This window comes from Hoplias malabaricus, chromosome 4 (genome assembly GCF_029633855.1).
Source record: "Hoplias malabaricus isolate fHopMal1 chromosome 4, fHopMal1.hap1, whole genome shotgun sequence".
NCBI classification, from domain to species: domain Eukaryota; kingdom Metazoa; phylum Chordata; class Actinopteri; order Characiformes; family Erythrinidae; genus Hoplias; species Hoplias malabaricus.
The window spans coordinates 10,178-281,486 of NC_089803.1; the positions used below are offsets into that span (position 1 = coordinate 10,178).

General features: G+C 42.9%; 5 protein-coding genes across 8 annotated transcripts; all 5 read right to left on the reverse strand.

Moving 5' to 3' along the window:
* Positions 1–40,911: 40,911 nt before the first annotated feature.
* LOC136694443 (semaphorin-6C-like) lies at positions 40,912–72,077 on the reverse strand. The gene is made up of 18 exons (XM_066668002.1): positions 72,034–72,077; positions 67,374–67,501; positions 66,177–66,291; positions 65,592–65,649; positions 65,446–65,502; positions 65,194–65,295; positions 61,650–61,740; positions 61,417–61,542; positions 60,701–60,789; positions 60,097–60,314; positions 59,851–59,982; positions 59,559–59,714; positions 51,501–51,674; positions 49,875–50,027; positions 45,920–45,997; positions 45,334–45,392; positions 44,870–44,917; positions 40,912–43,247 (listed from the first exon to the last, which is right to left on the reverse strand). The coding sequence occupies exons 2-18, from the start codon at positions 67,489–67,491 to the stop codon at positions 41,545–41,547; spliced, it is 3,477 nt and encodes a 1,158-aa protein (XP_066524099.1). The 5' UTR covers positions 67,492–67,501; positions 72,034–72,077; the 3' UTR covers positions 40,912–41,544.
* Positions 72,078–88,683: 16,606 nt separating this feature from the next.
* vps72a (vacuolar protein sorting 72 homolog a) lies at positions 88,684–108,810 on the reverse strand. 4 transcript variants are annotated; one of them, XM_066669541.1, is made up of 8 exons: positions 108,583–108,758; positions 97,677–97,754; positions 97,445–97,571; positions 97,028–97,180; positions 96,489–96,603; positions 93,264–93,440; positions 89,582–89,726; positions 88,684–89,413 (listed from the first exon to the last, which is right to left on the reverse strand). In XM_066669541.1, the coding sequence occupies exons 3-8, from the start codon at positions 97,559–97,561 to the stop codon at positions 89,032–89,034; spliced, it is 1,089 nt and encodes a 362-aa protein (XP_066525638.1). In that variant the 5' UTR covers positions 97,562–97,571; positions 97,677–97,754; positions 108,583–108,758; the 3' UTR covers positions 88,684–89,031. The 4 variants fall into 4 exon arrangements, with proteins under 4 accessions (XP_066525638.1, XP_066525639.1, XP_066525636.1 ...); XM_066669542.1 differs by lacking the exon at positions 97,677–97,754 and having other exon boundaries at positions 108,703–108,810; XM_066669539.1 differs by lacking the exon at positions 97,677–97,754 and having other exon boundaries at positions 108,698–108,807.
* Positions 108,811–111,145: 2,335 nt separating this feature from the next.
* LOC136694214 (uncharacterized) lies at positions 111,146–193,563 on the reverse strand. Its single transcript, XM_066667603.1, has 25 exons — positions 193,519–193,563; positions 189,863–190,024; positions 182,166–182,318; positions 181,905–182,042; positions 172,844–172,995; positions 172,279–172,382; positions 171,965–172,151; positions 148,751–148,882; positions 146,488–146,631; positions 145,733–145,871; positions 145,496–145,649; positions 142,979–143,109; positions 135,329–135,440; positions 133,493–133,556; positions 130,101–130,307; positions 129,093–129,238; positions 128,479–128,597; positions 128,257–128,381; positions 128,037–128,134; positions 121,512–121,648; positions 119,473–119,597; positions 119,073–119,218; positions 113,953–114,055; positions 113,721–113,860; positions 111,146–111,757 (listed from the first exon to the last, which is right to left on the reverse strand). The coding sequence occupies exons 2-25, from the start codon at positions 189,996–189,998 to the stop codon at positions 111,652–111,654; spliced, it is 3,198 nt and encodes a 1,065-aa protein (XP_066523700.1). The 5' UTR covers positions 189,999–190,024; positions 193,519–193,563; the 3' UTR covers positions 111,146–111,651.
* A 37,835-nt stretch (positions 193,564–231,398) lies between these two features.
* mcl1a (MCL1 apoptosis regulator, BCL2 family member a) lies at positions 231,399–236,796 on the reverse strand. Its single transcript, XM_066669575.1, has 3 exons — positions 236,406–236,796; positions 233,798–234,042; positions 231,399–232,228 (listed from the first exon to the last, which is right to left on the reverse strand). The coding sequence occupies exons 1-3, from the start codon at positions 236,737–236,739 to the stop codon at positions 232,112–232,114; spliced, it is 696 nt and encodes a 231-aa protein (XP_066525672.1). The 5' UTR covers positions 236,740–236,796; the 3' UTR covers positions 231,399–232,111.
* Positions 236,797–255,284: 18,488 nt separating this feature from the next.
* LOC136694060 (zinc finger protein 436-like) lies at positions 255,285–261,876 on the reverse strand. Its single transcript, XM_066667412.1, has 2 exons — positions 260,098–261,876; positions 255,285–257,068 (listed from the first exon to the last, which is right to left on the reverse strand). Exons 1-2 carry the CDS (start codon positions 260,793–260,795, stop codon positions 256,324–256,326), a joined length of 1,443 nt encoding a protein of 480 aa, XP_066523509.1. The 5' UTR covers positions 260,796–261,876; the 3' UTR covers positions 255,285–256,323.
* Positions 261,877–271,309: the final 9,433 nt, after the last annotated feature.

Here is a 271,309-nt window from a genome sequence, read left to right on the forward strand (position 1 = left end):
GCTAGTGGTTTAGCTGAGGGCGAAGGGCGTAGGCCCAAGGGCTAGTGGTTTAGCTGAGGGCGAAGGGCGTAGGCCCAAGGGCTAGTGGTTTAGCTGAGGGCGAAGGGCGTAGGCCCAAGGGCTAGTGGTTTAGCTGAGGGCGAAGGGCGTAGGCCCAAGGGCTAGTGGTTTAGCTGAGGGCGAAGGGCGTAGGCCCAAGGGCTAGTGGTTTAGCTGAGGGCGAAGGGCGTAGGCCCAAGGGCTAGTGGTTTAGCTGAGGGCGAAGGGCGTAGGCCCAAGGGCTAGTGGTTTAGCTGAGGGCGAAGGGCGTAGGCCCAAGGGCTAGTGGTTTAGCTGAGGGCGAAGGGCGTAGGCCCAAGGGCTAGTGGTTTAGCTGAGGGCGAAGGGCGTAGGCCCAAGGGCTAGTGGTTTAGCTGAGGGCGAAGGGCGTAGGCCCAAGGGCTAGTGGTTTAGCTGAGGGCGAAGGGCGTAGGCCCAAGGGCCAGTGGTTTAGCTGAGGGCGAAGGGCGTAGGCCCAAGGGCCAGTGGTTTAGCTGAGGGCGAAGGGCGTAGGCCCAAGGGCTAGTGGTTTAGCTGAGGGCGAAGGGCGTAGGCCCAAGGGCTAGTGGTTTAGCTGAGGGCGAAGGGCGTAGGCCCAAGGGCTAGTGGTTTAGCTGAGGGCGAAGGGCGTAGGCCCAAGGGCTAGTGGTTTAGCTGAGGGCGAAGGGCGTAGGCCCAAGGGCTAGTGGTTTAGCTGAGGGCGAAGGGCGTAGGCCCAAGGGCTAGTGGTTTAGCTGAGGGCGAAGGGCGTAGGCCCAAGGGCTAGTGGTTTAGCTGAGGGCGAAGGGCGTAGGCCCAAGGGCTAGTGGTTTAGCTGAGGGCAAGGGCGTAGGCCCAAGGGCTAGTGGTTTAGCTGAGGGCAAGGGCGTAGGCCCAAGGGCTAGTGGTTTAGCTGAGGGCAAGGGCGTAGGCCCAAGGGCTAGTGGTTTAGCTGAGGGCAAGGGCGTAGGCCCGAGGGCTAGGGGTTTAGCTGAGGGGAAGGGCGTAGGCCCGAGGGCTAGGGGTTTAGCTGAGGGGAAGGGCGTAGGCCCGAGAGCTAGTGGTTTAGCTGAGGGGAAGGGCGTAGGCACAAGGGAAAGTGGTTTAGCTGAGATGAAAAGCTTAGGCCCAAGGGATAGTGGCTTAGCTGAGGGCAAGGGCGTAGGCCCAAGGGCTATTGGTTTAGCTGAGGGGAAGGGCGTAGGCCCAAGGGCTAGGGGTTTAGCTGAGGGGAAGGGCGTAGGCCCGAGGGAAAGAGGTTTAGCTGAGGGGAAGGGCGTAGGCCCGAGGGAAAGGGGTTTAGCTGAGGGGAAGCATGTAGGCCCAAGGAAGGAACGGCTATTGAGCTGAATGCCTAAGGGCGAAGGGCTAGTAAAGGGAAGGGCATAGTCTCAAGGGAAAGTGTTTTAGCTGAGGGGAAGATGTAGGCCCAAGGACGGGACAGCTATTGAGCTGAATGCCTAAGTGCGAAGAGCTAGTAAGCTAGTAAGTGGAAGGTTATAGGCCCAACGGAAAGTGTTTAGCTGAGAAGAGGTTGTAGACCTAGTGAGCTGAAGGCCTAAAGAGAAGTGTGTAGGGCTAGTGAACCAGTTTCTGTTTTTCTTTCTCCTGTCTCTCTCATGCTTTGTGATGTCCTGCTGCTCTCCAGGTGTTGTGCATCTTGGTGCTATTCACCAGTAGAAGACTGGGCACCCATTTAAGGTCTGTTTGCCCCAGACCACCGTCCCTGCGTGCTGTCCTAGTGGACCCAGGGGGGCTGGATACTTACCCCCTGACCAAATGACTCTTTGTTAACACCGCTAGGTTACCCAAGTCATTCAGACAAGGCCTGAGAAATGGTCTCATCTTGGGGCCTATCCAAGTTCTCTAAGATCTCAGGAGTAATTAAAGCATTACTTCCTAGAGCCCAGAAAGAACTGGAAACCCTGCCCCAGCCACCCGTTGCCAGGTGACTGAACCAAAACCCGGGAAGGTAGGTCCCGTGCAATACGTCACCTCCCAAACAGTTTTGGCTGGAGCTCCAATGCAGCGGATAGCTTCCTTACAGATCCCAGGGCATGCACCTTGAAATACTTTCAGGAAGATACCAAGCTTCTACTACATTGGAACTCCAATGAGTTGTGAACTGATGGCGGACAAGAGTTAAACCTCTGAAACCAGAGCATTCAACAGCCTTGTCAAGCTTCTACCATCAGCCCGCCCCCTCCTGATCCTAGGCACAGCTTGATAGACCTCATCTCTAACTCATAGTAATCACAGTGAGGGTGAATAAAGATGAATATATTAACTTGTGGCCCAATCATATGTGGATATACAAATGACTTCCTAGCATTCCTGCATCTGGGAAATATTTTGCTTAGCCACATCTGGCCCCAAAGACAAAAAAACAACTTTGAGTAGCTGCAAAGTGTCTCTGGTAGTGCAGTGGTAAAGAACTACTCTCTCACACTAAAGGTTGCTGGTTCAAACCCAGCACAATACATCTTGAGCACACTGATATATAGATAGTAGTGAGGACAAAATTTAGATTTTTTTTGTTTATTATCCTTTTCTTCAAAGGAACATCAAAATACTTGTTTGCTAATTTGCAAGCTGTATTGAGGAGAGTTTGGACCAGCAACCTTTGACAGGCCTGATATTTCACTTCATAATAATTACCCTGATGGTGAATACTTTGTTGTGTTGGAGGCCAGATGTGTTTTAATTAATACACGATCCACCAGGTTCCTTGTACTGGTCTGTGGCTTGGGTTGTGGACCCAAGTTGTGTTCAAAAGGAACATCAAAAACACAGTGCACTCATGAGCAAGTTGTACTGAGCTGGGTTTGAACCAGCAACCTTTAGTATGATAGAATAATACCTTATCACTGCACTAGCAGCACCACTCTAAATTTGCCCAAAGTTGTTTTTTGTATGTGCTGTATGTGTGTGTGTGTGTGTGTGTTTCAGATCAGCTGTGGATATGCAAATTATTTCCCAACATCCCTGTGTTTTTGGTAGTACACCATCCACCAGAATCCTTGCACTGGTCTGTGGATAGTCTGAATCTTGTTTTCTGTAGGATTGTATGCTTTGTTCCAAAATGAGCATGTTATTATATGATGGTAAAGTGGTGTTGTGGCTCTGAGTGCAGAGCTCTTGTGTTTTGTTTTTTTTGTTCTTTTTCTCAAAGGAACATCGAAATACTAGTGTGCTAATGTGTAAGTTGTATTAAGCAGAGTTAAGACCCGCAACCTTTGATAGGCCTGATATTTCACTACATAATAATCACCCTGATGGTGAATACTTTGTTGTGTTTGAGACCAGATATGGATATGCTAATTATTTCCCAGCGTCCCTGTGTTTTTGTTAATACACCATCCACCAGATTCCTTGTATTGATCTTTGGCTTGGGTTGTGGACCCAAGTTTAGAGCTGTTGTTATGTTTATTTTGTAATGCTTTAGTTCTTTTTGTTTAATTTGTTTGTTTTATTATTTTTTCAAAAGGAACATCAAAATACCAGTGTACTCATGAGCAAGTTGTACTGAGCTGGGTTTGATCCAACAACTTTTAGTATGATGGAGTAGTTTCTTACCACTGCACTACCAGAACTGCTTTGAAACCCCTCAACGTTGTTGTTGTTGTTGTTTTTGTGTGTGTGTGTGTCGGTGTTTGAGGCCAGAAGTGGATATGAAAATTATTTCCCAGCATCCCTGTGTTTTAGTTCATCCACCATCCACCAGAATCCTTGTACTGGTCTGTGGATGATCTGAGGCTTGTTTTCTGTATGATTGTATGCTCTGTTTTAAATTGAGCAGAGGGGAGCAAACACAGATCCAGTGAATTAGGGACAAGTCAATTGATCAATCAATCATTGTCAGGTTTGAATATAAGAACATAAACTGCACTCATTAAAATGACCTTCATGTATTGTGCTTCTGATCAGACCTGTTAGATGTTTTGAGCTGGAGCTGCAGTGTAACTAGTGAGAACAAATCAGACATGTTGTTACATGACAGGAAGGGGTTGTGGACCTGAGTGCAGACATTTTGTTTTGTTTATTGTGTTGTATCTTTAGTGTTTTTTTATTTAATTAGTTTGTTTTATTATCCTCTTCTTCAAAGGAACATAATAATACTACTGTGCTTATGTGTAAATTGTATTGAGGAGAGTTTGGACCAGCAACCTTTGACAGGCCTCATATTTCACTTCATAATAATTGCACTAAATGTGAATACTTAGTTTTGTTTGAGTCTAGATATGGATATGCTAATTATTTCTCAGCATCCCTGTGTTGTAGTTAATACACCACAAACAAGATTCCTTGTACTGATCTGTGGTTGGGTTGTGGACCCAAGCTCAGAGCTGCTGTTATGTTTATTTTGTAATCTTTTAGTTCATTTTATTTCATTACTTTATTTTATTACCCTTTTTCCAAAGGAAAAACACCACTGTGCTCATGAGCAATTTTTATTGTGCTGGGTTTGAACCAGTAACCTTATATATGATGGAGCAATTCCTTATAACTGCACTACCAAGATATTTTGTCCTTGTACTGATTTGTGCTATTTTACTTTGATTGTGTATGATTGTGGGCTCCATTCAAGAAAAGGAGGAGGTGGGAGCAAACCCCTATCAGTTTGGGGCAAGTGTCTAAATGTCAGGTAAGTACATGAAAACATAAGTTTCACCCAATGAAATGACCCACAGAAATCACATTATTGATCAGCCCTGCCAGGTCATTTAGGCTGGAGCTCCAATCAAGCAGATAGCTTCCTTACCTTACCTATTCCACAGCATCACATTGAAACATTTTTCAGGAATGAACCAGTGGGTTGCAACATTGGAATCCCAAATGGTTGTAAACTGATAGCAGACAAGTGCCATATGTCTAGAATCAGAGAGATCCTGGCTGTTTTGTTTCTGACCTGAACAGAGGACATACAGGCCTGATATCTAACTTCATAATAATCATGTTAATGGTGAATATTCTGTTGTGTTTGAGGCCAGGTGGGGATATGCAAACTATTTCCCAGCATCCCTGTGATTTAGTTCATACTAGAGATTTATTGTACTGACCTGTGGTTTGTTTTCTGTATGATTGTGTGCTCTGTTCAAAACGGAGCAGGTGTGAGCAAAACCAGGCCCTATCAGTCAAGGGAAAGTGGTTCAATGTCAGGTTTTAACTTGAAAATACATTTTGCACTCATTCCAATGACGCTCACACTACATTGGAATCCCAAATGGTTGCAATCAGATAGCACGTTTCTAGAACCAGAGAGCTTAGCAAAGTTAATTAGATGTCTACCTCCAGTCCTCTATGTTCTGTTCTGAACAAGGGCCAAACAGGCCTGATATCTAACTTCCTAATAATCACATGGATGGTGAATGCGCAGTTGTGTTTGAGGCCAGACGTGAATATGCAAATTATTTCCCTGTACATGTTCTAACCATTTCTCACAGACCTAAGGAGTTTGGGACAAGTGGCTCAGTGTCAGGTTTGGATATAAAAACATAAACTACACTCATTAAAATTACCCTCAGGTTCCATAAATTATGTCATCTCCCTGTCTTGAATGGAGCTTTGATGCTGTTGATTGCTCCTTAGTCTACTGTTTGTAGTTTTTGAGGTCTGGTGCACTGAGGGAGATTAGTATATTAATGTTCTAAATCTGTTCTAAATCAAGGGAACAGTGACAGGGTTATGTGTAGTGTATTAGATATGAACATTCACATTGGTTAGTCTGTATTGAATGTATCTTCTGAGCTCAATTCTAGATACACCCCAAAATATTGTCATTTTCAGTTACACATGTGGCTTCAAATTAGAAAGTTTAGAACTTCTTGAGCAGTGGATATTTTTTTCACATAGTTGTCAAATTTACATTTAATTTGTTTAGTCATGTTTTATTTTGGCGGCATGGTGGTGCAGCAGGTAGAGTCACACAGCTCCAGGGACATGGAGGTTGTGGGTTCGATTCCCGCTCTGGGTGACTGTCTGTGAGGAGTTGGCGTGTTCTCTGTGTCCGTATGGGTTTCCTTTGGGTGCTCTGGTTTCCTCCCACAGTCCAAAAACACACATTGGTAGGTGGATTGGCGACTCAAAAGTGTCCATAGGTGTGAATGTGTGTGTGTCTGTGTTGCCCTGTGAAGGACTGGTGCCCCCTCCAGGGTGTATTTGTGCCTTGCGCCCAATGATTCCAGGAAGGCTCTGGACCCACCGTGACCCTGAACTGGATAAGCGGTTACAGATAATGAATGATTGTTTTATTTTTGAACAGTGCTCTATGTTCCAGACCTCCTAGGGACCAGCTCCCTCCTCTCATAATGCCCCAAACAAAGTTCCAGAGCTCCCAGAACCAACTCTCTCCTCTCACTGCCCTATGCATTCTGTTGCATTGTCATAAAATGCCCACCAGGTTTTGGCATAGTTACTGGACATATGAACATTTTCCATGTATAAGCTTCCATTTGCTTTACCATTTTGAACACAAGGATGTTCAAGTTTTCAATTCATGTCCCACTACAGCAAAAAAAAATATATTCTTGAGATATTTAACTAATTTTCTGTTATTTATGTTTGTGTTTAAAAGTTGTAAATTCTACATTCATATTCAATGATGGCCTTTTTTAAAATTTAACATTCAATATTTTTTAACATTATTTTTATGCAAGTAAAAAAAATTATTCTCAGATGAAATGCAAGCGTCAAAGTAAAAGAGACTACCTGGTGCTTTGGTGTCAGTTCAGACAATCTACAGTGAATCAGGAAACTGTAGTGCAGTATTTTTATTGGAACAACAGGTGGCATAGTAAAGGTGTGTTAAAGCATAAAAATATTTTGGCTTCAAATGTGTTGCAGTTTGAAAAGTCTCACTCATCCCATCGCTACTTATAATCATCACAATCCACACAAAGTGCACTACCCTGGGCCTAGAATTTAACTGAAAGTATTTTAAACATTTCGGAAGTATTACATAAAAATTAAACACTGCTGATTGGTCCTCTCTGTTCTGTTCACTGGGTTGTGCAGCGCTGCTGATGTTTTCTCTCTGCCATTACTCATACCAGTAATCACACCAATCAGATTATTAATCATAATAATACATTTTATTTGTAATGCACTTTATGTCAGGAATCACATGGGGTGGACTGATGGAGACGGATGCACACACTAAAACACAGTTCCTTTATTTAAACAAAATATATAACAAACCAAAAACAAGCAACTATGGAAACAACAAGATATAGGAAATGAAACGAGGAAATGACAGAGATAGACAGACTGGACTAAGCAACATGACAGCACGATAAGCTAAACAGACAAACATAGACATGGAGAGTGTAACAATACTAGGACTTAGAATGAGGAGACGACAGAGAAAGACATACCGGACTAAGGAACAAGACATGGAAACACTGGAAGAGAAACAACAAGACTTGGAGGAAAGAAATGAGATGACTTGAAATAGGAAACAAAATGAATGACCAATACAAGGAAATGACACAAGGGAACTTAAATACAGACAAGACACACCTGAAACAGATAACGAGGATTATGGACAAGGAGGCGGAACAAAGGCAGGACAAGGGCGGAGACATGGAGAATAACAGACAGAGCCATGTGCTGAGAGAGCACATGGCATGGAAAACAGACATGACAGGATGAGGGTGTGATACTTTACATTTCAAGGAAATCTCAAAGTGCTAAAATTACAGCTTTCCATTCTTTAGGTGGAGAATGTGAGCAGTGTAGGGGAATGTAAACAACCTGTTAAAGCATTCTTAAAAAGCATTTCATCATTTTAATACAAGACTAATAAAAATCCCTGTGCTGAAAAACAGAGGCCCTCAGGGAAACAGAACAGACAAAACTGCTAGATAGTCCCTGAGGGATATTATAATTCAGATTATAAACCATACTTTGAAGCCAGTTCCCCCAGTATTCCATCAGCCTTTTGTTGATTTAGTGCAGTGTCCGGTATCCTCAAGAGATTGGGTTCAGCGATCTTGCACAGTCTCAAGCTGTTGTAAAGTTTTTTATGACTCACACCCAGAGTCCAGTGTGGTTCCATGTGGAAAGGTATAGCCACATTATCCCATACATAATAATACTCAGACTCAAGTGTTTACACCCACAGTCTGTCCAGCTTCAGCTTATGGTGGTGACAGTCTGAAGGAGCCTGACAGCACCATGACACTTGGCCTTGGGAGTAGCCACACAGAGCATCAAGTCTACGGGGCAGACGTGGGTACTGCCCATAGCCTCTAACGTGCAGTGGATGCACCACCACAGAGTATGAGATTTCTTTTTTGTAGAGTCTGGTGTCCAGGACACGGAACACAGGAGCAAACTTCCTACAGAACTTCCTGGCATACCAAAACAGGAGCTCTCTCAGAAGAATGGTGAAGCAAAAGTTGCTATAGCAAGACTTGTTTTGAAATGCCAGAGAAGTAGTGAATTTCTGCAAGAAATTCATCATCAGCCAAATCAGCCAAATCATCTAAAGAACTGGCCGATAGAAAATTATTTTCAGCATCATCAATTTCAATACCTGTCACTGACAGACTCCACCACAGGTAGGTATCAAATCAAATCTAATTTATTTATATAGCGCTTTTCACAACTGATGTTGTCCCAAAGCGGCTTCACAGAATTCCAGTAAGACAAGATTTGACATGTATGTCAATGTAAAAACAAATTGTAAAACCCTCAAGTGAGCAAGCCAGGGGCGACAGTGGCAAGGAAAAACTCCCCCAGCTGAGGAAGAAACCTTGGGAGGAACCAAGGCTCACAAGGGGTGACCCATCCTCCTCTGGTCAATCTACTGGTGTTGTTTAGTTGTTTAGTGTGGGGTCCTCTCTCATCTCTGATAAATTCACATGCTTCCCTTTACATTGTTTAAAGGGATGACCGCTGGAATTCATTTCCTCTGTCCACTCTCTGTAGATGAAGAAGGCAGGGCTTTAACTTAATCATGCATTAATTACCTTTAATTAACTATTCATATGAATAATGTATGTGAACATTTTATCTTATAAAGGTTTGATAACAATAAGGGGATGATGTAATAAATCATACATTTAGATTTAATCGCTAGAGCGGTACGGTGGCGCAGCTAGCAGTGTCGCAGTCACACAGCTCCAGGGACCTGGAGGTTGTGGGTTCGATTCCCACTCTGGGTGACTGTCTGTGAGGAGTTGGTGTGTTCTCCCTGTGTCTGCATGGGTTTCCTCTCACAGTCCAAAAACACATGTTGATAGGTGGATTGGCGACTCAAAAGTTTCTGTAGGTGTGAGAGAATGTGTGTCTGTGTTGCCCTGTGAAGGACTGATGCCCCCTCCAGGGTGTATTCCTGCCTTGTGCCCAATGATTCAAGGCAGGCTCTGGACCTACTGTGACCCTGAATTGGATAAGCAGTTACAGATAATGAATGAATGCTTTGCTAGAAATTCTGTATTATATTAAGGTATGGGTTTTGTATTTTTTACATAAAAAAATTTATTGGAAAAGATTTAACAAATATATCATTCCAAACTAAATGCAGCTGAGTCATAATTTTAAACCCTGACTTAGTTAAAATCTATATTAAATCATGTTGTTGTTGTTTTTGTTGGTAAAACCAACATTATTTTAATAACGTGATGTTATTTCATTCATTTTATTAAGCCCTACATTTATACTTCTATTTCCTTTATGAAACTTAATGAAAATTAAATACCTAAATAATTATTTATATAAACTGGCAAAAAAATGTAGAGCAGACTGAGACTCTGAAAACACTGTTGATCTAAACTATAAAAGTCTGTTAAAATAAGAAAATTAATCGAGAGATTTGTCCTAAATATGTAGAATGTAGATTTGGCGGGAAAATACTCACAAATTAACTGTGAATGCTAGCTATGAGGCATTAGCCTGTTGGATACATTGGAAGACTGGATGTACTCTGCTTACCCCTCACACATGTTAGTTTCCATTAAAAAAGCTGGCTGTAACAAGTCTGTGAAAGTGCCTCACAAAGACTGAGCTGGACTGTCCCACGGTGCCACTAACTGCACTAAAGGGAGAGTGAGAGGGAGCACTGCCCTAGACTCTATCTTTCTCTGGGTGTGGACTTCACTGTTTTCTTATGAACGACAGTTACGTACATACAGAGTTACACACACACAAATGTGAAACTCACTTAGCCTTACATTATCCATAAGTACAAGCTTAACCCTGACACTGTTCTCAGGAACAGACTTCATCAGGTTATGGGGATTCCTCCTCTTTGTGGGGAACACACATTCGTCTCAAGAGAAAGAGAAATCCTCTTGACCTAATGTATTTCTGTAATACACACACACCCTCTTGCTGTTTTTGAGGGTATTTCCGCTGATGGTGATTTTACTGAAGGGCTACAGCAAGTTCTGAAGTAATAACCTCAAAAGTTTAGTACTTTGTCAAAAAGCCACAAATCTCTGGCCAAACGAAACACAGCCCCGAGAACCATGTTCTCTCTCCTCAAACCTGATTCCTTTCACTAAAACACTACACACATGTGTTATATAAATTCATATGAGGGTGTGGAAAATCAATGTTTTTTTTTCTCATTTTGGTGAAGTGTAAGGTTTCTGTCCCAAAACAGCATTTACAATCCTACATGTAAACTGTATGTAACACACATGACCCATTTTACATAATACGTATCAAACAATGAGAAACACTACAAGAAAAAAAAAAGGGCAGATACAAAAACAGAAATATATTTATTGTAAAAGGCATGAAACAGATTACTCCACACCCTGCCTCTTTTATACCCTTACAAGAGATCAGGTGCAACATGAGTGAGACTTATATGGTATCAGGAAGTAGAATTTTGAAGGACAGTGTTTCCAGGTGACCAAAGTTTCCTAAATGATGCAGTTTTTTTTTGCAGGACAAATTTGCCCGTTCTTTACCATGACCCCACTAACCTCTGTATTTTTATTTGTTCCCTTTGTCTGGTTTTCTTTCTCCTGTCTCTCTCATGCTTTGAGATGTCCTGCTGCTCTCCAGGTGTTGCCCCGATCAAGCCCCTGTGTATCCTGTACAAGATCCTGGCTTTGTCTCATCTACACTATCATGCTTGGCCATGCTGTTTTATCTCAGATTAACTCTGCACCTAATATTAACTCACACAGAATCCCTGATCACCTTCTCCTTCATCAGACTAATACATCACTAATATACTACATTCACATTACTATAACCCCTTCATCTGTCATCATTTCACTTTTACTTCTGTTCTGTTCTCTGTTGTGTCTCCGGTGTCGACCCGAGGAGGATCGGTTCCCCGTATGAGTCTTGGTTCCTTCCAAGGTTTCTTCCTCGTGTGCTGAGGGAGTTTTTCCTTGTCACTGTTGCCCCTGGCTTGCTCATAGGAGGCTTGGACCCGGATCTCTGTAAAGCTGCTTTGTGACGACTTTTTGTTGTGAAAAGCGCTATATAAATAAAATTTGATTGATTGATTGATTGAGTGTGTGTTTAGAGATTTGTAAAACTCTAATTTAGTATGATATTTCAGTGAAAAAAAGCCATTGTTGTTGATACGTGAACTTCAAGTTTTCAGAACTGTGTGCATAGTTCCATTTCCTGTGTATGCAATGGAGAAAAACTTTTTTTTCTATTTTGGAAAAATCAAACAAAGTCATTCAATGGGTTGAGAACACAGTCAGTCTTCTTGTACATCAGTTATAATGAAACCAAATTACTCCCATTATGATATGAAAGAGTAACCTCTGAACTGATCTTCAAGTATTGTAATGAACACTTTAATTTCCGGGACCCCACAGAAAAAAAAGGCCTATTATTAAATGGCTTACTTTTTCATTTTAAATATTTGATGTATTTATTCTTTACATGGTATATAATTTTACCATTAACAGCATTCATATTTAGAAACTCCCAGAAATATAATATGGATTTTGAAGAAAATATCTGTTTGTTATAAATATATACACACTCTTATTTGTGTAGATAGCAATGTGTGAAGTGTTAAAGAGCATTATTCATCTTATAATTTACATTAACTACATTTTTTTCCATCCAAAGGATGGCTCATTTTAATGTGATAACAAAAATCAAAACTGTGAGACATGCCTAAGTTCAACAGAAACATGCCCACAGTAGGTAGAACAGCTGTCTGTTCAAGTATATGCCCTAGGGTGTGGCTGGATGTCTGGGATTTAGCACAAAATCAGTAAAAACAGACAAACCCTTTATAGTTACAAAGCAGTATTATAAATTAAATGCAGACTTATTAGCCTCACGTTGCCTAGAAGTTTTCTTAAAGTGTGCTATAAGTGCAATAGGGTTAGGGTTTGGTTTCTAATGATGTGTTGTAGAGAAACATTTATAAACTTAATAAATGCATAACTAGGTCAATGTTTAACATTTAACCAGTGGCAACATCATTTAAACAACTATCAATATTATTTTCCTTTTCTACCTACACATTTTTACCCCTAGCAGACAAAATAAAAGTGTTTTTTAAGGTAATTAAGAGTCTAACTTTTGGTTTATTGTACATACGGCAAACAGAGGAAACAGAATTTTCTGTTACAGTATCATTTCAAATGGCTGAAGAGATGAGTTCAAATTTAAAAATAAAGGAACAAAAAAGACAGTACAGTGAATTACCACAGAAACATAAAGTGGAATCAGGGGATGTCACAGATTCCGTTGCTAAAATATATGTATTCAAAGAGTATTTTACCTCATCTTGCTGTCCTTCTGTCCAAGTGTTCTATAAATACTGTGGTGACTGACGGATTTTAGATGAATTTTGAACATGGAATTTTCACACAAAATAAGTATAGACAAATTATGCAAAAACAGCAAGCATTTTCCTCTCAATAAAATCAACTTGTAGATAATTAATTGCAATTTCTGAAAAGATACTGTTACATCTGGAATATGGAATTTTCTCTAATGTTATGTATTTAAGTTTATTGAACAAGAGCAAAAGAACAAAGGCGAACACTAGAGGGCAAACGAACAAAGGCGAACATTAGAGGGCAAAAAAATAAAAGTGAACACTAGAGGACAAAGGAACAAGAGCGAAAATACAAAGGCAAACACTAGATGGCAAAAGAACGAGAGCAAAAGAATGAGAGCGGAAGAACAAAGGCGAACACTAGAGGGCAAAAAAATGAGAGCAAAAGAACGAGAGCGGAAGAACAAGAGCGAACACTAGAGGGCAAGAGAACGAGAGCGAAAATACAAAGGCAAACACTAGATGGCGAAAGAACAAGAGCGAACACTAGAGGGCAAACGAACGAGAGCGGAAGAACAAAGGCAAACACTAGAGGGCAAAAGAACGAGAGCGAAAGGACGAGAGCGGAAGAACAAGATCGAACACTAGAGGGCAAAAGAACGAGAGCTAAAAAACAAAGGCGAACACTAGAGGGCGAAAGAACAAGAGTGAACACTAGAGGGCGAAAGAACGAGAGCGAAAAAACAAAGGCGAACACTAGAGGGCAAAAGAACGAGAGCGAACACTAGAGGGCAAAATAACGAGAGCGAAAGAACGAGAGCGGAAGAACAAAGGTAAACACTAGAGGGCAAAAGAACGAGAGCGGAAGAACAAAGGCGAACATTAGAGGGCAAACGAACGAGAGCGAAAAAACGAGAGCGGAAGAACAAAGGCGAACACTAGAGGGCAAACGAACGAGAGTGAAAGAACGAGAGCGGAAGAACAAAGGCGAACACTAGAGGGCAAACGAATGAGAGCGAAAGAACGAGAGCGGAAGAACAAAGGCGAACACTAGAGGGCAAAAAAATGAGCAAAAGAACAAAGGCGAACAAACAAAGGTGAACACTAGAGGGCAAAAGAACGAGAGCAGAAGAACAAAGGTGAACACTAGAGGGCAAAAGAACGAGGGCGAAAAAACAAAGGCGAACACTAGAGGGCAAAAGAACGAGGGCGCAAAAACAAAGGCGAACACTAGAGGGCAAGAAAACAAGAGCAAAAGAACAAAGGCAAACAAACAAAGGTGAACACTAGAGGGCAAAAGAACAAGGGCGAATAAACAAAGGCGAACACTAGAGGGCAAAAGAACAAGGGCAAACACTAGAGGGCGAAAGAACGAGAGCGAAAAAACAAAGGCGAACACTAGAGGGCGAAAGAACGAGAGCGAAACAAGAGCAAACACTAGAGGGTTAAGGGAGCGAAACTCAATACAAAAGGGCTAGGCCCAAAGGGTCAGGTATAGGCCTGTTTTTCTAAGTATCTAAGTACTCTTCTTCATTTTAATGCTACAGACACCAGATTTTGAATGAATACACCTGACTCCATTCTGACCAAATGTAAAATAATGAACCGATCAAAGTTAACGCTTTGTAGTCTAAGGAAATTTTAACAAGTTTGAAATTTGCCTTTAATGTACTTGTATTATATCACCCACATGTTTTATATCAAAACGTTCAGAATGATCTCAGCTGACCTAGAGCATTTTACGAAGAGATAATCTGTCTCTAACCCTGAAAAACTTAGATCCGATTAAAAAAAAATCTTTATTGCTTATGAAAACATTCCTTTACTCATGTCCATTTCTAATAAAACAAGCACTAAGTTAAACTTTTTTTTTATTATTCAACTTCAGAATGCTATATGACAACAACAATAAACCCATTGTATTACCCATCAGTCCTCAGGATCCAATCATATTGCCCCTAACACACTAACCTCTTAAGGTGGAATTGCATAGTTCCACCTTAAACGCCCCATAGAAACCCATTATATTACCAATCCATCCTTGGAAAGCAACACTGCATTCTTTCAAATAATTACAAAAATTTAAACAAACATGACAAGACCTCTAAAACATGTTTAGAGCATGCAGTGACGAGTTCAGGGATACCAAATTGAAGCAGATCGGCCTTTTTGATAAAGAGTTATTCAAGAAAATAGACACCCAATAAGAATCAGCCAATGCAAATAAACAGCCAATAGGGATGCAGCATTTACGCATGCCAATAAGCCTCCAAAAATTAGCATGCCACTAGTCGTTTTAACCGCATACCCTAAGTCCCTTAACCCTAAGTCCTAAGCCCTGGGGTCCATAAAAAAAAAAAAATTAGGCAGGAAAAAGTTGAGAGCAGAAGGGCAAACACTAGAGGGCAACAGAACGAGAGCAAACACTAGAGGGCGACAGAACGAGGGCAAACACTAGAGGGCAACAGAACGAGAGCAAACACTAGAGGGCGACAGAACAAGAGCAAACACTAGAGGGCGACAGAACGAGAGCAAACACTAGAGGGCAAAAGAACGAGAGCAAACACTAGAGGGCAAAAGAACAAGACCGAAAAAAACAAAGGCAAACACTAGAGGGCAAAAGAACGAGAGCGAACACTAGAGGGCAAAAGAACAAGACCGAAAAAACAAAGGCAAACACCAGAGGGCAAAAGAACAAGACTGAAAAAACAAAGGCAAACACTAGAGGGCAAAAGAACGAGACCGAAAAAACAAAGGCAAACACTAGAGGGCAAAAGAACGAGACCGAAAAAACAAAGGCAAACACTAGAGGGCGAAAGAACAAGAGTGAACACTAGAGGGCAAAAGAACAAGAGCAAAAAAACAAAGGCAAACACTAGAGGGTGAAAGAACGAGAGAAGGGAGCAAAGGCAGGAAAAAGTTGAGAGCAAAAGAACAAAGGCAAACACTAGAGGGCAAAAAAACAAGAGCAAACACTAGAAAGCAAAAGAACAAGAGCGAAAAAACAAAGGCGAACACTAGAGGGCAAAAGAACAAAGGAGAACACTAAAGGGCAAAAGAATGAGAGTGAACACTAGAGACCAAAAGAACGAGAGCAAAAAAACAAAGGCGAACACTAGAGGGCAAAAGAACAAGAGCAAAAGAACAAAGGCGTACACTAGAGGGTGAAAAAACAAGAGCAAAAGAACTAAGGTGAACACTGGAGGGCAAAAGAACGAGAGCGAAAAAACAAAGGCAAACACTAGAGGGCGAAAAAACGAGAGCGAAGAACAAAGGCGAACACTAGAGGGCAAAAGAACGAGAGCAAAAAAACAAAGGCGAACACTAGAGGGCAAAAAAACAAAGGCGAACACTAGAGGGCAAAAAATCAAGAGCAAAAAATCAAAGGCGAACACTAGAGGGCAAAAAAAACAAAGGCGAACACTAGAGGGCAAAAAAACAAAGGCGAACACTAGAGGGCAAAAAAACAAGAGCGAACACTAGAGGGCAAAAGAACGAGAGCGAAAAAACAAAGGCGAACACTAGAAAGCGAAAGAACAAGAGCGAACACTCGAGAGCAAAAGAACAAGAGCAAAAGAACAAAGGCGAACACTAGAGGGCGAAAGAACAAAAGCAAAACAAGAACAAACACTAGAGGGTTAAGGGAGCAAAACTCAATACAAAAGGGTTAGGCCCAAAGGGTCAAGGGAGCAAAGCTCAATACAAAAGGGCTAGGGCCAAAGGGTCAAGGGAGCGAAGCTCAATACAAAAGGGTTAGGCCCAAAGGGTCAGGTAAAGGCCTGTTTTTCTAAGTATCTAAGTACTCTTCTTGATTTTAATGCTACAGACACCAGATTTTGAATAAATATACCCGACTCCATTCTGACCACTCGTAAAATAATGAACAGATCAAAGTTAAGTATGCGGTTAAAATGACTAGTGGCATGCTAATTTTCGGAGGCTTATTGGCATGCGTAAATGGTGGATCCCTATTGGCTGTTTATTTGCATTGGCCGATTCTTATTGGGTATCTATTTTCTTGAATAAGTCTTGATCAAAAAGTCCGATCTGCTTCAATTTGGTATCCCTGAACTCGTCACTGCATGCTCTAATCAACAGTAGTATTGTCATGGTCTCGTCATGTTTGTTTAAATTTTTGTAATTTTTTTAAAGTATGCAGTGTTGCTTTCCGAGGATGGATTGGTAATATAATGGGTTTCTATGGGGCGTTTAAGGTGGAACTATGCAATTCCACCTTAAGAGGTTAGTGTGTTAGGGGCAATATCATTGGGTCCCGAAGACTGATAGGTAATACAATGGGTTTGTTGTTGTTGTCAAATAGCATTCTGAAGTTGAATTAATAATAAAAAAAAAAGTTTAACTGAGTGCTTGTTTTATTAGAAATGGTCATGAGTAAAGGGATGTTTTCATAAGCAATAAAGATTTTTTTAAATCGGATCTAAGTTTTTCAGGGTTAGAGACAGATTATCTCTTCATAAAATGCTCTGTCAGCTGAGATCATTCTGAACGTTTTGATATAAAACATGTGGGTGATATAATACAAGTACTTTAAAGGCAAATTTCAGAAAATTGCTAAAATTTCCTTAGACTACAAAGGGTTAAGCCCTAACCCTAAGCCCCTGGGCTTACACTTAAGCCTAACCCCCTGGGCTTACACAGAAGGGGATGGGCTACTGAGCTGAAGGCCTAAGGAGAATGGTTAGCGGCGGGGAGGGTGTGGGCCTAAAAGGATGGGTGAAGTGCTAGTGAAATGAATGCCTAAGTGGAAGGGTGAGCTGAGGGGATAGTGTAGGCCTAATGGGAAGGGTGAAGCACTAGTGACCTAATGGCCTAAGGGGAAGGGTGAAGATCTACTAAGCTGAAGGCCTAAGGGGAAGGGTTAGCTGAGGTGAGGGTGTAGAACTAAGGGGAAGGGTGAAGCGCTAAGCTGAAGGCCTAGGGAGAAGGGGGAAGCCCTAGTGACCTGAATTCCTAAGGGGAAGGGTTAGCTGAGAGGAGAGTGTAGGCCTAAGGGGAAGGGTGAAGGGCTAGTGAGCTGAAGGCCTAAAAAGCAGTGTGTAGGCCTAAGAGGAAAGACTAGTGTGCTGAAGGCCTAATGGGAATGTGTAGGCCCAAAAAGAAGGAAGGGCTATTGAGCTGAATGCCTAAGTGGAAGGGCAAGTAAGCTGAAGGTCTAAGGGGAAGGGGTGTAGGCCCAAGGGAAAGCATTTAGCTGAGGGGAAGGGTGTAGGCCCAAGGGAAAGTATTTAGCTGGAGGGGAAGGGTGTAGGCCTAAGGGGGAGGGGCACAGTGCTAGTGAGCTGAAGATTTGAGGGAAAGTATTTAGCTGGAGGGGAAGGGCGTAGGCCTAAGGGGAGGGGCACAGTGCTAGTGAGCTGAAGATTTGAGGGAAAGTGTTTAGCTGGAGGGGAAGGGTGTAGGCCTGAGGGGAAGGGCACAGTGCTAGTGAGCTGAAGATTTGAGGGAAAGTGTTTATCTGAGAGGAGGGTGTAGGCCCAAAGGGAAGGGCACAGTGCTAGTGAGCTGAAGATTTGAGGGAAAATGTTTAGCTGAGGGGAAGCGTGTAGGCCTGAAGGAAAGTATTTAGCTGGAGGGGAAGGGTGTAGGCCCGAGGGAAAGTGTTTAGCTGAGTGGACGGGTGTAGGCCCAAGGGGAAGGGAACAATGCTAGCGAGCTGAAGATTTGAGGGAAAGTGTTTAGCTGAGGGCAAGGGTGTAGGCCCGAGGGAAAATGTTTAGCTGAGGGGAAGCGTGTAGGCCTGAAGGAAAGTATTTAGCTGGAGCGGAAGGGTGTAGGCCTAAGGGGAGGGGCACAGTGCAAGTGAGCTGAAGGTTTGAGGGAAAGCATTTAGCTGGAGGAGAAGGGTGTAGGCCTGAGTGAAAGTATTTAGCTGTAGGGGAAGGGTGTGGGCCTCAGGGGAGGGGCACAGTGCTAGTGAGCTGAAGATTTGAAGGAAAGTGTTTAGCTGAGGGGAGGGTGTAGGCCCAAGGGGAAGGGCACAATGCTAGTGAGCTGAAGATTTGAGGGAAAGTGTTTAGCTGAGTGGAAGGGTGTAGGCCCAAAGGGAAGGGCACAGTGCTAGTGAGCTGAAGATCTGAGGGAAAGGGGAAGGGTGTAGGCCTAAGGGGAAGGGCAAAGTGCTAGTGAGCTGAAGATTTGAGGGAAAGTGTTTAGCTGGAGGGGAAGGGTGTAGGCCAGAGGGAATGTATTTAGCTGAAGGGAAAGAGCACAGTGCTAGTGAGCTGTAGATTTGAGGGAATGTATTTAGCTGGAGGGGCAGGGTGTAGGCCTGAGGGAATGTATTTAGCTGGAGGGGCCGTGTGTAGGCCTGAGGGAATGTATTTAGCTGGAGGGGAAGGGTGTAGGCCTGAGGGAATGTATTTAGCTGGAGGGGAAGGGCACAGTGCTAGTGAGCTGAAGATTTGAGGGAAAGTGTTTAGCTGAGGGCAAGGGTGTAGGCCCGAGGGAAAATGTTTAGCTGAGGGGAAGCATGTAGGCCTGAAGGAAAGTATTTAGCTGGAGGGGAAAGGTGTAGGCCTAAGGGGAGGGGCACAGTGCTAGTGAGCTGAAGATTTGAGGGAAAGTGTTTAGCTGAGTGGAAGGGTGTAGGCCCGAGGGGAAGGGCTAAGTGATAGTGAGCTGAAGATCTGAGGGAAAGGGGAAGGGTGTAGGCCCGAGGGGAAGGGCTCAGTGATAGTGAGCTGAAGATCTGAGGGAAAGGGGAAGGGTGTAGGCCCGAGGGGAAGGGCTCAGTGATAGTGAGCTGAAGATCTGAGGGAAAGGGGAAGGGTGTAGGCCTAAGGGGAAGGGCACAGTGCTAGTGAGCTGAAGATCTGAGGGAAAGGGGAAGGGTGTAGGCATAAGGGGAAGGGCACAGTGCTAGTGAGCTGAAGATTTGAGGGAAAGTGTTTAGCTGGAGGGGCAGGGTGTAGGCCTGAGGGAATGTATTTAGCTGGAGGGGAAGGGTGTAGGCCTGAGGGAATGTATTTATCTGGAGGGGCAGGGTGTAGGCCTGAGGGAATGTATTTATCTGGAGGGGAAGGCACAGTGCTAGTGAGCTGAAGATTTGAGGAAAAGTGTTTAGCTGAGGGGAGGGTGTAGGCACAAGGGGAAAGGCACAGTGCTAGTGAGCTGAAGATTTGAGGGAATGTATTTAGCTGGAGGGGAAGGGTGTAGGCTTCAGGGGAGGGGCACAGTGAAAGTGAGCTGAGGATTTGAGGGAAAGTGTTTAGCTGAGTGTAAGGGCGTGGGCCCAAGGGAAAGTATTTAGCTGGAGGGGAAGCGTGTAGGCCCGAGGGAAAGTGTTTAGCTGAGGGGAGGGTGTAGGCACAAGGGGAAGGGCACAGTGCTAGTGAGCTGAAGATTTGAGGGAAAGTGTTTAGTTGGAGGAGAATGGTGTAGTCCTAAGGGGAAGAGCACAGTGCTAGTGAGCTGAAGATTTGAGGGAAAGTGTTTAGCTGAGGGGAGGGTGTAGGCACAAGGGGAAGGGCACAGTGCTAGTGAGCTGAAGATTTGAGGGAAAGTGTTTAGCTGGAGGGGAAGGGTATAGGCCCGAGGGAAAGGGTGTAGGCCCGAGGGGAAGTGTTTAGCTGAGTGGAAGGGTGTAGGCCCGAGGGGAAAGGCACAGTGCTAGTGAGCTGAAGATTTGAGGGAAAGTGTTTAGCTGGAGGGGAAGGGAGTAGGCCCGAGGGAAAGTGTTTAGCTGGAGGAGAAGTGTGTAGGCCCAAGGGGAAGGGTACAGTGCTAGTGAGCTGAAGATTTGAGGGAAAGTGTTTAGCTGGAGGGGAAGGGTGTAGGCCCGAGGGAAAGTGCTTAGCTGGAGGGGAAGGGTGTAGGCCAGAGGGAAAGTGATTAGCTGGAGGGGAAAGGTGTAGGCCTGAGGGAAAGTGTGTAGCTGAGGGGAAGGGTGTAGGCCCGAGGAAAAGTGTGTAGCTGAGGGGAAGGGTGTAGGCCCGAGGGAAAGTGTGTAGCTGAGGGGAAGGGTGTAGGCCCGAGGGAAAGTGTGTAGCTGAGGGGAAGGGTGTAGGCCCGAGTGAATGGGCACAGTGCTAGTGAGCTGAAGATTGAGGGAAAGTGTTTAGCTGAGGGGACGGGTGTAATCCTAAGGGGAATGCAAAGGTTTAGTTACCTGAAGGCCTAAGGGGAATGTAGTAGGGATAGTGAGCTGAATGCCTAATGGAAAGTGTGTAGGCCCAAAAGGAAGGAAGGGCTATTGAGCTGAATGCTTAAGGGCAAAGGGCTATTAAGCTGAAGGTCGAAGGGTGTAGGCCCAAGGGAAAGTGTTTAGCTGAGGGGGAGGATGGAGGCCTAGTGAGCTGAAGGCCTAAAGATAAGGGTGTAGGGCTAGTGAACCAGTTCCTGGTTTTCTTTCTCCTGTCTCTCTCATGCTTTTTGATGTCCTGCTGCTCTCCAGGTGTTGTTGTGCATCTTGGTGCTATTCACCAGTAGAAGACTGGGCACCCATTTAAGGTCTGTTTGCCCCAGACCACCGTCCCTGCATGCTGTCCTAGTGGACCCAGGGGGGCTGGATACTTACCCCCTGACCAAATGACTCTTTGTTAACACCGCTAGGTTACCCAAGTCATTCAGACAAGGCCTGAGAAATGGTCTCATCTTGGGGCCTATCCAAGTTCTTTCCTCCCACTGAAAGGAGTAGAACAAGGACTGGTTTGCAGAGCTCCAAAAAACAGGGCCAGCCTCAAATGGATCACTGCCTCCCAGTCTTCTGAAAGACTCCACATATGTCTCTTGTTGAAAATAACTTATCTGTAGGTAATAGATATGGTAAGAGAACTGGGGAGATTGCTCCACAATCCATTTCCATGGACTCAGAATCTATATGTGGAGACCTAAAACAGTAAGGCATTCTTAGGTGCTGCATACCCCCAGTAACAGATGTATACTTTGACACATTTTTATGCACAATATTCTTCAATAGACTCATAAACGGGGTTGGACTCTCAGGAACAGTCCTGAAGTGGTTCATTTCTTACCTGGAAGGCAGGAACTACTTTGTAGAAATAGAAAACAATATTTCAGAGACCACGCCAGTGACCTATCACAGCTATGCAGATGATACTCAGATTTACATGGCCCTGTCCCCAAACAACTCACATCACAAACATCACTAACTGGATGGGACTAAACTTTCTGCAGCTGAATAAAGATAAAACTGAGATTATACTTTTTGGGATCAGCAATGAGAGACAAAGATTGGCTACGTATCTGGACTTGAGAGCCCTCAAATCTAAAGAACTGGCTCACAACCTTGGTGTATTAATGGAGTTAGATCTCAGTTTTAGTCTCATATTACAGCAGTTATAAGACCAGCATTTTACCATCTTAAGAACATCAGTAAGATTAAAGATTTTCTGATTAAACCTGGAGAAACTTATCCATGCCTTTATTTCTAGCAGGATTGATTACTGTAATGATCTCTTAAATGGACTTCCAAAAATGACCATTAAACAGCTTCAGCTGATTCAAAAGGCAGCTGCCAGAGTCTCACTCAGAGCAAAAGAAGAGATCACATCACCCCCCATCCTCAAATACACTGGATGACATTACCCCCCTTACACTGGATACCAGTCTGTTACAGAATAGACTTTAAGGTGTTATTACTGGTCTACAAATTCAAGTTCAAGTTCAAGAAGTTTATTGTCATTTCAACAGTTTACAGTGTTTACAGTACACAGTGAAACAAAATAGCGTTCCTCCAGGACCAAAGTGCTACATAAAACAATACACAACATTAAAGTGCAACTAGTGCAAAGCTAGTGCAAACATAAAACAGTGCACACACATTAAAGTGCAAAAGACATAAATCATAAAACATTCACTTCAGCACACTACACAAATACACACTACATAACCACACAGCAAACAGCACATGAATGCTACAAAAACACTGCACACTACACAAACACACACCACAGACTAAACCAGAATACACCACAACACAAACACCCACCTCACATTACACACACTTTGACAAGCCAAATTCAGAGTCTGTTCACAAAATTTACCACTCGTTACATTTTAAGCTTTATTTACAATTTTATACTAATGAAAACATTTCTAGCACTGATATCCCAAAGAATAATTAACAGTTGGATGGTATTACTTCAAAATTATGTTTAGGGCTAGGGTTACAGTTGCTATTCCTTGGGTAAAAGTGGTAAATTTAGTGCTGTTCTTCACTCAGGGGCTGGAAATCACTTTGGTAAATGTTTTTCTAAAGGTTGATATTTTGATAGCACTATGTATCTCTTCCTCACTCTGGGTGCAGGACAAATCCAGACTCAAGTTTAAATTTTAATTTTTCTTAATTTTCTTTTCTTATAAATTGATTTATGCTTGTTTTATGATGTCTTTGATTCATATTTAGACATGTATTTTTTTATTCTGTACATTGTTACACTATTGACCCTTTCATACAGTCTTGTTGGCACCCCTGCGTAACTGTGGGTGGATGGTATGGAGGTGGACAGAAACGCAAGTAACAGAATTTATTTAAAACCAAAGAAATCCTAACAAGACTGAGAAGAACTAAGAATGACGAAGCAAAGAATGGTTACAAGAGATAAAAGACTAGAAATAGAGAAATAAACACAAAGAAACAAACACAGCTAGAAAAAGGAAACTAGGGTAAGTACATAGAGCGATAACTAGACTGAAAAAACAAGAAACAGCTAAACAACAAGAAAAACTAGAATTAAACAAAGAATGATTGAGACAAACATGGGACTGACCAAAAATTAGGACAGGGCTAAATGCTAACAAACAAATGTCTAACAAGAAAGTTAAACATGGGAACTAAAACAGAGGTACACAGAACTACAAGATTAAACAGTAAACTAAGACTAAACACAGAGCTAGGACTAAGATACACAGCTAGGGCTAAACAAACAAAACATATACTAAGACCTGGGAACTGGGACAGTTGGTAAGTGGATTGAAGACTCAAAGGTGTCCGTAGGTGCAAGTATGTGAGTGAATGTGTGAATGTGTGTCGCCCTGTGAAGGACTGGCATCCCCTCCAGGGTGTGTTCCCACCTTACACCCAGTGTTTCTGGGTAGGCTCCGGACCCACCGCGACCCTGAACTGGATAAGGGTTATAGAAAATTAATGAATGAATGACATTTTTATAATATTAATTTTCTGATAAAAAAAAGCAAAACAAATCACAAAAAGATTATCCTTAATGAGGAACCAAAAGTGATGCCATCAGATTTAAGTGTAAAATGTGCTGACATGGTGGAATGTGATGGCCAGGACACACATTCCAAGAGGTGAAAAACACATTCCATGAGGGAAAAGTTCATAATAGCACTGGTTTATGCTTCATGGAAGATCCCTTCCCTTCAAAGAGTCACATAAAGACCCCTACTCTTCAAAGAGTCAAGGCGGGGGGGACGGGACTGTTTCTACATGCCCCAGAAGTTGCTCGTTTGGAGGTGGGTTCTGTTTCTAGGGTGGGTGGGGGGTTTCTGTCATACTTTGTCATACATATTTTAATCATTCATTTGTTCATTGTCTGAAACCACTTTTCCAGTTCAGGGTTGCAGTGGGTCTGGAGCATACCGAGAATCACTGGGCGCAAGGCAGGATTTGATTAAGCTTAAGAGAGCTAGAAACCAAGACCTAAGGAAGCAGAGACAAAAGCCAAACAAACAGACAAATACATATAAACAGAGTAATAAACAAAACACGCAAGATCAAAGAGACAGAAAAGCTTAGCAAATCAAATGGTAGACAACAAACTAAGACAGAAAAACAAGGCTATAAACTTTATATTAACACAAACTCCTGAGTGTAATTAGGTCACATTACAGGGGAGTGTAAACACATGAGGACAAGGGGACAGCAGAGTATGGTCAGACAGCAGAGAGCCCTATGACACCAATGCTGAAGACAAGACCCAAGGATAACAATACCTGACACAAAGAGGAAGGAGCCAACCCCAAGTTTCATGATTTTAGTTTTTCCATACATTTTCAAATGCAAGGCAAGATGGAAATTGGCCTGTCACTGTTTGGATTAGGTTGGTCTCTATTTAAAAAAATAAAAAATAAATTCCTGTGTTCTGCACCAACCATATAACGGTATTCAGCTTATTAAATTCAATAGAACTATTGCTTAGGCAGTATTCTGGTGTTTTGATGTGAAGGAAATCAAGCCTAACACTTGTTTTAACCAGAAACAACAGGAACCACGAGTGTCAGTGCTGCTTGGTGACATGTGCATGTGACGGGAGTTCGGGAGTTGGATTCTGATGAGTTTTTGTTCTGTGTTTTTAGGAGTGTATCAATTTTCAGGGTCCTCCAGAAAACTTCCGTTATGTTGACTGGATTTGCAGTTGTTTTCTGAACTTGCATCACATTTCTGAGTTAGCAGTTTTCTGAACTTGCATTGTGTTTCTCAGTTTGCAGTTTTTTGAACTTGAATTGCATTTTTGATTTTGCAGTTTTCTGAACTTGCATTGCATTTCTGAACATGCATCGCATTTCTAAGTTTGCAGTTGTTTTCTGAACTTGCATTGGGTTGTTTTAAAATGAAGCCCACGTGTTGTAGTTTTGTTGGATGTGCTTTGTGCTTATGCAGCTTGTTTTAATTTGCAGTCCATTTGGCCACCAAACTTCTGACCTCTACAGTGCCACACTGTGTCCTGCTGATCAGAGGATCCTTTTTTTTTTTTACTGACTGCGTACATTTACTGCATGATTTTGCATCTACCTGCCTTGTCTTGCTCTTGTCAGAAAAACACAAAAAAGAGTGTATAAGTGAAAGATCTCAAAGAGTTGAACACCAAAAATGTTCATAATATCCCTCTCATCAAGAGAAGATGTTTTTTTGTTTGTTTCACTGTCTATCAGCTGATGTTAACTTCACCATTTACAACTAGAGGACAATACAATTTACATTTTCTCTTAAATCTTTTGCATAAACATATTATTTTTAATACATTGATATAGTTGACTCTAGCTTTTAATTTTTTTAGTGCTCATGGAAATAGTCACAGAAAAATCCAAAAGAAAGGACCCAACCAGTCTTCAAAATAACATGCACCTAATCCATGTCATTTAGGGGGAAGTAAAATCAGGTTAGATTACCAATAGAGGATTATTTTAATTCAAATAATTTTTAATACATTTTAGATTGCATGTACATGATACATGATCAAATCCAGTGTGAATTATGTTCAGTCTAGCTAATGAAAGAAAATGTAACATTAGGAATCTTGCCAGAGGACTTATAATAGTTCTTGTGTTGGAAATCACAACACTAATATATAATAAAATAATGATACCACTATATTTGAATGTTGTCTGCATAGCTCATTCATAAAATCTTACATAAAGACTTCATAGCATGTTTATTAAATTAATATTAATAAGCTATACAAAAGCTATACAAAATTGACATTAATATTAATATTGAAAGTCTTCTTTTTCATAATAATCCAGTGATATGTAACACTTTGACTTTCCTCTGCTGATAATTTTGTAGGAAATGTGCTTTATAAACAAATTTGTTTTGGCCTGCCTTTACCTTAAAAATGATTCACGGATGGCAGACTGACGGAGGCGGACACAAACGCTAAAACACAGTGATTTTATTAAAGCGAACTAACAAAACAGAGACAGACTGACTTGAGCAAAAACAAAACTAGTAACAGATGAAACAGACAAGGGAACAAACCAAAATGAGAAATAACTGGAGACAATAACTAGAAACAGCACGTCTAGGAATTATAACAACACGAAACAAAACAAATGACCAATCAAAGGAAGTGACACAAGGAAACTTAAATACATGAACAAATGAGACACACCTGAAACAGATAATGCGGGTTAAGGACAAGGAGGGGGAACAAAGGCGGGACATGGGCGGAGACAAGGACAATAACAGACAGAGCTATGTGCAGAGAAAGCACATGGTGGGGAAAACAGGCATGACAGGATGAGGGCATGACAGATGCCCCCCCCCTGAACGCACAACTCCTGGGGCGCGTAAACCTAAACCCCCCAGGAGCTGGCACAGAAAACAAGACTCATGGCAAGATTGGAACAGACACAGAAGCTGGGGACAAGACAGGGCCAGATATAGGAAACTGGACTTGGGACAGGACAGGAGACTGAAAAAGGGGGGCGACAGGAGACTGAACAAATAGACTGGACAGGTGACTTACAAAATGGAACAGGAGATGGGACTAGGGACTGGAATAGACTAGACAGGACGGGAGTGGAAACACAAGACTTGACAGGAGACTGGGGTTGCACATTGGACAGGAACTGAGACAAGACTGAGGACAGGACAGGATCTGAGACAGAAGACTAGACAGGGGCATGTGACTGGACAGAGGCTGGGTGCTGGGACTGGGCTTGATTAACAGGGGACTGGACTTGAGACAGGACAGAGGGTTGAAATGGGGACTGGACAGGACTAACAGGGGACTGGGCAGGACTTGGCAGGGGAACAGGAACCAGGACGTTCACGGGAACAGACACGAACACAGTGACAGGGACAGGAACAGAGACCAAGGCAGACACAGGTACAGGGACAAGGACAGAGACAGGAACTGGGACAGGAACAGACAGGGGAACCAAAACAACTGGAGGGTGCCCAGGACTGGCAAAAGTCTGTGGGGCTGTCTGAGGTACCAGCCTGGGCACATTTCTGGGGATCAGCCTAGAAGTCTGTGGGGCCGATTTACAGACATGAACTGAAGGGGCCAGGGCTCAGTCACGGTTGCAGAAGCAGCCGGGGCCACAGTCACGGGTGCAGAAGCGGCTGAGGAAGCCGCCCTCACTGGGTTCGCCGCCTTCACAGAGACAGGAGCGGCTGGGTTCGCCGCTTTCACGGGGAGGACAGGTGCGGCTGGGTTCGCCGCCTTCACAGAGACAGGAGCGGCTGGGTTCACCGCCTTCACGGGAACAGAAGCGACTGGAGGCGCTGTGCATACTGGAACAGGATCTCCTCAGAAGCAGGGTGACCTGCGACGATGTCCACGGAGGCAGGGGGACCTGCGATGACAGCCATGGAGGCAGGGGCTTGTGCTGCTCACAGGTCACGTGCTGGAGCCGTTGATGGTTTAGGGAGTCTGATGGGTGCACTCATGAAGGATCTCATCAACCATGGAACCCCCATAGGTGTGCCCCTGTTAGCCTCATCTTCCTTGTCCTGAGGATGGAAGCTAACAGCCCCAACCCTCAACCCAAAAAAAAAAATGTACCCGGACCTGAGGGGGTAATCCTCCAGCGAGGGGGAGACTCCAGCACGCTTCTTTCGCCGACTCTTCTTTCTCCGATTTCTCCCATTGGAGCAGTTAATCGATTCAGGAGTCGACTTGATTAGCGCCTGGATTATAGATGCCTGGACTTCTTTTAGCTTCTCAAAGTAGCTGTCTGTGCTAGCTGCATCCTTAAATGGATCGGTCATTCTGTCACAATTCACGGATGGCGGACTGACGGAGGGGGATGCAAACGCTAAAACACAGTGATTTTATTAAAGCGAACTAACAAAACAGAGACAGACTGACTTGAGCAAAAACAAAACTAGTAACAGGTGAAACAGACAAGGGAACAAACCAAAATTAGAAATAACTGGAGACAATAACTAGAAACAGCACGACTAGGAATTAAAACAATACAGAAACAAAACAAATGACCGATCAAAGGAAGTGACACAAGGGAACTTAAATACATGAACAAACGAGACACACCTGAAACAGATAATGAGGGTTAAGGACAAGGAGGCACAACAAAGGCGGGAAATGGGCGGAGACAAGGACAATAACAGACAGAGCCATGTGCAGAGAGAGTACATGGCGGGGAAAACGGGCATGACAGGACGAGGGCGTGACAGAAGCCACATAAATTAGATTGAAATGTTATTATGTGGCTTTTTAATTGGGACTTGCAAGTGGGATTAACTCATTTTACATATTAATCCACACTATTGATGTGCTTCATAAGTCAGGTACATTTAGGTCCACTAAGGTTAACAGCTCCACAAAGAGAGTGTTTTAAAATCAAATGTACAGGAGACTATCAGTGTTTGGGTTTATCTGAAATATATACAACCCCAATTCCAGTGAAGTTGGGATGATGTGTAAAACATAAATAAAAACACTATACGATGTGTATACGAACACAAATCCTTTACATCCTACACTCAATTGAATACACTACAAAGACAAGATATTTAATGCTAAAATGGATAAACTTTATTGTTTATTTGCAAATATTCACTCATTTTGAATTTGAGGCCTGCAACACGTTCCAAAACGTTGGTACAGGGGCAATGTTTACTACTGTGTTACATTACATAACACTCAATAAGCATTTAGGACATTAATTGTTGAAGCGTTGTAGGTGGAATTCTTTCCCAATTTTGCTTGATGTACAACTTCAGTTGTTCAACAGTCTGGGGTCTCCATTGTCATATTTTGCGCTTCATAATGCACCACACATTTTCAGAGTGAGACAGGTGTGGACTGTATTCAGGCCAGCCTAGTACCCACACTCTTTTACTACGAAGCCATGCTCGTGCAGAATGTTTCTCCAAAACCTGTATATACCTTTCAGCATTAATGATACCTTCACAGATGTGCAATTTACCCATGCCGTGGGCACTAACACACCCATATACCATCAGAGATTCTGGCTTTTGAACTGTACAGTCATTTTCCTCTTTGGCACGGAGGACATGACGTCCATAATTTCCAAAAACAATTTGAAATATGGACTTGTCAGAGCACAGGACACTTTTCCATTTTACATCAGTCCATCTCACATAAGCTCGGGCCCAGAGAAGCCAGCAGCATTTCTGGGTGTTGTTTTCGCTTTTCATGTGTGACAGGTAGGACCTGTCGACCCCTGTTTGGTTTCCCACTGGACCCTTTTTATGGTGGCTCCAGATAGTGAAGTGCTCACCACTGAGACAACATAATTGATTTGGTCTTGTGTAGTATAGCGGTGGTGGTGTAATGCACTGATTGGCTGGGTAATTATATTTAACCTGTCTTGTGCACTGGTGTTTGTTTGGTATTATGGACACCAGTTGCATAAATTGGGCAGCACATTGGGATTTCTGTGGTGTATGTATACGCTTAGTGATTTGGTAGCATTAATGAAGATATTTTTTCAGTTTCAGGATGCTCCCGTGTCTGTGTGTCCTTCTGGTTCTCTCCTTTTAGTTAATGCTGTCATAGTCAGATCTGCCGGAGTCATTAGCCACACTCTGGAAATTTTCATATTTTCTACTTTACAAACACAAAACAGTTCAAAACTAATTCCATCCCTTTACATCTTTCCGAGTAAACGACTGCCCACCTGTCTGTCTGGACACTGATGGATGACTGTCGAGATCCTCCTCCACGCTTCAGACCAGCTGCCCACGCTCCAGCAACCACCAAGTGCCTTGAAGCTGTCCCTACACTGAAGTTCTCATGGACTACTAACTATCATCACCAGTAGATTGACCAGAGGAGGATGGGTCACCCCTTGTGAGCCTTGGTTCCTCCCAAGGTTTCTTCCTCAGCTGGGGGAGTTTTTCCTTGCCACTGTCGCCCCTGGCTTGCTCACTTGAGGGTTTTACATTTGTCTTTACATTTCATGTCAAATCTTGTCTTACTGGAATTCTGTGAAGCTGCTTTGTGACAACATCAGTTGTGAAAAGCGCTATATAAATAAATTTGATTTGATTTGATTTGAAGATATGAACAGGTATCTGACCCACAGGTTTAACACCTAATAGACTCAAGGCAGTGCCCGAGAGGTACGGTGTGTGTTTGGTGTGGTGTGGCAGCAAGAAGTATTGTGTGCTGAGGAGCCAAAATAGTGACGTTGGAATTTCAAGACAGAGTCAGTATTGTAGAATTTGATTCACTTTAGGCCATCACATGAATATTGTGCCAGTTATATAGGAGGGAAAATGGTGTCAGACATATTGTGTTGTGGACAAATCTGTCCTGCGCATTCGTTGATGCAAATAATTGGAACAGAAGAGGTTAACACAGAGTTTGAGTGAACAATCAAAACAGTTTTTATTATACGGAATTCCGGGGAGAACAGTACATTCAATACATTTAGCCTTTTACCTCCTGTTCTCCGAAGACCTTGCTTTCTGACTCCTCTTCTTATACTATGTTCTGTCTGACACTTAAGCAAGGTGTCTGTTTGTGATTGGACCTCAGTTTGTGTGCATCAGCATTGCTAGGCGGTTGCTATGTGTGTATAACTGTTTTTCTGTCTGGATATGTAAGTGTTATTGAACATTCTGTTCTGCCTCAGCTGATTAGCAGTGGGTACCCGCCAGTCTCTACTTTCTGTGTCACTGCTTCTTTACACTTCGTCAGCCTAAGCTTTGCAAGATTGTTCAAAATTAACTGTCTGCATATTGCTTGCTGTGAACCCCTGACTTTCCTGTTTTGACTACTGTCCTGCATGTACTTATGTTGCCTAAACCTTGCAGGGTTACTTTTTCGGCTATGCCGCCGGCGGGATAAAATTGAAAACCTTGAAGGGTCTACTTTCCAACTATATATAGGATGAAACGATATATATATTTATAATCTTGTGAGAGAAGCGTAAACAACAACCGGGACATTTTTGAGGCACAAGCTTTTTTGTTCCGCCCATAGACGCGTTCTGCCATTCATATGTTGACACTATGGTAATTCGGCAGCTGCTAGTGGAGGATCATTGGCTGATAATTTGCATGAAAACGCCCATTCGCTTGTTAGAAACACAGAGCACATGTCGCGGAATTGTTTACGTGGAGCTTCGTCATGTCGCACTCACGGAAGCTGCGGAGGAGAGCTTTGTTCTGGAAAATGAAGAGGATTTCAGCTAATCTGACGAAAGCGGGGAGGACAGTGACGAAGAAAGATTTATTTTTTAGATGCATTTGATCCGAAGGAGGATTTTTGTGATAGGTAAGTGAAATATTTCCTTTCAAATGAAACAAACCCACGCTTCGCGCTTACTGTGTACACTCCGTGAATTCCGGATAAATTAAAATAAAGAATAAATTAAATAAGTATTAATTTGTATATGAAAGCATAAATTAATGTAAAAAAACCTGCTGTTGTGTAAACGGGACATTCAAGTGTAGCCTGTTGCTAATCTGAGTGTGCATGCTGAGAGTACTAACATTACCATGCGAGGCTCCAGTACCATAAGTGTGGCTTATGGCTGTATATGTTTAGCCTAGTGTGGTAATGTCATGTGTAAATGGCCTGTGTGAATGTAATAGTGTCATCCTATGTAGCTTGTTATGCTATGTACTGCTATACATAGGTCATATGTAAGTACTGTATTTGAAATACAAGTAATTATTAGTTGTAGTGACTGTTGGCATGTATAGCTAATCTTTGTAACTGCTCAGAAGCTCACATTTCTTATTATTTTTCTTTCAGAAATGTGGAAAATACTCCACCTCCAAGCAAAGACCACGGCGTCAACCAAGTCTGCAACCACCAACGTGTAAACACATGGTCCTTCCACATCTGCTCTGTAAGTTTAGCATTTTGCAGTACACAACTCAGCACAAAACTTTGAAGTGGTACAGAAAACTGTTTCTTCACTTCTTGGACATTGCTGCTACCAATGCCTACATTCTCCACAACAACTTATGCAACAGGGCAGCCTGACCCACAAGGCATTCATGGAAGAGCTTGTTGAACAGCTGTGTGGTATGCAAAAACCCCATGGAAATGTGAACAGTGTGATGTCTACCTTTGCATGCAGCCAGACAGAAACTGTTTTAGAGACTGGCATCTTTTGTTGAACTGACTAATACATATATACACAAACAAGGATATACAGTATGACTATCTTTAGTATATTATCACTATGTTTACATGTGAACACATTTTCCATTTATTTTAATTCATGCCAGTTATTTATTTTTTTGTTTTTATTGCTTGTTTAGTTCTCTTTTTTTTAAATAAACTGTGATAAACTCTGCCTCTGGTCTCTTCTCTTTTGACAGCTGTGGCGGTGACAGCTAATAGGCCATTCATTAGGCAGTGGGGTGGGGACCTCGCACCTCGGTTTTCGCACCTATCTTCATACATATGCAACGTAGGAGCCAGTGACTGAGAAAAACAGAGTGTCACCTCACATTTGTTATGTCCTAAGTATAAAATTACATACAATTTATGAAAAGTAGAATCAGCAGTGTGTTGCCAAGACCCGTGTTCACAAAGTTTTGACCTCAAAGGTCCCGGCAAGAAATGTTTAGAATGTGTTTTTTCACAGTATATCAGCACTTCTGAAAATAGGTTTTTGGAAAGTCTAAGTTTAGAGTAAATTTAATCAAAATATAGATGTATGACACTCTTACTGATCAACATTGTTGTTGCAGAGATAGTTCTGAAAAATGCACGTGTAACACTTTGAGAAAAAATCATTTCAGATGCGTACAATTTGTAAAACAATCAAGGCATGTCAGACTACACCAGGGTGTCTGAAAACCCCTCAGACTCCAGGGGGTTAATGTCAACTAAAACCAAACCATACAATTACTTTTATTAATAATATTTTCCACAGTGTACATTTGTATTCACAGTTATGTTTTAATGGATGTTTAGCTTTATTATTATTATAAAATAAAGTCCTCCTCCTTGGATCACCACCTTAACGTGGTGGAGGGGTTTGTTTGCCTGCGTGAGCCTAGGAGCTATGTTTTCGGGGGCAATAGCCCCTGGTAGGGTCTCCCAAGGCAAATTGGTCCTAGGTGATGGGCCAGACAAAGAGTGATCCATAAAGACACGAATGAAAAAGATAACAACGAGGACACAGCCTCCCTTGCCCGGAGCAGGGTTACCGGGGCCTCACCCTGGAGCCAGGCCTGGGGGAGGGGCTCCTTGGCGAGCGCCTGGTGGCCGGACTTTCACCTATGGAGTCCGGCCAGGCTTAGCCCGAAGGGGATACATGGGTCCACTCTCCCATGGGCCCACCACCTGTGGGAGAGGTAGTAATCCGGGTCTGGTGCATTGTGGATCGAGTGGTGGTCGGGGTCGGGGGCCCTGGCGTTCCGATCCTCGGTTACTGAAACTGGCTTTTGAAACATGGAACGTAACCTCTCTGGTGGGAAAAGAGCCTGAGCTGGTGCGTGAGGTTGAGAGGTACCGACTAGATATAGTTGGGCTCACCTCGACACACAGTATGGGCTCTGGAACCAATCTCCTCGAGAGGGGCTGGATGCTCTTTCACTCTGGAGTTGCCCAGGGTGAGAGGCGTAAGGCAGGTGTGGGCTTACTCATAGCCCCCCGGCTTGGCACCTGTACGTTGGGGTTTACCCCAGTGGATGAGAGGGTAATTTCCCTGCGCCTTCGGGTTGGGGAAAGGGCTCTGACTGTTGTTTGTGCTTATGCACCGAACAGCAGTTCAGAGTACCATGCCTTCTTGGGGACCCTAGAGGGAGTGCTGGAGAACACTCATTCTGGGGACTCCATTGTTCTGCTGGAGGACTTCAACGCTCACGTGGGTAATGACAGTGAGACCTGGAGGGGCGTGATTGGGAGGAACGGCCCCGCTGATCTGAACCCGAGTGGTGTTCAGTTATTGGATTTCTGTGCTCGTCACAGTTTGTCCATTACGAACACCATGTTCGAACATAAGGGTGTCCACAAGTACACCTGGCATCAGGACACCCTAGGCCGCATTTCGATGATCAATTTTATAGTCGTATCATCTGACCTGCGGCCATATGTTCTGGACACTCGGGTGAAGAGAGGCGCTGAGCTGTCAACTGATCACCACCTTGTGGTGTGTTGGATCAGATGGCGGGGGAGGATGCCGGACAGACCTGGCAGGCCCAAATATGTGCTGAGGGTTTGCTGGGAACGTTTGGCAGAGGAACCTGTCAGAAAGATCTTCAACTCCCACATCTGGCAGAGCTTCGACTGCATCCCGGGGGAGGCCGGTGACATTGAGTCCGAGTGGGCCATGTTCCGGACCTCCATTGTTGAGGCGGCTGAACAGAGCTGTGGCTGCAAGGTTGTCGGTGCCTGTCGGGGTGGCAATCCCCGCACTCGGTGGTGGACACCCCGGGTGAGGGGGGTTGTCAAGCTGAAGAAAGAGTCCTATCGAGCCTGGTTGGCTCAGGGGACTCCGGAGGCAGCCGACAGGTACCGAGGAGCCAAGCGGCTCGCGGCCTCGGCAGTCGCTGAGGCAAAAACTCGGGTGTGGGAGGAGTTCGGTGAGAACATGGAAAACGACTTTCGGTCGGCTCTGAGAAGTTTCTGGCAAACCGTCAGGCGACTCAGGAGGGGAAAGCAGTTTTCCACCAACACTGTATATGGTGGGGGTGGGGAACTGTTGACCTCGACTGGGGACGTCACCAGACGGTGGAAGGAATACTTCGAGGATCTTCTCAATCCCACCAGCACGTCTTCCGCAGAGGAAGCAGAGCTTGGGGACCCCGGGGGGGGCTCGTCTATCACTGGGGCTGAAGTGGCCAAGGTGGTAGTGAAACTCCTTGGCGGTAGGGCCCCGGGGGTGGATGAGGTTCACCCCGGGTTCCTCAAGGCTCTGGATGTTGTGGGGCTGTCCTGGTTGACACGTCTTTGCAACATCGCGTGGACATCGGGGGCAGTGCCTCTGGACTGGCAGACTGGGGTGGTGGTTCCCCTTTTTAAAAAGGGGGATCGGAGGGTGTGTTCCAACTATAGGGGGACCACACTCCTCAGCCTCCCCGGTAAGGTCTATGCGGGGGTACTGGAGAAGAGAGTCCGACCGATAGTTGAACCTTGGATCCAGGAGGAACAATGCGGATTCCGCCCCGGTCGTGGAACACAGGACCAGCTCTTTACCCTCGCTAGGATCCTGGAGGGTGCATGGGAGTTTGCTCAACCAGTCTACATGTGTTTTGTGGATCTGGAGAAGGCATTCGACCGTGTCCCTCGGGGTATTCTGTGGGGGGTGCTCAGGGAGTATGGGGTACTGGGCTCTTTGTTACGAGCTATCCAGTCCCTGTACAAACAGAGCAGGAGTCTGGTTCGTATGGCTGGCAGTAAGTCCGATTGGTTTCCAGTCGGAGTTGGACTCCGTCAGGGCTGCCCGTTGTCACCGGTTCTGTTCACAATTTTTATGGACAGAATTTCTCGGCGTAGCCAAGTGGGGGAGGGTGTCCGGTTTGGTGGTCTCAGGATCCCATGTCTGCTTTTTGCAGATGATGTGGTCTTGTTGGCTTCATCGAGCCGGGACCTCCAGCTCTTGCTGGACCAGTTTGCAGCCAAGTGTGAAGCAGTAGGGATGAGGATCAGTACCTCCAAGTCCGAGTCCATGGTACTCAGTCGGAAAAGGGTGGAATGCTCTCTCCAGGTTGGAAGTGAGATCCTGCCTCAAGTGGAGGAGTTTAAATACCTCGGGGTCTTGTTCACGAGTGAGGGAAAGATGGAGCGTGAGATTGACAGGCGGATCGGTGCAGCGTCAGCAGTAATGCGGGCTCTGTACCGGTCCGTTGTGGTGAAGAAAGAGCTGAGCAGAAAAGCAAAGCTCTCGATTTACCGTTCAATCTACGTCCCAACCCTCACCTATGGTCACGAGCTTTGGGTAGTGACCGAAAGAACGAGATCGCGGGTACAAGCGGCTGAAATGAGTTTTCTCCGCAGGATGTCTGGACTCTCCCTTAGAGACAGGGTTAGGAGCTCGGACATCCGGGAGAGACTCGGAGTGGAGCCGCTGCTCCTCCACGTCGAGAGGAGCCAGTTGAGGTGGTTCGGGCATCTGGTTCGGATGCCTCCTGGACGCCTTCCTGGAGAGGTGTTCCGGGGATGTCCAACGGGGAGGAGGCCCCGGGGCAGACCAAGAACACGCTGGAGAGACTATATGTCTCGACTGGCCTGGGAACGCCTCGGTATACCCCCGGAGGAGCTGGCGTCGGTGGCTGGGGAGAGGGAGGTCTGGGTTTCTTTGCTCCGACTGCTTCCCCCGCGACCCGGACCCGGATAAGCGGTGGATAATGGATGGATGGATAAAATAAAGTCTTAGGTGGAAGTTATTTTAATTAGTAAGCTGGGAATTTTAGGGGCATAGCTGTAGAATAGTGTAGGGTTATTTATGTCAGTATGATTTGTGTTTTTGTTATTAGATTCAGGGATTTTGCAGAAGGAGGCATATAGCATGTGCGGAAGCAGACCAGCCCCAGTGAAAACTTTGTAGGCTCACCCTTGAGTGGTTGAAGGTAATGGAGGGGTGTGTGAGCATGTGTGAGAGCCTAACTCTGCAAGGGAGAATCAATGGGATTGATATAGGCTAACCTTGTCTTTTTCATTCCATTGCTATAGGTTACCTTGCCTACAGTCGCTGTTTTGATTTGCTTTTTGCCCCTGTCAGTGAGGAAGGGTACCCAATAAAGTACTCAAGGTGTAAAGGGTGGGGGTGATTTGTCTGTATTACTTAGTGTTTGGGGTAATAGTTTCAGGACAAATTAACCCACTCTTATGCTTTGCATTGCACTTGTAGATGGAGCAATGAAATGTGTTCATTGACAATGGTTTTCTGAAGTGTTCCTGAGCCAGAACACTTGATGTCAATTTTTAATGCAGTGCCGCCTGAGGGATCGAAGGTCATAGGCATTCAATGTTGGTTTTCGGCCTTGCCACTTATTGCAGAGATATCTCCAGATTCTCTGAAACTTTTGATGATGTTATAGACTTTAGATAATGACATCCTTAAATTCTATGCAATTGTATATTGAGATTCACACAGGGACACAACTCACACAGTCATTCACAAAGTGGTGAACCTCGCCCCATCCCTTTGGGGATACTCCCTTTATCCCCAATCATGACACTTACCTGTTTCAAATTTACCTGTTCACCTGTGGACTGTTCCAAACAGGTGTTCCTCAAATTCCCAGTCTTTTGTTGTCCCTGTCCCATCTCCTTTGGAACATGTTGCCGGCCTCAAATTCAAAATGAGTGAATATTTGCAAAACAACAAGCTTTATCCATTTGAACATTAAATATCTTGTCTTTGTCATGTGTTCGATTGAATATAGTTTGAAAAGGTTGTGACTGGTTGACAAAGGTTGTTTTCTGTGTACTTAGCAATATTTATTAGTTATTTACAATGTCCATGTCACTATATGATGACTTATGATCATTTTAAACACAGCTGATTTTATTGGAGCATCAAAACCAGAAATATACCAAGTTAAAACTGCTCTCCTAACACCCTCACTCTAAAATATCAAGACGATGGGAGCGCAATGCAACAGCAATATTTACATGATTTTACTCAGACATTGGAAAATTTCAAGAGATTTCACTGTCACAGTCGGTCATTTGGTATAAGGGTGGCATAAGCAGAAAGAACAATAGCTAAACACATATAATAAAAAATGTCTAGTGTATGATTATCATTAGTTACTTTTGTGTTAATTACTTACGGGTGTGCCTTTTTTTGTGTGTCTTTTTCTTTTTGTCTTTGTTATGAATCTTGTTACATTTTGATTAAAATTATCCTACAATTACTTCCACTTTTTCATACTCAGCGTGAAAACCCTCCCCAGATGTTTTTGTAATGTTATCTATATACAGATCAAGTGAAGAACATGGAAATCAGCTAAATTTAGTAGTCACTAAGTCGAATGCCTTATTTATAGCAGGTTTTGGACCTAGAAGAAGAACCTCTGTTTTGACTCTGTTTAGTAGAAGAAGGTTGTGCAACATCCAGTGCTTCTCATATTTTACAGACCTCCATTTTGTGTAGTGTTAGTTTGTATATCTGTGTATTATCACCACAAATGTGGAAGGTAATGTCATGCCAGCTAATAACTATGACCATAGTGCCAGCATGTTTAATATAAATAAAATAGGTTCTAAAATTGAGGTTTGGGGGATTCCAAATCTTATTTTTTATGGTTGAAGGAGACATTATTTATTTGAATAAACTGATAGTGATCTGTAAGGTAAGACTTAAACCAGGATAGGGCCAGTCCTGTGATTTCAACCATATACTTTAGTCTTTCTAGCAGGATAATATGGTCAATTGTATTAAAAGCTGCATTAAGGTCAAGTAGCACCAGCATGGATATGCAGCCTTGATCAGAGGCGAGAAGAAGGTAATTTGTTATCTTAACTAGAGCCACCTCAGTGCTATGGTGTGGCCTAAAAGCAGATTGTAAATTTTCATAAATATTATTCTTACACAGGATTGATTAAAACTGCTTAAAATGTCTTTAAATCATTTAGTTGGCCCACACCAGACCAGCTGTTCACCTCCATCTACTGCTGCCAGTCCCTTACCACTCACCATGATCAACTACACTGAACTAGAAATGGACTCAGATTAGCAACACTCTGACTGATGCTTCCAATCTGGTGCACTATTATTATGCCCCCAGATTGATGTCACTTTTATTATTATTATTATTATTATTGTTGTTGTTGTTGTTGTTGTACTGTAGCATAATGATACTTAGCTGATGATCATTAGTTTGATCAGAGGAGGATGGATCCCCTGTGAGTCTTGGTTCCTCCTGAAGTGTCTTTTTCAAGGGAGTTTTTCCTTGCCACTGTCACCTTTGACTGCGCACACTGGGCTTTGATTTAAATTTTCTGCTCAGATACTAATTACGTGAAGATGCTTTGTGACAGTGTCAGTTGAAAAAGGCACTATATAAATAAATTTGATTTGATATTGCATCAAGTGTACAGGTTGAACTAACGCAGCTATGTTTTTTTTCCATATCAGCCACACCAGCTTACTTACAATTTGGATTTATTAAAATGGAATGAATTGTCTAATATTTCAATTTTATCATTTAAAAAGTCCATAAAAGCAGTCAGTAGTTTTTTTTTTGTTTTTTTTTGTAAGTTTAGAGATCACGCTAAACAGTACTCTATGATTGTCTTTATTATTTTCAATCAGGGAGGACGGGTATGCTAAAAGAGCTTCAATGAGTGTCCTTCTATATTCTAAGGCTCTCTTTTCAGGCACAGTGAAATGCTTCCAGTTTAGTTGACCACTATTTCCACTCTAATTTCTTTAGAGTTTATTTTAAGGTGAGTGGGTTTTTTTTTTCATTATCCCATGGAGCGAGATTTTTTTTCTGTCATAATGTTACATTATCAAAAGTTGATTGAATGTATTACATAAATATTTGGTTAGTCTGTCTAGCTCCAATGTGTCCAATGGACCAATGACTGAGGACAGTAAATTTAGTGGCTGTTGATGGGATTAATTAGTGCTAAATTGCCAAAAGTATTTCCTCGTGTATCCATTTCATTGAATCCAAGGGTTCCAATTACTTCCATGGCCACAGGTGTATGAATCCAAGCACCTAGGTCTGCAGACTGCTTTTACAAATATTTGTGAAAGAATGGGTCTCACTCGAGCTCAGTGAATTCCAGCATGGTACCGTGATAGAATGCCACCTGTGCAACAAGTCGAGATGACATTTCATTGTTAGTAATTACTCCAGAGTGGTCAACTGACAGTGCTATTATAACAAAGTGGAAGCAATTGGAAATGACAGCAACTCAACCATTAAGCGGTAGGCCACGTAAAATATGTGGTCAGTGGTCCTGAGCAAACCACAGTGTGTGCAGAGGTCACCAACTTTCTGCAGTATCAGTTGCTACTGACCTCCAAACTTCTCATGGCCTTCAGATTAACTCATTATCAGTGTGTGGAATGGGTTTCCATTGCTGAGCAGCTGCATCCAAGCCTTATGTCACCAAGCGCAATGCAAAGTGCCAGATGCAGTGGTGTAAAACATGCTGCCACTGGACTCTAAAGCAGTGAAGAAAAATCACACTTCTCTGTCTGATGATCTGATGGACAAGACTGGTTTTGGTTGTTGCCAGGAGAAAGATACTTGTCTGACTGCATTGTGCCAAGACTTAAGTTTGGAGTAGGAGGAATTATGGTGTGAGGTTGATTTCTGGATTTGGGCTCAGTGCCTTATTTCCAATGAATGGAAAAAACTTGCCCAGAATCCTGACCTCAACCAGAACATTCTTAAACCTTGTGGAAAGCCTTTCTAGAAGAGATGAAGCTGTTAAAGCTGCAACATGTGGATCAACATCATATAAAACCATATGGATTAAGAATGGGATGTCACTCATTTTTATAAGTACAAGCAGATACGGTTGGCAAAATAGTGTATGTTTATTTAGTTTTACCACCAGCTTTTTGCTGTTGGATTCTGGCAAACTGTCATTTCTGCTCTCTGTCATAAATAATCCTGTGGAAATAATCTGTAGGAGCAAATACAGAAACAAGCAAAAACAGCTTCTTTCAAACAAACAGGGCACTTCTCCTGTCTGGAGTACAATACTGAAGTGAAATCAAAGACCACCAATGTACAGGACATACACTACCCCAGTTCATTAAGACATGGGTAAGGTTCAGTTCAGACAGTGATGTGGTCTCAAATGGGCTGTACATTAACGAGTGTTAATTATTGAGTATGAGTAGTAATATTATGAAAATTACACATTATACATACAGCATTCACACGGAGGACTCAAAATAACAGCATTAAACGCTAACAAAGAAATAACTGAGAAAATGAACATATTCTTTAGAAATAATTCCTGCCTTTAGGGTTTATAAGACCTCGTTTCAGTTTTTTAAATCTGTTTTTATCCTAAATTACAAAGGTAATTTTTTTTTTTTATAATGTATCATAGAGTAAAAGCAATGTGATCCACATTGTCCACACTGCTTTTCTTATTATGTAAAATGTTAATTAAGGTATTTTAAATAAGCTGGATAATATTCTTTTATTGTTCACAGGCTTCAATCCACAGTCAGTTTATAGCAAGCTCTCAGATAGAGAGTCAGTCACAGGAGGTGTGTGGTTTGAATGAAGCTGTACGGCGGATAATTGCAGCGCTGTGATGGTATGATGTGTGTGGCTGCTCACTGTAACTATGTTGACGAGTGAGGCATGAACCCCCAGGAAGCAGAGGCCTATAGTCACAAACATCAGATCTGTTAGTGTCATTGAATCTGGCTGAGTCGTAACAGACAAACTCATCAGCTCCTTTACTGCTGTGGTCAGTCCTGTCAGCTCTGTCTCTGTGGTCAAACCTGTCAGCACTGAAACTGTGGTCACTCCTGTCAACTCTGTCCCTGTGGTCAGTCCTGTCAGCACTGAAACTGTGGTCACTCCTGTCAGCTCTGTCCCTGTGGTCAGTCCTGTCAGCTCTGTCACTGTGGTCAGTCCTGTCAGCTCTGTCACTGTGGTCAAGCCTGTCAGCTCTGTCCCTGTGGTCAGTCCTGTTAGCTCTGTCCCTGTGGTCAAACCTGTAAGCTCTATAACTGCGGTCAGTCCTCTCAGATCTGTCACTGTGGTCAAACTTGTCAGATCTGTCACTGTGGTTAATCCTGTCAGATCTGTCACTGTGGTCAAACCTGTCAGATCCGTCACTGTGGTCAGTCCTGTCAGATCCGTCACTGTGGTCAGTCCTGTCAGATCCGTCACTGTGGTCAATCCTGTCAGATCTGTCATTGTGTTCAAATCTGTCAGATCTATAACTGCGTTCAATCTCAAAGCAATGTTGTCTGTGAATTGTGGCGCTGACATCGCTGCTGGGGCTCATATTGTCAAGCCTGTGCTGCAGTGCCCCCTGCTGGTTAAAGCTGTGCTGACGGGACACTGCAGCTGCACTACGCAATTTAATTAGGGAAATACATTGAAGTGGATGCAGCACTGGGCCCTCCAATTTCTTTTTCATTGCTTCATCTCTCTCTCCTCTGGTTGGTCGATCACTTTCTCTCTTTGTCTCTAACTCAGGGTGGAGGAGTAATTCTCCCTGATCTGCTGGAAGCTCGTGGTCCTGTGGGAGGGTGGAGGAACTATAGTATGAAGTGCCAACCAAGACCACACAGTGGGCACGACCTGAAGCTCCTGACAAGAGTTCTGGTGTCACTGCAGCAATTCTGTCCCCTTCAGAAGCCACACCTACCTCTTGATCCACATGATTAAGAAACTCATGCAGAGCCAAGACTGGACCAGAGCCATGCCCGTCAGCTGGAGACTGAGTAATGGACACAGAACCTGTTAGTTTGTGGGACAGGGACAAGGAAGTTTTGTAGTCACTGAGACCTTGAATGGAAGCAGAGACCTGGTGAGTTGATTCCTTCCCCTCCAGGTCTTTGCTGGTGGGGTTCTGTTCCAACCTGCTATTAAGGGTGTTTGTATATTTGCTAGTCAGTTCAGCAATGTCCTCAGGATTGGGCAGGTAAGACTGCTGCTGGAAAGGTCCTGTGTGGTGATTGTACTTGGACAGGACTGAACAATAGATTTGTTCAGAGGCTCTGAGTGCTTGAGGCTCCAGGAAGTTGCTGAGATTGGTAAGGCCAAGTTTGGGCTGTGGTTCTGAAGTTACAACATGCTGACCATACTGACCACAGTAACAGGAAAACATCAGCATTGATAGAAACACTCCACACACAAACGCCATCAAAACAAATGCAATCAGCAGCATGTATTTGGAGGTTCCACCTGACTCCTCATCCACAGAGACAACCGGCACACCTGCAAAGGAGAGAAGGGGTAGATAGTGAAATGGAGGAGAAAGAGGAAGGGAAAAGACAGAGGAGAGATGAGGGGAAAGTAGGAGAGTTGAGAGAGATAGAGAGATAGATTTATTGGATAAATGAGAGGAAAATAAGAATGGTAGAGAGAATAGAAAATGAGATTGGAAGTTGAATGTTAGAGAGTTAGAGAGAAAAATACAAACTAACCAATTCAATGTCTGTACCCATGTACACCATTCAGGGTGGCATTGGGTGCGGAATTGACCCAGAATCATTAGGCACAAGGCAGGACCAAACCCTGAATGGGGCACCAATCCATCACAGGATGACATATACACACAGACCCCTTTGGAAACTTTAGGTTATCCAGTCAACCCTCCAACTACAGAGGGGCTCAAACCCACAACCCCAGGAGACACTTTCTGCAGCAACACAGAGTTCAACCTTTGGAAGCTTTTTCTTTGAGGGCAAATGTGAGTGAAACTGAGACTCCCTAAGAAATTGTAATAAAATGAAATAAGCTTTTAATGATAAATAAATCTTGCTATTCCGCGACCCTGAACTGGATAAGCGGTTACAGATAATGAATGAATGAAATCTTGGTATTTTTTCTTGTCTGTGTATTTTCTCAATATTTAAAAAAACTTTTCTAATGCAAGTTACCTGTAAAGACTGGTTCTGCAAAGAGTTACAGAGAATAGAACCTTAGATTAAGTAAAATATTTATTTTTAGTAGTATTTGCTAAAGTTAAAATTACATCAGAAATGTTATTACTGATACATGTACCTGCTTTTTGAATTACTCCTCAACATCTAATCATGTAGCAAATATTTGATGTTTCATATCATATATTTATATTTAACATTGTGTACATTTTATTTTTATTAGTAATGCTTTGTGTTGTTGAAGTTAACTAATGTTAACTAGCAACACTAACAGCTATAAGGCACCAAAGGAATCAGATCAGTTCCTTACAACATTTGGACCCCACAGTACAAGGTGCTAAATCAGAGAACCACAATACTGAGTTTAATCAGTGGGAAGGCTTCAAATTGCTATGTGTATTATCTTCTTTGGCCTTGACTAATATTCCACACTGTTACAATAACTGTTACCCAGTAGTGCAGCAACAACTCAGTGAATGCTGCTGGAATTACAATGATACTTTTTTCATTTGTCTGGGGGCTCAGTGCACAGGACGCATATAAAATGAAACATGAGGACAGAAAAATTGCATTGAGAGGGTATTTTTTGGGAAAATTCATCAATGAGGATCAGCATTGTGCAGCTCATGAAACGGATTCATATAACAGTGTGTGAAACTGCCCATAGCTATTTATCAATTAATAGTTAAAGATGCTGAAACGACATAAAATAGAGCCTACCTCAATCCATTTTAGGATTTAAAAAATTCACATTGAACATGTATTTACTGAAATATTATTACACTAATATTAAAATGAACGAGAACAGAACTAATACATTCATCAAATAAATATTTCCATTCCAGAAATCACATTAAATAACCACTGACCAGTTATTTTACTTTGACACAGGTCTATTTTTTTTTTTACATTTGCATTAAAGGGAACTGAAGGAACTGAAGGAATGTTACTAACCAAACAATGAATCTGTTTCGAAGGTATGATTTCCTCTTGAAATGTTTACTGAAACAAATAAACAAAGACCAAAAGTAATATGTTTTAATGAGTGAATGACCACACAGATGTCATCATATAAAACATTTATTTTTATTCATGGATGTAAAGGTCAGTGATCATTTTCACACTAGTTTTATTTCCACCATTATCTCTGGGTCTGACCCTGACAAAGTGCAAATTACTATCTGCTTCAATATTCACATCTGCACAGAAAACACACTCCAAAACAAAGTACAATGAAGATACGTAAGTAGCTACAGTACCTCATTGCTGTGGTTTATTTGTGCACAGTTCTACACAGTTATTTATATTCAGAAAGTTTTTAAAATGTGTAATAGCTGCAAAGTGTAAAAATAAAATATTAACTCTATTTTAGTTTGTTTTTGTAAAGGAATGTCTTCAAAGTTTAAATAGAAACTTACTATTACATGTGTCAGGAATCTGTACTTCATCTCCATTAACATCCTGTTCAAAACCTGGCCTAAGCACACACACACACGCAAACAAACACACACACACAGGTGTCTTGGTGAATACTGATAATATGAATGAGTCTGGAATGACAGCTGTTAGAGTCAGTAGCTTTCCTGAACAAAGTAGAGCATCAGCAGGTCAGTGTGTGTGTGTGTGTGTCTGTTCCTCTCTTTGTCTGACTGTCTCTTTCAAATTCAAATTTGCTTTATTGACATGACAAATGTACAAGTGTTTTGTCAAAGCATAACAAGAGTATAATATAAGCAATGATAAGAAATAAATATTATACGTGTAATAAAAGCATTACTTATTCATTTTATCGAAAAGAATTCAGAATGTATTCATTATATACACATGTTCATGTTTTAGGGCCAGATAACAGTTCAGTCTGTTCTGAGTATGGATTTGTTTTCACCAGTGTTCCAGATAAGCAGTTTTCCTTTGATTACTCTTACTCTCTGTGTCTCTCACTCTGTCTCTGTGTGCACCCCTTCGGGTTACTGCTTGTGCCGAAAGGATGTGATGTATACTTACTGAAGCCCTGGTGACACGTCAACACAATGTCCTGTCTGCAGCCAGACGCAGTAGGGGTCACGTGAGGAGAGACAGCGGCTGGATGTGAGACAGACAGCAGGAGTGTCAACACTGACCTGAGACTAGCGCTCTCATTGTGTGTGTGTGTGTGTGTGTGTGTGTCACATGGTAAATACACAAAGACACAATATCAGAGTTATTAAACATTTGGGATGCAATGAATTTCACTGCTCACTCGAAGGGACTGGTAGATCATGTTTTAACAGGCTTTTATTTTGACATTCATTGTGTAGAGGAACACAGGAAGTGATCTATATTTTCAGAGAGACATTTTCCTATTGGTCAGAACCCAATTAGTGAATTCAGCTGTAACTACCAGATTTGCAATGCTGCCCAATTTAGACTGCGTATGCATCAGCTTGTGTACACTTTACTGATAGACATGGCCCTCTTTGGTTGAACAGTGTGTGACCTACATTGTTATTTAAACAGAACACTACCTCATTACATCTACACAGATATACAAACACACTCTGCCGGTGCTCCAGTTTAAAACTGTAAAGGGGTGAGGAAATATTAACTTGTGGCTCAGTGTGTATTTAAAGTTACTCACACACTGCTGCTCTGATTTGGAAAGCATTTTCTCTGTTGCTATAAAATACAGTCACGAGGGTCTGTGCATGTGCAGGCCAAACCGGGCAGGTAACAAAACACAGGTGGCCACATCAGCTACAACAATGGCTTCAACTGCGAGACAAGGGTAAGGACTCGTCACTCTCCTGTATTTCCACAGGGTCTCCCACTGTCCATCATTGTCTCTCACTGTCCCATGCTGTCTCTCACTATCCCTCACTGTCTCCCACTGTCCCACGCTGTCTCCCACTACCCCTCACTGTATCCGACTGTTCCTCATGTTACGTTGCGCTGTGTATGTGTGTGTTTTCTCTCTCTCTCTCTCACTATCTCTGTAAATGTATAGGTTCTGCAATCTGTTCCAGTCCATGTTTGTTCACCCGTCTAGAGTTCATTCCAGTTTCCAGTTCGTGTATTTGTTCATCGTCCTGAGTCCGGTCCGCCATCCAGTCCATGTGTTGTGTCTGTCAACGTTTCGTCTACGTCATCCCGGTGGGAATCATAAATACGTCTCTGTGTACACTGCTGGAGAGCTTTGCTTTGTGCTCTGTGATTTGTGTTGTGTATATTGAATTCTGTTTACCTGGTTTTGACTTTGATCCATTCCTACTTAGACTACGAGTTTGTTTTTGCCCTTTTGAATACTGACGCTAGATCTATCTTTTGTAAATTATTGTAAACACTGTATATATATATATATATATATATATATATATATATATTTCACCAGAGTAGGGTTGGCTGCCGTTTGTTTTGGGAGTGGGTTTTGTGTGTGTTTTTGTGAATAGACAGGGAGTAAGGTAAGGTGTTGTCTTTTGTTTACACTTCGGTAAGTTAGAGTTGTTTGTGGGTCAGTTAGGAGGGGTGTTTGTTTGTTGTTTTTGTCGGCTTAAGGCCATCCTGAAGTTCACTGGTGTTTGGTTTCATTGTCCATATCACATTTACAATATATATTCTATTCATTATCCTTTCTGTGTTTCCGTTTGTGTCCTTTTGTTTAACCATTTACTTCTCTGTTACAGTTATTCCCTTAACATATATTAATACAAACACATACATCATTCTGTTACAGCTCAACCCTAGACTGGGTCATAACACTCACTCTCCGACTGTCCATCACTCTCCCTCATTATCTCCCAAACTCCCTCACTGTCTCCCACTGCCTCTCACTGTCTCCCACTGCCCCTCACTCTCCCTCACTGTCTCCCACTGCCCCTCACTCTCCCTCACTGTCTCCCACTGCCCCTCACTCTCCCTCACTGTCTCCCACTGCCCATCACTGTCTCCCACTGCCCCTCACTGCCTCTCACTGTCTCCCACTGTCCCTCACTGTCTTCTACTGCCCCTCACTGCCCCTCACTGTCTCCCACTGTCCCTCACTGTCCCTCACTGTCTCTCACTGCCTCTCACTGTCTCCCACTGCCTCTCACTGTCTCCCACTGTCCCTCATTGTCTCCCACTGTCACTCACTGTCCCTCACTGTCTCCCACTGTCCCTCACTGTCTCCCACTGTCCCTCACTGTCTCCCACTGCCCCTCACTCACCCTCATTATCTCCCACTGTCCCTCACTGTCTCCCACTGTCCCTCACTGTCTCCCACTGTCTCTCACTGCCTCTCAGTCTCCCACTGTCCCTCACTGTCTCTCACTGCCTCTCACTGTCTCCCACTGTCCCTCATTGTCTCCCACTGTCCCTCATTGTCTCCCACTGTCCCTCACTCTCCCTCAATATCTCCCACTGCCCCTCACTGACACCCACTGCCTCTCACTGTCTCCCACTGTCCCTCACTCTTTCCCACTGCCTCTCACTGTCTCCCACTGTCCCTCACTTTCCCTCATTATCTCCCACTGCCTCTCACTGTCTCCCACTGTCCCTCACTGTCTCCCACTGCCTCATAATGTCTCCCAATGTCCCTCACTCTTCCTCATTATCTCCCACTCTCCCTCAATGTCTCTCACTGCCCCTCCCTGTTTCACACTGTCCCTCTATCTCCCTCATTATCTCCCACTGTCTCAGACTGTCTCCCACTGCCTCTCACTGTCTCAGACTGTCTCCAACTGCCTCTCACTGTCTCCCACTGTCCCTCACTCTCCCTCAATATCTCCCACTGCCTCTCACTGTCTTCCACTGTCCATCACTGTCTCTCACTGCCCCTCACTGTCTCTCACTGCCCCTCACTGTTTCCCACTGTCCCTCTCTCTTCCTCATTATCTCCCACTGCCCTTCCCTGTCTCCCACTGCCTCTCACTGTCTCCCACTGTCCCTCTCTGTCTGTGACTGTCCCTCTCTCTCCCTCATTATGTCCCACTGTCTCTCACTGCCCCTCTCTCTCTCTCATTATCTCCCACTCACCCTCACTGTCTCCCACTGCCTCTCATTGTTTCCCACTGTCCCTCACTGTCTCCCACTGCCCCTCTCTCTCTCATTATCTCCCTCACTGTCCCTCACTGTCTCCCACTGCCTCTTACTGTCTCCCACTGTCCCTCACTCTTCCTCATTATCTCCCACTCTCCCTCACTGTCTCCCACTGCCCCTCACTCTCCCTCGTTATCTCCCACTGCCCCTCACTGTCTCTCACTGTCTTCCACTGTCCCTCACTCTCCCTCATTATCTCCCACTCTCCCTCACTGTCTCCCACTGCCCCTCACTCTCCCTCGTTATCTCCCACTGCCCCTCACTGTCTCTCACTGTCTTCCACTGTCCCTCACTCTCCCTCGTTATCTCCCACTGCCCCTCACTGTCTCTCACTGTCTTCCACTGTCCCTCACTCTCCCTCATTATCTCCCACTGTCCCTCACTTTCTCCCACTGCCTCTCACTGTCTCCCATTATCTCTCACTCTCTCCCACTGCCCCTCTTTATGTCCACTCTTCACAAATGACCTCACTGTCCCATACCATCTCCTATTATTCCATCAGCAGAATTCCTTACTCTGTCCCACTGACCCTCACTGTCTACCACTGCCTCTCATTGTCTCCCACTGTCCCATACCATCCACTATTGTTCAATCAGCTGAGTCCCTTACTGTCTCCTGCTGTCCCTCATTGTCCCTCTCTATCGCTCATTGTCTCCCACTGCCCCTCACTGTCTCCCAATGCCTCTCACTGTCTCCCACTCTCCCATACATCCACTATTGTTCAATCAGCTGAGTCCCTCACTGTCTCCTGCTGTCCCTCATTGTCCCCCTCTATCGCTCATTGTCTCCCACTGCCCCTCACTGTCCACAACTGAACACACTCTCCCTCTAAGTGACACCTGATCTGTTTATCTTCATTGAAACCAGTTCATTAATGCACAGTGCATCACATGTCTCTGTGTGTTACCTCCTACAGTTCCTGTTCTTCTTAGTACAGTGGCTGAGTGGAACTCTGATAATGCAGCTGGAGAAAGCCACAAACAGAGCATGGTTCTCCTTATCCAGTTCCAAACCCAACACTCTTCTCTCCAGACCCAACAGCTTGCGAGTTCCTTCACACCTATCACACACACACACCAGTAAACTCATATCTTAGACTGACACTGCTGGTTCAAATTTGGAGACAAGGAGGTGGCTTTGTTCTGAGGGAGGTTTGGGTTTAGGGTACAGGGAGTAAAGGTAAAGTGCAGGGATTAGAGTAAATCATTTAAGAAATTTAATTGGAAAAAAAGTTTAACTGGAATTCTGTGAAGCTGCTTTGTGACCACATCAGTTGTGAAAAGCGCTATATAAATAAATTTGATTTGATTTAAGAAGTAGGGTACAGAGGAATTAGGGATAGGGTGTAGAGTGTAGGGTAAGGGGTGTTAAGTGTGGGACATATTACTGATTTTGAGGGGTTGTAAACATGTATATCCTCCAGCATGGTGGGACTGTAGGAGGTGTTAGGGGTTGTAAATGTGTATATCCTCCAGCAGGGTGGCACTGTAGGAGGTGTTAGGGGTAAGGTGTATGGTGTAGGGTAGGGGGTGTAAAGTGTGGGAGGTATCACAGGCTTTGAGGGGTTGTAAACGTGTATATCCTCCAGCAGGGTGGCACTGTAGGAGGTCTTATGGGTAAGGTGTAGGTTGTAGGGTACAGGTGAAAAGTGTGGGAGGTATCAGTGACTTTGAGGGATTGTAAATGTGTATATCTTCCAGAGGTGTGGCACTGTAGGAGTAGTTAGAGGTGGGGTAGGGGTGTAAAGTGTGGGACATATCACTGACTTTGAGGGATTGTAAATGTGTATATCCTCCAGCAGGGTGAGACTGTAGGAGGTGTTAGGGGTTGTAAACCTGTATATCCTCCAGCAGGGTGGCACTGTAGGAGGTGTTAGGGATAGGGTGTAAGGTACAGGTGTAAAGTGTTGGAGGTATCACAGACTTTGAGGGATTGTAAACATGTATATCATCTAGTAGGGTGGCACTGTAGGAGGTGTTAAGGATAGGGTGTACAGTACAGGTGTAAAGTGTGGGACATATCACTGACTTTGAGGGATTATAAACATGTATATCCTCCAGCAGGGTGGCACTGTAGGAGGTGTTAGAGGTAGGGTGTAGGGTACAGGTGTAAAGTGTGAAAGGTATCACTGACTTTGAGGGGTTGTAAACATGTATATCCTTCAGCAGGGTGGGACTGTAGGAGGTGTTAGAGGTAGGGTGTAGGGTACAGGTGTAAAGTGTGGGAGCTATCACTGACTTTGAGGGGTTGTAAATGTGTATATCCTCTAGCAAGGTGGCACTGTAGGAGGTGTTAGAGGTAGGGTGTAGGGTACAGGTGTAAAGTGTGGGAGCTATCACTGACTTTGTCTTACTGGAATTCTGTGAAGCTGCTTTGTGACAACATCAGTTGTAAAAAGCGCTATACAAATAAATTTGATTTGATTTGATTTGAGGGGTTGTAAACATGTATATCCTCCAGCAGGGTGGCACTGTAGGAGGTGTTAGAGGTAGGGTGTAGAGTACAGGTGTAAAGTGTGGGAGCTATCACTGACTTTGAGGGGTTGTAAACATGTATATCCTCCAGCAGGGTGGCACTGTAGGAGGAGTTAGGGTTCAAATTCATCAGGACTTTCAGAACATGTCCATCGTCTGAGCCCAGGAAGACCACGGTGTGGTTCCGATATGGTCCAGCGACAGTGTCCACAGCAATATGACTGAGTTTGTACCTGCAACACACACACCACAGCAATATGAGTGAGTTTATACACGATTTGTCACACCAACTTCCTTAATAGGCTATCCTCCATTGGTGTTATTCAGACTTCTGTAAACTGGTTCATTTATGAAGAGTAAAATAAAGTCTTCTGTCTGTCTCTCTGGGTGAGAGCACGCTGGAGGTGATTTGTTGACTGCCCCTTCTCCCTGTGTGTTTTGTTTTGTATGATTCCCATTTGACTTTTTACTGCCCTGATTATTTGGCTCCTATCCTCACAGATCACTGGTTGTAATCTTCACGGTTATCACGGTTGAGGTAGTTATCAGTCCTACCTCAACACTGCGGAACCAGATCGGTTAGAATCACAGCTGTCCTGCCCAACTCTGTGGCTCCCACCTGCTGTGCTGATTAGCTTCGCTGCTGTCCTGCTTCAACTCCGGCTACAGTGCCTGCTAGCACCGTGGCTATGCATCTACTTTGTTCCAACTCACTCACTAACCCTAACCTGCTGTCTACTATGACTGGCTATTCCACTTTTGCCCCTCCCTGATTGCCCCCACATGAATTTTGACCCCCTGTTCAACTCAATGTTTGTGAGTTATATGGCTGCTGAACTACGCAAACATAGATATTTTCACTGTCTCTCCAAACATTTTGTTGTTGCTGCCTGCAGAGCTGGTGATGTTCACCATGGCTTAATTCCAAATCGCAACAAATCTGTACCCTATTACAATTTGCTCTTTCTGGTCTTGCTCTCTTACCCTTGTCCCTGCTAGTTCCTCATTTGCCCTCCTTAATGTTCTCTCACTCACAAACAAATCTTATCTGTTGCAAGAACTAATATTGGACAATGCATTTGATCTCCATTTCCTAACAGAAACATAGAAACAACCAGGTGATTACTATTTCAGTACACATGTTAACACTCAGGCGACACGGTGGCGCAGCAGGTAGTGTTGCAGTCACACAGCTCCAGGGGCCTGGAGGTTGTGGGTTCGATTCCCACTCCGGTGTTCTCCCCGTGTCCGCGTGGGTTTCCTCCCACAGTCCAAAAGCACATGGTAAATTGGCGACTCAAAAGTGTCTGTGTGTGTGTGTGTTGCCCTGTGAAGGACTGGCGCCCCCTCCAGGGTGTATTCCCGCCTTGCGCCCAATGATTCCAGGTAGGCTCTGGACCCACTGCGACCCTGAACTGAATAAGCGGTTACAGATAATGAATGAATGTTAACACCAAGTATGTGACTGATTTTTTAGCTCTCCTTGACTGCTATTCCTTCACTCAACATGTAGATTTTCTTACTCACGACACAGGTCACACACTTGACCTAGTCTGTTCTTCTTCTGTCCTGGTTCACAACCTTCATCCTCTCCTGTTTCCACTCTCTGACCATAAGCTCCTTCTGTACTCTGTCCCTATGAATGTAGCTTACCAATCTGTTAAAAGACTTATCTCTTTTCATAATATTAAATCTGTTGATCCCTGTTCCTTCGCTCAGTCAATCAATATGAGCTTTTCTGTTCTCACTGCTCCATCCTCTCCTGAGGTACACGCCACAATGCTGAACTCTGCTCTTTCCACATCCCTCAATGCATCTGCTCCTGTGAAAACCAAATTGGTCTCTTTCACCACTTCTGCTCCCTGGTTCACCACTTAGCTGTGCACTATGAAACAAACCAGATGTCGGCTTGAAAGGCTGTACAAAAAAAATAAAAAATGAACGGTGCATGCTGATGCTTATATGCAACACATGCACAAATACAGAGATTCCTTACACACTGCCAAGTCTAGGCATCTCTCAGGTCTAATTACCCCTGTAATCTCTTCTCAACAATCCCTAAACCTTTTAAAGCCCCTGGCAGCAATATGGCACCCTCCTCTGAACTCTGGAACTCCTTCTTACACTTCTTTTCTAGATGGATGGATGGATATTAATAACTCTCTTATGATCATCTCATCTAAATCCACCTTTCCTTCCTTACTGTCTCCACAGCCCTCAGTTTGTTCTATATCCATGCCCTTGTTTTCTGATTTCAATCCTGTTACTCCTTCTCTCATCAGTTGCTCTCTTGATCCCCTCCCTACTTCACTAACAAAAGATTGCATGTCTGGTTTGGTCCCTCATCTGACCTCTATTATTAACCAGTCACTTTTTTCTGGCCATGTCCCCTCAGTTTACAAATTAGCTGCAGTTACACCTATCCTTTAAAACCTGCTCTAGCAAACCTAAATAATTACAGTCCAATTTCAAATCTTCCATTCTTTTCTAAAATCCTCAAGCGTGTTGTAGCCACCCAGCTGACCACAAACCTAGGATCCAATATCCTACTCGACTCTTTTCAGTCTGGTTTTTGCCCTCACCATAGTACCAAAACAGCCTTGGTTAACTTTGGTGTCTAAGGACATTTTCTCAATTTTCTGAAAAATTCCCTTTAAAGTACTTGTATTAAAATTATATTGCCCACATGTTTTATATCAAAATGTTCAGAACAAACAGTAAGAGATGCACATGTGACCTAGAGCATTTTATGAAGAGGTAATCTGTCTCTAACTCTGAAAAACTTAAATCTGAATTTAGAAAATCTTTATATTTCTTATGAAAACATCCCTTTACTCATGTGGATGAATTGTTTTGATGATTGAAATAGTTTTATCAGAGTCTTAAAAACAAGTGAATCCACCAGTTAGACGCAGCGAGAGGCAGAGGAGGCATGTCTCAAGCTTATTCATAGGCTTGTAACTCAGGATGTACAGTATCACGTACAGTCTCGCGATAACATGCGATCGAAAGAGCAGTTTCTGCACATTCACAGAGTGTTTGAACTGTATTTCTGCGCTGTGCTATCGCTAAGATATTAATAGAAACATTGCGAATGGTCATTGACACGCTGGCGCATTCTTTGACCCCAGAGGGCTACAGTAATCAATGACCTGCTTGTGGCTGCAGACACGGGAGCAGTATTCTGGTCCTCCTTGAGTTAAGTTTGGCCTTCTGTAACACTGTAAATCATGCCATCCTCCTTTCAAGACTGCGTGAGCTGGGTGTCACTGGTTCCGCCCTTGACTGGGCGAAAACCTAACGGATCGAAAACAATTTGTCACACTTTCTGGACATAGTTCAAACATTTCATCCATTTCACAAGGGGTCCCACAAGCTCTTTCCTTGGCCCACTAGAATTTATTGTCTATATACTTCCCCATATTATCAATTTCAATCTTGATTTTCACTGTTATGCTGATGACACACAGATTTACCTCTAACCTAAAACTGACCTAATCCTCATTGGCTCCAAATCTACCCGGACGTTCAGGACTTCCAGTCTGAGTGAATGCTTCCGTGTCTGTGTGCTGCTGCTCTCCGGTGTTTCGTTTGTCTCTTTGTTTGTTCCTGAAATTTGGTGGCTTGACCTTATTTTTCCACAACTGAGTCGACTACAGTCTGGACAGTCTTTCTGTATCAGACTATCACTTGGAATTTCCCTGGACATTTTTGACTCACCTGCATGGGTTTTTATCTACCAGCCTAACATGAGCCCTCACTGCCCTGCTCCAATCTACACCTGCGTGATACTTCGGGTGTTTGCAAATTAGCGTTCACCTTAAGTTGCTTCATGCTGTCAGGAATGTAGTTCTAACTACATTTCCTGGATATAGGTTTTGAGATGGTTTAGTGGTTTGCTGGCTAATGTGGTTTGGTTGATTTGGCTGAGCCTACTCACGGGGAATCCATGATGTGTTTGTGGATATGCATCTGGTGATCGGTGTCCTGCTTGGTTTGTTTTACAGCTTATTTAAACCTGCTATCCTGCACTGTGAAATGCTGCATTATACGACATCTGAGCTTTTGCGTCTGAGGACCAAGGCTCCCCTGCCCCCTCAGACCTATGCGCATTGTATTGCTATGGGAATAGCCCGACGCCCTCGTTACGTTCACCGGGGATCTTGCCGCGCTCTCTGTATCTCTGAATGCACTACCAATGAAGAGCTTATTCCATCTATATATTCAGCGTCTCACCGCCATCAAATGAGACCATGGTGTCAAAGGAATAGTGTCAATTTTGGTAACCACTGTCATCTGGTGTATTCACACTCAACCCTGAACAATGTTACACAATCAGTTTCAGAACCGGCACTACTTAAAATAGCATTGATTAACGCTAGATCGCTGGTTAACAAGACTTTTCTACTAAATGACTTCTTCGTCTCCCACTGCCTGGATTTTCTATTTGTGGTGGAAACTTGGCTAACTATAGATGATTCAAGCCCCCTTGTTGAGCTTTCTCCTAGTGCCTGTACCTTTTTTAATACCCCCAGATCTACCGGTCAGGCAGGGGGGCTTGCAACAATTTTCAGAAACCATTTTAAATGCCGCTTTCTGACTGCAGGAGAGTATTCAAGTTTTGAAATGCAGCCGTGTAAAGTGAAATTGTCGTGTCCTATACTCTGTGTTCTAGTGTACAGACATCCTAAACCTAACAAGAACTTCATTCAAGAATTTTCACAACTTATCGATTCTTTTAACCTGACTCAGTCCATTATTGGTCCTACACATGTGCAAGGCCATACTCTGGATCTTGTTTTGTCCTTTGGTTTTTCAGTAAGCAATTTAGAAATTATAGATATATGTTGGTCTGATCATAGATCTGTCCTGTTTGATCTTCTAATTCCATGCTCTTCTCCTACAAGTACTCTACCTGTATATCATTGTACACGCTCCATCACACCCCATACAGCCAGTCAGTTTTCTGCTGCCTATGTAACCTCTCCTTCAGCTTGTATTATGGAAAATCCCCATTTGGCACTAATACTGATGAGCTGACTGATCTGTTTAATTCTACTTGCATTGGTATTATCGATCAAATTGCTCCAATTAAAAATAGAAAATTTAAAGTAAAGTCTCAGCCATGGTTCAACAGTGTTACTCGTGCACTCAGACAGCAATGTAGGAAAGCAGAATGGAAATGAAAGAAAGATAGACTCCAAATCTTCTATCAACTTCTTAATGAATGTCTGAATACTTATCAGCATGCGGTAAAAGCAGCCAGAGCTAAATACTTTGCCGATATCATTGTCAAGCATTTACACCATCCTGAAGTTCTCTTTAATACAATTAAAACAATACTGCACCTTCCGGCTTCACCCATTCTTGATGCAAACTCTGATCTATGATAAATGTATGAGGTTTATCATTTCCAAAACCAACAGTTTACGGACACTTAACTTTTCTCCGGCACCTGGCTCCTCTGTTCTACCTATATGTTCTGCATTCCTAAGTCAGTTTGAGCCCATGTCATTGCTGGATCTCACTGATATAATTCTGCATATGAGACCAACCACTTGCTCCCTGGATGCCTTCCCCACACCACTTCTTAGGGATGTGCTGTCTTCAGTTGGTCCAAGTATATTGTCCATAATAAACAGCAGTCTCGTTAATGTTGTTGTGCCTCCTTATTTTAAACATGCAGTTGTTCAGCCTCTTTTAAAAAAAAGTCTGGCCTAGATCCATCAGTCCTCAATAACTTTAGACCAATCTCTAAGCTACCTTTCTTGTCAATGTCTTGGAGAAGGTTGTCTTTCATCAACTTTCTTCTTTTTTAGACAAACATAATATCTTAGACACATTTCAGTCAGGTTTTTAGAGCACACCACAGTACCAAGTCTGCTCTTCTTAAAGTATTAAATGACATACTCTTAGCTGTTGATTCAGGAAAGTGTGTTGTTTTAATTCTCCTGGACCTAAGTGCAGCCTTTGACACAGTTGACCACACCATCCTGTTAGATCGCTTGTTGTGTGATGTTGGCATCCAGGATCTTGCTTTGAAGTGGTTTGCCTCCTACTTAGAAAATCAAACTTTTTCTGTTAATATAGGACAGTCTTCCTCTTCCTCTCCTGCATCTCTTACTTGTGGTGTACCTCAGGGCTCTATCTTGGGACCCACCCTCTTTTCCCTGTACATGCTCCCTCTGGGGTCAATCTTTCAAAAATATAATGTTTCATATCTTTGTTGTGCAGATGACACACAGTTTTATCTTCTGCTGAAATCAGGAGAGAATTGTTCACTAAAACTCATGTTTGATTGTTTGAGGGATGTGGAGTGCTGGATGTCTAAGAACTTTCTCAAACTGAACCAAGACAAGACAGATGTGATAATTTTCGGAAATTCGAACTTGAGTCCAACCTAATCTAATCTAATGTACACAGCCAAGTAAAAAAACTTGGTTTCATCTTTGACACTGATCTTACATTTGAAAAGCAAATAAGCACTGTTGTGAGGGGTAGTTTCTTTCAACTCTGTCATATAGCAAAACTTAAGAGAATACTGGAGAATAACTGGAAACAGTTATTCATGCTTTTATCTCTTCCCGTATCGATTATTGTAATTCTCTGTACCTGGGTTCGAGCCTTTCACGATTGCAACTGGTCCAAAATGCAGCTGCAAGGCTTTTGAACAGTTCTAAGACAAGGGAGAGAATTACCCCTGTGTTGGCATCATTGCACTGGCTACCAGTGAAATACAGAGTTGAATTTAAAATCTTACTGTTTGTCTTTAAAGCTCTCCATGGCCTGGCTCCGAAATATATTTCAGATCTTCTTTGCTTTGGATCTACCCCAGGTGCCCTACGTTCCTCTGACAAATTGTTTTTAGACACCCCTCGCTCTCGGTTGAAGTTCAAAGGAGATCTGGTATTTGCTGTAGCCAATCCAAGACTTTGGAACAGTCTCCCACTCTTTATAAAGCAATCCCGTACAATAGTAACTTTTACGTCCAATTTGAAAACCTATTCATTTTCTCTGGCCTTTGGGTCCTTTTAAATTATTTTAGCCATTTGTTTCTGCCTTGATTTATGTTGTCTTGCCATCAGGATTTTCTCCACAATGTTTTATTGTTAGATTCTTTTACTTGTTTTATTTCTTTTATATGTATCTTTTATAATTTTATCTGGTTTGTTTGTTAGTTGATTTTTATTGTGCAGCACTTTGGCTGACATTCACTGTCTTTTAAATGTGCTATATAAATAAACTTGACTTGACTACCCTCAATAAAACTGGCTTCCTCACACTCTCAATGGATGATGTCACCCTGTCCCCCTCCCCTGTGGTCCAAAATCTTGGTGTCACCCTTGACTCTGCACTCTCATTTCATTCCCATGTTAGTTCCATCATAAAAACCTCATTCTTCCACCTTTGCAACATTGCTAAAATCCGTCCTTCTCGTTCCCAGTCTGCTGCTGAACGCCTCATTCATGCATTCATCTCCAGCCTTCTTGACTATTGTAACTCTCCTCTGCTTGGCATTAGCTCCTCACTGCTCCAAAAACTCCAGATGGTCCAGAAATCTGCTGATTGTCTCCCCACCCACACCCACACACAGTTGTGTTCATCTAATTGTAAATTTTTTTGTTACTGAAAAGTGCTTTAAAAATGCCATTTTGCTAGTACGGACCACACCCGTAGAGGCTGAAACGGGGAGGCGAACTCAGAAGTCTTTTGGGGAAGAGTTCAGGGCGGCTTATGAATGTGTATGAAGCCGGACCCCCCCACTGTTGGATAAATGAATATGAGAAAAGGGTGGAGATGGGGTGGAGGCAGGAGCTAGTTTAAAACAGGAGGCTCAGTGGGCTTGATAAAGGCCAAACACGGCTCCGAATATGGAGACCAACAGAAATTACCCAGTGCGGAGGTGCGAGCTGACGTCGTGAAGCAGTCGAGTCGAGATCCGTCTCCTGAACTAAATTAGGCAAGTTTGTCTGACGCGGAATTTGCAGGGTATATATAGGGCTGAGAGGAGGAGTTCGGGCATGGTCCTACTCCCAAAATTATGTTATTAGCATAACTTCACATTATTATTATTAATATTATTATTATTATTGTTGTTGTGTGAATTTGTGTGTTACCTGCCAGTGGTAAGTGTGAGTAATGGCTGGTTGTTGATGGAGGACACACACTCATCCATAAGTGGATGAGCTTTGATGAAAGACAGCATGGAATCAGGAAAGAGGACAGAGGACAGGAACCCGGACGCAGAACTGTCTCCAGAACACGAGCCTGGGCTAAGGATCAAACACACACACACACATCAGAGACACTCCTCAGTCACCAGTACACCAGTATATTTACTATTGTTTAGACATGTTCCTGAATGGCAGATTCTGTGTGTGTGTATGTGTGTGTGTGTGTAGGTGATACCGTGGGGTTGGGACCTGGTCCTTAGGAACGGCACTCCAGGCAGAATCTGTCCCTTTCTGTTCTTTAAATCTGCCCAAAAAAGCCTGCTCAATTTCATCCATGTAGAACCCACACACTGCTGAGCCCGGGATACTAAACACACACACACACACACACACACACACACACAGGAGTTAAACAGGAGTGTGTGTGTGTGTGTGAGAGAGAGAGAGAGAGAGAGAGAGAGAGAGAGAGAGAAATTCCTACCTGTTGGTCTGTGTAGTAAACACTCCCACCACTGCAGGGCGCTGATGAATCTGGATGATGCTGCTGACCGACTGTAACACATCAAAGTAGAAAAAAGAATCTCCCGGAACTGAGCAGTTCAGCCGAGCTTTTAGAAACGATGTCCAGTGACGTTCCAACACTCGCGCAGAACCACCATTGTCGTTCTTACACACGCGAGCAACACGTGAGTACAAGACCTAAACACACACACACACACACATGCAGATTTATTTGCACAGTTCTCAGTTTCAGAAAGACTATCATATCCCACTGGAACAGGGGGAATACCTCTGAGTCTACCGTTATCTTCAAAGCGTGAGTCTTGCACACTTCAGGTCTGTGAAGGTTTGCTTCAGTTTTAAGACTTCCCACTCTTTCCTCACAGCAAGGAAACAAACCCATCTTCTACCTCTACTTTCCAAGCTCTGGAGGTTCCAGTGTTTGCAGCTATCTGTGTTTTTTTACAAGTGCTTTTCAAGGCTGACATTTACATCTAACAGTCTCTAGAACTGAAATTTACACACATACACTCTCACACTCTCTCTCTCTGTCACACACACAAAAATACATCAACAAGTTTTACCTTTCCAGCTACAGTGTACTCCACAGCAATCTCACTGAAGAAGAAGTAAACATGGCTGCCGTATTCCATGGCATGAATAAAGCGAGGCTCTAAAGAACAGAGAGAAGAAGTGAAGGTTTAACTAGGATTCAGAAAATGTCCTAAAGACCTGATGAGAGGAAGACCACCACGGCTGCTTTCACTACTAACTAATCCTCCATTACTGTCCACTGTAACACTCCCAGTCTGTCCACTGTAACACTCCCGGTCTGTCCACGGTAACACTCCCGGTCTGTCCACGGTAACACTCCCTGTCTGTCCACTGTAACACTCCCGGTCTGTCCTATGTAACACTCCTGTCTGTCCGCTGTAACTCTCCTGATCTGTCCACTGTAACTTTCCTGTCTGTCCACTGTACCACTCCAATTCTGGTGTCCAACACAGACAGAATCAAAATAAACATGGGTAGTAAAGACAAAGCTAACTAAACAGAGCTTAACAAGGACAGCCAGGGAAGAGCCATGAACCGGGGTAGACACGTGTGAACAGAGAGACTGTGAAACACATATCTACACAGACACAACACCAGACATAGGAGCACACAAACTACAAGGGCGGAGACAGGGACAACAACAAACAGGGCCTAACCCTAAGTAGGTTGTGGGGAAAACAGACAGGACTGGGCCAGGATGTGACAGTGTATTTATGTCTGTATGAACGTAAGTGTGTGTTTATACCTCTAAGCCATTTGGAGTCATATTTAATGGAGCGCAACACCAGACTGCCCTCTCCTCCTAGACTCCTGTATATCACTGCATCACTGGCCTGAAAGTCTGACACTGTAGCAGAGTAGAAGTGACCACCTATATGCACACACACACACACACACATTTATATATGTACACTGACCTGATATTAATATAACAGTGCTAATGTATTACAATAAGTTAATAAGAACTCTGAGTCCTACCTGCAAATATTCCCACATTTGTCTGATGAGACTCAAATGGACACCTAGCCTGTCCAACAAGCTCCGCCCCCACCTGCTTCAGAGATGACAGCTAAAACAGAGGGGCAAAATGATAGTCAGATAAAAACAAGCAAACTCAGAGAGCCAGACAGGAAAAAGAGAGAACAGTGAAGATAGAAGGAAGAGACAGAAAGGAAAAACAATTACAAAGCATAAAAGGAGAGAATGTAATTTCATAATCTCTGAATAATGTTGGGAGCTGAGAGTAATTTTTGTGTTTCCAATAAAAAGGCGTGGTATAAGAACTTTGTGTTTGTCTCTAGTAATGGCTCATTACTTTTCACAAATTGGTGACTGTAAAGTTTCAGCCCTTCTACATTCCACTGGAATTAACAACAGTGCTAATTTTCAAAGTATGTGTTCCACCTGAAGCCAAAAAGGTGTACTGTAAGTAGCAATTAATAAACTGCAGAACACACACACTGACAGACTGTTTACCATCTCTTCAGATTTCAGTGATACAAATCTGAAGTCAGTACATTTCACCAACATGTGTACTATTCAATGAGAAACAAACACACTGGACCGTGTTTAGACAAACTGTCACGCCCTCGTCTCGTCATTTCTGTTTTCCCCGGCCATGTGCTCTTTTAGCACATGGCTATGTTTGTTTATGTTCTAGTCCTGCATTTGTTCCGCCTCCTTGTCTGTGTCATTTGTTACCCTGCCCCCTTGTTATCTGTCTCAGGTGTGTCTCGTCTGTGTTTTGTATTTAAGTCCCCTTCCTGCACTTCCTGTTTGTTAGCCTCCAACTTCAGGACATGGGAAGTGAGGCTAACAGGGGCGCACCTCTGGGGGATCCATGGATAAAGATATCCCTCAAGAGTGCGCCCATCAGACCCCCTAAACCCTTAGCAGCTCCAGCACGTGCCCGGCAAGCGGCACGGGCCCCTGCCTCCGTGGACGTCGTCGCAGGGCCCCCTGCCTCCGTGGACGTCGTCGCAGGGCCCCCTGCCTCCGTGGACGTCGTCGCAGGGCCCCCTGCCTCCGTGGACGTCGTCGCAGGGCCCCCTGCCTCCGTGGACGTCGTCGCAGGGCCCCCTGCCTCCGTGGATGTCGTCGCAGGGCCCCCTGCCTCCGTGGATGTCGTCGCAGGGCCCCCTGCCTCCGTGGACGTCGCTGCAGGGCCTCCTGTCTCCGTGAGCGCAGCGCCCGCCGCTTCTGTCCCCGTGAAGGCGGCTCCCTCAGCCGCTCCTGTCCCCGTGAAGGCGGCTCCCTCAGGCGGCTCCCTCAGCCGCACCTGTCCCAGTGAAGGCGGCTCCCTCAGCCGCACCTGTCCCAGTGACGGCGGCTCCCTCAGCCGCTCCTGTCCCAGTGACTGTGGCCCCGGCCGCCTCTGCTCCCGTGTCTATGGCTTCGGCCGTTTCGGCACCCGTGACTGTGGCCCCAGCCGCTCCTGGTTGTGTCTGAGGGATGGCCCCGAAGTCCTTCCCAAACCAGGCTGGTTCCTCAGACTGCCCCACAGACATTTGCCAGTCCTGGGCACCCCCCAGTTATTTTGGTTCCCTTGTCTGTCCCTGTCTTGGTCCCTGTCTCTGTCCTCGTCCCAGTATCTGTGTCTGCCTTTGTGTCTGTCCCAGTCCCTGTCACTGTGTTTGTGTCTGTTCCTGTAAACATCTTGGTCCCTGCTCCCCTGCCAAGCCCTGTCCAGTCCCCTGTTAGTCCTGTCCAGGCCCCATTTCAACCCTCTGTCCTGTCTCATGTCCAGTCCCCTGTTAGTCCAGTCCAATCCCTGTTTCAATCCTCTGTCTTGTCTCAAGTCCCATCTCCAGTCCAGCCCCCTTTTCAATCCTCTGTCCTGTCTCAAGACCAGTCTCCTGTCCATTCCCAGCACCCAGTCCTGTCACCTGTCCTGCCTCATGTCCAGTCCCCATATCCGTCCAGTGTTCAGTCACCTGTCTTGTCTCCATTCCAGTCCCCTGTCCTGTCACCTGCTCATGTCCAGTCTTCTGTCCCCAAACCTGTTCAGTCTCCTTTCTTGTCACAGTTTCTGTCTAATATACACCCCCAGTCTCCAGTTAAGTTCCATGTGTCCACTCCCATCCTGTCCAGTCCGTTCCAGTCTCTTGTTCAGTCTCTTGTTGCCCCCCTTTGTCAGTCTCCTGTCATGTCCCATGTCCTGTCTCATTTATCCGGTCCTGTCGTGTCCCCAGTTCCTGTGTCTTTTCCTGTCCTGTCCTGAGTCCTATCTCCCATGGTTCCTTGTCTTGTCTTAGTCTGTCTTGTTTTCCGTGCCCTCTCCTGTGCCAGCTCCTGGGGGTTTTAGGTGTACGCGCCCCGGGAGTTGCGCGTTTGGGGGGGGGGGGGGTGCATCTGTCACGTCCTCATCATGTCTGTTTTCCCCGGCCATGTGCTCTTTTAGCACATGGCTATGTTTGTTTATGTTCTAGTCCCACCTTTGTTCCGCCTCCTCGTCTGTGTCATTTGTTACCCTGCCCCCTTGTTATCTGTCTCAGGTGCGTCTCGTTAGTGTCTTGTATTTAAGTCCCCTTCCTGCACTTCCTGTTTGTTGGTCATTTGTTCTTTGTACTATGTCAAGTCAGTCGTGTTATCAGTCTGTCTGTCTGTGTGTCTGTCTCTGCAAGTTTCTACGTTATTGTCTTCCACGTTGTCGTTGTATTTCTTCTGTCGTTTTGTTCTTTAGTCTGTCTGTCCCGTTTGCCCTGTTTAGCTCCCCATGTCCCGTTTAGCCTGCTTGGATCCCTGTTTCTTGTCCTTCTGTTAAAGTATCTTTGCCTTGTTATTTTTCATTATTAAAGTTTATCTGTGCTTTAGCGTGTGCGTCCACTCCAGTCCGCCCCTCGCTCCTGACACAAACATCCTTGGTAAGTACAAGCCAAAGCCCTGTCCCACCTCGTATACAGGCATCTCATGCAAAAAAAATGTCTCAGTGTTTGAAGGAAAAAACTATTATCTGTCTACTATTTGTGTGACAGGTTTTTAATCCCACCCACCATGACTGTCTATAGTGATTAATAGAGGAGATTACTGCACACGGTGTGGTGCCTCACACATCACATTTACAGAATCTGGTGGAAATGAAAAGAAAGTGGTAGTTGCCTTTCCTGTGCCTCAGACTTGTCTCAGAATTTGACTTGCAGAACTGTGGAATAATCATGGAAAGTGTGTCTTTGCACATGACTTAGCACAAGGGGGCCTTGGACCAGTTTGGGATACACCACTGTGAGTGGACGTTAATTTTTTTGTTAAATGTCCTTTTTATTTTTAATAAACACCAAGCAAGAATAAAAATATAATATATTTTCAGTAGATAGGACAGTAAAAATAAACAGCTTTTAATTACAAAGATAATTAACAGCAGAAAATTAAAAATAAATATGCAACCTATAGGCTTAGTCCATTTAATACTATAATAATAATAATAAATAAATAATAATTATTATTATTACAGTTTGCACAATGTTTCTCTTTTCTATAAATGGGAGTTTAAAGGAGTGAATAATGATATTTAACAGATCCTTACCCTGTAATTGCGGCAGGTTGGGTTAAAGGCATTGGTTCCACAGGCAAAGAGAGTTTCATCATTTCGAAGAACTAGCACTTTAATATAATTATAACATTCATCCTTTAAAAAACAGAGTGAGGAAGTCATTTATATTCATGAGATTTCACTGATGCTTTTAACCAGAGAGAAAACATCTTCATGATCACAGGGTAGAGTTACAGTCCAAAGAGAGAGGGAGGAGGTAGAAAAAGAGAGAGTTGTTGTACTCACTGTGTTTTTTCCTTTAACTATGCACTTCAGCAAATCTTCAGATTTCCACATCAATTTCTGAACACAGCAAACACATGTCTGTGGTAGGAAGACATGTAATGTGTGTGTGTGTGTGTGTGTGTGTGTGTGTGTATTGTGAGTTTTACCTGGTGAGGGATGATTTGATTAAATGAAGCTGACAGATTCACAGCAAACACATAATCCCTATTCTCACACACACACATACACACACACACACACACACACACACACACACACAGAGAGAGAGATCCTTAAAATCATTATCTGTATGTACATTCCTTTGTTCTACATTAACACTGTGCTCTCTGCTAACGTTAAGATTAGGTCCAAACAACACTTATCTATCATTAACTCATTAACATATTTTGATGATTAGTATAATACAGAGTTCATGCACGGAATGCAGTGATAATTAGCATTAAGTAATAATAGTCTGCCTGTCATTATTGGCATATTATGGTATAATAAAGTGATTATGAATAATGTTTGTGATGATTAACATGAGATAATTAGCCTAATATGGTGAGTGGTTCTTTGTGTGATGACTATGATATTAATGTTGTTATTTATATACTCTGGGCATATCCGTGATGTGTGACAATAACCATTTATTCTGCATTTAAAATAATCAATGTTTTTATAGAAATAACAGTAAAACTACACTGGTGAGTTTGAGGAATGACTCGGGGGTGACTGGTGTGTTGTCTGACCTGGCGGCGATGTACAGCATGTGGTTGATTGTAATCATGCGTTGGAAATCCAGGCCCAAACGCTGTGTATCATTGTCCCACACTGCTCCCTGGAAACTGGGAAACAACCAGGAATCTGCCAGAGATTGTAAATATTTTTTTTCAATGGAAAGATCACAGTTCCAGGTTTCATATGACACCTCAATCATGCAAATATCTTAAGAAATAAAAATGTTATGAAGCAAAGAATGTGAAAATTACTAGTCTGAATCGACTGGTGGTTTCATGGAGTTAAATGGTGCCACATTTGTGGAACATACATTTGTGGGATGGGCAGTAGAGCTGAATGTGTGTGTTGTGCCCATGAACAATTTGCCAAATCTTCCCTGCCAATGACAAACAGTTTATTCTGCCATTGATTCATTTGGTGTGTGGTCAACTGGATGATCGAAGTTTGAAGAAATGACATATTGGCAATTTAACAATTTATTCATTTAACAAACAGGAGCCTCAGTAGCATGTGGAAGAACCATACACAGCCACAACAGCCTCCACTTCAATCATAGCATCCCTTTCTTTAACCAGCATTTTTTGCCAGTCAGCCACCATGGTTGTGTTGGTCACTCTGGCACTAACAGCACGCCCAAGCTGATCCCACAAGTGTTTAATGGGTTTGAGGTCAGGAGCTGGAGCCGTTCCCTCCTCTCCACTCCCACAGAAAGCGTTGTCATCTGGAGGATAGTGCAGAATTTAATCTCTATCTCTCTGCATTGAGAAGCCTCCAATGATGACAAGCCTCGTTGTTCCAGTGAGGGAGATGCCGCCCCACACCCTCACACAGAATAAGCTGTTTGTCTTTGGCAGAGAGGATTTGGTTAATTTTTTACGGGCACAACCCACACACTCAGCTCTACTGCTCCTCCCACAAATGCATGTTCCTTACAAATGTGGCACCATTTAAGAGGGAAATTAACAGGCTCTAACAGGTGTCAGACTTATTCCATGAAGCATTGTTACAATAAAGAAATAATCTGCCAAACATAAATTTCCATATTTTTGTGCTATGCTTATTAATATAACACTTATTTACATGTTACTTCACCTCATCATTCACTAATACGTCTGAATGAATATAATTCACAGTTACATTTTGCTACACGTTCTTCACTAACTCTACACTTATCTAACACTACAGAGAAATAACCAAGCTCTACAGACCTTTAGGCCCAACTGTGTGGATAGGCTGCAGATCTTTTGGGAAGGATGAGGCTATAGCACTGAGCGACAGCAGGCTGACTGTAAACAGCTGGTCCATTACAGCGCCCCTAGAGTTCATGCCTGTATCGCTATATGAAAAACAAAGGACAAGTTGGGATTGGATCATCAAGGACACTGAGAAACAACATGCTGCCAACTGGACTTTAAAACCACTGTAGCTCATTTAAAAGGTAATTTACAATGTTTGTAACAGTAATTGTTGTGACAATAAGGCACCTCTACAGTTCCTTTTTTCTAACAAGTGTTTGATCTAACCCCTTCACCCACTACTCCACTACAACATATAATTAGTGACCGCCACTTCCACATTCTCACAACCACACTGTCATACTGCCCTACGCTCAGTACCTTCAAACTGTCCTACGCTCAGCCCTGTCACACTGTCCTACGCTCAGCACCATCACACTGTCCTACAGTCAGCACAGTCACACTGCCCTACACTCAGCACCATCACACTGTACTACACTCAGCACGGTCACACTCTCCTACAGTCAGCACCGTCACACTTTCCTACACTCAGAACACTCACACTGGCCTACACTCAGCACCATCACACTGTACTACACTCGGCTCCGTCACACTGTCTTAAGCTCAGCACCGTCACACTGCCCTACACTCAGCACCGTCACACTGCCCTACACTCAGCACTGTCACACTGCCCTACGCTCAGCACTGTCACACTGTCCTACACTCAGCACAGTCACACTCTCCGACACTCAGCACAGTCAAGCTGTCCTACGCTCAGCACCATCACACTGCCCTACACTCAGCACCGTCACACTGCCCTACACTCAGCACCGTCACACTGCCCTACACTCAGCACTGTCACACTGCCCTACGCTCAGCACTGTCACACTCTCCTACACTCAGCACAGTCACGCTGTCCTACGCTCAGCACCATCACACTGCCCTACACTCAGCACAGTCACGCTGCCCTACGCTCAGCACCGTCACACTGCCCTACACTCAGCACCGTCACACTGTCCTACGCTCAGCACCGTCACACTGCCCTACGCTCAGCACCGTCACACTGCCCTACACTCAGCACCGTCACACTCTCCGACACTCAGCACAGTCAAGCTGTCCTACGCTCAGCACCATCACACTGCCCTACACTCAGCACCGTCACACTGTCCTACAGTTAGCACCATCACACTGCCCTACACTCAGCACAGTCACTCTGTCCTATGCTCAGCACAGTCACACTGTCCTATGCTCAGCACTGTCACACTGTCCTACAATCAGCAACGTCACACTGCCCTACACTCAGCACCGTCACACTGCCCTACGCTCAGCACCGTCACACTGCCCTACGCTCAGCACTGTCACACTGTCCTACACTCAGAACACTCACACTGCCCTGCACTCAGCACCATCACACTGTACTACACTCAGCACCGTCACACTGCCCTACGCTCAGCACCGTCACACTGCCCTACACTCAGCACCGTCACACTGTCCTACAATCAGCAACGTCACACTGCCCTACGCTCAGCACTGTCACACTCTCCGACGCTCAGCACAGTCACGCTGTCCTACGCTCAGCACCATCACACTGCCCTACACTCAGCACCATCACATTGTCCTACAGTTAGCACCATCAAACTGCCCTACACTCAGCACAGTCACGCTGTCCTACGCTCAGCACCATCACACTGCCCTACACTCAGCACCATCACACTGCCCTACACTCAGCACAGTCACTCTGTCCAACACTCAGCACCGTCACACTGTCCTATGCTCAGCACCATCACACTGTCCTATGCTCAGCACCATCACACTGTCCTATGCTCAGCACAGTCACACTGTCCTATGCTCAGCACAGTCACACTGTCCTATGCTCAGCACCGTCACACTGTCCAACAGTCAGCACCATCACACTGCCCTGCACTCAGCACAGTCACACTGTCCTATGCTCAGCACAGTCACACTGTCTTATGCTCAGCACCGTCACACTGCCCTACGCTCAGCACCGTCACACTGCCCTACACTCAGCACACTCACACTGTCCTAGGCTCAGCACCGTCAAACTGCCCTACAGTCTGCACTGTCACACTGTCCTACACTCAGCACCATCACAGTGCCCTACGCTCAGCACTCTCACACTGTCTTACACTCAGCACTGTCACACTGCCCTGCACTCAGCACCATCACACTGTACTACGCTCAGCACCGTCACACTGCCCTACGCTCAGCACCGTCACACTGCCCTACGCTCAGCACCGTCACACTGCCCTACGCTCAGCACCGTCACACTGCCCTACGCTCAGCACCGTCACACTGCCCTACGCTCAGCACCGTCACACTGCCCTACGCTCAGCACCGTCACACTGCCCTACGCTCAGCACCGTCACACTGCCCTACGCTCAGCACCGTCACACTGCCCTACGCTCAGCACCGTCACACTGCCCTACGCTCAGCACCGTCACACTGTCCTACGCTCAGCACCGTCACACTGTCCTACGCTCAGCACACTCACACTGCCCTACGCTCAGCACCATCACACTGCCCTACGCTCAGCACCATCACACTGCCCTGCACTCAACACAGTCACACTGTCCTACACTCAGCCCCATCACACTGTCCTATGCTCAGCACCATCACACTGTCCTATGCTCAGCACCATCACACTGTCCTATGCTCAGCACCATCACACTGCCCTACGCTCAGCACAGTCACACTGTCCTATGCTCAGCACAGTCACACTGCCCTACGCTCATCACAGTCACACTCTCCTACACTCAGCACAGTCGCACCGTCACACTGTCCTACGCTCAGCACCGTCACAATCTCCTATGTTCAGCACTGTCACACTGTCCTATGCTCAGCACTATCAAACTCTCCTATGCTCAGCCCAGTCACACTGTCCTATGCTCAGCACCGTCACACTGTCCTACAGTCAGCACATCACACTGCCCTACACTCAGCACCATCACACTGCCCTGCACTCAACACAGTCACACTGCCCTGCACTCAACACAGTCACACTGTCCTATGCTCAGCACCATCACACTGTCCTACACTCAGCCCCATCACACTGTCCTATGCTCAGCACCATCACACTGTCCTATGCTCAGCACCATCACACTGCCCTACGCTCAGCACAGTCACACTGTCCTATGCTCAGCACAGTCACACTGCCCTACGCTCATCACAGTCACACTCTCCTACACTCAGCACAGTCGCACCGTCACACTGTCCTACGCTCAGCACCGTCACAATCTCCTATGTTCAGCACTGTCACACTGTCCTATGCTCAGCACTATCAAACTCTCCTATGCTCAGCCCAGTCACACTGTCCTATGCTCAGCACCGTCACACTGTCCTACAGTCAGCACATCACACTGCCCTACACTCAGCACAGTCACACTGTCCTACGCTCAGCACAGTCACACTGCCCTACGCTCAGCATCTTCACACTGTCCTATGCTCAGCACCGTCACACTGTCCTACAGTCAGCACAGTCACACTGTCCTAAGCTCAGCACCGGCACACTGTCCTACGCTCAACATCATCACACTGTCCTACAGTCAGCATTGTCACAGCACCGTCAGAATGCCCTACACTCAGCACCATCACACTGTACTATACTCATGATGGTCACACTGTCTTAAGCTCAGCACGGTCACACTGCCCTACACTCAGCACGGTCACACTGTCCTACAATCAGCACCGTCACACTTCCCTACGCTCAGCACCGTCACACTGCCCTACACTCAGCACTGTCACACTCCCCTACGCTCAGCACCGCCACTGGAGTTATTAGCATCTGAATCATGTTACATTCTGTAAGATCTGTGGTGCTACATGCTTCAGCCTAATGTTCCAGACTTCTGAGGTCCACTTTCTAATGTTCTCTTTAGAACATAGAACATTGTTCCACTGATCCGGCATTCCATGGAGGGAGAGAGGAAGACAGCTGAGACTCTGAGAACATGAGGAAGATGGAGCAGAAGGTGGAGTTCTGGACATGGATCAGAGACGGAGCTCACACTGAGAAATAATCCTCAGGTCATCTCCCATATAGATACCTAGCTTAAACAAATACACACATGCACACACACACACACACACACACAAACACCCCCCCTCCCCCCATGCACACACACACACTAACATTGGATACCACCAACCCCCACACTTAAGTCCTCAGTGTGGTCATTAGATTAGAGTTTGTTCCGCCTCAATGGTCAGAGGCGTCTGGACATAAAGAGGAGCCTCAACCATTAAAACTAATATTCATTCTTACACATGGACCACCAGACCACACAGGAACCACAAGAAGACATACAGACCACCAAAAAACACACTGACCACCAAAACACACACAGACCCCCAGAACACACATGAATCACCACAAAACACACATTTTACTCTAGAACACACACACACTGACTAGCTTCCACCACCATCCCAAATCAGAACTAACTAAAATAACTAGAACTAACAGAAATAACTAAAAAAATAAAAATAAACTTATTCTGAAATTACTGACATGTCTCAGCTCTGAAATCTAACAGTTATCAGCTTTACAGCTTTAATAACACACACACACACTGACCAGCACATACCACTGTCCAAAACCTAATCATGAACTTACTGTAACACGCCGGACTCATCTTAGCTCTGAACTCTTACTCTGTTCCTCTGTGACTGACTAAACTCTACAGAGTTACTCAAGTCTCCGCCTCCTGCAGCTTCTCTCTCTCTCTCTCTCTCTCTCTCTCCTCTTTTTATTCTTTCTCTTTTATTCCCTTCTCTGTCTATTTGTTTCTCTCCTTCTCTTCCAACTCCAGATTTCCATACTCCTACTTCTTCTCTCTCCCTCTTCTATATCTTTCTCCTCCACTTCTCACTCCATCTCTTCTTTCTCCCTCTTCTCATTCTCTATCTTCTGTCTCTCTGCCACATTTGTACTTCCACCTTCAGTAATGTTCACCTTTAACCCGCTAGCATCTGTTCTGTTTGTACAGCCTGTCACCCTCTGCTCCCTTTTACTCAGCTGAGGACTGAAGAAATGAAGATCAGTTGAACATTAGGGAGGAGAATGAGGTAAAGGTTAAAATAAGCAGAAGATGAAGAGGAACTGTTATGGTCACTGTAGTGGTCAGGGTAGTGTTAGTGTAGTAGTCAGGGTAGTGGTCAGAGTTGTGCTCTGTGTCAGTGTAGTGGTCAGCATAGTGATCAGTGTTGTGTTCAGGGTAGTGTCAGTGTTGTGGTCAGTGTAGTGCCAGTGTTGTGGTCAGTGTAGTGCCAGGATTGTGGTCTATGTAGTGCCAGTGCAGTGTCAGTGTTGTGGTCACAGCAGTGTCAGTGTAGTGTCAGTGTTGTGGTTTATGTAGTGTCAGTGTTGTGGTCACTGCAGTGTCAGTGTTGTAGTCAGTGTTTCAGTGTTGTGGTCACTGCAGTGTCAGTGTTTTGGTCAGTGTTTCAGTGTTGTGGCCATTGCAGTGTCAGTGTTGAGGTCACCACAGTTTCAATGTTGTGGTCAGTGTTTCAGTGTTGTGGTCACTGCAGTGTCAGTGTTGTAGTCAGTGTTTCAGTGCTGTGGTCACTGCAGTGTCAGTTTTGTCAAGTCAAGTCAAGTTTATTTATATAGCACGTTTAAAAAGACAGTGAATGTCAGCCAAATTGCTGCACAATAAAAATCAACTAACAAAACAAACCAGATAAAATTCTAAAACATACATGTAAAAGAAATAAAACAAAATAAAAGACTCCAACAATAAAACGTTGTGGAGAAAAATACTGATGGCAAGACAACATAAACCAAGGCAAAGACAAATGGCTAAAGTAATTTAAAAGGACTCAAAGGCCAGAGAAAATAAATAGGTTTTTAAATTGGACTTAAAAGTTACTACTGTAGGGGATTGCTTTATAAAGAGTGGGAGACTGTTCCAAAGTCTTGGAGTGGCTGCAGCAAAAGCCCGATCTCCTTTGAACTTCAACCGAGAGCGAGGGGTGTCTAAAAGCAATTTGTTAGAGGAACGTAGGGCACGTGAGGTAGATCGAAGGCAAACAAGATCCGAAATATATTTCGGAGCCAGGCCATGGAGAGCTTTGTGGTCAGTGTAGTGGTCAGTGTAGTGGTCAGTGTAATGTCAGTGTTGTGGTCAGTGTAGTGGTCAGGGTAGTGTCAGGGTAGTGGTCAGTGTTGTGGTCAGTGAAGTGGTAAATGTTGTGGTAAGTGTATTGTCAGTGTAGTGGTCAGTGTAGTACCAGGGTTGTGGTCTATGTAGTGCCAGTGCAGTGTCAGTATTGTGGTCACTGCAGTGTCAGTGTTGGGGTCAGTGTAGTGTCAGTGTTGTGGTCACAGCAGTGTCAGTGTTGTGGTCTATGTAGTGCCAGTGTAGTGTCGGTGTTGTGGCCACTTCAGTGTCAGTGTTGTAGTCAGTAATTCAGTGTTGTGGTCACTGCAGTGTTAGTGTTGTGGTCAGTGCTGTGGTCAGTGCTGTGGTCAGTGTAGTGTCATTGTAGTTTCAGTGTCGTGGTCAGAGTAGTGTCAGTGTAGTGGTCAATGTAGTGGTCAGTGTAATGTCAGTGTCGTGGTCAATGTAGTGGTCAGTGTCCTGGTCAGTGTAGTGTCAATGTTGTGGTCAGGGTAGTGTCAGTGTAGCGGTCAGTGTAGTGGTCAGGGTAGTGTTATTGTTGTGGTCACTGCAGTGTCAGTGTTGTGGTCAGTGTTTCAGTGTTGTGGTCACTGCAGTGTCAGTGTTGTGGTCACTGCAGTGTCAGTATTGTAGTTAGTGTTTTAGTGTTGTGGTCACTGCAGTGTCAGTGTTGTGGTCACTGCAGTGTCAGTATTGTAGTTAGTGTTTTAGTGTTGTGGTCATTGCAGTGTCAGTGTTGTGGTCAATGTAATGGTCAGTGTAGTGTCAATGTTGTGGTCAGGGTAGTGTCAGTGTAGTGGTCAGGGTAGTGTTATTGTTGTGGTCACTGCAGTGTCAGTGTTGTGGTCAGTGTTTCAGTGTTGTGGTCACTGCAGTGTCAGTGTTGTGGTCACTGCAGTGTCAGTATTGTAGTTAGTGTTTTAGTGTTGTGGTCACTGCAGTGTCAGTGTTGTGGTCACTGCAGTGTCAGTGTTGTGGTCACTGCAGTGTCAGTATTGTAGTTAGTGTTTTAGTGTTGTGGTCATTGCAGTGTCAGTGTTGTGGTCAATGTAATGGTCAGTGTAGTGTCAATGTTGTGGTCAGGGTAGTGTCAGTGTAGTGGTCAGGGTAGTGTTATTGTTGTGGTCACTGCAGTGTCAGTGTTGTGGTCAGTGTTTCAGTGTTGTGGTCACTGCAGTGTCAGTGTTGTGGTCAGTGTATTGAGGATGATAATTGTGGTGGTGTGGCACTGTTGTGTTCAGTGAATTACTGAACAGTGTTTCAGTGCTGTGGTCAGTGCAGTGTCAGTGTTGTGGTCAGTGTTTCAGTGTTGTGATCAGTGTACTGTCAGTGTTGTGGTCACTGCAGTGTCAGTGTTGTGGTCAGTGTATTGAGGATGATAATTGTGGTGTTGTGGCACTGTTGTGTTCAGTGAATTCCTGAACAGATGGCCAGACGTTAAAATTCCCTAAATCTGCCCATGGTCAAGAAATGGATTAAAGCAAAAAAGACAAGACATGCTGGGAATTTCCTCAGATAAAGTCTCATGGACACACACACACACACACACACACACACACACACACACACACCTCTTACTGTCCAGTCGTGTACTCTGAGCTAAGTCTCCAGCGTTTCTCTCTTTAAAATCCACCTCGTCTTTTAGTGCAGTTCCATTTCCCCCCCTCTGCCCCAAACACTTACTCCTCCCCCTCAGTGCTGCCTAGGGCTGGTGGTCTCAGTTCTTGTTGGGACAGAGGGGGGTGTAGGGTACATGGCCACAAGGCCACATGGCCCGTCAGACTGATCTTTCAGAGTCACACTCCAAACGGAGGGCTATGGTGTCTTGTGAATCACTGGCGAGATGCTGAGAAACCCACAAGCGACAGGATTTTCTCCTTTAAACTCTAGAAAACTTGGTTTTAGGAATAAAATACATCCTTTCTGTTTGTCTTAGATATGTGCCTCTGCTGTGTGCCAGAAAATTCTTCTTCTGTTCTGTCATACACAATGTGACACCTTCATTTCTTTTGAGTTCTTTCCGTCATTATGACAAATCCGGTCACAAAAAAGAACACATTTTTATTATGTAACGTTTACAGACCTCTAGGGCTCTACTCAGAATTTCTAAAAGAATTCAGTGATTTTGCTACAAACCTAGCTGCAATCATAAAGTTATAATTGTAGGAGATTTCAATATCTATTTTGAGAAGGCAGATGAAAAAAGGCCTTTACTTCAATCCTAGACTCTATTGGTATTACTCAAAAAGTAACAGTGCCTACACACTACTGCAGTCACACTTTACACTTAGTTTTGACACTAGATCTTAACATAGACTAACTTAATATTGTACACAAACCTCAGCAATCTGACTATTACCTAATTTCCTAGAGTACTGTTTAGTGTGTTTTCCAGAACTACAAAAAATCAGGGAGGTTTTGAACAACTAATTCCAGCAACTCTCACCAGTAAAATTTTTATGAATTTTTTTTAATAATAAAATTGAGAATATTAGACAACAAACTCAAGCCATAGTATTAAATCCGACCTGGCTGCCACCCGATGTAAATTATATAAAATATAATGTAACTGTAAAAGAAAGACTTGAAACCTTTTACCCACTCCCATAGTTGGAACTAGAGAAGATTACCACCTCTGCAAACTGTACAACTTGCACACTTGATGCAGCTCTCACAAAATTACACAAAGAAGTACTAATAGCTATTATCAGTCCTCTTTTAACTATAGTAAACTCATCCCTTAGTCTGGGCCATGTACCCAAAGCTTTTAAACTAGCAGTTATTAAACCTATGATCAAGAAACCAAATCTTGATGCTAGTGCACTGTCTAATTACAGGCCTATTTCTAATCTGCCATTTCTATCCTAGATCTTAGAAACAGCCATTGCCCAACAACTTAGTTCATATCTACATAAGAATTGTATATATAAAAAATTCCAATCTGGATTCAGGCCACATCATAGCACTGAGACAGCTCTAGTCAAGATAAGAAATGATCTTCTTCTTGCCTCTGATCAAGGCCACGTATCCCTGTTGGTGCTTCTTAACCTCAGCGCAGCCTTCAATACAATAGACCACAATATTCTCCTAGAAAGGATAGAAAACATGGTTGGAATCACAGTGGCAGCCCTATTATGGTTCAATTCTTACTTAACAGGTCAATACATAAAAGTAAACAATTTATCTTCAAATTATTCTAAAGTAAGATTTGGAATTCCACAAGGCTCTATTTTAGGAGCATTATTATTTACATTACACATTTTACTGCTAAGCACAGTTATAAGAAACCATGACATTAACTTTCACTGTTATGTAGACGACATGCAATTGTATATTTCAGCCAAGCCCAATGACAAACACAAATAGAGAACTGTGTAAAAGATGTGAAAGGCTAGATGTTGCGTAACTTCTTGATCAACAAATAGGCAGTAACACTAGGACAGCTTTTTCACATCTTCACTACATCGCCAAGATTAGAAATGCCTTACCCCTGCAGTACGCAGAAACATTAGTACATGCCTTTATTATTTCAAGGCTTGACTACTGTAACTGACTACTGTCAGGATGCACCAGTAGAATGCTGTTTTATCTCAAATTAACCTACTTTTAACTCGCACAGAATCACTGATCACCTTCTCATACATCACTAATATATTACATTCACATTACTATAACCCATTCATCTGTCATCAGTTCATTTTTACTTCTGTTCTGTTCTCTGTTGTGTCTCCGGTGTGGACCCGAGGAGGATGGGTTCCCCGTATGAGCTTGGTTCCTTCCAAGGTTTCTTCCTCGTGTGCTGAGGGAGTTTTTTCTGCCACTGTTGCCCCTGGCTCGCTCATAGGAGGCTTGGACCCGGATCTCTGTAAAGCTGCTTTGTGACGACTTTTTGTTGTGAAAAGCGCTATATAAACAACGTGTAATTGATTGATTGAAATTTAAGTAAACTCCAACTAGTTCAACAGAGTCTAAATGTCCTGTAATTTTTTTTTACATTTCATGTCAAATCTTTGTCTTACTGGAATTCTGTGAAGCTGCTTTGTGACAACATCAGTTGTGAAAAGCGCTTTACAAATAAATTTGATTTGATTTGATCTGTAATGATTACACGTGTCCTCACATGAGGAGAGACACAACCCTGTGTCAGGAGATGATGAAGGTGAGTGTCCAAATGCACAGTGATCCTCCCATGTCATGTCCCCAATACATTTACCACCACAAAAACAAGCTGGTATTTCTAGTGTTATCTATCTGTCACAGGGCAGTAGTATACCTTGTGTCTTCAGTTAAAATGATGTAATTCTGTGTATAAATGACATTTTACCTATTTTAGCTGTCCAAAAAAATTGTATCTTCCTGTTTGTAGATGTTTAGTTTTTATCACTCATGTTTCTTGTGCAATGCCTACTAAGGCTTCTCCACTATGTTTCCTGTGTACATATCTGTGTGTATATAGACCCTCCTCAGTTTGATTCTATTACGCACTGCTATCATAGCACTGCTGTAGCACACATATAGTTTATTTCTGTATCCCACTTCTATGGCCCTGCTCTGTGTCTTCTCTTGTGCACTATGTACAGTACTGTGACACTTCAATTTCCTTTAGGATCAGTACAGTCTCATCTTACCTCTCTATATGATTTGAACACAGCAGCTGTCCTTCACACTGTGTGAAAATTACAGAATGAATGGACCAATAGAAATGCTCCAAAATTACTTGGAATACAAGGTTTTTACCCTGCCTTCCACCTAAAACATAATTTTATTTTAATGTGTAGAATCATTTTGTAAGTTAGTAAGCATATAAAAAGATTCATAACTGTGTTTTAAACTGTGTGTTCATGTAAAACTTTTATTTTTATTATAGAAACATAGCTGTTCCTCCCAGGACCACCAGGGGGAGGCAACGCAGCACTAGAGCCAATCAATGCAAACACCGTCACCTGGAGCTGGGGTTATATAACCCTGCAGGACCGGCCTCTCCCTGTTGGGTCTTTAGTCTCCTGTGGGCTACAGACAGAGCCAGGAAAAGGTAGAGGGCTGAAAGATTTCTCACTCCCCCTCATTCAGTCTCTTCTTGAGGTTTCTCAAGTCCTGTCACTGTCCTCTGTTCCCTGAATCACCCAGGACTATGTTTCTTCTGTTTGGGTGTTCCAGTGTTGGATCTCCAGAGAAAGCTGTCTGTGATCTCTCATAACTACTAGTCTTTTTTGCTCTCTATCATTAAGGAGACAGCTCTTCCCCAGTGTCCTTTGTTCTTTTCTTATTTTTCTGGCCAGAACTACTGCTGAACTGCTTGAGTTGTCCAGCAGATAGAAGCAAGTGCCCACAAGTTTTAGTATAAGTTTTAGAACTTTGATGTTCTTTTATACGTACACACAGTGTCATGTCTTATGGACTAAAGGTACAGAATCACTGGCCCCTTCTTTCCAGCAGTTTATTTAAAGACTGTCATTGTCACTGGATCCTGGGCTTTATTTCAGTGTTGCTTATGGCTTCAGAGCTGAGTGTCACAAAGTTACTTGTGTCCTTGTCTGAGTTTGAGTCCTGTGTCCTTCAGCATACGCATATGTAGATGGATATCCATCAATCCACAGCTGAGCACCGAACCCACAACTGCTCCCTGTATGTGTGTGTGTTTTAAATGATAAGCTTTCTGTTTTATATTTCAGATATGCAGTCAGTTCAAGAGTCTCTGGTGACATGCTCAGTCCCCAAGTGACATTTTATTAAACATGGTGGCTGCAGTCACATGACAGTTGATATTGGTGATAAATGCATTCAATATTTCCTGATCAACTCATTAAAAAAGTCTAATAAAAATGAATAATGCTATGAAACTGTTTGATTATCAGCCTTTAGTGCACATTAGTTGTTGCCCAGCTGCATTAAGTGGTAAATGTTATTATCCTATGTTGGTCATATTTGAATAAGTTTATTAAAATCAAATCAAAGGCTGATACAACTTCAGTGGGAATTCCTCAAGACAAGTTCAAATGAGGCTCATTAATGTGTGTGTGTGTGGCCTCCAGATGCCATATGACCTTCCTACAGCACCTGGACATGCTCCTGAAGAGGCAGCAGATGTTCTCCTGAGGGATCTCCTCCCAGACCTGGATTAAAACATAAGTCAACTGTTGTAATGTTATGTAATGATTACACGGGTCCTCACATGAGGAGAGACACAACCCTGTGTCAGGAGATGATGAAGGTGAGTGTCCAAATGCACAGTGATCCTCCCATGTCATGTCCCCAATACATTTACCACCACAAAAACAAGCTGGTATTTCTAGTGTTATCTATCTGTCACAGGGCAGTAGTATACCTTGTGTCTTCAGTTAAAATGATGTAATTCTGTGTATAAATGACATTTTAGCTGTCCGAAAAAATTGTATCTTCCTGTTTGTAGATGTTTAATTTTTATCACTCATGTTTCTTGTGCAATGCCTACTAAGGCTTCTCCACTATGTTTCCTGTGTACATATCTGTGTGTATATAGACCCTCCTCAGTTTGATTCTATTACGCACTGCTATCATAGCACTGCTGTAGCACACATATAGTTTGTTTCTGTATCCCACTTCTATGGCCCTGCTCTGTGTCTTCTCTTGTGCACTATGTACAGTACTGTGACACTTCAATTTCCTTTAGGATCAGTACAGTCTCATCTTTCCTCTCTACATCATTTGAACACAGCAGCTGTCCTTCACACTGTGTGAAAATTACAGAATGAATGGACCAATAGAAATGCTCCAGAATTACTTGGAATACAAGGTTTTTACCCTGCCTTCCACCTAAAACATAATTTTATTGTAATGTATAGAATAATTTTGTAAGTTAGTAAACATATAAACATATATCTCCTCCCAGACCTGGATAAACAAGTCAACTCCTGGACAGTTTGTGGTGCAACCTTACATTGGTGAATGATATCCCAGATGTGCTTGATTGGACTCAGCTCTGGGGAAGAGGGCCAGTCCGGAGATCATTTTGCAGGGCTCTGGCACTTCTCCTCCTGTTTCTCCTTACACAAAGGAGGAGGTAGCGGTCCTGCTGCTGGGTTGTTGCTCTCCTACTGCCCCCTCCACGTCTCCTGGTACAAACCGGATTCCAAAAAATTTGGGACACTAAGCAAATTGTGAATAAAAACTTGAATGCAATGATATGGAGATGGCAAATATTAATATTTTATTTGTAATAGAACATAGATGACAGATCAAAAGTTTAATCTGAGTAAATGTAACATTGTAAAGGAAAACTATGTTGATTCAAAATTTCAGTGTCCACAAATCCCCAAAAAGTCGGGACAAGTAGCAATAAGTTTCTGGAAAATGAAAATTGAGAATATAACGAATAGCTGAAAGACCAATTAACACTAATTAGGTCAATTGACAACATGATTGGGTATAAACAGAGATTCTAAGAGTGTCAGTGTCTCTCTGAAGCCAAGATGGTAAGAGGATCACCAATTCCACCATTGTTGCACAGAAACAATGTAGCAATACCAAAATGGTTTTACCCAGTGTAAAATAGCAAAGACTTTTAAGTTATCATCATCAACCGTGCATAACATCATCAAAAGATACAGAGAATCTGGAACAATTGCTGTGCGTAAGGGTCAAGGCTGTAAAACTCTACTGGATGCTTGTGATCTCCGGGCCCTTAAATGTCACTGCACCACAAACAGGAATGCCACTGTTAAAGAAATAACAGAATGGGCTCAGGAATACTTCAAGGAAGCATTGTCAGTGAACACAATCCACCGTGCCATCTGCCGTTGCCAGCTGAAATTCTACAGTGCAAAGAGGACGCCAATTCTAAGCAAGCTCCACAAGCTCAGACATTTGCACTGGGCCAGGGGTCTTTTAAAATGGAGTGGGGCAAAATGAAAGACTGTTCTGTGGTGAGATGAGTCACGATTTGAAGATCTTTAAGGAACACTGGGACGCCATGTCATCCGGACCAGAGAGGACAAGGATAACCCAAGTTGTTATCAACGCTCCGTTCAGAAGCCTGCATCACTGATGGTATGGGGTTGCATGAGTGCATGTGGCATGGGCAGCTTGCATGTCTGAAAAGGCACCATTAATGCAGAGAACTATGCTCAGGTTCTAGAACAACATATGCTCGCATCTAGACGTCATCTCTTTAAGGGAAGACTCTGCATGTTTCAACAAGATGATGCCAGACCACATTCTGAAGCAATCACAACATCATGGCTACGTAGGAGAAGGATCCGGGTACTGAAATGGCAGCCTGCAGTCCAGACCTTTCACCTATAGAGAACATTTGGTGCATCATAAAGAGGAAGGTGCGACAAAGAAGGCCCAAGACGATTGAACAGTTAGAGGCCTGTATTAGACATGAATGGGAGAGCATTCCTGTTTTTAAACTTGAGAAACTGGTCTCCTCTGTCCCCAGATGTCTGTTGAGTGTTGTAAGAAGAAGGAGGGATGCCACACAGTGGTAAAAAAATGGCCTTGTCCCAACTTTTTTGGGATTTGTTTACACCATGAAATTTTGAAACAACACATTTTTTCAGTTTAAACTTTTGATCTGTGATTTGTGTTCTATTCTGAATAAAATATTAGATGTTGGCACCTCCACATCATTGCATTCAGTTTTTATTCACAAATTGTTTAGTGTCCCAACTTTTTTGGAACCAGGTTTGTATACTGGCCCACCTCCTGGTGTACTGGCCTGTCTCCTGGTATCTCCTCCATGCTCTGGACACTGTGCTGACAGACATAGCAAACCTTCTTGCCACAGCTTGCGTTAATGTGCCATCCTGGATGAGCTGCACTACCTGAGCAACTTCTGTGGGTTGTAGACACCGTCTCATGCCACCGCCTGCAGAATCACTCCTTTATGGGGGTTGTCTTGCTAAGTGCCTCTCATTTATATCTGTTGTCTCTTCCATTTACACAACAGCAGGTGAAATTGATTCACAATCAGTGTTGCTTCTAACTGGACCAGGTGATTTCACAGAAGTGTTATTGACCTGGAGTTACATTGTGCTGTTTAAGTGATCCCTTTATTTATTTTGAGAAGTGTATACACACACACACACACACACACACACACACACATGCACAATGGCTTGCAAAAGTATTCATACACCTTGAACAGTCCTTCTTACACCATTTCTTCACTGTGCGGGAGACAGCTGATTCCCTATGTAATAAAAGGGTTTGTCCACAGGCAGGAGATGAACCAGGCTGTGATCAGATCTTCCTAGGGGAGGGAGGGGTAGTGAGGAATATGCATCCATTGTGTTGGCATAAAACAAACCAGTATTTTATTGTCTCTGGTGTGGCAGGTTACATACTGGGTGAAGTTGGACAGATTGGAGGATGGAGAGGCTTGGTTGAAGTCCCCAAAGATAACTGCTCACAGCAAGTAGGGCATCACAGGCAGTGTCAGCGTTAGCAGAGGGGGACACATATGACGCTAGAGAAAATCCCTCTGTAAATAGAAAGGTTTCATGCTAACAGCTAACAGTTCAATGTCCTATCAGCAGATTTGTTCTTAGTGATGTGATTTAATAAGACCAGAAAAGACAAGAACAGATGCTAAGACCACACTCTAAACAAATGATCTGAGTCTTTATTTCACATGTTTAATGCTGTAGTGTAATAAAGGGCTTATTTAAAAAAAAAAAAAAAACAATATGTAATAATTTTATCTTGTAAAAAGACATCACCATGACTTAGCTTCAAAATGACTGTGATGCTCCACTGAGCTGTAACATGGAGAACAGAGCATCTGTCACTGCTACTCCAGATTCAGCACTGGAGAAACTGCACTGTGGAACTTATAGAGGAGGGCAGGTAACAACCCCTCCATGATGTCAGGACATAGGTTTCCTCTGAATGTTATTGTCACATAGATTAATAATAATTAAAACATTGCTTGAAATGTAAAGTGTTTCAATATGTATCTCCCATCTCAGTAATATTTCTTTCTGAAATATTTCAGTATTTATGTGGTCCCCAGGTTCCTCCTGTGGATATTTTATTGTTTCTCTGACAAACATAATCCCTGATGCAAAACATCTAATCAAGCCTGAGTTAAAATTAAAAATTAAAAAACTGAAAAATGCAGGACTAAGACTGAAAACCTGTGGTGTCTAATCAGTAATGTCTTCAGTAATGAGACTAATCTGATCTTAATCTGACCGGGCTCTGATCTTAATCTGATCTGGATCTGACTGGGCTCTGATCTTAATATGATCTGGATCTGACCAGGCTCAGAATTTAATCTTATCTGGATCTGATCAGGCTCTGATTTTAATCTGATCTTAATCTGATCTGGATCTGACCGGGCTCTGATTTGGAGCCGACAGTGGTTCAGATGGAAGAGGCTGAAGAGCAGAAAATGTCTGTAATTGATAAACAATGTAAAACTGCTCAAGCTGAAACTACTTATTCTGCCTATGGAGCTCACGGGAACGGGTCATTCCCACATCCTCATTCAGACACAAGGAACAGGACACTACAAACACACCACACTGCTTTTTTTCTTTTTTCTTTTTCAACGTGTGTCCAATAAAGCCAAAATTAAAGTAAATAATTTCAAATTTCAGTGGACAGTTCAAAGAACTGTATAATAGGATTATTATTATCATCCTTATTTACTTTATTGTTGTTGTTATCAGATAAAAGCTCATAGTCTTGAATGAAACCATTAAATGCTTTTATGTTTAGTTTTTCATTTAGTGATTCACATAAAACCATATTCCACCATTTCTTATATTTGGCTCTGAAACTGTTACAGATGTTTTTAGATATATTTATTTGTAATTGTCCCAGAAAGCTCAAATTTCTTTTCTTCAGCTTCATATTTATCCATCCATTCGTTCACACTGGTGTCTGTGTCAGGGATTTCTGGCTTATATTCAATACTTTTTACATTCATATATTTTATGTCCAGTGGTGATGATGCTTTGATTTTAAATTTCAACAGACTGTCTTTATCCTTTAGGATTTCATTGTAAGAATTTTCAGAAATATTTTTATTATTTAATATCTTTCCTCCAAAAGAAAAGGAGAAAAGCTGTGGAGAAAAAAAACATATGTTTTAGTTTTGTATTTTCTGTGCAATTCAAGTGATAACGAATGATCATGATAAGCGAATGATGCAGGGGTCATTATCTCCCTCTTTACCCAAACAGGGACTCTTTAAACTATATATATATAGTTCTTTATATTCTATATACTCTTTATAATGTCTTTGTTTTTATCAGCAATTATTCTATAAGTTTCTTCAGTGAGCTTGTCCTCACTGTGTCTTTGTTCTTGTTCATTATCGTTTTGCTTATTGTCTGGGTAGAACGCCTCTGTCTGTAATACCTGCTCATTTGACTTTATTAAAAATGCACAAGCATATTGTCTGTTCAGATTTCCTACTTTCACTGTCTTTAATAAATCCTTACAGCGTTTTTCCTTATTAATATCACAATTTGAACTCAAGCTGTAAGTGACATTTTTATTTAAAATTAACTTAACAGATTTGTATGATTTAGAGAGTGTTAAATATCTTATATTTTTTGTTTCATAATCATAAAAAATCAACACGTTTATGTTAATTGGATTGAGTTCCACTTTCTGGAATCTGTACGCTTCTTCTGTAACAGTGCTGATGCCCTCTTCATTTGGATGTTCTGGGCCAAGTACATTTCTGTAAAAAATGAACAGACTTTAATAACAGATGTGTTTGATCAAAACAGCACAATTAAAGGGGGAGGCATGTTTGCCCAAACTCTGAGAAGATAGCGAGGTGATCAATAGCATTCTCCACAATGCGGGTAGGTCTGTGGGTGTGGGGCGGGGCATGCAGTTTGTTCATAGCAGTTAAAAGAATAAACTTCAAGTTAAAATAAAGCGTTTCTGAAAGCCCCAAAAACCAGTGTTAATGACAGAACTTCAGTTCATGTTCAGGGTGAGAAATGACTTAATTATGAATGTTATTATTATTATTATTATTATATACAATTTTACAGATATACTAGCTTTAGTAGGGTTTAACTTCACTGAGACTACACTAAAATAAAGTGTTGCTGTTAAATAGACTGTTACTGTTGTAACATTACTGAACATTTACTAAAATGTCTTTCATCAAAAAATGTTTGATTCCAATTATGTTTAGGGTTAGGACATTGTTATGGCAAATTTAAAATTAATCTATTTTTCTAGGCATATCACCAGGAAGGAAAATCAAAAGATCAATGCTCAAAGAATTCTTTGGGGAGAAGAGAGGAATAAGACACGCAGTCAAAGATTCTGTCTTATCTCTCGAGTTTATTGAACAAATCCAAGCCATGTATAGCACCCCAGTCACGTACACCATCAACATGTCTCGTTCCATCAACCCAAACATTCCCTTATTGGTGCCTCATTATCTCCAACTTTATAGTTGCCAGGAAAAAATGGTGTCCTTCAGTTGTTGACTGCCTTCCTTCTAATATGCTCAGCGCCTTCCTCCCACAGGTCATCGTAACCACACAATGCAATAAGTCCCTTCACCTTCAAGCACTAAGGCCTACATAATGTAGTAAGAATTAACCAAGATTAATCAAAACCATTACTCCCTGAATATATTATGACATTAGTTATTATTAACCATTACTCATCAGTGTTAATCTGCATTTTTCCATCACAAAGACACCTAAAGCAGGTCAGTGCTGAGGACAGCTGATCTACACGTGGACGTGTCAGAGAGGACAGATGTAGACAGTGGGTGGAGCTTAATGAGGTCCAGGGGCTTGAGAGAGTCTTAATGAAAGATACGTACTCTTATTGTTGTTTAGCCTGCTGCCATCAGGGCAGAGACTGCGTAGTCTCAGGGCAAGGACCAGCAGAATGAGGGATAGCTCCATCCATCAGGCTGTGAGAATGCTGAACTCTCTCCCTGGTCTGCCCCCCACACACACTACTCAGCAACCTCATCAATTACCATCAATACCCAACTTTGACTTTGAAAATCAGGCAGGCACTCAACCACTTTAACCAGCCTCCAGGCTTCATATCCCTGTATTTGCACTACTGTTGACACCGGTTCTGTTTATATTGGTATTGTCACTTAAGCTCCTCATCACACCTAACTGTGACTTTTTCAATAGAACCGGTATGCACTTGTTCACTTTATTTAGTTGTTATACGATTATCTTGCACAACTGTTTACTCTGCCCTGTATATCCTGCATCCTACCTGCTTGTAATACAATTATCTTGCACTATAGTTTACACTGCCTTGCACATCCAGCATCCTACCTCCTCCTATTACAATTATCTTGCACTACTGTTTACTCTGCCCTGTACATTCAGTATCCTACGTCCTTCTATTACAATTATCTTGCACTATTGTTTACTCTGCCCTGTACATCCAGTATCCTAACTCCTTCTATTACAATTTTTTTGCACTATTGTTTACTCTACCTTGTACATCCAGTATCCTACCTCCAAATCAGGTTAATGTCTTCAGTCAGTGTCCCATTGACTCATGTATGTCTATTAATGAGCTGCTTGTATCGTATGTCCTGCACTTGTCTTTTTTTGGTTCACTTTCATATATTTATATACTTAGCTTAGTTGAATTCAGTCTATTTTTTTTTTTGTTAAAAGTTACTGCATCTTGGAGAGGAGAGTAACATAATTTCAATCCTTTGTATGTCCTGTACATAGGCAGAACTGACAATAAAACTCTCTTGACTTGATTTTACATTCAAGTTTTTTTCTCTCACTTTATCCCGACTCCTCCTTTCCTTTCTCTCTCTCTCTCTATCAGGTTTATTTACAGAGCAACGTTTACAGCTGGAGTCACAATGCAGCTTTACAATATTCCTAAGCACATCCAACAGCCAATCATAATGCTCGCTATCGGTACATCCAACACTCCCGAGCCAATCACAGCGCTCGCTCAGTACAGCCCCGACACTCCCGAGCCAATCACAGCGTTCACTCTCAGTACAGCCCCGACACTCCTGAGCCAATCACACCGCTCCCTCTCAGTACAGCCCCGACACTCCCCAGCCAATCACAGGGGGTCATGGGTTCAAGTCCCAGGATGAGTAAGAAAAGAATTCATCCACAGCTAAAATGCCCCCTTGAGGAAGGCACCTAAACCCTAACTTCCCCTGCTCCCGCAGCACTGCTGTGTCTGATCCACTCGCACCAGCACAACACACCACCACCACATCAGTGTCACTGCAGCGCTGAGAATGATCCACCACCACATTACACCTGCTCTCTGGGGGCCCTGAGACACAGATGGACTACAGAGGGACTGGAGTGGTCAGTGAGAGATAGGACAGTGTGTGTGTGTGTGTGAGCAGTGGCAGAACAAAGGTGGGAATTACCAAAGGCACATCTCTGTGGAGGCTTCTGTTTCTCAGAGGGTTTTTTCAGAAGATGAATTATATTTCTGATCTGAACATTAAAGCTTGATCCAGAGTGTTTAGTCTTTAATATTGACTGCTTCTCTGAGCTCCACTGTAAAGAACAGACCTCAGGGCCTCCGTCGCTGCACCTCCCCCTGGTGGTCAGTGAGAGTAGCTGGTTTCAGTTGGGAGCAGACGGAAGAAAAGAGCCACCTGCAGCCCACGTGGGATCTGGCAGATCTCACAGCATTTCACACATGAAGTACAACATGATTAAAAGAGAGACCGACCTCATTACGGCATACACCTTCTTTAAAAGAGACCCTGGACATTTCAGAACTAAAAGAACAAACATAAAAGCGATCGGAGATTTTAGCCAATGAGGATTGAGCTCCGTCATCATCAGGGTGTCTCTGGTCTCTCACACAGCTCCCGGGGAGAAACTGCAGCAGCCGGCCTCCTCTCACTCATGTGATCACAATGCTGTGTGTCCTCGTGACGTTTCACAGGCGCAGACACGTGTGACCGGCGTCACACCAAAACAGACAGGCGCTCAGTCTGCACTGCACCGGGTGAAGTCCAACAAGCCCAGTGTTCACACCAGAGGGAAACAGGTGGCGCCTCCCGCTGGTTCCTCGTGGAGGTGCACAGGGCCTTGTAAAATAACATTCCATTAGACACTCAATGTTCCACAGCTAAATTATTATATTAATCTATTAATAAAACATTAAACACAGACAGTTCACTCACTGCAGTTATTTACAAAGTCTTTATTATTAACCAAAAACAAGCAGAAAATAAACAATTATCACCTTTCACCTTTAAAACCACATTTCAATACAATTCTCAGCACAGGCTCCGTCAGCTCACACACATCTTGGGTGGGGTGTGTGTGTGAGACCGTGAGAGTGTGAGAGAGTGTGAGTATGTTTGAGAGAGTGTGTTTGTGTGTGAGAGAGACAGTATGAGAGAGTGTGTGTGTGTGTGTGTGTGAGAGAGCCAGAGTGTGAGTGTTAGAGACAGTGTTTGTATGTGAGAGTCTGTGTGTGTGTGTGTGTGTGCATTAGCTGTGAGGTGTTGTTTACACTGCTAAGCAGTAGCTAAGTGGTGTTGTTTACACTGTGATTAGCCCCGGTTTGGGCGGGGCTTTAGCTCTGAGGTTCCTGGCCGCTGCAGTGCTGCCCACTGCTGGCTCAGAGCCCTCGTTCTTGGGGAAGCCGTGGGCTGCGATGTATTTCCGATAGGCTTCACGGATGATTCTGAAAGCACGAGAGTCTGAGTATGGGATGTCCGTCACAGGGTCGCGGTACAGCGCGGCATTGTGGGTAACAGGACACACCTCCTGGGCCGGGAGGATGGGGCTAATCCGGGAGGAACGGGGGAACGCCCTCTCGAATGCCTCGTCATCGCTGAAGGTGATGAAGGTACGGGAACACAGAGACCCTGCCCCCAGGGCCCCGGGTGTGGGAGTGCCTTGGGACATCTCCTGATCCAGCCTATAGGAGACGAGCATTGACAGCACTGCGTTAATATTCATGAGCTCACTTTAATCCACTGTGTGTGTGTTTGTGTACCCCTCTATGTCCACATTCTCCTCCTTCAGTAACGGGTCTGTGCTTATAGGGGTCAGTACTGAGTGTGTGTGTGTGTGTGTGTGTGTGTACCCCTCTATGTCCACATTCTCCTCCTTCAGTAGCGGGTCTGTGCTGATAGGTGTCAGTACAGAGTGAAAGCGTATCATTGGTCCCTCTATCCTCCTCCTCTTCTGCACCTGCTTCTTCTTATCGGCCTCCAGACGCTCATAGTTCTCTAGAACACACACACACACTAGTCTGTTGTGATGGTGGAAAATCTGCTGGTGTCCAGTTTTAAAGTAACTGTGTGTGTCTCTGTGGTGTCATTTTAAAGTAACTGTGTCTCTCTCTGTGGTGCCCAGTTTAAAGTAACTGTCTCTCTCTGTGGTGTCCAGTTTTAAAGTAACCGTGTGTGTCTCTGTGGTGCCGTTCTAAAGTAACTGTGTCTCTCTCTGTTGTGTCCAGTTTTAAAGTAATTGTAAGTTTCTCTGTGTTGTCATTTCAAAGTAACTGTGTCTCTGTGGGGCCCAGTTTTAAAGTCATTGTGTGTCTGTTGTTTGTCCTGTGTCTTCATGTGGAACTGATTTTCCCACTTCTAGCAGCAGGGAGTGCTCCAGGTTTTAATCCGAGAGTGAAGCTCTTGAGGGATGTTTAAAGCAGCGGCGAGTCGTTTATTCCACTGAGTCCCTTTCACATTCTGAAAGTGGTTTTACACTGACCCCTAGTGGACAGCAGGTGTCAGGTTTTGCAGTGGAGCTGTTGTAAAGGTGGTCACTGCCGTGTGGGGGGACCCTCTCTGTGGAGTATAAACGGGTTTATTCAGGACAGCAGAGCGTCTGATCTTCAACCCTCTGTAGATCTACATCCATCTACCTAACACCAACGCTCCCTTTCTAACACCAACGATCCCTTTCTAACACCAACGCTCCCTATCTAACACCAACGATCCCTATCTAACCCTAAGCCTCAGTGCTGCTGGTTTGGGGGAAATGACTGACTGCACTTTTAAGCCACAGAATAAAATTAACTGTTTTATTCATTAAACAGTCACACAGTTAACTGTTTAACGCTGTCTCCCACTGCTCTGAGCTGAGGGGGTGGGATTCATCACACAATGATGGAAAGGAGTATCACCACGGCAATGTAAATAGTTCAGCGCTAGCAGAGCACTAGCGCTGGAGAGAACCTCAGTGAAAACACCTTGAGGACAGTCTGGGTTTGGACACCCCTGCAGCGGAGGAGAGTTCAGAGTTGGCAGGACACACCGTCCCCCGAGAGACTCCTCCACCAGAAGAGGGAGAACGACGGGACAGTACCTTTAAACACATCTTAACTAAGAGAAATGACACAGGTGTGAAACTCAGAGCCGTGTGAAAGAGACAGAACCTTAGAGAAGGAACCGTGTGGTGAAAAGAGACCCGGCTGGTGAGTAAATGTGAATTACCCTAAAGCATTAGGACACGATGTTAAACACAGAAAGGAGTTTAATTATTCTAAAAATAATGCCTTTATTCCACACATGAAGAGGCCAACTCTGACAACACTGTCTTCGCAACTGCAACATTGCAATAATCACAGAAACCTGGCTGCAGCCAACCATACCAGACACGTCTATCGAGTTAGTATACTACATGGCTCATCGCTATGACCAGAATAGCGACTCTGGTAAGAGCAGAGGGGGGGCCTAGGGTTAGGGTTAGGGTAACCACGCACGTATACTAGACAGTCACTGCTCCCCAGACCAGGAATATGTGACTGTTAAAGCCAGATCTGTGTATTTGGCACGCGAATTCGGGGTTGTCTCTGTAACGGCAGTACATACCTCCCAACGCTAATGCTAACCGAGCCCTGAGCAAGCTACACAAAGCCATTAGCCACAAACAGAACTCCTACCCTGACGCAGTGCACATTGTAGCGGGGGACTTCAACCACACAGATTTAAAAGAGTGTTCCTCAAGTTTGAGCAGCATATTCAGTGTGCAACTAGGGGTAATAGCACTCTGAATAAAGTCTATAGCAACATCAGAAAAGGCTATAGGACAACCCCCTTACCACACTTAGGCTTCTCTGACCACATGTCCATGCTGCCGATTCCTGCATATACAGCCTGCAGGAGGAGAATCCCATCAGTCACAAGGACTATTAAAACATGGCCTGAGGGAGCACTATTTCAGTTACAAGTTGGTCTTGAGAGCACAGACTGGACTGTATTTGAGAGTGAGGATCTAGAGGTGTACACCAATTCTGTGCTTTCCTATATCAACTTCTGTGTGGAAAATGTCACTGGACAAACGTTGCCGGGTGTATTGCAACCAGAAACCCTGGATGAATAAAGAAGTCCAGGCCATTCTGAGGCAACGCGACACAGCCTTTGGGTCTGGTAATGAGATGCAGTACAGTGCCGCCAGAGCTGACCTGAAGAAGGGAATTAGGAAAGCAAAATTGTAATACAAATGAATGATAGAGAATCGTTTCAGCACCAACAACACAAGGCAAGTGTGGCAGGGGGTCCAGCATCTCATTCACTACAAGCCCAGCAACATCACAAAGGCAGATGATGATGATCCAATTCTGGCAGAGATGCAGAACCACTTCTTTGCACGTTTTGAAGGGGATAGATCAGGAACAGCAGCAGTTCCACCATCCAACTGCAATGGCTACAGCTTCACGGTGAAAGAACTCGAGGTGAGGAGCACACGGAAGCGGGTAAATCCCAGGAAGGCTGCTGGACCAGATGGAGTTACTGGGTGGGTCATCAGAGAATGTGTAGGCCAGCTGGCTGGAGTCTTCACCAAGATCTTCAATGCTTGATGGTTAAGCTAATGGGCATTGGTCTTCCATACACTATATGCAGTTGGCTAAGGAACTTCCTCACAGACCGTCACTCCCGGGGTATTTAACCCACTCAGTCCATCCAGTCGCTGAGAGACTGGGCTGGTGCAGCTGGAGTCGCAGTGCAGTGGCCACAGAATAAGGAACAAGAACCATGCACTGCAGTTTGAACACACCCTGAATCTCTCCCGTTAACAGACCTGAGAGTGACGGTACAACCTCTGCGCTCATGGAAGGGTCTGAGGACTCACCAGCTCGGGATCAGCTCCGGACAGACAGGAATTGACACCACCACAAAAACACCACCACCAACAAAAATGACAACACCACCCACAACAATGAACACACCACAAAAAACTAAACAAAAACACAAAAATCACAACACCACCAACACCAACAATGACAACACCACAAAAACACCAACGACAACACAACCAACAATGACAACACCACAAAAACGACAACACCACAACAATTACAAAAACACCAACACCACCAACAACACCACAAACACCAACAATGACAACACCACCAACAAAAATGACAACACCACAAAAACACCAACAGCAATGACAACACCATCAAAAAAATGACACCACAAACACAAAAACAATGACAATCCCACAAAAACCACCACAATGATGCCACCACCACAAAAACCACAACACAAAAACACTAAGAACAATGACACCACAAAAACCACAATGACAAAACCACCAACAAAAAACACATATGACAACACCACCACCAATGACAACACACACAACCACAGAAACAAAAGCACGACAACACTGATAACACCACAAAAACAACAATAACAAGAAAGACAATAGAAATCTACATGTAGCAGGATTTTTACAAAAAATATTTTTTCTGCCATTATTAAGTCTTCCATCATAATTTATCAAATTAATATGTGTTATGCCATGTGTGTGTGTACCTAGAGACTGCAGGTTACTCTGGGATGTGATCTGAGCCTCCTTCAGCAGCTCCTCCTGACTCAGGGTCAGCTCGGTGTGTGTTTTCCTGCGTCGTGGCGCCTCCTGCTGGCGTTCCTGCAGACGCTCGAAGGTTTTCCTCGTGTGCTCACTGGTGGATTTACGCACGGATTTACGCACTGCACACAAACAGGAAACAGATCAGCTCCAGACCTCCATTGTCTTGTACAAGGGTCCTTTATAAACATATTCCCCATCAGAAGACCACTACACCCACCCGGCACTGGCCACGGACCACACCCACTCAGCACAGGGAACACCCACTCGGCACGGGGAACGCCCACTCGGCATGGGCCATACCCACTCGGCACGGGCCACAGGACACACCCACTCGGCACAGATTATTACAGATTATTCTTTGTTTCTACTGAATTTTAAAATTGTTGATTAAACTAAAATAGCATTTTAACATTTATTTTGTTGCAGTAGAACGTCATTCATTCACTGTCTGTTACCCTTATCCAGTTCAGGGCACTGGTGGGTCCGGAGTCTACCCGGAATCACTGGGCACAAGGATGGAACACACCCTGGAGCGGCAGGAGAATGTTCTTGAAAAAGTAAAATATTGTTTAGTGTTTTGTCGAATAGAAAAACATCAGTAAAACATCCTGAAACATTTTGATTTAATTTCAGGGCCATATCACCCACCCCTATTATTTAGGGCCGTGCAGATTTATTTGAGTTTACTATACTTCATTATTCTAAATAAAGTGTGCTGCTGAGCACGATGGGGCTGGGTGGTATAACAATAATACCACTGTAAACGTGGACTGTATTTGTCCCGTGTGTGTGCTGTCTCCAATTTCTGATCTGTGTCTTTAAAAACATTCTCCTGAGCCACAGGGAGGGGGCTCTGTGGGAGCTCACTGACGTGACAGTCTGAAAACGGTGAATAAAAACAAGCCCAGTCGCCCCACAGCAGTGTGAGCTAGGGTTAATAAAGATGAAAAGAGATAAAATACCCTTCACTCGACTGTGTGCTCACAGTTATGAGGCTTTCTTTTTACAAATTCATACGATCAAGAAAATAATCTGGAAACAATCTTTTTTCTTCACATTCGCTCACAACAGTTTTAGAAAAGAACAGTATTTATAATTGTACATAATTTTATGCAAGCACCACTCTTATTTAGAAGATACATTATTTTAAATAATTCTCCCTGTGTCTGTGTGGGTTTCCTTGGGGTGCTCCAGTTTCCTCCCACAGTCCAAAAAAACACGTTGGTAGGTGGATTGGTGACTCAAAAAAAGTGTCCGTAAGTGTGAGTGAATCTGTGTGTTGCCCTGTGAAGGACTGGCGCCCCCTGCAGGGTGTATTCCAGCCTTGCGCCCAATGATTCCAGGTAGGCTCTGGACCCAATGCGACCCAGAACTGGATAAGTGGTTACAAATAATGGATGAATGAATCAATTATTTTAAATAATGATCATTTTAGGATCCTAAGATTTGCACAGTACTAACAGTAACCCAATGCCGGCTTAAAAACAAACAGCCCCAAACACTAAAACATATCACAAACACACTTTCTAAACACTCGTCCGAAACTGCTACTTTGTCATTCGTTAGATTATGGTGGGGTTTTTTCATTTTATGTTTTATGGGGGTTTTTTTTGGCTAAGAAATTTTCTCCATATTTGTTTGCTTTTTATTTATTTATTGATTCAATGCGCTAAATATGCTAAATCCTGCTGTTTCAGGACTCTTCGGAAGCTAAAATTTAAATTGTTAGATAATAATTTTTTTTACAATATTTACTTGTTTCTGTCTCATTGCTTGTCCAGATATTTTTTTTTTGTTTTGTTCTTTCTATAATTTATAGCATGCGACTAAAGCCCCAAACACTATATAAAAAAAACCTCATAAATATAATTGATATATTGAACCAAGTCCCAGATAAAGTCCCCATGTTTTATTTATTTATTTATTTTTAAATAATAATAAAATATTAAACTTAAGCCAAAAATAAATTACTTTTGATATAAATAGATTAATCTCTCTCTTATAACATTTTTCAAACAGATTGAAATACATTTAACTACATCTATATCTTTCTGTCTGTGTCTGATGTGTAAAAGTGGAAATGTGTGGTGAAACATTTGCTCCAAAGTAGGGCAGAGAAATTAACCAATAACCCTAGATCAAAATTACAAAAAAAATACAAACATTATTAAATATGACATTGGAATCAAAAAGATACAGCTGTAGCTATATAGCCATCTCTCTCAGAACTCATGTCCTCTGCTTTGCCTCATTCACATAAAGGGCAGATAGGGGCTTGAGCTCAGGTTCTGAAAATTTCAGCCTACCTATTGTTAGGGTCACTGTGGACTACAGGAAATCCAAACACAAACACACTCCAGTACAGATCAACAGAGCCGAGGCAGAACTCGTCTCCAGCTTCGAGTTCTCAGGCGTCCACATTTCTGAGGATCTTTCCGGGACCAACAACTCTTGTTTTATTAAAAAGGTACAACAGCATCTTTATTCTCTGAGGAGACTGAGGTGGGATCATCTATCTTCTTATTTACTTACAAATTTTTACAGAGGCACCATCGCGAGCGCACTGACCAGCTGTGGCTGAGGTATGGACGCTCTACTGCGGCTGAGAGGAAGGCCCTAGTTCAGGAGGTGAGGATCTCTCAGCACATCACTGACTCACGACTACCTGCCATCGACGACCTTCAGCGCCAGCGCTGTGTACACCGAACACACAACGTCATCAGGGAACCCTCTCACCCAGGCCCCTCACTGCCCTCGGACCGGAACCAGTCGGCCCCTCATCAATCACATTATTGATCAACTGATCTCACGTATTCTCACGTGAAATATTAGAGCAGCTTGACTGTTATCACTGTAAGGGTTAAAGCGGATGTAGTTCAGTGATGATACACTGCGTTTGCTGATTGACAGTGGGAGGCAGCAGTGTTGGAGGAGAATACGCTGGGGGGCTGTGGTCACATGAAGGAGGACGTGGCTCATTGAAATCCACTAAAAGAAATCTGTTTGTCAGTGTTTACTGTTTACAACAGACACAAGTCCATTTTACACATGAAACTTTTAGACACACTCCCAGTAAAGACGTGTGTATAATTCAGTATAAATGTGTTATCTGTGTTACATGTTTTTAAATTGGACAGCAACAATATATGTGTGTGTGTGTTCCTCACATTCTCCGTATTCCTGAAACTCCTGCTGAGAACACCTCTCAGCTTTAGGACGCTCAGTTCTCTTCGGTTCTTCAGAGGGACGCTTCACTTTTGGCTTCACAACTTTTACAGGCTCCTAAAACTCACACACACACACACACACACACACACAAACATTTAAACACACTACACAGAGACACATTCGCAGTGATAATGACGCGTGTCCTCCCCCTGGGGGCTGTCAGGACAATCTACTGTCTGAAGCTACAGCCACAACACAGCTCAACATTCTGGGCCATTTGCGCCCCCTATCTGTCAACCCTCACACATCCCCTGGATTCCCCTGTACTTTCCCACTGTTTCCCAGTTTATTTTCCTGTTAATCTCTCTAAAATATTGTGGCAATGAGCCCCGGCTGCAGGACAGATCGAGCCATGTGAACTGTGGGCTGTGGACAGAGAGCCACAGGACATTTCCTTTACCACCCACTGGGGGCAGCATGGAGAGCTCATAATTTCAGGTCTAAACAAACTGTCCCTCCTTATGTGTGTGTGTATTACCTTATAAGCCTTTGTAATGACACGGCTCTTCCTCTTGGGTGCGTCCTCCTCCTCGTTACTGTCCGGCTCGTCCCCCTCGTCGATGTCAAAATCACTGTCCACCTCGTCCTCTGTGTCCGAGTGATCGCCTCTGTACTCGTCATCTCCGGACTCCTGCAGAACACATACCATAATAAGAGTCTGGGTTATTACAATATCACTCATGTTCTTAAATCCTCTGTATTAATAATATTAATATCACAATAATAATATCACAATAATAATAATAATAAAATTAAAAGTGTGTACATTTAAAACACACAGCATTAAATAATTTGTAGTTATACATTGAATGTGTTGATATGTTAATCCGCACAATGGCCCCTGCTCTGTCACCAATTTCATAATTAAAGTCTGTTCTGTCTGAGTCACACTTACGTCGTTAAATCCTCCGTAGGTGGTCTTATAGAACTCATCCTCCTCCTCGGCGTCCAGGAGTTTAGAGAGACGGTTCCCCGCTGTGCTGCGCTGTTCTCTCCCCTGAGCTAAACTCATCTTTACACCTCTGTTCCAACACAAATGTATATTTCATATTTAGAGACAGTGTCCAGTGCACCTTGACCTTTAACAGTGTTACACTCAGAAATGACATGAATTAGGCTTTTCACACCAGAGGAGGGTAGTTTTTCAGAACCCCAGTGTGTGACGGTGAAATGTAGGAGTGTATCCTCAGGATCGAGTGAGTTTACTGAAAGAGCAAAAAGAAATCAGAGCACACCTGACACTAGGGCCAGTGAGGGGTTAATGTGGAGCAGCTCATTCATAAGTCAACTCTAATTTATTTACATAGTGCTTTTCACAACGTGATTCTGTCACGAAGCAGATTTACGGAGGAAAAGAACAATTTTATTATGTAACTCACAAATACCCTGATCTACCCCACGCCACAAAGGCAAGGAAAAGCCCCTCAGACTGAAGGAAGAAACCCAGGGAGGAACCGAGACTCTTTATTAAGAACATTATTAAGAGTCCACGTTAAATCAGTCCCAAACGAGGCAGACAGTGGGAGAACTCAGAGGTTCATATTCATTTATATTCTTTATTTATCACAGACATTTTATACACACACTAAACTCTAACACGAGCTCTGGGCCCAGAGCTCTAACACGCACTAAACACACCCCGGACACAGAGCTCTTACACGCACTAAACTCACCCCGGACCCAGAGCTCTTACACGCACTAAACACACCCCGGACCCAGAGCTCTTACACGCACTAAACACACCCCGGACCCAGAGCTCTTACACGCACTAAACTCACCCCGGACCCAGAGCTCTTACACGCACTAAACACACCCCGGACCCAGAGCTCTTACACGCACTAAACTCACCCCGGACCCAGAGCTCTTACACGCACTAAACACACCCCGGACCCAGAGCTCTTACACGCACTAAACACACCCCGGACCCAGAGCTCTTACACGCACTAAACTCACCCCGGACCCAGAGCTCTTACACGCACTAAACTCACCCCGGACCCAGAGCTCTTACACGCACTAAACTCACCCCGGACCCAGAGCTCTTACACGCACTAAACACACACCGGACCCAGAGCTCTTACACGCACTAAACACACCCCGGACCCAGAGCTCTTACACGCACTAAACTCACCCCGGACACAGAGCTCTTACACGCACTAAACTCACCCCGGACCCAGAGCTCTTACACGCACTAAACACACCCCGGACCCAGAGCTCTTACACGCACTAAACACACCCCGGACCCAGAGCTCTTACACGCACTAAACTCACCCCGGACCCAGAGCTCTTACACGCACTAAACTCACCCCGGACCCAGAGCTCTTACACGCACTAAACACACACCGGACCCAGAGCTCTAACACGCACTAAACTCACCCCGGACCCAGAGCTCTTACACGCACTAAACACACCCCGGACCCAGAGCTCTTACACGCACTAAACACACCCCGGACCCAGAGCTCTAACACGCACTAAACTCACCCCGGACCCAGAGCTCTTACACGCACTAAACTCACCCCGGACCCAGAGCTCTTACACGCACTAAACTCACCCCGGACCCAGAGCTCTAACACGCACTAAACTCACCCCGGACCCAGAGCTCTTACACGCACTAAACTCACCCCGGACCCAGAGCTCTAACACGCACTAAACACACCCCGGACCCAGAGCTCTAACACGCACTAAACACACCCCGGACCCAGAGCTCTAACACGCACTAAACTCACCCCGGACCCAGAGCTCTAACACGCACTAAACTCACCCCGGACCCAGAGCTCTTACACGCACTAAACACACCCCGGACCCAGAGCTCTTACACGCACTAAACACACCCCGGACCCAGAGCTCTTACACGCACTAAACTCACCCCGGACCCAGAGCTCTTACACGCACTAAACTCACCCCGGACACAGAGCTCTTACACGCACTAAACTCACCCCGGACCCAGAGCTCTTACACGCACTAAACTCACCCCGGACCCAGAGCTCTTACACGCACTAAACACACCCCGGACCCAGAGCTCTAACACGCACTAAACTCACCCCGGACCCAGAGCTCTTACACGCACTAAACACACCCCGGACCCAGAGCTCTAACACGCACTAAACTCACCCCGGACCCAGAGCTCTAACGCGCACTAAACTCACCCCGGACCCAGAGCTCTTACACGCACTAAACTCACCCCGGACCCAGAGCTCTTACACGCACTAAACACACCCCGGACCCAGAGCTCTAACACGCACTAAACTCACCCCGGACCCAGAGCTCTTACACGCACTAAACACACCCCGGACCCAGAGCTCTTACACGCACTAAACACACCCCGGACCCAGAGCTCTAACACGCACTAAACACACCCCGGACCCAGAGCTCTAACACGCACTAAACTCACCCCGGACCCAGAGCTCTAACACGCACTAAACTCACCCCGGACCCAGAGCTCTTACACGCACTAAACACACCCCGGACCCAGAGCTCTAACACGCACTAAACTCACCCCGGACCCAGAGCTCTTACACGCACTAAACACACCCCGGACCCAGAGCTCTTACACGCACTAAACACACCCCGGACCCAGAGCTCTAACACGCACTAAACACACCCCGGACCCAGAGCTCTTACACGCACTAAACACACCCCGGACCCAGAGCTCTAACACGCACTAAACTCACCCCGGACCCAGAGCTCTAACACGCACTAAACTCACCCCGGACCCAGAGCTCTAACACGCACTAAACTCACCCCGGACCCAGAGCTCTTACACGCACTAAACACACCCCGGACCCAGAGCTCTTACACGCACTAAACACACCCCGGACCCAGAGCTCTTACACGCACTAAACACACCCCGGACCCAGAGCTCTAACACGCACTAAACTCACCCCGGACCCAGAGCTCTAACGCGCACTAAACTCACCCCGGACCCAGAGCTCTTACACGCACTAAACTCACCCCGGACCCAGAGCTCTTACACGCACTAAACACACCCCGGACCCAGAGCTCTAACACGCACTAAACTCACCCCGGACCCAGAGCTCTTACACGCACTAAACACACCCCGGACCCAGAGCTCTAACACGCACTAAACACACCCCGGACCCAGAGCTCTTACACGCACTAAACACACCCCGGACCCAGAGCTCTTACACGCACTAAACACACACCGGACCCAGAGCTCTTACACGCACTAAACACACCCCGGACCCAGAGCTCTAACACGCACTAAACACACCCCGGACCCAGAGCTCTTACACGCACTAAACTCACCCCGGACCCAGAGCTCTTACACGCACTAAACACACCCCGGACCCAGAGCTCTAACACGCACTAAACACACACCGGACCCAGAGCTCTTACACGCACTAAACACACCTCGGACCCAGAGCTCTAACACGCACTAAACACACACCGGACCCAGAGCTCTTACACGCACTAAACACACCCCGGACCCAGAGCTCTTACACGCACTAAACACACCCCGGACCCAGAGCTCTAACACGCACTAAACACACACCGGACCCAGAGCTCTTACACGCACTAAACACACCCCGGACCCAGAGCTCTAACACGCACTAAACACACCCCGGACCCAGAGCTCTTACACGCACTAAACTCACCCCGGACCCAGAGCTCTTACACGCACTAAACACACCCCGGACCCAGAGCTCTAACACGCACTAAACACACACCGGACCCAGAGCTCTTACACGCACTAAACACACCCCGGACCCAGAGCTCTAACACGCACTAAACTCACCCCGGACCCAGAGCTCTTACACGCACTAAACACACCCCGGACCCAGAGCTCTTACACGCACTAAACACACCCCGGACCCAGAGCTCTAACACGCACTAAACACACACCGGACCCAGAGCTCTTACACGCACTAAACACACCCCGGACCCAGAGCTCTAACACGCACTAAACTCACCCCGGACCCAGAGCTCTTACACGCACTAAACTCACCCCGGACCCAGAGCTCTAACACGCACTAAACACACCCCGGACCCAGAGCTCTAACACGCACTAAACTCACCCCGGACCCAGAGCTCTTACACGCACTAAACACACCCCGGACCCAGAGCTCTTACACGCACTAAACACACCCCGGACCCAGAGCTCTAACGCGCACTAAACTCACCCCGGACCCAGAGCTCTAACGCGCACTAAACTCACCCCGGACCCAGAGCTCTTACACGCACTAAACACACCCCGGACCCAGAGCTCTTACACGCACTAAACACACCCCGGACCCAGAGCTCTAACACGCACTAAACTCACCCCGGACCCAGAGCTCTAACACGCACTAAACTCACCCCGGACCCAGAGCTCTTACACGCACTAAACACACCCCGGACCCAGAGCTCTTACACGCACTAAACACACCCCGGACCCAGAGCTCTTACACGCACTAAACTCACCCCGGACCCAGAGCTCTAACACGCACTAAACACACCCCGGACCCAGAGCTCTAACACGCACTAAACACACCCCGGACCCAGAGCTCTTACACGCACTAAACACACCCCGGACCCAGAGCTCTAACACGCACTAAACACACACCGGACCCAGAGCTCTTACACGCACTAAACACACCCCGGACCCAGAGCTCTAACACGCACTAAACACACCCCGGACCCAGAGCTCTTACACGCACTAAACTCACCCCGGACCCAGAGCTCTTACACGCACTAAACACACCCCGGACCCAGAGCTCTAACACGCACTAAACACACACCGGACCCAGAGCTCTTACACGCACTAAACACACCCCGGACCCAGAGCTCTAACACGCACTAAACTCACCCCGGACCCAGAGCTCTTACACGCACTAAACACACCCCGGACCCAGAGCTCTTACACGCACTAAACACACCCCGGACCCAGAGCTCTAACACGCACTAAACACACACCGGACCCAGAGCTCTTACACGCACTAAACACACCCCGGACCCAGAGCTCTAACACGCACTAAACTCACCCCGGACCCAGAGCTCTTACACGCACTAAACTCACCCCGGACCCAGAGCTCTAACACGCACTAAACACACCCCGGACCCAGAGCTCTAACACGCACTAAACTCACCCCGGACCCAGAGCTCTTACACGCACTAAACACACCCCGGACCCAGAGCTCTTACACGCACTAAACACACCCCGGACCCAGAGCTCTAACGCGCACTAAACTCACCCCGGACCCAGGGCTCTAACGCGCACTAAACTCACCCCGGACCCAGAGCTCTTACACGCACTAAACACACCCCGGACCCAGAGCTCTTACACGCACTAAACACACCCCGGACCCAGAGCTCTAACACGCACTAAACTCACCCCGGACCCAGAGCTCTAACACGCACTAAACTCACCCCGGACCCAGAGCTCTTACACGCACTAAACACACCCCGGACCCAGAGCTCTTACACGCACTAAACACACCCCGGACCCAGAGCTCTAACGCGCACTAAACTCACCCCGGACCCAGAGCTCTAACGCGCACTAAACTCACCCCGGACCCAGAGCTCTTACACGCACTAAACACACCCCGGACCCAGAGCTCTTACACGCACTAAACACACCCCGGACCCAGAGCTCTAACACGCACTAAACTCACCCCGGACCCAGAGCTCTAACACGCACTAAACTCACCCCGGACCCAGAGCTCTTACACGCACTAAACACACCCCGGACCCAGAGCTCTTACACGCACTAAACACACCCCGGACCCAGAGCTCTTACACGCACTAAACACACCCCGGACCCAGAGCTCTTACACGCACTAAACTCACCCCGGACCCAGAGCTCTAACACGCACTAAACACACCCCGGACCCAGAGCTCTAACACGCACTAAACACACCCCGGACCCAGACCTCTTACACGCACTAAACACACCCCGGACCCAGAGCTCTTACACGCACTAAACACACCCCGGACCCAGAGCTCTAACACGCACTAAACTCACCCCGGACCCAGAGCTCTAACGCGCACTAAACTCACCCCGGACCCAGAGCTCTAACGCGCACTAAACACACCCCGGACCCAGAGCTCTAACACGCACTAAACTCACCCCGGACCCAGAGCTCTTACACGCACTAAACACACCCCGGACCCAGAGCTCTAACACGCACTAAACACACCCCGGACCCAGAGCTCTTACACGCACTAAACTCACCCCGGACCCAGAGCTCTTACACGCACTAAACACACCCCGGACCCAGAGCTCTTACACGCACTAAACACACCCCGGACCCAGAGCTCTAACACGCACTAAACTCACCCCGGACCCAGAGCTCTAACGCGCACTAAACACACCCCGGACCCAGAGCTCTAACGCGCACTAAACACACCCCGGACCCAGAGCTCTAACGCGCACTAAACTCACCCCGGACCCAGAGCTCTTACACGCACTAAACACACCCCGGACCCAGAGCTCTTACACGCACTAAACACACCCCGGACCCAGAGCTCTAACACGCACTAAACACACCCCGGACCCAGAGCTCTTACACGCACTAAACTCACCCCGGACCCAGAGCTCTTACACGCACTAAACACACCCCGGACCCAGAGCTCTTACACGCACTAAACACACCCCGGACCCAGAGCTCTAACACGCACTAAACTCACCCCGGACCCAGAGCTCTAACGCGCACTAAACACACCCCGGACCCAGAGCTCTAACACGCACTAAACTCACCCCGGAACCAGAGCTCTTACACGCACTAAACTCACCCCGGACCCAGAGCTCTTACACGCACTAAACTCACCCCGGACCCAGAGCTCTTACACGCACTAAACTCACCCCGGACCCAGAGCTCTTACACGCACTAAACTCACCCCGGACCCAGAGCTCTTACACGCACTAAACACACCCCGGACCCAGAGCTCTAACACGCACTAAACTCACCCCGGACCCAGAGCTCTAACACGCACTAAACTCACCCCGGACCCAGAGCTCTTACACGCACTAAACACACCCCGGACCCAGAGCTCTTACACGCACTAAACTCACCCCGGACCCAGAGCTCTAACACGCACTAAACACACACCGGACCCAGAGCTCTTACACGCACTAAACTCACCCCGGACCCAGAGCTCTTACACGCACTAAACTCACCCCGGACCCAGAGCTCTTACACGCACTAAACTCACCCCGGACCCAGAGCTCTAACGCGCACTAAACTCACCCCGGACCCAGAGCTCTAACACGCACTAAACACACCCCGGACCCAGAGCTCTAACACGCACTAAACTCACCCCGGACCCAGAGCTCTTACACGCACTAAACACACCCCGGACCCAGAGCTCTTACACGCACTAAACACACCCCGGACCCAGAGCTCTAACGCGCACTAAACTCACCCCGGACCCAGAGCTCTTACACGCACTAAACACACCCCGGACCCAGAGCTCTAACACGCACTAAACTCACCCCGGACCCAGAGCTCTTACACGCACTAAACACACCCCGGACCCAGAGCTCTTACACGCACTAAACTCACCCCGGACCCAGAGCTCTTACACGCACTAAACACACCCCGGACCCAGAGCTCTTACACGCACTAAACACACCCCGGACCCAGAGCTCTAACACGCACTAAACTCACCCCGGACCCAGAGCTCTAACGCGCACTAAACACACCCCGGACCCAGAGCTCTTACACGCACTAAACACACCCCGGACCCAGAGCTCTAACACGCACTAAACACACCCCGGACCCAGAGCTCTTACACGCACTAAACTCACCCCGGACCCAGAGCTCTAACGCGCACTAAACTCACCCCGGACCCAGAGCTCTTACACGCACTAAACACACCCCGGACCCAGAGCTCTAACACGCACTAAACTCACCCCGGACCCAGAGCTCTTACACGCACTAAACACACCCCGGACCCAGAGCTCTAACACGCACTAAACACACCCCGGACCCAGAGCTCTTACACGCACTAAACACACCCCGGACCCAGAGCTCTTACACGCACTAAACACACCCCGGACCCAGAGCTCTAACACGCACTAAACTCACCCCGGACCCAGAGCTCTAACGCGCACTAAACACACCCCGGACCCAGAGCTCTAACACGCACTAAACTCACCCCGGACCCAGAGCTCTTACACGCACTAAACTCACCCCGGACCCAGAGCTCTTACACGCACTAAACTCACCCCGGACCCAGAGCTCTAACACGCACTAAACTCACCCCGGACCCAGAGCTCTAACACGCACTAAACTCACCCCGGACCCAGAGCTCTAACACGCACTAAACTCACCCCGGACCCAGAGCTCTTACACGCACTAAACACACACCGGACCCAGAGCTCTTACACGCACTAAACTCACCCCGGACCCAGAGCTCTTACACGCACTAAACTCACCCCGGACCCAGAGCTCTAACACGCACTAAACACACCCCGGACCCAGAGCTCTTACACGCACTAAACACACCCCGGACCCAGAGCTCTAACACGCACTAAACACACCCCGGACCCAGAGCTCTTACACGCACTAAACTCACCCCGGACCCAGAGCTCTTACACGCACTAAACTCACCCCGGACCCAGAGCTCTTACACGCACTAAACACACCCCGGACCCAGAGCTCTAACACGCACTAAACACACACCGGACCCAGAGCTCTTACACGCACTAAACTCACCCCGGACCCAGAGCTCTTACACGCACTAAACTCACCCCGGACCCAGAGCTCTTACACGCACTAAACTCACCCCGGACCCAGAGCTCTAACGCGCACTAAACTCACCCCGGACCCAGAGCTCTAACACGCACTAAACACACCCCGGACCCAGAGCTCTAACACGCACTAAACTCACCCCGGACCCAGAGCTCTTACACGCACTAAACACACCCCGGACCCAGAGCTCTTACACGCACTAAACACACCCCGGACCCAGAGCTCTAACGCGCACTAAACTCACCCCGGACCCAGAGCTCTTACACGCACTAAACACACCCCGGACCCAGAGCTCTAACACGCACTAAACTCACCCCGGACCCAGAGCTCTTACACGCACTAAACTCACCCCGGACCCAGAGCTCTTACACGCACTAAACACACCCCGGACCCAGAGCTCTTACACGCACTAAACACACCCCGGACCCAGAGCTCTAACACGCACTAAACTCACCCCGGACCCAGAGCTCTAACGCGCACTAAACACACCCCGGACCCAGAGCTCTAACACGCACTAAACACACCCCGGACCCAGAGCTCTTACACGCACTAAACACACCCCGGACCCAGAGCTCTAACACGCACTAAACACACCCCGGACCCAGAGCTCTTACACGCACTAAACTCACCCCGGACCCAGAGCTCTAACGCGCACTAAACTCACCCCGGACCCAGAGCTCTAACACGCACTAAACACACCCCGGACCCAGAGCTCTTACACGCACTAAACACACCCCGGACCCAGAGCTCTAACACGCACTAAACACACCCCGGACCCAGAGCTCTTACACGCACTAAACACACCCCGGACCCAGAGCTCTAACACGCACTAAACACACCCCGGACCCAGAGCTCTTACACGCACTAAACTCACCCCGGACCCAGAGCTCTAACGCGCACTAAACACACCCCGGACCCAGAGCTCTAACACGCACTAAACACACCCCGGACCCAGAGCTCTTACACGCACTAAACACACCCCGGACCCAGAGCTCTAACACGCACTAAACACACCCCGGACCCAGAGCTCTTACACGCACTAAACTCACCCCGGACCCAGAGCTCTAACGCGCACTAAACTCACCCCGGACCCAGAGCTCTTACACGCACTAAACACACCCCGGACCCAGAGCTCTAACACGCACTAAACTCACCCCGGACCCAGAGCTCTTACACGCACTAAACACACCCCGGACCCAGAGCTCTAACACGCACTAAACACACCCCGGACCCAGAGCTCTTACACGCACTAAACACACCCCGGACCCAGAGCTCTTACACGCACTAAACACACCCCGGACCCAGAGCTCTTACACGCACTAAACACACCCCGGACCCAGAGCTCTAACACGCACTAAACTCACCCCGGACCCAGAGCTCTAACACGCACTAAACTCACCCCGGACCCAGAGCTCTAACACGCACTAAACTCACCCCGGACCCAGAGCTCTAACACGCACTAAACACACCCCGGACCCAGAGCTCTTACACGCACTAAACTCACCCCGGACCCAGAGCTCTAACACGCACTAAACTCACCCCGGACCCAGAGCTCTAACACGCACTAAACACACCCCGGACCCAGAGCTCTAACACGCACTAAACACACCCCGGACCCAGAGCTCTAACACGCACTAAACACACCCCGGACCCAGAGCTCTAACACGCACTAAACACACCCCGGACCCAGAGCTCTAACACGCACTAAACTCACCCCGGACCCAGAGCTCTTACACGCACTAAACTCACCCCGGACCCAGAGCTCTAACACGCACTAAACTCACCCCGGACCCAGAGCTCTTACACGCACTAAACACACCCCGGACCCAGAGCTCTTACACGCACTAAACACACCCCGGACCCAGAGCTCTTACACGCACTAAACACACCCCGGACCCAGAGCTCTAACACGCACTAAACTCACCCCGGACCCAGAGCTCTAACACGCACTAAACTCACCCCGGACCCAGAGCTCTAACACGCACTAAACTCACCCCGGACCCAGAGCTCTAACACGCACTAAACTCACCCCGGACCCAGAGCTCTAACACGCACTAAACTCACCCCGGACCCAGAGCTCTTACACGCACTAAACACACCCCGGACCCAGAGCTCTAACACGCACTAAACTCACCCCGGACCCAGAGCTCTAACACGCACTAAACACACCCCGGACCCAGAGCTCTAACACGCACTAAACTCACCCCGGACCCAGAGCTCTAACACGCACTAAACACACCCCGGACCCAGAGCTCTAACACGCACTAAACACACCCCGGACCCAGAGCTCTAACACGCACTAAACTCACCCCGGACCCAGAGCTCTAACACGCACTAAACTCACCCCGGACCGACCGCAGACACTCTGTTCATCAGCAGGATCCAGAATAATCCGCTTTAAAGCTGTTTCAATCGGTGTAAAAGTGAATTATTTCAGAAAAATGGAGAGAAACAAAGACCTCACTCGCAGAGACCCGCCGCTTATGCGCTGCTTTCCAGCTGCGCAAACACTATAACCGTCCCCTATCTCCCTCTGCTGCATCGGGGAGGTACTACACTTCAAATTAATTACCACTGTCACCCCCTGCCCCAGTGGAGAGGTACTACACCTCAAATTAACTACCCCCTATCTCCCCCGCCTCAGTGCAGAGGCCGCCATCTTCTGGCCGCTTTGGGGCATGTCACTTAAAAACAAGTGGTTTGTCTTTATTATTATTATTATTATTATTTCCCCGAGATTGCCTGCGGAAGGCATCCAGCATCATAAGAAATTCATAACACCAGCACATGAACTGTTTGAACTTCTCCCCAGGGAAGATAGACAGGTCCATCCAAGCAAGGACCACACAGTTAATGAATAGTCAATAGTCATTAATGAAAAGTAGTTAATGCACTAAACTCTGAACAGAAACATAGTTAGTTAGTTATCGTTACACTTATATAGTGCCTTTCTAGATACCCAAGGACGCTTTACAATCTACACTGCTCAGAACACTCAATTCACACGCACAGTGGCGAAAAGCAGCAGCCAAACGCGCACAGCGTACTCTCAACCAGAAACGACCGTCCACCTGGAGGACTGCATCGGGCACTAGAATTTCACCCAGGACAGAGCGCCAATCCATATCTGGGCTCACACACACTCATTCACTCGCACACCAGGACAGTTATTACAGAAGCCAATTCACCTACCCTCCATGTTTTTGGACTGTGGGAGGAAACCGGAGCCCCCGGAGGAAACCCACGCAGACACGGGGAGAACATGGAAACTCCACCCAGATGGGACTTGAACCTAAGGTCCCAGTGCTGGGAGGCGAACGTGCTAATCATTATTATCATTATTTATGACATCTGATTCAATAATTGCTCTTGAATAGAACTCGTGAATTTTCAAGAACACATTTTCACTGTTATTATTCAAGGTTAATAAATTCAGATAAAAAAAATTCAAGCTCAAAAAAATTCAAACAATATATTTCGAAGTTGCTATGGGATCCTTTTGGGATACAAAGGATAAGCAATCAATAAATTTTCTCTTTCACCTTAAATGGTGCACTAGTTGCATTCTGTCGCCGCTAGATCAAATCAAATCAAATCCAATTTATTTATATAGTGCTTTTCACAACTGATGTTGTCACAAAGCAGCTTCACAGAATTCCAGTAAGACAAAGATTTGACATGAAATGTAAAAACAAATGTAAAACCCTCAAGTGAGCAAGCTAGGGGCGACAAAGATGGCGAAATACGAACACAACTTCCACACCGTGGAAAAATTACATGTTTATCTTCCTTCCACAGATATAATCTCTTTATTTTCTAAGTGTCTCAAAAATCTGAAAGTCTCACTAAATACACAATATAACAGACTATTGATATCCTGAAGATGAAGAAATTTTACTGTGGAGATTTTTTGTAATGGTCCTGTGAACATAGCATATGATTTGACAGAATGTGGAAACATGAACTGTGGGGATACAGTCGTGTGAAAATTAGAACACCCCATGAATGCCTTTGTCTGTTTAAACATATTTAAACATATGTACATTTGACTTTCATTTGAACAGCAAAAAAATCTCCACAGTAAAATTTCTTCATCTTCAGGATGTCAATAGTCTGTTATAATGTGTCTTTAGTGAGACTTAGATTTTTGAGACACTTTGAAAATAAAGAGGTAATATCCGCGGAAGGAAACATGTAGTTTTTCCACGGGATGGAAGTTGTGTTTGTATTCCGCCATCTAGCGGTGACTGAACGCAACTATTGCAGCATTTAAGGTGAAAGAGAACATCCAAATGAATCGATTGCTCATCCTTGGTGTCCCGGGTTTTTAACTCATATTTTTGGTATCTGAATTTCATCTGTCGAATTTAAGCTTGAATGTTTTTATCTGAATTTATTAACCTTGAATAATAACAGTGAAAACGTGAAAATTCACTAGTTATATTCAAGAGCAATTATATTCAGATAATTTCTGAATAATTTTGAAACAAAATATTCAGAGGTGGAAATCTGAAGACTTAAATTATAAAAGCAACAAAATTCAGATGCAGAATTTCAGTGCAAAAAAATTCAGTGCTACAAATTCAAAGGTGGTAATATTTCAAAATCTGATGAGACAGATTTGCTTTCATATGAGCACCATTTCAGGTTGTTCATCTGAATCTCATTGTAGGTAAATATTCAACGACAATAAATGAATCTAATCTATGTTTGTGTCATGTAGCCTTCTACCAATGTTGTACAATCCTATTAGTTTTTTTTTTTTTTTTTTTGCCTTATTATATTAACATTATAAATATTTTAACTGTGTGAAAATACAATATTGAAAAAATAATGCAGCATTAGAAATAGAAACAACTGTTCTCCACCTTTATTCAAGCAATACAATAAAAAATATAATTTCCTGACTACACCCTATATCCTGATTAAATTCCCATATGAAATTAAGAAATAAGAAAAACAGAAACATATATAATTATTTTAAAAGTGTTTTCTTATGTGTTAACAATTGATTCATAATATATTTTAAAAACATCAATTCCATATCCACTAAAATAATTCATACAAGATTAGAATTAGGTATTAGATAAACTAGAATAAACTGGCAAAAAATCTGTTTGCTAGAATTTTCTGATTTTCCCGGTACATTCTGACTACTGTCTTTGTGATGAGGGTACTGAAGAGATGGCCTTTATTAACTGAAGCACCCAATTAATATATTCAGTAGGTGCAGCATCAGTTTATTCTGTTATACAGCTACTAAGAATATTTGATTGTAGAGAAAGCAAATTAATTCTGAGCATGGCACTTATCAATGCTGCTTATTTTCAGAGAGCATTTTCCTAAAATAAGCGGTTATTATAATAAGGGGTGGATAAGCGGTTACAGACAATGAAAGAATTAATTCATTTTCCTAAATCTGAGATTTCCGAAACCTCTGAACCATCTTCTTCATATCTCTGTCTTCTTTCAGGTCTTTTTCCTGCAGCAGGTTGTTGGTCTGTGGATCCTTTCCAACTCTGCATCAGAGGAATCAATAAATTAGTATCCACACTAATTAATATTTCCCATGGCTTAGATTGACCTAATAATTAGTAGGTATCTGTTTTCCTTTTATGAGGCAATGTGGCCCAACAGGTAAAGTCACTGTCACATAGCTCCAGGGACCTGAGGTTGTGGGTTTGAGCCCTGCCACAGATTTCTGATTGTTAGGAGTGTCATGTGTTTTCCCAGTGTCTGTGTGTGTTTCCTCCAGGTGCTCCTGTCTCCTTCCAAACAAAAACACACTTTGGTATGTTGACTGGCCATGCTAATGTCTCCATAGATGTGTGTGTCGCACTGTGAAGAACTGGTGCCCCCTCCAGCGTGTGATCCCACCTTGTGCCCAGTAATTCCAGGTAGACTCTGGACCCACCACCGCCCTGAACTGGATAAGGGTTACAGACAATGAATGAATGTTTTCCTTTAAAATTTCTTTCATCCATGACTTTTTCCCCCAGTCGTCTCCAGTTCCCTACAACGGTGAGTCTCTCCAAATCACACGGAGCTCCCCAGTCTCAGGAGAGTGGAGTGAACCAAGCTTCCTCCAAGACATTTGATTATGACCCACTGCTTTTGCTAACACATCACTGAGCAGGTCAACACTCCAGAGGAGAACACACGCTGCCTAGATGTGTCATACCAGTTGACAGGCGCTCGCACTAGCCAGCACCATGAGCATAAACATGGGGAGAGAGAGGGCTAAACCTGTATTCTCTAATACCCCTGGCCTTGGACGACTAAGTGTTGCATTGTCCAAAATTCCAATAAAACCACTAGACATGAGCTTGCACATAAACAAGTTCTCCTTTATTGAACATGTCCCACACAGCCTATGTGTCGTATGTAATTGTCATGTAACTTAGCTGTGTACCCCAACAGTAAGGATCCAATTTTTAATTAATTTGAATCTTATGTACCCTTTCCTCATTTCCCTTTTTATGCTTCTGTATATTAATTTTAAATTTGTTTGTATATGTATTTATTAAACTATAAAACGTCAAAAATTACATCTTGAGATAACAAAAATTCTGAATTAGCTGTAAAATGAGACACATTTATATATTTCTGTGACCGATGAAATGTATTATCAATGTTTATAAAATGTCTAAATAATCATGTATTAGTAAATTCTTACACATTAAAATATCTGAATATAATTTTGAAATTCATTCATTCATTCATTCATTATCTGTAACCGCTTATCCAATTCAGGGTCGCGGTGGGTCCAGAGCCTACCTGGAATCATTGGGCGCAAGGCGGGAATACACCCTGAAGGGGGCGCCAGTCCTTCACAGGGCAACACAGACACACACACACATTCACACCTACGGACACTTTTGAGTCGCCAATCCACCTACCAACGTGTGTTTTTTGGACTGTGGGAGGAAACCGGAGTGTAACAATTGGATTATGTACTTGTGAATTTCACCAAAACAACTCTCTCTTTTATTTGTCATGTTCATTTTGGGTTAAAACCTCCTACCTGTGCGTCTTGAGTCTGTGTGTGTGTGCGTGCGCAGCGCCATGACGTAGGTGCGTGTGCCCGGTCACAGTGCTTTCTTGCATGGCCGGAGGAGAGCCAGCCTAGCAGATACGTGACACACGACTCATGATTGTTTTCCTGTACTACAGGTATGGAGTGTGCTGTCATTAAAGGAACTAGAGATCCAGTTCTGTCTCATGTCCCATAATTACACGCCAGAACACAACGCAGGTTTCACCAGGCGTAACACACACACACGAAGTGGGCGGGTTACAGGAGCACCCGGAGGAAACCCACACGGACACAGGGAGAACACACCAACTCCTCACAGACAGTCACCCAGAGCGGGAATCGAACCCACAACCTCCAGGTCCCTCAAGCTGTGTGACTGTGACACTACCTGCTGCGCCACCGTGCTGCCCTGTTGAAAGGAAATTAAATATTAAAATTAAGCATACTTTTTCAGATATTCTTCAATAGCTTTGCGTTCATATGTACATCCTTCTTTGGTTTTAACTGGATCCACAAACAGCTTCTTGGTCAGAAAACACTTCAGGTTTTGAGGAATCACCACCTCATTCAGTTCTGGAACATATTTCTGAAACAGAGAAAAGGGGAACAGGGACTCAGGGTCTAATTTGCCTCAGACAATGAACATGATACTCTTTGAATCTTCAATATTACAGTTACCTTTTCTGCTTCATCCATTGATGAACCTGCATTTTTTTCTGTGTTTTTCCGAGCTTCTGCTTCATATTTGTCTTTGCTTGTGAGGTATTCCTCTGCCAGGACACTTAACAGACCAAAGTTTATATTTAATTCAAAAGATAAACACTGCCATACCATCAATATATATCTGGACAATAACACTTTTTTACTTTTTTTAATTTTACTTTCAAGAAATATACATTTAAACATTTGAAATCAGTGTTAGTAATGCATTCACAAAAGTAGAGACAGGCACAATTTAAGACTAGAAATGTGTAAAATGTTTTTACAATCATATTAAGCAGGTTATTTAATGATGGGTGTTAATAATTTTGTTTGGCTCATTTTTGGAGTTTTGTGTGAAATTACACCAGTTTGACTTTTTTTTCTCAGTTGTTTGTGTCATTCCAATACAAACAACTATCTATCTCCCCCTAAGCTCCACCAACATCAGGAATGAGGCACTGAATGAACTGTATCGACACATCAGTGAGCAGCATACAGCCCACCCGGATGCTTTTCTCATCCTGGCTGGGGATTTCAATCATGCAGACCCAAGGGCTGTGTTATAAACACAAAGACTTTCCAACACAGGGCAACAACACTCTGGACCAGGTCTTCACCACACAGAGAGGAGCTTACAAAGCCCTACCCCTCCCCCACCTTGGCGCCTCTGATCACCTCACTATTATGTTAATGCCAGCTTTCAGACCACTGGCGAGGGTGTGGCCGGACAGCTCATAAGAGGCACTTCAGGACTGTTTTAGCACCACAGACTGGAAAGTGTTTAAAGTGGCTGCAACTTACAACAACTCCACAGATATTCAGGAGTACACAGAAACTGTCTCTGCTTACATCACCAAGTGCGCTGATGGTGTAACTGTCCTCAAGACCATTTGTGCCAATCAGAAGCCATGACTGACAGGTGAGGTCCAAAAGCTGCTGAAGGTTAGGAATGCTGCCTTCAAAGCTGGAGACCAGGCAGGCCTGAAGACAGCTAGGGCCAACCTGTACCGTGGCATCAGAAATGCAAAAAGGCAGCACCCCAAGAGGATAGCCCAAGGCTTTAGCAACAGCAGAGACACTCGGAGCCTGTGGCAGGGAATTCAGTCCATTACGGATTACAAACCCACACCACAGACCTGTGACAGCACCTCCTCTCTGATGAATGACCTGAATGGGTTCTTCGCTCGGTTTGAGGCACTAAACCACACCCCGGCACATAAATCTACCCACGTCCTGGAGAACTGGTGCTCACACTGTCCTCAGACAAGGTGAGGAATTTATTCAGCAGGATCAACGCTCGGAAATCTCCTGGACCTGACGACATACCTGGTCGTGTGCTGAAAGACTGCGCTGGCGAACTTGTAGAGGTGTATTCTGACATCTTCAACACCTCACTGAGTCAGGCTGTGGTCCCTGTATGCTTAAAAGCCACCACTATAATCCCTGTCCCAAAGAAGTCATCACCCTCCTGTTTCAATGACTACCGCCCGGTTGCACCTACCTCCATCCTCATGAAGTGCTTCGAGCGGCTAATCATGCAACACATGGTCTTCCCCCTCCCCCCCTCCTTGGACCCCTACCAGTTTGCATATTGATCAAATTGTTCGACTGATGATGCTGTCTCCACTGTTCTCCATTCAGCCCTTACTCATCTGGACAAGAAAGACACCTATGTCAGAATGATTTTTATTGATTTCAGTTCTGCATTTGACACAATCATCCCCCAACAGCTCATTCAGAAACTGGACAGACTGGGACTGAACACATCACTGTGCAACCGGCTACTTGACTGGAAGACCACAGGCAGTACGGGTTGGCAGTAACTCGTCTAGCACCATCACTCTGAACACGGGGCCTCCCCAAGGATGTGTGCTTAGCCCCCTTCTGTTCACTCTGCTAACCCACAACTGCTCTCTATCCCACACCTCCAACCTCTTCATCAAGTTTGTGGATGACACGACTATGGTAGGCCTCATCAGCAACAACAATGAGCCACACTACAGGAGCAAGGTGAGCCGGCTGGCCTCTTGGTGCAAACACAACAATCTCTCTCTGAACACTGAGAAGACCAAGGAGATTGTTGTGGACTTCAGGAGAACTCGCACACAACATGCCCCTCTATCCATCAACGGGGCTGCTGTGGAGAGGGTGAGCAGCACCAAATTCTTGGGTGTACACATCACAGAGGACCTTTCCTGGGCCATCAACACAGCATCACTGGCCAAGAAGGCTCACTAATGGCTCTAATTTCTCTGCAAGCTAAAAAGACCAAGAGCTCCCACCCCCATAATAATCACCTTCTACAAGGGGGCCATCGAGAGTAACCTGACTAGCTGTTTCACTTTGTGGTATGGGGCCTGTACAGCATCCTGCCACAGAACCCTCCAGCGTATTGTGAGAACTGCTGAGAAGATCATTGGTACATCTCACCCCTGCCTTCAGGATTTATACAGCTCCAGCCTCCTACGAAAAGCCCTCTGCTTGGCAGGTGATCCCACCCACCTGCTACACAGCTTCTTCAGCCTGCTGCTATCAGGGCAGAGACTGCGTAGTCTCAGGGCTAGGACCAGCAGACTGAGGGATAGCTCCATCCATCAGGCTGTGAGAATGCTGAACACTCTCCCTGCTCTGCCTCCCACTCACTACTGCCCCCCACACACACTACTCAGCAACCTCATCAATTACCACCAATACCCAACTGTGACCTTGAAAATCAGGCAGGCACTCAACCACTTGAAGCTGATTCCAGGCTTCATATCCCTGTATTTGCACTACTGTTGACACCGGTTCTGTTTATATTAGTACTGTCACTTAAGCTCCTCATCAGACCTAACTGTAAATATTTCAATAGAACCGGTATGCACTTGTTCACTTTATTTAGTTGTTATACGATTATCTTGCACTATTGTCTACTCTGCCTTGTACATCCAGCATCCTACCTCCTCCTGTTTGTACATCCAGCATCCTACCTCCTTCTATTTGTACATCCAGCATCCTACCTCCTCCTATTTGTACACCCAGCATCCTACCTCCTCCTATTACGATTATATTGCACTACTGTTTACTCTGCCCTGTACATCCAGTATCCTACCTCCTTCTATTACAATTATCTTGACTCTTGGATCCTGGACTTCCTTACACACTGCCCCCAGTCTGTCAGGTTGGGGAATTACACATCCCACACCATCACCCTTAGTACCGGTGTCCCTCAAGGATGTGTACTGAGCCCTCTCCTGTACACCCTCTTCACCCACGACTGCCAACCCATCCACCCAACAAACACTATCATCTAGTTTACAGATGACATGACAGTTGTGGGGCCCATCACTAATGATGATGAGTCAGCATACAGTAGTGAAGTAGAAAATCTGACAATCTGGTGCTCCACCAACAATCTCATTCTAAACAACAAGAAGACCAAGGAGATTGTGGTGGATTAAAGGATGTAAGCTCTCGCTCCAATGACCATTATTGGAGAGGTTGTGGAGAGAGTCCCCAGCTTCAAGATTCTGGGAGTGCACATTACTGAGGACCTATCTTGGTCAACAAACATGTCCCAGGTCACTGGCAAGGCACATCAGTGCCTCTACTTCTTGAGGAAACTGAGGAACACTCAATTGTCCCGGAACCTCCTCACAATTTTCTACCATTACACAGCGGAGAGCATCTTGATATACCATAAGAGGGAACAGAAGACGCTGCAGAAGATCATCAAGGCAGCACCATCAGTGACATCTTTGATGTGCGATGTCAGAGCAGGATCAGGACCATCATCCACTATCAGACCCTATCAGGTTCTGTTTCTGCCTTGTGTATTTTGTAACCCATTGTCTTATTTTGCTCTCTTGTTTACCTTCCCTGTGTTGCTTTTGTCCATTTTGTTTTCTTGTTGAACTTCCCATGCGTTCCTGTCATTGTTTTGCTCTTAGCTCCTCCTTTGCTCCACCTTGGTCATGTGTTTCACCTGGGAGTGTTCAGTAGCCATGGTTACATATTGTTCCCAGGTGTTCCTTGTTACCTGCCTTGTTCTTGTGTATGAATAGAAATATTTTGTCTTTGTCCTGTGGTTGCCTTGCATTATCTTTGTAATGGTTGTTCCTGTTGTTATTTTGTAGTCTCGCAGTCACATATCTTTGTTTTCGTTTTTTGTTTTTTGTCATGGACTCCAATAAAACAAACTTGCATTTGCATCCTGCCTTCTGGCTATTTCCATCATTACAGATCCACCCTGTTCATCATCTTTTCATGTCCCTACCTTCTGGCAGGAGGTACAGGTCTATGCAGGCTCACACCACAAGAGTAGACAAATGGCTTTTTCTCAGAGCTGTCAAGCTGATAAATGAACTACAGGACCACCCCCCCCCCCATTCCTTCCTCTATGTGTAATGTCCAGTATTAGTGTAATGTAATAACTTACACCAGTATACAATATACTATACAATATATTAGTGCAATATATTCTTATAATTGGATACTTATGATATTTAAATATTATATTACATAGTTATTATTATTAGTTTATTACTTTATTATTATTAGATTAGATACTTGAATACTGCTCAGTTTGCACTGTTTTCTAGTATCTGCTTTTTGTGGTTGTTGTTCTTTTGCCTGGAAGTGACATTGCTGTCAGCAGTCCAGATGTCCACCCCACCTCCTGGTCCAACACTGGAAATCTATTCTTTCATCTTTTTTAGTTCAATACTCAATAAATAATAGTTAAAAAATTACACCACATAAATCAAAGCACTTTTCTATATATCACAGCACTTTTTATATGTATAAGCCAGGCATGTGTGTGTGTGTGTGTGTGTGCGTGCGTGTGAGAGAGAGAGAGTGAGAGAGAGAGAGAGCGAGAGAGAGAGAGAGAGAAAAGTGAGACGCTATTAGTAAGAGTTAGTTACGAGATTGATATTATCCATATTTTGTCAACAGTAGCTATGTTTTATCTCTAATATAACTGCTAAAATATCTGCTAGATTAAAGTTTCCAGATGATCACGTGTTAATGGGTTAACACTGACAGCACTATATATATAATCAGAGGATATCATTATTTATAAGATTTTTACTAATAAATTACTTGAATGCCTTCACCTGTCGAGGGGGTCCTCAGGTTCTGGAATGATGAGGAGTCCATACACAGCATCCAGAATCTCACGCATGGTGATCTGAGATGAATAATTACGGTCAAAAATGTTGTGGCAGATTCTCCCCACACTGTTCACATTGCAGTGGTAAACCTTGCAGAAGAGTTAAGGACTTTCACCAAAACATGGAAATGTCATTACTGTGTAAATGTGACCTATAAAAGAGGATGATTTATAGTCAACACTATTTCCATATTTTGACACGGACAGACTCTTGTTTCAGTATGTGGGCTGGTGGGCTCCAGATACACTTTAATAAATGAATCCACTCAAAAAGAGATTTTTACATACCATATGCCCGTAACATAAAACAAACAAAAAAAAATTTTAATCAAAAGTGAGGATACAGGAGTGAGGAACCTGACGAGTGGAGGTTTAACAGGATACTCCTTTCCAAACTCACAGTAAAGTTCAAACACACCGTTTTCATACGGTGTGTCAGGAGGACCCTGCATCAGAACTTTCCAGAAACCTGAAACAAAAACCACAAGAGGAAAATATTTGCTTTTTTCACCCACAACTTTTGAATCAACAGGGTTCATTCTCTCAGTGATCCAATGCTAAGTTTTTAGCATTTTTTAATGTTTGCAGTAGGCAAGATGTGAGGATAAACAATGTAGATGAATGTAAGTGATCTATTTGGCAATTCTTCATCTTTCTATCTGCATTATAACTGAGTTTTTTATGATATTCCTTAATAAATGTAGATTTTCTAAAATGGTACCAATATCCAACCAAACATGCCCTGTGGGTGGTGCCCTGTGGTAAGTGTCTTCTGGTACATCTTAAAACTGTAAATGTAAAATGTAATTTTCATAAATAATTTCTTCTGAATATATTACTCCTTCTGTAGTTACAGACCTATTTCAAAATTGCCATTCTCATCAAAACTTATGGAGACGATTGTCTATAATCAGCTGTCTTTAGATTTATCAGAGAACAATATTCTGGACAAGTTTCAGTCAGGTTTCAGGGTCCATAATAGAACAGAAGCAGCCCTTCTTAAATTCACTAATGATATTCTGCTTAACCTGGATTTGAACACCTCTGTTGTTTTAGTCATGCTGGAGCTTATATTTTGAAATGGTTGATCACAATATTTTGTTAAAGCGTCTCAGTACAGTGGAGGGATCCATGGGAGAGCATTAGTATGGTTCTTCCAACCTAAAAGACCGTTCCTTTGCTGTCTGATTAAGAAAGCCGACTTCTTCTTAAGCTCCCATTGTTAATGGTTTACCACAGGGCTCTATTTTGGGTCCTATTCTATTGTCATTATACTTGGTTTCCTTGGGTCTAATCTTCCAGAAATATAGAATTTCATATCACTACTATGCTGATGACACTCAGTTATATTTACTTCTGAAGCCTGGGGATACACTTTCTTTAAACATACTGTATGCATGCATGAGTGAAGTCAAGCTTTGGGTAACCAAAAATGTCCTCCAGTGTTCTCCCCGTGTCCACATGGGTTTCCTCCGGGTGCTCCGGTTTCCTCCCACAGTCCAAAAACACACGTTGGTATGTTGATTGGCGACTCAAAAATGACCGTAGTTGTGAGTGTGTGTGTTGCCCTGTGAAGGACTGGCGCCCCCTCCATTGTGTATTCCCGCCTTGTGCCCAGTGATTCCAGGTAGGCTCTAGACCCACTGTGACCCTGAATTGGATGAGCGGTTACAGATAATGGATGGATGGATGGAAAACTTCCTCCAGCTAAATGAGAGTAAGACAGAGGCTGTCCTGTTCAGCCCCTCATTATATACCCAATCTACCAGTGATAACTTGAGATGTCTTTTTCATAATTTTTTCCTCTGTGTAAACAAGTTAGGAGTCATTTTTGATATAGCTCTTTAATATGATAAACAAATTAATTCTCTTAAGGATATTGTTATTCATGCTCTTATCACATCTCGTCATGACTACTGTAATTCCCCTACTATCGGGGTCAGTCAGTCTTCTCTAGCCCATCTGCAGTTTGTTTGGCTCCACAGTATATTTGTGACATGATAAGTCCTTATAATGCACACAGGTCTCTTCGGTCTTCTAATAAAAGGCTGTTAAATATCCCTGACTCTTGTTTAAAACACATGGCCAACCGTGCTTTCTCTAGCTGTGTATATGACAGTAATTAAACCTCAGTCACTCTCATTAACCTCAGTCTCACTTTCAACTAACACTTTTTAAAACTATTTTATTTATTATTTTATTTTAAGTACTTTAAGTTCTTATTTGTCTTTTTTATACTTTGTTGTACAGAACTTTTTGTCAGCTTTGGCTGTTTTAAATGTGTTTATAAATAAATTGAATTAAAATTGAACTCAATTCAGAATAAATCATTGCTCGAAGCTAATATTAAAAAAATAAATAAATAAATAAATAACTTAATAACTTAAATCCGATTCCAAGGGGAGAACTGTGCAGTATGGATGTGGATCACAGTGAAGACTCTTCAGCTCCTCCATCATCCGTCTGTCTTTCTCCAGAAAATGTCCTGACTTGGATTCCATGATCTTCTTCTTGAGGACACTGTTAGGTAAAATATATTACATGTGAAACCCTTACATTCAATTTATCTAGTGTGCCTCTGTTTAACTCTACATCAAAACTGGACAGATCGCTGGAAAATAATATTATTAATAATAATAATAATAATAATACAATTATTATTATTATTATTATTAATAATAATAATAACAACAAATTCATTATATTTATATAGTGCATTTCAAGAACTCAAAGACACTTACAGTAATCAATGCATCAAATTACTGAAAAACATACAAAACAGAGCAAATTCAGAATACATATATTACAAAATACATTGTAAAGCCAGAACTGCTTTTTTGGGGTTCCTGCCACCTGTTTTTCTGATTAATAAATATATAATAACCCTAACCCTAGTTTTGTGTTCAGTAATGTTAAAATATCACTGCTGAAACAGAAATAATTAATGATCAGACTGTTTTCTCGTGTACAAACCAGATTACAAAAAAGTTGGGACACTAAACAAATTGTGAATAAAAACTGAATGCAATGATGTGGAGATGGCAAATGTCAATATTTTATTCGTAATAGAACATAGATGACAGATCAAACGTTTAATCTGAGTAAATGTAACATTTTAAAGGGAAAATATGTTGATTCAAAATTTCACAATGTCAACAAATCCCATAAAAGTTGGGACAAGTAGCAATAAGTGGCTGGAAAAAGGAAATTGAGCATATATCGAACAGCTGGAAGACCAATTAACACTAATTGACAACATGATTGGTTATAAAAAGACCTTCTCAGAGTGTCAGTGTCTCTCTGAAGCCAAGATGGTAAGAGGATCACCAATTTCACCATTGTTGCGCAGAAAGTTAGTGCAGCAATACCAGAATGGTGTTACCCAGCGTAAAATAGCAAAGACTTTTAAGTTATCATCATCAACCGTGCATAACATCATCAAAAGATTCAGAGAATCTGGAACATTTTGCTGTGCGTAAGGGTAAAGGCCGTAAAACTCTACTGGATGCTCGTGATCTATGGGCCCTTAAACGTCACTGCACCTCAAACAGGAATGCCACTGTCAAGGAAATAACAGAATGGGCTCAGAAATACTTCCAGAAAGCATTGTCAGTGAACACAATCCACCGTGCCATCCGCCGTTGCCAGCTGAAACTCTACAGTGCAAAGAGGAAGCCATTTCTAAGCAAGCTTCACAAGCTCAGACATTTGCACTGGGCCAGGGTTTTTTAAAAATGGAGTGTGGCAAAATGGAAGACTGTTCTGTGGTCCGGTGAGTCACGATTTGAAGTTCTTTATGGAACATTGGGACGCCATGTCATCCGGACCAGAGAGGACAAGGATAACCCAAGTTGTTATCAACGCTCCGTTCAGAAGCCTGCATCACTGATGGTATGGGGTTGCATGAGTGCTTGTGGCATGGGCAGCTTGTATGTCTGGAAAGGCACCATTAATGCAGAGAACTATGTTCAGGTTCTAGAACAACATATGCTCCCATCTAGATGTCATCTCTTTCAGGGAAGAACCTTCATTTTTCAACAAGATAATGCCAGACCACATTCTGCAGCAATCACAACATCATGGCTACATAGGAGAAGGATCCGGGGACTGAAAGGGCCAGCCTGCAGTCCAGATCTTTCACTTATAGAGAACATTTGGTGCATCATAAAGAGGTGCAACGAAGGCCCAAGACGATTGAACAGTTAGTGGCCCTTATTAGACATGAATGGGAGAGCATTCCTATTTCTAAACTTGAGAAACTGGTCTCCTCTGTCCCCAGACGTCTGTTGAGTGTTGTAAGAAGAAGGGGGGATGCCACACAGTGGTAAAAAATGGCCTTGTCCCAACTTTTTTCGGATTTGTTGACGCCATGAAATTATGAAAAAACATATTTTTCCCTTAAAATGATCATTTCTTTTGATCTGTGATTTGTGTTCTATTCTGAATAAAATATTAGATGTTGGCACTTCCACATCATTGCATTCAGTTTTTATTCATGTGAGAGAAGACAGCGTTCTGCCAAGATGAGGATGAGTCTGTGTTCTGCAGTGCTAATGTTCCTCAGTCTGGGAGTGGAGGGGCAGGTGGTGTAGAACAATTTTTCAGTCTGTAAAAAAAAATTCTTGATGGACCTCCAGTATTTAAAACTAAGACTCCCTTAAAGCATGTTTTTATTTGTCAGAAATACAATAATCTGTACAAATTTGTGACACGCTACGATTCTGAAGAGAAGATCCCTGTTTACCTATACGTATCAGGCCAGAGAGAACTGTGACATAGCCAGACCTCAGATCACTTGGATGATAGAACTACAGGTAAGGTTTTAAAAAATCTAATGTCTTTCACAGGTTTCATCTCATAGAGGGACCACTGTTCTGTTTGTGCCCCACAGAGATCCAGTCCCATAGAACCTGAGACCTCTGAAACTCAGAAAATATGACTCTCTAAGAAATTTATTTGGGATTTCATGATCATTCCGTACACACTGACAGTCTCAGATTTGGAGAGATTCCATACACACTGTTACGCTGCATTGTGTATGTGTATGTTTTTTTTCTCTCTCCCTATCTCTATAAAATTCTAGGTTCTGCAATCTGTTCCAGTCTGTGTGTTTGTTCACCCGTCTAGAGTTCATTCCAAATTCCAGTTCGTGTATTTGTTCATCGTCCGGTCCGCCATCCAGTCTATGTGTTGTGTCTGTCACCGTTTCGTCTACGTCATCTCGGCGGGAATCATATATACGCCTGTGTGTACGCTGCTAGTCAGCCGTGTTTTGTGCTCTGTGATTTGTGTTGTGTATATGGAATTCTGTGTGTTTTCCTGGTTTTGACTTTGTTACATTCCTACTTCGACTACGAGTTTGTTTTTGCCCCTTTTTGAATACTGACATTAGATCTGTTTTTTGTAAAGTATTCTAAACACTGTATATATTTCACCAGAGTAGGGTTGGCTGCTGTTTGATTTGGGAGTGGGTTTTGTGTGTGTTTTTGTGTATAGATAGGAAGTAAGGTAAGGTATTGTCTTTTGTTTCCTTTTGTTTTCACTTAGGAAATTTAGAGATATTTGTGGGTTAGTTAGGAGGGATGTTTGTTTGTTATTTTTGTCGGCATAAGGCCATCCTGAAGTTCACTGGTGTTTGGGTCATTGTAAATATCACATCTACAATATCTATATTCTATTCATTATACATTCTGTGTTTCCGTTTGTGTCCTTTTTTTCCACCTTCACATCTCTGTTACAGTTATTCCTTTCTCATACATTAATTCCAACACACACCTCATTCTGTTACGGCTCAACCCTAGACTGGGTCATAACAACACTAACAGTCTCAGATCTGGAGAGATTCCGTACACACTGACAGTCTCAGATCTGGAGATATTCTTTACACACTAACAGTCTCAGATCTGGAGAGATTCCGTACACACTGACAGTCTCAGATCTGAAGAGATTCCATACACACTAACAGTCTCAGATCTGGAAAGATTCCGTACACACTGACAGTCTCAGGTCTGGAGAGATTCCATACACACTAACAGTTTCAGATCTGAAGAGATTCCTTACACACTGACAGTCTCAGATCTGGAGAGATTCCTTACACACTAACAGTCTCAGGTCTGGAGAGATTCCGTACACACTGACAGTCTCAGATCTGGAGATATTCCGTACATAGTAACAGCTGAATAAAGATAAAACTGAAATTATAATATTTGGGAACAGCAATGAGAGAAAAAGATTGGCTGCATATCTGGACTCGAGAGCCATCAAATCTAAAGAACTGGCTCACAACCTTGGTGTATTAATGGACTCAGATCTCAGTTTTAGTCTGATATTAAAGTGGTTACTAGATCAGCATTTTACCATCTTAAGAACATCAGTAAGATTAGATATTTTCTGACCGGAGCGTTTAGCTCTGGCGCTGGTCTTAACTGGAACCAGCTGAGTATTAGAAGAGCCCCGAGTTTAGATACTTTTAAATCAAGACTTAAAACATTCCTATTTGAGCAACTACACTTGCACTTTTATTCTGTAATGGTACTTTAGTTCTTTTCTTTTATTGTATCAATTTTAATCATTTATCATTTAATATTTTATATAATCATTTTAATCATTTAATCATTTTACTCTTTTTATGAATTTTAATTGTTTTTTTTTTTGTCTTTTTTTGGCTTTTATGATTTTTATTCTTGCTTTTAATTTAACTGTAAATCACTTTGAATTGCTTTTGTATGAAAGGTGCTCTATAAATAAACTTGCCTTGCCTTACCTAAAATTTGTAACATCATTAAACCCAAGCACCTGTACATTAAATTAAACAGAATAATACACTGCTCAAAAAAAATAAGGAAATTATTTTAACACTAAAATAACATATCCTAGTTCTCAATTAATGAAATATTCCAGTTGAAAATCTTTATTCATTTCATAGTAAAATGCCTTGAGAACAAAATAGTATAAAGATCAATGTAAATCAACATTATTCTCCCATGGAGGTCTGGATTTGGAATCATACGCAAAATAAAAGTGGAAAATCAAATCACAGACTGATCCAACTTCAGTGAAAATTCCTCAAGACAAGTTCAAATGGGGCTCAGTAGTGTCTGTGACCTCCACGTGCTGTATGACCTCCCTACAAAGGCTGGGCATACTCCTGATGAGGCGGCAGGTGTTCTCCTTCCAATACCAAGCCTGGTCCTCTAACCATTAGGCCAAGGCTGCCCCCTTGGCCTAATGAACAAACCACTCACTCTCTGGTGTTGTGGCTTTAACAGTTTGGAGGTTCTTCGCCTGTTTTTGTGTAAAGTTAAAGAGAAAAGCTGCGGGGAACTCGTGAGAAAGGCAGTAACAGTCTGTGTCCAGTGTTGGCATGGGTTACAGACAGGAGCTGAGAAACACCTCCACACATGGATAAAAGATTATGATAATATCTCAACAACTTAGCACACTTCTGTCTGAGCATCCAGTAAAACACAATTATTGAGAAGAGTTTGGCTGAACAAAGCGGTGAATTTTGTTAGAGACGTAGTGATGGACACAAAGAGATGAGGTGGTGTGTCCCAGTTCTATTCTCAGACCCCTACATCACTTGAACACTGTGCCCATTTTGCTCACTCTTACACTATCATTAAAGTGCTCACTTCAAAGAAGTACTTAGGGCTCAGGGCAGGATTTGGGATGGTGTGAGACTACTCTGTGATTGGTGACTTTGAGAAGAGGGCACTCTGGAAGTTTACTTTTTCTGAGAACAACTGTTTTTGGTTCTGCTTTTTGTTTCTAAATCTTATCTTTATTTTGCAGTAGAAACTGATTCAGATTTTTGTTCCAGTGATATTTAATGGGTTCCAATCACATTTATTTGTACTTACATTTTTTGGAATCAAAAATGGTATTTTGTTTAAATTAAATGAGTAATTGTTGATTTAGAGACATTTGTGACCACAGTGTTTCACCTTCAACCCTAAAAATGTGTAGGGCTAAATTAAACATTTAAATATGTGTGCCTGTTTGTGTGCATGTTAATTTGTTTGTGTGAGACACTATGATTAATTAATTAATTTTCAATTTCATTGAAATTTCTCAACATTGTCTGAATTTGAATGATAACTACTTATTGAAAACAAATTTTCATTTTTTAATTCACTAATGTTTTCCATATTGATGGATGTTTGTGGATGTATAGTCTCCATTATTTCAGTTGTGTTTTGTGATAACAGGGGCAGCCTTGGCCTAATGGTTAGAGACCAGGTTTGATACCAGACGATCACTGGTTCGATCCCCAGGACCAGCAGGAACATCCATGGCTGAAGTGCCCTTGAGCAAGGCACTGAACCCCCAGATGCTCCCCGGGCACTGGGGATGGTTGCCAGCTGCTCTGGGTGTGTGTTCACAGCCCCTAGTGAACTTGTGTGTGTGTGTGTGTGTGTGTGTTTACTGTCATAGATGGGTTAAATGCTTCTTACTCACACACACTGGTATATAATCACTATATACTGGTTAACAAAACCTGAATATTTAAACTCACTTTGCTTCTCTTTTTTCCAAGTATTCTTGTTTCTAATCCATTTAACGTTTCAATCCACAGCCTGAGCCATGTTTTTACCAATTTTTTATTTTCATTCTTATACAACTGCAATTTGATTGATATAAAACTTCTTGTTTGTTAACCTCCGTTTTGATTTTAAAATTGATTCATGACCATGTTAATGGAGAGTTTTAAATATTAGACCCTAAGATGTTTTGATATGGTCATAAAGGAGTCCTGGTGTGTGCATGTTCACACTACACAGAATGAAATAAATCAAAGCTGATTCAGAGCAGATTGTGGGCCAGAGCTGAATCAGACATTGGAATGTGGTGGACATTCAGGACACTGCAGACAGGCTTTAAATATCCTAAAGACATAATGACTTACTTCTGAGTCACTGTGACTTTTTGGTTGATCTGAGGAGGAAGTTTTGTCTCTGGTTTCTCATCATATTGATGTTTCAAAAAAATCATTTTCAGAACTTTCTGTAAATAAAACAAATATAAATTCACCCTAAAGTTTAGCATATTTAGCGATATATTAATATAATGTTGATATAACAAACATAATCTCTCTGAACATTTTCTTTTCTCACTATTTTCCTCACCTCATTTGTAACGGAGGACACAGAAAATGTTTGTTTTTCCTTCCTCAGCTCCAAAGACAGAACAGTCTCCATCTCAAACAATTGAACAGCTGCCTTAATGTTCCCTGGTTTAAAGCAGCATCCTCCTGAAAATATCATTACATCTGGGCATCAGACAACAGTACGGGTAACATGGGAAATTGAAGATACTAAATATGATTAAATGGGAAGATCTAAATGAACCTGTGACATTGCTGATTCCATGTAACACCATGTTCTTATGCTTGCCAACAATCACAGCATCAACAATGATGTTTGAAATCATCAGTTTCTTTGCAGTGTCTACTGGCTTGCAAACTGACCTGTAGATTTTACCAGAAAATCATATCCAACAGAAAGCTTAACTTAGAAAAACAAATGGTAATTTAAATAGATATGCAATTAATAATGAAACAATATTTAAAAATGGATTGGTATTAGATACTTGAGACTCCAAGGTGACAGAAATCTAAAGACAATGTTTAAGTTTATGCAAATGTTTTGTAGTTTTATGATAGATTATATTTTTAATTTTTTTAATTAATACTCTGTCTAACAAGGAGGCGGCGAAGGTAATAATTATCTTTATTTAATCTTTGCAAGGGCAATGGGTTTCATGGTGAATAAAGTAGCATTAAAATATGATGCCCTTTTAGATTTAACCCTCACAGTTGAATTTAAGCAAATCTTATATTAGATGTACCCTCACACATACAAAACACATGCATAAACAATGAAAGATGTAAGTATAGTTTTCTTAAAATATTTACAATATGGTTAAAATAAACCCAGAGCCTTGAAAATGAAACTTGACATACCCATAATCATTGCCATCTGTTAGACACAATATACGACATCTACAGTCTGGAAATCTTTCTTTAACTTTATTAAGTTCATCACTTCCATGATTCAGGGCATCATACAGCAACGTTCTGCCAACTGCTGTAAGGCCATGAACATGTTCCTGAAAAGAACACAAAAACATTTTCATAAACTAAAACCTCATTAGAACAAAAGGGATCTGTTCGTTACTTGAGCAGGGACTCAAACCATACTCATCAGTCCTTATTGATCTGTTCTTTACCTGAGCAGGGACTCAACCCCACTCATCAGTCCTTATTGATCTGTTCGTTACCTGAGCAGGGACTCAAACCCCACTCATCAGTCCTTATTGATCTGTTCTTTACCTGAGCAGGGACTCAAACCCCACTTATAAGTCCTATTGCTCTTTTCTTTACCTGAGCAGGGACTCAAACCCCACTCATCAGTCCTTATTGATCTGTTCTTTACCTGAGCAGGGACTCGAACCCCACTCATCAGTCCTTATTGATCTGTTCTTTACCTGAGCAGGGACTCGAACCACACTCATCAGTCCTTATTGATCTGTTTTTAACCTGAGCAGGGACTCAACCCCACTGATCGGTCCTTACTGATCTGTTCTTTACCTGAGCAGTGACTCAAACTCTACTCATCAGTCCTTATTTATCTATGCTTTGCCTGAGCAGGGACGCAAACCTCACTCATCTGTCCTTACTGATTTATGCTCTACCCAAGCTGGGAATTGAACCCTATCATAATTATCTGTTCTTTAACTGAGTGAGGACACAAACCCTACTCTTGGCTCTTACAGATTTGTGCTTTACCTGAGCAGGGACTCGATCCCTAGTAATCTTACTCATCCGTGTTTTACCTTAAGTTTTACATTATTTATATGTGTTTATTATGTTATTAAATGAATTCACTAAGCACTGATTTCTTTATATTGGTACATCACACACTGTCCCATTGTGTGAACTTGTGATTTGTGTATTGTAATCAGATATTACCTTAAAGGTTTCCAGATTTTCAGTGAAGGTGTGGAGAGTTGTCACTTTAGAGTCAAATTTGACCAGGCAGATCACGTGATCAAAGTTGTAAGCCATGCATCTGTTAGAGAAGCTGTCAAAGACCTGTTTAATAGCATCAATCCTTTTCATCTGACACTCATCATCAAAACATTCTTCACTCATTGAGGAACTTGAATCAAAGAGCACCTAAAATAGGAAAAAAATAAACGTAAAAAGCAACAAAGCCAACTTGCTGAATTATTTGTGCTTACCAAAAGCATCACAGTCAGATTAAAAAAGAATTTAAAATATACAGGGCTCTGTTCCCAGGTTTGGCAATGAGAAAACCTGAATATACCCAATATACAGTTGTGTGAAAATGTGTTTGCCTCCTTCATGATTTCTTTTTTTCTTTTTTTGCATGTTTGTCACTTAAAATTTCAGATAATCAAACAAATTTAAATATTAGTCAAATACAACACAAGGAAACACAAAATGCAATTTTTAAATTAAGGTTTTATTATTAAGGTAGAAAAAAAGATCCAAACCTACCTGCCCCTGTGTGAAAAAATGTTTGCCACTAAATTTAATAACTGGCTGGGCCAAACATAGGAGCAACAACTGCAATCAAGCATTTGCATTTTCAATGAGTCTTTCACAGTGCTGTGGAGGAATTTTGGCCTGATCATCTTTGCAGAATTGTTGTAATTCAGACACATTGGAAGTTTTTTGAGCATGAACCACCTTTTTAAGGTCATGCCACAGCATCCCAATAGGATTCAGGTCAGGATTTTAACTAGGCCACTCCAAAGTCTTCACTTTGTTTTTCTTCAGCCGTTCAGAGGTGGACTTGGTGTGTGTCCTGCTACAGAACCTAAGTTCATTTCAATTTGAGGTCACAAACCATTTTTCAATTCCTTCCTGTCCATAGAAGAATGTAGTTTTTTTTTACCTGCATGCCAGAAACTGTGCTCCCTCATGCTTGTGAAATGTGCTCTCACAAATTCCAGCAACTCTTACAACTGAATTTTTTTTTACTTTTTTTTAATTAAAACAATAAATAAAAAATAAATAAATAAATAATTAAAACAATATTAGACAACAAACTCAACCCACAGTATTAAACCTGACCTGGCTGTCATCGGATGTGGCTGATATAAAACATAACATAATTGTAAAAGAAAGACTAGAAACCTTTTACCCACTCCCATAGTTAGAAATAATATCTTGAAGGCATTCAGGAGTGAGCCCATGTAGGGCTTTATACGTTAATAACAGAATTTTGTAATTGATACAGAATTTAACAGGCAGCCAATGAAGTGATGATAGAACTGGACTGATATGTTCAAATTCTCTAGTTATAGTGAGGACCCTGGCAGCAGAATTTTGAACTACTTGGAATTTACTTAAATTTCTGCTGGTGCATCCTGACAGTAGTGCGTTACAGTAGTCAAGCCTTGAAGTAATAAAGGCATGTACTAATGTTTCTGCATCCTGCAGGGATAAGGCATTTCTAATCTTTGCGATGTTGTGAAGATGTAAAAAAACTGTCCTAGTGATTACTGCCTATGTGCTGATCAAATGATTAATCCGAGTCAATTATGACGCCAATATTTTTTGCTGCTGAACCAGGCTTAACTGGAAAGTCAGCATGATTAAAAATTAAATCTGATCATTTATTTCTTGCCACTTTGGGACCCAAAAGCAGGACCTCTGTTTTGTTACTGTTTAGAAGGAGAAGGTTACACAACATCCAGTCTTTCACATCTTTTACACAGTCCTCTATTTTCTTTAATCTGTGTTTGTCATTAGGCTTGGCTGAAATATACAATTGTGTGTCATCTGTGTAACAGTAAAAGTTAATGTCATGGTTTCTTATAAATACCTAGTGGTAACATGTATAATGTAAATAATAACGGTCCTAAAATAGAGCCTTGTAGAATTCCAAATCTTACTTTAGAATATTTGGAAGATAAATTGTTTACTTTTACGAATTGATAATGTTCTGTTAAGTAAGATTAGAACCATAACAGGGTTCTCCCTGTGATTCCAACCATGTTTTCTATCCTTTCTAGGAGAATATTGTGGTCAGTCGTATTGAAAGCTGAGATGAGGTCAAGAAGCACCAATAGGGATATGTGGCCTTGATCAGAGGCAAGAAGAAGATCATTAGTTATCTTGACTAGAGCTGTCTCTGTACTATGATGTGGCCTGAATCCAGATTGGACTTTTTCATATATATGATTCTTATGTAGATATGAATTAAGTTGTTGGGCCACAGCTTTTTCTAAGATCTTGGATAGAAATGGTAGATTAGAAATAGGCCTGTAATTAGTCAGTGTGCTAGCATCAAGATCATAGGTTTCTTGATCATAAGTTGAAGGGATGAGTGTACTGTAGTTAAAAGAAGATTGATAATAGCTTGTAGTACTTCTTTGAGAAATTTTGTGGGAATTAAATTGTCTGCAAGTTGTACAGTTTGCGGAGGTGATAATCTTCTCTAGTTCCTATTATGAGCCTCCACGTTTACTCAGATCACAGAGTACTGGACTTTAAATAGTTCCCAGAATTCAGAAGGCCTTAGCTGGGGGAAGAGCTTTTTCTTATAAAGCCCCCCAACTCTGGAATTATCTTCCAGAAAATGTTCAGGACTCAGACACAGGCGCAATCTTCAAATCTAGGCTAAAAACCAATTTGTTTAGTTTATCTTTTGGTAGTTAATGCTCCCTTATAGATAAAGGCGGCAGATCCAGGGGGTCCATGGACACAGGGAATTATAGTAAACTGAGACGCTGGTGTCATCCTGCCGCTTCACGCGATCACTCAGGTTTGACGGTTTCAGGATGCTCCCGCGTCTGTGTGTCCTTCTGGTTCTCTCCCTTTAGTTAAAGCTGTCACAGTCAGATCTGCCAGAGTCATTAGCCACACTCTGGAAATGTTTACATTCTCTGCTTTACATTCACCCAAACAGATCAAAACTAACTCCATCCCTTTTTCTGAGTAAACGACCCCCCACCTGTCCGTCTGGACACTGATGGATGACTGTCGAGCTCCTGCTCCACGCTTCAGACCATCTGCCCATGCTCCAGCCACCACCACTTGCCTTGGAGCTGCCCCTACACTGAAGTTCTCACAGACTCCTACCTGTTATTACCAGTAGATTGACCAGAGGAGGGTAGGTCCCCCTGTGAGCCTTGGTTCGTCCCCAGGTTTCTTCCTCAGCTGAGGGTACGTTTCCTGAGGATGAGGATTACTACACTGTGCATTCATACAGTGAGTTCCCTGATCACAGTAAATACTCCTGTTCTCCCTGGAATTCTGTGTTCTTTGTTGGTTTGTGTCCTTTGTGTGGTGTTTTTGATATGATGACAGAAAAAAAAAATAATACATACCACTATTGCTTCTTTTGGAGTTTTGGTCACTCTGAAAGTAAGGTCAGCCGTTACATCCCTCAGTCTAGAGAACATAAAAAATGCAGTCAAGATTTATAGACATGAACTTGTGTAGAAATTGTAGTAACATCTTATTTTATAGTTCTTGTATTACTTGGTAGATACATTGTTTGGAATATGAAAATAAAGTACCTAGTGAGCAGGTTGATGGCACAGTAAATGGACATATGGGGCAGAACTTGGGTCTTAGCCTTGCCTAACATGGCCAAAACTATCTCAAAACACTTCCAAAACATCTGCCAACTAATCCCAAATGAATCCCAGTCTATCCCTAACAACTTTCAAACAATCTCAAATTAATCTGTCCATTTAAATCTGAAATTACTGCAAAACCATCTGAAATAACTCCCAAACCATCTCCAACAATTCACACACACTGTCTCAAACAACTCTCAAATTAGTCCGTCCATCCCTAACAACTCCCGAACCATCTCAAACAGCTCCCAAACCATTGCTAACAACTCACTGACCATTTCAAACAACTCCCAGACCATCTCTAACAATTCACAGATTCACTAACTTTCAAATTCATTCCAGTCCGTCCTTAACAACAACTGACCTGTCTCAAACAGCTCCCAAACTGTCTCAAACCACTCAGAAATAACTCCCAACCCATATAAAAACCTTCCAAACCAGAACAATTAAATGACTCATACAGAATACAAACAAAACAATTAAATGACTCATACAGAATACAAAACAGCTCCCAAACTATCTCAGCCAAATACTAAATAATTATAGGACATCTGAATAGAGATATCATTTCATTTTAATGTGAGAGCCATTCTAAGCCCAACTAAATTCTACAGTTCCTGAGCTGTGATCCCTGAAGTTTCTTTGGCCAGACTAACCATGTTCCTTACAGTGTGTGGACTCGTCCTTTTTCTGGTGTAGTATTAACATAATTTTTTTATGTAATGTGCAATTATTTGTCATTGTACAACATATAACAAACTGTGTCTTCTGCATTTAACTCATTTGTGGCAGTGAACACACAAACAAACACACACACTCACACACACACACACACACACACTATTGCACTAGGGCTGGTGGCGGGCAGCCATCCCCCCAAGGGCACTTGAGCCGTGGAGGTTCCTGTCAGTCCTGGGGATCAAACCAGCAAACTTCTGGTACAAAGCCCGGTCTCTAACCATTAGGAAAAGGCTGCCACTAAATTATTTTAATAATATTTCCAATTCCTTTAAATATCTTAATTAATTAATATACTGGTGTTTCTCATAGAGATGTATTACTCGGGGAATTTGGTGTATGTTTCACCTTATATTTTACATCCTGGTGTCACAAAAAGTCACGGTCAACTATGCAAGTGTTCTTAACAACTCAGGTAAACTTTACAATATAGAGCGGAAAATGATTTATTGATTTCACAGATATGAATTTCCAGGAATTTGATTAATTTTGACATAAGGTTTAATGGTAGCTTAAGGTGAAAGTTTAAAAGAGCAATAAATATTAGTCAATATTAGTAAAGAAGACTCTAATTGTAGAAGTAACAATAATAATAAAGCACAAAGGGAACAATAATACTATGAAGATTACAAACAGTAAATTAGCTCTTCCAAGCCAACTTAATAATAATAATAAAGAGGGAGGCAGAAAAACACACACACACACACACACAGAGAGAGAGAGAGAGAGAGAAAGTAATATTCACCTGTTGGCTAGTTATTCTGTGTTTGCCTTGCTCTTTCCCAGGGATAGAGAGATTAACAAAGAGAAAGAAATTAGGAAATAAGAGAGAGTTGTGTTTACCTGTTGGCCAGTTCATCAGCGCTCACAGTGACCTCTTTCCCAGACAAAAAGTCAAATACCCTAATGTTCTGAGGAATCATTTTGTCTTTAGTGATGTAGAGCCCCACATTTTCTATAGAAATATAAAACGTTTGAGTAAGATAAGACACAGAATTATAATTAAGTAGAATATATTCTGACTGATGAAGAGAATAAATGACTAACAAATATTTTACATAAAATCCCAAAGTCAAAAATCATCACCAATTTATAACACAGAAGAGCTGAAACAATGGGAATATCAATACACCAGTCCATAAGGTCTTACTCTGTATTGAATATTCATTCATTCATTCATTCATTCATTCATTGTCTGTAACCCATATCCAGTTCAGTGTGGTGGTAGGTCCACAGCCTACCCAGAATCACTGGGCACCTGTCCTTCACAGGTCCTTGGAGCTATGTGAAAGAGACACTACCTGCTGCCCCACCGTGCTGAATATGATATGTTTAACTACCCAGTTAGCAAGTTTCTTTGGGCCATATCCATATGAAATGCTTTAGATTCGGGTGTAGATCACACACGGTTTGAACATTCAAGACAGAACCGAACCAAACTTTCAACGTTTCCAAATAATTATTAACACTCATCTACAGGTTTAGGCCAGTTCTGTAATACTGACCCTGAGCCAAAAGTGCTAAACCTACTTGGACAGCCTAAATAATTATGTGGCTCAGATATGTATTTTCGGACCTAGGCTGAACACGCCAAAGCAGTGGACTGGTCCAAACTAAAAAGGTGGGGGGGGGGGGGATTTTATATAGTTCGAATTAAACTTGCAATAAAAAAACACTGTAAGAAATCTTTAAGTACAAATGTAAGTGTGATATACTGGTATATGCATAAAAAAGGATGAACTGTTTATTAGTAACCATAACATTGGTTCAACCCAGCTTGCTCTCATCATTCATTCTTGTCAGACCAGTGTCTAATGCTTGATGTTGAGAAGTAAGTAATATTACTGTGTCACACTTTGCCCTGTTCTGTGTGTTCTTGCTCTATCTGTGCTTAAGTTCCCTTGTTGCCATGTGCTAAGGAGCACATGCCTATTTTTTGTTTTGTTCTTCTCTTCTCACTTGTCTCTGTTTTAGTCCCGCCTTAGTCCCCGTCTTGTCATCAGTGTTTCCACCTGTGCCTCCTTTGTTGCCTTGCCCTCTCATTATCTCTTCCAGGTGTTCTCCTGTGTGTATATATACCTCTTGGTTTAAGTGCTCCTTTGTCTGGTCTTGTGTGTAGATATATGTTTCTGTGGCAGTGTTGGTGTGTGTTTGGGGTGGGAGGAGGTTGTATGGTGTGTGTTTAAGGTGAGAGGACTTTGTAAGACAAGGCTCTGACATTGTACTCTGGCGGTACTGACCCTTGTGAATTCCCCAAATGTGGGAATCTCAATGCATAAAATTTGTTAGTGGGGAACTATGTATTCTGGGGCAGTCATGGCCTGGTGGTTAGGGATTGGGGTGTGTAACTGGCTCCCAGGGCACTGTCGCTAGGGCTTCCCCCCACTGGGCCTGTGTGCCCCCACTATTGTATTTATTTCCTTAGTTCATAATTCTGTTTTAAACAGTGATATATATTTATAAAAGTTAGAATTAACATGCCTTTCTTTTGTTTATAGAATTACAGGAAATGTACACACAAACTGAGCTTGAATAAATGTGAATCACTTTCCCACAGTCAGTGATAAACATTGCCTTATGAGTTATACACTACATGGATAAAGCCTGCCACTGTCAAAAGATTAAAGTATGGACCTTTGTGCCACACTATCAGCATGTTTATTCTCCTCGACTTTATCCTGCTTCATAATATTATTGGATTCTTTGATGTTTTTGACCTGCAAATGTTTAACAAGTAAGTGGCCAGAGTACCTAACATTATTGACATTATTGAGTCATCTGTAATGATGACTCAAAAGATACATGTTCCACTTTTGGAGATAAAACAATTAAACTCAGTCATTTGATAGTGTAATCATACAGTGGTTATGTTTTGTGGTAAAATGCTGTTCTATGTGTTTTTATTATGTGCTACCCATTGTTGGGCCTGAGTTTTGTGCATGTGGGATTTTAAGGTGGAATGTTAAGGTGGGAAACGTGTTCGAGGGGCATTTTTTTAATATGACAGAATTCAACCAACAGTAAGATGCAACTGAGACTGTAACTTTTTCACAATTTTAGGATTTAGTTAGACGTTTTTAGTGTATGCAGTGTAACGGTGTTGATATACTAGTGCATGGTGATATAACAGGTGCAGCTGAGAGCAAGAGGGAGAGAAAAAGAAAATAAAAACTAATGAAGACAGTTTATTTGTCTTTTGTGCACTTTTATGCAGGTATGTTGAGTTATACTTAAACTGTTAAACTGTCATATATATATATATATATATATATATATATATATATATATATATATATATATGTCACGCCTTCGTCCTGTCAGTCTGTTGTCCCCGCCATGTGCTTTATTTGCACATGGCTCTGTTTTGTTTATGTTCTAGTCTCCGCCTTTGTCCCGCCTCCTCGTCTGTTAACCCGTCCTTCTCGTTATCTGTCTCAGGTGCGTCTCGTCAGTGTCTTGTATTTAAGTCCCCTTCCTACACTTCCTGTTGGTTGGTCATTGTTCTATTGTTCTCATGTTCTCTCGTTCTTTGTCATGTCAGTCGTGGTATCCAGTCTGTCTCTGTAAGTTTCCACGTTGTCGTTTCACTTCCTGTCGTCTCGTTCTTTAGTCTGTCTGTCCCGTTTGCCCTGATTTGCTCCTCGTGTTCCGTTTAACCTGTTTGGCTCCCTGTTTGTTTTCGTTATGTTAAAGTCTCTTTGTTTTGTTGTTATCCTTCTTTATTAAATATACTGTGCTTTAGCGAGTGCGTCCGCCTCCGTCAGTCCGCCCCACGATCCTGACAGAATGACCAACCCCCAGGACGCAGCTAGCGCAGACTATTATCTCAAGGGATGTGCCGTTCGCCGGACTCCATTCCGCACAGGCCCCAAAGATCCTGTGGGGGAGGCTTTGAAAGCGGCCTCGGAATGGAGTCGCCGGCTCCAGCTCCTGCCTGGCGCTGCTCCGGATCCTATAGCGGAGGAGTCGACTCGGGAATCGAGTAGTTGCGCCAGCGGGAGTCGAAAGAGTCGGCGGAAGAACCGTGCTGGAGTTCCCCCCTCGCTGGAGGATTACCCCCCCAGGTCCGGGGAAATTTTTGGGGGGGCGTTAAGGGTAGGGGCTGTTAGCCTCACCTCCGTACCTCTGAGGCCTGAGGCTAACAGGGGCGCACCTCGAGGTGATCTAATGGGTGCGCCTGTGAAACCCCCTAAACCCTTTACAGCTCCAGCGCGAGCCCGGCGAGCAGCACAAACCCCTGTCCTCGAGAGCGCGGCGCGCGGCTCTCCTGTCTTCGTGAGCGCGACGCGCGCCTCTCCTGCCTCCTTGGACGTCGTCGCAGGTCCCCCTGCCTCCTTGGACGTCGTCGCAGGTTCCCCTGCCTCCGTGGACGACGTCGCAGGCTCCCCTGCCTCCGAGGACGACGTCGCTGCAGGTTCCCCTGCCTCCGAGGACAACGTCGCTGCAGGTTCCCCTGCCTCCGAGGACGACGTCGCTGCAGGCTCCCCTGCCTCCGAGGACGACGTCGCAGGTTCCCCTGCCTCCGTGGACGACGTCGCAGGTTCCCCTGCCTCCGAGGACGACGTCGCTGCAGGTTCCCCTGCCTCCGAGGACAACGTCGCTGCAGGTTCCCCTGCCTCCGAGGACGACGTCGCTGCAGGCTCCCCTGCCTCCGAGGACGACGTCGCTGCAGGCTCCCCTGCCTCCGAGGTCGACGTCGCTGCAGGCTCCCCTGCCTCCGAGGACGACGTCGCTGCAGGCTCCCCTGCCTCCGAGGACGACGTCGCTGCAGGTTCCCCTGCCGCCGAGGACGACGTCGCTGCAGGTTCCCCTGCCTCCGAGGAGGACGTTGCAGGTTCTCCTGTCCCGTTGATGGCTGCACCCGCCGCTCCAGTGTCCGTGATGGCGGCACCCGCCGCTCCAGTGTCCGTGATGGCGGCACCCGCCGCTCCAGTGTCCGTGATGGCGGCACCCGCCGCTCCAGTGTCCGTGATGGCGGCACCCGCCGCTCCAGTGTCCGTGGTGGCGGCACCCGCCGCTCCAGTGTCCGTGATGGCGGCACCCGCCGCTCCTGTCCCGGTGATGGCGGCACCCGCCGCTCCTGTCCCTTTGATGGCGGCACCCGCCGCTCCAGTGTCCGTGACGGCGGCATCGGCCGCTCCAGTGTCCGTGACGGCGGCTACGGCCTCTCCTGTCCCCGTGACGGCGGCTACGGCCTCTCCTGTCCCCGTGACTGTGGCTACGGCCTCTCCTGTCCCCGTGACTGTGGCTACGGCCTCTCCTGTCCCCGTGACTGTGGCTACGGCCTCTCCTGTCCCCGTGACTGTGGCTACGGCCTCTCCTGTCCATGTCCGTAGGTCGGCCCGAAACACTTCGAGGCCGATCCCCAGAACTGTGCCCAGGCTGGTTCCTCGGACTGCCCCACAGACATTTGCCAGTCCTGGGCACCCCCCTGTTATTTTGGTTCCCTTGTCAGTCCCTGTCCTGGTTCCCGTCTCTGTCCTTGTCCCTGTACCCGTGTCTGCCTTTGTCTCTGTCCCTGTCCCGGTCACTGTGTTTGTGTCAGTCCCCGTAAACGTCTTGGTCCCTGTTCCCCTACCAAGTCCAGTCCAGTCCCCTGTTAGTCCTGTTCAGTCCCCGTTTCAACCCTCAGTCTCGTCACATGTCCAGTCCTCTTTTAGTCCTGTCCAGTCCCCGTTTCAACCCTCTGTCTTGTCTCACGTCCAGTTCCCGTATCCGTCCAATGTCCAGTCACCTGTCTTGTCTCCGGTCCAGTTTCCCTTTCAATCCCCTGTCCAGTCTCCAGTCCAGTCTCCGTATCCGTCTAGTGTCATGTCACCTGTCCTGTCTTCTGTCCAGTCACATACCCCTGTCTCGTCACCAGTCTCTGCTCCCATCCAGTCCCAGCACCCAGTCCTGTCATCAGTCCCGTCTCCATTCCAGTCCCCTGTTCTGTCACCTGTTCATGTCCAGTCTTCTGTCCCCAAACGTGTCCAGTCTCCGTATCCGTCCCACGTTCAGTCCCCTGTCTTGTCTCCAGTCCAGTCTCCCGTCAATTCCCATGTGTCCACTCCTGTCCTGTCCAGTCCGTTCTCGTCTCTTGTGGCTCCCCTTTGTCAGTCTCCTGTCATGTCCCATGTCCCGTCTCATATATTCGGTCCTGTCGTGTCCCCAGCTCCTGTGTCTGTTCCCGTCCTGTCCTGAGTCCTGTCTCACTTGGTTCCTTGTCTTTGTCTTAGTCTGTCTTGTTTTCCGTGCCCTCTCCTGTGCCAGCTCCTGGGGGGTTTAGGAGTACGCGCCCGGGAGTTGCGCGTTCTTGGGGGGGGCATCTGTCACGCCTTCGTCCTGTCAGTCTGTTGTCCCCGCCATGTGCTTTATTTGCACATGGCTCTGTTTTGTTTATGTTCTAGTCTCCGCCTTTGTCCCGCCTCCTCGTCTGTTAACCCGTCCTTCTCGTTATCTGTCTCAGGTGCGTCTCGTCAGTGTCTTGTATTTAAGTCCCCTTCCTACACTTCCTGTTGGTTGGTCATTGTTCTATTGTTCTCATGTTCTCTCGTTCTTTGTCATGTCAGTCGTGGTATCCAGTCTGTCTCTGTAAGTTTCCACGTTGTCGTTTCACTTCCTGTCGTCTCGTTCTTTAGTCTGTCTGTCCCGTTTGCCCTGATTTGCTCCTCGTGTTCCGTTTAACCTGTTTGGCTCCCTGTTTGTTTTCGTTATGTTAAAGTCTCTTTGTTTTGTTGTTATCCTTCTTTATTAAATATACTGTGCTTTAGCGAGTGCGTCCGCCTCCGTCAGTCCGCCCCACGATCCTGACAATATATATATATAATATGCATTTCATACTGTTCAGTAAATGGGGAGCATGTACAGCATACCATTTTTTATACATGTATGTAAATTTATATATTTTTTATGATTGTATTTGTCATTGTTCTTTTTTCTAATATGAAATTAATTAATTGTGCTCTTTGGAAATGTGCCATTGTCAGAAGAGGTGCAGTTGAGAGCAAGACGGAGAGGAAAAGAAAATAATGAAGCCTGTTTATTGCTGGTGTGTTGGTGTCTTCCCTTCCATCATCCTTTATTCTTACACAACGGTAGCCTGCCCCTTAAAGAGTAAGGATATGTTGTTCATGAGTTGAGTGAGTGGAACACACCTGTAGATTAATGTATTTCCAGTTTTAACAAGCAAAGCAGCAATTCTTTTTTGCTATGAAGTGATAACTGGAGATGCTGCTCAGGTGCTGTTTTGGAGGGAGGTGGATTACTCTCCAAAAACTTGCACAGTTTTTAGTGCATCTTAACAATTCAACAATGCGCCACAAAGTAATATAAAAGGTGTACTTCGGCAGATAGCGAAATTGTTTGTTTTACCTAATTTACTGATTTTGGGAATTATATTTCTGTGCTAACCTGTCAATGAATGTTCATGAAAAGAGAAAATGCAAAACTATTACCCATTATTAAATTAAATAAATGAACTAACTCATGATTATCATTATTGGAATAATCTAATCAGTGTAAGAGGAAGAACCTCTGAGGAACCAAGACTCAAAAGACAAACCCATCCTTTTGGTGGGCTCTATAATGAATAGTTCTCTGGCTGTGAGAAGGAGCTGCTTCTGTGTCATCACAAGTGTGAGTGTTAATCTTGGCTTCAGTCCTGTTAAATTTGGGGTGCCATACTGGCATTGTAGTTAAATCATGTATCCATTGCTGATTTTAAATGCCTCTGTGGCAAGGTAAAGAAGATTTGCTAACACAATACTGTGTTTTTGATAATAGATGGTGTTTTTATGCTTTATTTTTATTACTGTTTGGCTAGTGGCTCTTGAAATAAATGGGGTGTGATCCTGATTTCCCTCTGGTGTTTTGGGGTAGGCCTGACTTCTACCTGCAGTGGTAAGCAACCCTAAACATGCAGATAATTAAAATAACTATCCCAGGTGAATGATGATTTATAGATATTTGTATTTTGCAGGTGCATCTAAAGTCCCAAAGATAGATAATTATCCACTTTGTTTTGTGTTTGTTTGTTTCCCATTTCTTTATCTCTGTATATTATTATTTTTGTTGTTGTGGTGACTAGTTTTTCTTTTTCAGTTTTTGTGTTGTGGGGGCATTATTAGATTTTGTTAATCCAGTTACCCACACAAAGAGGGCAGTTATCATTCACTGTGCTGTTCTGGGTCAGAATCACTCAGAGGGGGCAAATTTCAGTCACTGTGCTCTTCTGGGTCAGAATCACACAGAAGGGGCAGTTATCATTCACTGCGCTGTTCTGGGCCAGAATCACTCAGAGGGGGCAAATTTCAGTCACTGTGCTCTTCTGGGTCAGAATCACACAGTAGGGGCAGTTATCAGTCACTGTGCTCTTCTGGGTCAGATTCACACTGAGTACAGTTCTGCTTCATTCTGAATTGCCTTTGTTTACAAAATGTGTGTTTAAATAAATCTTGCTTATTTTGTGTGTTTCTGTATTGTTTTGGTGTGTGTTCATTGTTGTGTATGTACCTTCACTGAGGTGCACCAGCTTAGGTCCTTCAACTCCCAGATTCTTCAGCTGTAATGGTGGAGTTACATCTATGTGAGGATACATTTTCAGGAGCTCATTCATCTCAGCATAAGTTTTCTCTGGATTTATTCTAAAAACATAAAAGAACACAAATGATTTTTTTCTGGTTCTGTGAAAAACTTACTATAACAACATGTTTTTTAAATTCAGCCAATAATAACATTTTATATTTTTTGTGCAAATCTTTTTATTGGCTAATATCGTTTATTTTGTATTTTTTCGAATACTGACCCAACAAATTTGAGGAGCAAAATACATATCTTGCACAAGTTTCAAACCTCAGGTTCATAGAGGAGGAAGAAAAAATGTAAGGACGAATAAATTAAGTAAATAAAATGAAGCTTATTATACAGAAAGAGAGAGTGACTTCTCATTCTTAATCAACAGGGTTTAATATGTCTACCCACCCTTTGCAGCTACAACATCTTCAGCTTTTCTGGGAAGGCTTTCCACAAGGTTTAGGAGTGTGTTTATGGGACTTTTTGACCATTCTTCCATAACTGCATTAGTGAGGTCAGACACTGATGTTGGATGAGGCCTGGCTCGCAGGCTCCACTCTAATTCATCCCAAAAGTGTTCCATTGGGTTAAGGTCAGGGCTCTGTGCAGGCCCGGTCTTCCACACCAAACTCACTCATCTATGTCTTTACGGACCTTGCTTTGTGCACAGTCATGTTGGCACAGGAAGGGGCCATCCCCAAATTTTTCCCACAAATTTGGGAGCATGAAATTATCCATAATCTCTTAGTATGCTGAAACATTAAGAGTTCCTTTCACTGGAACTAAGGGGCTAAACCCAACTCCTAAAAAACAACCCCACACCATAATCCCTTGTCCACCAAACTTTACACTTGGAAAAATGTAGTCAGACAAGCACCCATTCCGTGAAGCTTTCTACACACTATTTCACATTTAATCTGAAAGTCACATTAAGTTTGGAGCTCTGTGTTCTGACACTGCAGAAAGTTGGCAAACTCTTTCACAAATGTTTGTAGAAGCCTTAATCATACTCTCTTCAATAACCACTGCACATATTTCAACCTCTTACATACACTTATAAGTTTCCATTCACTGTGGGATGTGTTTAGAGGCTGGTAGTGGTGCACCTGGTGGGGAGAGGACCAGGGGTAGCAGCAGGTACACCCTGAAGGTCTTTTTTTGTAAAACAGCAAAAGTTAACTGTGTGAGCCACCAACAGAGGTGTCTGTAAACAGATTTAAGTGTAGAATAAACAGAAAACACAAATCCAAAATAAAAACACTAAGAAGGTGTTGGTGAGGGCCAGTGTGTGTATGTGTGTGTTTGGGGGGGTGGACCAGAAATTAAATTCAAGACTGCAACCTGAAAACTGCCCTGGATTTGAACTGCCAAACAACTGGCTTAAAGGCTAGTGAAAACCCACTGCACTGTGTATGAGAGGACTAAACATGGGAAACCAAGGCTATCAGGGGAAGACTAAACAGCTCAAAAGCTGAGAACAAAAAAATACTTCAGCCAAAGCAGCTTCCTAAACTAAAGAAGAAAAAGGCAGGAAAAGGAACAAATGGCAAAGATGTCAAACACAATGATGGGAATGAAGAAAAGGAACTAGAAAGTTAAAGTTAAAAAATATATTTTTTAACATAAACAAAAAGCTCAAGAGGAACCACAGAAGTCAAAAGACTTGACAGTAAGAAAACCCAGGAGACCACTCTGGTGGATTCACCAAACATCCAGCCAGACTTATGTGACAATATGTGAAGAGAGACCTAAGACAGAGCTCTTAAGTAGCAGAGAAACAGGTGCTGCTGATTTCAAACCAGGTGTGCTGCAACTATCTAAAATTTCTGTATATTTCCTTTGTAGTGAACTATAAATAGGAAGGTAACTTAGTAGTTTCAACTAGCCATACACTACATTATACAGTGGTGTGAAAGTGTTTGCCCTCTTCAAGCAGGCTGTTCTGGACAGAAGCACCGACCTCCTGTTTTTTGAACCGTGTTTGGATTTATCAACTGAAATGTAAAATTGTTATGTTTGTTAATGTTTTTCCTCTTAAACATTTTCTGATACATTTACAGCTCTGAGGTGCAGTGTGCAGAATGCAGTACATACTAACACGGTATGTAGTATAGTAGTATGTCATTCTGAATACAACCCGAGTTAGCAATGACTGGTTACTATCTGGTACATGACCAAAGATGGGGTTTTCTGCAGTAGATAAATGCTCACATACTCACACACACATACAGTAATCTATTTTCTTTTCTAGTTTAAAGTAAATTCTGGGCTACAAAACGGGGCTTTATGAAACAAAAACAAGACCTTGAGCTCTTGAGCAGCTGAAATAACTGTAGCAAGCAAGAATCACTTTCAAGCTACAGCGACTGGTCTCTTCAGTTCACAAATAATTTAATAAAGCCAGTCTGGCCAGGGAAATAACATTTTTATAGGTATTCCTAAATAAATCAGTCATACCTGTAACTAGTTTGAGCTGAATCATGGGAAATCCAGAGTGGAAATCTGGTAAATGATTGAGGCAGACTGAGTAAAATCTTCTCCACGTCAGTAGCTCTCTGGAGGGAAGTTTCTCTGAGTCTCTCCTCACTGCAGTTTGGGATTTTCTCTTCATCTACCAAAAAAAACAAAACTGTTTATTAAATATATAGTGTAAGTCTTTACATGAACATGCTTGTGAAATAGAAATATTCATACACTTAATCACATCCATGATGTACTTCCGATCAAAGACCTCCGAAAGCCCTGGGACACGGACAGGTTCAAAGAAGCGCTGGTCTGTGGACAGAGCTTTCAGAGAAATCACAGCATAATTCTCCTGTCCTATGCTCTTGTTCTGAACAAAATAAACATCACAGAAATTAATCAAACAATGAACAAGTAAAATTCACCTTATATACACTGCTCAACAAAATTAAGTGAACATAATCCTAATGATTTCAGGTTTAAACTATTATTTTCTGTGTGATTTTGTATCCATTGGTTATGAGTAAAGATTTTCAACATGAGCCTTATGATCATTGAGATCCGTTGTGTGATTTATGTGTTCCCTTAAGCATGTTTCAGCAGTTTATTAACACAGGTTTTAAAAACTCCAGCAGCACTGCTGTTTCTGATCCACTTGCACCAGCACAACACCCACTAACACACCACCACCACGTCAGTGTCACTGCAGCACTGAGAATGATCCACCACCACATCACACCTGCTCTGTGGGGGTCCCATGAGGGTCCTGACCATTGAAGAACAAGGGGAAATGGCAACAGGTGGACTACACTCTGTAATTGTGTAAAACTAAAGAGTGCTCCTGTGTGGACAGTGGAGCTGCGAGAATGGACCGCAAGTGTAGAAACAAGGAGGTGCCATAATGCTCTGGTTGATCCATGTATATTCAGATCCATAATAACGGAAAGAGGAAAATAAAATCTATAAAAGTGAGAATATGTCCTTACCTGCCCCTGAGAGATAAGATAAGCCCAACAAACTGTGGAGTGCTCAAACACATCTCCATCCTCTATGATCTTATCTCCACATCGTTTAGTTAGGCTCGGTAACAGCTCCCTGAACAGGAAGTACAGCCCTTCAACTAGGGAAATCTGCAAATTAAAAATACATCACTGATTCATGCATAGGTATTTGTTTTTTTGTTCAATGTGTTTATAGCCATTGCTATTTAACTGTAGCTACACACTATGTCCCTTCCTGTATTGGGGCCTTGTCATAGTGGAAGGTTTTGGTTTATAGCCAGTCCTCAGTTCACATGCAGAAGCTGTATTGAATTTTAATTGATGTTTATTTGAGCAATCATAATCACAAAACAAACAAATGATCAAGTATCTGTTGCAGCATGTGGTGGAAAAACTGTTAGCCCTTCTGAGTGGGTTAGTGCTAGGTCTGTCTATTTCCCTTTAATTAAGGACCGGATTACCTAAAGGTTGATCCCAGGCCACCAAGATTTGCCTTCCAAAGCATGTCACAGGAAGGGAGCGGAAGTGATACGAGAGAACCATTTCAGAGTAGCCCTCCATTAACTCCCATTTGTTTCTGAGTGTCTTTGAAACAATAATAAATGCATCTCCGAGCTGTTTCCAATTTCGACACAGCCCAGGTTTTCTTCTACAGAGAATGGACTTCTGTCATTTGATGCACAAGCTTAAACCCTTCAGGGTTTATAAATTAATGTTTTTCCACAGCAATACTAAAGATGATGTGTTAAAGCTGTGACCCACACTGCTCTGTAATGTTTGGAGAAGAAGCTCAGTATAATCCAGAAACAGAGGTTTGCCCAGAGCCACTCAAAGTAGATAAGTAGATTTTTAATCATGGTGAAAAGTTTTTATTAGACATACATGCAAGGAATTATCTTTATTTACAACAAAAGCACAAACAGAAAATAAACACAAGCAGGACACTAGAAAATATTAAAACAAAGACTGAAGAGAAACAATCACGAAACAACCGTGAACTGGTGTGGACGCATGCAAAAGACTAGAACCCAGTACTAGGAGCAAGGGGGGTGTATATATACAAATGGGAACACCTGGAAATGAAGAGGGGGCAGGATAACAAACGTGGGAATACTAATCACATTGAGGGCTAAGGTGGGGCCAAGGGAGGAGACAGGAACAAAAAAAATTTCTCAGTACATGATTTCTTCCAGAATTACCTAATTTCAGTTGAATGTTTCTTATAATTAGTCTGGAGATGGGGAAATTTTTGGGCAAAATAAAAGGGTGCTGATGGCTGTGAAGATGTTGGTTGTGCAAAGAACTGGCAGAGACACAGTCACAGCAGTGTAGAGGTTTTTTTTTTAATAATATTATCTATACCCAAATATAACATAAGCAATGACAAAAAGAAAATGCATACATTCTAGAGCTATATTGGCTGCAGCCTCTCCACAAGCAGGCCCACTCCAACCCAACTTCCTTTGTCCTCGCATTCCATGCTTAAATACCTTCCCCTCATTAAACCCAACCTGGGTTATACCATCTGTGAATGGAAGGTAAAAAAAATGCAGATTCTAGAGGGAAAATAAACATCACCCTTCAACCATTCAAAAATGATAGAATGCACAAAACACTGCAAATTATTCATAATAGTTAACTGAGGGTTTAAAACATGCATAATGGAAAAACAACAGTAACATTAGTGATAACTCAAACCCTATGGTATATATCATTGACAGTTATCTCGTTCTTGTCTTCAGCCACTCTGCCATTTCACCTGGTGGAAAACTGTGAGTGTGTGGTTTGTTCCTGAGCTGCAGTATCTCCTAGATTAATCTTTCACAATCCTGGCCCTGCTCTGTGCATTATGGAGATTCCTCTGCTCCCATTGCACAATGTTCTCAATGAACTAATGAAACAACATCCCATCTCAGGTTAAAGTGGAGAGAAGGGTAAAATACAGCATGATGGGCCGTGGTACTCCAAAATCAGGATTAAAAACCAATGTCCTAGATGGCTCAGTTTCAGTGCCTACACTTGACTGGGGCAGCTCTAGGAAGACACAGACCTGTCTATATGGCGGATCCTCTGATGGATATCTGATGTGTTTATAGTGATTAAACTCTGCACTGTGTTCATCTGTGGACATCACAATGCCATGGACTTGATTTTATAACTATTAGAAAGGAGTGGCTGAAACACCTGAACTCAGAAAATGATTTCCAAACTTTGGCCTCATAGTGTGTGTTGTTAATTACTATATTACCTTCTGAATGCCTGTGATAGGTGTAGCTCTGCAGATGAGTTGGTACAGACTTTGAGCCAGACTGTGGCATCCACTCAGTTCTCGAATGTATGCTATAACCTTCTTGAACTCTTCTCCTCTATTTACAATTGACTAAAACAAAAGAGGGTGAAAAAGACAAAGTCAGTTGCAGGAGCCTAGCTTTATTTTTGGATTCAACAAAGAAGATTTCAGATCAGTTTAAGTTTCTACCCTCTCAGAAATAAAAGTATGATACAGTAAATCACTGTCACAAACAGTGTAATGTATTTTTAAAGGTACAGCAGTGGTATTAAAGTCCAGTTGTGTTCCCTAAAGGTTCATTACATTCTCTTCCCCAGAAGGAGAGGGGGATCTCTGTAATCTTTCACAATACAACTGTGGAGAATAAAAGAACACAATAAAAGACCTGGAGATGAAACGTGGTAAATGACATCAACAAAAATTGAACATCTACACTTAACACAGAGTAAGGTACAGTCATAATCCCCAAATAAAAGTACTGAACATATTTAACTAGGGGTACCACAACAGAGACAAATTTTTCAGTGTGTGTTGATTAACTGTCTGGTACAGGTCCGTCTCAATGTCGGGTACAGGACTGTTTCACTGCCTGGTACAGGACTGCCTCACTCTCTGTTACAGGACTGTCTCACTGTCTGTTACAGGACTGTCTCACTGTCTGTTGTAGGACTGCGTCATTTCCTGGTACAGGACTGTAACACATCTACACTTAACACAGAGTAAGGTACAGTCATAATCCCCAAATAAAAGTACTGAACATATTTAACTAGGGGTACCACAACAGAGACAAATTTTTCAGTGTGTGTTGATTATTTATAAAGAAAGGTGAGCGGGGAACTGTTTCACTGTCTGGTACAGAACTGTCTCACTGCCTGTTACAGGACTGTCTCACTGCCTCGTACAGGACTGCCTCACTGTCTGGTATTGGACTGTCTCATTGTCTGGTATAGGTCTGCCTCACTCTCTGGTACAGGACTGTCTCACTGCCTGGTACAGGACTGCCACACTCTCTTTTACAGGACTGTCTTACTGTCTGGAACAGGACTGCCTCACTGTCTGGTACATGTCTGTCTCACTGTCTGGTACAGGACTGTCTCATTGCCTGGTACCAGACTGTCTCACTGTCTGGTAAACCTCTGTCTCACTGTCTGGTACAAGACTGCCTCACTGTCTGGTACATTTCTGTCTCACTCTCTGGTACAGGACTGTGTCACTGTCTGGTACAGGTCTGTCTCACTGTTTGTTACATGGCTGTCTCACTGTCTGGTACAGGTCCGTCTCACTGTCTGGTACAGGACTTTCTCTCTGTCTGGTATAGGACTGCCTCTCTCTCTGGTACAGGTCTGTCTAACTGTCTGGTACAAGACTGCCTCATTGTCTGGTATAGGACTGCCTAACTGTCTGGTACAGGTCCGTCTCAATGTCGGGTACAGGACTGTTTCACTGCCTGGTACAGGACTGCCTCACTCTCTGTTACAGGACTGTCTCACTGTCTGTTACAGGACTGTCTCACTGTCTGTTGTAGGACTGCGTCATTTCCTGGTACAGGACTGAACATCTACACTTAACACAGAGTAAGGTACAGTCATAATCCCCAAATAAAAGTACTGAACATATTTAACTAGGGGTACCACAACAGAGACAAATTTTTCAGTGTGTGTTGATTATTTATAAAGAAAGGTGAGCGGGGAACTGTTTCACTGTCTGGTACAGGACTGTCTCACTGCCTGGTATGGGACAGTCTCACTGTCTGGTAAAGGACTGTCTCACTGTCTGGTACAGGACTGTTTTACTGCCTGGTACAGAACTGTCTTACTGTCTGGTACAGGACTGTCTCACTGTCGGGTACAGGACTGTCTCACTATCTGGTACAGGACCGTCTCACTGTCTGGTACAGGACTGTCTCACTCTCTGGTACAGGACTGTCTCACTCTCTGGTACAGGACTGCTTCACTGTCTGGTAAATGACTGTCTCACTGTCTGTTACAGGATGGTCTCATTGTCTGGTACAGGACTGCCTCACTGTCTGGTATAGGACTGCCTCACTCTCTGTTACAAGATTGGTTCACTGCCTGGTACAGAACTGTCTCACTGTCTGGTACATGACTTCCTCACAGTCTGGTACAGGTCTGTCTCACGGTCTGGTACAGGTCCGCCTCACTGCCTGGTACGTGACTGTCTCACTTCCTTGTACAGGACTGTCTCACTGTCTGGTACAGGACTGTCTCACTGTCTGTTACAGGACTGTCTCACTGTCTCATATAGGTCTGCCTCAGTTCCTGGTACAGGACTGCGTTACTGTATGGTACAGAACTGTCTCACTGCCTGTTACAGGACTGTCTCACTGCCTCGTACAGGACTGCCTCACTGTCTGGTATTGGACTGTCTCATTGTCTGGTATAGGTCTGCCTCACTCTCTGGTACAGGACTGTCTCACTGCCTGGTACAGGACTGCCACACTCTCTTTTACAGGACTGTCTTACTGTCTGGAACAGGACTGCCTCACTGTCTGGTACATGTCTGTCTCACTGTCTGGTACAGGACTGTCTCATTGCCTGGTACCAGACTGTCTCACTGTCTGGTAAACCTCTGTCTCACTGTCTGGTACAAGACTGCCTCACTGTCTGGTACATTTCTGTCTCACTCTCTGGTACAGGACTGTGTCACTGTCTGGTACAGGTCTGTCTCACTGTTTGTTACATGGCTGTCTCACTGTCTGGTACAGGTCCGTCTCACTGTCTGGTACAGGACTTTCTCTCTGTCTGGTATAGGACTGCCTCTCTCTCTGGTACAGGTCTGTCTAACTGTCTGGTACAAGACTGCCTCATTGTCTGGTATAGGACTGCCTAACTGTCTGGTACAGGTCCGTCTCAATGTCGGGTACAGGACTGTTTCACTGCCTGGTACAGGACTGCCTCACTCTCTGTTACAGGACTGTCTCACTGTCTGTTACAGGACTGTCTCACTGTCTGTTGTAGGACTGCGTCATTTCCTGGTACAGGACTGTAACACTGTCTAGTATAGGACTGCCTCACTGTCTGGTACAGGTCCATCTCACTGTCTGGTACAGGTCCGTCTCACTGTCTAGTAAGGCTCTGTCTCATTTGCTGGTACAGGACTGTCTCACTGTCTTGTACAGGTCTACCTCACTGTCTGGTACATGACTGCCTCACTGTCTGGTACAGGACTGTCTCACTGTCTGGTAAAGGACTGTCTCACTGTCTCGTACAGGATTAGCTCACTGCCTGGTACAGAACTGTCTTACTCCCTGGTAAAAGACTTTCTCACTGTCTGGTACAGGACTGTCTCACTCTCTGTTACAGGACTGTCTCACTGTCTGTTGTAGGACTGCCTCACTGTCTGGAACATGTCTGTCTCACTGTCTGGTACAGGACTGTCTCACTGCCTGGTACAGGACTGCCACACTCTCTTTTACAGGACTGTCTTACTGTCTGGTACAGGACTGCCTCACTTTCTGGTACATGTCTGTCTCACTGTCTGGTACAGGATGGTCTCATTGCCTGGTACCAGACGTGGCCTCACTGTCTGGCATAGGACTTTCTCACTGTCTAGTATAGGACTGTCTGACTGTCTGGTACAGGTCAGTCTCACTGTCTGGTAAACCTCTGTCTCACTGTCTGGTACAGGACTGTCTCACTGTCTGGTATAGGGCTGCCTCACTCTCTGGTACGGGTCCGTCTCACTGTCTGGTACAGGACTGCCTCACTGTCTGGCACAGGTCCGTCTCAATGTCTGGTACAGGACGGTCTCACTGCCTGGAACAGGACTGTCTCACTGTCTTGTACAGGTCTACCTCACTGTCTGGTACAGGACTGCCTCACTGACTGGTACAGGACTACCTCACTGTTTGTTACAGGACTGTCTCACTGTCTGATACAGGTCCGTCTCACTGTCTGGTACAGGACTACCTCACTGTCTGTTACAGGACTGTCTCACTGCCTGTTACAGGACTGTCTCACTGTCTGGTACAGGTCCGTCTCACTGTCTGGTACAGAAAAACACTGCAGGAGGAAGAGACTTTTCTCACAAAGCTCCTCAACTCTGGAATAGCCTTCCGGTTACTGTTCGGGGCTCAGACACACTCTCAATCTTTAAATCTAGATTAAAAACCTACTTTTTCAAACAAGTATTTGGTTAATCATTCACTTTCAGGTTACTCCTTCTCTATTAGTGTTTTCGAGCTGGTTTTCATATTATCGCTGTTCTGTATTAACCCTGTCATACTACCATAGCTACAGCTTTTTTAGTTAGCTTTCTAGTAACGACCAACATGCTGTCTGTCGCTGGGTTCTCGTTTGATCCATGGAAGCTTTTTTCACAGGACAAATTTGCCCGTTCTTTACCATGACCCTACTAACCTCTGTATTTTTATTTGTTCCCTTTGTCTGGTTTTCTTTCTCCTGTCTCTCTCATGCTTTGAGATGTCATGCTGCTCTCCAGGTGTTGCCCTGATCCAGCCCCTGTGTATCCTGTACAAGATCCTGGCCTTGTCTCATTTACAATATCATGCTTGGCCATGCTGTTTCATCTCCGATTAACTCTGCACCTACTTTTAACACACACAGAATCCCTGATCACCTTCTCCTTCCTCAGACTCATACATCATTAATATACTACATTTATATTACTATATCCCCTTCATCTGTCATCATTTCACTTTTACTTCTGTTCTGTTCTCTGTTGTGTCTCCGGTGTCGACCCGAGGAGGATGGGTTCCCCGTATGAGTCTTGGTTCCTTCCAAGGTTTCTTCCTCGTGTGCTGAGGGAGTTTTTCCTTGCCACTGTTGCCCCTGGCTTGCTCATAGGAGGCTTGGACCCAGATCTCCATAAAGCTGCTTTGTGATAACTTATTGTTGTGAAAAGCGCTATATAAATAAAATTTGAATTGATTTGATTTGATTTGGTACAGGACTGTCTCACTGTTTGTTACATGACTGTCTCACTGTCTGGTATAGGACTGCCTCGCTCTCTGGTACAGGTCAGTCTAACTGTCTGGTACAGGACTGCCTCACTGTCTGGTATAGGACTGCCTAACTGTCTGGTACAGGTCCGTCTCAATGTCTGGTACAGGACTGTCTCACTGTCTGGTGTATGGGCCAATTACTAAAATATCAAAACCTTTAATTTATGTTTATTTTGCAGTAATTAAATTTTTTGGACTATGGGTTTAAGATATTTAGATTCCATGAGATAGTTTACAGTTTCTGTAATATTTAGTTTTAAACTAGATAGTTTAATGTTTCTTATGTGTTAGTTGATAGTGGTACTGTAGCGTCAGTATAAAGAGGTACTGTCTCTTTAAGAAATGCGCTGTGGGGAGGGAAAGCAGTGATTAGCGAGTTAGGAGGAAAAAAGTTTTTGCTTGGAGCTAAAGGCTGTGAAAGCTCACGGTTTTCTTACCGTAGCCATCGTTTTTGTTTGATAACTGTAAAGTGGAAACCTGTTAATAAAGTTCGTTTTTTCTTGTAAAACATTCTTCAGTGGAAAATGGATAATTATCAAAATGAACGACGTGGCACGAGTAAACCAATGCTTCACCTTTGCTAAAGGGTTTGCCTCTACATAAGTAAGAAAACCCAGCTTCACACTGTCTGTGCGAGTGGATTAAGAGGAAGAAAAATTCAAGTAAGTGCATTTTTGCTGTGGCAGTTAGGCTAACAGGTGGAAAGCTAATAAGCTAAGCTATGGCTGACGATTCAGCTTCAGTGGAAAAAAGGCAAGTAAGGCCAACAGCAAAGGCTATGGAGGAAGCTTTACAGAGGCAAACAAGTGCAAGGAAAGCTAAGCTAAGTCAGCTAACTAAAAGGAAAAACGAAATGCTTGAGTTAATGGAGGATGATGGCAATGTGGATGTGGTAAAAACCAAGTTGAATACAGAGTTTAACCAGCTACTTGGAGATTTTTGCAACCTCAACACTTCTGTAAAGGGGCTTTTATACCAAATTAAGTCTGAAGACGAAATGATAAAGGATCAGCAGTGCTGGTTTGAGCCCAAAGCCACATCATTTCGTGAATTCATTACTGAGGTCAATGCTTGGCTTGATGCTGTTACCCAACGTAGGGAAGAAGCAAGCAAGTTTAATGACGATGTGAGCCCTAGTGATAGTATATCAGCTACATCCTCTAGGAGGTCTAGGAAGTCTAAAGCAAGTTCTGGATGCTCTACAGCATCGTCGGTAGCATCCTCTGCACGTTTAAAGACAGAGCTGGAAAAAGCAGCGCTGTTGGCTAAAGCTGCAGCACTAAAACAACGACATGCTTTGGAAGAAAAAGAGCTGAAGGTTAAAGCTGAAAAGGAGCAGCTTGAGCTGCAAGCTGCACTTGCTGCCGCTGATGCTCAGCTTAAAGTGTTACAAAATTACGAAGTCATACGAGTCAAGTGATGCACAATGTGATGCAGGTGTGGTGTCTACAATAAGGAAGGGAAAATCCATCCCTGTGCTTGATGAAGCAGACTGTCAGTCTGTCCACTGTCCTGCCTCAGATGTTCATAGTGCTAATGGTGATGACTTACTCAGTCATGGTCCTCACACTAAGTGTGTTCCTCCTTCGATTAGTCCAGTAAATACACAGACTCTGTGTACTGTAATGCAGAGGCAGAAAGAGATTACAGATTGCTTAGTACAGCAACAAAAATTATCATCTTTACCACCTCAGAACATTCCCACATTCAAGGGAAAGCCTTTGGACTATATACTGTTCATGAGAGCATTTGAACATGGTGTAGAGAGTAGAACAGAAAACAGCAGAGACCGACTGTATTTTTTGGAGCAGTACACCAGTGGGCACCCAAGGGATTTAGTACAGAGTTGTTTTCACATGAAGCCAGATGAAGGGTATTGTGAAGCTAAATGTCTCTTAAAGGAATATTTTGGAAATGAATACAAAATATCTGTAGCATATATGGATAAGGCTTTAAACTGGCCTGACATCAAGGCAGATGACAGTGAAGCACTAAACTCATATGCCCTCTTCCTGACAAGTTGCAAAAATGCAATGGCAGAGTTGGAGTATATGGAAGAGATGGATAATGCTGCCAACATGCGTGCTATCATTTCCAAATGCCCATATAAGTTGAGAGAAAAGTGGAGAGGTCTAGCCTGTGACATACAGGAAAAACAGGAGCGCAGGCCCAGATTCAGAGATATAGTTGGGTTCGTTACCAAACAAGCAAAGATTGCTCTCCACCCAGTGTTTGGAGACCTAAAGGACAGAAACAAAGCTCAGACAAAATCTCTGCCAAACGTAAAGTCAAATAGAATAGGTAGCAAAAAGAGTTTTACTACCACAGTGACCAAGTTGGACAATCAGAGTGCAGATATGGGTTTAAGTCCAAGTAAAAGGATTCCTGTCAGCACTACTAAACCATTCAGTAAGCCCTGTATCTTCTGTCAAGGGGAGCATACATTGGAGCAGTGTAAAAGGCTGCAGAAATCTCTTCACAGAGAAAAACTGGACTTTCTCAGAAGCAAAGGCCTATGCTTTAGCTGCCTTAAACCAGGACACATGAGTAAGGCATGTGGAGAGAAATTGAGCTGCCAACTTTGCTCAATGATACACCCCACTCTTTTGCACATGAAGAACAAAGAGAAAGTTGTACCCAGTTCAGAGCAAGCAAAGGACACAGAGAATCCTACAGTGATCAGTAGCTTTGTGGACATAGCTGACAGAAATGCTTGCAATGAGGCCGGGAACACAGACAGTGTTCTTGCAATTGTCCCAGTACAAGTAAAGGCAAAGAAGGGAAGCAAAATAGTGACATCTTATGCTTTTTTGGATCCCGGCAGCAATGCCTCATTTTGCAGCGAAAAGCTTCTGCATGAACTTAACCTTTGTGGACGAAACATTAGCATTCTTCTGACCACCATGGGAGAGCAAAGGATTGTTCACTGTAATGCTGTAGCTGGGTTGGAAGTGAGTGGCCTTCATAGTAACAACTTTATTGAGTTAGCGGAAGTATTCTCCCAAAAAGCAATTCCAGTGAGCAAGGCGAACATCCCAAGTCAGGAAGAAGTAGACAGATGGCCTCATCTGAAAGATGTTCGAATTCCAATCATATGTGGAGAAATAGGTCTGCTAATTGGTGCAAATGTGCCAAGGGCATTGGAACCAGAGGAAGTAATCCACAGTGTAAAGAATGGACCTTATGCTGTGAAAACAATGCTAGGATGGATCATTAATGGACCACTTAGGGAGGACAGCTGCAGCAGGACCAAAACTGGTGTACCACATGTACTGTCAAATCGGATATCAGTGGACAGACTAGAAGAACTGTGGAGTCAACAGTTCAAGTATGACTTTCCTGAGGGTAGGCAAGAGGAGCAGGCAGAGATGTCAAAGGAGGATCTAATTTTCATGGACAGGGTGTCCACATCAGCCCAGCTAAAAAATGGCCACTGCTCTATTGGTCTGCCTTTAAAGAACAAGGAGGTTAAAATGCCCTACAACCGTGTCATTGCTGAACAGCGTGCCTTAAATTTGAAGAGGAAGCTTCTCAAAAACACTCAATTTAAAGAGGACTATATCACATTCATGAATGATATGATCACTAAAGGTTATGCAGTGAAAGTTCCAAACAAATACATCAATCGCAGTGATGGAAGGGTGTGGTACATTCCACATCATGGAGTGTACCATCCCAAAAAACACCAACTCCGTGTGGTGTTTGATTGTGGAGCATCATATCAAGGAACCTCATTGAATAAACAACTTCTCCAAGGACCCAACCTGAGCAATACTTTAATTGGAGTTTTAACAAGGTTCCGTCAAGAGCCTCTGGCGGTAATGGCTGACGTGGAAGCCATGTTCCACCAGGTAAAGGTTCCCTCAGAAGATGCTGATCTGCTCAGATTCTTGTGGTGGCCAGAGGGCGATGTAAATCAGAATCTAGAAGAGTACAGGATGGAAGTACACTTATTTGGTGCCACTTCATCACCAAGTTGTGCTAGCTATGCTCTGAGGCGATGTGCAGAAGACAACAAGCACAAATTTGATGCTTCTGTAATCAACACAGTCTTGCACAACTTTTACATTGATGATTGTCTGAAATCTGTTGCATCTCTTCAGCAGGCACTGTCTTTGTATCATGATTTGAGGGAACTTTGCCAGACTGGAGGCTTCAGGTTAACAAAATGGATCAGCAACAGCACAGAATTGTTTTCTAAAATTCCAGATGAAGAAAAGGCACATGGCAATAAAGATCTTGATCTGGACCATAACCCATTTCCTATAGAAAGAGCATTAGGAGTGCAATGGTGTTTCCAGTCTGACTGCTTCAAGTTCAGAGTTGTCATCCAAAACAGACCTCTTACCAGAAGAGGCATTCTTTCTATGGTGAGTTCAGTATACGATCCTCTGGGGATTTTGGCACCAGTTATCTTGCCTGCAAAAAATATCTTGCAAGAATTATGCAGATCAAAATTCAGCTGGGATGATGATGTGCCAGATAATATTACCCATCAGTGGTTTAAATGGGTAGAGGGCATACAGCAGCTCTGCACGTTTGGACTAGATCGATGTTTTAAGCCTGCATGCTTTGGAGATCCTGTTTCTGCTCATCTGCATCATTTCTCAGATGCCAGCGAAGTGGGTTATGGCACAGTCACATATCTCGTTCAACACAACAGTCATAATGAAATACATTGTGCATTTGTCTTAGGAAAGGCTAGAGTAGCCCCTCTCAAGCCCACAACCATTCCACGTATGGAACTGACTGCAGCAACTTTAGCAACACGAGTGGATTGCATGCTAAGAAGAGAGATACAGCTTCCACTGGGGGACTCTGTTTTTTGGATAGACAGCACAACTGTACTGAAGTATATCACCAATGAAACGATAAGATTCCGCACCTTTGTGGCCAACAGGGTGGCAGCCATTATTGAGACTTCAGCAGTATCTCAATGGAAATACATCTGCTCTCAACAAAATCCTGCAGATTATGCATCAAGGGGACAAGATGCATATGCTTTTATGCAGAACAAAACCTGGATTAGTGGGCCAAACTTTCTGACTAAGCCAGCTAATAAATGGCCAGAGACGTTGGTTCACCTGGATGAGCCTATGACAACAGACCCTGAGGTAAAGAAATCTGTAATAGTTAATGCTATTGCAGTTGACGAAACAAGAGATACACTGAAGCAGCTCATTGAGCACTTCTCTTCATGGCTACGTCTTAAAAAGGCGACAGCATGGCTTCTCAGAATAAAAAATATGTTGCTGAACCTGTCTAAAAGGAGAAAGGTATTAGGCCAGTGTCCTTCACAGATTGAGATGGAGAAAGAAATGTCAAGCTTCCGAAGGAAACTTGTTAAGAAAACTCTTACAGTAGAAGAGCTTCAAAGAGCTGAGCAAGAAATTGTTCGTTATTGTCAGCAAAAGAAATTTCAAAGGGAAATTTTAGCTCTTAAAATGCACAAGCCTGTTAGCAAAGGCAGTCATATATGCAAGCTTAATCCACTATTGATTGAAGGCATTCTTAGAGTTGGTGGGAGACTTGGACGAGCAGCCATTCCAGAAGAAGCCAAGTACCCTGCCATTCTGCCTAAAGACCACAGAATATCTGAGTTGATTTTACAGGAAATCCATAAAGATATAGGTCATGGTGGACGTAATCATGTTCTCTCTCACCTACGTCAGAAGTATTGGATTCTCAATGCTACTGCCTTAATTCGAAAGGTTCTAGCCAAGTGTGTAATTTGCAGGAGATTACAAGGTGGTACAGGTAAACAGCAAATGGCAGACTTACCCACAAACAGAGTCTTGCCAGACGAACCACCTTTCACCAAAACGGGAGTGGATTACTTTGGTCCGTTTGATGTGAAGCGTGGAAGAACCACAGTAATGAGATATGGCGTCATCTTTACTTGCCTGACTGTGCGAGCAGTGCATATTGAAATGGCCGCAAGCTTGGACACTGACTCATTTATCCACGCCTTGAGACGCTTCATTGCAAGACGTGGCCAGGTGTTAGAAATGCGTTCTGACAATGGAACAAATTTTGTTGGTGCTGAGCGCGAGCTAAAAAAGGCAATTCAAGAGTGGAACACCTCAAAAATAGAGAATACTTTACTTCAGCATGGAATAAAATGGATGTTCAACCCCCCATCTGGCTCTCACCATGGAGGAGTCTGGGAACGCATGATCCGTTCCATCAGGAAAGTGCTTAACGCCACTCTAAGAATACAAACATTGGATGAGGAAGGTCTACATACATTTCTCTGTGAAGCAGAGGCTATCTTGAACAGTCAGCCTATCACCACGCCATCTAGCGACCCCAATGACATGGAGGCACTCACCCCAAACCATCTTCTGTTGTTAAAAACTAGGCCATCTATGCCTCCAGGGCTGTTTGAAAGGGAGGACCTCTATGCACGTAGAAGATGGAGGCAGGTGCAATACATGGCTGACATGTTTTGGAAAAGATGGGTGATAGAATATCTGCCTGAGTTACAGAAACGTCAAAAGTGGACAAGGGTGTCGCGGAATTATGCTCCTGGAGACATTGTTCTGATTGTGGATGAATCTGCACCCAGAAATTCATGGGTGTTAGGTAGGGTCACCCATACAGTGCAGGACGAACATGGTCTTGTGCGCAGAGTTCGAGTCAAGACAAGTACCAGTGAGCTTGACAGACCCATCACTAAATTATGTCTTCTTCAAGCCACAGAATGAGGCAGTGGTAAAGACTGCACTGCAGTAATTAAATTTTTTGGACTATGGGTTTAAGATATTTAGATTCCATGAGATAGTTTACAGTTTCTGTAATATTTAGTTTTAAACTAGATAATTTCATGTTTCTTATGTGTTAGTTCATAGTGGTACTGTAGCGTCAGTATAAAGAGGTACTGTCTCTTTAAGAAATGCGCTGTGGGGAGGGAAAGCGGTGATTAGCGAGTTAGGAGGAAAAAAGTTTTTGCTTGGAGCTAAAGGCTGTGAAAGCTCATGGTTTTCTTACCGTAGCCATCGTTTTTGTTTGATAACTGTAAAGTGGAAACGTGTTAATAAAGTTCGTTTTTCTTGTAAAACATTCTTCAGTGGAAAATGGATAATTATCAAAATGAACGACGTGGCACGAGTAAACCAATGCTTCACCTTTGCTAAAGGGTTTGCCTCTACAGTCTGGTACAGGACTGTCTCACTGTCTGGTACAGGACTGGACTGTCTCGCTGCTAGGTACACGTCTGTTTCACTGTCCGGTAAACCTCTGTCTCACTGTCTGGTACAGGATGGTCTCACTGTCTGGTACATGTCCATCTCACTGTATGGTACAGGCCTGTCTCACTGTCTGGTACAGACCTGTCTCACTGGTAAAGCTCTGTCTCACTGCCTGGTACAGGACTGTCTCACTGTCTGGTACAGGACTGCCTCGCTGTCTGGTACATGTCTGGCTCACTGTCTGGTACAGGACTGTCTCACTGTCTGGTACAGGTCCATCTCACTGTCTGGTACAGGTCTGTCTCACTGTCTGGTACAGGTCCGTCTCACTGTCTGGTAAGGCTCTGTCTCATTTGCTAGTGCAGGACTGTCTCATTGTCTCTTACAGGTCTGTCTCACTGTCTGGTACAAGACTGTCTTACTATCTGGTACAGGACTGCGTCACTGTCTGGTACAGGTCTGTCTCACTGTCTGGTACAGGACTGCCTCACTGTCTGGTATAGCACTGCCTCACTGTCTGGTACAGGTCTGTCTCACTGTCTGGTACAGGACTGTCTCACTGTCTGGTATAGGATTGCCTCACTGTCTGGTATAGGACTACCTCACTGTCTGGTACAGGTCCATCTCACTGTCTGGTACAGGTCCATCTCACTGTCTGGTACAGACCTGTCTCACTGTCTGGTAAAGCTCTGTCTCACTGCCTGGTACAGGACTGTCTCACTTTCTGGTACAGGACTACCTCACTGTCTGGTACATGTCTGTCTCACTCTCTGGTACAGGACTGTCTCACTGTCTGGTAAAGTAATGCCTCACTGTCTGGTAAAGGACTGTCTCACTTTCTGGTACAGGTCCATCTCACTGTCTGGTACAGGTCCGTCTCACTGTCTAGTAAGGCTCTGTCTCATTTGCTGGTACAGGACTGTCTCACTGCCTGTTCAAGTCTACCTCACTGTCTGGTACACAACTGCCTCACTGTCTGGTACAGGACTGCCTCACTGTGTGGTAAAGCACTGCGTCACTGTCTGGTACAGGTCCGTTTCACTGTCCGGTACAGGACTGCCTCACTGTCTGTTATAGCACTGCCTCACTGGACCGTCTCACTGCTAGGTACAGGTCTATCTCACTGTCTGGTATAGGACTGCCTCACTCTATGTTACAGGACTTTCTCACTGCCTGGTACAGGACTACCTCACTGTCTGGTATAGGACTTGATCACTCTCTGTTACAGGACTGTCTCACTGCCTGGTACAGGACTGCCTCACTGTCTGGTACAGGACTGCCTCACTGTGTGGTAAAGCTCTGTCTCACTGCCTGGTACAAGGTGCTCAGGTTGAGGTGCTCAGCTCCTGGCCTTCACCTGCTCCAGCGCCGAAGACTAAACAGGACGGTGTTCTTATTATTGGTGATTCAATAGTTAGACATTTAAAAGTGCCGGGGATAAAGAGTAATGCAACCGTGTCTTGTCTCCCAGGCGCACGTGTCCTGGACGTTGCCAGGCGTCTTCCGTCGGCGCTTCGGCAGCGCGAGGACTTCGGCACCGTCGTTCTCCACGTGGGCACGAACGACATCTCCGCCCGCCGCAGCGAGGTCCTGAAGGAGCACTACCGTTCGCTTCTGGATACCGCTCGGAAGAAGACGGATGCTAGGATCATCGTCTCTGGCCCCCTGCCCACCTACCGTCGAGGATGCGAGGCGTTTAGCAGGCTCTTCGGGCTCCACTCCTGGCTCCTGGATTGGTGCGGCACTGTCGGCGTGGACTACGTCGACAACTGGGAGTGCTTTCGTGAGCGTCCGGCCCTGTATCGTTGGGATGGGCTTCATCCGAGCCGTCTAGGATCCGTAGTTCTCTCTGAGAACATTGAGGTGGTTCTGCGCCGGAACTGACTGGTCATTCCCAGTCACATCAGTCAGGTAGGTGGAATGGATAGCGAGCAGGTAAGTAATATTAAAATTCCTAATGTTCCTCCTGACCATCTCTCTACTGCTAGTATGATGAGTAGCATGTCCATGTCACCCACTCTGATTAACGCTAATAAATTTTTCAGCATTGAGACTGTGTCGGTTCCCCGCAAAGCTTGTTATCACAAACGCCCAAAAATCAGTTTTAACAACCTAATTAGAATTAACACCAAGGCACTGCAGCGAACGCAATATTTCAGCACTTCCAGCATTAAATTAGGGCTTTTAAATATACGATCTCTAACATCCAAAGCACTCACTGTCTGTGATATTATTACTGATAACAAACTCTATGCATTATGTCTCTGCGAAACATGGGCTAAAGCCAATGAATACATTGCCCTAAATGAGTCCACTCCCCCTGGCTTCAGCTATTACAGTTGCCCACGAACATCTGGTCGTGGTGGTGGTGTAGCCACAATTTATGACCCTACCATTGACACAACACAAAAATCTAGTTATGATACTAAATCCTTTGAAGTACTTACTCTTAAAGTCACTGCATCAAAAAGGCAGCACTCGTTTATGCTCATCACAATCTATCGTCCTCCTGGCCCTTATACAGAATTTCTTTGTGAATTTGCTGATTTCCTCTCAAGTGTAGTTATCGTATCAGAAAAGGCCTTAATTGTTGGTGATTTCAATATTCACTTTGAGAAGGACCATGATCCACTTAAAATTGCATTTGAATCAATTTTGGATGCGCTAGGGTTCACTCAGAATGTTACTGGGCCCACTCATCAATGCAAACACACATTGGACCTAGTGTTAACACGGGGCATTGAGATAAAGAATCTATCCAATCTCTCGCTACATGAGACCATCTCTGATCACCATCTAATCACATATGAAATTGCGTTAAACTTTGATATTTGTCCACAACCACGCTATATTAGAAAGCGCACTATAACATCCTCAACAGTTAGTGATTTTATCAACAACCTTCCAGACCTTACCACCATTTCTTTTCCAACTCACCCAAATGACCTGGAGCTCATTACAAACAACCTACACCACTTATTGTGTACAAACCTAGATAGTGTTGCACCAGTCAAGACCAAACAATTTAGAGAGAAAAGGCTTGCTCCATGGTACAGTGACAGCACGCGTGCATTAAAACTGGCTGCTCGTAACCATGAACGTAAATGGAGACACACAAAACTAGAATGTTTCCGAATTGCATGGCAGCACAGCCTCACCGACTACAAACATGCCTTATCTAAAGCCAAATCACAGTACATCTCTTCCCTTATAGAAAACAACAAAGACAACCCTAGATTCCTTTTTAGCACTGTATCAAATCTAATTGGAAACAAAAAGGAAATCAACCCCATTGTTCCCTCTGATTTCTGTAGCAATGACTTTATGAGGTTTTTTAATGATAAAATTGCTTGCATTCGCCTCAAAATCCAAAATCAGTCCAAAGTCACATCGGCTCTCGTAGATGAACCCCCTGCCAGCTCTGAGGTGCACTTAGACTACTTGAATTCTGTCGATGAAAATGACTTGCTTAGTTTAATTAGCTCATCTAAATCAACTACATGCTTACTGGATCCTGTACCAACACAATTATTTAAACAAATTTTACCTAAAGTCATTAGACCATTGCTCACAATAATAAACTCATCCCTCAACATTGGATATGTACCAAAACCTCTGAAACTAGCGGTAATCAAACCAATTATTAAAAAACCCAATCTTGACCCTCTTGTACTCGCAAACTACAGGCCAATATCAAACCTCCCTTTTATTGCTAAGATTCTAGAAAAAGTCGTGTCACAGCAGTTGTGCTCTTACCTACAAAACAATGACATTCATGACATTTTTCAATCTGGATTTAGACCAAATCACAGCACAGAAACGGCTCTAACAAGAGTAACTAATGACTTACTCCTTTCACATGATAAGGGCTATATCTCTATTCTGGTGCTGCTTGACCTTAGTGCAGCATTTGATACCATAGATCATGTGATGCTTCTTGATAGGCTGGAAAATCTGGTAGGAATAAAAGGATCTGCCCTCTCTTGGTTCAGATCTTATTTATCCGATCGTTACCAATTTGTTTATCTGAATAATAAATCCTCTAATCATACTTTAGTTAAATATGGTGTCCCACAAGGATCAGTGCTTGGCCCTGTATTGTTCACACTCTACATGCTGCCACTGGGTAGACTAATCCGTAAGCATGGGATTCAATTCCACTGTTATGCTGATGACACACAACTGTATATATCAGCCAAACCCAATGATGTTGCTTGTCTACGTAAAATAACAGAATGTCTAACTGAAATTAAAGACTGGATGATGCAAAACTTTCTCATGTTAAATTCTGATAAAACTGAGGTCTTGTTACTAGGTACAGATACTCAGATACATTCACTCAGAAATGCTGCTATTAATCTTGATAATTCAACAGTAAAACACAATGCCATCATTAAAAACTTAGGTGTAGCCTTTGATTCGACTCTCACATTTGATACCCACATATCCAATACAGTCAAAACCGCCTTCTTCCACCTACGCAATATTGCCAAAATTCGGCATATTTTATCATTAAAAGATGCAGAGAAACTAGTGCATGCTTTTATAACTTCACGTCTAGACTACTGCAATGCGCTCCTGGCAGGGAGCTCGTGCAAAGCGTTACACAAGCTTCAGTTAGTTCAAAATGCAGCAGCCAGGGTGCTCACTAGAGCTAGAAAATTTGAACATATCACCCCAGTTCTCTCGTCCCTACACTGGCTACCTGTAAAATTTCGCATTGACTATAAAATACTCCTCTTAGCTTATAAATCTCTAAACAGTTTAGGCCCGCAGTATCTTACTGAACTTCTCATACCTTATCGCCCGTCACGTACACTTCGTTCACAGGATGCCCATCTACTCTTTGTTCCTCGCATTAAGAAAAACACAGCAGGAGGAAGAGCCTTTTCTCACAAAGCTCCTCAACTCTGGAATAGCCTTCCGGTTACTGTTCGGGGCTCAGACACACTCTCAATCTTTAAATCTAGATTAAAAACCTACCTTTTCAAACAAGCTTTTGGTTAATCACTCACCTTCAGGTTACTCCTTCTCTATTGGTGTTCGGGCTGGTTTTCATATTATCACTGTTCTGTATTAATCCTGTCATATCACCATAGCTACAGCATTCTTAGTTAGCTTTGTAGTACCTGCCAACAACGCTGTCTGTCGCTGGGTTCTCTTGCCTGACCAGTGGAAGCTTTTTTCGCAGGACAAATTTCCCCGTTCTTTACCATGACCCTACTAACCTTTTGTATTTTTATTTGTTCCCTTTGTCTGGCTTTCTTTCTCCTGTCTCTCTCTCATGCTTTGAGATGTCCTGCTGCTCTCCAGGTTTTGCCCTGATCCAGCCCGTGTCCTGTACAAGATCCTGGCCTTGCTAAGACTCATACATCACTAATATCATCATCCTCACCATTTTCATTTCTACTTCTCCATCATCACTAATATACTACATTTATATTACTATAACCCCTTCACTTTTACTTCTGTTCTCTATTGTGTCTCCGGTGTCGACCCGAGGAGGATGGGTTCCCCGTATGAGTCTTGGTTCCTTCCAAGGTTTCTTCCTCGTGTGCTGAGGGAGTTTTTCCTTGCCACTGTTGCCCCTGGCTTGCTCATAGGAGGCTTGGACCCGGATCTCTGTAAAGCTGCTTTGTGACGACTTTTTGTTGTGAAAAGCGCTATATAAATAAAATCTGATTGATTGGTACAAGACTGCATCATTGCCTGGTACATGTCTGTCTCACTGTCTGGTACAGGACTGTCTCACTGCCTGGCACAGGACTGCCTCACTGTCTAGTATAGGACTGTCTCACTGTCTTTTACAGGACTGTGTCACTGTCTGGTACAGGTCCGTCTCACTCTCTGGTAAAGCTCTGTCTCACTGTTTGGTACAGGAATGTCTCACTGTTTCTTACAGAACTGTCTCACTGTCTGGTACAGGAAAGTCTCACTGTCTGGAAAAGCTCTGTCTCACTGTCTGGTACAGGACTGTCTCACTCTCTGTTATAGGACTGTCTCACTGACTGGTACAGGACTGCTTCATTTTCTGGTATAGGACTGACTCACTGTCTGGTATGGGACTGCTTCACTCTCTGTTACAGGACTCTCTTACTGCCTGGTACAGGTCCGTCTTACTGTCTGGTACAGGTCTGTCTCACTCTCTGGTAACCCTCTATCTCACTGTCTGTTACAGGACTGTCTCACTGTCTGGTATAGGACTGCCTCACTCTCTGGTAGAGGTCCGTCTCACTCTCTGGTACCGGTCCGTCTCACTGTCCGGTACAGGACTGCCTCACTCTCTGTTACAGGATTGTTTCACTGTCTGTTACAGGACTGTCTCACTGTCTGGTACAGGTCCATCTCACTGTCTGGTAAACCTCTGTTTCACTGTCTGGTACAGGTCTGTCTCACTGTCTGGTACAGGACTGTCTCACTGTCTGGTAAAGTAATGCCTCACTGTCTGGTAAAGGACTGTCTGGTACAGGTCCATCTCACTGTCTGGTACAGGTCCGTCTCACTGTCTAGTAAGGCTCTGTCTCATTTGCTGGTACAGGACTGTCTCACTGCCTCATTCAGGTCTACCTCACTGTCTGGTACACAACTGCCTCACTGTCTGGTACAGGACTGCCTCACTGTGTGGTAAAGCTCTGTCTCACTGTCTGGTACAGGACTGTCTTACTGTCTGTTACAGGTCCATCTTACTGTCTGGTAAGGCTCTGTCTCATTTGCTGGTACAGGATTGTCTCATTGTCTCTTACAGGTCTGTCTCACTGTCTGGTACACAACTGTCTCACTGTCTGGTACAGGACTGCCTCACTGTCTGGAAAAGCTCTGTCTCACTCTCTGGTACAAGACTGTCTTACTGTCTGGTTCAGCACCGTGTCACTGTCTGGTACAGGTCCGTTTCACTGTCTGGTACAGGACTGCCTCATTGTCTGTTATAGCACTGCCTCACTGTCTGGTACAGGTCTGTCTCACTGTCTGGTACAAGACTGTCTCACTGTCTGGTACAGGACTGTCTCACTGTCTGGTACATGTCTGTCTCACTGTCTGGTATAGGACTGCCTCACTGTCTGGTATAGGACTGCCTCACTGTCTGGTACAGGTCCATCTCACTGTCTGGTACAGGTCCATCTCACTGTCTGGTACAGGCCTGTCTCACTTTCTCGTAAAGCTCTGTCTCACTGCCTGGTACAGGACTGTCTCACTGTCTGGTAAAGGACTACCTCACTGTCTGGTACATGTCTGTCTCTGTCTGGTACAGGACTGTCTCACTGTCTGGTACAGGTCCATCTTACTGTCTGCTACAGGAATGTCTCACTGCCTGGTACAGGACTGCCTCACTCTGTTACAGGCCTGTTTCACTGACTGTTACAGGAATGTCTCACTGTCTGGTATAGGACTGCCTAACTCTCTGGTACAGGTCCGCCTCACTGTCTGGTATAGGACTGCCTTACTGTCTGGGATAGGACTGCCTCACTCTCTGGTACAGGTCTGTCTCACTGTCTGGTACAGGACTGTCTCACTGTCTGGTACAGGACTGTCCCACTGTCTGGTACAGGACTGTTTCACTGTCTGGTACAGGACTGCCTCACTGTCTGGTACATGTCTGTCTCACTGTCTGGTATAGGACTGTCTCACTGTCTGGTACAGGTACATCTCACTGTCTGATACAGGTCCGTCTCACTCTCTAGTAAGGCTCTGTCTCCTTTGCTGGTACAGGGCTGTCTCACTGTCTGGTACACAACTGTCTCACTGTCTGGTACAGGACTGCCTCACTGTCTGGTAAAACTCTGACTCACTGTCTGGTACAGGTCCATCTCACTGTTTGGTACAGGACTGCCTAATTGTCTGGTATAGGACTGCCTCACTGTCTGGTACAGGTCCATCTCACTGTATGGTACAGGACTGTCTCACTGTCTGGTACAGGACTGGACTGTCTCACTGCTAGGTACACGTCTGTCTCACTGTCTTGTAAAGCTCTGTCTCACTGTCTGGTACACAACTGTCTCACTGTCTGGTACAGGACTGCCTCACTGTCTGGAAAAGCTCTGTCTCACTCTCTGGTACAAGACTGTCTTACTGTCTGGTTCAGCACTGTGTCGCTGTCTGGTACAGGTCCGTTTCACTGTCTGGTACAGGACTGCCTCATTGTCTGTTATAGCACTGCCTCACTGTCTGGTACAGGTCTGTCTCACTGTCTGGTACAAGACTGTCTCACTCTCTGGTACAGGACTGTCTCACTGTCTGGTACATGTCTGTCTCACTGTCTGGTATAGGACTGCCTCACTGTCTGGTATAGGACTGCCTCACTGTCTGGTACAGGTCCATCTCACTGTCTGGCACAGGTCCATCTCACTGTCTGGTACAGGTCCATCTCACTGTCTGGTACAGGCCTGTCTCACTTTCTCGTAAAGCTCTGTCTCACTGCCTGGTACAGGACTGTCTCACTGTCTGGTAAAGGACTACCTCACTGTCTGGTACATGTTTGTCTCTGTCTGGTACAGGACTGTCTCACTGCCTGGTACAGGTCCATCTTACTGTCTGCTACTGGAATGTCTCACTGCCTGGTACAGGACTGCCTCACTCTCTGTTACAGGCCTGTTTCACTGACTGTTACAGGAATGTCTCACTGTCTGGTATAGGACTGCCTAACTCTCTGGTACAGGTCCGCCTCACTGTCTGGTACAGGACTGCCTCACTGTCTGGGATAGGACTGCCTCACTCTCTGGTACAGGTCCGTCTCACTGTCTGGTACAGGACTTTCTCACTGTCTGGTACATGTGTGTCTCACTATCTGGTATAGGACTGTCTCCTTGCCTGGTATAGGTCCGTCTCACTGTCTGGTACAGGTCCGTCTCACTGTCTGGTACAGGTCCGTCTCACTTTCTGCTAAACCTTTGTTTCACTGTCTGGTACAGGACTGTTTCACTGTCTGGTACAGGACTGCCTCACTGTCTAGTACAGGCCTGTCTCACTGTCTGGTTCACAACTGTCTCACTGTCTGGTACAGGACTGCCTCACTGTCTGATATAGAACTGCCTTACTGTCTGATATAGAACTGCCTTACTGTCTGATATAGAACTGCCGCACTGTCTGGTACAGGTTCGTCTCACTGTCTGGTACAGTTCTGTCTCACTGTTTGGTAAAGCTCTGTCTCAATGTCTGGTATAGGACTGTCTCACTGTCTGGTACAGGTCTGTCTCACTGTCTGGTAAAGCTCTGTCTCAAAGTCTGGTACAGGTCTGTCTCACTGGCTGGTACAGGTCTGACACACTGCTTGGTACAGGTCTGTCTGAAAGTCTGGTACAGGTTTGTCTCACCATCTGTTACAGGACTGTCTACCTGTCTGGTACAGGTTTGAGTCACTGTCTGGTACAGAACTGACTTACCGTCCTGTACTGATCTGTCTCAGTGTCTGGCAGAGGACTTGCTATGTTTCTTATTTGCAGCTATGTCTATAAAGTCACACGTCATGGATTAGGATGATGGTGGTAGTCAAACGTATGCGTCATTCCATTTCCAAAGTTGTGCTGGCATTTATCAATCCTCAATTCAGTGTCTTGTGTGAACCAGGAATACATCATAGAAAGCAGTACCACCCACAGTGGACAACCCCCACCCCCGCCCCCCACCAATTTGTCTCACTGTTTGTTACACTACTGTCTCACTATCTGGTACAGGTCCATCCCACTGTCTGGTACAGGTCTGTCTCACTGTCTGGTATAGGACTGTCTCACTGTTACAAGTCTGTCTCACTATCTGGTACAGGTACAGGTTAATCTCACTGTCAGGTACAGGTCTGTTTCACTGTCTGATACAGGCCAGTCTCACTGTCTAGTACAGGTCTGTCTGATACAGGTCCATCTAACTGTCTAGTACAGGTCTGTCTAACTGCCTTCTACAAGTCTGTCTCACTGTCTGGTACAGGTCCATCTCACTGTCATTTTGATGGTCGTAAAGTCTTGAGTCACTGAAGGAAGCTGCAATGCTGAGTTTGATGGTGAAAGAATTGTCCAAGAGCTGGAATTATGGCAATAAGCATGAAGGCAGGAGGCTGGTCTGCAACACCTTCAGGGAGCATAAAATGGATGATTAGTAGGCTCAAGACTGTCCAGTCCGAGATGGAGGGAGCAGGATGTGCAGACACACAAGGCCTCACCAGCAGCCAGAATGCCGATTGCAGCAAGGCACCTTCAGGGAGGAAGGAGGAGAAGCAGGAGAGGAGCAGCAGCTATGTGTAGATCCAGAGTGAAATGGAAATGTCCGGAATAGGCTGAAGAGCTTGGAGCAGCCCGCAAGTGAAGCAGGCACAACAATGGTTGAATGCAGCCTTGGAGCTCGAAGCAGAGAATCAGCAGACAAAGATGCAGAAGAGCAACAAGAGAGCTCACATTCGGAAGCAACCAGGTCCAGATCCATTGCGGGAGAAGCAAAACAGTGTGACCTGTGAGGTCGGAAGTTACAGACTAGCGAGTTCATGTCATCGCAGGGATGACATGAGGGTTGGAGTATGTATATAGGGCTGAGTGGAGGAGTTCATGGGTTGTCCAACTCCCGAAATTTTGTTATTACATAACTCTAACATCCCAACATGAGATAATGTTCTTCCTTTGCTACAGTGGCCACTGCTCCTTCTACTGTGGGTGGTAATGCCTACTGTGACATATTTCCGGTGCACACGTGACACTTTGTATCGAGGAATATGAGATGCCTGCACAAAGAGTGCTGATCAGTGTTCAGTCTTACACATAGGAACTCCTCAACTTATACAGGTGTGGAGTTCCCACCCGTCCCCCAAGGTAATACCACTTCATCATCAATTTTACAAACTGCTATCCCATGGCTTTTGCCATTTCTCTGTACTTCATCTTACTCTTCTCTTTTAACCCTAGACACATGATATTCTGCCAGTGCCATTTATGCTTGTGTAAAACCAGTCATGACTCACATTAAAAAAACAAGTTTTAGACACATTTTTGATGAAAAACTATGGTAAGATAGGGTACTTACGATAGCTTGCAGTGAAGAGTAGAAGATGCTGAGCCCTTTCTGAGACTGTGGAACTGAAGGTTTAACACTATTGTGAAACACCTCACTCAGAATCGAGTTCAAATCAGGAAAAGATGTCAATGTGACATAAACTGTTTCATCTTCAGAGATCCCAAGACTTTCCAGTGTCTCGCTGTAATTACTGTACCTATAAGAAAAAAACATGAAACAGGGCAAAGGTGTGACACCTACTATTTATAGATTTATATCATTTTAATGAAATATGTAGCTTAAAGTTAAATCTTGCTATAAACAAATATAAAAAACATAATTACTTGAAATATATCACATGTGCTGGTATTCCACTTTCCATCATAAGTCTTTTTCTTAGATCAGAAAGAGTATCATTTTCCAGGTCCACTTTAATTTCATAAGTCCCCTATTTGCAAAAAGAAAAAAACATGTAAATATTCACTATTAATATTTTATTAACCAAAACAAAAAAAAAGTCCTGTACAGCAATAAAGGTGCAGCAGTGGTGTTAAAGTCCAGTGGTGTTCTATAAAGTTTCATTTCATTCTCTTCTCCAGAAGGAGTGGGATCTCTGTAATCATTCATTATAGAACTGTGTCAAATAAAAGAACATAATATAAGTCCTGGAGATTAAATGAGGTGTATGAAATCAACACAATTTTGATATCCACAATTAATATAGAACAAGGTACATCTATGATCCTTAACTAAAGATACTGAGTACGTTCCACTGAGGGCACCACCCCATTCATAGCAAAAGGTACCACGACACTGACAGATTTTAGGATGTATTGTATACTTTAGATCCAGGCTTGAAAGAAAACAGGGCTTGTGCTTGCAGTATAAAAACTGTAGTATTATTTTTACCCTGAGCATGATGTGGCAGCGGACAGTGTTAGATCCTTGGTTTCTGATGTCCATTGGTTGTGGATTTTGAGGGGACTCTCTCAAGTTTTCTTTTGGTGTAAACACAGCATAAAGTTTGCTTTCGTTTTCAATATGTCTGTCATTCAGTGACCCTGTAACAAGTATAAAAACCAATATTATTGTATCGTATTGTATATTGTTCATTCATTCATTCATTATCAGTAACCGCTTATCCAATTCAGGGTATTGAAGAAAATTAGAGCTAAAACATGGCAAAGCATCAAATTTATTATGTCTATAGTAAGACTGAATGCAGTGACAGCTACAAAACGCCTAATTTAATGAATTTGTACCCCAGTCAATACAGTGGTCTGAATTAATTCAAAACACTCCTTTTCATGTTCATTTTGTAAATCAGCTTCACATTCTTTGAAAAACAGCAGGTGATTCTTGAGACTGGTAGTATAGGCTCAAATATATTTATGTGCATTGCGAGAATTGTGTATAGGCTCAGTTTGGTCACAGTCCTTCAGTCCAAAGAACATAATCTGACATGATTTTAGTAGGGACATTGAGGGTCTGGTGTGGAAGCAAGAGGAAGACGAACGATGGTGAAAGTGGAAGAATAAGATGTGAACGATCAGATATATTAAGACAATGCCCTTATTACCACAAGCCTTATCAGAAGCCCTGGATGATTTGATTTGCAGAAGTTCACCAAAGTGACCGAAGGCACATTGCAGAGGTTTTCTGAAGGCACATGATGTTACTTTCAGATCTGGTGACACATGTGGCCTACAACTCAGCAAGGGCTAACCCAACGAAGGGTATTAGGCAATAAAAACACACACTGTCCACCAAGGATCACTCCCACAAATAAATTCAGATGCTCTTCACTCATCTCGGCTCTGCCTTCAACGCAGTCATCCCCATTAGTCTAGTCTCCAATCTCAGTCTGTTAGGATAGGTATTTGTATCTGCTCCAACATCACTCTGAACACCAGAATGCCACTGGGCTGTATGCTAAAGCCTATGCCCTTCTCACTGTTCACCCACAACTCTCTGCTCCTGCATAGTTCCAACATCAGTCCCTGGCAGCATGTTGTTCTTCCAATATCTATGTGACAATGTAGCTTCTGCTATTTCACGTTTATTACACATAGGTGAAAGCTCTGGGAAGAAAGTATGTAACTTTGATTTACTGTAGTGAAGTCGATGTAAAATTTTCAGTTGGATTAAACAATGTTGTGATTTAATGGAGCAAGAATGTATAACCTCAAGACCCTCTTCCCAGGTTTCCCTAGTCAGCTGAACCCCCAGTTCTTCTTCCCAAGCTGCCTTTAGTACATGAGTTGATGGAATGCTGTGTGTTAACAAATAGTCATAACAGTTACCTATTTCTGTATCTGAACTTGTGCTCATTTTAAGTAGCTTGTCTAATGTATCTGGACTTGCTGTTTCAAAATGAGTAAAATGCTTTCTTACATAATCTCTAATTTGGCGGTACCTGAAAAAAATTGGTATTTGATAGACCAATTTACCCTGCAATTGCTGAAAAGATGAAAAGACCCCATTGATATACAAGTCCCCAATATTTTTTATCCCTAAATTGTTCCAGCGCTCAAAAGTTTTATCTAAAGTTGATGGAGCAAAGGATGGGTTACTTATAACTGGTGTTAGCAAAGATAAGTCAGTAATAATAAAGTAATGTTTAATCTGCTTCCAAGTACACATTGTATTTTTAATGATTGGAACTGTAATAATATTTATGAATTGAAGTGGGAGATAGGATGATTGCTCCAATACTGTAAGGCTGACAATCTTCCTTTTCCATTTCCAACCAGTAATATCATCGATTCAAAATTTTATAAAGCGGATATTTGCTTTCTAGATAGTAGAGCATGAAATTTGGAAGGGCAAGGCCTCCACATTTCCTGCTTTTACAAAGATGGGCCATCTTTATCCTTTGAACCTTGTAATTTCATATGAAATTTAATATGACAGAATAAATTTTTTTTAAATGATTTGGGAAGAAATATTGGTAATCATTGTAAAAGATATAGTATTTGAGGCAAAAATAAATTTTGAGACAATTTCTATGGTGTTCATTCTGCCCAAAAGTGATAACCGCAGCATTAGCCAAAATTGAAGTTTGTTTTTTAATTTATCCACTATGGGAGTCATATTCTTATCAAATAATATACCATACTGCTTTGTCGCTGTAATTCCCAAAAAGGTAAATTCATCAGTCACACTTTTAAGTGTTAGGTTTTGAAGGAAAGTTAAATCTTTCATCCCTATAGACATTAGCTAACCTTCCCCCCAATTAATCTCATATCCTGAGATTAATGTTCCAAATAGATCAATTAGATTGAGTAGCACTGGAGGAGCCAGTGCAGGGCCAGAGCCAGTGTGTTATATACAAAAGTATATACAAAAGTATATCATCAGCATAGAAGGAAATTTTATATGTAGTGTAGATAGTATTATAACCATAGATATCTGGGTGTGATCGAATAGTCTCTGCTAAAGGCTCAACAGCCAATGCAAACAACATTGGATTAAGTAAACAGCCTTGTCTGGTCCCTCTAAACATTTTAAAGTGTGAAGAGATGATTGAGTTAGTGAGTATTTTAGCTGTGCGGTTACAGTACAGCAGTTTAATCCAAGAAATAAATATCTCACGTAGGTTAAATTTCCTCAGCACCAAACATAAATAAGACCTCTCAATGCAATCAAATGCCTTTTCAGCATCAAGTGATATTACTATAAGTTCTTCCTTGGGTGGTCTCTTGGAGTATATAATATTTTAAAGTGGTCTAAGGTTGAAGGCTGAGTCTCTATTGGGTATAAATCTAGTTTGGTCTGGATGTATTAAACTATCTATAAATGGGCTAAGCCTTCTAGAAAGGGACTTAGCTAAAATCTTTTGATTCGAGTTTAACAAAGAGATGGGTCTATATGACCCCACTTCCTCTGGGTCAATGCCTTTTTACAATAATAACTGCTTCAGTCAACATAGATGGCAAATTATCTTCAATAAATGAATGGTTATACATCTTACATAAGCATGGGGCCAACAGGTTACTAATTTTTTTATAAAAAATCATTACCAAAGCCTTCTAGGCCTCATAATACTCCAAAAAATCTTTTGTTTATGTTAGCATGTGATACAAGCATTTCAACTGATTCTGATATATTGGATGGATTTTTCGCATCCCAGCTAGCGAAATTGTATCGGCCCACACTTGGGCAGAATCACGCATGCCGGAACAAAAACACTCGGCCTGATGTTGGTACGCAAAGTTGGCATTGTCTCGGCCGTGCTCGGCTGACAGTTCTGGCCGAGCATTGTGGCACTTATCCAGTTCAGTGTCGCGGTGGGTCCAGAGCCTTCCTGGAATCATTGGTCGCAAGGCAGGAATACACCATGGAGGGGGTGCCAGTCCCTCACAGGGCAATAAACACATTCACACCTATGGTTGCCAATCCACCTACCAACGTGTGTTTTTCGACAAAAGGGAGGAAGCCGGAGCACCCGGAGAAAACCCACACAGACACGGGGAGAACACACCAAACAGACAGTCACCCGGAGCGGGACTCAAACCCACAACCTCCAGGTCCCTGGAGCTGTGTGATTGTGACAAAACCTGCTGTGCCACGGTGCTGCCCTATAATACAATTATGTTCGGGTACCACCACAGTGACAACATTTCTGACAGTGTACATACATTCAATGCAATGACATCAGTAACTGTGCTTTTCATACAACCTTGAAACAATGTAAACATACAGCAATTGCAATGTACATAAATAATACATAAAATCAATAAACAGAAAATACATTAGTAACTGGCATTTGAAATTGGCAGTGTCATGGTTTCCTAAATCCAATTAACATTCAAATACTGTTTTACAAAGAAACACAAGTGGTTTAACACCCTAAGAACTTCCATTTACATTCAGACTTTTCTTTGAAAATATGAAATTTATGTACTACACTAAGGCCATAAGGCCAAATAAAACTCTTAAAATACAAAAATATATTTCACCAGTAGGTTTGGAAAAGCTAAAAAAAAAAGTTACTTTACTACATGTACTTCCATACATTAGACTAAGATTCATGGCATACATCAGTTCCATCAACAGTTTGCAAGCCTCTGCTGTGTTGTCACACTTTGTCAATACCTCACTGCCTTCAACAATGATGGAAATATCAGCCGCATCCTCATCTCTGGCAGCCTGGACAACAGGGATCTTCAGGACGTGCAGTGTAATGAAAGAACGCTCAAATGTAGTCACCTCAGTTGTACTCCTTGTTGAATTCCAGCTCTAGATTTAAACAGATAGAGATTATGTTCTGTTCACTTCAATATATTTTCTTTAAAAATCTCTAACGAAAAATTGTAAAATGCAAATTCATCAATTACAGAACTTCAAATGTGGCAAGATTATCAGGTTATTTTCCAAAGGATTATACAAACGATTATGCTACAACCGATACTAAAGATCCCACTAGTTTTTTTGGTGCAGTCCATCTTTGCATAATTACATACAGAAATTAAATTAGTTCATGTAATTTTATCTAACTTCACAGCTCCAAAAATAAACTTCTTCACTCAATAAATAGGCTTCTATCTTTTTCAATATAACCTCCTTCAACCCATTAATCACTAGCCCAAAATCACTGCTACTTCCTAACAAAGAATTAGTGTATGTGGAATTATATTTTAAACAATACATTACACCAAAAAACAGTGCTGAGTTTGAGAATGTATTTTAACCTACTTATTGCTTTATGTGTTCTTAATGTGTTTAAGCAGTTTTATATCTTATTTTATTTCTTATACAGAGGGAAGCGGTTCTGTGTGACATAAAAACCCACAAAAATGCTCCCATCTTCTTGTAAAATACACCATCGAACCACATAATTACTAAAATTAAAATACTCATGAAATAGCAATTATCATATCATTTAAATGTTTAGTATATCAGGGGGAAAAAACGAGCTAGCTAGAGTTTGTCATTTGAAAAATTATTAAATATTACGTATGTAACATATAGCAGTTGACAGAACAATGCACATAACATTAACCATGTTGATAAAAAAAATACTTGTGTATCCAAAAATATAAGGTTAAATTTAAATACTTACGGAATGAAGCTGTTCCCTGAGGCCGGTGAGAGCTGCTCGCGCGCCGCAGTCACAGAAAAGAGTGCGAATCTTCATCGTATTCTTCCTCTGTGTTTTTACAGCGGTTCGCTTCTGCCACCTTCCTTTTTCTCATGCAGAGTTCATTCATTTTAAAGATGACATTCCAGTCCAGTCATCTTCAAAAACTTAAATAACAATTTCCTCCCTTCAGCACGGCACTGCCTCCTTATTAACTCTATTTATCATAATCATTTCTGTTGTTCGTGTCCCAGTCATTACATCAATATTCTAAAATATAACAATATTAACAGAACTTATCTATAACTGTATGGATGATTCTGTTTATTTAACATTTTTTACATAGTTTTCCAGTCAGTATTTATTATGAAAGTGAAGTTGAACATCTCCCATGGCCTGCACAGTCACCAGATCTAAATATTATTGAGCCACATTGGTGTGTTTTGGAGGAGCGAGTCAGGAAACGTTTTCCTCCACCAGCATCACGTAGTGACCTGGGCACTATCCTGCAAAAAGAATGGCTTAAAATCCCTCTGACCACTGTGCAGGACTTGTATATGCCATTCCCAAGAGGAATTGATGCTGTATTGGCCGCAAAAAGAGGCCCTATACCATACTAATAAATTATTGTGGTCTAAAAGGACAGGTGTTTCAGTTTCATTGTCCAACCCCTGTATATATCTGCTCTTCCAATACTTTTTGTTCTACCAAATTACTTTTCCTACAGAATACCTGAAAAGAAATAATACAACCTCTTAAGTAGGCTTTAAATGCTTCCCATAGTATCTTAGGAAAGATGTCAGGAGTATCGTTAATTTAGAAATAATGAGCATATGCATTTCAAGATATTCACAGAGCTTTTCATCTAATAGTAACTGTGGATTCATTCTCCACATTCTCTGTGGGCTATTAGCTTTGCACACATTTAATGAGAATGTGACAGGGCAGTGGTTGGAAACAGTGATTGCATGGTATTATTACCAGTAGATTGACCAGAGGAGGATAGGTCACCCCTTGTGAGCCTTGGTTCCTCCCAAGGTGTCTTCCTCAGCTGAGGGAGTTTTTCCTTGCCACTGTCACCCCTGGCTTGCTCACTTGGGGTTTTCTTTGGAATCATGTCAAGTCTTACTGGAATACATCAGTTGTAAAAAGCGCTATACAAATAAATTTGATTTGATTTGGTATTTAGCATTATTTATGTGGGGTATCATCGTCTTCCATCAACCAAAAAATAATCAATTCGAGTATACACATTATGCACCAGAGTGGTATGAGTACTCTCTAGCTAAGGGTTTAGTATTCACCATACCTCAGTTATATTCATATTCTTAATTAATGTTCTCAGCACTGTGCATGCAGCTAACTAAGGACCTCTATGACTTGAGGATTTCTCCATTATGTGATCTAGCACAAAATTAAAATCACCCCAGTGTTCCACCCCAGTGAATCACTCTTTAGGGAGTTCCTAAGTACAGAATCTCCCCAGATCTGTGAGCGTTCCTCAGTACAGAATCTCTCCAGATTCTCTCCAGAGAGCAATCCTCCTACAGAATCTCTTCAGATCTGAGAGCATTCCTCAGTACAGAATCTCTCCAGATTTGAGAGCGTTCCTCAGTACAAAATCTCTCCAGATCTGAGAGCGTTCCTCAGTACAGAATCTCTCCAGATCTGAGTGTTGCTCAGTACAGAATCTCCCCAGATCTGAGAGCGTTCCTCAGTACAGAATCTCTCCAGATCTGAGAGCATTCCTCAGTACAGAATTTCCCCAGATCAGAGAGCATTCCTCAGTACAGAATCTCTCCAGATCTGAGAGCATTCCTCAGTATAGAATCTCCCCAGATCTGTGAGCGTTCCTCAGTATAGATTCTCCCCAGATCTGTGAGCGTTCCTCAGTACAGAATCTCCCCAGATCTGAGAGCATTCCTCAGTACAGTATCTCCCCAGATCTGAAAGCATTCCTCAGTACAGAATCTCCCCATAACGGGGGGTTCCTCAGTATAGATTCTCCCCAGATCTGTGAGCGTTCCTCAGTATAGAATCTCTCCAGATCTATGAGCGTTCCTCGGTACAGAATCTCTCCAGATATGAGTGTTCCTCAGTAAAGAATCTCTCCAGATTCTCTCCAGAGAGCAATCCTCCTACAGAATCTCTCCAGAAAGCAATCCTCCTACAGAATCTCTCCAGATCTAAGAGCGTTGCTCAATACAGATTCTCTCCAGATCTGAGTGTTCCTCAGTACAGAATCTCTCCAGATCTGAAAGCGTTCCTCAGTACAGAATCTCCCCAGATCTGTGAGCTTTCCTCAGTACACAATCTCTCTAGATCTGTGAGTGTTCCTCAGTACAGAATCTCCCCAGATCTGTGAGCTTTCCTCAGTACAGTATCTCTCCAGATCTGAGAGCATTCCTCAGTACATAATCTCTCCAGATCTGTGAGCGTTCCTCAGTACAGAATCTCTCCAGATTCTCTCCAGAGAGCATTCCTCCTACAGAATTTCTCCAGATCTGAGAGCGTTCCTAAGTACAGAATCTCCCCAGATATGTGAGCATTCCTCAGTACAGAATCTCTCCAGATTCTCTCCAGAGAGCAATCCTCCTACCGAATCTCTCTAGATCTGAGAGCGTTCCTCTGTACAGAATCTCCCCAGATCTGTGAATGTTCCTCAGTACAGAATCTCTCCAGATTTTCTCCAAAGAGCATTCCTCCAACAGAATCTCTCCAGATCTGAGAGCGTGCCTGAGTACAGAATCTCTCCAGACCTGAGACAATTACAGTACAGAACAGTGTTCCTCAGTATAGAATCTCTCCAGATCTGAGTGTTCCTCAGTACAGAATCTCTCCAGATCTGAGAGCATTCCTCAGTACAGAATCTCCCCAGATCTGAGAGTGTTCCTCAGTACAGAATCTCTCCAGATCTGAGTGTGTTCCTCAGTACAGAATCTCTCCAGATCTGAGTGTTCCTCAATACATAATCTCTCTAGATCTGAGAGCGTGCCTGAGTACAGAATCTCTCCAGACCTGAGACAATTACAGTACAGAACAGTGTTCCTCAGTATAGAATCTCTCCAGATCTGAGTGTTCCTCAGTACAGAATCTCTCCAGATCTGAGAGTGTTCCTCAGTACAGAATCTCTCCAGATCTGAGAGTGTTCCTCAGTACAGAATCTCTCCAGATCTGAGTGTGTTCCTCAGTACAGAATCTCTCCAGATCTGAGTGTTCCTAAATACATAATCTCTCCAGATCTGAGTGACCTCAGTACAGAATCTCTCCAGATTCTCCCCAGAGTTCATTATCCGATCTAGCACAAAATTAAAATCACCCCAGTGTTCTACCCCAGAGAATCTATCCAGATCTGAGAGCATTCCTCTGTAGAGAATCTTTCCAGATCTAAAAGTGTTCCTCTTTAAAGAATCTCTCCAGCTCTGAGAGCATTCCTCCTACAGAATCTTTCCAGATCTGAGACCATTCCTCAGTACAGAATCTCTCCAGATCTGAGAGTGTTCCTCAGTACAGAACCTTTCCAGATCTGAGTGTTCCTCTGTACTGAATCTTTCCAGATCTGAGAGTGTTCCTCAGTACAGAATCTCTCCAGATCTGAGACCGTTCCTCTGTACAGAATCTCTCCTGATCTGAGGCCATTCCTCAGTACAGAATCTCTCCAGATCTGAGAGTGTTCCTCAGTACAGAATCTCTCCAGATCTTAGACCATTCCTCTGTACTGAATCTCTCCAGTCTGTAAGGTTTATATGAATTCATGACTTTGTTATTATATAAATGTATAAGGTTTTTACTTCTACATTTAAAAATGTCAACATTTTAATACAACATTATTTTTAAATGTTCAAATAGTCAGTCTCCTGTCTTTCCCTGTCTGCAATGCACACTCACATGTGTTGAAGAAAGGGTCGTCTGTTAGTGGAAGTCCTTCAGTTGTAAATAAACAAACAGATGATCCAGAACCAATGTTTTCCTCGTAACAGATTCTCAACATGAGATCTTCCACAGTGTTCTGATTTGGGTCCATTCCTAGATCAGTGCCACACAAGTAATAATACAGACCAACATTTCTCTCTATCTGCTTATTTATGACATTTTGACAAATGTTTGTTATTTTTGATATATTGTAATTCTGTTAAAATCTTTATTTACCTCTGATTTCTTTGACTTCTGGGCAGTTGAAAAATGTATAATAAAGTAGGTATGACTGGAGACTTTTGTTCACCTGGGGTCCTTTTGCTATGCTCATTCGTTTAATAGACTCTGTCAGTTTAACAAACCTGTTCTTCTCAACTTGACTCAGACCTTTTGGAGACAAACACAGAGTTTCAGAGCAAAGAAAATACAAGCTCTTTTGCTTTTTATTTTGCACTCATCCACCCCTCTGTGTTTTTGAATTATTCAGGTGCATTTCAATAAATTTGAATGTCATCAAAAATGTAATTTATTTCAGTAATTCAGTTTAAAACTTTGAAACTTGTATAGTATATATGTTCATTAAAAATAGAGTGATCTATTTCATGCCTTTATTTCTTTTAATGTTGATGATTACTGCTTACAGCCAATGAAAACCCAAAAGTCATTATCTCAGAAAATTAGAATAATCAACACCAAATGTCACGCCTTCGTCCTGTCAGTCTGTTGTCCCCGCCATGTGCTTTATTCGCACATGGCTATGTTTTGTTTATGTCCTTGTCTCCGCCCTCGTCCCGCCTCCTCGTCCGTGTCATGTGTTACCCGTCCTCGTTATCTGTCCAGGTGTTTCTCGTTTGTGTGAGTACTTAAGCCCTCTTGTTTCACGTCCTGTTTGTCGTTCATTTCACTTCATTATGTATTGTTCTCCGGTCTTGTCATGTCGCGTCGTTTATCTCTCGTTTCTAGTCAAGTCATGTTTGTTTCCTAGTTTTGTCGTTTAGTGTATTTTCTGTCTCAGTATTTTATGTCCTCGTCTTGTAGTTCCCTTTATAGTTTGCCTGTGTTTTGTTATATCTTTGGTTATTAAATATATCCCGTGTTTTAGCGAATGCGTCCGCCTCCTTCAATCCGCCCCTCGCTCCTGACAGAATGAACGACCCCCAGGACGCAGCTAGCATGGACTACTACCTCGAGGGGTGTGCCGTTCGCCGGACTCCATTCCGCACAGGCCCCAAAGATCCTGTGGGGGAGGCTTTGAAAGCGGCCTCGGAATGGAGTCGCCGGCTCCAGCTCCTGCCTGGCGCTGTTCCGGATCCTATAGCGGAGGAGTCGACTCGGGAATCGAGTCGTTGCGCCAGTGGGAGTCGAAAGAGTCGGCGGAAGAACCGTGCTGGAGTTCCCCCCTCGCTGGAGGATTACCCCCTCAGGTCCGGGGAAATTTTTGGGGGGGCGTTAAGGGTAGGGGCTGTTAGCCTCACCTCCGTAGCTCTGAGGTCTGAGGCTAACAGGGGCGCACCTCGAGGTGATCTAATGGGTGCGCCTGTGAAACCCCCTAAACCCTTTACAGCTCCAGCGCGAGCCCGGCGAGCAGCACTAACTCCTGTCCTCGAGAGCGCGGCACCTCCAGCCGCGCCTATCTTCGTGAGCGCGACACGCGCCTCTCCAGTCTTCGTGGACGACGTCACAGATTCATCTGTCTCCTTGGACGTCGTCGCAGGTCCCCCTGCCTCCTTGGACGTCGTCGCAGGTCCCCCTGCCTCCTTGGACGTCGTCGCAGGTCCCCCTGCCTCCTTGGACGTCGTCGCAGGTTCCCCTGCCTCCTTGGACGTCGTCGCAGGTTCCCCTGCCTCCTTGGACGTCGTCGCAGGTTCCCCTGCCTCCTTGGACGTCGTCGCAGGTTCCCCTGCCTCCTTGGACGACGTCGCAGGTTCCCCTGCCTCCGTGGACGACGTCGCAGGGCTTCCTGTCTCGGTGATGGCGGCACCCGCCGCTCCTGTCCCATTGATGGCGGCACCCGCCGCTCCAGTGTCCGTGACGGCGGCATCGGCCGCTCCAGTGTCCGTGACGGCGGCTACGGCCTCTCCTGTCCCCGTGACGGCGGCTACGGCCTCTCCTGTCCCCGTGACGGCGGCTACGGCCTCTCCTGTCCCCGTGACGGCGGCTACGGCCTCTCCTGTCCCCGTGACGGCGGCTACGGCCTCTCCTGTCCCCGTGACGGTGGCTACGGCCTCCCCTGCCCATGTCCGTAGGTCGGCCCGAAGGACTTCAGGGCCGATCCCCAGAACTGTGCCTAGGCTGGTTCCTCAGACTGCCACACAGACATTAGCCAGTCCTGGGCACCCCCCTGTTATTTTGGTTCCCTTGTCAGTCCCTGTCCTGGTTCCCGTCTCTGTCCTTGTCCCTGTACCCGTGTCTGCCTTTGTCTCTGTCCCTGTCCCGGTCACTGTGTTTGTGTCAGTCCCTGTAAATGTCCTTGTACCTGTTCCCCTACCAAGTCCAGTCCAGTCTCCTGTCAGCCCTGTCCAGTCTCTGTTTCAGACCCCTGTCCAGTCTCAAGTCCCGTCTCCTGTCCAGTCCCCGTTCCAACCCTCGGTCCTGTCTCAAGTCCCGTCTCCTGTCCAGTCCCCTGTCAGTCCTGTCCAGTCCCTGTTTCAACCCTCTGTCTTGTCTCACGTCCAGTTCCCGTATCAGTCCAATGTCCAGTCACCTGTCTTGTCTCCGGTCCAGTTTCCCTTTCAATCCCCTGTCCAGTCTCCAGTCCCGTCTCCGTTTCAGTCTAGTGTCATGTCCAATGTCAAAAATCTCGTCAATTCCCATGTGTCCACTCCTGTCCTGTCCAGTCCGTTCTCGTCTCTTGTTGCCCCCCTTTGTCAGTCTCCTGTCATGTCCCGTGTCCCGTCTAGTATATTCGGTCCTGTCGTGTCCCCAGCTACTGTGTCTGTTCCCGTCCTGTCCTGAGTCCTGTCACCTGTTGGTTTGTTGTCCTGTCTTGTTTTTCGTGCCCTCTCCTGCGCCAGCTCCTGGGGGGGTTTAGGAGTACGCGCCCGGGAGTTGCGCGTTCTTGGGGGGGGCATCTGTCACGCCTTCGTCCTGTCAGTCTGTTGTCCCCGCCATGTGCTTTATTCGCACATGGCTATGTTTTGTTTATGTCCTTGTCTCCGCCCTCGTCCCGCCTCCTCGTCCGTGTCATGTGTTACCCGTCCTCGTTATCTGTCCAGGTGTTTCTCGTTTGTGTGAGTACTTAAGCCCTCTTGTTTCACGTCCTGTTTGTCGTTCATTTCACTTCATTATGTATTGTTCTCCGGTCTTGTCATGTCGCGTCGTTTATCTCTCGTTTCTAGTCAAGTCATGTTTGTTTCCTAGTTTTGTCGTTTAGTGTATTTTCTGTCTCAGTATTTTATGTCCTCGTCTTGTAGTTCCCTTTATAGTTTGCCTGTGTTTTGTTATATCTTTGGTTATTAAATATATCCCGTGTTTTAGCGAATGCATCCGCCTCCTTCAATCCGCCCCTCGCTCCTGACACCAAACACCTTCAAAGGTTTCCTAAGCCTTTAAAATGGTCCCTTAGTCTAGTTCAGTTGGCTCCACAATCATGGGGAAGACTGCTGATTGACAGATGTCCTGAAGGCAGTCACTGGAATCAATGCTGGAGTCAGTTTATTATTGTACATGTTGGAAAGAATGACATTGTCAAGCAGGAGTCTGAAGTTTCAAAAAGAGACTTTAATGACCACCTTAACACACTCTGTAAGTTCAACATACAATTTTTCATCAGTGGACCTTACCTGCAGGAGGCACCAATATGTCCTCAAGGTTACTGAGATTACACACCTGGCTACAGAACAGCTGCAGGTCAAATGCACTGAACTTCATTGACAACTTTAACTTGTTATTTGGGAAGAGAGAACTTTTTAGGAGAGACTGCACACAAACAACAGGGGTGTTAAACAGACAACCTCATTTTCTCAGTGTGTAATTTATCCACTTCTCTTGGTGGTGGCACATAAGCACCATCATCCAGGAACTCTGCTGTACAAGCTGATGACTCCATTTCAGAGCCAGAACATCCTACCCCCACTGAGGACAACCTGAGGGAGCAGCAGACATTGGACATGAGTGGCAATGAACAATTCTATCAGCTGCCAGAGACACCAAAACCCCAAGAGGAATCCTCCATGTCCTCTATTTCCCCACACATCACCCCACCTAAACCTCCCAGCAGCCATGGAGAAGCTGGTATCGGCTGGGACAAGGCTGTCACTTTCCCTGTCCGCCAGCGCTCAGGTGCAGAGAAGAACCACCCAGCTTCTACTCCACCCTCATCTACTGCCACATCCCCACTGCAGTCCCCCAGACTGTCTCCTAAGAAAAATCATGCTCTATCACCACCTAGAGCACCTCAACGGAAGAGGCAAGCTCATTAACCCCCGGAAAGGCAGCTTCACTCATGGCCCCATTGCCGTGCAGGAGCTCCACACAGCTTCGTCAGCTGATAAGGGCGAGGAAAAGTGATGTTTTTCGTGTCCTTTCTGCTGCAGTGATTATGTCAGCAGTAACATGTTTTCAAAACAAGCTTGGACCTTTGGTGCCTGTAATCTCTCCCATTCCAGTACTTATCAGAGAGAAAAAGAAAAGGTAGTTCAGGTCAGATTCTGTGAATGTAGCCAATCTACAGCATATAAAATTTGAGACAGAGATGATGTGGCAAAGTGCACGAGTTACTAAGTTAGCTCTTCTAAATATCAGATCTCTCACAAACAAATCACACTTAATTAATGATTGTATTACAGCACATGGGCTTGATTTTATATTTTTAACTGAGACTTGGCTAAATGAATGTAGTGCTGCAACTGTTTTATTGGAGTCAGCTCCTCCAGATTTTCACTTTTTAAATGTATCTCGTGCCAGTAGAAAAGGTGGAGGTCTAGCTGCTCTGTTCCATGGTTCTTTTCAGTGCAAGCAGTTATCATTTGGTGACTTCACAACATTTGAGTACCTCTGTGCAGTTCTGAAAGGGACACCATAGATATCACTAGTAACTGTCTACAGGCCTCTGAAGTACAGTGCTAATTTTATTGATGAATTTACAGAGATGCTTTTATTTCTAGAGTCTTTTATTTCTACAGACTTTGACCATTTTGTTATTGCTGGTGACTTTAACATATCGACAATCCCAAGGACTGTTTTGCCAAGGAAATACACGCCATATTGGACTCTTTTGGCGTTTCACAGCATGTTAAAAAGAATACACATTGTCAGGGTCACACGCTGGATACTGTTATCTCAAAGAGTCTCAACATTTGAGTAACTGTGAAGGACGTCGCGTTGTCAGATCACTACTGTGTGTTCTTTGAAATGTGGGCCTCACCAGTCATCAGGGACAGAAGAGTTTGTGTCAAGAAAAGGATTATAAAGGACTGCACAGCTACACTTTTCATGAGTAAAATGTGCACTACACCATGTGAACAATCCAACTCTGTTGATGATCTGCTGAATAGTTTTAACTCAAAAATTGTCAGTGCTATGGATGCGATTGTGCCAGTTAAAGTGAAGACTTTGTCTTGCAAACAGAAAGCACCATGGAGGAATGTTTCTGTTGTTCAAATCCAAAAAAGGGAGTGTCACAAGGCAGAACACAGATGGTGTAAAACAAGTCTTCATATTCACAAAGAACTCTACAAAGATAGGCTACGTGAATACAACACGATAATATGCAAAACACGACAATCCTATTTCTCATCAACCACAACATTAACAACAGCAAAATCCTGGAGGTTGTGGGTTCGATTCCCGCTCTGGGTGACTGTCTGTGAGGAGTTGGTGTGTTGTGTCCATGTGGTTTTCCTCCGGGTGCTCTGGTTTCCTCCCACAGTCCAAAAACACACGTTGCAGGTGGATTGGTGACTCAAAAGTGTCCGTAGGTGTGAGTGAATGTGTGTGTGTGTCTGTGTTGCCCTGTGAAGGACTGGCGCCCCCTCCAGTGTGTATTCCCGCCTTGCGCCCAATGATTCCAGGTAGGCTCTGGACCCACCGCGACCCTGAATTGGATAAGCGGTTACAGATAATGAATGAATGAATGAACATTTGCTTAGATACGTAGGCTGGAAAGGTATCTCTTCTATTACTTCTTGATCTTAGTGCTGCCTTTGATACCATTGACCATAAGATTCTTATAGATAGACTCACAAACTGGGTTGGACTCTCAGGAACTTCTCCTGAAGTGGTTCATTTCTTACCTGGAAGGCAGGATCTACTTTATAGAAATAGAATATAATATTTCAGAGAACATGCAAGTGACCTGTGGTGTCGCTCAGGGTTCTATTCTTAGTCCACTTTTATTTAATTTATACATGCTTCATCTTTCTCTTCTATTTCCAGTAACATTAAAGATTTGAAAGTATTTATTTATTCCTCCTCATGCTTTTTCAGATTCTACAGGACTATGCAGCTATGCAGATGATAATCAAACGACTCATGTCCAGTTGACTCATTAAGAAAGTGCCTTGAACACATCACTTACTGCATGGGACACATCATTCTGCAGCTGAACAAAGATAAAACGGAGATTATACTATTTGGGAACAGCAGTGAGACACAGATTGGCTGCGTATCTGGACTCAAGAGAAGAAAGAACTGGCTCACAACTTTGGTGTATTAATGTATTAATGGACTCTGGAGAAACTTATCCATGCTTTTATTTCTAGAAGGATTGATTACTGTAAAGGTCTCTTAACTGGACTTTCAAAAAAGACCATTAAACAGTTTCAACTGATTCAAAATGCAGCTGCCAGAGTTCTCACTAGGAGCAAAAGAATAGATCACATCACCCCATCCTCAAATCCTTACACTATAACAGTCTGCTACAGAATAGACTTTAAGGTGTTATTACTGGTCTATAAGTGTCTAAATGGGGTAGGACCAGTGTATTTATCAGATCTGCTTCAGAGATATGATCCGAGCAGAGCTCTCAGATCTTTAGGGACTAGTCAGCCAGTCCTGCCTCAGGTCAAAACTAAACGTTCCTGTTTGAGCAGCTACAGCTCAGTTTAAAATACTCTGAACTTTTATTCTGTAATGGCACTTTAATTCTTTTCTTTTATTGTATAATTTTTAATTGTTTTAATTTTTACCATGTTTTCTTTCTGTAAAGCACTTTGAATTGCTCTTGTATGAAAGGTTCTCTATAAATAAACCTGCCTTGTCTTGTCTTGCCTTGCATTCAAGAGCCACCACACACAGACGCATCCAGGACATGGGCTAAAACTGTTGCCGTCCTTGTGTCATGCCACTCATGTGCCTGATTGGCCAGCAAAATCACTCAACCTAAATTAGATTCTCTATGGGGTATTATCAAGCGGAAAACGAGAGACACCAGACTCAACAATGCAGACAAGCTAAAGGCCGATATTACAGTAACCCGGGCTTCCACAACACCTCAGCAGTTCCGCAAGCTGATCACCTCCACACCAAGCTGCATCAATGCAGTAATTAAAAAGGAGCCCTGACCGAGTGCATATACTGTACATATTTTTAAGTACAACATAATACATTTCTGTATTTTAAATTGGTCTTATATAATATTCTAATTTTCTTAGATAATGACTTTTCATTAGCTGTAAACCATAATCGTCAACATTAAAATAAATAAACACTTAATAGATCACTCTATTTGTAATGAATCTATATATGACTTTAACCTTTTTAATTGATTTACTGAAATCTTTTTAAGTTTTTGATTATATTCTTTTTTATTGAGATGGATCTGTATTTGCTTTTCTCTGAAGAATTGGTCCCAAATATATAATAGGGGTTTTTCCCAGACAGGGATTAAGCCTAGTGATGGACTATATCTTCTTTTCACTGGGAAATAACAATTCAAAATGCTGTGTAGTCCAGGACTAGGCTAATGTTTCTGCTATATTTCCCATTCTTACCTATGTCTTCTAGGTTCTTTTCTGTGACACTGTCCAGGAAATCTTCTTCACTTTCAATTCCCATCTCCAGGAATTTGTTGTAGTATTTTTCCAATCTGTGTCTTTCAAGTAATTCAAACATTTTTTGTTTCTCCATTTCTGATCTCTCAGTAATATCCTGACCTGTTAGACAAGAACATACAAATAAAGGAACAGTTATACAGAGTGAATAACACCACTGACATTTAATACTAGGGTTTTAGTCCCAGCTTGGTCAGGAAAATCACAGAAAGACCCTGACACTTCAGTTTGTAACATTAAAGATTTGAAGGTATTTATTTACTTATTTTCATAGATTGAAGGTTTTGAACAAAAAAAAGATCCTGACCACACAGTTAACCCCAAATAATCCACATTTTTATGCAGCTTGTGCAGATCCTGAAAACTACAGCATGGAGCCTGCAACTCATGAGGAGCCAGTTGTAAAGTTTGACAGCACAGGTGAGGATGCATGTCCAAATGAATTCATTTAAACATATATTTTACATTTACAGAAACCAAGGGTGCAGTAGATACTGTCACTGTCACACAACTCCAGGGTCCTAGAGGGTGTGGGTTCGAGCCCTGCTCCTGGTGACTGTCTGTGAGGAGTGTGGTGTGTTCTCCCTTTGTCTGCATGGGATTCCTCCGGGTGACAGTCTGTGAGAAGTGTGGTGTGTTCTCCCTGTGTCTGCATGGGTTTTCTCTGGGTGACTGTCTGTGAGAAGTGTGGTGTGTTTTCCCTGTGTCTGCCTGGGTTTCCTCCAGGTGACTGTCTGTGAGGAGTGTGGTGTGCTCTCCCTTTGTCTGCATGGGTTTCCTCTGGGTGACTGTCTGTTAGGAGTGTGGTGTGTTCACTCTGTGTCTGCATGGGTTTCTGATGGTGCTGTGGGAGTCTAGACTAGATGTTTGAAAGAAATCAACTCTTGATCTGGGCTTGAGATGTTTTTGAAACTTGTATTGGACTTTAATTTTTCTTTAAACTAGGAGTCAAGTCAAGGTTCAGTTCAGTGCAATGCTCAGGGCTCAGTATAGGGCTTGACTCAGAGTTGAGATCAGGCACTGGAGATATAAAAAACCGGATGTCAAGAAACTTTTCTTGGTCCTAATGGTGCTAGATTAAACTGTGCATCTTTATATTAAAATGCTTCCAATTTACTGACGAATACCACAATATTTAGATGTTCATTGTTTTTATTTTTTCTTGAAATATTCTTTTTTCATAACCCTGTGGTAGAGTGAGCATCACACTCTCTCTGTGTGTTAAGATGATCTTAACACTACAATATTTTTGGGACACCAGGCTCTTGGTCCACGTTCTTGGGGACTGTGACATATCAAGGCTTAGTGAACCCTCTAATGGCCAATATAAGTCATTATAGGATCATAACCTATTGATGAAACATGAAAATATGGAACACATTTTATATCTGAAATTCATGGCTCATGGCTCCTAAACTAAACAGGACACATTCTAACAGTGGAGGTATCAGGGCCAGGGCTAGGGCAAATACAGTGTGGGGTTTCAAATTTTTTAAGGTGGGGTGTAGGTGATTCATTAGCAAGGAACCTCTCAAAGTGAACTGCACAATCTGTGTTTCTGTCTGGTCTTTCTTTTGGATATCCATGGTTTAAAGCTTTAGGCAGCGATGCTACTAACTGATGCTTGGAAGCTCGTTCCACCAGTGTGGTACCAGAGATGACAATAGCCTCGACTGACCTGTACGGGGGTTTGGCCGTGTTAGTTGGCGCTCCTTTGAGGAACGGAGAGGGCGGGCGCTAATATATGGTTTTAAGAGTCTATTGAGGTGCAGATGGGAGCAGAACCAGTGAATACTCTGAAGGCCATCATTAGTGATTTAAATTTGATGTGAGCAGCTAAGGGTAGCCAATGCAGCTCAACTAATAGGGGCGTGACATGTGCTCTTTTAGGCTGGTTGAAAACCAGGCGTATGTCCCAACTTCACTGGAATTGGGGTTATATGTTGTACAATGACAAATAATTGCACATTATCATTTAATTGAAATCAATCAAACTTAAGAAAATATTGTAGCGACAGTTTTAACTGATGCAGTGAACTAAATGAAAGTCCAATTAAAGAAAAAAATATATTGGTAAATGCCTAAATATGATGCATTCAGAAATTATATGATGCAAGATTTTTAAAAAAAAATACATTTTTATTTAAAGGGCCACATAATGTGTGATTTTCAAAAAGAAATTGGTTTTATTGTATTATTTAATTTGTCAGGCTTTAAAGGGTTAAAAATGATACTCAAACTGAAACTAATCAAATGTGCATAAAATGGCTGGCATTTGTTAATTTCCTCTCGTGGGTTTTTGGATTTTGAGACTTTACTTTCGCATTTCACCCACTCCACACACAGCAGCCTGATCCACAAATGTGGCCAGCAGGCGAATAAGACACCGCTAGGTGGCACTGTTGTTTTCCCCAGTGTCTCAGGACTGACCTGTTTCTCTCAGGGCCACAGCAAAACAACCCCCTGTAGGCGGAACTATGACTCCATTGGCTGCCGCAGTAAATATAGACAGCTAACTCTGGCTGCTGATTGGCTAAATAAAAGTGATGACCAATGAGAAGCGCATATTCTCTTTCGGAGCCGTGGGGTATCTGCCCCTCCCTCCGGCTGAGGGAGAGCATCTGTCTGAAACAAATCACCCGTTTTAACAGTCCAATCACTAAAATATGAAATATATCAGTTCCGTATCAGTCCAATAATCAACATGGCTTTAGTCCAAATAAGGGATGATTTTGACGTATTTTATTTGACAACCCTTGTCTGCAGCAAAATTAGGGAAGTTCCGCTGGATTTTAACGACGTTAAATTTAGGGCACCTTCAAAAGTGTTCCCCAGTGATCCCCCTCTTAACTGTCTGTGATATGAAGCTGAGTTCAGCGGCTTTCTTTTCGAACTTCCACATTAAATACTGTGCAAATGCTTCTCCATTTAAGTTGGTCCCACATAACAACGTTGTCACACACATAACAACAATGTTCGTCAGGCTGCTGTGTGGATCGGGTGAAATGTGAGAGGAAAGTCTCAAAATCCAAAAACCTGTGAGAGGAAATGAACAAATATGTCACAGAAAACAAGTGAGTGACTCGATCCACAAACGCAGATTCTAAAATTTATGAATACATTTTAAATTCAACTTTACAAATATATTCAATGTAAATTTAAACAAATGTATTTATTTTAGCATAAAATTGATATATCTATGAAAACCAAAAACATGTGTTTATAAATGTAACTGTATTTGAACAAACTGCAGACTGTGAGACACAGAGTGTGATGTGTTCATTTGTGAACAGTGAAACATATTTGTGTTTTATTATAAACACATTGTGTTTAACATTTACACATTTGTAAAGTATTTTTAGACTAATCTCTCTCCATACAGGGCCCACTTATTCAGTTCAGGTTCGCAGCACAAATTATATCATAATACACCAAAATGTAGTAGCTTTACTTTAAAGATGATACATTAATTTTACCTTTACCCCGTGGACACTGAGATATGCCTTATATAAATATTAAACCACTCTGTCGGTAACATACATTCAAATTGTTTCTAACAGACTTACTGCTAAATAAAATAAACACAACTCACTCACCAGGCCTGAATACTCCACAAAGGCAGAGTCTGTCACAGCTGCAGTGATCTGTTTGAAAATGAAAGTCTCAGGCCTGTTATAAATGCAGTTAAGTTTCTGTTTCTAAGGAAATCTGGAGCTCCACCCTTTTTATTGCTACAAAGTCAATGTGCTGGTGTCATCTTATACAGTGAACCCTACAGTTCTCAAATCAGCTGCTACAAGTGCTCAAGATTTTCAAAACAATTCCCTCCATCCAGCTGGTACCAGCCCTGTCAGACAGATGCAGTGTGAATGTTCTACCTCAGAATTTCATCATTTATAAAGCTCCATTTGATATAGTTTTATAAACATTTGTATATTTCTGGACGTATTGAAAGGGGCCTAACTTCCCAGGTTTTGGTAGGCTCTGGACCCACCGCGACCCTGAACTGGATAAGGGTTACAAATAATGAATTAATTAATTAATTAATTAATTAATTAATTAATTAATGTATATTTCTGCAACAGGCCACAGTCCAATTACAAGTGAACGATAAAAAAGCAACACACCCAACATGGACACAAAGAAATCAAACAAGGAAAACTTCAAATCACCTTCACAAAATTTCAGAGAGGAATTAAATTTTAATCAACTACAGCTATTAAAAAATCAGCTGCAAACAACTTGCTTCATCCATTACAAAATTCTGTTATTAACATATAAAGCTCTACATGGGCTCACTCCTGAATACCTTCAAGATACTATTTCCTATTATGAGCCTCCACATTTACTCAGATCAAGGAGTATTGGACTTTTAACAGTTCCCAGAATTCAGAAGGCCTCAGCTGGGGAAAGAGCCTTTTCTTATAAAGCCCCCCAATTCTGAAATGATCTTCCAGAAAATGTTCAGGACTCAGACACAGTCACAATCTTCAAATCGAGGCTAAAAACTCATTTGTTTAGTTTATCTTTTGGTAGTTAATGCTCCCCCATAGATAAAGGCGGCAGATCCAGGGGGTCCATGGACACAGGGAATTATAGTAAACTGAGACGCTGGTGTCATCCTGCCGCTTCTCGCGATCACTCAGGTTTGTTGACGGTGGAGCGGAGGGATGCCAGTGTTTCAGGATGCTCCCGTGTCTGTGTGTCCTCCTGATTCTCTTCTTTTAGTTAAAGCTGTCATAGTCAGATCTGCCAGAGTCATTAGCCACACTCTGGAAATGTTCACACTCTCTGCTTTACATTCAGCCAAACAGATCACAACTAACTCCATCCCTCTACCTTTTTCTGAGTAAACGACCCCCACCTGTCCGTCTGGACATTGATGGATGACTGTTGAGCTCCTGCTCTACGTTTCAGACCATCTGCCCATGCTCCAGCCACCACCACTGGCCTCGGAGCTGCCCCTACACTGAAGTTCTCACTGACTCCTACCTATTACCAGTAGACTGACCAGAGGAGGGTAGGTCCCCTGTGTGAGCCCTGGTTCCTCCCAAGTTTTCTTCCACAGCTCTGAGAAAGTTTCTCTGTGTCACTGTCGCCCCAGGCTTCACTCTCCTTGGGATTTTTACATTATTTACATTTATACATTTCATGTCAAAACTCTGTCTTTACTGGATTTCTGTGAAGCTGCTTTGTGAAACATCATCTGTAAAAGGCACTTCACAAATAAATTTGCTTATTTGATTTGACAGTTCCCCACTAAATCATAATATACAGGCTCCCTCTTTAAGCGAGCAGCCATCAGGCCCCTGAAAAACTAATTCATTCAGTCAGCCATTCACAGTCCATTCAGACAGCCATGGAATTTACTTCCTCTGTGACACGTTCCTGATGAATAAAGAAAGCACTCTGAGCATCCATGTCCGCCAGTGCAGTGAAGCAGGATCACAGCAAGGCTCCTTTCACCCTCTCATTCAAAAAGGGTTTCCCAACTCTCTCATCCCCACCCTGTCCTGTCCTTGAGAGCCATTATCCACAAATGGTGAAAACGTGGAACAGTGGTGAGCCTTCCCAGGAGTGGCCGGCCGACCAAAGTTCCTCCACAGCACTGTGAAAGACTCATTGCAAGTTTCCACAAACGCTTGATTGCGGTTGTTGCTGCTAAGGGCGGTCCAAACAGTTATTAGGTTTAGGGGAAAACACTTTTTCACACAGGGTCATGTAGGTTTTAATAATAAAAACCTTCATTTAAAAACTGCATTTTGTGTTTCCTTGTGTTGTCTTTGACTAATATTTAAATTTGATTGAAACATTTAAGAGTGACAAACATGCAAAAGAATTTGAAATCATGAAGGGGCAAACACTTTTTCACACCACTGTATTAAATAAAAAAAATATATTTTTTAGGTGTGCTTGTGTAACAGATTAGAAAGAATACTTGATTAAATTATTTTAAATGGTGCAGTTACGCCTGGTATGGTGTAGTGGGAGATTGCATGAAGGAGGTCAAAGCAATTCAGGACACTGAATGGGTAGGTATTGTTTTCGAGAGGTCTGTAATAAACTATGTTCTACTAGATTATAAAAACAAAGAAGCCATGATTTATCATGCAGTTTGTTCAATGATATGTATATCAGCAGTTTTAGGTTTGTTTATTTACTTGTTTGACTAGCATGCTAATTGCCTTCTACTCATGTTTTCTAGAGTGTTATCTAGAACAATCTGTGGACTAACTCCACGGTACCTTAGGATCACTTGATTTAACCCTAGAACAACTTAAGTTATCTTACTGCAGATCGTAAGAGCTTGAGTATATTATATACAAGTGTCCAATGCTTTTCACATCACTATTTGATCACAAATGTAAGAGGCCTTTTCCAGTTTATTTTTGTTTATTTGTACCTTTTATTACGTTTACATACAAGTATTTACACACACACACACACAAACAATAAGAAGAAAAAAGCAATTCAGGACACTGAATGGAGATTTTTCCATACTGATCTGTAAGCTAACTCTCCCCGACTCCACGATGCCTTGCATGTATTTCAGCAAATAAAAAGGAGCTTGTGATCCACCCAGCAGTCCAAGTGTCTGATGGTGTGTGTGTGTGTGTGAAAGCCATAGAGTGGTGCTGTGGAGGTGAACCCATCACACTTGGACTCGAATTAAAACTAAAAAGGGGCTAGAAACGCCCATGCAGTCAACGCAAGCTCCAGGCACCATATGTCCTCCTCCAGAGCCTGAACACTTCGCTTAATCTTCAGGGCAGTGTTGGCAGTATACTGCTGGCATAGCACATTAATTGGAGTCTTTCCAACCTCCCATTTTCCTTTTTTACCCACTACTCCCAAAAAACCTTGTACTTCCAGCCAAACAAATTCCATCCTTCAGGAGTTTCACATTAAAATGCCAGTAAGTCTGTGCACTAGAAATATGTAACATGCTTACACAGACAGAGACTAGATGGTGATCAGAGAAACCCACAGGAGAAATAGACTCCCCAGTGATTCTACTGCTAAAATGATCAGAAGAGATTGGACAAGCACACAGAAGCCCCCACCCCCACAATGATAACACAGCCCTAATTAGTGAGGTGTCTCACACTCTGGCTCAGTGCATTAACAAATACATGCTCTAGCTAAAAAGATGCAACCCTGTACTTCCTCTTTACTCCTGACGATGAAGAGAACAGGACCTCCACACCTGCATTAAGATTTGTCCCATGACTGAGCACATGCTGACCCTCCCACCATCATAGCCCACTCTGCTTCCTCTGCCACCTCACTGTGTCTCCTGTAAAAAAATGACATGTAATCTTTTCTGAAGTATGGTATCAGATATTAAAGCCCCCTGATGCTCAGAGAGGCATTGTGTTCCATCCTCCAAACCACTAGATGTCAGAGTCACACTCTTCCAGTGTAACAGAACACCTTCTCCTGGGTCCTGGGCTGCTTAGTTAAAAACACGGGATAAAACGAACTGTTCTGCTTCTGCTCTGCTTCTGACATCAAGTGCAGAGACTTTAGACTGGCCCCGCCCCCTCGTCTGAGTCTGTCCAATCACAGCGCTGGACCCGTGTTTATGTGAGAGCACAAAGACAAGGTTAAACTCAGCAAAACAGACACAACGAGCGCGGAGAAATAAGAGCACTGAGTAAAAACAGAGAAGAAAGAGAACAGAGTGAAAACGGCTAAAAACCAGAGCTTCTGCTCCTCGCTCCTCACTGCTGTGCGCTCGGGGTCGGGGTGAACAGCGAGTGGCTCATTATCATTTAAAGGAACAGGTGCTGAAAGCGGGCGTTCTGAACAGAGCTGTTTACACAGGGGGAGAACACTGCTGTGGGACGAGGGGGAATACATTCACCAAAATAACACAGAAATCACAAACACCCATGTGTCCTTTTTGTTCAGTCCTGTGTCCCAATATTTACAGAAGAAGGCTCAGGTCTGGAGAGTCATTGGTTTGATTCCCATGACTGGCAGGAAAACAAAGGGTGGGGGAGTGAAAGAAGAGCAATGTCTCCTCCTTCAACATCCACAGCAAGGGGCCCCTGAGCCTCATCTAAAAACCTACCTTTTCTCTCTATACTTCTGCACTCCACCGTGGGCACAAGAGTCATCCCTCTTTCTCTTTTCTTTTCTTCCCTTGGTTCCTCTGTGTAAAGTCACCTTGAATATTAGAAAGGTGCTAAAAGAATGCAACATGTTATTATTGTTATCACTGAGTACGGCTCCTAACCCGAGGACACTGAAGAAACTGCAAGGATCTTTGTGGTATTATTTTCTGTTACTCTTTTAAAAAGAAGCAGACAGCAGGGGGCGCCCTTGTCTCTCCTTTCAGTGACACAGCTCTGAGATCAGTTAAAGATGGTAAACAGTAAAAAAAAACAGAGTAAATATATCTGTGAAAACAGCAAATATAATTCCTTTATTTCATAATATATCATCATAATCATGCCGTTTAACTCTTTAAAGGCCAGAGGGTTGAGCGTGAAGAGATATAAAAAAAATAATTAATATAAATATCATATATAAAAAATAATAAAGATTTAATAAAGTCACAGTCTTTAGATGAGACATGCCCCCCCCCCCCCCTTCAACACAAGGGAACACAGCTCTGTGTCTCAATAATCCACCTGTGACCTGCTTTGAGGGAGATTACAGAGAGAAAGAAAGAGAAAGAGAAATTGAGTGAAAGGGAGAGAGAACAGACAGAAAACAGCCTGAAATAAAGAAAGTGAAAGAGATTCTGATCAGAAAATCTATAAACATTCCCTTATTAAAAGTGTAACTTTGTCAAAATGGGAATCTTATGTATAAAAATAATACAATAAAAATATGTTAAAGATATCACAAAAACAAAACTTTAAAATAATATAAAATTTAAATAACATGAAGTAGAACTAAATTAAAATAAAAATAAAATGAAGATCCCAATCACAGAAAGATGGAAATATTTTAAAATATTTTAAATATTTCCTGTACCCAAACAAAAACACCCACAGGAATTCTGGTACTGTCCCAACATGTTTTGCTTGAAGGCAATGACACAGAGTAAACTTTCCAAATGGCCACGCCCCCTTCCCCGGCCACACCCTCTGTGCTGACCCACTTTCACCATGAAAAAGACAGGAAATCCCAAAATCAACTTAAACTGAAATTCTAAATTAATCCAGACTTAATTCCTAATGAACTGAGTATAAACAAAATAAACTCTAATTATTTCACAGTTAGCCCCAGCCCTGCGTTCTGATTGGCTGAGAGATGTTCCAGCACTCTCAGTACTGCAGAATAATCACACACTCTGACCAAAGCTCCTCAGGTATTACTCCTTAAAAAACACGTGGGGTGCCTGATAGTCCTTTTACACCAACGTGTATCGGGCTGGTTCTTTCTCCTTCACACACCTCATTTTAACATTTACTCCATTCTGCACACTTCCATAAACTGGTTCTGGGACCCCAAAATTGTTCCCTGCTGGAACTGAACGGTAGTCGGTTCTTCAGCAGGAACTGTGACAGCATCCGTCAGGGGTTTGAGATAAAGAAGCTCCAGAAAGGGCTCATACACAATTCAGTTACAATTTAGAGGATAGTGCTCCACTTTCAGATTTTAAAACATCATAATGGCAAGGAAATAAAAACATACTCTGCATGTTTAAAAGGATTTTAATTTCCTCCATTGCCCTTGTACCCTTGTGGAAGATTGATAAACAAATGTTTTTTGGGGGTTTTCCTCTGTCTAAAACCCAATGATAATGGTGATAATGAACTGTGGTATAATTACAATAACACACTCGAGGTTGGTGCTGTGACGTGAGATATTGGTGCTGGTGTGCTGGGGCTGTTGATCAGAAACCAGCTTGAGTGTGTTATTGTGATTACACCACAATTCATTACTGATGAACTCAGTTTATTATTAGGTTTTTATTATTTCTTAAATATAAATTAATTCATTCATTCATTGTCTGTAACCTTTATCCAGTTCAGGGAGGTGGTGGGTCCGGAGCCTACCCAGAATCACTGGGCACAAGGTGGGAACACACTCTGGAGGGAGCGCCAGTCCTTCACAGGGCAGCACATACACTCACTCACACCTACGGACTCTTTTGAGTCTCCAATCCACCTACCAACATGTGTTTTTGGAGCGTGGAAGGAAACCGAAGCACCCGGAGGAAACCCACGCAGACACAGGGAGAACACATCACACTCCTCACAGACAGTCACCCGGAGGAAACCCACGCAGACACAGAGAGAACACACCACACTCCTCACAGACAGTCACCTGGAGGAAACCCACGCAGACACAGGGAGAACACACCACACTCTTCACAGACAGTCACCCAGAGGAAACCCACGCAGACACAGGGAGAACACACCAGGTTCTTCACAGACAGTCACCCGGAGTGGGACTCGAACCCACAGCCTCCAGAACCCTGGAGCTGTGACAGAGACACCACCTGCTGCTACACTGTGACGCCCTTTAAACATAAATTAACATTAATTTTTATATAATTAAATAAAAATAATAATAATTAAATTAAATTAAATAATAATTAAATATTAAAAATCCGAATAAACTAAAAGTCTCAAGTTCAAAATAAAGTTAAAATAAGCACAAACTAAACCTAGAATAAAAATATTCCGAAGAATGAAAAACTATACAAAATACAAAAAACACATGTATCTTAAAGGTATTTAAAGTTAATAATTAAAGATAAATATATTATTAAAAGCTTTAAGCAGTAAAAACATACTGTGGTTTATTGTTTAATTCACACATTCATCATTGTTTTACACTGAAAACATCTGTGTCCTGTAACTGACTGAAGGGTAATCAGTTTATTTAGAGAATAATATTTATTTATTTATAATATATTTATGTAAACCCTTTGCAGTATATTCCACCACTGTCTCATAAAACTAAATGAAATAAAAAATAGTTGTGTGTCTGAGTGAAGAGGTAGTGAGGACCTGGGGTCAGTCCCTGACTTTCAGTTTTCCTTCATCAGAAAGGTGAGTAGGAACAGCCAGAGAACACTGTGTCCTGGTTCTTACAGGATTAGTGACACACTCAGGATTACATAACAGCCACACACACCCACACACACACACACACCCTTAAATACACATGGTTGCTACGGTCGGTCTGGTCTGACTCAGTTGTTTTCAGTTCTTCAGTTGACTGGACTAAAGTGCACTCAGGGCATGGCTGAAAACATTAATGAATAACATTCTCAGAACAAGTCCAGAGTCAGTAAAGACAAGTCTCAATACGAGTCCAGAGTCAGTAAAGACATGTGTGATGACTAAGACCAGTCCAGAGTTAATAAAAACAAGCCTCCAGACCAGTCCAGAGTTTATAAATCTGAGTCACGAGGTCAGGAATGGATCTTTAAAACACAGAATACATCAAGATCATTCAGTTCTGTCCTTTCAAAATTTTACTCTTAACAATAAAATAATGTTTAAAATATCATGCTGCATCACACATTCAGCAGAAAACAAGAATGTTTTACAGCACTGCCCTAACTTTACACGTTATGTAGCGCTAACTGGTAACTGAAAGAACAGTTGATGTTATAAATCAGTTTTTTTCTTTCCTCGGTGATAGAGATACACGAGATGAAACACCATTTGTGTAATGTTTGAATATTTGTCATTGTACAACATACAAAGAAATGTGACCTCCGCATTTAACCCCTCTGGGTAATTGAACACACACACACACACACACACACACACACACTAGTGCACTAGAGGCTGTGAACACACACCCCCAGAGGGAGGAGGGGGTGGGGGTTAGGGTCCCTCGGCGTCCAGGGCGAAGTTGTGGGTTCGGTGCCTTGCTCAAGGGCCCCTCAGCCTTGGACTGAGGAGGAGGACAGTGCTGTTCCTTCACCGCCCCCAGTTTTCCTGCTGCTTGTGGGAGTACAACCAAAAACCTTTCAGCCCTAAGCCCTCGTATGTAACCATTAGGCCACGGCTCCCACAAGAAAAGTCAACATGCCCCTTTCATGAAACATGCACTTGACCGCAACATGATTTGAACTGGTGACCTTCTGATCTACCGTTGTGCCACTAGGTCTTTGGAGTCTACAGTTAGGTTTCAGGTTAAGCTCAGTGTTAGGGTTGAGTCTACTATTAAATATAAGAAAGAGTTCGCCTTTCGGTTAACTTTAAGAGTTAGCAATAGCATTTAGCCCGCTCAAAACTCTTTCCGTTTCTTATCATTTGAAGCTAAGTGTTTGATTAGCTATACGGATACTTTTGATAGGTTTTAATTGAAAGGTTCAGGAAAAGGTTTAATGCAGTTTATTTCACACTCGGTTGCCAGACATTCATGTATAGCTAATCTGCATATAATTTATGAATACTTATAATGCTCTTTTAGTAAACATTGTGTACATTTTCTCTATGATGCAATGCTGAGATGTTATTACCAATTTGGGGCTTTCAAGCTCACTGCTTTCCCACCTTCCCACGCAATCCCATAAAGCAAGTTCACAGTACTTTACTGTAAAACTGGACAATTTTCTGTGGATCACACCACTGACTGTAATCGTGCTCATCCATTATTCTAAAAACATTCTGCTCATTACTCTAGTTGTTTTGTGCACCCATGATGCACTACATAAAATACAGTTACATATTGTAAAATAACAAAACAGTACATTATAGTAAAGAATCCTGAAGAAACTACAGCCATTGTTTACGGTGTAATAGACTCCAGCATCACTGTCGACTGATTTTCCACTTCATGACGACCACAGGAAACCGCCCACGCACTCTGTGTCTACGGAGACACACAGAATGAGGCCTGGTCCCATCCTGCTGAAACATCCATGGCCTTTCCCTGAAAAGACGTCACCTCGATGGCGGTGTGTCTCAATAAAATCCCTATGAGTGAAAGAGAGAGGGGGTGACGTGTGAGTCTTGATTTCATAACAGTGCTGTAAATGTGAACTACACTCTGCAGCAGGTAGGGGGAGCTCCTGACACAAAAAAAATGTATTTAAACATACAAGGGTTGGACAATGAAACTGAAAGACCTGGTTTTAGATCACAAAAATGTATTAGTATGGTGTAGGGCCTCCTTTTGCGGCCAATACAGCGTCAATTTGTCCTGCACAGTGGTCAGAGGAATTTTAAGCCATTCTTCTTGCAGGATAGTGACCAGGTCACTACGTGATGCTGGTGGAGGAAAACGTTTCCTGACTCGCTCCTCCAAAACACCCCAAAGTGGCTCAATAATATTTAGATGTGGTGACTGTGCAGGCCATGGGAGATGTTCAACTTCACTTTCATGTTCATCAAACCAATCTTTCACCAGTCTTGCTGTGTGTATTGGTGCATTGTCGTCCTGATACACGGCACCGCCTTCAGGACACAATGTTTGAACCATTGGATGCACATGGTCCTCCAGAATGGTTCGGTAGTCCTTGGCAGCCATCTAGCACAAGTATTGGGCCAAGGGAACGCCATGATATGGCAGCCCAAACTATCACTGATTCACCCCTTCACTCTGGGTGGGGCATGCAGCAGTCTGGGTGGTACGCTTCTTTGGGGCTTCTCCACACCGTAACTCTCCCGGATGTGGGGAAAACAGTAAAGGTGGACTCATCAGAGAACAATACATGTTTTACATTGTCCACAGTCCAAGATTTGCGCTCCTTGCACCATTGAAACCGGCGTTTGGCATTGGCATGAGTGACCAAAGGTGTGACTATAGCAGCCCGGCCGTGTATATTGACCCTGTGGAGCTCCCGACGGACAGTTCTGGTGGAAACAGGAGAGTTGAGGTGCACATTTAATTCTGCCATGATTTGGGCAGCTGTGGTTTTATGTTTTTTGAATACAATCCGAACACCCCTTTCAGACAGCTTCCTCTTGCGTCCACAGTGAATCCTGTTGGATGTGTTTGGTTCTTCTTGGTGGTACGTTGACGTTACCCTGGATACCATGGCTCTTGATACATCACAAAGGCTTGCTGTCTTGGTCACAGATGCGCCAGCAAGATGTGCACCAACAATTTGTCCTCTTTTGAACTCTGGTATGTCACCCATAATGTTGTCTGCATTGCAATATTTTGAGCAAAACTGTGCTCTTACCCTCTGCTAATTAAATTCTGCTCTTACTGGTGCAATGTGCAATAACTGAAGATTGGCCACCAGGCTGGTTCAATTTAGCCATGAAACCTCCCACGCTAAAATGACAGGTGTTTCAGTTTCATTGTCCAACCTCTAGATTTCCTTTAAATAAAACTTCAAGAATATTAAACAATCACAGATCCTTGTTTTTATTGTTTTTTTTTTTTACAAAATGTCTGGACTTTTCTGGAAATGGGGTTTTGTAGAAAGAAAAAAAACAAACAACATAGACATGGGTTTCTCTTGTCAAGAATAACATCAACTGTCAAACAACACACAATGTTGGACAACCTCGTGCCCTGCCTCTCTGGGGAGGTGGCAGTCCAGACAGTTGACACATTTGGGCCTAGTCTTTGTCAGATTTGGTTCTTACAGCTCAGTTACACACTGATGTCTGGCCCATTTAAGGTGGAGCTGTGGCAGACTCACACTGAGTCAACACCGTCGTTACCTTTGACCTGGGAGATGGAGCTCTAAGATGAATGTTGACCCACATGAGCTGAGACAGGTTCCTGGGTTACCCCTCTACACCTGGTGAAGGATGTGCTCAGAGGTTTACAGGAGGTGCCAGAGAGCACTGGGGGGATTTGATCGCTCAGGTCAATGAGTGTGAGTTGAAATGATGCTGTGCTCTGCCAGCGTCCATCTTCTCATAGTGGCCACACTCACAGGGCAGAATGCTGATCTGTTAAATAAAGACATATTGGTTCCTATCTGTGATGTGTTTCTGTGCTGCGTCGTAAAAAGCTGAAAGAACGTCCTGTAAGTGACTTCACTCTTTCCACCATGGTTCCTGTATTTCACCAAAGCCCTTTGTGTTATTACAGGCCATGTTTCTGGGATTCAGTGCTGTAAAAACCTCAAGACCTCAGATACAGTAAACACAGGGCTGTAATTAACAATCCATCACCAGATTAGCTGTGTTTTTATGTTTATTAATCAATAATGTGGATGGAGGGCTGGGACTCTGTTCCATCAAACAGTGAATTTCATAGGAGACAAAAACCATGAAGGTCTTCCAGTGGATGTTGATGAAACAAGGGTTAAATCTAAATCTTCTTCTGCTGTTTTCAAATGATGTTAGAGTAGCATTTTAAAAACAGATAAAATCAGTGCTGGCATGAAGTCATTAAGAGAACTGTTTCCTGTGGGAGTTACTGATTAAACGAGAGATAGTTGTCAAAACAAAACTGAAACTATTTGAGAGGTAATTAAACTATGCCTGAAACCATGACTGTGTTTGTGTTTCAGACATTGCCTGTAATCTCACATTCCTCTCTCGCCCAGAGGAGGAGCAGAGGTGAGCAGGCTCGGACACAAGGGGTGGCAGGATACTTTACAGCACAATCTTTCAGCGTCAGTGAGACACCATAATCACATTCCTGAGTGGAAGCCCAAATACCTGAAGGCATTTATCATACTTTCAAGCTGCAGGGCAATTCCAGAGATAGTTTTGTTTATTACATTAAATAGTTTCATCTAGTAAATGGGGCATCACGGCGGAGCAGCAGGAAGTGTCTCTGTCACAGCTCCAGGGGCCTGAAGGTTGTGGGTTCGAGTCCTGCCCCGGGTGACTGTGAGGAGTGTAGTGTGTTCTCCCTGTGTCTGCGTGGGTTTCCTCCAGGTGACTGTCTGTGAGGAGTGTGGTGTGTTCTCTCTGTGTCTGCGTGGGTTTCCTCTGGGTGACTGTCTGTGAGGAGTCTGGTGTGTTCTGTGTCCGTGTGGGTTTCCTCCGGGTGACTGTCTGTGAGGAGTGTGGTGTGTTCTCCCTGTGTCTGTGTGGGTTTCCTCCGGGTGACTGTCTGTGAGGAGTCTGGTGTGTTCTGTGTCTGTGTGGGTTTCCTCCGGGTGACTGTCTGTGAGGAGTGTGGTGTGTTTTCTCTGTGTCCGCGTGGGTTTCCTCCGGGTGACTGTCTGTGAGGAGTGTGGTGTGTTCTCCCTGTGTCTGTGTGGGTTTCCTCCGGGTGACTGTCTGTGAGGAGTGTGGTGTGTTCTCTCCGTGTACGGGTGACTGTCTGTGAGGAGTGTGGTCTGTTCTCTCTGTGTCTGTGTGGGTTTCCTCCGGGTGACTGTCTGTGAGGAGTGTGGTGTGTTCTCCGTGTGTCTGTGTGGGTTTCCTCCGGTGTCCATAGGTGTGACTGTGTGAGTGAATGTGTGAGTGTGTGTTGCCCCGTGAAGGACTGGTGCCCCCTCCAGGGTGTGTTCCCACCTGGTGTCCAGTGATTCCGTGTGGGCTCCGGACCCACTTCTGCCCTGAACTGGATAAGGGTTACAGACAATTAATTAATTAATTAATTAATTAATTAATTAATTAATCAATCTAGTAAACATTTGAGGGTGGAGATGTCATGTGCAACCTGGCCACCAGAGGTTCTCATCTCCAGAGTATGAGCCGTTGCCCTTAGCATTGGATTCATTATACACACCTCTTTCCAATAACCTCATCAACCCCTCTACTTACACTTCCCTCACACACACACTGCGAAGCTTTGCCAGTATCGTCTACAAGCCTTGTGTACTCTGTTATCTGCCTCTTGACATTGGATTTTGTCTTTTGAACAGTTCGCCTGGTTTCTGTGTTTATGAACTCCTTGCTGTTCCCCTGACTCTGCTTTTTAATTCAGTATTAATAAAGTCTGCATATGGGTCCTACAAACGTCTCCACCTCAGAGGGGTGTGAGGTGATGGTTTGATGGTGATTGTTGATAGTGGTGTTTGAGGGTGAATGTATATTAAATGTGAAGCTATATTTTGATGTTAATGGCGCACCATTTCTGGTACTTTCCTTGCCACACTGTGCTGGGCTCAGAGGGGGAATACCACCAAAACACCACACACAAACACACACACACACAGGGTCTCTTGAGTATGTGCTACGCCCGAAAGTGAAATCTGCACCTTGTTTGTTGAAAGAAGTTTAATGAAAGACTGACATATTATACAGTATGTTTAAATTCAGTTAAAACTCTCTACAGATTCACAGCCCTGTGCAAAACTCAGAGACCACTTTTCTTTTCAGTGTCTGGTAAACCATCTCCCTCAGGCAACTGCTGTGCACTGTAAAGTATTCAAGGTCAGATGACACTCTACAGATGTGTTTCTGGGGCCTTCTGAAGTTTTCCTGAAGGGTCAGGGGGGTGTTTATGAGGCGTCTGAACAATGGTGTTGTTGATATTTCCTGAAGGGTTAGGACAGAAGTAGAGAACGGAGGGAGTCTTTGGTTTTAACTCTCTCACTGTATGTAAATATCCCATCGTACACACACTGCCGAGAGTGTGTTCTGTTCTCTCTACATGAGACTCCACTCAGCTGATGTTCCCACAAAATTAAACATTTCCCTGAATAACAGGAGAGTGAGAGACTCTAAGAGAGAGAGAGAGAGAGAGAGAAAGATATATATATATATATATATACAGAGAGAGAGAGAGAGAGAGAGGTGGGACAGCCCCTCGAGATGAAAATGCTAAGAGAGGGCCGTGTTTAGATCTAGGGGGATTTACTTCAACCAGATTCTGTTTAAACTCTTCATTAAAATGGGTCCCCAGTCTGACAGTCTTTTGTGTGTAAATATAACACCGCCGTGTTCATCACTTCTGTTTTCCTTCCTCTAACCAGCAGTAAACATAGTTTCTAACCTGATCCCAGTGTGATATAGGCTCTCAAACCTCAGGAATACACTGTAAAAGAGGGTAGGGAATCATCTGCAGGGGCCAAGGGAAAAATAAAATACTGAACTTTAAATTATAGCATCTTACAGTTCATAAAGTTAGGAGAAGTAAACGTTGTCTTAGCCCCAGCTCATTACTCAAACACACCACTCAGTTTAAATGATTTACTGTTTCTTTCATCACCTCTAATCCTCACTGATCACTGTCACCGTTATAAACAGAGCCCTACAGTGTCAGTCAGCCCTGTCCTGGAGGAACCTGCCCTGAACTTTTATTACTGACTCTTCTCCCAACACACCCGATTCCTCTAGTTAATGACCAGGGCTGTGTTAAAGCAGGAAATGCAGTGCAGAGGACCTCGGGCTTCATCTCAAACAGCTCACTACTCCCTACACAGAGCACTTCACGGATTATTAAACTAAGACTTCTACTACGCCGAGTGCACTGAATGTTAGACAGAGGGATGTTAGATCGTAGCCGTATATTATCTGACGTTTTCTGACATACATTGTGCACTACATAGGGTTGAGGTAGACATCTGAGACACAGTCTGTTTTGTAGCTCCTATCTTCAGAAAAGTAGAACTACTTTGTTCAAATTAACTCTGAGGATCTTTTACACTGCCCGAGCCCAGGGTCAGTCTGATCAGAGACAGTGGAATGTGTGGCTTGTGTTTAACATCAATGAAATAACCATAAAGCTGTTGCAAGACGAGATATGTGTGGAATTCCTGTAACTGCTTCTCATACAGTGACAGATTTTCAGTTTTGTCTGTGGAAAGTCCATCCACTGATCTCCCCTGCCCTGCCCTGTCCCCTCCCTTGTCACTCCTCCCGACTAATGCGATTCTGCCCACGGGACTTAATCCCGACACAGAAAAACACATTAATTTCACACTTGTGGTAAATGTGGACGTGATCCACCTCCGTGGTCCTCCAAATGTGGTGCGAGTTTACAATCAATCAACAAAACACATCTCAAAGCCAGGTGTGAACAGGCTGTGTGTCTAAACGTTTCTGAGGTTGTTAAAAGCTGTAGTTGTGAACCCACACTGTTCTTTAGGCAGTAATTCAGCAATTCAGTAAGGGGGGGTGGGTGACACCAGACCCTGGGCTGTCAGTTATTTCTTTATTACCCCTGTGTGTGTGTGTGTGTGTTGTGGCATTTACTGCATTCTCATGCTGCACATGTGACTGGACTCTTCTAATAGACACCACTCACACATTCACTCACTCACTCACTCATCTGTCACCTGTCCACACACTTCCACACGTGTACACAACTTCCTGCTCACGTTTCTTCCTGCTCTCAGCACAGGTGCTGCAGGATCACGTGGCGCGCACACAAACACACATAAATAGTAACACACACATACCTGAGTATCCACCCACACACACCTGAGAATGTAGATAGTTTTGGTTTACCGAAACAAGAGACAAAGAGTCCAGCAGAAAGTTATATTCACACACACACACACACACACCTGAGCTGGGTCCTCAGTGTAGGTGTCGATGTGTATGTTATAGAGGTGGAGGACTTAGTAGTTTATAAACCCAGGACCAAGGGGCCTGGTAGGCACCTGTATTTATCATATTCTGAGGACCTGTGTCCACATATTGACAGACTGCTGGTCTTCAGAAGAGAACCGATGAAAGAGAGGGACGTCCTCAGGGTCAGGGACGTGAAGGTCAGGGTCAGAGTGAAAGTCTGTACCACAGCTACATCACTACATCACACCGGTGGATATAGGTTCTGACATTTGCAGTAATACAAACCCAGATGAGTACTGGTTCCCACGCTGTAACTCTATCTGTGAGAACACAACGCCCTCCTGCATCACTGTGGTTTCAGGGAATCGCATGGAATTATGGGTAATTCCTCCAGAGAACCAGTTCTCTCTTTTTCTCTCTCTCACTCACCCCCCTCCTCAACCCCCACCCCTACAAACACACACACACACACACACAGAGACACACACATACACTTATTTAGAGTCTTTTCTGTTCTTTTCTTATTTAACAGGTCTTATATACACATTCCTACTCAGGTGGACATACTATTTTTGCATTGTTGTTTTGTAAATACAAAAGTGATCATAGTCCCTCTTCCTGGCTTTCTCTTTGCTCATCCTGGTGTACAGCTCTCAGAACAGGGACAGACAAATGCCTCCCACCCTCTCCCCGGAGGGACGACCCCTAGTGTTCACTAGAGTGTGTGTAAATGTGTGTTTCACTGCACGGATTGGGTTAAATGCAGAGAACTAATTCCTGTGTGTGCAGCACAGTGACCAATAAAGTTATTCTAATCTAATTGCTCATTTCCTTGCACTTTCCTTGTACTGCTGTTCATTGCCTTGCACTTTCCTTGTACTGATGTTCATTTCCTTGTACTGATGTTCATTTTCTTACACATTCCTTGTACTGGTGTTCATTCCCTTGCACTTTCCATGTACTGATGTTCATTTCCTTGCACTTTCCTTGAACCAATGTTCATTTTCTTGCACTTTCCTTGTACTGATGTTCATTTCCTTGCACATTCCTTGTACTTTCCTTGTGGGGTTAGAGTACGCTGGCGTCGCTCTGTTGACTGTCGTTTCTCCCCGTATGTTTTGTTTTGTTTTGTTTGATCCCCGTTCGTGCTGACTTTGTGGATTCCCGGTTGTAATCTTCGTGGTTATTCGACTCTCTTCCCCAACCCTGCGGATTCAGGCCGGCTTGCACCGAAGCTGTCCTGCCCTAGCTCTGTGGATTCCCGGCCGGTTAGCTTTGCTGCTGTTCTGCCCAAATCTGCGGTTTTCGGCTGCTGTTCTAGTTAGCTTCGCCACTGTCCTGCTCCAACTTTGCGGTTCTCGACTGCTGTTCCAGCTGGCCTCGCCGCTGTCCTGCTCCAACTTCGCGGATCTCGGCTTCTGTTCCAGCGGGCCTCGCCGCTGTCCTGCTCCAACTTCGCGGATCCTGGCTTCTGTTCCGGCTGGCTTCGCTGTTGTCCTGCTTCAACTTTTCGGATCCCGGCTACTGTCCCGGTTAGCTTCGTTACTGCCCTGCCCCAAATCTGCGGTTCCCGCCTACAGTGTCTGCTAGCACTGCGGCTATGCAATTACTTTGCTCCAACCCACTGACAATGCACCTGCTATCTGCTATGACTCTATTGCTGGCTATTCCACTTTTTCCCGTCCTTGATTGCCCCCACAGGAACCCAGACCCCCTGTTCAACTCACTGCTTGTTAGTTATACGGCTGATGAACTACGTAAATATAGGTATTCTCACTGTCTTTCCAAACATTCTGCTGTTGCTGCCTGCAGAGCTGGTATACTCAACCGGCGACGCTATCTTCACCGTGGCTCAAGGCTAAATCGCAATAAATCTGTACACTATTCCAATGGTAGTAACATTTGCTCTTTCTGGACACTGTCTCGCTCACCTTCTCATTCTACAAAACGTTTTTCTAATCTGTCTAATTTACGCCCTCTTACCCCTGTTCCCCCTAGTTCCTCGTTTGCCCTCCTTAATTTCCGCTCACTCACTAACAAATCTTATCTGTTGCAAGAATTAGGACAGGATTAGGATTAAAACTGGACAATTCACTTGATCTCATTTTCCTAACAGAAACATGGCAACAACCAGGTGATTACTATTCTCTCAACCAAGCAACCCCACCCAACTTTAATTATGTGCAAAAACCACGTTCCTCAGGCCGTTGTGACTGATTTTTTAGCTCTCCTTGACTGCTTTTCCTTCACTCAACATGTAGATTTTCCTACTCATGACAAAGGTCACACACTTGACCTAGTCTGTTCTTCTTCTGTCCTGGTTCACAACCTTCATCCTCTCCTGTTTCCACTCTCTGACTATAAGCTCCTTCTATTATCTGTCCCTACGAATGTAGCTCACCAATCTGTTAAAAGACTTATCTCTTTCCGTAATATTAAATCTGTTGATCCCTGTTCCTTCGCTCAGTCCATCAATATGAGCTTTCCTGTTCTCACTGCTCCATCCTCTCCTGAGGTACATGCCACAATGCTTAACTCTGCTCTTTTCTAACGAAAGCTTGCATGACTGCTTTGGTCCCTCATCTAACCTCTATTATTAACCATTCACTGTTTTCTGGCTATGTCCCCTCAGTTTACAAATTACCTGCAGTTATACCTATCTTTAAAAAACCTGGTCTTGACCCAGCTAATCTAAATAATTTCCGTCCGATTTCAAATCTTCCATTTTTTTCTAAAATTCACTGATGTGAATTCTTCAAAATTCACTGATGCTTAATAGTAATAAAACTGACCTAATCCTCATTGGCTCCAAATCTACCCTCAGTAAAACTGGCTCCCTCATGCTCTCAATGGATGATGTCACCCTGTCCCCCTCCACTGTGGTCCGAAATCTTGGTGTCACCCTTGACTCTTCACTCACGTTTCATTCCCATGTTAGTTCCATCATAAAAACCTCATTCTTCCACCTTCGCAACATTACTAAAATCCGTCCTTCTCTTTCCCAGTCTGCCTCTGAACACCTCATCCATGCATTCATCTCCAGCCGTCTTGATTATTGTAACTCTCTTCTTTCTGGCATTAACTCCTCACTACTACATAAACTCCAAATGGTCCAGAACTCTGCTGCCCGTCTCTTCACCCACACCCGGTCCCACCACCACATCACCCCAGTTCTCCACAACCTCCACTGGCTTCCTGTTAAATATCGTATTCAGTTCAAAATCCTCCTTCTCACCTACAAAGCTCTCAATAACCAAGCTCCCTCTTACTTATCGGACCTTCTTCAACCATACACACCTAATCGCATTCTCAGATCTTCCTCAGCTGGTTTACTCACCATTCCCCCTTCTAAGCTGCATAGTCTTGGAGATCGAGCCTTCTCCAGACATGCCCCCCACCTCTGGAACTCCCTTCCTCCAGAAATTCAACAGTCAACATCTCTATCGCTATTTAAATCCAAACTTAAAACACACCTGTTTGCGGCTGCATTTAATCCCTGTTTCTGATTTCCTTGTACTTTTCTTGTATTGATGTTAGTTTTCTTGCAATTTCCTTGTACTTTTCTTGTACTGATGTTAATTTTCTTGCACTTTCCTTGTACTGATGTTCATATCCTTGCACCTTCCTTGTACTGATGTTAATTTTCTTGCACTTTCCTTGTATTGATGTTCATTTCCTTGCACTTTTCTTTTACTGATGTTTATTTCCTTGCACTGATGTTCATTTCCTTGTACTGATGTTCATTTTCTTGTACTTACCTTGTACTGATGTTCATTTCCTTGCACTTTCCTTGTACTGATGTTAATTTCCTCGCCCTTTCCTTGTACTGATGTTTATTTCCTTGTACTTTTCTTGTATTGATGTTAGTTTTCTTGCAATTTCCTTGTACTGATGTTCATTTCCTTGTACTTTTCTTGTACTGATGTTCATTTTCTTCACTTTCCTTGTACTGGTGTTAATTTTCTTGCACTTTCCTTGTACTGATGTTCATATCCTTGCAACTTCCTTGTACTGATGTTCATTTTCTTGCACTTTCCTTGTACTGATGTTTATTTCCTTGCACTGATGTTCATTTCCTTGCACTTACCTTGTACTGATGTTCATTTCCTTGGACTTTCCTTGTACTGATTTTCATTTCCTTGCACTTTCCTTGTACTTACCTTGTACTGCTATTCATTTCCTTGTACTTTCCTTGTACTGATGTTAATTTTCTTCCACGTTCCTTGTACTGATGTTCATTTCCTTGCACTTTCCTTGTACTGATGTTCATTTCCTTGTACTTTTCTTGTGCTGATGTTAATTTTCTTGGACTTTCCTTGTACTGATGTTCATATCCTATCACTTTCCTTGTACTGATGTTCATTTCCTTGTACTTTTCTTGTGCTGATGTTAATTTCCTTGCACTTTCCTTGTACTGATTTACATTTCCTTGCACTTTCCTTATACTTATGTTAATTTTCTTGTACTTTCCTCATACTGATGTTCATTTCCTTGTACTTTTCTTGGACTGATGTTAATTTTCTTGCACTTTCCTTGTACTGATGTTCATTTCCTTGCACATTCCTTGTACTGATGTTTATTTCCTAACACTGTCCTTGTACTGATGTTTATTTGCTTGTACTTTCCTTGTACTGATTTTAATTTTCTTGCACTTTTTGTACTGGTGTTTATTTCCTTGCACTTTCCTTATACTGATGTTCATTTCCTTGCACTTTCCATGTACTGGTATTCTTTTCCTTGCACTTCCCTTGTACTGATGTTCATTTTCTTGCACTTTCCTTGTACTGATGTTTATTTCCTTGCACTTTCCTTGTACTGATGTTCATATCCTTGCAACTTCCTTGTACTGATGTTCATTTTCTTGCACTTTCCTTGTACTGATGTTTATTTCCTTGCACTGATGTTCATTTCCTTGCACTTACCTTGTACTGATGTTCATTTCCTTGGACTTTCCTTGTACTGATTTTCATTTCCTTGCACTTTCCTTGTACTTACCTTGTACTGCTATTCATTTCCTTGTACTTTCCTTGTACTGATGTTAATTTTCTTCCACGTTCCTTGTACTGATGTTCATTTCCTTGCACTTTCCTTGTACTGATGTTCATTTCCTTGTACTTTTCTTGTGCTGATGTTAATTTTCTTGGACTTTCCTTGTACTGATGTTCATATCCTATCACTTTCCTTGTACTGATGTTCATTTCCTTGTACTTTTCTTGTGCTGATGTTAATTTCCTTGCACTTTCCTTGTACTGATTTACATTTCCTTGCACTTTCCTTATACTTATGTTAATTTTCTTGTACTTTCCTCATACTGATGTTCATTTCCTTGTACTTTTCTTGGACTGATGTTAATTTTCTTGCACTTTCCTTGTACTGATGTTCATTTCCTTGCACATTCCTTGTACTGATGTTTATTTCCTAACACTGTCCTTGTACTGATGTTTATTTGCTTGTACTTTCCTTGTACTGATTTTAATTTTCTTGCACTTTTTGTACTGGTGTTTATTTCCTTGCACTTTCCTTATACTGATGTTCATTTCCTTGCACTTTCCATGTACTGGTATTCTTTTCCTTGCACTTCCCTTGTACTGATGTTCATTTTCTTGCACTTTCCTTGTACTGATGTTTATTTCCTTGCACTTTCCTTGTACTGCTGTTCATTTCCTTGCACTTTCCTTGTACTGATGTTCATTTCCTTGCATTTTCCTTGTACTGATGTTAATTTTCTTGTACTTTCCTTGTACTGATGTTCATTTCCGTGTACTTTCCTTGTGCTGATGCTCATTTTCTTGCACTTTTCTTGTACTGATGTTAATTTCCATGCACTTTCCTTGTACTGATGTTCATTTCCTTGCACTTTCCTTGTACTGATGTTCATTTCCTTGCACTGTTCTTGTACTAGTGTTTATTTCCTTGCACTTTCCTTGTACTGATGTTAATTTCCTTGCACTTTCCTTGTACTGATGTTCATTTCCTTGCCCTTTCCTTGTACTGTTCATTTCCTAGTACTTTCCTTGTACTGATGTTCATTTCCTTGCACTTTCCTTGTACTGATGTTCTTTTCCTAGTACTTTCCTTGTACTGATGCTCATTTCCTTGTACTGATGTTCATTTCCTTGCACTTTTCTTTTACTGATGTTTATTTCCTTGCACTGATGTTCATTTCCTTGCACTTTCCTTGTACTGATGTTCATTTCCTTGCACTTTCCTTGTACTGATGTTTATTTCCTTACACTTTCCTTGTACTGATGTTCATTTTATTGCACTTTCCTTGTACTGATATTAATTTCCTTGCCATTTCCTTGTACTGATATTAATTTCCTTGCCATTTCCTTGTACTGATATCCGTTTTCTTGCACTTTCCTTGTACTGATGTTCATTTCCTTACACTTTCCTTGTACTGATGTTCGTTTGCTTGTACTTTTCTTGTACTGATGTTCATTTTATTGCACTTTCCTTGTACTGATGTTAATTTCCTTGCACTTACCTTGTACTGATATTAATTTCCATGCACTTTCCTTGTACTGATGTTTATTTCCTTGCACTTTCCTTGTACTGATGTTCATTTTCTTGCACTTGTCTTGTACTGATGTTCATTTTCTTGCACTTTCCTTGTACTGATGTTAATTTCCATGCACTTTCCTTGTACTGATGTTTATTTCCTTGCACCTTCCTTGTACTGATGTTAATTTTCTTGCACTTTCCTTGTATTGATGTTCATTTCCTTGCACTTTTCTTTTACTGATGTTTATTTCCTTGCACTGATGTTCATTTCCTTGTACTGATGTTCATTTTCTTGTACTTACCTTGTACTGATGTTCATTTCCTTGCACTTTCCTTGTACTGATGTTAATTTCCTCGCCCTTTCCTTGTACTGATGTTTATTTCCTTGTACTTTTCTTGTATTGATGTTAGTTTTCTTGCAATTTCCTTGTACTGATGTTCATTTCCTTGTACTTTTCTTGTACTGATGTTCATTTTCTTCACTTTCCTTGTACTGGTGTTAATTTTCTTGCACTTTCCTTGTACTGATGTTCATATCCTTGCAACTTCCTTGTACTGATGTTCATTTTCTTGCACTTTCCTTGTACTGATGTTTATTTCCTTGCACTGATGTTCATTTCCTTGCACTTACCTTGTACTGATGTTCATTTCCTTGGACTTTCCTTGTACTGATGTTCATTTCCTTGCACTTTCCTTGTACTGATATTCATTTCCTTGTACTGATGTTTATTTCCTTACACTTTCCTTGTACTGATGTTAATTTTATTGCACTTTCCTTGTACTGATGTTCATTTCCTTGCACTTTCCTTGTACTGATGTTCATTTCCTTGCACTTTCCTTGTACTGATATTCATTTTCTTGTACTTTCCTTGTACTGATGTTTATTTCCTTACACTTTCCTTGTACTGATGTTCATTTTATTGCACTTTCCTTGTACTGATGTTAATTTCCTTGTACTGATATTCATTTCCTTGTACTTTCCTTGTACTGATGTTTATTTCCTTACACTTTCCTTGTACTGATGTTTATTTCCTTGCACTTTCCTTGTACTGATGTTCATTTTCTTGCACTGTCTTGTACTGATGTTCATTTTATTGCACTTTCCTTGTACTGATGTTAATTTCCTTGCACTTACCTTGTACTGATGTTAATTTCCATGCACTTTCCTTGTACTGATGTTTATTTCCTTGCACTTTCCTTGTACTGATGTTCATTTTCTTGCACTTGTCTTGTACTGATGTTCATTTTCTTGCACTTTCCTTGTACTGATGTTAATTTCCATGCACTTTCCTTGTACTGATGTTTATTTCCTTGCACTTTCCTTGTACTGATGTTCATTTTCTTGCACTTGTCTTGTACTGATGTTCATTTCCTTGCACTTTCCTTGTACTGATGTTAATTTCCATGCACTTTCCTTGTACTGATGTTTATTTCCTTGCACTTTCCTTGTACTGATGTTCATTTTCTTGCACTTGTCTTGTACTGATGTTCATTTTCTTGCACTTTCCTTGTACTGATGTTAATTTCCATGCACTTTCCTTGTACTGATGTTTATTTCCTTGCACTTTCCTTGTACTGATATTCATTTTCTTGTACTTTCCTTGTACTGATGTTTATTTCCTTACACTTTCCTTGTACTGATGTTCATTTTATTGCACTTTCCTTGTACTGATGTTAATTTCCTTGCACTTTCCTTGTACTGATATCCTTTTTCTTGCACTTTCCTTGTACTGATGTTTATTTCCTTACACTTTGCTTGTACTGATGTTCGTTTGCTTGCACTTTCCCTGTACTGGTGTTCATTTCCTTGCACTTTCCTTGTACTGATGTTCCTTTCTGTGTAATGTCCTTCTACTGATGTTCATTTCCTTGCACTTACCTTGTACTGATGTTAATTTCCATGCACTTTCCTTGTACTGATGTTTATTTCCTTGCACTTTCCTTGTACTGATGTTCATTTTCTTGCACTTGTCTTGTACTGATGTTCATTTTCTTGCACTTGTCTTGTACTGATGTTCATTTTCTTGCACTTTCCTTGTACTGATGTTAATTTCCATGCACTTTCCTTGTACTGATGTTCATTTCCTTGCACTTTCCTTGTACTGATGTTCATTTCCTTGTAATATCCTTGTACTGATGTTCATTTTCTTGCACTTTCCTTGTACTGATGTAATTTTCCTTGTACTGTTCTTGTACTGATGTTCATTTCCTTGCCCTTCCCTTGTACTGCTGTTCATTTCCTTGCACTGTCCTTGTACTGATGTTCATTTTCTTGCACTGTCCTTGTACTGATTTTCATTTTATTCCACTTTCCTTGTACTGATGTTCATTTCCTTGCACGTTCCTTGTACTGATGTTCATTTCCTTGCACTTTCCTTGTACTGATGTTCATTTCCTTGCACGTTCCTTGTATTGGTGTTCATTTCCTTGCACTTTCCTTGTGTCGTACATAATTTCACTTTAGTCCTTTTCAAGTTTTATGTAGAGCCTTAATCCTGGAAAAATCACCTCTGTGTGTTATGCATATAGTTGAATTCACAATATCCAATTTAAGTGACTTGATTTCCTGGAACCATTACACACTCATTATATCTACACCCAGAACTTTTTCAGCACCCGTTGTAGTTTGGAGTTTGTTTCCTTACATATAAGGGCATCTTCCGATCAGTCAGCAGACATAATGCAGGACAGAGTCATCCCCACACCGCAGAACAGCTAAAGCACTTAACTCTGATTCTCCTGCTACAACCATCTCTCACTCACACAGGGCATTCCTGGACCCTGTGTTTATTACAGGCTCCAGCAAATCACCAACTTAAAATGATTCTTGCAGAATGTTTTGCAGCAGGTGTTTGTCTTCAATATCCCCATCTACAGCTGGTTAGAACATTGCAGGAATAAGTTTCAGAGTGAACTGATATTTACAGAAACCTGTGGTGTTTCGGATGATGCTTAAATTAAGCCACAGTTTCATCCGTTCATAGGACACTTATGAACTCTTTATGAACTTGTTATGAACGTCTTTACAGCTGCAGAAGCAGGTTTTCAGGTCAAAGTGAGATGTCTACAGTTCCTGTGTGTGTTCTCGGTTCCTCTTCCTCTACGTCATTCTCACCTTCTCAGTAACACTTAATGACATCAAACGCCTGCATCTTAGACTTCATTTCATAAGAACCTTTTCACCTAGAGCCCGCAGACCCAGAGACATCCTACCCAGAACGTGTTGGCCTCATAAGAATCAGACCTGCAGAACACCTCACACACAAATTCCAGATAGACAACCCTCTCTAATCTAATCTAGAACCCTCAAACCTAGAACCATCTCACTTTGTGCTTACAGACCCACAGATGTCTCACACAGAACAAGGAATATCTCACACAAAATATCTCACAGACCCAAGACTGGTGCTCTCAGAAGAAATCTACTGCATATAATCTAGAAATTTCATATCTACAGAGAACTCAACTAGAAACTTTCATATCTACAGAAAACTCAACTAGAAACTTTCATATCTACAGAGAACTCAACTAGAACCATTTCCCTTACAAACATTAGACCAAAGACCTTGTTGTGAGTGAGTGTGAGTTACTGGGTGAGTGTGTGATTGACTGGGTGAGTGTGTGTGTGTGTGAGTAACTGGAAGAGTGTGTGTGTGTGTGTGTGTGTGTGTGTGTGTGACTGTGTGAGTTAAACTGGGACTGATCTTCATCAGGGTGATTCCTGAAGGGAGTGGAGAACTTTTCAAGGAAAATATGTGTAAAATAAATAAAGCTTTCAGTTTTATTCACTTTAACCTTAACTTTAAACACAACAGTATTTCAGTGCAAGACAGTTTCAGTGGAAGTCTTATCACTTCCCTCAGTGTGTGTGGTATGTGGTTGTGTGTGTGTGTGTTAAGTACACACAGGAATGTGCCCCCCCCCCTTGTGTGTCAGCTGATTTCTGAGAAGCGTTTATTTTTAAAGCCATGTTGCTATGATTCAGAGGCAGAAAAACATGAAACAGCCAATCAGAGCACAACAGGAAGTGGTGAAGACTTCTGTGCCCCGAAGTTTGCAGAACCAAAGCCAAGCTAACTATCAGGACTGCACTGCACAACAAACAGGGCTGGGAGAGTTAGTTTTCAAATGTATTCCACTACAGAATGCAAAATACTTTTTAAAACCGTGTGACATTTTCAAACCTGCTTACATCAGAAGAATATTCTGCTGTCTTCTGCTTTAACAAACAGCTGAGTGTATTAGCTTTCCTCAAAGTCTTAGGATACAATCTAAATTAAAGATGATGAGAGTCTGTAAACACAAAATATATTCAGTGATCTGTGGCAAAAACGAAAGATGACAGACGACAGGAGTTTGACAAACATAAATACTCGGTTTTGTATGAACTTACTGTGATTACACATAAATTTACAGCACCATTTAAGGTGGATCACGGGGCTGAAATATAAAGTGCTATATAGTTTGGAACACATTTGAGAATCCAGTGTCAAACAACCGCACTAAACCATGTGTGTTTACAAGAGCCTATCCTACTCTTCAACTCTGTCTAGACCAAAACAAGTAAATAAAATACTCCAAAGGCCTGTGGATGAGGAGTCTCTGGATACTGAAAACTACTTAGTTGTGGACAAACAGAGGCTGCACTGAACCTTTTCTTTCTTAAGGAATTTTCAAGACAATAAACAAGTCCTGCCAGCTATGTGACCTCGAGTGAGCAGGCAACTAACAGAACAGCAAACATATCAAAGGTTTAATTTCAAGAGCTTTAAGGGAACACCAGATCACTGTAATTTAATCCAAAAAATTTAAGCCAAAAATGTATATTTTTCACACATTCCTGTGGACCTGCTAAACAAGTCAAAGTATGTTTTTTACACCATGCCTCATGTAACAATTTCTGCTGATCTCCAAAGCAGATATCAAGTTGTAAAAAGACTTGGACCTACACTTTATTTAAATACTCGAGTACCAATAGTGTTTTATGGGAAGAATGTTTGACAAACAGTGCGAGAAGACAATGCCTCTAAACACATCTTTGCTGTACCTCGTCCCTGTCTCAGGGTTGTTTCTACAGGTGTAAGAGTAAGAGGGGGACGAGTCTGTGATGTCTCCTTAGGGGGACAGTGCCTGACTGACCTACCTAGAAATACAGTATACCCCCTAAAAAACAAGAAAACCTGCACTGGGTAGAGGTCCAGAATGTGTATTCTCCCACAGTTAGTCCTGCCCCTGAAGATTGATTGGTTGAGAGATGTTCCAAGAGTGCCAATATTTCATGAAAATTGTAATTTGACCTGTAAGGGTACATGGGTGTGGTGGTCTTTTCTCCTCTGCTGCTGTCTACTGTGAGATCTGACCTGTGGGACCTGGTTTCTCTGTTAGTTGTTTGATAAAACTGATGCTAACAGTGAGGCCTGCTGACCAGCTGCCTGCCTGTATTCTCTGCTCCGTCCACTGGAATTGTAGACTGCGGCTGTCCCTGATGTCCAACGAGGGATTGCTTGCTGACACTGGCGCTGGCTGCAGCTGATTTGGCTGAGGTACGCATCCCTGTGCCAGTGCTCTGCTGTGGGACTGTTTTCTGGCACTGCTCCTGGTGATGGCCATGACATTTTACGGACTATTCGTTTATTTCAGATTCAGAAATACTTTATTGATCCCAGAGATAAATTGTTGTTGTTACAGCTGCAACCGTTTATGTAAAGATTAAACACTCTAAAAAAATGAAAAAAATAAACAAAAGAGAAATGTGCAATATGTACATATTTACATTCTTAAATATACAGTAAAGTAACATTGGCTGTGATAATAAATATAAAATATATTGTGTAGATGATTACACCTCTGAATTATTGCTCACATTAAGAAAAATGAATCACACTATTATTATTATTGTACATATGAACAGTGTAATGTGGTGTTGAGTACTGCACGGATGAACCGTAGTGTCACACTTTGAGGGCGGAGTTACCGAGTTTGGTCGCCACAGTTAGGAATGACCTCCTGTGGGGCTCTGTGGTGCATTTTGGTGGAATAAGTCCTGCACTGAATGTGCTCCTGTGTTTCATCACTGTGTCGTAGAGCGGGTGAAAGCCATTGTACATAACGGCCTGCAGCTTAGATAGCACCCTCCTCTGTAACACTGCAAGCAAGTCCAGCTCTACACCTACATCATCACCTATCTTATGGATCAGTTGGTTAAGTCTGTTGGCATCTGCTGCCCCAGCATGCAACAGCATATAGGACAACACTCGCCACCACAGACACATAGAAGATCATGAGCATAGTCCGGCAGATGTTGAAGGACCTCAGGTGCCTCAGAAGTTAACTTTGGCCCTTCCTGTGGAGGGCATCAGTGTCCTTAGCCCAGTCCAGTTTATTGTCACTGTGCACTCCCATAGTATTTGTAGTCCTCCACAGTTTCCACACTGACCCCCCTGATGGACACAGGGGACACCAGTGTCTTGTCCCTCCTCAGGTCCACCATCAGTTCCTTAACAAACTGTGGTATAATCGTAGTTCTACATATAAGGTTGGTGCAGTAATGTGAGATATTGGTGTTGTTAACTGACCTACGACTGATCTACGACCATCCTCCAATGTATTACTGCTCAATTGTAAACGCGTAACTCGGTTATACATGTCCTGTTCCTCCCCAGCACTTACCATCACCTGGGATACTCACAGCTGTGTACTACACACTAGTCCTGTACGGAGTGTACTCATATGAATTCTTTGGGGGCGATAGGTTAGGACACACTCTATTAGCTTACTGCTGCACTTAGTAGTGCTGAAGGGTTGCTATGGTAGCGTATGACATTGCTGACATACGCTGTATCAAGTGTGGATTTCCACAAAACTAGAATGTGTCGGTCGCGAACGAACCGGTTCAAAGAGCCGGCTCTTGTAAGTGAACTATGAGAGCCGGTTCCCGTCTAAGACCGAGCCATTTTTTTCTAAGGCTTGTCATTCAACCAATCAGAACAACAAGCAAGCTCCAACCCTTCAACCCTCCAAGCTGAGACACTTGGTTTTCCTGAATGCCAATCTGACTTCCAGTCACACAGCTCCAGTGACCTGGAAGTTGTGGGTTCGATTCCCGCTGTTGGTGTGTTCTCCCTGTGTCTGCGTGGGTTTCCTCCGGGTGCTCCGGTTTCCTCCCACAATCCAAAAACACACGTTGGTAGGTGGATTGGCGACTCAAAAGTGTCCCTAGGTGTGAGTGTGTGTGTCTGTGTTGCCCTGTGAAGGACTGGCGCCCCCTCCAGGGTGTATTCCTGCCTTGCGCCCAATGATTCCAGTTAGACTCTGGACCCACCGCGACCCTGAACTGGATAAGGGTTACAAATAATGAATGAATGAATGAATCTGCCTTCCAAAAAATAGTTGAAGAAAATGTTAAATCAGTTAAATGTTTGTTGACATTGTGGTTTTAATCACTACCGTTGAATGCTGCTGTTTTGCACTTTGTATTTGTTTATTTTATTACCCAGAAATGGATGATTATTTAATTTAATAAGCTAATTTGTAATACCCACTTTTTGGGTTCCATTGGCTGTATTTCAGAGTTTACAAGTGATTTTTTATTAAGGTGTTTAAATAAAAATCCAGTTATTTATACAATTTAATGTGTGAGTGCCATCAGTGAGTTATTACAAGACAGCCATAAAAACAATTGGCCATTGCAACACTATTTATTATTTTTAATATTGAACAATAATATTTTGTCCACATAGTCATGTAAAATGTAGGTAATGTTGTTCTGTACCAGCGGAAACAAAGAGCCATTTAGGAGCCGAAAGAGCCAGCTCCCCAAAAAGAGTCGAAATTCCCATCACTAACACTCACACACACTCTCTTCTGTCAGGTATTTAGATCACGTTACACTGTGGGAACAATAGTGTCTTCAACATTGTACTCAAAACCAGAACAGGTCGAAGTGTGTACTTTGGGTAACTGAGTGCACTCTAGTCTTCTAACTACCCTACACCCTCAAACGCTAGTTAGTGTTAATTATGCAGCTGGGACACTTTGGCTAATTCTAAGTCATTTTGGACCAGTTCTACTCTTGTGTTTCACCGAGTGATGTTTCTGGTGTTTTCCATTCTGGGATCTGAGGGTCTGACACCACAGTGCGGCACTAATACACTCACGCACAGCTCCTCTCCCTGCCCTGGAGAGGACTCTTATCCTCTGTTAGCCACATTAGCATTTTCACCGTAGGACCTAATGTTAGCGTCAGACTCTAATGCGTCTCTCTGCTCTTCTGTCTGAATCTGAGTGAGTTATTCACACACAGATCACACACAAGCTTTGGTCATCTTCTTATCTCACTGCTTTGTTGTTGTAGTGTGTAAGAGACGACAGACACAAGCCCTGTATTCCTCCATCTCAGTCGTTTACCACTGTGTACAGGTAAATAATCTGACCCTGCTGTCCCTGCGCTCTGAGAGTGAACAGATTCTATCACCTAAAGTATTCCTCTGATTTGTGTTAAAGTTTAATAAAGTAGTTCTCCTCGTCTGAAAGTGTGAGTGATCAGTGTGAGGTTTCCACGCTACAGTAAAGACAAGGCTGAATCCCAAATGTCTCCCTACACCCTCCGTACGGCACAGTGAGAGTCATAAAAATAAAAGATAAAAATAATAGTAAAATGTCTAGTGTACTGCCTGGGTGAAGTAGTTTTACCCTGTGTCCAAAATGGCTACCAATTCACTATTCCCTACATTACTCACTACATAGTGCACTATCAGGGAACTGAGATCAGGAGAGTAGGGGATAATTGCGTTTTTTTTTTTACCAAACATCATATTGAATTATGTGTAATATGTTTGAGTCCATTTTGTTTGATGTTGTCCACTAGTTTTCAGACACTATTACAAAATGGCGGAATCCCAAAATAGTGCACTATATAATGAATAGGGAACAGTACGGACACAGCGTCAGTTTTAAACTCTTTAAAGTTCTCTAACTCTATTTGGGAAACAGCCCGAGGTCCTTTACTGACGGACACAGACGAACAGAACTCTGTTTACAAAATTCTTTCATTCATTGTCTGTAGCCCTTATCCAGTTCAGGGTCACGGTGGGTCTGGAGTCTACCCGGATTCACTGGAAGAAACACACCCTGGAGGGGTGCACTAGTCCTTCACAGAACAACACACACTCACACACTGACTCACACTACGGACACTTCTGAACACATAACCCCCCCAGGACTGTTCCACACACCAGAGGAACCCCATCACTCCAGAGAACACAGATCCACTGTTCCACACACCAGAGGAACCCCATCACTCCAGAGAACACAGTTCCACACACCAGAGGAACCCCATTACTCCAGAGAACACAGTTCCCCTGTTCCACACACCAGAGGAACCCCATTACTCCAGAGAACACAGTTCCCCTGTTCCACACACCAGAGGAACCCCATCACTCCAGAGAACACAGATCCACTGTTCCACACACCAGAGGAACCCCATCACTCCAGAGAACACAGTTCCACTGTTCCACACACCAGAGGAACCCCATCACTCCAGAGAACACAGTTCCACACACCAGAGGAACCCCATTACTCCAGAGAACACAGTTCCCCTGTTCCACACACCAGAGGAACCCCATCACTCCAGAGAACACAGTTCCACACACCAGAGGAACCCCATCGCTCCAGAGAACACAGTTCCACTGTTCCACACACCAGAGGAACACCATCACTCCAGAGAACACAGTTCCGCTGTTCCACACACCAGAGGAACCCCATTGCTCCAGAGAACACAGTTCCACTGTTCCATACACCAGAGGAACTTCAGCGCGCCTGTTCTTTTAAATGATAATGAGCTGCTCGCTGTTCACCCCGACCCTGAGCGCACAGCAGTGAGGAGTGAAGAGCAGAAGCTCTGGCTTTTAGCCGTTTTCACTCTGTTCTCTATCTTCTCCGTTCTTGTTTTCTCTATTTCTCCGCGCTCGTTGTGTCTGTTTTGCTGTGTTTAACCTCGTCTTTGTGCTCTCATATACACACGGGTCCAGCGCTGTGATTGGACAGACTCAGACGAAGGGGCGGGGCCATTCTATAGTCTCTGCATGTGACATCAGAAGAGGAGTAGAATCAGAACTGCTCATTTTATCCCGTGTTTTCAGACTTAGACAGCACATAGAGAAATGACTGGGGTCTTGTTTCACAGTGTGTGGGTTGGTGGGCTCCAGGGGTGTCTTTATGTTACGTCTCTTTAACACTGCTACATTCAGGTGAATGACAGCAGGAGTGTTTGTAGAGGGAATGTGGGCTGAGAGCTGAAAAAACACCATCTCCATAAAAACTCTCCACAACATCCACCCGATCTCCACAAGCCTGTCATATGACCACACACACACACACACACACACACTCCCTGCGGTTACATCACAAGCACACCACAATTCATAAGGAGAAACAGGCAGGAGTTTTCAGAATTAAATAAAACACCATTCATAACTCGCCCAGTCACACAAACACACACACATTCACTCACCCAGTCACACACACACACATTCACTCACTCAGTCTCACACACACACACACACATTCACACTCACCCAGTCCCTCACACACACCTGTGGACAGTGTGTGTGTGTGGTGTAGTTATTCATCACATTGTGTGGACCTGATGTCCCCATAGCGGCTATCAATACATTTCAGGGTGGAAATGTGTCGGGGTTAGGGTCGAGGTAATGTAGCAATAGTTATGGTTGTGGTCAAAGTGAGCATCCATGAAATGAATGGAAGTCTATGTAATCTTTAATCCTTAAACCATGTAGACCAGGCTCTGTGTGTGTGTGAGTGTGAGAGAGAGAGAGAGCGAGAGAGAGAGAGAGAGAGAGAGAGAAGGGGAGAGGGCAGAATATCCATGTTCCTAAAAAAGGAGTGGATAATTTAGAACAGAAAGAAAGGAGTATGCTGCACTGGAGTGTGTGTGTGTGTGTGTGTGTGTGGTTTTCCGACCCTTCATTATCACCTCTACACTGTTAAATTATTTACATTTCCATATTTAGATAAACACTCTGTTCCTCTGACCTTCCTCTGTGTGGCCATTTATCTCTCTCTCTCTGTATTTACATATTACTTTCTTATCTTTCTCCCACCCACACACACACTCACACAGAGAGAGAAAGAGAGAATGAAATGTGAGAATGTGAGATAATGTGAAAAGGAGAAAAATAAAGATTACAGAGAGACAAAAGGAAGACAAAAAACTGAGAGAGAGAGAGAGAGAGAGGGGAAATTCTTAGGCTTATGTAGCTACATGAAATCCCTCAAAAACACACACACACAAGGAAATGTGAGATAATGAGAAAAGGAGAGAAATAAAGATTATAGAGAGACAAAAGGGAAGACAAAAACTGAAAGACACAAGAGAGAGAGAGAGAGAGAGAGAGAAGGAAATTCTTAGGCTTATGTTAGTACATGATATCCCTCAAATACACACACACACACACACACCAAAGCCACACTTCAGCAACAGCCTGTTACAGCTGTGGTTTGTCTGTGTTTGCTCCAGGAAAAGCCTTAAGTTTGAGGAACATGTAATTTGTGTTAATTCTAAACTACACGGATCATTAATACATAGAATACCACCTGGTGATGTCACAAAGGGCTGTCGGCCAATAAGCTGCTTGTTGCTAAGCAGATTTTACCCTGACTGGTTGTGTTGGTAGTTTACAGGTTCTTTGTAAGTGAGTTAAATCTAATTACAGAGCATTTTCCCAGTGTTAACAAACTTTAATTCCACATAAACACAGTAAACGGCACAGATGTGAAAATAACCCCAGACACTGTGAGAAAATTATTTAATAATTTTTACCTAAACATACAGTGAAGTCTAAGAGTGTCCTCGTGTAAGGGCAGTGTGTAAAAATACAGTTTACACCATGTCCTCATCTAAAACTGTGTGTTGAGTTAAAGACTGAACTCAGTTTGAGTTTAAAATGATCTCAAGGCCGTGGTCTGTTTTCAGAGGAAGCGAAACCTCACTCTTTCATCGCTTTGCATGTGTGGTTGTTAACCTTTGCATTTATTGAAAATACATATGCTAACATCAGCAGCACATGCGTCCTCCACTCACTCACACACACACACACAAGACTCAACCCTGACACTAACTGGGTTTAACTAAGAGCTAACAGCAGAAACCGTTTTGAGTCACGGCTCGGCATCGCTGTGAAGGACCAATAGAAAGGCTTCAAAATCACAAAAAAAAAAATCTATTTACATCAACTTCCACTGAAAGTTCAGAAGGACTCTCCTCCTACTTCTGTAGATTTACTGGTTTAGAGAAGCACGTTTCAGTCTGGACAGTGAGGTTATTCATCTGTTCAGTGTTTGAAGTTGCAAACGGTGGTTTTTCAAATGTGGGGCGCCCCCTACTGCCCCCACCCATCCAGGAGGGAAGTGTTTTACCAAACAAACAGGAACAGAACCCGGCTGAATGTCAATAAGGTGTGTGTTTGTGATACAGGGAAACAGAAGTGATGACAACACAGGGGGGGGGGGGTGGATTTCCTCATATATTAATGGAGACTGACAGTAAAGCCTTAAGGTGATGTTCACCATTTAAAAAACTAAAACCCTGTGTATAAAGCTCTGAGTGTGTGTCCTCTCCATGTGCTGCTCTGCAGTCGGTTTGCTCTGGAAACCGCTCTAATGTGTTTACGAAGCCCCAGTGTCTGTAAATAGGTAAAAAACAAAGTGTCTGGGTCCGGTGCTAGGCTTTCTCTCTCTCTGCTCACGGCAGAGAAACGCCATCTGGAGGTTTTTAGACAACGGAGAGACTCCAAACGCTGAAAAGCACCAACCGAGATGAGGATATTGCTCTATTCCTGCTCCATAGGGGGGTAACACAGACTTATTTTTACTGTTACAGTTACATTACTTAAGGTGGAACTGACTCTAAATTCAGGAGAGTGCTAACTGCATGAAAGTAAACACAGAGCGAAAATGCTACAAAACTAAACAGCTCGAGTTACACATGAGTTTCTGTGAGAATTCCAACAGACAATGAATGAATGAATGAATAATTGTTTTATTCCTTCCTCTACCAGTTGGCTTCAGTGTCTTTACGGTGAGATGGAAAAATATAAAATGATAAATTATAGAAATATAAAACATACAAAGTGAAGGAGGCAATAAGAGCTCAGCTACATCTGTGTGACACAGCGTTTCTCCTTCTCTCTGCTTTAATCCTAGGGAACACCACTATGAAACTGGTCAAACAGAAGACCATGTGAGATAATAATAATAATAATAATAACGCAGAATAGAGAGAGAAAACCAAAGACTGGTCAACTTACTCAGACAGACATTTCCACATTGCGGAAATTCACACACACCAGCATATTTCTCCACACACACAATTAAAATGTCTCTCCAAAAACACCTAGCGTTGTGGAAAATAAAAGGTCCACACAAAAAAAAGTGTTTCTCCATAAACATGCAGCATCATGGGAAACAAAATGTCCACACACACACACACAAAGGCACAGAGTGTTTCTCCATACACACACAGCACTGTGGGAAGCAGAAGCCCACAGAGAGACACATCCTCCTTGAGCAGTCTGCGGTCCGGCAAAGGGCAGCTCGTGGTAACGAAGCCGTCTGTGACTCTGTGAACGGTAGGAATTTCTCAGACTTCAGCTGATGGTGGACTTTACAAACACTAATCCCCTGTAAAGACAGTAAAGGGTGAATGAGTGAACTCTGTGAAACAGGAACACTAATCATTTGTGTGAATTTCGTCATATGGAAAATAGGCTGGTTTTCCTGCCCCTCAGCCTCCCCAGGTTTATTCAGACATGGGACACTCTGGACTCAGACCCATGATACCACCACCTCCACCTCAGGGAACACTCACAGAAGCTTTTCAGTGAAGGACAACGAGTGATGGAGGAGTGAAGGAAGCGGAGGAAAGATCCAGGGCTGTAGTCCCAGTTCATCTGTGACTAATCCTTGCCGTTTGGTTACCACGTGATTACACTGTGCCAGAATAACTCTGACTAATGAGGAATGAGGTGGACTCTCCACACCCTCATCAGACATTTCCAGCCGAGTTGGACAGACTGGACAAGAGAACACAGCCTTGTCCAGCGGAGAGACACAGTGTCCAGATCCATGACTTCATCATTAAACCTATATTTTTATAGAAATGTCTCAGAAAAGACATTTAATTTGTGAAATTCTACTATTTTAAACATTGTTATATTTTATTCCAAACCCATTTCCAGTGGGGACACTGGGCAAAACTCAAATAAAACCAAACTGCACTTTTGTGCAAATCATTTACACTCTATATTTAATTTAATTTAATGAAGACAAAATTTTAACTTGCCCATATAACAGTCACTTATTTTAGATTTTCTTTAGACCTTAGATATTACTGACTGGAATCAGCCTCATCTTCTGCCACACGCCGTGTTGGACTTCATTACTGAAGGAGTTTATTAACCCTATCTACTATTTCAGATGATATTTTTCTTCTTCAGACCATGTTAAATAACAGAGTCCAGCAGCTCACTAAAGTCTATCTGCCACTTTAACTGGAGACTCTTTTGCATTTTGGTTTAAGAGATGCAAATTACACGACGGTTCCTTCAGTTTAATCCACAGTGACTGAGGAACCTGTCACTGTAAAACCCTTCCTGTTGAATTTTATATTTGTTTTTACTTATGGTTAATGAGTACAAATCTGATGGAGTCCCCACCCCAACTGTGATGAACACGTCACTTTTGTCAGGGGCAGAATTTCTCATGGGAATCTGTCATTTCTGGATTACTTTCATGGGGTGGAGAACAGAAACTAAAGAGCAGGAACTGGACCTCAGCCCAAATTCCCTCAGGTCACTGCTTCCAAGTCACGCTTCTGCTTCATTTAAATTTAGCCCCAGTCCTTCCATGACTCACTCACCAGTGACTTCTCTGAAGTCCTGTGGTCACGCTGTGGTGAACGTCACGCCTGTAAGAATTCCCAAAAAAAAAACATAAAAAAAGGAAAAAGCCAGAGTGTAAGGAGTTCAGTCTACACTATTTCTTTATAAACAAAGACAGAATTAAATTCATTTTCTTTTTTTTCCTCTCAAACATTCACAGTCTCTGCCTTAGGTCAGATTTCACCAGCAGTTAAAAATGACACGTATACATTTGTTAAGATCACGACTTAAACTGGATCTGAAGGCAGCGCTGCCTCCTGGTTCAGAGAATAACCAGAGAGCTCACACACAGAGCTCAGGTTCAGAGACGTGGCTTTTTCCTCAGAGCTTCACACGTGGATGTTGTTTTTTGTTAATTCTGTATTTACATACATTTATTCTCAGAAAAGAGCCTGTAAAACCAGCTCATGTCTAGAAACAACGAAGACTTTAATTCATTTTCATAAGCGTTATATCCTGTTCTTTATGGAAACGATTTAAAGACAAACTCTGGATACTGTGGTTCAACACGCTGCACTGAATTGTGGGTAAAATGAGGGAAGGGAAGAACCCATTGGGAACGTCAACCTACAGACGTCTCTATAAGGAACCCAACTATATGAACTCTGCTGTGCACTATAAAATGCAACATGGCTGCCTGGATGTGAGGGACCCACTGTACGAAGCATAAACATGATTTATTCACAAATGACAATAAAAGTCATTACCTTTTTTTGGCTTATTTATTAAAAAAAAAAAAAAAAAAAAAAAAAAAAAAGGATCATAATCCAGATTATTCTGTTTTATTTGGTAAAAGAATCTTTTTATCCCTTTACCTTTAAGTGATCTCTGAATCTGAAGCACAGTTAGTTTAAAGATTTTAATAATTCTAGCTAAATCTAAAACACACTCGCACACATTCATACAGGGACACACACACACACACACTATGTGAAACTATTCAATCTGGTTGTGGACAATAATCTAAACATAAGCCTTGGAACAATTATACTGTGGATCCTGGCCAAAAGAAAATAATATTCTAATATATACCAAGTGTCTATTTACATTATGTACATCTACAAATATAATAATCTATTTTTTCAGCACAGTCACAAAACTAAAACAGTCTAATCAGCAAAAAACAGGCACATCCAATCTCCCCATCCAAATTCTGGACGGAACAGGCACTTTCAATCTCCCTTTCCTCCCAGTCCAGCCCAGTCCACCGAGTCCAGCCCGGTCTCCCGAGACTTGCCCAGTCCTCCGAGACCGGCCCAGTCCCCCGAGTGCAGCCAGCAGTCCTCAGAGAAACTGATCTGCTGTTCAGGTGAAGCTGGTGAACACCTCCACTATGGACGACATGACAAAACCATAGTGTTCACATTCTATGTTCAGCTCCAACCCTTCAGCATGTGAGTAGTGCAGGCCCAGCCCCTTCATCGCATCAGTAGTGCAAGCCCTGCCCCCAGGCCGGCGACTCCGACCAACTTCACCAGTGTGTTCCACACTTGTGACTCGGGGTCGTCCTTCCGGAAAAACTCCACAAAACCATCCTGAAAAACAACCAACCAACCATGAGGTTAACACCACAATCAACAAAAAACCCAGCTTAAAATAAACAAACGCCTACCATTAAACCCAGCTTTAACTAAACACCTACCATTAAACCCAGCTTTAACTAAACAAACACCTACCATTAAACCCAGCTTTAACTAAACTAACTCCTACCATTAAACCCAGCTTTAACTAAACTAACACCTACCATTAAACCCATCTTTAACTAAACAAACACCTACCATTAAACCCAGCTTCAACTAAACAAACACCTACCATTAAACCCAGCTTCAACTAAACAAACACCTACCATTAAACCCAGCTTCAACTAAACAAACACCTACCATTAAACCCAGCTTCAACTAAACAAACACCTACCATTAAACCCAGCTTCAACTAAACAAACACCTACCATTAAACCCAGCTTTAACTAAACAAACACCTACCATTAAACCCATCTTTAACTAAACTAACACCTACCATTAAACCCATCTTTAACTAAACTAACACCTACCATTAAACCCAGCTTTAACTAAACAAACACCTACCATTAAACCCAGCTTTAACTAAACAAACACCTACCATTAAACCCAGCTTTAACTAAACAAACACCTACCATTAAACCCAGCTTTAACTAAAACAACTACCATTAAACCCAGCTTTAACTAAACAAACACCTACAATTAAACCCAGCTTTAACTAAACAAACACCTACCATTAAAACCAGCTTTAACTAACACCTACCATTAAACCCAGCTTTAACTAACCTAACACCTACCATTAAACCCAGCTTTAACTAAACAAACACCTACCATTAAAGCTAGCCTTAACTAAATACAGATTCTAGGTGAAAATAACATATTATTATAACATATAGATGCCCTTTGATGTTCTAAAAGATACAATAAGATAATAAATTCCTAACACCCTCAATTTACAGAAACACATTATATTCAAAACAAAGAACCTAAAAATATTAATTTCAGCCACTGAATCGAGTGATGTTTACTAAGAGAGAGAGACAGAGAGAGAGAGAGAGACTGCTCTCAGATGTGCGTGATGTAAACACACACCTGCCTAAATAATTAAGGAGTGGAAAAACTGAGCCAAGTCTCCTCTGAGTCTCTCAGAGCTCAGTCGATACTCATTCGACTTCTTTAATTCTCTAATTAACATTCAACACAATAAAATAAGGCTTTAACCTGATCATTTACATATTCAAATTCACTCAGTCATCTGTGAGTTTCTGTAGAATTAGAAACCCGTTTCTGAAAGGAGTCCTAATTATAATCTATGCCTCCTTAAGAGATAATCAGAACAACTGTCCCCCAGGTGTGTGGGTGGGCGGAGCCTAATGGAGTTCTTACTGCTAGTTCTTCTGGGGTGGACTGACTAATCCTACGGCATGAAGACTGACAGTAATGCTCTGGTGTTTCGCCCAGTTAAAGGTGGACTGACTGTAATCCTGCATTGTTTTCTTCAGTTAAGGTGGACTGACTGTAATCCTACATTATTTTCTCCAGTTAAGGTGGACTGACTTTAATTGTAGAGTTCTGAGGAAGACTGACCCATCCTTTGTTGTTGATGAGCCACTGGTGCTGGTATGTGCTGAGGTAAGTAGAAATGTGATCAACGACGTACTCCACACACTCGTCTTGGCCAGATTCCCTGAGTTTCTCACAGACAACTTCTCCGAATGCCACCAGACTGACCACCCGGCCCCAATTCATCGTACCGTCTTCAAACATGAGCTTAGCCACTCTGCTTATGACCTCCATTCTGTTGTCCTCCAACGAAACCCGCTGGACCATTCCTGAGGAGAAATACATCAAAGATCACAAAGTGAGCTCCACCCTCTTCACTCTGTACCCCATCACGTACAGATGCCCAGTTAGCACTACACCCACAGCTCCACCCGCTTCACTCTGTACCCCATCACGTACAGATGCCGTTACCACTACACCCACAGCTCCACCCTCTTCACTCTGTTCCCCATCACGTACAGATGCCGTTACCACTACACCCACAGCTCCACCCGCTTCACTCTGTACCCCATCACGTACAGATGCCGTTACCACTACACCCACAGCTCCACCCGCTTCACTCTGTACCCCATCACGTACAGATGCCCAGTTAGCACTACACCCACAGCTCCACCCGCTTCACTCTGTACCCCATCACGTACAGATGCCCAGTTAGCACTACACCCACAGCTCCACTCTCTTCACTCTGTACCCCATCACGTACAGATGCCCAGTTAGCACTACACCCACAGCTCCACCCGCTTCACTCTGTACCCCATCACGTACAGATGCCCAGTTAGCACTACACCCACAGCTCCACCCGCTTCACTCTGTACCCCATCATGTACAGATGCCCAGTTAGCACTACACCCACAGCTCCACTCTCTTCACTCTGTACCCCATCACGTACAGATGCCCAGTTAGCACTACACCCACAGCTCCACCCGCTTCACTCTGTACCCCATCACGTACAGATGCCCAGTTAGCACTACACCCACAGCTCCACTCTCTTCACGTACAGATGCCCAGTTAGCACTACACCCACAGGTCTACCCGCTTCACTCTGTACCCCATCATGTACAGGTACCCAATTACCACTACACCCACAGCTCCCCCCTCATCTTACTTTGACACAAGCCTGTCGTTTCTAACTACTTTTAGTCAATCTGACACACAGACCCCCAGCTGGCTCTTTAATATATAAATGAACTGTTGCTCTATTGAAGGGGAAGAGGCAGAAGTGGAATTTTAACAGAAGTTTAGTCATAACTGGTTAAGGATGTGACGTAATGCTGACAGTGAACGTGGACTTTTTTGTTTTAAGCGGTAAAGCCCCGGTGGAGTTCTGCCTAAAAAAACACTTCTCAGTTCTCCTTTCTCCAGGGCCCAATCTGTCTCCCTCTCTGTTTAAATAAATGAAGCCCTTTGTTTCTCATTTCCCTTTCTCTCTCACTGTATTGACTCAGTCACTCACTCTCTCTCTCTGTATCTCACTATTTCTCACTCCCTCAAACCCCAATCTGATTCACTCTTCCCGTATTCTTCATCTCATTCACCCAGTATCTCACTCCCTCACCATTTCACTCTGACTCACTCTTTCTGTATTCTGACTCATTTGTTCAGTCTCTCTCTCTAGTTGGGTAGGTTCTCCCGATAAACAGGTTAAACTGTCTGTCTCTCTCTCTCCCTGTCTCACTCTGTATGTAGTAGATTCTCCTGATAAACAAGTTAAACTGTCTGTCTGTCTGTCTCTCTCACACACTGATCAAAGCATTCCTGCGTCATTACTAAACTATACAAAGACCTATAAATACCTGTCAGTGTGGGCAGTGTTTACATCAGTCTGTGTGTGTGTGTGTGTATATAAAGTGTATTCCTGCGAAGTGTTTGTGGTAGAAGGGTTTTTTTTTCTCTGAATGTGTGTGTGTGTGGGGGGGGGGGGGGGGGTGATAAGCCCTCCCTGTTTCAGAGGAAGTCGATCTCAGTTCCAGGAAAAAAACACCCAAAAGTGCGCAAACACACACACACACCAAATCTATAGCTCTACCGGACACACAGACTTGGCCAGATATTAATAATAAACCGATAATCAAAAAGTGAACAGCCGCTTCGTTAATAACACACAATAAGGACGTATTAGAGACAGTAGTCTAACATTATTATAATAAAATAGCGCTGTTAGACACGCCCCTCCGCTGAGCTGTTAGACTCCACAGTGGTGTAGCCCCGCCCCTTTCACCCTAACGCTCAGATATTTCTCTGAAAACAACTTTAGTTTCTCATAATTTCCTTTTCTCAAACCGCATCGGTTCCGTGCGTAGGATTTTGCCATTCCACCTTAAACTGTGCAGCATTTAAGGCGGAACTGGTATCACATTATAATCGCTATTCCATTTAAGGTGGAATGCAGAGTTGTGCAGGCGCCATTCACGGTGGAATTACTGATTTTACCGGAGCCACAAAGTAACAACTGCGCCATTTAAGGTGGACTGGAAGGCTCTGTGGACACCAGACTAAATTTAGCTCAATTTATCAGACACACCTTAGACGTTATAATCCCCCGGTAAAAAAAAAAGGCTTTTAATCGCTGTAATCCCTTGGTAAAGAATAAAAAGGTGTAGATTTTATTAAGATAAAGGCTGTATTTCCTCACCGTTGTAGGCCAGGCGGTGTTTCAAAACCAGATCCCCGACCACCTTCTCCATGGTGCCGAGGGCGGGGTGCGGAGCCCGGCCCGGGACGGTCTTTCCCCGGTAAAATTCGGCCATTAGGCGGCGGGTGTCCTCTTGCAGAGCGCCGGGGCAGGGGAAGTCCGGGATAAAGTCTTCGGTCTGCGGGGACTCGGGCAGGGACCCGCCGTCCTCAGAGGAGCAGAGTGCCTGGTCCGGGCGGGTCTGAGCGACCGAGCCCGCTTTGTAGGAGCTCCCCTGTGTCGCTTTAAACAGCGTAGTTCCGCTATAGAGAAGACTTAAGGTACCGCGCTCCATTCTGACCCGATAAACTGTCCCTGACGACGGTGAAGTAACCCTGCAGAGGCGAGAGGACGGCTCGGGCTCGAGTTTTATACACCAGGAAGAGGACGGGCTCAGAGGCGGAGCCAGAAATACCAGAAGTATCCCCAGACTCTTATAAAAGTACTGTCAGCGTCGTCTTTAAAGCAGCAGTCTGTAAAAGGGCCAGCGAGGGAAAGGCAGTATGTAAAACAGCGATGTAATCCTGAGATTTAATTCAAATTTCCCATGCAAGTTTGAGCTTAAAATTCAAACTCCCAGTTCCACCTTAAGTGATGCTGCTGTAAATTGCGGGTGTACTGAAGCATTAGAATGTAACGACTGCACTATTTAAGGTGGAATGGAAACTTAGAAGCAGAAAAGTGTTTCACTCTCCTTTAAACAATAAAAAATATATATATATACACACTCTAGACAATAAACAATAAAAATTAAACTGTAAATAATAAATAAACTCACTATACGCTGTAAACAATAAACATACATTCTAAATAATAAAAAATAAAATAATTATGAACTGTAAATAATAAGTAAAATCACTATACACTAAACAATAAACATTCACTCTAAACAATACACAATATAATAATTATAAATTGTAAATAATAGATACAATCACTATACATTGTAAAAAATAAACACTATAAACAAAATGATTAAAATTAAATAATAAATAAAATCATACACTGTAAACAATAAATATACACTAAACAATTAAATAATTATAAACTAAATAATACATAAAATCATACACTGTAAACCATAAAATTGATATACACTAAACAATACAAAAATTATACACTGTAAACATTAAACAAATAAAATTTATAAACTATAAAGACATTATTCACTTTAAACAAAAAAAAAATTTTTGCACTTCAATAATCAAATAACACACTGTTTGCTGTAAACAATAAACAAAACAGAAAATGTGGTAACGGAGATATTCCATTACGTTGTGATGTCGGGCTCATGAATATAGAATAAGGGGGTGGGGCTTTACAGCCCTGATCATATGGGATAGTGACTAGGCAAAGCTGCTGTCAATCATTCTTTCATCAGCCAATCATGTGAAAGATGACTGTGGTATTATTCAGTTATTGTTTAAAGTGAATACAGTTTTTATTGATGTAGTTTTAAATATATAATGTTTTATATAATTATTTATTAAAGTGAATAATGTTTTATATAATTATTTATTAGTGTATGTGTCATGCCCTCGTCATGTCTGTTTTGTCTGGCCATGGGCTGAGAGCGAGCACATGGCTATGTTTGTTGTTGTTTCTTGTCTCTGCCTTTGTTCCGCCTCCTTGTTCGTCACCCACGTTATCTGTTTCAGGTGTGTCTCGTCTGTTCGTGTATTTAAGTCCCCTTCCTGTTTGTTGAACATTTCACCTTTGTTTTGTCGTGTTCCCAGTCAGGTCCTGTTGTTTTGTGTCATTCTCGTTCTCATTAGATTCCAGTTCCCTGTCTCGTTGTTTTGCTTTCTGTGTCTAGGTTTATCTCTGTCTGTCTAGTTCCCTCTGTTTATTTTTAGTATCTGTCTCTTTAGTCTAGGTTTCCGTTTGATTATCTCTGTCCAAGTCTGCCTGTCTTTGTTTAGTTTAACTTCAGTTTAATAAAGTATTCTGTGTTTTAGCGAGTGCGTCCGCCTCAGTCAGTCCGCACCCCTCGTGTCTGACAGTATGCACTTTTTATTTGAATATTGTTTTAAATATATAATGTTTTATATAATTATTTATTAAAGTGAATAATGTTTTTATTTGAAAATTGTTTTAAATACACAGTAGTATTTGATACACTATTTTATAGTTTTCCCACTTACAAAGAAAGGAGAGGTCTGTAACTATGAGAGACAGAATCTGAAACAAATATCAAGAAAATCACATTGTATGACTTGTAAATAATTAATTTGCATTTTATTACATGAAATAAGTGTTTGATCACCTACCAAACAGCAAGAATTCTGGCTCTCACAGACCTGTTAATTTTTCTTTAAGAAGATCTCATATTGTGTAATAATTACCTTTACTAATTACACCTGTCTGAACTTGTTACCTGTATAAAAGACACCTGTCCACACACTCAAATCCGTCACACTCCAATGCCTCTACCATGACCAAGACCAAACGGCTGTCTAAGAACACCAGGGACAAAACTGTAGACCTGCACAAGGCTGGGATGTGCTACAGGACAGTAGGCAGCAGCTTGGTGAGAAGGCAACAACTGTTGGCGCAAATATTAGAAAATGGAAGAACACAAGGTGACTGTCAGTCTTCCTCTGGGGCTCTGTGCATGACATCACCTCGAGGGTTAAGGATGATTCTGTGAAAGCTCAAGAATCACCCAGAACTACACAGGAGGACATGCTCAATGACCTGAAGAGAGCTGGGACCAGAGTCTCCATTAATAACACACTACGTCATCATGGATTAAAATCCTGCAGGGCACGAGAGGCCCCCTGCTCACACTAGCAAATGTCCAGGCACTTTTGAAGTTCACCAGTGACCATCTGGATGATCCAGAGGAGGCATGGGAGAAGGACATGTCATTTGATGTACAAGTCTTTGAGGTATATATTACAATATAAATGTCAGTTTTACATGAACTGCAGGGTGGGTAGTGATTTCCTGATTCCAGATTACAGCATATGTTCTGTTACAGTTCTTCTTCACAAACAGTTGAGAGTGGTGTTACACAGTAATAGCAGTTATGAGTAATAAATATCACTGCTTTAAAGTGACGGTGAACACTTACTGTGCAGTAGACACTACAGAACAGAGACAGTATAGAGGTGTGTTACTGTGTAAATAAGGAGCAGTCTGTATGTTCATCAGACAGTGCTAGGAGCAGAATACACAGTAATAACAGTTATGAGTAATAAATATCACTGCTTTAAAGTGACGATGAACACTTACTGTGCAGTAGATACTACAGAACAGACAGAGTATAGAGGTGTGTTACTGTGTAAATAAGGGGCAGTCTGTATGTTCATCAGACAGTGCTAGGAGCAGAATACACAGTAATAACAGTTATGAGTAATAAATATCACTGCTTTAAAGTGACAGTGAACACTTACTGTGCAGTAGACACTACAGAACAGACAGAGTATAGAGGTGTGCTACTGTGTAAATAAGGGGCAGTCTGTGTGTCCATCAGACAGTGCTAGGGGCAGAGTACACAGTAATAACAGTTATGAGTAATAAATATCACTACTTTAAAGTGACGGTGAACACTTACTGTGCAGTAGACACTACAGAACAGACAGAGTATAGAGGTGTGCTCTGTTTGTGCAGAGTGAGTATTCACCGATTGAAAATGAACAGAATGAACACATTGACAGCACAAGGTCCTAGTGTATGAGGGGTGATGTTGTCAGGAAGGGGGTGGAATGGGAGTCAGTGCGGTTAGGAGACCAGGTTAGGTGTTTGTTGATGTGGACACAGAGGAACATCACACTTTCCACACTGCTTCTCCAAACATGTGGAGGGGGATGTGGTCTGGCTGCTTTGTTCTCCTGAAGTCCACGATGATCTCCTTTGTCCTAGAGGTGTTAAGAGCCAGGACCTAGACATTCCCCCTCATTCCTGCAGACTCCCTCATCACCATCTGAAATGAGGCCCACTGTTCACTGCATTTTGTGTTTACTTGTGTTGTCTTTGAGTAATATCTACATTTGTTTGATCTGAAACATGTGAGAGTGATAAACATGCAAAAATAAATAAATAAATAAATAAATAAAATATGAAGGGGGCAAACACTTTTTCACACCACTGTATATCATTCATTCATTCATTATCTGTAACCGCTTATCCAATTCAGGGTTGTGGTGTGTCCAGAGCCTACCTGGAATCATTGGGCGCAAGGCAGGAATACACCCTGGAGGGGGCGCCAGTCCTTCACAGGGCAACACAGACACACACTCACACATTCACACCTACGGACACTTTGGAGTCGCCAATCCACCTACCAACATGTATTTTTGGATTGTGGGAGGAAACCGGAGCACCCGGAGGAAACCCACGCGGACATGGGGAGAACACACCAACTCCTCACAGACAGTCACCTGGACCGGGAATCGAACCCACAACCTCCAGGCCCCTGGAGCTGTGTGACTGCGACCACCGTGCCGCCCCGTATATCATATAAAGTATATGTAACAGATGAAATGGTGCCACCTGCTGGCATTAGCTTTAGTGTTTATTCTTATCTGTTTTGTGCATTAAATCTTTTAATAACAATTTTTAAAATGTTGGATCAGGGGAAAAAAAGTCCATCACATTAATCATGACATTACATGTAAAAAGCATGTTACAGTTCCGCCTCCTCGTCTGTCATTTGTTACCCTGCCCCCTTGTTATCTGTCTCAGGTGCGTCTCGTCAGTGTCTTGTATTTAAGTCCCCTTCCTGCACTTCCTGTTTGGTCATTCGTTCTTTGTACCATGTCAAGTCTGTCGTGTTCTCTAGTCTGTCTCTGTAAAGTTTCTCCGTTATTGGTTTCCATGTTGTCGTTGTATTTCCTCTGTCGTCCCGTTAGTCCTGTTTAGCTCCCCGTGTCCCGTTTAGCCTGCTTGGATCCCCGTTTCTTGTCTTCTGTTAAAAGTCTCTTTGTTTTGTTATTACTGTAAAATAAAGTTTCTGTGCTTTAGCGTGTGCGTCCGCTCCGTCAGTCCGCCCCTCTTTCCTGACAGAATGGCAAATGACTCACTATCAAATATATTTTAATAAATTATCCACAATTGTATGTAGTGTGTGAGTGAATGTGTGTGTGTCTGTGTTGCCCTGTGAAGGACTGGCGTCCCCTCCAGGGTGTATTCCCGCCTTGCGCCCAATGATTCCAGGTAGGCTCTGGACCCCCCGCGACCCTAAATTGGATAAGCGGTTACAGATAATGGATGGATGGATGGACAATTGTATGTGGGTTTTTTGGGCTACATTTTTAAATAGTAAATTATTATTGTTGTGTTTTGCTATTGCTCACAATACTTTTGTTTTCATTGTTTATATTTTATTGTTTATTTGTATTTTAAAGCTAGTAAAATGTATTTAAAAATTTGCCAAAAGAAAAAATAAATAAACTAGTAAATAAAGGTAAATCTAAATAAAATAGATTACAGTTCATTTCAGTAATTAATTTAAAAAAGTGAAACTCATACAGATTCATTAGAGTCAAGTATTTCAAGTGTTTATTTCTTTAAATGTTTATGATTATGGTTTACAGCCAATGAAAACCCAAAGGGATAAAATAAAAAACACCTGCAAAGGTCTCCTAAGCCTTTAAATGGTTCCCCATGGAGAAGACCGCGGACTTCACAGATGTTCAGAAGGCAGTCATTGACACCCTCCACATGGTTATTTTAACGTATCGAGTGGCGTTCAACCAAATAGGCTTTGTTCACCACCAACCCGAAAGGATTGGAGTAAGTTAACCCTAAAAGAGGCAGAGTGCACCAGGAGATACACAACTTTTAACATCCTGTAGGAGGAATGACTGAGTGTTTTCACATGATGAATTGATCATATATCAGAAGTCTTGTCTGGTGTGAGTGTGTAGGTCAGATCACTTGGGTCAAGTTATCTGTCATAGTATTAACATATCAAATCAAATATATTTGTGTTACGCTTTTTACAACAAATGATGTCACAAAACAGCTTCACAACAGAGTTCTGGTAAAGACACAGTTTTGACATGAAATGTAAAGATGTAAAAAGCCCCAGGAGAGGCCAGGGACGACAGTGACACAGAGAAACTCCTTCAGAGCTGAGGAAGAAACCTTGAGAGGAACCAAGGCTCACACAGGGGACCTACCCTCCTCTGGTCAATGTAATTACTATAATTTATGACTAGTGTCTTAATATGAGGAGGAAGAAAAATTGCCAAAAAGTGTTGGTGGTGTTATTCAGCAACTGTTAACATGTGTATCCCCAGAGAAACGCTGCCAGATTAAGAGCAGAACATTGGTCAATGTGTAGTTCTCAAAATTTAGATTTAAACAGGAAAACATTAATATTCACAGCAAAATATATATAATCATTCACAATATGTATATCACAACAGTAACATCATATATTTTCCTCACAATTAGCTCATCTTATGGCAAAAGTCTGTCTATTTGAGGAAAGAAAGGCTGGGAGAGGAGGAGGAGATATCTGCAAGCTCTTGGTGTTTTTTGTCCAAACACTGGGCTGTGCTTACACCTGGCATTAATCTGCATTTTTGTGATCTGATCACTTCTGTATTACACTTGCCTCCATGAAGAGCCTGATGTAAACAGCCAGAAGATTCATAGTGATCGCACTATGGGTAGATTCTGAACACTGTTTACACTGGTCTGTGTTAGTGAATATATACAGTGTACACTTCTGAACACTGTTTATACTGGTCTGTGTTAGTGAATAAATACAATCTAGACTTCTGAACACTGTTTATACTGGTCTGTGTTAGTGAATAAATACAATCTAGACTTCTGAACACTGTTTATACTGGTCTGTGTTAGTGAATATATACAGTCTAGACTTCTGAACATTGTTTACACTGGTCTGTGTTAGTGAATAAATACAGTCTAGACTTCTGAACACTGTTTATACTGGTCTGTGTTAGTGAATATATAGAGTCTAGACTTCTGAACACTGTTTACACTGGTCTGTGTTTGTGAATATATACAGTGTACACTTCTGAACACTGTTTATACTGGTCTGTGTTAGTGAATAAATACAATCTAGACTTCTGAACACTTTATACTGGTTTGTGTTAGTGAATAATGCAGAATTAAATGTTCTTTTTGGACCGTTCCCAAAGTAATTAAAATTTAGAAGATCTCCAAAAGATCCAAAATACACCCCCTCTCCTGAGGGAGGCGTGCTCGTTCCGGAAGTTTCACAAAAACCAGTCGAGTGAAGTTCAAAGCAAACCAAAGTATTTATTTTAATACTGGTACCAGGAGAACTAATACATAAGAAACGCAACCTAGTGCCCTTCCACGCAAAGTTCTGACCTTCCCATCTGACTCCAAAGTTTTTATACCCTAAATGACGTATACCCTGCTGGCAAGGCGTTTCTGGCTGATTAACATATATTAATATGCATAATTAGACATGTTAGTACTCAGGTTTCTGCGTGCATGTTTCACATGCACCTATGACCCCAAAACACTCATCATGCCCTTCTGACTCTGTAGGTTTTATTACCCACATTCCTTTTCTGTTACCAAGATACAGAGGGGTCACTAATGGACTTAAGGTCACTGAGATGCCCTAAAGTTCAACTGTCCTAACTAACACTTGGAATTTATACTACAAGCCTAAGTGCAGATCTGTTAAAGATCTAAGAAATTAGAAAGGTGTAAACACTGAGTCAGCATGTCAGTTAGTGTGCAGATTCTAAACTGTTTAAATGCATGTCTAGATACTGGTTAGTCATTCATATGAGTACTTATAAGATACAAGATTTCACACAATTATAATTGCTTAATTTTAACTAATCATTTAAGGATATTTATCCACTAACACAAAGTAATAAAATTTTTTTTCACAACAATTCCCCCTTTTGACCTGTCCAACTGACAGGTCAATACATTTAGATAAATGATAAGCAATTAATGTTAAATTGGTCTGCCTAGGTCACCCCCGGCTTGGCGAGTGACTTAGGTAGAGCGTGATGGCAGATTGTGGTGGTAGCGGGCAATTACACCACTCCTGTTAGGAGTGGACACCTCTGTCCTACCACTCACTCTCTGGACTAAGAGATTACAATGAGCCCTATATGTGTATGTGTTAAAGTGTATTCTTCATCCGCTGGTAGGGATCTGCGCTGGGGGCAAGGATAGACTTTCCTTGTCGTGCCCCTGCCTCAGGGGATTATTCTGCCCCTATGTTGGTTGAGGCTGCTTGATCAGCCTCTTCTGAGGTGTTGTTTTCCTTCAGTGAATGTTTGATGTTAGGTGTCGGTGCGGCTCTGCACTGTGTGAGGTGGTACCACTATAAGCCTTTACCCTTCAGCCGGACTGCACAACTGGTTCTCTCTGTCACCTGGTAGGGTCCTGTCCAGCGAGGTTCGTACCACTTCCGCTTGATGACCTTCAGGAGGACCCAGGGTGAGACTGTCACTTCTGGATCCTTCTCCTCCGTTTCTTCTCCTTCTCTCCTTTCCTGCACCTGTATAGAGAAATCTTTACAAACAGCTTTTAGTTCTTCATATAGCTGTCGGTACTCTGCTTGAGGTAGTTTCTGGGGGGACGCAAGCGCGTTGGAGGGGCCTGGAAAAGCGATGCCCCTCCCTAATTCAAAAGGAGTGAACCCTGTATTTCTGTTCACTTAACTATAGACACTAATTAAAACAATTGGAAGGGCATCAAGCCAATTCATGCCCGTGGCCAGTTTGATTTTTGCTAATTTGATTTTCAAATTTTGATTCATCCTCTTCACCTGACCTTGTGAGGCAGGATGATACACACAACCATAGCTATGGCGCAGCCCCAACGACTGCTCCACCCACTGCAGTGTTTTACTCGAGTAATGACTCCCGTTATCTGAAAAAATATAAAAAATAAATAAAAAAAAATTTTCCTATGAAACCCATGGTTCGTAATCCAACAATTAATCAGAAACTTACAGACTCATTTTACATCTTCCCTCAGAGTGGGGAGTGCCTCTACCCACCCCGAGAATCTATCTACAACGACCAGGAGATATCTATATCTCCTAATGGGGTCAATCATATTTGTGTAATCCATTTGAATCTCATGTCCATGAGAATCTGGCAATGGAAACCTTCCTGGAGCTAGTTTAAATGCTTTTGTTATGTTCTGAGTGTTACAAATCTGACATTTAGTGATGTAATCAACTACTAATGCTGACATGTATGGGTGCCACCATTGTTTTAGATTTTCCAGTGTTTTGTTGTTTTCCTATATGTGCCACTTCTAATGCTGAAATTACTGCTAGCAGTTCTGCCTTCTGCGCCGATGGGTTTTGTTTCACTTCGTCTGCAATAACTGTCTGAAACTCTTGTGTTTCCCCCTTCGCTTCCTGAACTACTGCGTATCCTGCTCTGACTTCACCTGTATCTGCCCTGTACCCACACCCATCCGTCCATAAATTCCATGACCCTGGAATGGGTGTGGCTTGTAAGTCTGGTCTTACTTTTCCTTGCCTTTCCACCTGTTCCTCGCACTCATGTGGTGGACCTTCCAACATCCCATCCGCCATATTAACTCCTTCGTGTGTGTAGGTGATGTTGGGTGCAGTCAATGCTTTGTGAATGCGTCTCTGTCTCAATGGAGTGAGTGTGAACATCTGTGAGTTTATGTACGCTACTACTCCATGTGTGGTTAGAATGCGCAATGGATATCCTGCTACCAAATGTGCTGTTTTCTAAACTAATTTAGTCAGTCCTGCTACATGTCTTGTGCACTGTGATTGTCTCCTCTCTATAAGGTCCAATGGGACACTTAAATACATTAGTACTGCTCTACCTTCCCCCTTTTTCTGAAACAGTACACCATTGATCACAGTGTCTGTTTCAGAAACATCCGTGTAAAAAGGTAATTAATAGTCAGGTCTGGCCAAGTCAACTGCAACGGATAAGGCTTGTTTAACGTCTATAAACGCCTGTTCAGACTCCACCGTCCAATTAAGCTTACCAGACAAATTTCTCATCCCTAGATATTTCACCATGTCCCTAAAAGGTTATGTTCGTCCAACAAAGTCAGTAATGTATTGTCTGCTGTAACCAGTCAGTTCTAAAAATGCTAACATGTTCTTACACAGTCTCTAGTTTTTAGTTTATATTGTGCAATCCAAATTGGTTGTGTAATATTCATACAAAAATAGACAAGTGTTTGATTAGTCTATCATACATCATCTGGTCCTGTGGACCACAATGTGTCAGGTAGTGATGCTAATAATACCTCCATCTGTAGATAATCACAGTCCTCACAACAATGGTGTCTAGGCAGCAATTGATGGTGCAATGTGACTAAGATTGGTGAGTTATCAGTGATGTGATATGTCTGTGTGGACTGCGAAAACATGACACCAAGCAGCTGTGTCCGGACCCAATCCGTGGCCTCATTTGCTCTTTTTACCATAGGGCCCAACTGCTTGGCCTCGTGTCTCTGATCGAGAGCTAGTGAAATTTGTGGTGCCGCCGTGTCAGACAGTTTATACCAATTATGTTGTTGTGGTGTTAGTGAAACAGGACATGCCACCCCTTCAGGACCCACACAAATCCCTGTGGTGTCAACCGACCACTGTGTACCCTCTAATTCTGTTTGAAAATATTCATAATAAGTTAAATCTCCCCCTACATCATAAAACAGAGTGACATGGAATGGGTCGGGCGGAGGAACGTAGGGTGCCATGGCTGTAATCCAAGTCGAACAGTGGTGGAACAAGGCAATGAGTCGTGGTGACCGGTCCGTCTGTCCAGTCACTAAAGCCCAGGAAATGTCTATCGACTCATCCTGTTGAGGTCTCATCAGGTACATACCGTCAGTGTACCCCACCACTGCCACAGTTTTGTGTCCGTCCAACCACGTAAGTGTGATTCCATCTGGTTGGCATAAAATAGTCTCTACCACAAATGTTCAAGGGTGCTTGTGGTGCAATTAAAAATGAATGTGACACAGTCTGTGTACCAGTACTGACTGGCAAATGTCTTGTTTTTTGCAGTGATGTAGATTTCCCCGAAAAGCCCCTTTCTTGCACAGTGTGACCGCTCCTCAGATGTGCAGGTAATACTTTATTGATGGCTGACCATGTGGCTCCCGTGTCTACCAGAAAAACAATTTCGGAGGCCCCCACAGTTAATGACAGCATGGGTTCTGCCCTGGCCCTGCTGTCCTGGTGCTCCTCATAGCCCCGTCAATGTCCACCCCACGGCTCCATGCTGTATTGGCCAGCAGGAAGATGTGATGGCTCCGGCTTTGGTGCCGCCTGTGGTTGTGGTGTCTGTTGTGGATAGCTGGTGTCAGTAGACAGTGGTGCCCTACATTGTGCTGCCCAGTGGTCCAAAGCTCCACATCTTAGACATGCCGCTGTCCGACGGCGGGCCCTGCCCCTCCTCCCACCATTACCACGCCCCCTGCCTCCTGAGTAGGGTTGATATGGGAAATATGGACTTAGTCCATAATTATATGGTGGGTTTTGTGGTGGCCCAGATTGAGTAGGCATGTATGTATTTTTGTTCATAAATATTTGTGGTGATTGCATATGTGGCAGTGCAGTCATAGGCATCATGGTATCAGACGTTGTTAGCTTTTTATTATCATTTATAGATTTCCTGGCTTCTGCTAGTATAACAGTTAGTAAGTCTCTTTGTAACTTAAATATCTCCTTGTCTTTATTATCAAATTTTTCCTTATAATTGTTCATATAGAAAAGATCATAGTTAGGTTTATTAAATGTCAAAGCCTGTTTTTCTATTTCAGTTGCTTCCATGGAAGTAGTTGATCTTTTAATAATATTTCTAAAATCCCCAAGTGCTACAGTCACGCCACCTGTCAGACTGTCCAGCTTTCTAATCCAAGCAGCCGCTCCACTACATAAAGGCGGAAGCTGATCGACCAAAGTCTGTGCATCAGTCAGTGATAATGGTACATATTTATATGTTCCTGTACTAGTGGCCACTAATGGAAGCATAGTGTCAACGTTAGTGTCAGACATATATCTGTCAGGCGGGTGTCGGGGTCTGGTGCTACGTCTCAAAATGTCCGTTTTGTCTGAAGTGTGCATGTCGCATTCTAAAGTCTGTTGTTTTAAGTCCAATTGTCTCTGTTCTTCTAATATGAGTTTTTCCATGGCACGCAATGTTTTGTTCAAATCAGTAATCCGTCTACCACCACGACGTCCATTCGCACTGTCCTCATCATCTGCTATAAGTCCCTCATCTTAGTCAGAGTCATCCGTTGTGACATGGCCCTCTAAATCAGCTTTAATCCATATTTTTTGTTTATTTTTACGTGGCATCGGGTTCTTAAATGGTGTTGTTAGTGTTTGTTTATCGACAAGACGCGGATTATCCTGTTCTACATGCTTTCCCGTGTCAGCTATAATGTCAGAACAGTTGGTGTTAATGTCTGTGTGTGGATTTGAAATTGACTCATGTGGCTTTCGCAATTGGAATGGTTCGTGTATGTGTGCGTTTGTGTGTTTGTCACTTTGAGCTGGCTGCTCACAAGCAAAATCCCGACCTCTTGTGTCTGTCTGTACACTCACTTTGCCGGAATCAACACTGAAAACAGGGAGGATATTATCAACTGGTGGGACATTATCAACTGGTGTGACGTGACCTATGTTATATGGGGGAGGCGGAGCTGTAGGAGCTGTAGGCTCCTCCCCCTTGTGGTTCGTATAGGCGATTTCCACTTCCGGCATCTCGGCAGTGAGTGATAGAGCGTCCGAAGGTGACTGACCTGATGTCTTCAATAGCACGAGCTGCGGAATGAGACTGAGGAACGCCATTTTAAAATTTTGAAGCTCCGCAATGTCCGTTTTGGCTATATTTACACTTGTATGAGCCTTAGGTCTCTGGAAAAGGCTAGCCTTACTAACCTCTGCTTCAGCCTGACATAATATTTCCTCCAACTCTCTTTTTAACTGATTAATACCGGAAATTAAAGAAGTTTTCTCCCCTGTGTGTAATTTGGCCCACATTTCAAATCTCTGTAGCACACTTTTGTGCACAACATCCCACTTTTTCAAATGTATTTCTCCCAGTTTTAATCCCTCAGTAATAATTTCAATTTGTTGTACAAACGGTTTCCATTCCCAATTCCCCACGCCGTAAATGGCGTTTAATTCATTATGTAAATCTCTAGTAGTAGCCATAATGTCTGTAAGAAGCTGATTAAAAAATTGGACCTTACCTGAATTGATCTTCGTTCTAGTTCACCCTTTAATTGCAAATCAATTATCACCGCTAGGTTTCATCGCAATTCAGAGTGAATTAAAACAGTTTTCCCAGGGTCTCCCCCGCAGAGCGCCCACGCAGCCGCCGCTGCTCTCAGCACAGTCCGCCTTAGTTTATATAAAATAAAAAGTCCAAAGTTTTACAGTCAAGTTTACAAACTCAGCCAAGAAAAGCAGGGCCACCTCAGCTCTGTGAATAATTTCACAGATGGATAGAAAACATAAGTTTGTCTTCAAACACAGTATGATATTTAAAAGCAAGTCAAGCCTAATTTACATGAAGTATGAAACTGACCCACGGAGAGAGAGAGAAAAAAAAAAAAAAAGCTTATTAGTCAGAAGGAAATAACATGCCAGTATATGAAACAAAATTTGTAGGAAACGAAAAAAGCAAGAAAAGCAGGACTAAGATCTCACAACACAGAATTAAACCAACGACTATATTTTAGGAACAAAACAAGTGTCCAGAGACACTCAACAGTCCTCAAGCCACAGTGAAATCACAAGATATATTATAACAAGCGAAAACAAACTTTTGAGAACTACTGAAATAGCAAGCAGGTAACAAAATATGTTATAATTAACGAAAATTCAAACCGTGGCCGAAAATAAATTTTTTAGACGAACTACCATAGTTAAAAAAAAATACTAACTAAACCGGAAAAATAATATTCTTAGGACAATAAGCAGTAAACCAAATACCAAATATATTTTATCCACCACCAGCCTAAATTAACAATATCAAAGAAACCAGATTCAAAATTAGAGCAAGTGTTCAATTAACAATTTTCCCTTTAATTCCCATATTTAAACCTTACAATTACCTCAATATATCCTATTAATAACTCAGCTTTACACCTTGCTCACCTTTCTCCTATTCTCAACATCTAAAAACGTCTTTCTGGAGCTCATAGTCTATATTTTCTTAATGTATAGTCTCCAAGAAAGCTCATTTAATTTACTTTATATGTTTTACTTTAAAACGTCTTCCGTTCAGGCTCATTGTCATAGATAAACAAACCCCTCATTTTATTGAGGTTCATATTCTTTAAATAACTGTCCTTGAACGAAGCTCATAATTTATACCATTACAAATTTCTTTCCCTATTAATTTCTAAATCTCTGTTTATGACATTTTCCGTTCTCATTAAGCACACTCTCTCACTGACACTCTAAAAACAGAGATGTCCTTTCCCCCCTTTTCTCTAAACACACTCACATAAAATTTATGGCTCTGTACAGCACATGGAGGGTTCTTCACACACACACTCAAAAGCAACCGCAGAAGAAAAGGGGGTTGATCAGTCCCCCACTTTCTCCATTTTCTCCCAAAAAAAAAAAAAATTCTTTCAGCTGACATACACACACACATACACATACACAGCAAGACACTCCTCTATCGCCCTCTAGCGAGCAAAAACATACACGACAGTCACATAACAGCCTCTAAGAATAACAGGCAATCAAAACAGACATAAAACATCAATACACAATCAAATTACATTAAAATAAACAACAAATTGTGGCGGGAACAACATCCGCTCTTTTAATCATTTCGCGGGGACAACTTCCGCTATGAATATACTTCTGAGGAGACGAACTCTCACGGCCTACCCTTAGACCAGGCAATTAACACGAAACCTCGTCAGGTTCCGAGCTGAGGACGCCACCACTCTGTCTCAGATGGGCAAAACATCCATCTAAACCATTATAAATTCCATGATGGGCACAACATCCATCTAAACCATTATAAATACCATAACCAAGCAACCCCAAATGTATAAACCAATAAAAAATTATAAAAACATATTTAAAATAAATTGATTTGCTCATTACCTCACTCCAGACCGCCTTCAGACCTCCGCACCACTCTGATTTAGAAATTCCAATATGCAGAATTTGAATAAAACAGGGTCTGCTCACCCACCTCAACAAATTGCGGCCGCGAGTGGAAAGGAGTCCGAAGTCGGTCTTGTTCTCACACTTCCGCACGTCCGGGGTCACCAATTGCAGAATTAAATGTTCTTTTTGGACCGTTCCCAAAGTAATTAAAATTTAGAAGATCTCCAAAAGATCCAAAATACACCCCCTCTCCTGAGGGAGGCGTGCTCATTCCGGAAGTTTCACAAAAACCAGTCGAGTGAAGTTCAAAGCAAACCAAAGTATTTATTTTAATACTGGTACCAGGAGAACTAATACATGAGAAACGCAACCTAGTGCCCTTCCACGCAAAGTTCTGACCTTCCCATCTGACTCCAAAGTTTTTATACCCTAAATGACGAATACCCTGCTGGCAAGGCGTTTCTGGCTGATTAACATATATTAATATGCATAATTAGACATGTTAGTACTCAGGTTTCTGCGTGCATGTTTCACATGCACCTATGACCCCAAAACACTCATTATGCCCTTCTGACACTGTAGGTTTTATTACCCACATTCCTTTTCTGTTACCAAGATACAGAGGGGTCACTAATGGACTTAAGGTCACTGAGATGCCCTAAAGTTCAACTGTCCTAACTAACACTTGGAATTTATACTACAAGCCTAAGTGCAGATCTGTTAAAGATCTAAGAAATTAGAAAAGTGTAAACACTGAGTCAGCATGTCAGTTAGTGTGCAGATTCTAAACTGTTTAAATGCATGTCTAGATACTGGTTAGTCATTCATATGAGTACTTATAAGATACAAGATTTCACACAATTATAATTGCTTAATTTTAACTAATCATTTAAGGATATTTATCCACTAACACAAAGTAATAAAATTATTTTTCACAACAATAAATACAATCTAGACTTCTGAACACTGTTTATACTGGTTTGTGTTATTGAATAAATACAGTGTACACTTCTGAACACTGTTTATACTGGTCTGTGTTAGTGAATAAATACAGTCTAGACTTCCGAACACTGTTTATACTGGTCTGTGTTAGTGAATATATACAGTCTACACTTCTGAACACTGTTTATACTGGTCTGTGTTAGTGAATATATACAGTGTACACTTCTGAACACTGTTTATACTGGTCTGTGTTAGTGAATATATACAGTCTAAACTTCTAAACACTGTTTATACTGGTCTGTGTTAGTTAATAAATACAGTGTACACTTCTGAACACTGTTTATACTGGTCTGTGTTAGTGAATAAATACAGTCTAGACTTCCGAACACTGTTTATACTGGTCTGTGTTAGTGAATATATACAGTCTACACTTCTGAACACTGTTTATACTGGTCTGTGTTAGTGAATATATACAGTTTAGACTTCTGAACACTGTTTATACTGGTCTGTGTTAGTTAATAAATACAGTTTAGACTTCTGAACACTGTTTATACTGGTCTGTGTTAGTGAATAAATACAGTCTAGACTTCTGAAAACTGTGTATACTGGTCTGCGTTAGTGAATATATACAGTGTACAATTCTGAACACTGTTTATACTGGTCTGTGTTAGTGAATATATACAGTCTACACTTCCGAACACTGTTTATACTGGTCTGTGTTAGTGAATAAATACAGTCTACACTTCTGAACACTGTTTATACTGGTCTGTGTTAGTGAATAAATACAGTGTACACTTCTGAACACTGTTTATACTGGTCTGTGTTAGTGAATAAATACAGTCTACACTTCTGAACACTGTTTATACCGGTCTGTGTTAGCGGATATATATAGTCTACACTTCCAAACACTGTTTATACCGGTCTGTGTTAGCGGATATATATAGTCTACACTTCCGAACACTGTTTATACTGGTCTGTGTTAGTGAATAAATACAGTCTACACTTCTGAACACTGTTTATACTGGTCTGTGTTAGTGAATAAATGCAGTGTACACTTCCGAACACTGTTTATACTGGTCTGTGTTAGTGAATATATACAGTGTACAATTCTGAACACTGTTTACACTGGTCTGTGTTAGTGAATAAATACATTGTACACTTCTGAACACTGTTTATACTGGTCCATAATAGTGAATATATACAGTCTACACTTCTGAACACTGTTTACACTGGTCTGTGTTAGTGAATAAATACAGTGTACACTTCCGAACACTGTTTATACTGGTCTGTGTTAGTGGATATATATAGTCTACACTTCCGAACACTGTTTATACTGGTCTGTGTTAGTGAATATATACAGTCTACACTTCTGAACACTGTTTATACTGGTCTGTGTTAGCGGATATATATAGTCTACACTTCCCGAACACTGCTTATACTGGTCTGTGTTAGCGGATATATATAGTCTACACTTCCCGAACACTGTTTATACTGGTCTGTGTTAGTGAATATATACAGTCTACACTTCTGAACACTGTTTATACTGGTCTGTGTTAGTGAATATATACAGCCTACACTTCCCGAACACTGCTTATACTGGTCTGTGTTAGCGGATATATATAGTCTACACTTCCCGAACACTGTTTATACTGGTCTGTGTTAGTGAATATATACAGTCTACACTTCTGAACACTGTTTATACTGGTCTGTGTTAGTGAATATATACAGCCTACACTTCCGAACACTGTTTATACCGGTCTGTGTTAGTGAATATATACAGTCTACACTTCTGAACACTGTTTATACCGGTCTGTGTTAGTGAATATATACAGTCTACACTTCTGAACACTGTTTATTCTGGTCTGTGTTAGCGGATAAATACAGTGTACACTTCTGAACACTGTTTATACTGGTCTGTGTTAGCGGATAAATACAGTCTACACTTCTGAACACTGTTTATACTGGTCTGTGTTAGTGAATAAATACAGTCTACACTTCCCGAACACTGTTTATACTGGTCTGTGTTAGTGAATAAATACAGTCTACACTTCCCGAACACTGTTTATACTGGTCTGTGTTAGCGGATAAATACAGTCTACACTTCTGAACACTGTTTATACTGGTCTGTGTTAGTGAATAAATACAGTCTACACTTCTGAACACTGTTTATACTGGTCTGTGTTAGTGAATAAATACAGTCTACACTTCCGAACACTGTTTATTCTGGTCTGTGTTAGCGGATATATATAATCTACACTTCTGAACACTGATTATACTGGTCTGTGTTAGTGAATAAATACAGTGTACACTTCCGAACACTGTTTATACCATGTGGGTTAGGGAAATATACAGTCTACATTTCTAAACAATGCTTATGCTGTCTGTGATCATGAATATATGGTCTACACTTCTTAAAGTTTTTCATACCATCCGTGTTAGAACAATAGAAAACCAGGATATCATTTTGATAAAATGAATATCTGGGCACTTATAACACAATTTCAAAACAGTGAAGAGAGCTGCCTGCCTCCTCCCCTCTGGAGCTCGAACAGGTTGCCAGTTTGAAGAAAACTGAACGAACAAAAGACAAGTTTAAGAACTTGGGATGTCATATTAGGAGGCAGATCCTTGCTTTTAGACACAATTTTCATATTCAAGCATTTAGTTCCACCTTAAATGGGTGCATTTTAGAGTCTTATTTGTGTTATTCTCCTGATTCTTATTGAATACTCACTTCCACTTTAAACAGCTATGTGAAGCTAAAGTGCTACACAAATGAAACTCATATTGAAACACTCCTTATTTCCAATTTTATTTTTTTAAAACATATGACCAAGTGCACATCATGTCACTAAAATGACACACTTCTTAAAGTCTTAACATGCATACACCTTGGAGAAACACACATGAATCTGGATCAAGTTGTTTAAAACAGTGGTATTTATACCTTTCAATCATTATTCACCTTCTTTGTATAAAACACAAAACACAGTCCTAACACCTTTCAAACGATGCTATGCTTCACTTTCTTTATCAGCATCAGTACACATGAGAATAACGGCAGACCTATGTGTTGTAAAGGGTCCTTTTAGTTTTGTCAATAATCTGTAGGTAGATTGACCAGAGGAGGGTAGGTCCCCCCGTGTGAGCCTTGGTTCTTCCCAAGGTTCCTTCCTCAGCTCTGAGGGAGTTTTCCCTGACAGTGTCGCCCCTGTCCTCATTATCCTGTCTTTACTGGAGTTCTGTAAAGCTGCTTTGTGACATCAGTTGTAAATAGCGCTATACAAATACATTTGATTTGATTTCTTTATATAAAACACAACCTATGGCCTTTACTCCTTTTAATCTATGCAGAGGTTTCTGTACTTCTATGTTTTTTCAGCATGATTTGGTGTTAACTGTTAAGATGTTGTTGAGAAAGCTCTGACACTGTTCTGTAGTGTTGCTGCATCTAAACCGTACCCACTTTTCAAACACAGGGCCAATATTTCCTCCCCTTTCACTCCATCTCTGGTCATGGAGGTTTTTAGAAGGGCAACAGAACCTTTTGGGTCTAATATAAAATTAACTCTTTCACTTGAACATTACACTATGTTTGTAGACCTGCAAGCGGTGGGTTTGGGCTGTAATGTGATTGGACAGAGGGCGGGATCTTAGGCTGAAATTCCAATAGAGCTCTGCTCTGGACTGGGCACTTCTCAAAGACAGTAGACCACTCCACCACTGCTCTTGGGAGTGCTTCAATCTAGCCTGTTTGCTTAATCCATGACCACATTTTATGACCAAAGAAAATATTAATGGAAATTGTGTCATTACGTGGAGAACAAATCTACGTCCCTACAATCATACACGGTTTCCCATACTACCTCACCCCCTACTGTGCAGACACTGCTTCTGTTCATTGTGAAGGCGCTGATGTTTCTTAATATTCCTGAGTGAGGTCAATCCCTTCCCACACTCTGAACAGTAAAATGGCTTTTCTCCTCTGTGGATGAACTGGTGCCTTTGTAGGTTAAATAATCTAGTATAGCCATTCCCACACTCAGAGCACTGATACGGTTTCTCTCCCGTGTGACCTCGCAGGTGGTGTTTGAAAGAACTGTGATGATTGAAGCTCTTCCCACACTCGGAGCAGTGATATGGTTTCTCTCCTGTGTGAATGCGCTGGTGTCTTTGGAGGTGAACCTTTATAGTAAAACTCTTCCCACACTCTGAGCACGGATACGGTCTTGCTCCTGTGTGAATGCGCTGGTGAGTTTGGAGATGACTTTGTCTGGTAAAACTATTCCCACACTCCGAACAGGAATACGGTCTCTCTCCAGTGTGGAGGCGCTGGTGTCTTCTGAGAGAACTCATTTGAGTAAAATTCCTCCCACACTCTGAGCAGTCATATGTTTTCCGTATGTCTGTACTTGCCCATGTTTTTCTGGAAGGTTTCTTAGTGTGGGGAGTAGCTGAGGATGATTCCCGAGGACCAGAACTTTCACAAATTGTGTCCTCACATTTAAGTTCTCCTAATGTCAACATTGTGATATATTCCTCTGGGTGATGGGTCTTGGTGTATTTCATAAAGTACAGCAGATCTGTCCTGGACACTAAGAGCAGGAGAATACTTGTCAAGGGACGTTAGGTTCTTCTGGAAGAGAACATAGAGAAAAGGAAGGTTAATTCATTGCTGATTTCATTGAGCGTTAAGAAATCACACAGGCTTTAGATTAGGTTACTGATATGTTACTCTCCCTCTTTTGACTTTGGCTCCATTGCTCGATCTCAGCACAGCTTTTGGCACAAAACTGACCAGGTCATTTAAAAAAAAAAAGATTTAGCCAGAGATGTAATCTGTGGGGGGCACCGTTTTCAAGCGGTTCATCTTCTACCTGAGTGATAGGACATTTTCAGGCAGAACAGGAAAATTCACCTTCCGTTCCATCTTCAAATGAGGCATCTCTCCCAAATGTTCATTATACATGGTTCTCCATGGCATCTTTAACAAATACAATGTTCTGTACTAATGTTGCCCTGTGACAGACTGGTGCTCCATCCAAACTGTGTTCCTGCCTTGCACCCAGTTATTCCAAGTAGGCTCCCGACACACTGTGGCCCTGAACTAGTTAAGAGGTTATAGATGATGAATGAATGGATGAATATCAGTAGTATCTGACAGAGCATGTTCATTGAATACTCTCCTGAACTGTCCAAGTATAATAGGCTGCACAGCAATTATTATATTTATTATTCTACACTCATTGGCAAGCAAAAATAACACACCAAGGAGGAGTTGGAATCACCTGAAATTGTGTGAGATAGTGTTACTAAATTTGAAAGAGATAACAATATTAGAGTGAAAGTAATGTACAACGCAAAGGATGCTGTAACTCCCTGTTTCGCCTCTAGTCTGCATGCAAAATGAGATCTGATTGGGCTGAAATGCTACACCAGTTAAAATACATTCAATATGGTCTACCTATTAGTGAGCTAGAACATTTACCTGAACCAGATGCAACTAAACACTATACATGAGTGCACATATAGCACTGGTTAGCATGTGAGGAGTATTCTCCAATTTAGCCATCATGTTATACAGAGGCATTAACATTGATCTGGATACTCAATGCCAGTACTCACAGACATAATGTACCCTGGGGAAATGTCTCCACCACTTTCTAAAATGGCATTGCCTCCACTACTTTTCTTTTTGTATGCTGTATTAAAACATACCCTGGCACTTGCAGTGTCTACACACGCCATTTTGACTTTGTCAGGACAGTTCTTGCTGCCGCACCTTTTATGACACTTGATTCGCCTGCTTCAATGCAACTCTGAGTGAAAGTCTATGTGTGTGTGTGGTGCCCTGTGATGGACTGGCGCCCACTCAGGGTGTGTTACTAAATTGCAACTTTGGACTCAAAGCAACCCTCAACCAGCTAACACGGCTACAAAAGGTGAAAGAATGAATGAATAGTTGGAGAGCCCCTTTAAAGCAGCTCTCAAACAGCAGTGTTCACTCGATGTTATTTTGTCATGGTGCAGCCACAAACCTCAGTCAATGTAGTAAATCCCTTTCAATGTTCCTTTAGTTCAGTAAAATAAAAGTGGGATTTTAATATAATAATATAATGTAATTAGATTTCACAATAGACTTAATGTAAAAGTTAAAAAGTAACTATGCACATAAGGGAAAACCTGCTCTTAAGATTTATACCTAAAAGAAAAACTAGAGCGGTTTAATACAACCAGGTGCTGTTTTTCTCTATCTGGATCATGCTGCTCTGACATAAAAAAAAATCTTTCTGTTTTGAAAAACAAAGCTAAATCTACAGAGAAAAGCGTTCAGGCAACTAAGAGAACTCCAAACGCTGAAAAACACAAACCGAGATGAAGATGTTGCTCTATTCCTGCTTCATAGGGGGGTCACACTGACTTATTTCTCCTGTTACAGTTACATTACTTAAGGTGGAACTGACTCTAAATTCAGGAGAGCGCTAACTGCATGAAAGTAAACACAGAGTGAAAGTGCTACAAAACTAAACAGCTCGAGTTACACATGAGTTTCTGTGGGAATTCAAAACACTTACAGACAATTTACACTTCAGACACCAACAACTCTTACTCACACACACCGCTCCATCTTAAAAGATACAGTCGCTTCTTACTCACACACACCGCTCCACATTAAAAGATACAGTCGCTTCTTACTCACACACACCGCTCCCCTTAAAATATACACTCACTTCTTACTCACACACACCGCTCCACCTTAAAAGATACAGTCGCTTCTTACTCACACACACCGCTCCACCTTAAAATATACACTCACTTCTTACTCACACACACCGCTCCACCTTAAAAGATACAGTCGCTTCTTACTCACACACACCGCTCCACATTAAAAGATACAGTCGCTTCTTACTCACACACACCGCTCCCCTTAAAATATACACTCACTTCTTACTCACACACACCGCTCCACCTTAAAAGATACAGTCGCTTCTTACTCACACACACCGCTTCACCTTAAAAGATAAAGTCGCTTCTTACTCACACACACCGCTCCACCTTAAAAGATAAAGTCGCTTCTTACTCACACACACCGCTCCATCTTAAAAGATACAGTCGCTATGCAGAGGTTTCTGTACTTCTATGTTTTTTCAGCATGATTTGGTGTTAACTGTTAAGATGTTGTTGAGAAAGCTCTGACACTGTTCTGTAGTGTTGCTGCATCTAAACCGTACCCACTTTTCAAACACAGGGCCAATATTTCCTCCCCTTTCACTCCATCTCTGGTCATGGAGGTTTTTAGAAGGGCAACAGAACCTTTTGGGTCTAATATAAAATTAACTCTTTCACTTGAACATTACACTATGTTTGTAGACCTGCAAGCGGTGGGTTTGGGCTGTAATGTGATTGGACAGAGGGCGGGATCTTAGGCTGAAATTCCAATAGAGCTCTGCTCTGGACTGGGCACTTCTCAAAGACAGTAGACCACTCCACCACTGCTCTTGGGAGTGCTTCAATCTAGCCTGTTTGCTTAATCCATGACCACATTTTATGACCAAAGAAAATATTAATGGAAATTGTGTCATTACGTGGAGAACAAATCTACGTCCCTACAATCATACACGGTTTCCCATACTACCTCACCCCCTACTGTGCAGACACTGCTTCTGTTCATTGTGAAGGCGCTGATGTTTCTTAATATTCCTGAGTGAGGTCAATCCCTTCCCACACTCTGAACAGTAAAATGGCTTTTCTCCTCTGTGGATGAACTGGTGCCTTTGTAGGTTAAATAATCTAGTATAGCCATTCCCACACTCAGAGCACTGATACGGTTTCTCTCCCGTGTGACCTCGCAGGTGGTGTTTGAAAGAACTGTGATGATTGAAGCTCTTCCCACACTCGGAGCAGTGATATGGTTTCTCTCCTGTGTGAATGCGCTGGTGTCTTTGGAGGTGAACCTTTATAGTAAAACTCTTCCCACACTCTGAGCACGGATACGGTCTTGCTCCTGTGTGAATGCGCTGGTGAGTTTGGAGATGACTTTGTCTGGTAAAACTATTCCCACACTCCGAACAGGAATACGGTCTCTCTCCAGTGTGGAGGCGCTGGTGTCTTCTGAGAGAACTCATTTGAGTAAAATTCCTCCCACACTCTGAGCAGTCATATGTTTTCCGTATGTCTGTACTTGCCCATGTTTTTCTGGAAGGTTTCTTAGTGTGGGGAGTAGCTGAGGATGATTCCCGAGGACCAGAACTTTCACAAATTGTGTCCTCACATTTAAGTTCTCCTAATGTCAACATTGTGATATATTCCTCTGGGTGATGGGTCTTGGTGTATTTCATAAAGTACAGCAGATCTGTCCTGGACACTAAGAGCAGGAGAATACTTGTCAAGGGACGTTAGGTTCTTCTGGAAGAGAACATAGAGAAAAGGAAGGTTAATTCATTGCTGATTTCATTGAGCGTTAAGAAATCACACAGGCTTTAGATTAGGTTACTGATATGTTACTCTCCCTCTTTTGACTTTGGCTCCATTGCTCGATCTCAGCACAGCTTTTGGCACAAAACTGACCAGGTCATTTAAAAAAAAAAAGATTTAGCCAGAGATGTAATCTGTGGGGGGCACCGTTTTCAAGCGGTTCATCTTCTACCTGAGTGATAGGACATTTTCAGGCAGAACAGGAAAATTCACCTTCCGTTCCATCTTCAAATGAGGCATCTCTCCCAAATGTTCATTATACATGGTTCTCCATGGCATCTTTAACAAATACAATGTTCTGTACTAATGTTGCCCTGTGACAGACTGGTGCTCCATCCAAACTGTGTTCCTGCCTTGCACCCAGTTATTCCAAGTAGGCTCCCGACACACTGTGGCCCTGAACTAGTTAAGAGGTTATAGATGATGAATGAATGGATGAATATCAGTAGTATCTGACAGAGCATGTTCATTGAATACTCTCCTGAACTGTCCAAGTATAATAGGCTGCACAGCAATTATTATATTTATTATTCTACACTCATTGGCAAGCAAAAATAACACACCAAGGAGGAGTTGGAATCACCTGAAATTGTGTGAGATAGTGTTACTAAATTTGAAAGAGATAACAATATTAGAGTGAAAGTAATGTACAACGCAAAGGATGCTGTAACTCCCTGTTTCGCCTCTAGTCTGCATGCAAAATGAGATCTGATTGGGCTGAAATGCTACACCAGTTAAAATACATTCAATATGGTCTACCTATTAGTGAGCTAGAACATTTACCTGAACCAGATGCAACTAAACACTATACATGAGTGCACATATAGCACTGGTTAGCATGTGAGGAGTATTCTCCAATTTAGCCATCATGTTATACAGAGGCATTAACATTGATCTGGATACTCAATGCCAGTACTCACAGACATAATGTACCCTGGGGAAATGTCTCCACCACTTTCTAAAATGGCATTGCCTCCACTACTTTTCTTTTTGTATGCTGTATTAAAACATACCCTGGCACTTGCAGTGTCTACACACGCCATTTTGACTTTGTCAGGACAGTTCTTGCTGCCGCACCTTTTATGACACTTGATTCGCCTGCTTCAATGCAACTCTGAGTGAAAGTCTATGTGTGTGTGTGGTGCCCTGTGATGGACTGGCGCCCACTCAGGGTGTGTTACTAAATTGCAACTTTGGACTCAAAGCAACCCTCAACCAGCTAACACGGCTACAAAAGGTGAAAGAATGAATGAATAGTTGGAGAGCCCCTTTAAAGCAGCTCTCAAACAGCAGTGTTCACTCGATGTTATTTTGTCATGGTGCAGCCACAAACCTCAGTCAATGTAGTAAATCCCTTTCAATGTTCCTTTAGTTCAGTAAAATAAAAGTGGGATTTTAATATAATAATATAATGTAATTAGATTTCACAATAGACTTAATGTAAAAGTTAAAAAGTAACTATGCACATAAGGGAAAACCTGCTCTTAAGATTTATACCTAAAAGAAAAACTAGAGCGGTTTAATACAACCAGGTGCTGTTTTTCTCTATCTGGATCATGCTGCTCTGACATAAAAAAAAATCTTTCTGTTTTGAAAAACAAAGCTAAATCTACAGAGAAAAGCGTTCAGGCAACTAAGAGAACTCCAAACGCTGAAAAACACAAACCGAGATGAAGATGTTGCTCTATTCCTGCTTCATAGGGGGGTCACACTGACTTATTTCTCCTGTTACAGTTACATTACTTAAGGTGGAACTGACTCTAAATTCAGGAGAGCGCTAACTGCATGAAAGTAAACACAGAGTGAAAGTGCTACAAAACTAAACAGCTCGAGTTACACATGAGTTTCTGTGGGAATTCAAAACACTTACAGACAATTTACACTTCAGACACCAACAACTCTTACTCACACACACCGCTCCATCTTAAAAGATACAGTCGCTTCTTACTCACACACACCGCTCCACATTAAAAGATACAGTCGCTTCTTACTCACACACACCGCTCCCCTTAAAATATACACTCACTTCTTACTCACACACACCGCTCCACCTTAAAAGATACAGTCGCTTCTTACTCACACACACCGCTCCACCTTAAAATATACACTCACTTCTTACTCACACACACCGCTCCACCTTAAAAGATACAGTCGCTTCTTACTCACACACACCGCTCCACATTAAAAGATACAGTCGCTTCTTACTCACACACACCGCTCCCCTTAAAATATACACTCACTTCTTACTCACACACACCGCTCCACCTTAAAAGATACAGTCGCTTCTTACTCACACACACCGCTTCACCTTAAAAGATAAAGTCGCTTCTTACTCACACACACCGCTCCACCTTAAAAGATAAAGTCGCTTCTTACTCACACACACCGCTCCATCTTAAAAGATACAGTCGCTTCTTACTCACACACACCGCTCCACCTTAAAATATACACTCACTTCTTACTCACACACACTGCTTCACCTTAAAAGATAAAGTCGCTTCTTACTCACACACACCGCTCCATCTTAAAAGATACAGTCGCTTCTTACTCACACACACCGCTCCACCTTAAAAGATAAAGTCGCTTCTTACTCACACACACCGCTCCATCTTAAAAGATACAGTCGCTTCTTACTCACACACACCGCTCCACCTTAAAAGATAAAGTCGCTTCTTACTCACACACACCGCTCCACCTTAAAAGATAAAGTCGCTTCTTACTCACACACACCGCTCCATCTTAAAAGATACAGTCGCTTCTTACTCACACACACCGCTCCACCTTAAAAGATACAGTCGCTTCTTACTCACACACACCGCTCCACCTTAAAAGATACAGTCGCTTCTTACTCACACACACCGCTCCACCTTAAAAGATACAGTCGCTTCTTACTCACACACACCGCTCCATCTTAAAAGATACAGTCGCTTCTTACTCACACACACCGCTCCACCTTAAAATAAAATCTGAATTGAGAAGAGTCCTCAATTAAAAACAACAAGAGGAGATTTAAATAGTTATTAAAGCCCTGACGAAAGCACTCCAACACCTCCATCTCTTACCTGGAGCTGAATAAACCGGACTAGTTCACCATTCTCCACCAAACTCTGAATATTATTATTTCCCAGAGTCACAGCTAAGAGCTAACATTAGCCTCCTGAGCTCAGTGTGGACACAGCTCCCACATTTCCCCCATTCTCCACCTTCCTTCCAGAGAGAGAAGCTGTCCGCCCCCGTTTCTGAGAGAGAGACAGTTACAGACACAGTGTAAATGGTATGAAACAATCACACACACATCTTTACCTTAAAGACCGACCATGATTTCTCTCCAACACATAGCTCCCCATCTGACCCTCCCTCGCGTGCGCGCACACACAAAGAGAGAGAGAGTCACCGCTCTCACAAACCACGCCTCCCGAGCTACGATTGGCTGGAAATTCATAACAGCTGTTCTGATTCGTTAGATTGTCGAGAAGTGCTCTTCGTTGCCATAGCAACCGGTTTCATTGGCAAACCTGAGGAGCCAATTAGGCCACAGCTCCGTGTCTGAGCCCCACCCTCTTAAAGCGACGCCTCTGAACACCATTTGTACCATCTGTGTTAGTGAATATATAGTCTACACTTCTGAACACTGTTTACACTGGTCTGTGTTAGTGAATATATACAGTGTACACTTCTGAACACTGTTTATACTGGTCTGTGTTAGTGAATAAATACAATCTACACTTCTGAACACTGTTTACACTGGTCTGTGTTAGTGAATATATACAGTGTACACTTCTGAACACTGTTTACACTGGTCTGTGTTAGTGAATATATACAGTGTACACTTCTGAACACTGTTTACACTGGTCTGTGTTAGTGAATATATACAGTGTACACTTCTGAACACTGTTTACACTGGTCTGTGTTAGTGAATATATACAGTCTACACTTCTGAACACTGTTTACACTGGTCTGTGTTAGTGAATATATACAGTGTACACTTCTGAACACTGTTTATACTGGTCTGTGTTAGTGAATAAATACAATCTACACTTCTGAACACTGTTTACACTGGTCTGTGTTAGTGAATATATACAATCTACACTTCTGAACACTGTTTACACTGGTCTGTGTTAGTGAATAAATACAATCTACACTTCTGAACACTGTTTACACTGGTCTGTGTTAGTGAATATATACAATCTACACTTCTGAACACTGTTTATACTGGTCTGTGTTAGTGAATATATACAGTCTAGACTTCTGAACACTGTTTATACTGGTCTGTGTTAGTGAATAAATACAGTCTAGACTTCTGAACACTGTTTATACTGGTCTGTGTTAGTGAATATATACAATCTACACTTCTGAACACTGTTTATACTGGTCTGTGTTAGTGAATATATACAGTGTACACTTCTGAACACTGTTTATACTGGTCTGTGTTAGTGAATATATACAATCTACACTTCTGAACACTGTTTATACTGGTCTGTGTTAGTGAATATATACAATCTACACTTCTGAACACTGTTTATACTGGTCTGTGTTAGTGAATATATACAGTCTACACTTCTGAACACTGTTTACACTGGTCTGTGTTAGTGAATATATACAATCTACACTTCTGAACACTGTTTACACTGGTCTGTGTTAGTGAATATATACAGTCTACACTTCTGAACACTGTTTATACTGGTCTGTGTTAGTGAATAAATACAATCTACACTTCTGAACACTGTTTACACTGGTCTGTGTTAGTGAATATATACAGTCTACACTTCTGAACACTGTTTACACTGGTCTGTGTTAGTGAATATATACAGTCTACACTTCTGAACACTGTTTATACTGGTCTGTGTTAGTGAATAAATACAATCTACACTTCTGAACACTGTTTATACTGGTCTGTGTTAGTGAATAAATACAATCTACACTTCTGAACACTGTTTACACTGGTCTGTGTTAGTGAATAAATACAGTGTACACTTCTGAACACTGTTTATACTGGTCTGTGTTAGTGAATATATACAGTCTACACTTCTGAACACTGTTTATACTGGTCTGTGTTAGTGAATATATACAGTGTACACTTCTGAACACTATTTATACTGGTCTGTGTTACTGAATATATACAATCTACACTTCTGAACACTGTTTACACTGGTCTGTGTTAGTGAATATATACAGTCTACACTTCTGAACACTGTTTATACTGGTCTGTGTTAGTGAATAAATACAGTGTACACTTCTGAACACTGTTTATACTGGTCTGTGTTAGTGAATATATACAATCTACACTTCTGAACACTGTTTACACTGGTCTGTGTTAGTGAATATATACAGTCTACACTTCTGAACACTGTTTATACTGGTCTGTGTTAGTGAATAAATACAATCTACACTTCTGAACACTGTTTACACTGGTCTGTGTTAGTGAATATATACAATCTACACTTCTGAACACTGTTTACACTGGTCTGTGTTAGTGAATAAATACAATCTACACTTCTGAACACTGTTTACACTGGTCTGTGTTAGTGAATATATACAATCTACACTTCTGAACACTGTTTATACTGGTCTGTGTTAGTGAATATATACAGTCTACACTTCTGAACACTATTTATACTGGTCTGTGTTAGTGAATAAATACAATCTACACTTCTGAACACTGTTTATACTGGTCTGTGTTAGTGAATATATACAGTCTAGACTTCTGAACACTGTTTATACTGGTCTGTGTTAGTGAATAAATACAGTCTAGACTTCTGAACACTGTTTATACTGGTCTGTGTTAGTGAATATATACAATCTACACTTCTGAACACTGTTTATACTGGTCTGTGTTAGTGAATATATACAGTGTACACTTCTGAACACTGTTTATACTGGTCTGTGTTAGTGAATATATACAATCTACACTTCTGAACACTGTTTATACTGGTCTGTGTTAGTGAATATATACAATCTACACTTCTGAACACTGTTTATACTGGTCTGTGTTAGTGAATATATACAGTCTACACTTCTGAACACTGTTTACACTGGTCTGTGTTAGTGAATATATACAATCTACACTTCTGAACACTGTTTACACTGGTCTGTGTTAGTGAATATATACAGTCTACACTTCTGAACACTGTTTATACTGGTCTGTGTTAGTGAATAAATACAATCTACACTTCTGAACACTGTTTACACTGGTCTGTGTTAGTGAATATATACAGTCTACACTTCTGAACACTGTTTACACTGGTCTGTGTTAGTGAATATATACAGTCTACACTTCTGAACACTGTTTATACTGGTCTGTGTTAGTGAATAAATACAATCTACACTTCTGAACACTGTTTATACTGGTCTGTGTTAGTGAATAAATACAATCTACACTTCTGAACACTGTTTACACTGGTCTGTGTTAGTGAATAAATACAGTGTACACTTCTGAACACTGTTTATACTGGTCTGTGTTAGTGAATATATACAGTCTACACTTCTGAACACTGTTTATACTGGTCTGTGTTAGTGAATATATACAGTGTACACTTCTGAACACTGTTTATACTGGTCTGTGTTACTGAATATATACAATCTACACTTCTGAACACTGTTTACACTGGTCTGTGTTAGTGAATATATACAGTCTACACTTCTGAACACTGTTTATACTGGTCTGTGTTAGTGAATAAATACAGTGTACACTTCTGAACACTGTTTATACTGGTCTGTGTTAGTGAATATATACAGTGTACACTTCTGAACACTGTTTACACTGGTCTGTGTTAGTGAATATATACAGTGTACACTTCTGAACACTGTTTATACCGGTCTGTGTTAGTGAATATATACAGTGTACACTTCTGAACACTGTTTATACTGGTCTGTGTTAGTGAATATATACAGTGTACACTTCTGAACACTGTTTATACTGGTCTGTGTTAGTGAATATATACAGTGTACACTTCTGAACACTGTTTATACTGGTCTGTGTTAGCGGATATATACAGTGTACACTTCTGAACACTGTTTATACTGGTCTGTGTTAGTGAATATATACAATCTACACTTCTGAACACTGTTTATACTGGTCTGTGTTAGTGAATAAATACAGTCTAGACTTCTGAACACTGTTTATACTGGTCTGTGTTAGTGAATAAATACAATCTACACTTCTGAACACTGTTTATACTGGTCTGTGTTAGTGAATATATACAGTCTAGACTTCTGAACACTGTTTATACTGGTCTGTGTTAGTGAATAAATACAGTCTAGACTTCTGAACACTGTTTATACTGGTCTGTGTTAGTGAATATATACAATCTACACTTCTGAACACTGTTTATACTGGTCTGTGTTAGTGAATATATACAGTCTAGACTTCTGAACACTGTTTATACTGGTCTGTGTTAGTGAATAAATACAGTCTAGACTTCTGAACACTGTTTATACTGGTCTGTGTTAGTGAATATATACAATCTACACTTCTGAACACTGTTTATACTGGTCTGTGTTAGTGAATATATACAGTGTACACTTCTGAACACTGTTTATACTGGTCTGTGTTAGTGAATATATACAATCTACACTTCTGAACACTGTTTATACTGGTCTGTGTTAGTGAATATATACAATCTACACTTCTGAACACTGTTTATACTGGTCTGTGTTAGTGAATATATACAATCTACACTTCTGAACACTGTTTATACTGGTCTGTGTTAGTGAATGTATACAGTGTACACTTCTGAACACTGTTTATACTGGTCTGTGTTAGTGAATATATACAATCTAGACTTCTGAACACTGTTTACACTGGTCTGTGTTAGTGAATATATACAGTGTACACTTCTGAACACTGTTTATACTGGTCTGTGTTAGTGAATATATACAGTGTACACTTCTGAACACTGTTTACACTGGTCTGTATTAGTGAATATATACAATCTACACTTCTGAACACTCTTTATACTGGTCTGTATTAGTGAATATATACAATCTACACTTCTGAACACTCTTTATACTGGTCTGTGTTAGTGAATATATACAGTGTACACTTCTGAACACTGTTTATACTGGTCTGTGTTAGTGAATATATACAGTGTACACTTCTGAACACTGTTTATACTGGTCTGTGTTAGTGAATATATACAGTGTACACTTCTGAACACTGTTTATACTGGTCTGTGTTAGTGAATAAATACAGTCTAGACTTCTGAACACTGTTTATACTGGTCTGTGTTAGTGAATAAATACAATCTACACTTCTGAACACTGTTTATACTGGTCTGTGTTAGTGAATATATACAGTCTAGACTTCTGAACACTGTTTATACTGGTCTGTGTTAGTGAATAAATACAGTCTAGACTTCTGAACACTGTTTATACTGGTCTGTGTTAGTGAATATATACAATCTAGACTTCTGAACATTGTTTACACTGGTCTGTGTTAGTGAATAAATACAATCTAGACTTTTGAACACTGTTTATACTGGTCTGTGTTAGTGAATATATACAATCTACACTTCTGAACATTGTTTACACTGGTCTGTGTTAGTGAATAAATACAATCTAGACTTCCGAACACTGTTTATACTGGTCTGTGTTAGTGAATAAATACAGTCTAGACTTCTGAACACTGTTTATACTGGTCTGTGTTAGTGAATATATACAGTGTACACTTCTGAACACTGTTTATACTGGTCTGTGTTAGTGAATAAATACAATCTAGACTTCTGAACATTGTTTACACTGGTCTGTGTTAGTGAATAAATACAATCTAGACTTTTGAACACTGTTTATACTGGTCTGTGTTAGTGAATATATACAATCTACACTTCTGAAAATTGTTTATACTGGTCTGTGTTAGTGAATATATACAGTGTACACTTCCGAACACTGTTTATACTGGTCTGTGTTAGTGAATAAATACAGTCTAGACTTCTGAACACTGTTTATACTGGTCTGTGTTAGTGAATATATACAGTGTACACTTCCAAACACTGTTTATACTGGTCTGTGTTAGTGAATAAATACAATCTAGACTTCTGAACACTGTTTATACTGGTCTGTGTTAGTGAATATATACAGTCTAGACTTCTGAACATTGTTTACACTGGTCTGTGTTAGTGAATAAATACAATCTAGACTTCCGAACACTGTTTATACTGGTCTGTGTTAGTGAATATATAGAGTCTAGACTTCTGAACACTGTTTACACTGGTCTGTGTTTGTGAATATATACAGTGTACACTTCTGAACACTGTTTATACTGGTCTGTGTTAGTGAATAATTACAATCTAGACTTCTGAACACTGTTTATACTGGTCTGTGTTAGTGAATATATACAGTCTACACTTCTGAACACTGTTTATACTGGTCTGTGTTAGTGAATAAATACAATCTAGACTTCTGAACATTGTTTATACTGGTCTGTGTTAGTGAATATATACAGTCTAGACTTCTGAACACTTTTTATACTGGTCTGCGTTAGTGAATAAATACAATCTAGACTTCTGAACACTGTTTATACTGGTCTGTGTTAGTGAATATATACAGTGTACACTTCTGAACACTGTTTATACTGGTCTGTGTTAGTGAATATATACAGTGTACACTTCTGAACACTGTTTATACTGGTCTGTATTAGTGAATATATACAGTCTACACTTCTGAACACTGTTTATACCAGTCTGTGTTAGTGAATATATACAATCTACACTTCTGAACACCGTTTATTTATCTCTTTATTTGATATTTAATCTGCACAGCCACAGAACAGGAATTCAATTCAGTTAAAAATATCTCTCCATTTTCCGTTTGTACATTTGTCTCATAAAATCCTCTAAATGAAGACAGTAAAGGTGCCTCCCCTCCATTCTGTTCTTTTCCTGCCTGTGTATGGAGTTCGCACAAGGGAGAAATTTGCCCTGAACAAGGACTTCCAGGCTGCGCAGCTTCCCAGGCTGCATCCCGCCCACTAAGTTTCAACCAATGAGATAAGAGCTTAACGAAAATGCACCGCCTTTGGCATCAGCCAATTAGATTCGTTTTATCATGAAAAATTATTTCATTGCGTTTCAACTGCTGCCTCGTTTCCACTGGTTTGAAGCTTTTTTTGAAGTCTATCTGCAATATAAGATGTTATTTTTTGCGATGTAACTAGACTGCAGCTATCCGAAACATGCAGTAAGCTTGCTAGAATCTAATGGCAAGTTAGCTAGGAAGCTAAACAGCCAGCAAATACAGTCACAAGATGCACACAGGAAAAACTGTAATATTCTTAAAGTATTAATGCAGTGTTTTTTTTAATACTGAGAGGGGAAAACTTGATTGGTTACAATGGGTCAAAGGAAAACTCAGCTCCTTCCAGACTGATTAGAAAACCAATCAT

Coding starts and splice junctions, on each gene's coding strand:
- LOC136694443 (XM_066668002.1), bottom strand. CDS start 67,491: ATGAACTCTAGGGGCGCTGTAATGGACCAGCTGTTTACAGTCAGCCTG. Junction 65,503..65,591: donor ATCAAATCATCCCTCACCAG/GTAAAACTCACA, acceptor TGCTGTGTTCAG/AAATTGATGTGGAAATCTGA. Junction 45,998..49,874: donor AAGAACAGGAACTGTAGGAG/GTAACACACAGA, acceptor TCTCACATCCAG/CCGCTGTCTCTCCTCACGTG.
- vps72a (XM_066669539.1), bottom strand. CDS start 108,780: ATGCAGCAGAGGGAGATAGGGGACGGTTATAGTGTTTGCGCAGCTGGA. Junction 97,572..108,697: donor GGCGGGTCTCTGCGAGTGAG/GTCTTTGTTTCT, acceptor GTGTTGGAACAG/AGGTGTAAAGATGAGTTTAG. Junction 89,414..89,581: donor GAGAATGTGGACATAGAGGG/GTACACACACAC, acceptor CGTCTCCTATAG/GCTGGATCAGGAGATGTCCC.
- LOC136694214 (XM_066667603.1), bottom strand. CDS start 189,998: ATGGAGAAACAAAAAATGTTTGAATTACTTGAAAGACACAGATTGGAA. Junction 172,152..172,278: donor GCACATGTGATATATTTCAA/GTAATTATGTTT, acceptor TTTTTCTTATAG/GTACAGTAATTACAGCGAGA. Junction 146,632..148,750: donor CTATCACAGGCATTCAGAAG/GTAATATAGTAA, acceptor TTTAATTTGCAG/ATTTCCCTAGTTGAAGGGCT.
- mcl1a (XM_066669575.1), bottom strand. CDS start 236,739: ATGGAGCGCGGTACCTTAAGTCTTCTCTATAGCGGAACTACGCTGTTT. Junction 234,043..236,405: donor ACACCGCCTGGCCTACAACG/GTGAGGAAATAC, acceptor ATTTCTCCTCAG/GAATGGTCCAGCGGGTTTCG. Junction 232,229..233,797: donor TCATCAACAACAAAGGATGG/GTCAGTCTTCCT, acceptor GTTGTTTTTCAG/GATGGTTTTGTGGAGTTTTT.
- LOC136694060 (XM_066667412.1), bottom strand. CDS start 260,795: ATGAAATACACCAAGACCCATCACCCAGAGGAATATATCACAATGTTG. Junction 257,069..260,097: donor CAGTGTCTGCACAGTAGGGG/GTGAGGTAGTAT, acceptor TCCCTTGACAAG/TATTCTCCTGCTCTTAGTGT.